The following is a 288,358-nucleotide window of genomic DNA, read 5'->3' on the forward strand; positions in this document are numbered from 1 at the left end:
TGTACAAACATTAACATGCAGAATGGAAAAGCAAGGCCCTTCTAGAAGGACCACACCAGTAGATAACAGCACCCCCTCCTGAGCACACCCTGCACCCAGTTCTGCTGTTGCCCATTAGAAGGGTCCTTGCTCCTTTCCGGGATTGTTTGGGATCAGCTCTGCGGCAGAGCAGGGGCTGTGGTTGACTGGGCAGGTGTAAGGATGGTCTTACGTGATGATGTAATGATGTGGGTTTTTTAAATTGCTCAAGGTTTGGGAAAAAGGCTGATTTAGATTGATTGCTGCTGCTTTCCTCCCGGGTGTACTTTGAGATCTTGTTTTCTTCCTGAAGTACACTTCTGTACCTGCAGTCAGTCTCAAGTGACAGGGACCATCAGTCATGGAGTCTGCTATGAAACCGGGGTCAGATGGAACTGCTTATTTTCAGTGTGTGGCACACAGTTCACTTCTTCCCAGGTCTTTGCTTGTATCTGAGGTCTGGTAGGCTACCCAGCTCGAGTTTTACAGAGAATCACTTGTTTTACTACTTGTGAGAACAGATATTTCTTCCCAGTTTTACAGAGCTTGAATTTTTATAAAGAACACTTTGTAAGCAAAGAAACAATTGGTTTGGTAAAGGAGAAATGAGTTTCTGCCCTTTCCTGCTGATGGTAGGCAAGTGGGAACAGTGGTCTTAAGATTTCAGTATTCTGGGAGGCACCACTCTTCGCTGCCCCAGTAAGTTTTTTGCTGACAGGTGAACAGAGATGAATTTACCAGTAAAACGTCAATACCATCAAATGTTGATTGGGCCTTTCAACTGCTCTGGCATTCAGAATTATTTAGGGCTTATTCAAACTTCTTTCTAAATTGATCAGTTAGATATTTCAGAAAACTCAAAGAGAAATGGTACTTATATTCTTAAACAACTACATTCATCATTGCCAAGGACTGGCAAACTGCAACAGAAAAAAAAAGGTTCAATTTTGAGTATGCGGCAGCAGCTTAATTCACTGTGCCTCTTTCTATCCTGCCATATCACTAAACAGAATGTGCCATCCAGCTCCAGCAAAAAGAAAATTAGTTTGATGGTATAATTGCAATCTTCATTCATTTGGAGTCAGCAAGAGAGAGGACTTTTAGGTTTGAAAGCAGGAATGCTCCTTCGCCAAAAATAGTCACAGATAAACCAAAAATCATTCATTAAATCTCTTTGTCACTATTGTTTAGTTGCAGATGTGGAGAAAGGGGTAGATAGATTATTTAAAGTACAAAAGCTAATTAGGGTTGGCTGACAGAGTACTGAATTTTGCTTTGAAGAATGGGACAGGTTTTACATGACTGAGATGGTAGAATGTGATCAAAACATTATTAAATCCAAACCATTCAGTTTCCTTCCAGCTCTTTTTTTTTTCCCCCAGCAGTCTCCACTGTCCAGTCGTTTTTGGAGCTGAAAAATCATTAGCAATTTCCACTAAAGTACTTCAGCACAAGAAATAGACAAGTCTCTAGAGCATAAAGGAGTGAGGACAGAGGTTTTTAGCAGCTGGACTCCTTCCCCAAAAGGATGATGACTGAGCCTATGCATGTTTTAGAAGTCAGAATTCTCTGATTTAACAATGAAGCTTTGTTACATTTGATACCTAGCAATTGAGCCATCTTTTTTATACAAACAGGCATGCTATGGCTTTGTGATCATCAGTTTCTCTAACTACCATGAAGTCTTAAAAGCAAACCTCTTGGGAAAGCAAAGTGAATAAGACAGTTGGTTTTCACCTTTAAAAAACAACAAAAAAGCCAATTGCCCATGTCTGCCTAATGTTAATACTGCTGAGATTCTCCCTGTGAGGAACCAATGACTTGCTGTGAAGGATTCATGGAAGGCTGAGTAGCTCTATGCTTGGTACTTGTAAGAAAGTGTCTCATTTAGAGACACAGATTAAAATTTTTGATAAGCCAGAAGTATTAATTGCAAATTTACCCCTTTCACTTTGCAGATGCTAAAAAGGATATGTAAAACTGGGCTCTTGTGACAAGTTATTATTTATTCCCTTCCCACCCTACCCCAAGAACTTTGCTTATTTAATTAAGTGTACATAGAGTGTTTTAAATCCCTAAAGGTTCTAATAAGGAATGTGAGGTTAGTCACTTTATAAAGCTTCTACGTTTTCCCCAATTCAGCCATTGATGTGGTTACAGAGATTTGTATTTCAGTGTTAGAAAGATCTAAATCTTTAACCATTTATCCTCAGAGTGCTGTGAAGCAATCAGGTATCCATGCTTTACAAAACAAGAAGCACAGTTTGTGAACATGAGACTAAGGCAAAGTCATACAAAGTCTGCGTAGAGTAGGATTTCATTTTCACTTTGAAACTTTTTCCTGATCCTGGGTGATCAAGGAAGTGGTGATAGTGGAAAAAACAGCTAATCGTGATGGAAAGCAATTTTTATTTAATCTGCTGTAAGAAAACACAAAGAAAGTGTAAGTTACTTTGGGGAAGAGGCTTTAAATAGGGCCAGGATAATTGCTATTATGTATTTCTCCATTCTCCGAGGAAATCTTCTGAAAATAAACCCCAAAACCTACAAAAAAGTAAACACTTTTAAAAGGTCTCATTACTATTTTCCCCCTTTGCTGCAGATGTTGCAGATCCATTTTACTCATATTTAGCTTTGTTAATTCCAACTTATTTTGACTGTTTCTTTAGGCAGGTCAAGACCCAGAGCGAACAGATGCACACTTCAAATATTCTTGACATTTTTATTATAAAGCACTTCAGACAAACTTTGATTCAAAAAAAAAAGTTCTCATCTGTAAAAGGAAACTATTTTAAAACAACACTCATAAGGAAAATAGACTGTTCTTAAGTATCAACTTCAGTTAGAGCTCTTCTGTAATGAAATCTAAAGACAAAACCAAAGGGTCAAGAGCTATTAATTTCCTACATACTCATAAAAGGGAGACTAAGATGTTACACACACATCATGGAGCATCTGATGGTTGATAACGAAATGGGAACACTTGATAGTTAATTCTGTCCTGACACAGCAGTCCAACATTTAAATATTTTTTCAGTCCCAAAAGAGACAAACCATTAACATTTCTCATTCAATAACTAAGCCAGCCCTGGCTAAGGCTTAAAGCCACTTCAAAGCATCTAACATGATAAGCTTTTCATTTCATGTACTTCTCCTGTTGATCAGCCAAGATTTTTGCTGAGGATTTAGCATCATAGAAAAGTTCATTTATTTCTTCAATATGCTCTTTCTCAATGCTGTCTTTCCCATTAATCTTGGCAAGGAGGTTAGCTGGGGTCAGCAACTGCACAGCGTACCTGTGATCAAACAGAGGCAGATGAGTAATTACAATTCAGTGCATCTCAGTGAACTGAAGCTATGTAGGGGTGGGACATTTGTCAGGAAATGCACAGCTCTATGAGCAGTATCAAAAGTCAGCAAGCCCTCCAGCACATACATTCCTCAAAGGAGGAAAGGTGAGGATTACCACTCTCTTATGTTAGCACTGTTCTTAACAGACCACATTATTGTAAGGGAGAGGTTTGTCTCACACGAGTGAGTTATTCTACAGTGAGTGTTTTTAGACCCAGTTATGCTTAGGAGAAAACTGTGCCCAACTTACCTTAAGGTTGTCTTGGTACCAATATCCCCTAAGTGGTTTAGAGCCTCTTCACTGATATTAATTCCTTCTGTCTGAGCACGAAGTTTTGTGATCTGTTGGGAAGAATAAATGAGGTACCAATTAACATGCTAAACTACTTAGCTTAGTATCTGGAAACTGTCATCTCAGAGATGAGACAGGCTATAAAACAAGATGATGTGAAGTTACTCTGGTGTAACTTACCACTAAACCAGAATGTATAGAATTTTAAGTCATTGAACAGGCAAATATAACGTTGAAAAAACTATTATCACAGAAGGCAGGTAAAGCTACATGTCTGGACTGCTAACCCTTCATGGTAACTCTGCATGATTAGTAAAGTCTATCTACTGAAAAGAAGCAGAATGTGAGAACTTATACAAGAAAATGGAAAATGTATGTGGGAATTAAGTAGCAGCTGGAGCCTTGTGGGCAGGCACGGCAGTTACTGAATTCTGCAGTGTATCACTGCTGCTGTACAGCAGAGCACTCCAAAGAGCCCTACAGAAAGCTACACTCTTTCCTTAGCAGCTCACAACACACTTTTTATTCAATTGACAAGAAGATAGTAAAATAAATCAAAAAGTTACTTTCTGTGATTCACCTATTCCTGCAAGAAGAAAAAAAAAAATCACTAAGAAGAATCTAATCTTTCAAGAACAGTCTCAGGCTTGTACCAGTTTGAAGATCTTTACGAAGTTGGAGAGGAAGATATCACCAATAAGCCTGAGCATATAAAGCTGTAACAAAAGTGGCACAAGTCTCTCGGTAGTCCGTATTACCAGCTGAGTGATAAGGGGCAGACTGGATAATGATGTTGTGTTGTAGTGCTGAGATAACTCTGGAACTGCAAGCCTCATATAATACAGGTATTTTTCACTTTGGCAGCTTTGTAAACAAGATATCAAGAAGCACTCGTTTAAATTAAAGCCATAAAAATGCGCTCAGGAAGCCAGGGCAGGGAAGAGAGGAAGAGAGGGGCATGGAATGGAAGGAAGTTTGTGCTAAGATATTAATACTGAATATTGCCAATTCTGCTGCAAATTGCAATTTCAGACTGAAGATTTTTTACTTTCAGATCACCTGAACATCACCTTCCCTTCATTCAAACATTGTTGCTTTGTTCTGCTAGAAACATCTTGAATGCCACATCTTTAACAACCTTTTTAAAATAACTTTTTATCTAGCAACCTGGTAGAACCTTACAGAAAGATTGGGGCCCAAGCCATTAACCCAGGAGCTTACTTATATATGCATTTACTATAGAATAAGAAAATATTTATCAGGTAAAATACATTAGGAACAAAATGTCTCAGTTATAACCTCTAATATCTAACAGCAGACACAGATGCAAAATGTCTGATTACAACAATATTTGACTAGAATATGCATAAAAATTTATTTTTTTCCCTATTCTGGTTGCATTAAGGTAACTGTGGGTCTTCCTCTCAGAGCAGAGCTATGCAAGGGGATTTCTACTTTATCAACACAAAAAGAAATATTTTGAACTGGTTATGAACAAACTTTCAGTACATCCATGAACAGATTCTGTGCAGATAAAGAAATCAATTGAGAAAGGCCAAGGCAGAGAGTCTTACACAGAAATATCAACGGCAGAAACTTCTTCCTAACATGAAAGAAAAATGGGAGGAAAAATAGAGAACTAAATTCATGGAGATCTTATTTTTAAACACCCACACAACTATTTAGTTAGAAACCAAAGTCAAGTGTAATAGCTCCTCCTCTTTTCCCATGAGAAATCGTCATTCAAAAGCCTTAATTTAAGGCAAGATGAGATTATCTGACTATGGGAACATGATTTATGGGACATAATGTCTGGACTCTATTTTTAGCTTTAGGAAATGCTACTGTAAACACTTCCTTTTCTTCATCCCTGGGGATGGTGGAAATCACAGCACTTACTCAGCTCTTTAAAAATCAGCAGCTCAGAAACAAGCTCTTCAGCAGTTTAATTTCTGCACAGTAATACAGCACTAACTACACAGAATTCACTTACAGCACAGGGAAGTCCAGACAGTCTTTAATATCCCAGACTGAGTAAAAGTCACAGTTTAAAATTTGTTTTGTATACAGACCAAACCTAATTGTATTGTTAAATCACTGGGCTGCTTCTACTGCAATCTATACCACAATGCTTTTAAGTATCCTTCTAGGTATAAAAAAACCATCCTGAGAACAGCTCACAACAGCATCTGTGAAAAGCTCCTCAAACCAAGGGAAATGAAGCTTTGCCTCTACGTTTATGTTCGATAAATGCCTCAGCTTCACCTTGGCACTTATCCAGCAGCAGGAGACTATTATCTTGTGACAAGGCTCTCCTCCATTGACAGTATCTCTTAAATAATACAAAGAATTGACATGGTAAACTGTAATGTCTTCTGCATTGTGTCACTTCACAGCATTGAGAGGCTAATGAGGGGGGATCTTTGACACAATGCATCATAATGGCACCAAGCATTATAATCGATACACAATACATTGTGATGGCCCCACAGGAAAAGTTCCAGGCATCTGGAAGCATATCTCTGCAACACTTGCAGTGCTTACATTTCCAAACTTGACTAGGAGCATGAAAATCCTCCCAGTTTCAGGAGACAGCCCCAGTAGGTTAAAGCTACAGTACAGGGAATAGAGGCAAAAATGCAGTTCATGAAGTTGCACTTCTCAATCCCTCTTGTGAGGGAAAAGCCTGAGGACTGAGACCAAAGGTCCCAAGATGTAACACTTCATCTCATACCAACTGAAAAAGCACTACTGCTGGAACCTGCCAAGTATGGAAAGCACATTTGTGCAAGAGATCACTTCAGCTAACAATTCATGCCATTTCATTCAAGTGAGGTGTCTCAGCTCTAGAAATGCTTAGCCACTCCTCAGTGGGTGGGAATCAGACAGAGAAGTTGCACAGTTTTAACAACCTCACTGTAATGGTTCCTAAAGCAGCAGGCATTTAGGAAGTAGAAAGCTTTCTGGCACAAGCCCTGGTGACCACAAACAACTCTATAATAACAGAATAGGTAGAAACTGAGCAGAACTCTGGGGATTTGTTACAAGTTCTTTAAAATGCTGCATGTACCTGCTTCATTTCTTGGGGTGTATACAGCATGGTTCGGATAATCATCACTCTATCCAGCAGGTCCAATGGTATTCCATGAGGAGACACGATATCCTCTGTGCCCCTAAAGGAGAAACCAAACAGAAAGAGGTCAGATACTATTCTGAGTTCAGTAAACTGATTTGACTAGAATCAGTAAAAAGTGACTACACATCTACTAGTTTACAACTGTTGTGTGTCTGTGCGAGACACACACACTCCCTGGACAGGGACAGGAACATTCCAGTCTGAAGTTCATACTGGATAGCCCAAGGGAAACAAATACTATTTCTGGAGCTCTTACACATGCCACTCAAATGTAGTTAGAGGTGCTTTCCTTCATGCTTTCCTATATCACAATATCTAATGTTCCAAGTTGTCTTCCAGCAAGGAACAAATCATTCTTAGTTGTTTAGCAGTATCAGTAGAAATTATATACACTATCATCTGTTTGAGAACATCCCCTCTTGCTGAGCAAGCCATTATGCTGTTGCAGTGAATACTTCAGTGGTTTACATCCCATGCTTGCAGTTGAGCAAATTGAGAAGTGGAGGTCTGTGCATGAAGGAGAAAGCAGGATCTAAATCCCCATCACTTCATTTGTTTGATGTACAACACCCAACAGTAAAGCCTGCAGACACAGGTACTCTTGGTTTTCCAAGACCACCACAATTTGCTGTGAAGTCAAGAGTGAAAGATAGCCAGATTTAATGAGAATTACAGAGATTGCAGTAAAACCAGTAAAGTGCTGCTAAAGAACTACATTTCTAAAGTTCTGTGCTAGAATTTAGGCATTGGTCCCCCTTTAGGCACTCATCCTCCTAATATTAGATGTCACTATTATATGGAAAACTTCCTTTCTTAGATCAGTTTCTTCATAAGAAGTTCTGCAGTGAATCCATGCTGACAGACCTCTACTCCCTCTACTTTTACAAGACAGCTTTTTTTTATGCCTTTGCAAAGAGAATGCTGCAATGTCCACCTTAAACATTTTTGAAGGGCTTATCACCTTCACTTCTAAGCAATGCAAACAGAGAAAGATTAATACCAGATGAGCCACTATGAGGGAAAGGAAAAGCTGGTTACACAACTGAATTAAATTAATTTAAAGAGTAGCAATCATAGCTAATGACAGCTTGTTTAGACATAATTAGACCTAGACCACAAATTAGCAATAGAACTTACAGAAGACTCTGAAAGGGGAGAGCACTTTTACTGAACATGTAAAGAATGCACTGTGTGGGTGCAAAATATCAAAGTGGAAGCATGGAGTGGAGATGAAAAACAAAGTAGTTGGTGAGACTGAAGAAACACAAAAAGCCAGACCAATGTAGCAGAAAAAGGGACAGGCTGATCTGCAACATGCTTTAACAGGAAGAACAAGAAGGTGAAGTCTGATGCAACCAGGATAGCAAACAGCAAAATAATCCAGAAGCAGCAGGAAACTATGATAGTAGAGGTTTGTAGCTCTGGTGCTTTTGATGTCTCTCATGTGCAGGCAACAGATATATTGAGGTATGCAATGAGAATGGTACAAATCTGTCACAGATCACCCAAGATGTAAGACAATTCAGAAGCTGTTAGAGAAGGAGATGTGTTAGTGAAAATAAAAGGAGGAATTCCATTCTGCTTTAGCTCAGCCTGGCATTAAATGCTTGTCCCATCATGAAGCTCACTAGCAGTTTTTGAGCACTGATGCAGCTTGCAGCCCATGCAGGGGATTATCACAGGTGTCAGTGTCACAGACAAAAGCCTTCACAGACTGTTACTCAACTGATACAGCAAATTCCAAGGCTTATGAACCAATGCAAACTGGAAAATTCAAGTGTAGACATCATACCTGATGATGCAGTTTCCTCTGTTTGAAGCAAAGATGACAATGGGGGAAATAGAAGATTCCAACGCTCGGTGCAGGTACGTGAAACATTCAATATCCAGCATGTGAACCTCATCCACAAAGAGCACACCTGGGACCAGCTCTGCAATGCCTTGATCAATGTATTTGTTCACCACCTTATTTATCTCTCCTCGAAGTTTGTCTGAGAAAAAAAAGAAACTGTTAGTTGTTTTGTTAGTGACTGCTGTGGATTTGGGGAGTTTGGCAGAGGTGGAGGAGTCAGTCAAACCTCAGTTTAAAACATGAAACTGAAGTTTCCAAGCATGGTTGAAAAGAATGTCATTGAAAGAATGAAATCTTGCTACTGTATTTCAGCAAAGAAGTTGCATTTAACCAAAAAAGAAAAACAAAACGGCTACGTAAGTTTCTATGAACATATGGATCTCAAAACTGTGCAAGATCTTACATTGAAAAATCTGATATTAGGATAAACAAAGCGATCTCTGGGACAGACAAAATATTTCCAAAGACTACCATTCAATACGGTACTGAAACAGATTTTGATCTAAATTTAGATAGTCACTTAGTGAAACATCGTTTCTTTCAAGGGAAAAGGACAACAGATCTCTGTAGATACTGTTTCCTCCAATGATCTGTAGGCAGGAAGAGCAGCAGTGCACAGGGAGCATCAAGTCTGTAGAGAGCTGCTACCCAGGGGCCATTTCTCTACTCCACTGAAATTCAGGATGGTTGCTTCACATAAAAATACACCCTAACAACATTTTTTAGATTTTGTGTATTATTGCTGTTCAGTTTGGCTCTTTGTTGAGTGTGAACCCACACTCTGTGGCAGGAATGTTATGAGAAGGGGGATGGCAATGGTATTCTGACCTCTCTCCCCAGGAGATGGGAGCAGAGCATGGTATGTATTTTACCACTACATGCATGAACCAATAACTTATTGTACTGTCTCCAGCTACTGCAATTCTAGCAGCAGTATCACTGCTTTTTGAAATCTGAATGTTTATGAATAAGATGCTGCAGCAGTAACATGATTTTTAATCCTTTTCTAACTGGCAAACACACAGGTTATATTGGTCTAAAGACACCATGCAGGATTCATACCGGTAATTTCAGTTTTCTTAGGCTTCATTAACTGTCCCATCATAGAAAGGATGTCTTGCCCTCCCTAGGAAACAAAAGTTACAGATCAGCCATGAGGTCATGTAGTGAGCACATAACTTGAGAATATCATAAATCAGGAATTGGTTAAAGTTGTTTCCTACAGTTACCTTGATATAACAGCAGTCTTTGATAATCTGTCAAAGTTTATGATTTCTGCAAGGGATGGGGCACAGTGGTGGAGGGAAGGAGAGCTAGGTCTAGATTATACATTTAACTGTGACGGTAACAGATCCCAAATACCTGTGTGGAAGCTCTGCTATGGCTCTAAGACTGTTCTCTGTAGTGCTAGGAAAGGTATTCTGACAAATATTCCATGACCAGGTATACAAACAACTGTCTCTTTAACAGGTAACCTGCTGTAGCATCACCTCCCTGAGGAAAGGAGAGGTAGATTGGCCTTAAAGGTGTAGCAACTCCTACTTTGCCTTTAGTGGAATCTTTTAGGGTTAGTTAGGACAGCTCAATTTTCTACATCTCCATTATTCTCGTAACCACCACATTTATATCAAATAATTTTTCTGTAAGGACTTCATCTGGGAAGTCAGATACCTGAGGTCGAGCATTGGCCACATCCAAGTCATGGAGGGTGACATCCTGAATAATTTCCTTTTTCTTGTGCACATCACCTTTTGGCAAGGGAACATACTCTTCAGCTTCAAGGTCAAATTCCGTAGCATAGATATCACACCTGCCTTGCCTCTGAGGAAAAGCAAAGGAGAGAAACCCAGGTGTAGAACTAATTTCAGTGCCCAAACCTTGAGTGACACAAATTTGATAAAGGGCTTAGTTCACAATTCCAATTCTGACAAGCCTCATCTGACAATTCAGACGTCCCACTCCCTGCTTAGCAACAGGCATACCCTATCTACTGATCAAAAAGCTCAAAAACTGTTGAAAAACACCTGATATTTTCAGTGGCAAGAATATTCCACTCCTCTCTCCTGTTCTTTTAACCGTATGCAATTCTTGCTAAAGGACAAATCCAGCAGATTAACTAGAGATTGGGAGAACTGTTCAAGACTCTTTTGTAGGTGGGTGATTTATTATATGATACAAAATATTATGCTCATCCATTAAACAGCAAGTATCACTGTACACTACTTTCTAAATCAGATATGAAAAGAATGCTAACTAATGCAGTATTCCCTTCTACATGTATATATCTTGTGGAGAAAATACCAGAGCGATAAAAGAAAGATTAAATACGCTGCACGTGTCAGCCTGAAAATGACTAAAGTTGCTTGGTTTTTATCCCTCTTCCCCTAAAGATGTCTTGATCTTACAGAGAAGAAAACTCATCCAGACAGCATCAGTGATAGCTTCCTTGCCAGATGACCTTAATTGTGAACCAGATCACCACGTTCTTTCAGTGCAAAAAGACTTTTCTCCCCAGATAAGGAAAGCAATGGGCTCTTTTTAAAATTTCCATGTAACCACTTCATGTCAGTTAAGGTTAATAAATCAGAGAGCCTTCTGAAAAAGGCAGAGAAAGGTCTGCAAGAAACATACACCTGCATAAAAGTCCAGAACTTTTCTCTTACCTTGACGGCTCCACTGTTTGCTTCGATATAAATAACATCACCAGTTTCCACTCGCTCCTTCTGCAAGCTTTCAAAGATGCTTGGGTCCAGCTGGAGACAAGAAAACAGTACAGTTGGTCAGAACAGTTCCATATTGTTATGGAAATTAAGGTAAAGAAATTTAGTCTGAAGTTCACTCCCATCAGACAAAATTAAACTGCAGCTCACCCCAACAAAACCTCTAGGATTTTATAAAGCTGTAACACTTGGAGTGGGGACAGAGAATAAATCTGAAGGATGCACAGAACTTACTGTCTGACCAAAAAACTCTGCTATTCGGAGGAAGTGACAGTGCCAGAAACATAATGATACCAGTTACTATTACAAAATATACCTTTGTGTAATGTGACAATATATTTATACTTAGGAAGCAGCACATCTCTGGCTTTCTAGTAAAACTTTTATAAAAAATCTGGCTATAGCACTGAATTATGTTACTTGATTTCTTGAGTCCTTACCCTCTGTGGAGCTGCGTGAGGGAGAGTGGGTGTGGAATATATTAGATGCTTTTGTTTCTCTAGGTACATGTTTATTCACTTTTGCTCTTCATTTTGCTTTCAAAGTGAACAAATGCAAGATGATACTTAACAACAGAGACAGCTTTCAGTTTTCTCCCAGTCTGACAGGGAAATTGAATGGATACTCGTACAAGGAAAACAAAGGGAAAGTGGGCCTGAGCTGGCAGCACACCAGCTCAATTCTCAGTTCTCTATCAAATATTCACTACAGCACATCTCCCCATGTAAAAAGAAGGGATGTGACAGAAAAGAACAATTTATTCTGAAACAGGCAAGATTTCCCAAAACCATCCTCAAAAATTTGGTTGAGAATTAGGAAAACAAAACCAAACGAGAGCTTTCTCCTATGCTTATTATCATGAACATGAATTTATAGCCATGGGCCGAGTGAGGGTATCACAGACTGAGAAAAGGTTCAGATTCCCTACTCAACCTGGTTTTTATGGTACTAGAGATCTACAGAACTGCATAAGGATCTCTTCCTGCTTAAACTCACCTTTAAATCGTTGAAGACATACAGTGTGTACTGCTGAACAGAAAAATAACAGGCTGCTAACCAAGCAATGGGTTTATCCAAAATTTCAATTAGTAGGAGACAAGACTAGTATCTAAATATCCTACACAAAGTAAACCCGTACAGTCAGGATAAAGTTGTCTAGCAAAAGAAAAGAGCCTCCTGACCTCCCCACTCTGTAGAGATGGGGATCAAGAGCTTGAAATGGAAATAAGAAGTGCTAAAAATAGAAGAAGAAATAAACTTAATTTTTGAGACTCTACCACACATACCTTCAACTGTTTGGTTCCCTTTGCAGTTTTGAGTCCTATAATTACATGGCTGATGGTTTTGCCATACCCTCCCATAGGATTTTCAGTCTCACATGGAGTTAGTTCTGTGACTTCTCCTTCATAAACCTCCTTGGTCTCTTTAATCCTCAACCCTGCAAGAGATTGTTTAAAATAGTTTCAGTACACAAACCAATGGCCATATACACTCAGGAGTCTGTTGCTTTACTATCAACAAAATGTAACATTGTTAGGCTGCACTAATTTCATGGTAATATTTTACTTCTAAAGGTGGAAAGATAAAATATTGTTCTCTTCTTCAATATTAAGTGAGAATATTCATCCTGTGTTATCAGAATGAAAGCTTATTCTGACCAGCAGAGGTTTATTAAACTCTTAGAAATTGTTTTCTTTTGCTCATTACTATTAGCTCTTGAAGCAAATGTCAGGACTCTCTCTCTTTTCCCTATACTGAAGAGGGGATTTGCTTTATTTGTAACCCTATGCTAAAGCCAGAGACACAGATCATCTTCTGAAAAGTAGTGACATTAATATAACTGCAAGTTTTACACAATTTTGTACCATCAGATAAAACCCTGTAAAGTTAACAAAAAGACAGAAGAAAAAGGTAACTTCATAAAAAGGTTTATTTTAGCAACTGAGTTAAAAATAACAAAAATTAGTTGAGATGTATTGTGTTAGAACACCATAAAATCATGAAATAGTTAATGTATAATTTAAAGTATTTTTCAAGTTAATAGCAAAAGGTGACCTAGATAAAATTTAGCAGAAATTGCTATAATGAAAATTTAAAACTATTTCAAAATAGCTGACAGTGACATCCTTACTTTGTTATTTTTCAGACAGCCAAGCAATCATCATTGTATCTGGGTATCTTCTAATCACAACTATTGTAATTAGCTGTTATTTTAAACTGTTATATTTAAACTGATGAACAATATAGAGCTGAAGAGTTTTACAGTTAGACTGTTCCAAAGAAAAACCACTATCATCACCACCACCACTACAATTACGTGTATGTTCTAACTACATAGAAGTTCAAAGAACCCACATCTGAAGAGACTCTATAAAGCATTTTATGAGACACACATGCCATACCAAAAATAATGAATGGACTGTAACAAGATATAAGGAAGTCATCCTGCCCAGTCTGAGGCTATTAGGACTTTATAAAACTTTCCTTGTTCCGTAACTTTTCCTTCTGCTTTGAAATAGATCAGACACTTCACCGATAATCTGGAGCTGCTGATAGGGGCTATAAAGAACCGACATATACGAGTCTGTCTCCCTCTACTGGGCCCAAATTCAGACCAGTATTTGAAATGCAAGAAATAAGTTAACTGTGGATAACGTGACAATTTCTTGGTAAGAAATGTTTGCTTTCTCTGATTTAGGATTACATATAAAGTCGTACATAAAGTTAATTTCAGTAATTTTTAAAATTGTTTTTCAGGTATGCTGAAACATCAGACAAAAAACTGATGAACCTCTGAGTTATAAAACAGACCTAGACAAGGCTGCATCACGTAAGTTCATATGTAAGGAATGTGAAGCAATATGTGAATCTATATAGTGTAACTGGTGGTGCCACAAAAACTGGACATTCACAGGTTTGCTTGTCCTTTTTGCTTTGCTTTTAAACTTTTAGCACAAGCTCTATTCTACTTTGAAAAACTGGAAGCCTGTTTGTGTTTGGGGTATGTTTTGTATGTTGCTAAAGCACATCTTCCAGTTTCATTTCATCTGAAAAGAATCCAGTCCACGTGCTCAGTCTGTTGCATGACACAAGCCAAAGCCGAGTCAGCGAGGACAACTCAGGGATTTGCTTCTGAAGCCTGCCTTTAAGCCAGATTAATGTGCTCATAGAGAGGTGTCTGTAGAAAATATTTACAGATGTTGAACAAAGGTAATTGATGCTTTGAACTTCCTCAATATCCTTTGCCTTCAAATCAATCTGCATGTATTGACTAAGAACTTCATTCTCAAAAGACTTCTTAAACAGAGACATCTCCTACTCCCAAATCAGACACGAGCCCAAGGCAGCAATTGTGGGCTACTTGTTTTGGTTCAACAGCACTCCATGGAGATAAATAGTGCTTGTTTGATTCACTGGCAGTTACAGGTTGGAGACACAAGGAGTAGTTATGCTATTTAAGTGGCTATTCCAGCAGTTATTTTTTACTGCACCTGAGCTCTAACATTAGCTGCTGTCATCATCCTCACCTGCTGCTAATGAGCTCTAGACCAGATTAATCTCTACCTCATGTTAATTTTCTTTTAACCCATGCAACAATTCCATGTTCTCATTTCCCACTCTGTCCTTTTATGTTTCTTACATGTTATAAACCCTCAACTATATCCCAAACACGACATGACCATGAGACTAGGTGAAGTCTTTTATTAAATAACTCTCAACAATAAAAATTCTGTAAACTCAGAGTCACTCCTGCTTCCTTCTACACTGATGGGTCCAAACCAGTCAGACTCTGTAGTTTCCAAGAAAAAAACCAAACCAACCACTGAGTAAAAAAACTGATGTTAACATCTCTGGTAATTTTTAAAAATTGAGGTGGCTAAACTCCCTGAAAGCAGAATGCATTATATCAGCAGTAAATGATGTATACAGAACCTGCTAAGGAAACATACAAACAAAACTCAAAAAGCCTCTTAAATTAAAACTTTATGTACTGATGAGCTGGAGCTACTTTTGCACCCAGTCACAGGTGACACTGCACTGTGTGTACAAAATCATTTTTTTAAAAAGTGAACCCTTGTAAATTATTTCTTTACCGAGCAGGAAAGCTAAAACCTATGTGAGATTAAAACCCAATTGGAACATACTACATTATGAGAAATGCTGGTTATTGGTCCTTTAAAATATTTGAGAATTTTCTTTATATACAGATAAAAATATTCAATAAAGGTTGTGTTATGAAAATGTGACATGGAATTCAACAGAAAGGAATTAAAGAAGTTCCATCTTTCATTGACGCTAATATTTGTTTAGAAGTGTCTCTGTTGACATTCAGGGAATGCAGGAAACTAACAATGTAGCTGGCTGTTAAACCTCAGAGAGTTAAAATACTGCTATCTCTAGAAATGACAACATGGATGGCATAAGTTTCATCTGCTGGTTCAGGTTTCCAAACCTCTGACAGGGAACTTCATCACATCAAGGAAATTTTGCAGACTTCTGAGTCTCTGGCTTCCCTCCCCCGGGCCCTGCCAGATTTATGGTAACTAAAAGACCAGAGACTACTGACAGTTGCTTTCTTCTAAAAGTCAGTGGAATACTTTTGTTTCACTGGAGAACTGAGAGTCTTCTTCACCTTCCTGCTGCCAAATACCCAGACAAAGTCCAAGAGGAAACATGGTACAGAGGCAGGAAAATCAATTGTTAATATGTTTCAGGACTAAAATCAGCTGGGCTGTCTTAAACCAATCCTCGCACAGAAAAGGGCCACATTTATCTGCATTTATCAGCTGTCAGCAGTGATCACATGAGATTTCAGATTGTCACTGAGGGTGTGTCGCAAATTAAACCAATTTACATCAGACTTGTAAATGCACTCCAGAATTGAGGAAGACACTGAGTGAAAGCGTTTATTTCGTAGGCATGGAACTTTCTTTGTGCTTGCTGGAACAGTAAATCAGGTTAATGCTGCCATTTGGGAGCCCCTGATTAAGACCGTTTGTTTAGCAGGGTGAACTCACTACAGGAAAAAAGGGGAGAGCATTTTTCTGTCTACAAGTATTTCTGCTAACATAAGAAACTAAAAATCATTTTTCTTTCAGCTTTATTCAGAGTCACAGGCAGAACCAGGAGGTGAATGTGGACTATGAGAGGAGAATTTGGGGAAGCAGAATAAACCATAATACAGTAATTAAATTATGGTTTATAAACAGAAAACCTCCACTGAGTGTGGAAGAGATTCACTAAATTAAGATCAGCGACGAAGAGAACAGGTATACAATAATCTGAGAACACCGTGACCACTGAAAGGCTTTTGCTTTTTGGATGACTGGAAAAAAACAAATATGTATCATGCAAATACTTAATTCTTCTGTTTTCCTGAAACTTACCAATTGCACGCCGGAAGTTTTCCATCAGAACTTCTGTTTTCTTGATCTCAGTGGAATAGACCTCACTTCCAACCATAGGACAAAAGGGAACTTTGCTTCCCAGTTCCTGAGCAATGGCTAAAGCCAAAGCAGTCTTTGAAAGAAAAACAAAACAAAACAACAAAACCCAAAACTCACACATTAATTTTTATGAGAACTGACAAAGGGTTCTTTCTGCAGTTAACTTTTCTCATCATATCACCTTTCATATATCAACTATCAATTTAATGTTAAGACTATTCTGTCTGACAAGTATTTCTCACATATAACAACCCTCCCCTAAAACACATGACTTTGGCCAAAGACTCACAAAACCCTTAAAGACACAATACTGTGCATTCCAATTTGACATCTGATACAAATGGAAAAAGCCTTAAATAGCAAGGGGAACAAAATAAAGAATGCAAAAACTACTCAGGTTTTAACACAAAATTAACTTCTAAGACTTTTTCAGAGCCCATGTTATCCATGTGTTTGGTAATCTAAAGAGGTGGTTTCACATTAATGATGCTGAACCACTAGGTACTGCCAACGTTGATGACATGGCAAAAATCAAAATATAAAGCAGGAAATCATGTCAATACAATGATGAAAAAAAATCCAGTAGACTAAAATTTTATGTAACCACTACCCTAAAATGGTTTTGACAACAAATGAAAATAAAATAGACTTGTGAATACTTTATTTCATACCAAAAAAGAAAAATAATACCTTGCCAGTTCCAGGAGGTCCTGCCAACAGTACAGCTCTGCCAGCCATTTTCTTGCTTTTGATCAGCTCCACTATGACCCCACATGCCTATAAGTTAAATAAGTATTCACACTATTAACACAAGTTATAACATCTATACACAAGCTTTAATATCTTTTGCTCCAACATTACTAGAACTGTTTAGTGTGCTTTGCGATCCCACTACAAATAAGGAAGATCCCGATTTCATGCACACGGAAAGAGATTCAAGACCTGAAAAACCTACTTCCTACAATCGGTTTACGTGACACAAACGTTAAAAATCACAAACAAAACTCAACCCGGGAGTCCCGATCCGTTGCCCCTCCCGCCGTCCCACGCACACAGAGAGGTTTGAAAGTAGAGCAGGAAATCAGTGCTCGGCTGCCTGAGAAGCCGATCCGCTGCAGATCCTCTTCCAAAGCCAGGCTGAACGGGGCTCGAAGCAACCTGGTCTAGTGGAGGTGTCCCTGCCCACAGCAAGGGGTGGAACTGGATGATCCTCAAGCTCCCCTTCCAAGACAAACTATTCTATGATTTTACGATGATTCTACGATACAGCACCCGCCGGAGGCCGGGCCCGCGCTGGGGCAGCTCCAATCCCCGCTTGCAGCAAATCTCCTGACTTTTGGCCGGTTTCGCTGCCTTTGACACCCCAATTTCTACTCTTCACCCTCGGGGGATTGCACGGAAGTGGGAGCGGCGCAGGAACACCCCCGACGGCCCCCATCGCACCTCACACGGCAGCAGCGACTCGCAGGAGCCCGGGCAGGGCTTCCCCTCCCGGCCGGGACCCGTCAGACCCCCCCGGCCCAGCCCCGCGCTCACCTCCCGCGCGTTCTCCTGCCCGACCAGCCCGGCCCCCGCCGGCTTGGCGGCGCCGCTCTCGTCCAGCCCCAGCCCCTTGACATGGCTGTGGGCGGCGATGCGCTGTGTTTTGGAGGTGCTCTTCACCTCCTCGATCTTCATGGCGGGGCTGGGCCGGGACGGGCCACCGCGCGCTCCTCGCACGCGGACCGCGCGTTACCAGGGCTCCGGCGCGCGCCCGCCGGGCCCCGTCCCGCCCCGCCCTCCCCGCCGCGCCATTGGCCGCCGCGGCGCCGCTCCCGGCGTTCATTGGGCGCGGCGCCCGCCCGTCACCCTGCGCAGGGAGCGCAGATTTTTAGGGTCCGCCCGCCGCGCTTCCGCGTGTGTGGCGCGCGCGGAGAGTCCGGCCGGGCGCGGGTGCTGCGCAGGAGTCGGGCCGGGCCGGGCCGGGCCGGGCCGGGCCGTGCGGGGAGGGAGGCGGGGGAGTCACCGGCCGTGGAGGGGCTCAGGGGAAGGCTGGGCCTGGCACTCGGTGCCGCGGTTTGGTTGGCATGGCGTGCTCGGTCATGGGTTGGGCTAGACGATCTCAGAGGTTTTCTGCAACCTAGTTGATTCTGTTAAATCGGTAGAGGCCGAGACCGGGCTGGGGGCGGTTTGGGGGGGTGGGCGAGCGGAGCCCTCCTGGCGGGGGAAACTGGCTCGTTCTTGCCCGCAGGTTTCTTGTTCCTACAGCGACATGAATACTTGAAGCCAGCCTTCCGTGAATACTTGAAGCCAGCTCTTCCTCCTGCCGGGGCTGAGGGAGCCCCGAGTGTCCCTATCTCGTCGTGGGGCTGAGGGAGCCCCCTCCCCGTCCTGGGAGCCCCTTCCCCACAGCCAGGTGACAGGGGGCCAGGAACGTGAGCTTTATCAAAACCTCTGCGGGGTTTAGCTCACAAAAGTAAGCTGAGGCTTTCCAAATCTTGGTCAAAGAATCACAGAATCGTTCAGGTTGGAAGGGATCTCTGGAGACTGTCCAGTTCACCCCATTGCCAAGGAAAGGGTGGTCTCTTAATTGCTCAGTGTTGCTCACTAACTTCTAGTGTTCATTGTAACTGCAAAATAATTCTGTTCCATGTGTCCAAAGCCTTCATGTCAGCAGCTGAATTTGTAATATACAGCATATGTTCTGCATGAGCTTTGACCTACTGAAATGGATACAAACACTCCAGATTCTCAGCAGGTAGTTTCATGGCCTCACAGACATTGCCCTTGTTTCATCAGGTCTGTGATGCTAAAGCTTGCAGGCTGTTACAGCTCCTGACTGTGGTTCAGGGGTAATTCTGCTACACCTTTTATGAAGTGTTTAAATGCTTGAGATGGAGATCACTCACAGTGAAATTTTAGATGGGATCTGGGAACCTGCAGTTCCAGTGAGTTTTCCTTGTTTGTAGGTATTGGGATCTCTGTCAGGAAAAAGACAGGGGACTCTTCCCATGGATATATAGCTTTCTGCCATTATAAAACTATGGCTGTGTCTGCAATGTTGAAGGCCAAGGGATTATTGTGGTATGAGGCAGGACTGATGTCTGGTGCCATCTCGGCTTTCCTGTCACTGCCAGGGGAATTGCAAAAGCAGTCATGTGATAGCACAAGCTGGGAGAGCAGTTTTAGGGAGGATGGCAGTTATGGTTCAGTTTGCAGAAGCCCAGTGAACCATATAGAGGGTATTCATTCCCTTTTTGTTTAAGAGCTTCCATTAGTTTTGTTATAAATATCATTTGGCAAAGGAAAGACTTCATTATTTGTTGCTTTCTTTTTCTGTTAATTGTTCTGTCAGCTTATATTTACATACTCTATAACTACAATATAATTGCACACATGTGTAGTTCAACACCTTTGTAAGGGCATCCTCTTATACAACTGTTCAGCTAAGAACTTTTGAATCTAACAATCATGAGCTATTCTTTAAATAATTGGAAAAGTGTGTATGCTATTAGACTCTGTACATCCTCTCAGGGTCATATTAGTCACAGAATACAAATGCCTAATGCGTACTGAGTGCAGACTTTTCTCTTTGTAAAAGAGCAAATATACAACTTTGATTTCTCCAGTGCATTAAACTGCCGCAAGTGTTGTGGGTAAGTCTGGTCAGAGTTCAAGTTTCTGCCAGTCCTGGAAGAATAATTAGCAAGTCTGGTAAGAGCTCTGAAGGCAGTGATGTTGTTATCAAGGGGTCCAGACTAGCTATGGCCCTCCTTTTCAAAAGGGCTAGCAATGGGTGAAATACATAATAGTTTGTTAACTTAGACTGAAACCTTTCCATGTGGTCCATGTTATCCTGTCTGATGTTGCAGCTAGACCTATTTTTGAGATTATGGCATTTCAAAGTCTATTTAATAGTACTTGTTTATTTATGTTTTTGTGAAATTCAATATATAGGAATGTAGACGGCAGGAATCAAGAATTGCTGTTAATCTTCAATGTAATTTAGAGGAAGGAGATAAATATTCCATGTCTGTAAAAATCAGATATGCTACTTCAGGTTCTTGAACTTTAGAAATACTAATTCAATTAGAGATTTTTCCTGATAAAAGTGGGTAACAAACAGAGTGCTAATTGTTTGTCTACAGCAATATGACATCTCAAAAGCAGAATTTAGAGCCTAAAACATCTGTCTGGTAGTGACCATTACTGTTCAGTAAATAAAATCTGCTGCCACAATGAAGGTACAATTTTAGTATTGACCTGCAGAAAATGTTATTAAAGTTATTTGGATTTGGGTTTATAGTAGAAGAGGATACTTCAATATAAAAAAGAATCAGTGAAGAATTGTTTGCATATAGATGTGAGGCTGGTTTCTCCCTCTTATTTGCTCACATGAGTATTAATTAATTAACATTAATTAATTTGCAATCATCCATAAGCTGTGCCAGGTTTGGTGTCGCTCATTGTATTCACTGTTTTACTCATTCCATATGTTCTTTGAGCATTGTCCTGAAATTGCAGTTAAAGAGGGGCAAAAGAGGACATTTGGGTGAGGAAAAATAAACAGTAATCCTTTAGACCACACAGGATTAATTGTTTATTCCCCAGAAAGAGCAGAGCACAAGTGGAACTACTGGACAGTTCAGAACTGAACTTCAGTGGCATAAACGATCTTTTATAATTGGTGTCTCACGTGTTGTGGTGCATCAGTATGAGGAAATATTGAGCCTCAATTTTTACATGATTTTTGTGATTTTTTAATAGTTAACATAATAGAAGGGGAGGATAAAATAATTTCTTTGCAAAGCATGACTCTTCTTTCTCCTTTGTCCATGCCACCAGGTGGAACACAAGTGGGTTGTGCGACTATTTCTGCCCAGCTCATGTTATAGATGCCTTGAGTATAATTTAATATTCACTAGCTAGCTAACCAGAAAAAATAATACCTGTCACTAAGAGTCTGAACTGTTATTCCCCAGGTTTAATCAACTCATTTTACCAACGTTTCTTTTGCCCCCTGGTTCGAGGTCTCCTATTTGGCACAGACGTCATGCGATACCCGATGTGGGAGCTGGAGACTTGAGAGCTGTTTTCCTAGACTAAATGTTTGAGGTTACAGGACGTGGCCTAGTTTCACATAAGCTTTCAAATTTCAATGGGACATGCTGAATCCTGAAACTGTCAAATAGTGTATTATTTTTGGAGTGAGAGAGAGTACGTGTGTGTGAGTGTGTGAATGACCTTTACATTTTTACCCTATCCCAAAAGTCTGACTTCCTGCCCTTTCTCCCATGAGTCCATAAACTTTAGCCATTAAAATGAACACTTTTTAAGGAAGAAATTCAGTATAGGAGAGAACGAGTGGAAAGAGGAATGATGTATTAAGGGGAAAATAAGGAATACATCTAAATGCTACAACTTCATGGAAGACATAGAAAAATCTGGAGAATTTGGGATTCTTTCATTTTTGCCAGGTTCCCTTCTCCATCTTAGTAATATCAAGACCTCTGTGTGTGGGTGTGTGGGAGAAGTGATGAGGGGGTGAGGGGTATGTTCCATTTTGTTTCTCACAAAAAAGCTGATTTTTTTGCTACTCTTCAAAGCAATAGGAGTGATGAATCTTACCTAATTCCTTTCCAAATTTGTAACTAATTCTAAAACTTTGTAAGCTCACAGAATGGACCTCTCTAAATGCTGAATAAAAGTGCTTATGTCTCTCTTTATCAGATTTCTCCTCCTTGATATTGGTGATGTAAGTTATTCATTTCACAGATACAGTGTGCACTCTGATATTTCCTGAAGTGATACATGGCAAAACCAGAACTCTAAAATCCTGGAGACAGAGCTATCTGAGTGGTAACAACAAAGCTGTACACTTGGGCATTTTTCCTTCCCTTTACCCAAGAACAACAGGCTCCTCTATCTAGAGAGTTGCAAATCTCTTCTGTGTCTAAAGGAAGAAAACACTTTTCTACCTGACAGCTCTCCTTCTTGGACGTCACTCACAAGTAAAAGAAGTGCCACTATTTTAATGTGAGCAGTGGAATTAAATACATTTTCTTATGGGTTTTTATCATTCTTATTTTGATGTCCTTAACAGAGAGAATTATCTGTTTTCATCCCAGGAGTTCTATCCAGCACCCCATTAAATACTGTCTGAGCAAAATGCAGCGCTTTGTTTCATTGCTAAGTTGGCAGACCAAAACAGACCACACCTGATCTGGCTGTAGCCTCTTGCACTGTGAGTCATTGAAATGGGACCTCCTCGACCTCATTACCAGTTTTCTCAAGAGTTGTAGAAACTTTTAGGCCTCTCTACTTTGTCAAAGCTTGTTGAAAATGGCAGTTATTTCAGATGTTTTGGGAGGACTTCTGGATAATGCCTCCTCTGGTTAGGAATCAGACTTTTTCCCACCTCTTCTGAACTCATCTAACAATGCTAAAAAAAAGGAGTAAATGGTAGGTAATATGATACAGGGATATCTTTGTGGATTATAACTATGGGAATTGATGTAAACTTTTCCTTCCCTTTGGAAGTACGTATCAATATAACACGTTGAGACGTTCAGCACGATGAAGTGTATATGAGCCTTATGATTTAACAGGAAACTATTCAAAGCCTGGGAACTTGGTCTGAAAAGTGACATTATGCTTAATTTGGCTCCCAAGACAGAGCTCCCATCAAGCTGAACTATTCTACTCCAGAAGCCGATTAGCCAGGCTAGCTCAGTGCATTGCAGTATTCCTCGTGAGTTCATGTCTTTCCTTTAGGGACACAGTTGTCTCTCAAATAGCATTGAGTACTAGGAAGGAAAACTATTCCCCCCTGCCCCTTTTCACTGAGTCATTGATTCTGTCAGCTTGTCTTCCATGTGTTTGTGGAGGAATAATTTGTATCCAGCTTTAAACCAAACTCTTCATATTGGAAGTGTTGTTATATAGAGCAGCTTTCTTTGTAAGGAAAAAAAGCCTGGAGTTTGGAGTCAAAGCCTAAAAACTAAATCCATGATATTGACAATAGCCTTAGGCAAGTCATTTTACACTTCTGGCTCATTCATTAGTTATTCAGATGTGAATGCTAATACCATTAGCAATATGTATTACTGCATAGGGTGAGCAGAAAAGCAACAGCGCTGCTCTCGAAGAAAATAAAATGTAGAATACAATGCAGGTGTAGTCTGCTTCGACACCTGTGGGAAGTCCATAACACGGTATTGGCTTCTTGGCTTGTAAACAGCTGTTGTGATTCCAAGTGGTACTTTGGGCCACTTAGTAGTCACTATTGAAATGCTGAGCACACGTGTTAAGCTTTATCCTGTAATGCATTTGGTCCCACGTGCTTAGCCTCTGAGCTGCTCTCAGGCCTCTCCAATGCTCATCTACCTGCTGGTTTTTGTTTGGGTGGTTATTCTTAGTTTGCAGGAGAGCTGTGAATAATCTTGATGTTTCTTAATCCATTAAAGGTGTGATTTTTAGGTAGCATCTTGCCCAACATAAATATACTTTTACACGAAAGCGACTTATGTAAGGCTAGAATTTATTAAACGTAAGGAGAGCAAAATGATCCCAACGTGACCTGCTGTTTCACGCGGGTTTGCAACGTCCACGCGACTTCGAAAGCAAACTTGGGCCGCCGTAATTCCAGCAGCACCACGATGGGGTGTCCAGGGGGGCAGAATGAAGGGTGTGATGTAACAGCGAGCACGGGCTGAGCTGAGCAGCCCTACAGCCACTAATCAGCGTGGGCGAGAGGAGAGCCAGGCACGGATGCCCCAGGGCAGGGCTGGTGACAGAGACGCTCTCCCAGGGCTGTCGCCCCCTCCTGCTGCCATGGGGCCGGGCACACACCTGTGGAAGGGCACAGCTGTTGGGTGTGTGGCCATCACCGCCACCTGCTTAAATTGCCTCTGCTGGGAGAGGGCGCCCGGCAGGGGCGGGGTGCGGGCCGGGGAGGCTGGAGCGGTGCCGCATGCCGTGGCCGGTGGTTTCCATCCCCGCGGTTTCCGTCCCCGCGGTAGCGCTGGATTTGCCCAACCTTCGCCCCTCTGGGTCACCCTCCGCCCGGGCCGGAACGGCGGCGGCGGGCGCCGCGTTGCCGCAGGGGCGCTGTGGGGACGGACCGTGCGGGCGCAGCTCCGCCATGGCCGCCCGTCCCCTGAACGTGAACGTGGGGGTGCTGGGGCACATCGACAGCGGCAAGACGGCGCTGGCGCGGGCGCTCAGCACCACCGGCTCCACCGCCGCCTTCGACCGGGCGCCGCAGAGCCGCGCGCGGGGCATCACGCTGGACCTGGGCTTCTCCTGCCTGCGCACCGCGCTGCCGCCGCAGCTCGGCCCGGGGCCCGGCGAGCTGCAGTTCACGCTGGTCGACTGCCCCGGGCACGCCTCCCTCATCCGCACCATCATCGGCGGTAAGGGGGGCGCGGGGGGCCGGCCCGCCCGGCGGGGTCCGCGGTGGGAGCTCGGCTGGTGCGAGGCGGGGGCTCCCCGGGGGCAGGCGGGGGTGCGGTGCCGGGTTCTGCACGGGCGCTGGGACTCTGTGACGCTTCTTCATAGTTGCCCCTCAGATAAAGTGCCAGCGCTCACAGGAAAGGGGTTTGCGAATTAGAGTTCCTGGGGTGTGCTTTGAACAGTCAGGCCTGCTCAGGTTCCTTACTTACTTGGGTAAAAAGTTTTCTTTATTGTGTATGGAGACCTTATTAATGGCATATTACAGTCCTGTTGAGTTCTATTTTGTCACTTGTTAAAGCTGTCAGAGTTTGCTGTTGCCTGGGTTGAGAGCTGTGCACGGGACATCCCCGTGCTGAACTTGTCTTGGAGAGACCAGGGAGTTCTCACATGATAATCTTATGCTTAGAAATAATTTTGTGGATTTTGGTATCTTTTCATTTTAGTCTTTGTAGATTATATTGGAAGGTTAATCTGGTTTGTGGTAGAATTTATTCTGAATTAGTTCACCTTGTTCTATCTCCCCCCTCCATCTCTTCTCAAAAGAGCTAAGAAGTGGTTGGTGCTCGATTAAGGATGTGATGGAGTTGCAGCTGCAGGCTGTTTAAAGCAGTCGCAGGTTGTTAAACTGCAACTACAGAGGTCAATCAGTAGATTCAGTTCTTATGCGTTTCCTCTGCCAGTCTCTCTTTAGTGTCAGCTATGTGGTAGATTTGCAATAGAATGTGTTCTTGGCTAGACTAAGGTTAAGACCGAGTTACTTCTCGTGATGAACAAATTTAATCCCCTTTTGAGCAGATGTGTTATTTCTAAGCTGCGGTAGTAGTAACTGTATCGTGTTGTTTACACTGCTTCGGGGGTAAATATTTACTTCCATGTCTGTTTCACCGCCGTCCAGTGCCATTCACGTGCTCCGGAGCTGCAGGGGAGGAGTGGCCGGGTGCTAAATAACAGAAACTTGTGGTCTTTTAGTCAGTCTCTGGTACTTGACAACCCACTATCGTTCTTCAGTAATTGTAAGCACCTGATTAGCTTCTCAAGAGCAAAGTTTACTTTGGCAAACGTTTCTTGGATGTACTCAAGAGTGACTTGTAGTCAGACATTCCTTTCTGCCAGAAGCAACTAATCTGAGGGGTGTAAACTTTCTCATGAAGAGGACATGGGAAAACTTAGAAAACTGCTTTAACCATTTTTTTAAAATATACCTTTAATACTTTTTTGGGGTGATTGTTTAATACACAAACGTCTTGTTGCTTCCTTTTGTTTTTATGAACATCTTCAAAGTATTTAGTCACAGCTCTCCACATTGGCTGAATAAGTTATTCAGATTTCCTTATTGATAGGCCATGCAGGGAGAAGCAAAGATGTGGACTAGAATAGAGGGCATGATGAAATTTTCTTCCCAGCAGAAACGGTTCTTTACAGGCGTCAGTTCAGGCACATAAGCACAATTATACCATATTACGTATATTAGTTAAAACATTTGCTAATATGACTTACTGCAATTCTGTGTATTAAGAAAGGGTTGTAGGGAAAATGCAGTGTTAGTAGTTAAAAGGGTTAAAAAAGTTCAATTTTCTGCTTGATAACATGTATCTTGATGGTGTATGCCCCCTCCCCTTTTTTTTTCCCCCACCAGGTTTGGAGGGTGAGACCATGATGATAATAAAACCTGATCTGTGCCTGTGGAACTACTTAGGTGCTTACAGGTTTAGCGTGTTTTGGTGAAACTCAAACTGAAGTATAGCATATCTTGTGTAACAGGATGCATTCTTTGGTGTTTGAGTATTTCAATATTGCCAACTTTTTCACCACTTCAGAAATGACACTTGAAAAATTTAGATTATTTTGATCTACCTCCTTGTTGTTGAACGTTAAGGGTTCACTGTTCCAAACATTTTGTCTGCAACATTCCGAGTAGGAATGCTGCTACTTTTTTCTTTTTGATGGAATCTGTGATTTCCCTGTTATTACACATTTTCTCTATACGTGGTTTTAAAATAAAACTTGAGTGCAAAGTACTTTATCTTCCTGTGTTTATTCTGCCTCTCGGGTTTCTCATACCTGTTTAAAATACTGCTTTTATGGTATCAAGTCCTGTGGTAGCTGTATATGTGTATTAATCTACAGGAAAACTAAACACAGGATGGCTGTGGGCAAGGGAGCTGGATATGAGGGTTCATGCTATGCCAGGCAGTGCTCGACCTTGTAAATACTTGTCACAGTCACTCACAAGATATACACAATACCTTAGGATTCAATGAATGCAGAATATTTGAGTAGTAACCGAATGGAATGGAAAATGGAAGTCGTATTTCATTCTGTGTGGCTACATTTTTCTTGCAAAACTTGTCCTTGAAAACAAAACATATCAAATGTTAAATCAAAAGTTTATGGTTTTTTGTTTTTTGGGTTTTTTTTTGTTTTTTTTTAGGTGATAGTCAAGGTTGGAATGGAATAAATAATAGTCACTTGATGTACTACATCATGCCTTTCACCACGCTGGTTTTTATTCTTCAGCATCAGGCTCTTGTGTGTCTGTGGCAGGAGGGTATTAAGCTGTTGTTGGTAGCTGTATGGCTTGAACTGTTTTGTATTTCTTTTTGTCTTAAACAAGAACGGAACTCTTTATTTAAAAAAAACCTCTTTATGTAAAATAATTTCAGACATTTCTTGTGCTTTAGGAGGCTCTTGTCTCAAGCAGTGCAACAAATATAGCATTTATAGGCATTTGTGACTTGCTAAGCAGAGAAAACAAACCTCAATAACTAATTTTAAGGGTCAATTCTTAGCTTGTCATGAGGAGTAAGAAGAACCCACGTCAGCCTTACACTCACTTGCTGCACTGAAGGAATGACTGCAAGATGCAATACTGTTATTTTTCTTCTGTTGCTGTAGATATTTAGGGTGGTATTTTTGGTAAAATTTCACACTGAGGTGGGGTAGTTTCTGTCACAGTGCTATGGGGTTTTTAAAGCTTCTGTTCTTTTGTTGAAGTTCAGCTCCTGATCTTCCACAAAGCTGATGCTAATGTCATCCAAGTAAAATAAGAGTTGCTTTTATATTTGTTTGTTGCAGACCTGTGCATCCAGTACGGTCTGGAATGGTTTCTGAAATGAGTTCAGCAGGAAGGGATGCCTGCAGAGAGGTTATACAAGTTAATCTGCCAGAAGAAATTCAATCCCCATATTTCATTTTAAGACCACTTTGCGTAGCAAAGTAGTTTAACCAGTAGCAGATTTTTTACTTGCTGATGGTTAATTTCATGCCCTACAAAGGGTCAGCACACTAATACAGAAGAACATGATTACCTCATCCCAGCTTCCCCCACACAGGCAGCCAAGGGATATCGCAATGTTTGTTTTAGGTGAGCTGTTGTCAGATGCCCTTTATCTGTTTGATTTTGAGATGGGTCCTCAAAAGAAATTCTGAAACAGAAAATTGTCTTTTTTTTTCTTCTCCCCATGAAGTTCAAAGGACAGAGTATCCTTATAGGGTTTTAATTGGAAAGCTACTGCTTGACCCTGGTTGTCTAAACTTGGGGTGTGGGGAATTCTGACGAACTTGTAGTTTTGTAATCCTTATGCCTGTCTGAACCTTTGACCTTTTTACTTTATAACTAGGGCTTCATTGTCACCATTTGTCCCTGCAGTTCCTTTCAAAGAAAACTGCCTTGCAAGTGTCTGTTTCTACTTTGCTGCTGTGTTCTGCTGAGGAAGGGTATTAATTCATACCTGATACATTGGAGGGACCAAGACTTTTGAACTTGCACAAGAGCTTGGGGAGGGGGAAATGAGCATAGCAAAAGCATGTCTTGCTGATGCAAATGAGTACAATGAAAACAGGCTTGGGAGATCAAGGGAAATGTGGTCTTGCTACCAGCATTCAAATTCTGTCAGATGCAGATTATTTGTAAGATTAACATATCACAAAAAACTCCCACCTTTTATCACAGATTAGTTGTTTTACTGAGTTTGTTGTAAGCTTTTAAGAGGATTTGTAAACTCGGGGTTACCTTTACATTACTGCAATGAAAACACACTTCTGTTGATGTGAGCTTTTGTTTGTTGAGACCTTTGTGAAGATGTGACAGTTAATGGTTTTTTTCATTCTAGGTGAGTGAGCAAGTAGGGTTTTATAGTTGTAGATGTATATATGGATGACTTGCTCTGAATGAAGGAAAATCTCTTCTGTGGAGGAAAGAGTGCCTTGTGTTGTTTAGTGGATACCGTTCTGATCAGAGAGAAGTCATTGGAGAGTCTTGAGAACTTTGGCTATCAGCTTGAAATGAGAATAACATAATAATGAACCTTGTTCCGGTGGAAAAAAAAATTAAAATACAATTTTTGTGTAGTGTAATTCATATTCATGAGCCCTGTTGTAGTGGTTGATGTCGTGGAAGTACTCTTGGGCCAAGAGAGTTCAATTAACACTAGTGTGAATGTTTTCTAAATGCTATTGGACTCTTCAGGTTGATGGTGCTTGTAAATTGCTGATATTACTTTGTATTAAAAATGCAAATAAACTTTATTTCTGCAAATGAAAACACTTCTCTTGAAATTGAAAAAGTGTCTCTTAATTCAGCTCAATTTTGGCTGGTGCCAGATACTTGCCTGACAAAAGGGTATTTTTATTGATATTTTAAAATTAATTTTAAAATTTTAAATTTTTTTTAATTAAGGAACTGTGCCCGAAGAAAAATCAATCGGTATAAAAATTTTGTTGGTCTGGAATGCCCCTCTCCCCAGCTCCCGAAGCGGAACTTTGTCTCCTGGATGTTGCAGTGCACAAGAGGGCAGTGTTTGCTTACAATGTAGGATCTTAGTGATAAGTACTCGGGGTAACAGGTCAGCGTGGGTGGAGTGACCTTACTGTGAATCGAAACAGAATTAAGCAGAAGATTTGGAACACAACTGTGGCTTAATTTTCTCGTTCTTAAAGAAAACATCCTCTGTGTTTCAAGGAAGGTTAGGCTTTTTCATCTATAATTGGGATAGTGCTTTTTATACCTTAAGCAATAAAAACTTATGGGGTGTTGTCTTACACATGACATGAGATGCAGGTAACACAGGTGAGACAAAACAACTGCCTTGATGTGGGAACCATGAAATTTAGTGTACACAGTTCTTTTATTTAATTCCCCATTTCCCCGTGTTGTGTAATAACTGGGCAAAAGAAAGCCAGTTATATGAAATCTATACTGAACCACTTGTGTGTGATATCAGGGTTTGTTGAGTGAGGTTGGGTAGAATGAAACTTGGAGTGTGTGTGTACCAGGGTACTTTAGAGCATTGGTCTCATGGAATTTTTGTCTGCATCTGTACCATAACTGTAATGGATTTAGCTTTCCATGTGTTATGCATTGCTCCTCATCTGTGTGTTTTTGAGTGATGTGACAGTGGGACTGGTCTACTTGGCTGCTACTATTTATGTTCTATGTTCTTTTCTGCTATTTTGACTTGAAGCTGACTTGCCTATTAAAGCTACACACGTTCAACAAGTTTCTAAACTGTACATCAACTCTAATATAAGAGAGCCAAGTAGGATGAGGCTTCTGTTCCTTTTATGGATTGAAAAGTTTACAAGGAGCAGGAGAGCCATTGTCTCCTGATATCAAAAGTTATAGTGAATAATCACATTCTCTTCGGCCTCTTGTTAGAATCCTGTCAGAAATGTACTGTTTTCTGTGTTCAATTTTAAAAAAAGTTGTGTATTTTTTTGTTCAGAAGACCTGATTTATAATTGAATTTTAATCTTAAGTGTAGATTTTTAACTAGGAGTGGCTTTATTGAACCTTGTTTCAATGTTAAATTATCCCTTGCTAGGACAGGTTTTCTGCAAAGCTTCTGAGTGGTTGTGTTTGTGTTTGCTTGTATACAACAAAATTGTGCTAATTCACACTTGGTTATTTGACACAAAAACATGACAGCTTCTCAAGAAAACATAATAACCAAGCACTGTCATGGTGCTGTTTAAGTCTGTTTGATCATTTTTCCTATTGATTTAAAAACAGAATTTCTTTGTTCCATTGTACTGTGTGCAAGCATTCATCAAGTAACTGCATGCCCTTTCATTTCACTTTTGCTTTATGTTTTTCCTTACTGGAAATTATTTTTTAAACTGTTTGGAAGAGTGGGAAAGCTTAATCAATCAATTAAAAGCTTAATCAATTTTTAGATGTTTTAAAATATTAGCTAATGTAGTGAAGTCATATAAATAACAGCATAAAATTTAGAATAGCTTACTATAAAATATGAACCCTATTTATAGTTGAAATTACCCTTGTCAAAAAGAATTTAAAGCCCATTTTTCAAAGTAGCATTTTTACTGATGATGGATATGTTTGCTTGCTAAATAGTCCAGTTTAGCAATTCAGTGGTCTGCTAATTGACAAACTGGACTTATAAGGATCTACTGTATTTTTTCTGCATCCTGATTTAAAAGTTGTCTTCAATTAGTAGATGCTAGATATAAGCTCAATGATACATTGCTTATGTATAAACCCATTTTTAATAGCTAGTTTAGCTTGATAGAGCCATGAACTGAGCTTCCTTAATATATTTCTCAGTGTGTTTGGTTTTTTTTTTTTTGTACTAGAAATAATAATGTAGGTTCTTAGATGACTACTGTAAAGTACTGTAAAAACCTCTAGGAAAACCAAATGCAGATGGAAAAATTTAGGTTATAATTGTAAAGCAGTTGTGCAACAGATCTTCTAGCTAAGTGAGCAAACCAAACCCCTGCACTGTCAGTGCTGAAGTCTGTTAAGTGGAATAAAAAGTTGGTTCTCTGTGTGGCAGTGAGTTGTTTTCTGTCTGGGAACCCTAAGGTTGGCCTGGCAAGCTGAAGAGCAAGGGCAGATATTCTGTGGTTGTAATTTCCAGACGGATTCTTGAACACATTGTGTTCTTTGGGTCACAACTCATAACAGAGCAAAATTGGGTGAGAGTTTCAGGGAAGAAAGACTTGAACAGCTCGCACGATAGCTGTGATTGCAGAGACCCTGTGCATTCTGTGAGAATATATTCTCTGTGCTATCTGTAAAATTCAGATTAAATAGCTATTCTGAAGTGCTTCCTTTAAACTGTTTGCTTCCAAAAAATGTTACAGGCTAAGTAAATACCAATAATTCTTATTTCCCATCTCCTTATCAGTTATTTTACCAAAATGTTCTTGTGCAGTCTATCTGATCTCTTCAAGTGAGCATGAAATGGTTAGTGTTGACTTCCAAATTGAATTACAATCTCTGTTTCAGACTTAAACTGATTAATTCTACATTAGATTGAAATTACCAGCACTAGGAGTGGTTGTGAGAAGACAAACAAATACCCATGTGTGTTTATATATATATGTATGTATGTTTAATGTAACAGCAGAATGAGTTGGTGAATAGCGAAAGGAAATGGAATAGCAAAGGTAACTTAAATAAAAATGAATAAATTGTATTCAAAAGCATTGTGGAGGTAAACGATGATAAGGGGGAATAAAAATCGACATTTGACTTGAGGCTTATAGAAGTTGATCTGGGTAAGAATCCAGGTCCCTCACTGCAAGTTCCAGAGAAGAGATGATACATTTGGGCTTACAGTTTTGTTGAGAGACTCCTTTTTCTTTTACTTCAGACTTTAGAAGGATCATGAAGACAGTTTTGTCCACTGCAGATCTGCCTTTTCTGCAGTACTGGAATACTGACTTTAGTACAATTACCTGTAGCACTTTCTTATCTTCTGTGCTAAAGTTTTCCTTTATTTTGTGTCTTAGTTGGGATGCAACATATGATTGGCATATGAGAGGAGCTGGTACTCCTGGATCTCAGGAGCTCTTTTGCGTTGTCAAACTTTGCCTCAGTTTGTTTCAGCCAAGTTTCACCTGTCTTATTTCTGTTAAGTGCATTGTAGAGAAGGTGAGCATCTTTTAGTTGTGATTCCTGTGTATGTAGAATTTGAAATGATCTTTGAGAACATGTTGGGTTAAGACAAGCTGTAGAAGTGTTTGAGAATTGTTGATAGAACTGTCCAATTATATTAACAAGGATAGGCGTGGGAAATGTCTTTTGTCATAGATGCTTATCCATGCTTAAATCTACTTTTCTAATATTAAAGACTACCCTTCCAGCAGTGTTGCTTTTGGGAAGAAAATTTTCCAAAGCATACAAAAACTGCATTTCAGAGAGAGAAACAAAATTGTAGCTGGGGTTTTTTTTGGTGGGTTTTTTTTTGTTTTTTTTGTTGGTTTTTTTTTTTAGAATCAAGAAGAGGAGGAGGGAAAATGGTTTCCTTGTATTTGACCATGCTGTTGGATGGAAGACAAAGCTCGGTCTCTCTTACTGACTAATGTCATCATCAAGGCATTTTTTTCTCCCACAGAGCAATTTTGTCTCCATTGAGACCCCCACAGCCATTGGCAAGACCATGGCCTGAGATTAAATCTCATGCTTGGGTGAAATTCTAATGACTGTAATTGTTTCCTCTTTTTAAGTCTGTGGTCCCTTCATCAAAGAGTGGTGCGGAAATTATGCATTTATGCTGTAAAAAGAGAGGTCATGATTACCTGAACCTGTGGTTGACTTCAGGGGATTCTGTGTCGTGTTCTGGCAGTGGTTATCCACGCTGACATTCTGGTGTGTGAAATGATTTAAAGTGTGGCTTAGAGCACACGTGCAAAGTACTGGTGTGGCGTGGCTTGGTCCTCGCCGGGGTTGTGCTGCTCTCCTTGGGCTGTCGCCCGCTCAGGGGAGCAGCAGCAGCAGCTCTGGTGTGTTGGGCATCTGCTGGAATAGGAGAGAAGGAGAAGTAGTAACTGTAGGTTCAGGTAGGTTTCTGGGAATGATCTACTTCAAGGGTAAACTCCTAACCTAGTGCAACCATGACATAGTGCTGGACTTGGCTCACCCAAATTGTAGAGGGCTTGGGACTCATCAGCAAGTGTTACTGTGAACCCTCATAGCTCAGAGTTTATTGAAGGTGTTCAGCATCTCGAAGGGCTGCCCCAGTGTGGTGGTGCTGGCTGTGCAGGAACCCAACATAAGTGTGTCTGTGAATGTGGATGTGACAAACAGAGCAGGCAGTTTTATAGAGGTAGATTGCCTGGTCCTGCACAACTGGAATATATGTGTGTGTCAGTTTTGCTGTGTGATGGAAATATTCAGATATTTTGTGCTGTTTGTCTTTATTGTGCAGTTCTGTGTGTACACAACTTTGGGACTGTACTGACCCCTAACTTTTTTTGAAGATTTATGAAAAAATTACATACTGTGCATTAAGTACAAAACATTGAGTTTGTACTCAAAGTTATGAAGTATCCTTTAAAGACATCAGAACAACTGACCAAGAGACATTTCATCAGAGAATAAGGAAAATGGTTCAAATTGTACTTAATTTTGGGTGTCAGGGCTGCTTTAAGAGACTAAGGAAACCCCAAAATATTATCATTCCTAAAAGCATTCAACACTGTAATCTTTCCCTGATCTGTGAGATGATGAATATTCAGTTTAGAGTATTAAAAAGTTTATCAGCAAAATGCCCCACAAGTGTCAACAGTGCTGTTCAACTAAGGGACCAGTTTTGGGCATTTAACACTGAAACTTTGGTCTCTGTCTGGCTATATTATAACTTCAAATAATATGATAATATGCCTCATTTAAAAAACCTGAAAAGCAAGTTTTTACACCTAAATTATAACTGTTTGTTTATATATGTATAAATAAAGTAACAATTATTTCAGTGTTTTTCTTATTTGATAATATTTATCCTTGTGTATGGCTAAAAATTCAAAAGTCACAAGTCTGGCATCCCGAAGAAAGGTGTTTAAGGAAGTAATTTTGTTTTCTGGATTGCTTGCTGTGTGATAGCTTTTCACCCTGTGGGACAGACCAGCATGAATAATATTTCTTTCCCTGAGTAGACTTTTCACCTGAGTAACAACTGAGGATTCTCCCATTATTTCAAGTGCTTTGATAAAGTTGTGGTGGCTGGTGGTGTTTGCCCATGTGTTTGTAATTGAGCTCTCCCTTTGCTCTCTCTGCTGTGTATTCTGACATCCAGCAATGCTTTTTCTGTACAAAATGAGTGATTAACTGGAGTCTTTTGTGGGAAGAGATTCACCTGTCTGTGATTCTTTATAATGCTTCTCTTGGGGCAGTAAAAAAAAGTGTATTTCATTAAATCAGATTATACCAAACTTTATGTGGAGAAAATACTTTTCTAGTTAAGGGAACAGAAGAGTTTTGAACTGAAGCTAAATTCTATTGCAAAAACCCTCAAAACCAATGGCTGAAAATCCAGTCTTTAAGAAAATTGTCTCAGATGTGGTTTCGTTACTGAACTGTGTTTGTTGACAAGTTGTGTGTAGGTGGGTATTTGGCTGTTCTTTCATCGTGTGTCCCTAAATGTGTTTTCTTTTTTTTGTTTTGAAGCTTTATTTACTGTATGAAATAGTTTATTTTAGTAATGTCCAGCACTGCTTTTGTGGGGTTTAATGTTTTCTTTGTTGTATTTTAAAGCCAAATCAAAGTGAAGATAAATTTAACTGTCAGTTTCTTTACTTACCCTGCACTGAGAAACCAGCGAGTCCTTAACTTACTATGGAAAAGATCACTGGGTTTTTTAGACTTGTAATCAAATTGATGCAGTGGTTGGAAGTTATTTTGGTTACTGTACTTGTTTCTTTTCCCTGTGCATTGTAGAGATCTTTATTTTTGTCCCATTCAGAAAAAGGTAGAGTGTGGCTAGGAAGACAGTAGACCACATAAAAAGTGATGTCAGGTTTATGGAATTTTTTTGCTGTATCCTTGCGCATAATTGAGTCAATCCTAGGTAAAACCAAAATTGACTATTGTGGAATTTAAATAAGTTGGCAGTATCCTTTTGAACCTTACTGTTTTAAATTTCTTTGCAGTAACTTATGAGCCCATGTAACAACAATTGGAACAAAATAACTTCAAACATTCTTGTAACTAAGCTATCCAATATTTATTTTAGTAGCATATGATAGTTTCACTTTTTATTGCAGAGCTAACAACTTTGTAGCATCTCAAGTGCAACTGTATTTACTGGTTTTATTAGATGCCGAAAATTTTCAGGATACCAGGGTGAAATCATCAAAATGCACTCATCTTGGGGATGTTGTTATTCTATTTAGAAGCTGTTATGCTTCCTATGAAAGATTTGTACTTTTGTCCCAGTTCCCCTTCATGCACTGTTTGATCAGAAGTGGAATAAATAAGATCTGTGAATGAGAAATGTGTTTCTTGCGAAGTGGATGCTTAAGTGGAGTCTGTTCTGTAACAATAATAAATTCATTTAGGGGTCAGAAGACAGTTTAAAAAAGCAGGCAAGTTGAGCTCAGCTAAAGCAGTTCACGTGTGAGAACTTGTCATAAGCTGCAGAGTTGTGTGGGTAACAGTCATTGAAATACTGGATGCTCAGGCCTTAGTTTGTAGGGGGCAAACATGACTTTGTGGGAGGTCAGCAAAATAGCCCATCAAACTAGTTTTTGAAAATTAAATATATTCTGGCAATCGTGGTTTTCTGCTAAGTGGTAATGATAAATTCAAAATATTTTAAATGCCTGAGCTGTAATCTCTCTTTCTATTTCTGTTAGCTCTGAGCAACCAAAAAAATTGAGCTCTAATCACTAAGGCTGTATTCTTTCTTGGTGATTTCAGCATTTCATTAAGCAGTGATTAGTACTCTGCAATTATGCATTCATTTATCTTAGTGATGCATTTACAGTTAGAGATAGTGTTGGTTTATTGAATTTGGCTGATCCCTAGCAATTTCAGCAGATTTTTTTTTCCTACCATGTAAGAACATGCAAGAAAGCGTTAGGGGAGGGGTTCATAGCCTTGGCATTGTTTTAAATGATAATCTTATCTGATTTTTATGGGGAAAAAAAAGAGGGGGGGGGAAAGATTTGTTTTGTTGGGTTTTTTTTTTTATTTGTTTGGATTCCCCCCCTTAGAACTTTCAGAAATTCCATTCTGAAGTCGAAAGGCTTTACCTTTGTCTGTTGGACATCCATGGCTCATACTGTGCCTCTTTCAGGTGCAGAATAATAAGCTGTGTAGGAGGCTGGTCTTGAAGCTTGTGGTTGGAATAGATTTTTCCCTATGTTCATAAGCTGGCAGTTCCACAAATGAATTAAAATCTTAAGGAATATCAGGGAAGAAGAAAAAGAGGAACAATGTATGTGGGAAATGGGGTTGAAAACCAGTTTCTTGATGTTTGTATGGTATCCCTTGCAGTCTGAGTAAGAGGGAGGAGAAAAGAATCTCAATACTACTAAAACCTACCCTTGTTCATTTTGTATCATAACTGGATAAGGATTAAGTTTGAGTGGGCACGGTTGGACTGTGAGGTATGATGGTTTGTGGTGGGGGAGTTGGGTCACTGATAACCCACCTTTGCTTCACTTCTGTTTGTTTCATGTTTTCTGTTTCTAGGTTTTAAAATTGCCTATTCAGTTTGCCTCCAGATTTAACAGCATCTGAGATTGAGTTCTAGTTTATTAAGAGAACTGCAGTGAAATAGGCTTCTCTGCCTGCCCAGTGCTGCTGCGGAGAGAAGAGAGAGTTGCTGCTCTCTTGGGACTGAAAACTTAAAAGCTTTCATTTTACCAGTAGAGCCCATCCTAAAGCTTGTGTACTCAGATGTTGTAATTCAGTTTTCTGTGGACCAACAGAATCTAGCTCCTGGAGAGAGGCAAATCTTCTTTGATTGTTTGGGTAACAACATCATTGGGTATGTTTAAAACATGATGACTACAAATGAGAACTATTTCAAATTTTTTTTCCCCTCCTGATATCTCAGTTCTCCTCTCAGCCCCAATGTGTATCTTGCTTAACAAGACACTAGAGGGGAAAAAAAACCATGTAAATGAATGTTACTATTACTTTATTAAGGAAGGAAAAGGATTAAATATCCATTTATATGATTTTTATTTCATGGGGTTTTTTTTGCTTCTGTCACTAAATACTATTTAATTTTCTTTACCTACCTTACTTACCTTTTTTCCTCTTCATACACTTTATTTCAATGTTACATTTTTACCAAATGGCAAGATAATTTTTCCCTCAAAAGCAAATTAACTATGACATTTTAAACATAATTTATAAAAATAATTTATTGGAAGTACTTTAAGGAAATCCTTTACCAAAATTTAATTTAAGTCTATAGTAAATTGTCAGTAAGAATATACTTAATAAAGTTCCATTGTATTTCTCTTCCGTTATTATGATATGATTCTTCAACAGCAGTTGTCTCCATCGTTTGATGCGAAGACTGAAGCGCCCAGATAACAAATGAAATATATTTACTTAAGTTCATTTGAAATTAAATTCTCATTCTGAGTTTCCCATCCCTTATTCTGTAATTCTAGTTCTTACTGTCAGGAAGTTAAATTTAGAATCTATTGTGCTCTCTGAGACTAGAAGATGTGAATGGGAAACAAGACCTAACAAAATGTGAAAAGCAGTAATTAAAAATATAAAAAAGGCTCCTATGAGGCAAAAGCATCTAAGAATGGGTTTTGTGAAAGAGAGAAGTATGTATTCTTTATATGTTCTTTGTATACTTGATATACTTTTGATCCTGTTTTATGTTCTTGCTTAGGAATTTCTTAGTCACGGAGGTTGGATTAGCTAACGCAGATGATTTTGGACTTCTGGGTACTTCTTTTCTAGAATCCCATCCCAGTGAGAGAGTGATGGCTCAGTGCCTGCTGTTGCTGCTCTTTGAATTTTTGCTGTGAGAAGTATTCTCTTGAAATGTACAGTTAAATGCAAATTTACAGATGCTGCTTCAGAGTAGAAGTATTGGTGCTTTGCACTCTGTATTATTTTCTTGTTTATCCAGGATTCTTAGTCTGTTTGTTGCATATTTCCATTGAATAACTTGAGCAGTGCCAGCATTCCTAAGAGCTGGTCACATGAGCCTGGCAGAGCAATGTGTATTCTGAGCAGACTTTGTTTTCTGTCGACTTTCATCCCACTTCCCTGGGGATGTTGTCAGCCTCTGTTTTAGCTTGAAAGTTTAGATTTCAATTTGGGGGGAGTGTTTTTTAGTGATCAGTGAACCAGGAGGGTGAGTGTGGGATGCAGAGCTGGAAGACCTGCTGTACTTTCCTTATGATGACCCTCCCTGGTCACAGAAGCACAGTTCTGGTCTTGATGAAGGTTTTGAGTTTGAGTGATGTTTTGCTTAACTGACAGATGTTACTGCTCACAGACTTAGTTTATACAAACTGCCACTACTGCTTGTAAAATGTAAAAATATTTGTGTCAACACTTGTATTTTATTCAGTTGTTCATTCATCAGAGAAAATGTGGAAGAACTTGCTGATTATACTGAAATATCTGATTAGATAGTCATGTTTTGGTTTATGTAGTATTTGAGATGTATTATGAAATCTCTGTGCAGGGTTATGTTGAACAATTTCACGTTTTGAGGTTCTTCAAAATACCTAATAGAAAACTTTTTTTTTCTTTATTTATGAGGGTTTTTAGATAAGGGGCCTGGTTTTGTATGTTGATGGTTACTGTACGTTCACCTCACAGGATCTGTGCTTTTCAAAGTATAAAACTTGAAACAGTAAAATAACCTGGTTGTGTCAGAGATTAAAATATTTTCCTTATTCTAGGGAGCAACTGGTCTAAATTTAGTCTGTGAGCTTTCTAAACCTGGTTTTGTGTTTATCTGTGAAGTGCCATGCACACTTGCAGCTTTGTAGACCCAGGTTGGGTGTTTTGCATCCATGCAGCCTCCTAGGAATGAACTCAGTAAGGGAACCTGCAGGGTTAAGGTCCAAACCAATACAAACTCAGACCAGGTCTGTGTTTTGTTCCTTAGTTGGCTGCTCAACTTAATTCACATGAATATCTAATTTGACATAGTAAAGTATATAATTCAAAGCATTTAAAATACTTATTTTTAGACAAATACTCTACTGGTGAAATTTGGAATATCTTTTTATGGCACTTACTCTCTGCTGTAAAATTTTTTTGAAAAGTTCATCTGGTTATCAATCATGATACCTTAGATTTTTCACCTTGCCTTCTGTTGGTACTGTTGAAAACATTTGCTCAAGCATTGCTACTGTCTCTTATCTCTGTGTGGTTATAGATCATTAAATTCCAGCCCTGCTTACTGCAGTATAAATTCTAATCTTGGTAATTATTGTATCTAGTTTTATTTAGTAATTTAACTCTGCACTGCTCTCCTCCTTTACAGTGAGCATCACCTTTTATATTATGGTGGGCTTTTATTAATTATATGGAGAATGTGTTAATGTGAGACACAAATGCTATACACTCTGCAATATGTGGAGTGCTTTGTAGCCTTGGCAATTTAGATAGTGTATCCACATGATATAGTTTGTTTTGTCCTGAAGTACTGGGATGTGAGATTTACAGGACTGTTAACCCCTTGGGACCGCTCTGAAATGAAGCGCATATCTTGTGCAGTCTTAGTCAGCAAAAATTTAAATAAAAATAAATACACTGTCAGAAGCCCTTGTGTTGGCCTGGCAGGAGGTATGAAATAGTACCACGTGCTTGATAATGGCCTCCTCAGTTTGGGAGGGTTTCTGTGATGTGACTTAGGGGAATGACAAACTATGCAAAATACTTGCTATTTTCATGATTTGGTAGTGAATTGTTAGGCTGGGCCTGATGTCTGCCATGGACTGAAGGGCAGAGAACTGAGTACAGAATAACTCTAGCAAAATCTGAGAGGGGAATCAAAATTATAATTTAAAACAAACCGAGGTACAGCCTTTGTGAACGTTGGAAACTCCAAGTGAACTGAGAATAAACTAATAGATCACTGCTTTGAGATTGGTTTTCAGTTGATGAGTTTGTGGTGATTTTTTGCATATAAGGACTTTCCTTGGTAGTGTATTATTAACTCTTAAAACCTTAGCAAGAGCTATTTAATAGCAACATTAACTCTTCAGCTACTCTTCATCTGTAATTTGTAAGTTAGCAAAGCACCCAATATCTAGCATGGCAGGAGGGTAGGTTAACTGACTGCTGCCTAGACTGTGTCCAGAAAGATTTGTTTTCCAGAATATTGCTGTTTACTTTGGCTCTGATAATCTGTGCACAGTGTAGAGAATGAAAGTATCCTATTTCTCAGAACTGGCATCTTTAATTTGTTTGGGACTGATTGGTTTTAGAGATTTCTTTCATTCGTGCACTGTACTGCTACAGCTGTGTAGTAATGCAGGTGCTTGAAATAAAGCTTGACATAAAAACTAAGATTGGTTGCAGGGTGTCCTTCTTGAGAACAACCTTACTTTTTTTACTCAACTCTGCTGTTCTTGTAAGGGTTATAATTATTGTTGGTGTTCGGAGATGGTGAAGGTTTGAAAGTTAGTGTTGTAGAAGTCTCATAGAATTGGGTATCATGACATTGGATTAATTTGCCAGTTTGAATGTGTATGGAGTTGTATGTTGATGTAAATGACAAGGAGTAGTATAATTGTTCTCTCTTTATATTTCCACTTGGTTATTTGCTGCAGTAGGAATAACAGTTTGCTGCATTACTGTCACAGAAATCAAGAAACTTGCATCAAAATTGCAGTTCACTGTGCTCCAAAGTACAGAATACTCTGAAGGCAAAATGTAATCTAGTCATGGTAACCTGAGGTAGTTGTCTTCCTTTTCTAACTTCCCACTAGGTCTTAGTAACTCTTTTATTCATTATAGATTAACCTGCTTAAGAGAAGCAAAGCTCTAGTTGAGTGTATGAAAGATATATGTAAGAGTTGTAAACTGAAATAATCGTGTTTATTACTGTTAGTTGTAAGTTCTTTTTTCCTTGTTGTCCAGCTCCATTTGATTCTCAATTGTATTGAGATTTGCTGTCGCTCGATTGACAAGTTTTCAAACTCTGGCATTCTGTCAGTGCAGGTGATGACCAAGTGTTATTTGGCTTTACAGCCTTGATGTCATTCTGCAGCTGGGCACCACATCTGTCATGACTCCTGGTCCAAGTTGGGCTTCTCTTCGAGAAGAACCTCTTGACCCTTTGTACTTTGTACAGTGCCCGCCTCGCAGGCGGACTCTGGAGCCGTTGTTTGGAATGCGTGTCTAACGCGTTCCACTCGGACCCTCGGTTCCATTCCATAATGTTAGCTTTAATTGGTTGGTTTTAAACTTTCATATACAATTTGGTTGTACATGGTAAATTACCACCCTATTTGCCTTTTCCTAAGAGCAAGAAAGTAGAATCCAGACTCTGCTTTCTCTTGCTACTTTTTACTATTGCCCCTGAGCTCTTTTAGAGACAGCACTGGTGGATAGTGTTTCTGTCAGATGACAGATCTTTTTTTACTAGTGGCTTTTTTTCTCTAATCTCTGTTTTTAACATTGTATTGTACTTTTGGATTGAATTCTGCATTTGAAAGTTTAGGAATAATGGCTACTTCTTGTCCAAAGAAGTATCTCCAATTTAATAACTGTTGCCTAACTCTTAGTGTGGCTGTATAGCCAATGTGTCCTCCAAATTATTTTTATTTTTTTTAAATATTATTATATTTTTATTTTATTTACTTCTATGTTTATGTGAGAACTTTAGGACACCACCAGTAGTATAACCAAGGCTGGTCTTTACCATATAAGAATGCCTTCGTAGGTGCTTCTGAGTGTCAGAATAGCATGGGGGAAAACGACTCTGCTGTTATACAGGTTTCATCTAGGCTTAAATGCTTGATGAGAGCATCAGCAGAAGCTGTTTTCGAGAAAGAGGGGTAGTTTAGTTACACGAGGAGAAAAGTTGGTGATGCTGCATACAAAAGAAATTTTGCAGTTCAAGGTTCAAGCTTTAAACAGTGATGAGCCTCTTGTTCATACTTGGTATGAATAAAGTAAAACAAAGCCTGCCTTTATCCCCCGTAACAGGCTTATGAGCTCATGTTTCGGCTTTTCCTTTCCCCTCCCTTTGTGACATGGACTCTGTCTTTTTTTTCTTTGCTAAACAGACAGTAACTCTCTGCAATATTTTTAATCTCAACAAGATGTCCAGCGGCTGATGATGCAAAAGTGTTACATCAACAAAGGGGAGGATAGTTTGGAGCATTCCAGGTCTGACATTTCTGGCCAAGGAGCTGTGTATTGTGGCCACTGATTCCTCCCTGCACAGCATGCTTGCTTTGGGCAGGAGACTACTTTTCATTGACTCCTGTTGTGTGCCTCCCTCCTCCTTATTTTAGGCTTCCCCAAGAAGTTATGACTGGAAGTTTCATGGTTTTAGATGAAAGAGCCTGTTGTCTTGTTGAATTATCTCCTTTCTGTCTATATTTAAAGCAAAGTTGGCAGGTAAAAAAAAAAAAATACAGTAAAACAAAAGCTCTGTTATAGTAACATCTTGGGCTAGATTAGAATAAAACTGAAAGATTGATCTAATATTTTTTTATTTTCATGTGTTTGCTCAGTCTGCGTGTTTACCTGTAGTCCATTGGCACCTGGCAGTGGAACTGGCCTTATTTGACTTTCATGGGTGCCTGAGCACTGGTGGGATCTAACCCACAGAAATTTATTCACTGAAATAAATTGTGATAAGTATCAGATTGTTTAGATTAGAAAAGTGTATATTATGGAATTTTAACATAATACACATTTGTAATCGTGCATATTGAGTAGCCATAAGTGCTTGTACTCCTAGATCTTTGAGAGAAAAATTGTTTTAAAACCTAAAAGAAATACTTTCAGGTTTTTAATGCTCTAGTGCAACATTTTAAGCTATTTTTTTTTGTACTGACTGAAGTGGACCCAACTCATGAACCTTTTCATTCACTGAAGATATAGCTGATACTTTTAAAAAGTAAGGCCTTAAGAACTTTCTCATGACAGCTAAACTTCTTGAATTCATATAAAAATCTGCTTAGATCACATAATTTAGCCTTGCAGCTGTAGTTTTATTGTGCAAAATATAAATTGATTTATAAGCTCGTTGTTTCATAGACGTGCCTGTTCCTTATGTACGGCTGTTATTGTCGTAGTCTGTGTTCCCTCACAGTGTAAAGCCTTCAGACATCTCTGCAGTCTCTGTTAGGCTGATTCCATCAGGTACTACTTCTGGTCACGAAGTTTTCCCCTATTTAATAAAGGTAAGGTGGGATAATTTGTCGATTTCTACCTGAATGCATCATTAACCGTTGCAAGAGGGAAAATTAGGGCATGGGTTTGGTGTCTTTTTTTTCTTTTTGTAAATCTTATTTTTGATGCAAAGGCAGTTCTGTCGCCAGCCAGTCCAGAGTGTGTAGCCTCTCCCCCCTGCCATAAAACAATGAGCACATTCAGGCACAACTCGTGTTTTCAGTTATTAAAAAACGGAGCCGTCTGTCTCTGCCTGTGACTTTAATCTTTAAGCCTTTATTCCCTGTACCCCACCCCCTCTTTCTTTCCCCAACCTTTTGTTTGTGAAGTGCAGAGCTACAGGATATGTGGGCCTGGAGTTTCTGAATGTATTGTACATTCCCCTGGCAATTACAGATGTTTATAACCCTGACTGATGTTATTTCAGTATTGTGGAGGGTGAAGAGAAAATTAAAGAGCACTCTTTTCTTTGCCCCTAGCGGTCTTCAATTTTTTAATTTTTTTTTTAAATTATTTTTGAGGACAGGGGAGGGGAAAAAAGAAGCAGCAAAATCTAAACTCTTATTTTTTTTTTACAAAAAATCTTGTTTAGCGTTCTCAGATGGAACATATCTGAGAGCTGTGCAGGAATCTTCCCATAGACTACCATAACTCATCTGTTAGGACAGGGTGTTGCATGCAGTGTTGTAAAAAGCATAATAGGGCTGGATTATGGTACAAAACAAACTGCTTGGTGTGGAGTGCATGACCTTTGCTTACTTTATTTCAAAGACAGAGACAAGGTAGCTTAGGGCTAGTAATGATTTTTGAGTAGAATCACATGAATTTATTTCCAGCTTTGTATGGAATCTGGTCTTCTTTTTTTTGTAGAAGAATGAGTTAGAATCTGATGAGTTAAGAGTTTTACTTTTGGACTGGTGACTTGTAGAATTGTTTAAGAAAATTTATTTGTTAGTCTTGTAGAAATATACTCTTGATCTGTACAAGGTTTTAAATCAATTTTTTATTGGAGGTGTTTGAGCTATCTAAAGCTGCAGGTACAGGATTGATGTCCTTGAATTGACAAGATGGAGAGAAGAGAATCTAGTAGCAAATCTCTGTGATGTGATCAAGGTGATAATTTGGGTGTTTCTTGGGGATTCCAGTGCATTTCATGATTTTCAGGGTAGTAGGCCTAAAGCATTAAATCTAAGTAAAGTTTAATGAAGTTGAGAATTTCAAGGTGGTTCAGCAGTATCTCTAAGGTACAACCTTTGTATCTATACCTCTTCTTGACTGTGTTCAATCTGCTGTTTATAGGTTTTGGAAGTTTGGAGTTGCATATCTAAATGTATATTCAGGTCTGTCTAGCTACACTTGTGTGATCACTCTTATCTCCTATGACTGCTGTATGGAACTTCTTGTTAGACTGATCTTTTGAAGATATGGCAGAAGAATGAACAAGAATTTACAGTGAGATATCCTTTGAGTAGGCAGGACTTTAAAGAAATTAACACAAGAGATAGCAAGAAAGTCTTCCTGTCATCTAATATTAAACTGACTAAAATATGCTTGAAGAAATTCTAACAGATGTTCCAAGATGTTCATAATTCAGTCATTCTCCAAAACCCCCAGAGGGAGGCAATAGATGCTCTGTAGTAACAATTCTCCAGTCTTCTGGGAAGGAAAAAACCAACTAGCTGGTCATTAGGCATAGCACATTCTTTTTATCCTGAGATCATCAAGTTGTGTATTGCTTGTGTAAGGATTTCTGAGATGCTCTAGTTCTCTTTGTATTACAGCATGGGGGCATGGATGTGATCAAATCCTAGATATGCTAATGGAAAGATATCATCTTGTACAAATGTTAAAAGAACTTGAAAAGATGAAGAGCTGAGCGTGAAATAGCACTGATAGAGAACAGAATTTATAGAAACATAGTAGATATTGTTCAACTGTCTTTCCCCCTCCTGCTCCCCACCTCTGAATCCAGTACTGGGCCTCTACGTAATAGTAGATTCAAATACAGAAATATGGACACATTGATTGATTAGGAAGCATTTCAGTTGTGCTGTTCTTGGAAAGCAGAGCGTTCAGTTGTCTGAAAAGCTGATACAGGAGTTGACTGCCTGAAGCAGCTCATTCGTTTGGTCTTGGAAAATCTATCAAATTATTCCAGTAATTTTTATTGTACTACTTTGCTACTCCCCGTACAAACCTGGTTTTATATGATTTATCATTCATAATGAAAGGTATACAGGTATAGCCTGCTACAGGCTGAGCCCAGAAGATCCTCTAGTATTGGGGAGGTAGCAGGAATTTTCATTGTTGTAGGTACCAGGAGCTTTTGCTCACTATTTGCCTCCACACTCCAGTGTTTATTATTAGTAGGGGAACCTCAGGTGTGACATTGCTGCAGCTGGGAACATTGTTTCTGTCTGGTGTGAACTGGGTCCTTAGAGATGGAGCAGAAGACTCCAGATGTGTAGAAGTCTGTCAGAACTGGGGATGAGCTCATGTCCTTGTTCATGCAGGTTTGGTGCCTTTATTCTTCTGGATGCTTGATTCTTTTTATACTGTTTAGCCTCTATTTTCTCATTCTGATCTTGGAGATACCATCTTCGAAGATGGTATCTGTCTGTATTCCCCGGAGGATGGAGTGGGCAGAATGATCGTACTTGTAAGTCATATTTTTTGCAACATATTTAGCATTATCATATGCAAATATAATTACTTTTTTTTTAACTTGAAACTTAGCACGGGATCTTGTAGAGAAGAAATGTAAAGCTGATATGGGTCAAGACTATAAAAAGGGTATTTTTTTTTAAATCTTGTTCTTTTTGACCTGTTTGCTTTTCAGTGTTTACAGTAAAGACTTTATGGACCATCAGGGACCCTTTATGGTCACTTTGTAAGGCCCAAGTGTAATGTTACCTTATATTTAACTCTTCAGAGCAGTGCAAAAACACATGTGGCCTTGATACCAAAACAAAATACCTCTGAATAACAAATCTGAAACTTGAACTAACCACTCATTAGGCTCTAGGAAAACTTGCTAGAACCTTAAGCACACAATATATTCTAAGGAGGTCAAAGTGGGGTTTTACAAGTATCCATTTTTTATACTTTGCACCTTTCTTTTTCCTGAAGCATGAACATTGATTTACTGTCACATTTGTTTCAAAAACCTTGTTTTATGAACTGAACAGCTCCTACGCAGAAGGAATTTCACTGCAAACCTCTAAGTTTGTGTTTGATGTGAATCAGTGGAATTACAGGTGCCAGAAACGGGACATGACTTCTTGTTAAGATATTTTATAGTCTGAATGCCAAATTATGAAACTGAACCTTTTTGTGCTAGGTGTAATATAGACACATAGTGCAAAACACAAACAAACAAAACCCCACCAGAAAAACCCAAACAAACCAGATTTGCAACCTGAATTGTAATAACCCAGTTGATATCTTCTGTGCTTTCTCTTGCTTTCAAGTGTACAAAATAATAATTTTTGCTACTATATGCCATAGATTGTACTCCAAGGCTGATGAGCTGTATAATGACATTCAGTCTAAAATGTTAAGTAACTTTAGTTTTGTACAGTATCCTAAATATTTAACTTCTCAACTTCACTGCTGTCTGTATTTGCATATACATATATATGAATGACACATTAAAAAGTTAATGTTTGCTAATTAATTCACAATTTATGCATTTTCGACTTCAAGCCAAGAAAGAAATTGAAGCAGTTGAAATACCACAGCGTTGTGCAATTCAGCAAATGCTACCTTTTTGTGTAGCAGTCATCTGCGTCTACTCAGAATGATTGTTGCTTTTCCAAGGCATGTAGGCTTTTTTACACCCTACCACAGTTAATGTTTTCAGCATTAAAATAAGTAGAGGTCTCTTCTGGATTCTGTCCAGTTTGTGCCTTGTCCATATAGAAATTCAGATCTAGTAATAGGTAGCATTGCAGACAAGAACTTTACTGCATATGGAGGAAAGATGATATCTTCTCTCATATGGTGCTTTACCTCCATTTTTATACATGCTATGTATTACATGGCATTTCTTGTTACAAGGCAAGGATTGTTTGCTTTACTGTGCCCTCACTGTCTATAGGATTCTCATTTCGGGTGGTTTTTTGATTTTCTTCAGAAGTATTTTGAAGAACAGGAATTTAAATGCCAGACCCTAGTAGTCACTTACCTGGTTTGTTACATTTTCTTTGGAAACAGTCAAAGCAAATGTTTTGGAGGGTTAAAGCAAGAAAGTCAGTGATGGAATGAAGTGTCCCTTGCTTTAAATTTCATTTTAGTATCTTTTACACAGGATAAAATCATAAATGTTTTATAAACAATGGAATTTCATCCAACTGGATGTAGCTTTAAAAATCTTAATGATGTGAATATCAAAGCTGTATTTTTATTTGTCTGAAGACAAATGGTATGTAGCAGCACTGAGTTTGGGTTGTTGTGCTATTTACTGTCACATAATTGATTGTGCTCTTTTATTGGAGGTGTGTTATTTCCCTTTCTCTTGTTCAGCTTCACTTGCTTTTGTCATTGCATGCTGTTAACATGGATTTTTCTTTGTAAGTGAAGTTGTTTTTGAAGGACTTAATTGTATTTATCTTGTTTCCTTTTTTTCTTTAAGGAATCTTTTAAGTTTTCTTTTCCGGAAAGTGACTAGCTCTAAATGCAGTATTTTGTTTCAATATTACACTGTATATAGGTCAAGTCTAATACTTTACCTTTTTTGGCTGCTCCTACACATAAAGCATTTTTGCATTGAGTAGCATATAATGACTGTCATTTCATAATTTTCTGAAGTAGTGGCACTAGTTTTGTGTATAGACATGTGTACTTAGATTTCTTCCAGTGCTTCCTAACAATACTGTTTATTCAGCTTTAAGTTTCTCTGGAATTCCTCAAGCTGGTGTTTCAAGGACAGCTTGTCCTGCAGCAGTGTCCCTCCCCTAGAAATGGGAGGTTTGCTTTGCTCTTTCCTCTTTTCCCTTTGCAGCTCCTGGCTGTTTGGTCCTGCTGCCTCCCCTGTGCCAACTCTGGCTGTCCCTGGGTGCTGCAGCAGCTGGGTCACCTTTGTCAGCTTCAGGGAGAGCTGTCTGGTGTGGCTGAGTTGAACTGACTGGTCTGAACTTCAACTTTTGCCGTTCATCTGATCCTCTGTGAGCTGTGGGAGACCTGAATAAGCACAGTAGGAACTTCCCAGCTCAAGGAACTGCAGTCTCCATGACCAGGTGCCAGAGCAAATGCCTTTTCACTGCTCCACTTCACTGACAAGTGCTTCTAGGTGTACCTGACTATGTACACATAGTGATGGAGATCAGTGCAATAACCAAGTAAAGTGTGTGTTTTGCCCTGGTTTAAAACCACTAGTGATTTCTATTTGTGAGTCTTTGGAGGAAGGATTCTCTTTAATTGTATGTAATTTTTACAAAACTACGTGTAGTTTTGATGTGTGTTTATCCAGTGAATTTAGTTAGATTGCAATGAAGGCTTCCTGGTTTTGCCTTGTTTTGGAATAGTCTCTCTTCTGTACTAGTGGAAATGACAGAAGTGTTCAGACATTTCTCAGACTGGTGCTCTTGGTTTTCCTCATTAGAGGCTTTCTCTGAAGAGGCTAAAGACAACGTGGGACTCCTTACATCCTTGTGAAGGATCTTTTGATAAGCTTCTTTCTTCGTGTGTTGTAATGCTTTTTTTGAGTGCATTTTCATTTTAAAGTTTGTTTGTGTGAGGGGTTTTTTTCTGTAACTCTTCTATTTAATGTAAGCTTATTCCTGTGTGCAAAATTGCAATAACTAGACCAGCATACAATAGTAAATTATTGGAAGATGTTCCTCAGTCTTTCTTAGCATGATCTTCATAAAGGTCTTAACAGCTCTGTCTGTGCTACTCAGCACGGCCAGTCAAGCTCTAATCACTATAGACTTTTCCTCCTTTTGAAGAACAAAATTGTTTCTGATACAAATAAGTTAGAACTTATTCAAACAGGATAGATCCTTGGATGACTTGACAGAGGAGAACGTAGGGGCCTTCATTGTTTTTATGCTCTTCAGAACAACGTGGCACACTGTTTCATCTGGGAGATGAGGTATAAAGTATATTCCGAGGGGATTCTTGGGTGAGGTCTTTTGCCAAAGAACATAGTTGAACTCATGTTTACAAATAAATAACAGGTTAAAACAAAGAAATAAAATAAATAACAAATAAGAGAGGAGTTATTTGTGTATAAGAAACGGACTTCTTGCCATTATGCCCTTATTTCTGTACTGGTTTCCCTTTCTAGCTCTCAGTTTAAGACCAACCATAGTGGCTAGTTTTCATCTAAAGAGAATTTGTGCAATGACATAATGCTTCTAATTGTAAGCTTTACTGTGTGTTCAGGAAGAAGTGGGTTGCCAGTCAGATGCTTGCTACCAGAGATATTCCAAACTGTCCAGAGTTTGAAGCTGCACAGCTCTTTGTTTGAACTTACTGATATCCTTAAGAACGGCCTGCTTTGGATATGGTGGTGGGATGCCTGAACTCCATGAGTTCCTTTTCTTTTCAAAGTGTTTCCTAACAGGAGTTGTATCAGTTTTGATCCATGATTTGCATTGCTTTGCAGAGGGTTTCTTCATGTGTAATTCATGCTTTCCAGTTGTGTGCATGTCTCTTCTGCCCCCTCACACCTCCTATTTCTGTTTGAATTTTGGGAGATTTCGTATCCCGTCAAACATTTTCCTTATTCATCACAGTGCCTCTCCTAAGGTAACTAGCAAAATCCTGTGTGACTTGTAGCATCTCCCAAGGTGTTACTCTATATGAGAAGAGGGAATAATTTAGTTGTTTCTGAATAAAGTTTCTTAACAAAAAAAAACAGAGAGGGGGTTGGGAAGGGGGAAGTTGCATACTCACTGCATGATATAGACAATATTTCCTGCGACAGGAGATACTAACCTCAAAGAATTTAAAATAAAACATCGATTTTATTATTTTTTTTGAAAGTGGAATAGGGGAGGCAAAAATGGTAGAATAGTTGGTCTTTTTATCCCATGTGCAGATGAAATTGATTAAACCTTAAAAACTCGCCTCAGTCCACCCGGTTTATTAATTGAAGAATTTCCTCTTCCCTAGAATGGGAAGTGCACATTAAAACAGAGCTTTGCCCCTGAGTAGCAATGATACTTGAGAACAGTACATTTTCTACAATCCTATTTTCTCTTCTACAGTAAAGGAAATCCTAACATGGTAAAAAGCATATTTTAAAAAAAAAAAAAGGTATGTTTAAGGAAGTCCTCTTTCATTTCCTTGTAAAGCATGAAATCAAATTATAGCCCATGGCCCACAATTATTTTATTTTTACATTTCAAATTCCATTTTCTGCTTCCTTTTGGTGCCTGTGAACAGGAGTTGTACTGTTTGACTAAAGTCAGCTAAAAAGATTACCACAAACAGGACACAGTAGTTTAAAGAAGCCCTGAGTCAGAATCTCTGTCTATGTTCCATTATTGTGTGGTGTGCAAAACCTCCCCCTCATTCAAGAGGGACCTGACCTCTTTTCTTCTTCCCTCCACTACCCAGGTTTTACCTTTCAGAGTCAAATCTGCTTTATATTGATGGGTTATGGGGAATCTGCTTGCCAAAACAGTACAACTTGTAAATGCTCTTATATTCTTGATGTGTATTTGGTAAAGAGAAAACAATTGAGGTTCTGCCTATTTACTGAAAATGCCTTTTGGATTTCCTTCTCAGTAAGGATGGAATGAGTATCTAGTTCAGTGCTTGGAGGTTATAATGGAGTGGTTCTGAAAGTGGACTCAGTGCATGTATAATAAAAGAGTAATAAATTTTTGGAACTGATAAAGTAATACAAGAGGCTGAAATGTTTGGGGTCTTGTTTGTTTGGGTTTGTTTGTTTGTTTTTTTCCTAGACCTAATAATGTCCTTTTTTTCTACCTTACTGTAAATGTTACTCCGTGGTACTACCACAGCTCAGTCTGACAGCTTGGGTGTATCATTTACAAGCATGCAACAGGTTGCACAAGCAGAAGGTATTTTGAGTTCATGTACATGCAGAACTGAAACAACCTCTGTGATCAAGGTTGAAGGATATTTTTTTATTTAAGATGTAATGTTCTGTTCCAAAATAAAACATGGCTGTTTTAGTGCTTTATGGTTTTTAAAAATGCAGCCTGTAGCTTGGGTACTCCCATTGGTGTTACCCTGTGAATACTGGTGTAGCAAATGTGGGGTTTATTAATTGTATGTTTTTGTGTAAGGATGTGACACAGTAGCATGTAAACATTGCAGAGCTTGTCTACTTTAGCTGCTGTGAGCAGGATCAAGTGTGCTTTACTTATTGTGTAGAAATCAAAGGTGGGTGCAACACTTAAACGTGTTTACGAGGACTGAGTTTAATGAAGGGGATGAAGGTCTGAAGCCTTGTTGCCTGGAACTCTGAGTAGGCCTTTCTTCCTATTTCAGTAAAGGTTTGAAGATATATTATAGAAAATAATGCAAATGCAGAGAATGCAGTGCGTTTCATCCTAAAGGTTAAAAGTTCATCAATACATCCTTTTATTAATGCATACTATTCTTTTTCATTGTACTCAGGCAGTAGCTGGTGAGTTCTTTCAGGCTCCAAGGGTGAGAGCTAGCTAGGAATGATGGTGGTGCAAGTGGTATCATTTTGCTTTCCCTTGGAGAAATTGAGCCAATTGCCTAAATTGAGCCAATTCCTAAACTCAAGTTTAGGGAAACTTGAGTTGCTGTATTCTGTGCTTTTGAAAATTGTTATAATCCGTGACATCTGTGTTTCAACTAGTTTCATGAATAGAGAGTAATAAATTACTTCCCCAGTGACTGTTTATAATCAGATACTCCCCAAAATTCAGGAGCAAGAGTGGGTTGTGACTGTTCAAAGCAGTAGCTAGACTTTATCTTGTCTGTGAAGGTGTTTTTCTTATTATCTGAGTTCAGTGTTCCCTGTCACTTTTGTGGTACAAGTGAGTGCTGCTACCTCCAGGTTTAGCTGGCACTTGCAGTTTTTGTGATGCTATGCTGCTGGTCTTGTGTTTTGCCTGTATCTGGCTGTCATCCAGATTCTCTCAGTTCATGTTTTATCTTTCTTGTTTGTTTTTCTTCACTCTGACTATCTACTTTACTTTATTTTTGCTGTGGTTTAGCTGCTTATCTTTGCCATGTAATTCCCATCTTTTCCTACCCACTTGTGTTTTCTGATGACAACTAGTTTGTTTCATTTGTTTTTTTGCAGGGCTTCATCTGAGCCTTGTGTCATCACACAAAGGGTACTCCAATAGTTGATCTTTCATTTTCAAGCAAAGTGAGAAATCACTCATTGGGATTTATCTGTCTGAATGTTCTTGAACACTTCTTTCATAGATGAAGTGGCAAATAAAGAGTGACCCCCCTGTTTTTTCTGTAGAAGAAATAATTTGAGTACCTTAGTTTAACTTTGTTACTGATTCTATATGACTTTCTATATTACCTATATGCAGATAAAATATTTTTGATTTCCTTATACACAGACCTGTCCTTTGCATGTGTCTCTACTTTGTTCAGAGTAATTTCAAACCATTTGCCTTCTTTGAAGGCTGGAGGAACACTCAACTCTTCCATAATCTCTTCCAGATCACTCTTCTTAACTGTGTGGGACCATATCCTGTCTCCTTTTTTGAGCAAAAGCTGTGTGTTTCAGTTCTCTGTTCCATTTCACACAAGAGCACATGGCTGGCATTCTGTAGTCAGATAGTGCAGGTTTATTGAGTGATATTTTCACCATGTTTTATTCTTGTTGCTATTTTTGGAGTCTCCACTTGATATGGCTGTATTTATTTTATCTTTACAAGTGAGATTGGATTACTTGAGAATACTCATATAATCCATCCTCACTTCACTGTTCCTAGTTAAATATTACTCTGCTGTAGAAAATGATTCAGAAATGTTGTTTCTTTCATTGACTGAACTCTGATATGATCGTGAGCTGACTGTTTACTAGTGTGCTAGAGATGATGTAAGTAGTGAATATGAAGTTAAACATATTCTAGGTCTACTGTTACCACTTGCATGCTATTAGAGCAAGTGTACTGAATGAGATGTTCCATGTTAAATGGGGGACAGTTACAGTTTTATCAAATGACCTGCCAACTTTCCTGATTAGAAATGTTACATTTGTGAATCCGTGTGCACTGTATTTTGACTTCTCTAGATTTTGTTCTAGTATTTAATAGACTCTATGCATGGATAATGGGCAACTAAGAAAATGGATTCTTGAATAAAACAAAATATAAAACTGTGTAGGAGAAGATTGAAGGATTGGGAAGAAGGTGAATTGTTAAAGACGGCTCAAAGAGGAAAGTTAAGGAACTACATCTTAGCATTAGTTTTTTGCCTTGTTACCCGAGGGTTCTGTAAACTTGAGCACTCATGCCTTGATATGCATGAGTAAACACGTACAAAACATCCTGATGCCTTGGGGAGAATGCAGTCAAAAGTATTTCTGTCAATGCTGTCCTGATCTTTCCCTTGGTTCCATGACTCTGTTGAAGGGCAGCAGCTTCCCACCCTCCCTGTGTGCCAGCTCTCTGCCTGTCATGTCTTCTCTTCCATCTTGTGCCATCTCTTACAAACTGTGGCCAGTCAGCACGTTAAGGCTTTGCAGGAGACACAGTAGCTGTGCCGACAACGTTTGTGAACTTGTGTGTGCTGCTGTTTCCTTGACTTGTAATATTTTTTTGTCTGGAGTGTCATGGTGTGTTTTCTGGGGTTTCTGGAGTTTTTCCATGGACTGTACAGTTATTTTTCCTTTGTTCATCTTGTCTTTGCTATGAAATGCCCCGAGTAGACATTCTTGACCTTCTAGCAACTGGGCTGATGATTTTTGTGGCTCTTTTAAAGTATTGCTAATAGATTCATACATACAGCAATTGTAAGCATTTGTTTTATAGCAAATGTATTCAAAGCAGTTGATTTAGTGTTCCAAGATAAAGTAACCCTTGTACTGAAACTGCATATAACAGTTCAGTGCAGATTTTGTCTCCTGTTGAAATGAGGAGATACCCGTTATATACACCATATATAATGGATCTTATCAGCCACCCTTTTCAAGGCCAGGTTTGGGTCTGGTTACTTTGGCTTAACTTTGGATCATGAGGGTTGCTATGCTTTAGTAGTCATAGTACAGTTATCTAAGGCTAAAGCTGCAGCATCAATTTTTTACTAGGTGTCCTTTTAGTAGTATTAATAATCCATTGGACTTGATGGTTTGGTTTTAATTATTAATTCCCATTCATTTTAAGGATGACACCTGTGTAGTGAGAATTACTGTGTGGTACAGTGTAATACAAAACATGTGTGTTACATGTAAAAAAACCCTGCTGTATGTACTTGTAAAAGTGGATCCATTCTGATTATTAACTATTTTGTCCTACTCAAAATTATTTTCATGCTGTTTGTTCTCCTTGCTTCCTGACCTTTAGGTCTGCACTTGTGTGGTGTATAGTCTGAGCCTTTGGTACTTGGCTTGATGACTTTTGTGCCTTGATGACTTTTGTGCTGTAATTTAAGCAAGTTCTAAATCAATACAATTCTTGAAACAATAAAAAGACAAACTACTTTTGAAGATATAACATCCATCCAAAGTTTGTTAGGGTGAGATATTTGAAACTATTAGTGAAAATTCTGAAGAAACGTTGGAAATGTCATAATTATCCCACTAGTGCTCTGAAGGGTTTAGCATTCATTGTTACAAGATGAAAGCTCTGATAGGTTGAAAATAGTCATTTGTAAAACGTAATTTTTTTTTTTTTTACTGTTGTAGTTCCCACCCGCTCATTCACCCCTGCACTTCAACCTTGGACTGATTTCCTATCCTGAGTTCATGGGAATTAGGAACAAGGGTAGCTGTTGTCATAGCCATTGTAAAAGCCTTAAAAAAAAAAAAGGCAGGAGGAAGGCTGGAGAGGGTGAAGGAACAAGGAACAGTTGTATTGATTTCTTGTTCTTCTCATTTAAGGCAAATATTAAAAGTACTTAAGTTCAGAATGCCGCAGTTTTATGTGATTTCTAGCTTCTGCCATCTTTCAAAATGTGCTTTTTTTGACATATAATTTTCTGGTAGTTCAGCTTTAAATTTTGTTTTAGTTTTTTATATTTAAACTTTGTCAATATTAAGGTCTGTTGCACTTTACTATTTTGGTATTCAGTATTTCAGTTGCCTGGAATGAAACAAGAAAATTCGGAATATAATTAGCGGGAGGCCCAACATTCATCAAAAGCTTCCTTGAAAACAAATTTAAATCCGTGAAATTCAGGTTGCTTCAATCAAAAGATTAAGGGTTCATGACAACAATACTTTGAAAAATCAAAGTAATCCATAAACATGATAGGTAACTTCAGTGTAAAATTTAGGAGCTTTTTCATGAAGGGATCTAAGAATCAGATCTTTGTTGCCTGTGTTTGAGATTACATGTTCAAGTTATCCGGATGTGAATTGGGAGTAAGTGGCAATATAGTGCAGGTTTATGAATCACCTCTTCCTCATGTTGAGGGATTGTAGGAATTTCTTTAGACTTGGGATAAACTTGCCTCTGGTGGTGATCACTTGGTTTTCACTTATATCAAATTTTGGGCTTTGAAAGAAAAATGGTAGGAAGCAGGTAGGGACTGAGGATTGTTGATGTACTTATGGGGCACGTGGTTGGCTCTTGTTGGGGTTGCTCTGAGCGTGCAACTCTCTGCAGTGTTACTGTGTTTCTTCAGCTCTATCGTATTCCTGCTTAGCTTCTTAGATTATAATTTTTAATTGAGGCAAAAGTCAGGCTTGTGTTGCTGCAAGGTTAATTTTCTTAGCATTTTTTTTAAAGACAGTGATAACAGCCTTAGACTTGAACTATCAGTGTGGGGGAATATGTAAACTGCCACATTCTTCAGTATTTTTTATGATCTAATGGTAGTATATAACAGCTTGAATTCCTGAGGTCTTAATTTCAAAAAAACCATGCAGTCAGTGCATACTTTGACGTGTGTTTTGTTTGTCTTTCTGGGTATTTGTACATCTCCTGACATTTTTTATGGTAGCTATTTGAGAAAATGATGCTTAATCTTTTTTTATGCTGCTGCCATACTGACTGTGAATTCTCCTCCAGGTGCCCAGATTATCGATTTGATGATGCTTGTAATAGATGTGACAAAAGGGATGCAGACACAGTCAGCAGAGTGCTTGGTAATTGGGCAAATTGCCTGCCAGAAGATGGTGGTGGTTCTGAACAAAATAGATCTCCTTCCAGAGGGAAAGAGACAAAGTGCCATTGAGAAGATGACTAAGAAAATGCAGAAGACCTTGGAAAATACGAAGTAAGTGAACAGTGATATTAACACCTGACTTGTAACAAAATGTTAAACAAAAATTATCAGCATTTCCCTTCCAATGTGCTTCTAAGCATACTGAGACATCTAGCAGATATAATGAGAAGAGAGTGAAAAGATTGCTGGAAACTCAAGTGCCATTCCAAATTCACATGTGCAAGTATCATTTATAGAGAAGTATTTTCCTATAATTAAGCTTTTCAGTTTAATAACACAAAGAATACCCAGGTGAAAAGTTTTGAGTCTGTTTGGTTGGTTTTGTTTGTTGTGGGGGTAGGTGTTTTCTGGGTGTGTTGGGGGTTTTTTGTGTTTTGTTTTGATTTTTTTAACCTGTGTTTTTGGTTTTGTTTTTTTTTCTTTCTTTTTGTTTGTTGTTTCTTTGTTTGTGTGTGGGGTTTTGTTTGTTTTCTGTTTTTTTCTATTGTTGTTTTGTTTGGTTTTTTAACCTTTGGGCTTGCAACTTTTGTTATAATCTGCAAGTCTGTTTCACTCCACAGAAAATGAAAGTGTTAGGAAATCTGCTTAAATGAGGATGAAAGCTGTGATTGCACCAATTAGAGATAGCAGAATGATGGAACTTTATATAATGTAATGTGGCTCTGGCTGGGACAATATTTGTCAGCCCTATTTTGGTACATTAGTTGAGGTACATAATGAATGAAGTGTAGTGAGGTTCTTGAGTGGAATTGTGGCTGGATTTGAAGTGCGAAAATAAAATTTATTTAGTGGTTACACAAACTGAAGCACAACTTTGCTTTGGTCAGGGATGTAAGGTGACATAACTGTTGGGTCACATTTTGATTTGATGAATCTGAGGAACAGGATTCAGTGAACAGAGGAGAGAACAAAAATTCAGTTTGTGCATGTGCTGTCTGTGCTTTGTGGTGCTTTGAAAGCACTGCTGACCTGGCTGTGATTGCAAAGTGCTTGTCCTGTTTTATCAGGCTGGGGTGTTTCTTGGCAACCTCTTTACCACTTGACTTTGAATCTCAAATGCATGGTTTTTAACTAATTTTTTTTGTTTCCAAACTACTCTTGTTAGTTGGACATATGCTGAGACCATTTGACAGCTGCCTCTGAACCCAGACACTTGGCAGTGAGGTTTTTTTGTTTGGGTTTTTTTAATAGTTTATTTGTTGATAATGATTTTCACTACACATACAGGCATGCATGTACAATTCCACAGCAGTAAGCAAAGCTGAGGTCTGCTGCAGCTGTGGAGTAGGTGTTGCCATCAATGCTGGGAAAATTATTGTGGTGTTGTTAGGAAATTATATAGAAGGTGGGGAAAAAATAGGCAGAGGAAAGTAACTGTTGTATATTTGAATAGTTTGATACTAGTAAGTTGTCACTGACTATGGGGAAGAGCGGAGAAATTGGGATTTCAGGGAACTTCTAGCCTTCAGATGAGCCTGGAACTACTTTATATTGACACATATAGGAGATGTGTGGCCTAATGGTGGGAGTCTTTCTCTCTTTCAGGTTCAGTGGGTGTCCTATTGTTGCTGTTGCAGCAAAGCCCGGTGGACCAGAAGCCCCAGAGTCTGAGAATCCACTGGGTATTTCTGAATTGATTGAGGTACCTGCTGAAGAACATCATAATACCATAAAACATGCTCAAACTTTTCTCTTAAGTCTTTTTGAGTACAGTATATTAGTATCTAGGGTTGAGGAACTCCTGCATTAATTCCAGTTTTAAGGAACCTGGTTCTTTAGGGATTCCTTTCAGTGAATTAAGAAGTTGAAGTTACATGCCCCAAAAGTGGATCTCCTTTTTCAACTACTAGGCTACAAAGCCTTTGAATAGTTGTGTCTTAAGAAATGACCATCCACAAGTGTGCTGAAATTGTCTTTAAAGTTGTAAAGAGTTAGGAAGCATAGTGAATAAAAAACAGCTTTAAATTTCTGCCAAATCTGTGGTAGGTGTTGTTTTATAGTTGTACTATAGTTAAGAAAACAGGAAAGTTGTAAAGTCAGGCACTCAAAAGTTACACATTGGGAATTGTCTCCTTCCTCCACGTGTGTATTATGGTCCAGTGTTTAATTGCATGATTCTTTATTATAAACCACCCCTACCTTACTTCTTGCACAGGATGGACAGGACTCAACCATTGAGCAGGTAGTCCATATTTTATTTTAATTCTCATTGTTCTCTGTGTGGCCTCATGACTCCATTCAAATACTGCTCTGCATTCAGAGTAATTAATTTCCTCCTGGAGTTTTCTTGGCACACATCACTGTGGTCTTGAGTACTTGGCAAACAGTTAAATTTACTTCCAAAACACCTATGGGAACTGTAGAGGTGACTTTAATCCATATTTAGATTGGAAAGTTGAGGCACAAAGGAGCTAAGTCCACTGAGTTTACTAATTTTAATTGCCAAATTTAAGGAAACTAGGAACTATTTTGGGACATGCTTGTGTTCAGATCATAGTACCTGCCAATTCTGATTTCAGTTATGAGTGCTTAGCACTTCTGTTAAGCTTTGGGATTTCTGTTTGGACAGTCTGAGGTGTATAGTCAGTGATTACCTGTAGAAATTTCATTTTTGTGAGAATAACAATACATGGGAGTTCTGCCCTAAGTATAGAATCCATTCTCTAAAGAAACACTACCTGCCTTCATGGTGAAATCATCTTCTCTGATACCCTGCCTTGCTTACTGCTTGTCTTACACATCTGCAAAAGATAAAAAGCATGGCCTGGATTTACCCTGTGTTCTGAATGAGATAGGGCCTGAGAAAAACTATATGGTTGTGCAACTAACATTATATCAGACCCATATGAACAAAAGAAGACTTTAAGCAAACTGTTGCTTCACAGGTATCCTCAGTTTTAGCTATGTGGGTTGTTGTTTGGTTGTGGTGTTTTGTTTCTTTGGTTTTTCTGGGGGGTGGGGGAGAAAGAATACCTTCTCAGATGTTCAAAACCTTAAATTATATGGCATGAAGCATATACTGTGAAGGGCAGGATGCTTAAAATAACTGTGGGCAGTTTGTAGCTTGTAGTAGACTTGCCATCCTTTCTGTGAATTAGCTTTAGGCAAAAGCAGCATCTTTGCCCTGGAGGGATGCTGCTGTTATTTGCACACAGCCAAAAGTAGTTCTTAAACAGAGGCATTATTCTTTGAGGACTTGTCAGATTCTGATTTGGATGCTGCAAAATTTAAAACTGTAAATTGCTGAAGTTAAGGTGCAGCATCAGTCATGAAAAATTCTAGGGGTGTCTGGCCCAGGGCAACCTGGCTTGTATAAAGGCAGGACATTCCACAGAGCTGCTGAACAGTGAATGCTGTATCAGCTCCCAGGCTCGTGTGACCCGAGATGGGAATGGGGATGGGATGTAGGATGACCTTAGAACAGCCTTAGTAAGAACCAGTCTAACCACAGAAATGTCTAGAGAGGAGATGTGCAAGTCCTTACTTCTGCCTTCATCTGGTTCCTGGTATCTTTACTGGAACGTTCCCCAGGGTTAAAGCCTTTGAAGGAAATACCAGTGTTGCAGCTTTCTGTCAACTCTGAGACCTAATATTAGAAGAGCTGGTAAATGCTTTGTGAGCCCTGCCATTGAGCTTCAAGGTATTATTCTTTCTGTCCTTCATAAGAGACTCTCTCCATTGTTCTGCCATTACAATTTGGGCTTAATCTGCAGTTTGACCTTAAAAACTGACATTAAAGGCAGTGCCAAGTGTATATGCTGGTGTTATAAGAGAATTAAAGATCAAAAGTGATTTGAGACAGGAGCAAACCAGTTCCTCTGAAGCACTGTTGGGTACACTACTGCCTTATTAAAATCTTCTGTCTGTGATGATGCATTTTAAGAAACATAGTATTTGTCAGCAAAAGAGAAATGCTAATCTCTTTTCTAGAGAATTTCTCTAGAAAATGGTACTTAGGTAGCTGTTTTTCTTAGTGGTTTGATCCTCCAAGAAGTGTTAACAGAAATCTGAAGGAAAAGTTGACTTTGAAAACTTAACCCAGTATAATAGTTTCTCTGGGAAGCGAGACAGAGATAGACTTTATGGGGCACTAATATCTGTATATAAGTTCATTTTCAGAAAATCCAAAAAAGCTGAAGTAGCAAAACGCACTGTAAAATTGTACTTTTGGGGGTTGGGGGTGGTGAGAGGCAGAATGACACGTACAGGGCTTTTTTTTCCCTCTTTGCTTTGCTGCAGTGTTTATATTGAGTTTGGCAGCAACTTTATCGCCAGTGCGGTTTTGCTAACCAAGCTAAATGTGCAGCACCAAATCTTTCTAAGGCAGAAAATCGAACTGTTCCTGCTGCTAAGTGTGCGTCTCCTCTATGGCACACACAGTTAATTTGACATTGGTGCGTTCTAAGCTCATTGGGAGATGCCTGGAATCAGTAAAATTGCAAGCTTGTTCAATCAATCATCCGCTTGCCTTCCTTTTGCTGTGTGGCTGTCATGACTTTTCACCCAGGCATGGTGCTGCTTTTATCTTTTTTTTTTTTTTCAGGTCTTGAAGTCTCAGGCTTACCTGCCATCAAGAGACCCCTCAGGACACTTCCTTATGGCAGTCGACCACTGTTTCTCTATCAAGGGTCAAGGCACAGTGATGACAGGGACTATTCTTTCTGGCTCTGTTAGCCTTGGTGACAGTGTGGAGATTCCTGCCCTGAAGGTGAGTCTCTCATTTTCACTCCCCCTGTTTTTCCTGATAGAAAGAGACGCTCAACAAAGAAGAGAGTGTTCTCTTCCTATCTGAAATTATTCAGTTATTTTTACGTGTTTTTTTGTACTCTACTATAACCCATATTGTAACAGGAAGAGACGTAGCGATTTTTAAAAAAGGCAGTCAGTAAAGTTACCTGCTCAGTAATTTAGTTGGGTGAAGAGGAGAGAAGACTGACCTAGATTAGCATGTTAGACTTTCAAATTCAGAAAAGCAAGGTGGGCATGTTTCCAAGATAGGATGTGCCCAAGGACTGAACAAGGTTTGAATGTGAGACATGCTGCAGTGAGGCGGCTTGTGAAAGAATCTGAGCAGGTAGGCTTCTAGAAATGTCTGTGAGCAAAGGAAATGACAAGGAGAGGGCATTGAAATGCTTGATATACATTCTCTTTGTTTGCTGAGGCTTTAATTGATGTCAGCATGTTCTGGGAGAACTGCTGGAATGCAGTAGGTGGCTTGCTGCCATTGGGATCTTCAGAGAGCTTGTAGAAAGTCACAAGGGCCTTTCAATGGCCTTTGAACTGCTGAACTGTTTTTACTATTTAATTACCTTAAAAGATATTCATCCTTTAAAAGAGAACAAGGTGATTTTATGCTTGGAACAGGTGAAGTCTATTCCACAGATGCTGATTTGCACTGACTTTCCCAAAATAAATCATGACTGAGGAGTATTTTGCAGCTACCACTTAAAAATGGACCTAGCCAGTAACATTCTGGGTGTGGGAAAGTTTTGGCTCAACAAGCCTGGATTGACCCCTTTTCATGCTGTCAGTATTATCTTCAAGTCATTACTATAAGGACCCTATTCTTTCATTGAGTGAACATGCTGCTTTCTCATTTTTGACTGTGCTTTGTGGACAAGTGAAGGACTAAGTGAGGCACTCTAATTTCACCTGAAATATATTGTCAGCTGACAATCAGTTTCTGGCCAACCTCTTCTGCGATACCTGTGGCCATCTAGTTTATATCATATTGTCCTTTGCATAGAAGTGATTTGCATGAAAAGTGCTCTGACATGTCTACTTCCAAGTGAAGTTCTTAATTGCCAGTATTCTCCTGTGCAGCATGCAGCCCATTTTGGGAGCTGTGCTTTCAATTCCTTCAGGGAATTGTAGCTCTGGTTTCAACCTCTCCTGCTTTCTGCTTGCTGTTCCTTCCCTTTTCTGTGTCCTGTTCACAATCCTGGACCTGCCTGTGCTCGGGGTCCAAAGAGGGATAAGTAGTTAGGAGTGCAAGGCTGATGAGTGTGACATGGCTTCTGCCCAAACAGGGCCTTGCATAGAGGGTTTGCTGCTTTCCTTTTGGCATAGCACTGGCCAAACTTCCTGTCATTTTCTGCTCTGGGAGATGGGGGTGAGACAGAGCAATTATTTCTTGCAAAGAAAGAATGCATCACTAGATTATATCTGGAAATGACCATTGAGCTTTTCGTGTGTAGTCCAAGCACGTTTTGAAGAAATATATTTAGGAATAAGACTGCTTTTTGAGAATCTGTGTGAAGGAGGAAACAACAAAAACATAGTGAATAACTTGCAAATGGAGAGTAGGAAAAGCCTTAAATGGGACTTTAAAAGATGCTTTCTTCCCACCCAAATGACTGGGAGAGTAGTCACTGAAGTGACAGCCAACTTAGCAGATAAACAGGTCGTTTGCAAAGAGAAGCCAGATTGCTAGGCTGTTGTGGCATTAACAACTTCCCTTGAAGTTTTAGTTATTTTTACATTTGCTGTTAATGAATTAATCCTTCCACTGCTGTGTGTGAAATAGATATGTTCGTACCTCTGAGTGATAATAGTGGTGGGCAAAGTTTTGGGTTTTTGCCACTAGCAACTTGTGAATATTCATGTTCATGTTGTACAGGTATGGAACCCAAGAGCGCAGTAAAGGGAAGCAACTTTTGTAAGTTTGAGCTGTGTGTTGTACTTACCCCTGCCAGCATCATGCAGAGCTGGGTTAGGATACCTATAAAAGGTCAAACCTTTCTCAGGCCTACAAGGTAACGGAGGAAGCACATTTCACAACACATTGTGGTTTATGACTCTCTCTGACCTTTTTTTGCCCTGACCCAGTGGTAACTGAGATTGACAGCTGGTACCCGCTGGGCATTTGGGGACATTACAAACCAGCTGCTTTTTTTAAATTTGAAGAACCCTCTCACCAAATGGAGTGGCATCACCTTCCAGTTCTACTAATGGACTTCGACATCTTTGACCGCTTGAACCTGCACAAAGGAGGGACACAGCAATTAAAAATAAACAGTGACATTCTCAAACGCCCATGCTTGCTCTGATTGAGGCTGAGAGCACCAGCAGTGCGTGGATTCCTTTATGCTTTGCCTATGTAAATTGCCATCTGGGGTTGATTATCCATATAGTGAAAGGAAAAATTATATATATGTGTTGGGCAAAAAGCTTTGACACAGCAAACAGTTCACTATCCAATTGAGTTAGTACTGTTTGCTTCCTAGCACTTGAAATCCACCTTGAAGAGAATGAACCTAGGATTTCTGCAGCAAAAATGTGGTGTTGGCAGAATTCTGAGTGTCCTTTAAGATTATTTCAGTGGTCTTTCAATCTCTACAGTCTTTCAATTTATAAACTGTAACAACTTGTGACACTTTTATTTCTGCTTTTATAAAAGTTTCTGGAATTTGAAGAATAAGGATTTTTTCAATTTAGCTTTATTTTATTGATAGGTTTTGATTTTACTGATGTCTTAGGTATACCTACTGTAATGATTTTAGTTTAAGTGAGGATGAGTGTCAAATTTTAGTGGTGCTGTGTCTTTTTATAGCACACTTTAAATGAAAAAGGAAAGTGTTGTGTGGTTTCTTGTTTGTTTGTTTGTTTGTTTGTTTTTTAAGTGGAGCAAAGGTATCTTTGCCTTCCTGATCTGGGTGAGAGGGGGAAATCATGGTGTTAATGATTCTACCTTTGGATTTCACAGTTGCAAGCACATTAGAAATACTGGCCAATTGGATAAAACAGATAATACATTAATATGCTTTAAAGATGCTTTAGGGCATAGAAAATATCCCAGATTGGTTAGTAAGAATCACTCTGTCTGAAGAGTTGCGAAAGATCATAGAAGAGGTCAAGTCTGAATTGAGTGAGGAGGCAGAGGTAGATGTACACAGCTAATGGATATAAATCTGCCCATCGTGAAAGTGTCCACTCAGCATTGCCTTCCCTGTGATCAGGGGCTGCAGAAACCACAGGGCACGTCCGTGGCAGCCGAGTACAAAGGCCACTGTTGCATTTTGGGTTTTTTTCAGGAATTCTAAGAAGTAGAAACTTTCATTCTTTCTTTATAGTCAGGTTCCTGTCTGTCCTGTTTAATGTAATTCCTGACAAATGCTGGAGCAAGTTGGTGCAAGCTGAGTGGCTGGTGGGGGTTCGGAGCTATGTTGGAGCCCACATAAAGTACAGTGTACTGCCACTTTGTACTGTGTGTCAGAAGTTGGGAGTGTCTTGAAGGCTGAGTATCTGTGTTAATGCTGAGCAGTTATGTTCATGTTTTTCTGTAGGGGATCATGTGGGGAATTCTGCTGCATGCTGCAGCTGAATAATGTATCTTGTGTTGCACGGTACGAAGTTATTTCTTGTGTAATAAATCATGTGGACATCCAGTCTTTGGACTGACCTTGGGAAGTGCCTCTTGAGACGTTGTCAGGTTTTTGATCTGCTACGTGTGCTTGAGCTGTTGTCAGTAAAGGGAAAGAGAAATATTCATACCGGGTAAACTTCACCATCCCAGAGGTTTGCAGTAGCCAATTGCCATTATTAGTGTTGAGCATTTCAGTCTCAAAAGTTGCAAACACGTTTATGAAGTGCTTCCCTTGTAGTTGGAGAACAGTCATCCGGGTGTTTCAGTACTTTGGTGAGCTTTCAAGAGGTCATGTGAGATGTCAAATATGAAAAATGTGAGAAACTTGCTTCTGTTTATCTAGTCAAGTCTCCTAGCAAATGAGAGTGTTGGTTTAAACCAGCAGTGAATTCTGTTTGGCAGGGACCTATTTACTGTCAAATTATATTGACTTCATGAACTTCTAAGAAGCATTGTTTTGTAAGTGTGATACTGAGAAGCTTCATAGCTTCATATACTTTCACCATATGAAAAGAGATGTTTTCTAAGATTTTTTTTGTTGTTTAGATAACTTGGACTTTGTTTTGGCAAAGATTTTGTAGTTTTTCTGGCTCGTACAACAAAAAAATTCTCCGCTGTCTGATAGAATAACTCAAATTGTATTTGCAAGACTATTTCCTTCAAACTAGTGTAGCTATTAAAATCATAACAGAGAGATCAGCTTTTGTCCATGTGAGTACTTCAGTCTATCCCAAGACCTGTGATTAGTGAGCTTTAGTATATACATGTAGTGAGAACTAACTTTAGCTTATTTAAGGACTTTTGCACAATCAGAATTGCACAGTTAAGCTTTGTGACAGGGCATTTAAATCTCAGAAAATAAGGTTGGATCAAACCCCGCTGAATTGGATCATGAAGACATTTGTATGTGGACTTAGATGGTGAAATCTTAAAGAAGTTTTTACTTCTATCTTTTTGAGTTCTTTGGGCCTCCTGATATATCCCTTCCAAATTTCCAAATAATCCGCTTGGATTATTTTTACCCAATGCTGATACAAACAGCCTTTAAAATGCTACAGTTCCTCTGCTGGGGAAGGAGTCTTGCTTGCCTTCAATGTTTTTCTTTTCATTGAAATGCTGTAAAGAAGAATAGTTCAGAAAATTGGGTTGGGGGGAATCAACTAAATCTAAGTGATAAAATTGTGAAATGGCAGTTCACAGTACATATTAAAATATGTGGGTGAAAAAAATAAAAGAATTCTAAATCCTAAATCAATAAATTAAAAAAATAAACAGTGTTATACATGCGGTTTAATTCACTACAAGAATTAAACTGTTTCTTTATTCGTCTGCCTCTTCTAAAGCATGGGTTGTGTTTTTTGGAGATTTTCTCCTTTCCTAGAAAACATCAGTGTGAATCCTACTGGTTTTGCATCTGCTATGGCATTACTTAAAAGCAAAACATGCAGGATTTGGCTTATTCTGGAAAGTACTTCGCTTTCAACATTTAGGATATTATCAGTTGTTTTGGAAGAACTAAACTCCTCAGCGCAGTTCCTTGTGGTTAAGTAAAGGATTAAAGACCTGATCCAGTGCCTGTGGAATGAAATTTAGATCTGGCAATAAAAACTTCTCAAATCTTTTGGCTCAATCTCTTAACAGAATAAGAATAGCAGATGCTGATCTTTTTCTAAAGATCAGTTCCCTCATTTTCAAGTATGGTTGTGTAACTTTTTACTGTGTGGTTTTTTTGGTTTTGTTTTTTATTTCTGTTCTAGTTCACACTTAAAAAAACCCCAAACCCCCAAAACCTCAAGACCACGGAGCACAGAATCAATTTTATTTTTTTTATTAAAAACCCATTAAAAAAATCTAGTTAACTTTAGACTTTAAAAAAAAAAACCTCAGGAATAAAAATGCTCAGGAAGAGATTTCTATGTTGCTATTCTTTTGCTACCTGTTCTTGAAGTATAGTGTTTTAGTTCTTGGCAATTTAGTTGCTGGCAATTTTTAGTAAGTATCATGTAGGTACAGTAAAAAAGGGGAGCAAGATAAAGGACTTTGTGCCTTAAGTTTTATTTAGGACCAGAGATAATACTAATAGAAAAGGATCTTGATACATATCGTGAGGTTTTCAAATTTTTTGTGCTTGGTCAGAGCAGAAGGGAAGGAAGCCAGGGGAGAGCAGCCAACCTGAGCAGTGCTAATCCAAACCATACACTGTATTTTTGGAGCTTGTGTGTCTAATGTGATCTCTGTAGGCAGAGAAGTGGCCTCGTCCGTGCTGACCAATTAACTCTTCAAATACTGAAATTCATCTGCGACTTTTTTTTGGAGGTCTGGATGTGCCCTGTGCTCCCTGCCAGATAGAAACAGTTGGGATACAGATTGCATTTTAATGGATGAAAAAAATTACCTATGGTATACAAGTTTTTTTCCTACAGTGAATCTGAAAAGGAAGAGAATTGTAACTTCTGCCTTGCTTCTGTCCACTGAAACTGTCTTGAAATGACTGTTAGGATCAAGGCTTCACGTGGAAGTGCAGCATTTCTGGAAACAATACTGGTCTCCAAAGTAGATTTTAACTTCTGGAGTAGTTCCCTGACAGTACTTGCTTGTGCTTATCTGCAATGCTGACTGGTAGTGGTTAATGTGTGAGATAGTTTGAAGTGTGTATTTTGTGCCACTCCCATGCAGGTAATTTTGCCTTAACAGTTAGAAAGTGCAGAGAGTTGTTATTGCCTAAAAACTGGTACATGGTTCAGATGGGCTCAAAATGAAAAAATAATACAGCATCATCTTGACTCCAAGTAGATGAAAGTACTGTGTGAGATAAATGTCATATTTTGATTAGATATAATGACTGATTTTCTTAGATAAATTACGTTTTTTGTGTCTAGGTTTCAGTTAATAACTTATCCCATGAGATCTGTTAGAAAAGATGAAGAAAGTTCTTATGGAAATAAAAGGTGGGAAAGGAACTGAGCTGAAGAAGTGGGAACCATTGTACTAACAGGAAAATGGTACGGGTAGAGTTGTTCTGAGGTTGGTCCTGGCACTGCAGTGTAACAGTTCCACAAGTGACTGCATGTGCTCTCCTCTGTATGTCAGCGTTCTCCTCACTAGTGTGCCATGTTAGTGTCCTCTCCTGTCTCCTTTAGGCTGCTGGCAGATGTGACTTCCATGCACAGTCTATGATGCTCAGTGTTCTGTAGCTCTTTTGGAATGTGCTGGGTCGAATGGAGGAAGCTCCGTATCCCAGTGCAAAAGCATGGCACCCATGGAAAAAGTGAAATATGTTCCTGTATATCAGTGAGCAGTTTGTCTCTGGTATGGCAACACATTTGTGGATAAACAAATATTTAGGTTTGTGACTCCAAAACAAAGTTGAAAAGAAAACTAAACGTAATAAGTTATTAACATGACACCTGGCATCTAGATTTTTCTCTATTGTTTTAACTTCCTTTATCTGCTCACTTTACTTTTCCTCCTGCCTATTTCCTTTTTCTCCTTCTCTAGCTTCCTTTCTAGTCTGGGTTTGCTCTTGACTGATCTTTTCCACTTAAACCATAGATTAAAGAAACTTTTTTCTCTCTCCATTTTCTCAGCTGCTGTTGCAATTTTGAGTAACAATGTGGTTGTGTATGCTTTCATCCCCTCGAGTACATGGTGACTTAAAACCTCTGGTGTTTGAAACCAGCATCAGTCAGGGTCAGATGAGAAATATTGGGATGGTGTTCTTGAATCTGTTTTCATAGGTTGAAGCTAGAGTGGGATCTAAAAGAAAAGACAAGACCTGATAAACATTGAGTGGTGTTATCCTCTCAAGGGCAGGTTCTGATACTTCCTCTACAGAACATGCCAGCTATTGTATTGGTAGGGCTAAATGTCTTGCATTTATAATTTGTAAAGGAGTCCTGGAACTGTCTAAAGTGGTTACTCTAAGCAATGATTCAGTGTACAGGAAGAGAAAGGTTTCAAGTTGACTTGAGCTACGATTCGGATGCAACTGAACAAGAAGACACACGTTATTCTGAGGCTTAGTAGGTAAAGTCTTTCCTGTTGAACAGTTGCAGCTCCAGAGATCAGGTGTTGTGTTCTTGGGTTTATGTACCCTGGGGTTCAAGATCAGTTTGAAACTAAGTTAATGAACATTGCTATAGTAATCAGAAAATTTCATCCAAATGCCTCTTTGTTTAAACTTTATGATAACTTCTTAAAGCGAAGAATGGCTGGTTTGTGTTTGCATAACTTGTTTGCTTAAGCATTGCTGCTGCCAGGTCATTAACTTTATTTCTTTTAATTTATCAGGTAGAATTGTTCTCCATCCAGTTCAATTGAAAACAGACCCACATGCACGTCCACATACCGCTTGAGCAGGAATCTTAGTGGAATGCTTGAATAGTAATTGGGAAGGTAACCTCCTGTATGGTAAACACAGCTTTCACATTGCATTCCTGCTGTGAATATAACGTTAGTACGAATAGGCTTAGTTAGGGCAGAGAGTAACTATCGTGTTTTAAATATTTAAATTCAAGTGCTGGAGGCTTTGGCAAGATTTCAGTAACCAGAATGAAGGAAGGAAGGGAATGTCACTTTTTGTTCTTCCTTGGTCATCCATGTACAGTACAATTCCTCATTTGATCAGGCTTTTAGAAGCAGAACAACTCGGCAAGTGCTGCATTAACTAAGCCACGGTCTGTTTGTTATAAAATTTCTACTCAGTTCTGGCCACTGGCAAAGAAAGGATCTGAAAATTGAAAACATTATTTAACCAATATTGCTGAAGACAAATTTGACCAAATAACAAAAAAATGAACTAGTGCATAAGGAATCTGTAATTACTCTATTACCAGAGTATTTCCTTGAAGTATTACTGTAACACCATAGTGAGTCCTCTGGTTGTCATTCCTTGTCTGTGTGTTTGAGGTGAACCCACTTACCGAACTCTAAATGTTATTCTTGGATACCACTATGAAAATTACATGAGAATTGACTTTGCTCTCTAAATGTTTGTTCAGTTCATCACCTGAGTCTGTGATCACATGCCTGTGACAGTGACATGTATTGTTGAAACTAAATGTAAGATGCATCTCCTCACTAAAGTATTTCCATAACTTTGTTATAATAGCTGATGCAGCTTGAATTGGAAAAGTAATACTAGAGAGTGCCAATATTTACAGTATCAGCTGGAATAATATAATTAGGTTAGCTGCCCAGATAGTACTGTGATGAACATGATATGAATGCCTAGATACAGATTTTCATTTGCAACTGTCTGAAATGAAAGCTACAAACTCCCAGGCTCTTCATGGTTGTAAAGATTAGCTTCAAAGCATATGACAAAATTGGCTTCTCTTGCTTTCTCCTCTAATGAATAAATAATCAAGAATAAACATTTCACACTTTAGGAATAACAAGGAAAGGTCAAATAGCCTTTTAAAGAGTCTCTGTAGCTAATACATCTTTAAATATTAAAATTGTAGAACTTGAAAACTATCAGACCTTTGTGAAAGTTAGATTTAGTAGTTGAGCTGTTTCTCTGTAGACGACTTCTTTGTAAGATATAGTCTCTCCTTATATATATAGAGTGTGTAATAGATTCTACCAAAGAATGGTAGAAGTGACCTTAATCCTTGTTCAATTTAGTGGCAGAAATCAGCCATGAGAACAGATTAACTCATTGGAAGCAACGACCCTGATGTGTATATATAGATGGCAAAGCTTTTCTTTAACAGAAAAGGGATACAAGTGTGGAAAACGATTCAGAAATTTGTCATTTAAGTTTGTCTGAGCCTTCAGAATCTCTTGAAGTTTTTCTGTTTTTTCTTGATATTAATCTAACTTACTTGGTTCGTTTTTCTTCTTTTCAATTACTATGTTGTAGTTGCTTTTTCTTAACATTATTTTCATTATATAATGAATTTCAGTAGCCTGTTATACTAACCATGCCTAGAAGAGGTTTTTGTCTGGTGTGCGACACCTCCATACATAGGACTGCAACAAGTTAAATGGTGGCTTAGGGAAGAAGTCTGTACTATTGTGAATCAGTTCAGTTTTGAAATGTGGGTATTATTCATGTGGTATTTTCTTTGCCTCGTTGAAGACATTGATCCTGCTTGTGGAGATTAGCTGACAATAATTTGAAGTCTTCAGGGTCTGAGGAATATGCAGGTATACCACAAACACTCCAAACAAAACCACAGTAAAGAGAGGAAACTTGAAAAATACGTATTTTTACTAAAGGATTGAAATAAATGCCTAATAAGACTAAAATAAATATCCAGTTTGGCCTTAAGTCAGTGCAAAGCAGTACCAGTCGGTTTAGTCTAAATGCAAATCTTTGAAAAAGTGAAATAAAACACAAAATCCACTGTCAACTATTTTTCATTGAGTTTTAGGAGAGAGTTGGAGTCAAGTGGTGATTGAATAAGAATGTTTTGTACATATGTTTCTATTTCAAATGTTCCATTTCTGTTGTTGACATGATGCTCCTGTTTGGGGAAAAACAGTTGTTTGTACAAAGTATATTAAGGTGGCAAGGACCCTCATATTAATGCTTCTTTCCAGTCTCGTCAAAGGTTGCTTGATTGCTTGGGTGTTAGAGGAGGGAGGTTATCAAGTATCTTCACTCCCAGGTAGGTCTTTAATCTGTTATGGGTGGAGATGGAGGAAGTTCTCCAACATGGTGGTACAGAGCAAGGCCCTAACTTGTTCTGAGCCCTTTGGTGGATCTGAGATGCTACCTAAGATTGAAGTTCAGCATAATTTATTCTGATGTCTTAATATTTTTCAGGCCTGTGTTTCCCTAAGTAGTGGGAAGATGATAGAAAACTCCTGAGTTGGTAGAAAAATCACGGTGTGTCTGCTTTTCTTTCTTGCAGCAAATTCTAAGATGCAGTTGTGGTCAAACACTTTTTTGTAGTACAAAATTCTTTTTTTTTTTTTCCCAAGTCTTTCCTTTTACTCATATCCTTGTTTGTTTTCATCTTCAATTTTACTGCCCGCCCATCTTACCTGTGGAGGTGATTGAACTCCCATCTCTAAAACTGCTTTTCAGATGCCTAATACATGCAGACAGCACATCAGAGGTTGTCAGAGCTGAGATCACAGTGTCTTGCTGCCCTTTCAGGGAGATTCTTGGAGATTTTAAAGTTTTGGGGGGATGGAAATTCTTTGCCAACTTCAAATTCACTGTTAGGAATAGACATAACAGGGGTAATAAGAGTAAGGACAACATGTTTAGGGAAGACAACTGTGGCTCCAGTAACCTCTACCACTTTAAAACACATGTACACCGAACTGATTTTGGGGGATTACCAGAAATACTGAGGTGTTTTGTTTTGTTTTTTATTTTTTAAAGGGATGTTTTTGGTAGGAAACTATACAGTATTTCTAAAAAACAACACTAATTTTCTAGTAAAAGCACACAAATTAGAATGTGAAGATGAGGGTTCTAGTCACTGGTTTTATGTTAGTGGTTTTTTTTTGGATTTTGGGGGTTTTTTGAATTTTCAGGGGCTTTGAGGTTTTTTTGGTTTTGATGAAATTTTTTAATGCAAGTTTCTTGTCTTAATTTTGATTAGAAAAAGCAAAAGCATGATAAATTTCTGGTGTGTTTTTTGATTGTTTGTTTTGTTTATTTAAGTAAGCGTGATTCGAATTCTTGTCTGAGGGTTGCATATGTTAATTAAATATTGGCAAGGTGTTTCAAAGATTCATATATGGGAAGAGAGTTGGGCAAAGTAGTTTTTATGTCAGACTTAAATGGGGTGGGGGAGAAGGCAAAGTTGACGTTCAGGCATAGATTTGTGGTTACAGTGTGACTCACAAGAAAGACTTAGTCCATCTGACATGTACATTACAAACAGTTGTAAAAACATGCCATTAGATATCCACGATGAGGAGTGGGCTGAGTTAACTTTATTTTGAATCTGTAATGTTAACGTTTTCTGGCACAGTGAGTGTAACTCCTCAAATCAAACATTGTATTATTGCTTTTTCTTTTACGTTACATTGTTGTCCCTGATGGACAAGGTCCCTTCTGATCAGCTCAGAAGTGAAGTTTTAATCCTGCCTTTCATTTGTTCTGTGTCATCTAGTGAAGCTGACACCAACCAGGGCTTTTTACTGGAGTCAGGATTTAGATAGACTTTGACAGAGAATGCATTGATGTGATTTAAATTTCAAATGGTTATGCACAGTGCTTTACAATATACTTACTGCTTTTCTTGCTTTTTCCTATACATGAAAGAAGAAATTGGCAGGTTAGATTTGTGTTTAAATGTGATTATATTTAACTTTTCCTTAATGTCTCTCTTAATCTCAAATTGTGTGGTGATAATTTTCCCCAATGTGAACTTCTGTGTAAGTGTAGCTTTGACCCTATTGAACCCATACCTGTACCTGAGCATGACCATGCAGAACGGAGTCTTGTATTTTCCTACTGTTAAAAGTTATAAGGAGTCTTTATTCAGAATTTGGGTTCCTTTGTTTTGTTTTAAGTTTTTGAAAGTATTGGCTTTTGTAGTGGATTCCTTAGGTTCAGTCTCAGCTCTGAAGGAGACATTATAAACATTTAGTAGTTTTAAAAGAAGCTTTTTGGAAACTACATTATCTGTGGTATGTGCTGGATGTATGAGGGCTTTTTATATTTTCATTTCAGAAGAGTTGGGTTTTTTTCTATAAAGCCATGAAGATGAGCTTTTTTGTGATAAAGAGTGAGCTTTAGAGTCTGGTTCAGATTCTGTTTAATCTTAGCTTTAACACAGTTAAGACTTCATTCTGTGTTTAAATCCCCTTGCCAAAATAATTTATTCCATATACTGTTTTTTACCTGTGTTTGGAAGTCAGATACTAAGACTCGAGTATGTTGATATAGAAGCATGACTAAAAAAATCTTCCCCAATACGTAGCAATTGCAACAAGTGGAATTTGATTTGAGGGGCTGAACGTGTCTGCTACACTGAGAGTAAGAGGAAACCACTTTTCAGAGTGCACAGAGATGACAAAGCAAGTTTTGAAAGTTGAATGTGTTGGGGTTTGGGCTTTTTTTGTGGGGAGTCAGGGTGAGCAGGGTGTTGGTTGTGTGGGTGTGGTTATTAGATTTTTTTTTTTTTAATACAGGTACTAAAAGTTAGAGTTGTAAAGAAAAACAGATTGTTAGAGATGTTGATTATCCCAGTTACCACTCAAATAATTTGCAGTCACAAGAGCTCAGTGTTCATGCGAATCAGACTTTGATTTAATGATGGATTTAGTTTTTAGTTGTAAAAAGTGGCCAATGGAGTACTGTAAATGTGTTTTATTTTTGTAGCCAATACTTTCCCCTGTTATATTTAAAGACCATATAGATGTGTTTCTCATATGCAATTTTTTGTGTGGAAATTTTATCTAGTTTGAGTTTGTAGTGTTCTGATAACGATCAGAATTCTGCAATAATGAAAAATAAATCACAGTTGGAACAGGCAAATATTTGGGCTTTTGAACCTGCAGGATTATTTTGTATCTTTTTTTTTTATTTGTTCATGAATACAACAAGCTTTAGTTTCTTTGAAGCAGACATCTTGGTGAAAATGGGAGAAGCTGAAACTAGTGCAGGCAGGTGTTGAGCAAATGTCTCCTGTGAGCTCTCACAAGGGTTGTGTTATAGATCTTTGGTTCTTTTTATTAGTCTGCTCAGAATCTCACTTCTTTAATTTGGACTTAATTGCTGGGTGATTCTGTGGCATAAACATCCAGATGTATATCTGTTAAAATCTGATTCCAGCCAGTCTTCCAAGTAAGTTTTGTTTACCACTTGTACATCCAAGGCTCACTCAGGTACCTTCTTCTCGGAGCTGGTATGTTGTTGTTTCAAGATAATTTTAACTAACAAAATTACTAGACCACACACCTGGGGTATTTAGTTATACCTTTTGAACCACACTTACAAAAATGTAGAGGACTTCAGTATTCCAAAAGCTGTGGGTGTTTTCAACCTTGTCAATTATTTTTAATATTAAAGTCAGCAGATGGAGCCAAAGGCTTGTAGAAAAATTACTTGTGCTGAATGTATATGAAACCACAAAGCCCACCAAGTTTAATTAATAATGTTTCTACTAAAATTTATAACAGTAAAACTATTTATTTGCTGCTAAACCTCATCGTATCATCCTTTTTTCATTCCCTTGTCTCTGTGCAGAGTGAGAGCTCACCCCTTCATGTACCCAGAGTCTAGGAAGGCTAAAAAGAGTGAATTTTGAGTGGGAACCTGGTTTTCTTTGCAGATTTACATCTGTGGAATGGTTTCTGCAGCGGTGTTCCCCACTTACCAGAAAAAATGGTATTATATTTTGTCAATATTTTTCCTTCTCCTGTGAGCATGGTAATTGGAATCCACTATTGAGGGTTAGATTGGAATTCATTGCAACCTCGGTTTCATTGTTACATGGTTGGTAACGTTTTGGGGTTTCATATTTTTCTTCTGAAGTGACTGAAATGGGCCTTTGCCTTAAGTAACATGTCAGACTTGATATTCTAATAGGCTAACCCTATGCTTTTGTTAAATGCTTTTGTTAAATATCTTTTTTTTTTTTTAATCCTTTTGGGATTTTAAATAATATTTTCAGAAAAGTAAGGGGTTGGAATGTTCTCCAAATGTGTGCAATTTATCCCACTTGAATAAAATAAAGAAGCTCAAACACAATAAGTGGTACCTACCTTTTTCAGGAAAAGGGAGAAGAAAACTCATAGTTTTTAAAATATGATATACAATGGGCATGCAAAAAATTATGATGGCTGAACAGAGAATTCCAATGGTACAATATTGTTTTACCTTTATTAAAGGCAGAAAAATGAAAATGTTGAGTGACTAATGACAGTGGTTTTGTCTGTTAAACTTTATGTAAAAAATTTTTTCTCCTCTAAATCTAATCTTGTGGAGGAATATAAAAATGTACATATGTTACACATAGAATATAGAGGAAGTGGGATATACATAAATACTTAAGTATTGCTTATGTATTTTTTCTCAGTTTTGTTTTACTGATTCTTGAAACTCAGTCGCTTTAGTTTGAAGCAAGGATCTCCTTAGAGGGACTTCAGAAACTTGGCTTACTGGCCAAGTTAAAAGCTTTTCTTATTTTTCTGTTTATCTTTGGCCTCATCTCTGTTTAAAATATCTTTCCCCACTTCTCCTGTTGATAGACAGTGATAAAACTTCCACCAGTTGTACGAAATTGCTGACTTAATTTCCTTTAATGAGCATAGGCTGTAGTAGCAAGAGTTTCTCACATTGATGTTTTTCTTTTGAATAATATAGTCAGTTTTTAGTTTCAGATTCACTCCAGACTTATAGGCTTTTTTGATTAGACAGTTTTCTTCCTATATGTACTCACTCACTTCCAATAAAATTATATTTTCTTTTCAAGCCATTTGCGTTGTACTAAAAAACTCATGCAGGACTGGGAGCGTGCATCCCAAATTATATTGTTGTCCAGTCTCCTAAAGTAACCAAATCTTGTAGTCTCACTGTGATATGAGTGTCTTCTACATTAATATTTACTGTAGGAGGATATTAATGCATCTTTTAATATAAAGAGAAAATAAACTGGTAACACAGGAAGACGCAGTGCTTTTTGCTGTATTGGAGCTGTGAGAGCTGGTGACTATGGTGAAAGAAATCTGCAAATAAGGCAACCTGATTATGAAAAAGTACTTTTAAAAAAATTCTGATGGAATTTTTAAAAATACACTGCCAAAAAAAAACAACAAAAAAAAAACAAACACAAAAAAACCCCAAACCACCAAGCACCCAACCCAAACCTAAATAATATAGAGAATAATGAAAAATTTTGCCCATTGCTGGATTGGCCAGATAAACCTTTTTTGGACTGGATTCAGACATGTCAAAGAATTTCTTGTGGTCTGCACACTTTGGATTACACGTAGTTTCAACTTTAAATTAAAAAGAAAAGGTTTTGACGTTCAGGACTTGGAGGGAGTGACAGTTTGTAGTTTTCAGTCCTGACTGCAGACAGAGCAGACACATGTAAAATCCTCTTCCAGTCTTGGAATGTTAATTTTGAAGCCTAATTGTGGTACTTTGAAATGTCATTGGCCATTTTGGGGAGGTTGTCTCAGCAGGTGTGACTGGGCAGCTACAGCCCTGAGACCCAAAGGACAGGAAGTGAAAGATTCTGTGAGGAAAGAAATCAAGCAGGAGAGAGAAACACAGAAGGAAAAAAAAAAAAAGAGAGAAATGAAAAGCTGTTTTTTTGTGTGCTGCAATACTGTATAAAGATTGTTCTTAACTATTTGAAATATCTTTACATGCTAGCATTAACAGTCTACTCTTCTTTCATAGGCTTCTTGTTGCTCCCCTTACTTTTTTTACCTAGGTTCTGTTGTTGGTGTTCTGCTGTCAGGTGTTTGTGTGATGGCTCTAACGCTGCCTCTTCTGTTAAACGTTGCAACCTCAGTGAGCCCATTTTTAAGGTTCCCTCGTGGACCACATCTAGCTTCCTTTTAAAAGACCCATAATGGATTAAAATTATTTATAAATTGAAAACTGTTTATCAGCTTTCTCCTGACCGACGGCTGTTTCTTTATCACTGATATATAAATTCCCAGGACAGACATTTCTCAGATTTTTTAGAAAATATTCTGACAGTGTGTCCTAAAACAAATCAACAATTAAAAACAACAACAAAAGCAAAACTGCATTCTGTTCGTAGTTTATCCTGAATATTTTGGTAAACATCCCATTAACCAAGAGAATCCTCTTGATCATTCACTGTGCCTCAATGGTACTTGCACATCTCTGCACAACAGGCTTGTTCCCTTCCCTGAGTTGCAGTAGGTTTCCCATATCCCATGTTTCTGTTACAGGTGTCTGTGATACTTGATACTGGAAAATGAAACTGCTTGTCTGAAAGAAATAAATTTGCACAGGTACTCAGAAATACTAAAATATGCTGGTGATTGTTGTAATTTCTTTGGATCTTGATGAAGGTTTTAAAAATCATGTCAGTAGGACTACAACTAAGAAGTATCCGGGTGTAAAATGTAGAAATATTTATTCACCTGATGACAGCTGAAAGGTTTAGGGAAATAGAAAGATAATAGAAGATTAGAAGTGTTTAAAAGATAGTTTGTACTTCTGTCATTTGAATACTGCTCCTGGCTGTCATTGTCAGAATATACTAGGTATGCTTGCAGCATGTATCAGGAATTCTTTCTTTTATAGTCAAACCTGGGTTTTTTCGAATTGGACAGCTCTTCCACAGCAAGTTAACAAATCCTTGAGAGGCAAAGAAGTCACAACTCTACGTCTGTTGTAAATGCTTGTTGTATCAGAGGTGAGGGACCCTTTCCATGAGTTAATCAAAAAGACCTATGCAAACAAGCAAGAGGATTTTTTTCTTCAGTCAGTCACTACAGTTACAGAGCCTGACATTGTTAGGTGAACCTTCGTGATCTCATACGCTACTGCAGACTCTCGTGTGCCAGACCCCTCTTAATAAAAACGTGGGGCACTGGATACACAAATTCATAGCAGCTGTCACAGCTGGGCTGTGCTGAAGTTTGGTCAAGACCCTTTGAACTTTTTATTTCACACTAATCCCATTTACTGTGATCAATATACGGACCTCCAGCTCCTAGGTCTGTTAATTAGGTGTCAAGTGTTGGGTTGGCCTGTGTCAGGCTGTAAAATACAAACACAGAAGAGACTATCGGTAGGGAAGTAAAGTGTTTATTGTCTGAATGTATAAGAGTGAAAAGTTGCCTTCCTAGCCTGAGATATCCTTAGGGATCTTAGGAGTTTTTTGTTTCTCTCAGTAGGGTAAATGTATGGTTAAATATGCATTTTAGCAAAAATATTAGCGCAATTGGGAGCTGCAGAATAACGTAAAAGATCCAATTCTGCAAATAATTCAGTGTTGGAATAGCTCTTTGATTACCTGTGCCCCTACCTTTTTCCCCTGTTAATAAAAATACTTAATAATTATTCTAAGGTTGCTCTGAGATGGGAGTCCTTTCTTGTTTTGTGTATGTACATCTAAAATGAAGTTTCCTCTAAGACTTACCAATGTTTATTTTAACTTGTGCTTTCTAGCATTCAGGGAATAGACAGGATAACTTAGATCTTGATTTCCCCATCTCAAAGAATTTCGGGAGGTTTTTGAACTCCCCCATCTTTAGTTCTCAATCATTCAGGGAAGAGTAAATATGTAGAATGATATTTCAACTTTCATACATTTTTGGGTTCCTTTATTTCAGTTTTTCAGTGACAGAAAGGACTGGGGAGTTTTGAGTAGTTTGTTTCATCTCCTTTGAAGAAAACCTAAAATTTATAATCCCAGATCAGACCTTTCCTATAACTCAGGCAACTCATCCTGTTAACTGTTTTAATATATGGCACCGCTATTTCATTAAACAACATCCAGGAATAATTAGTTCAGCAACGATGCCTCGGAACAAAAGCCCTTGATTTCGTTTAACTTTATAAGTTGGTCTCTTTTGATCTGCTAGAACACATCTGGGGCCTTTAAGAAAGCAGAAAGAAAAATATTAAATGTTTAGTAAGGCTGTTGGTGAAGGTTTTAAAGCACAGTAACCCTTTGCTACCAGGATGTAGCTCAAAGGCAAAAAAGTGTGAATTTCTCATTTCATGAACTATGACATGGCACCTCTGTATGGTAAATGCTGGGTTTTTTCTAGTTGATGACCACTACATTTTGGCTTGATTTCCATTTCCATATGATGCATTATCTTCATCTTTTCCCTGATTTTTCTGACCTTTTGCTCCCTTCTTCCCCTGGCTGCATTTGAATGGATTAATCAGAATCATTACTGTAAACCTGATGGTTTTTTGTACAATGTATCTTTGCATTAGAATTTGGTTTTGCTGCATCAAACTTTGCACTGCACTGCTTTGTTCCTTTAATAACTTAGTATTATTTGCCGAGGTGGTAGGGATAAATCCATTTGTTCTTTACTCTAGACTTAGCTGCTTAGATTTTGCAAATATCATAGAATCCAGAGGATATAAATTTATTTGTCTAATCTTAATCACTGTTATGACTTGTAATAGAAAATTGCTTACCAGTTGAACTCTTTAAAATTTGCCACTAAAAAATTCCTGCCTCAAGGGAAAACTATAAAGATTTTGTATGCCAGTTGTTTCTTATTTCATAAACTAAAAAGTATTGCAAAAAATACTTGTCTGATAGTAATTAATTCCTTTTTCTTTTCTTCCCGTAGCAGAGGTAGCTTTTGTTTTGATTGTAATTAGTACAAGGAATTCACTAGGAGTAGTACTGTATCATTTGACATGTACTGATGTGCACGCTTGTGTTTGCTTGTTTGCTGCATTGCACTAGAGTACTGTTGTATTTATATTCCAGGCATTTCCTAGAAAATGTACAAATCATCACAATTAATGTTAACGTTTGCCACAGCTAATGAAGCCTACCAGATCTCTCAGTAATTATTCATCACCTTTGTTTCATTTTGTATAAATCATGGCTTCTATTAACAAGCTTACTTTAGAGAAAGGACAGGAGAACTTTGTTCATGAGAAAGAAATGAGCAAAAGAACTTTGTTCTTATTTTTCCCCTGGACCTGTCAAAATAGAAGCAAAAAGAGTTGAAAATATTATTTTTCATTACAGGTTTTATTTTTAAATGCAGCTTTATGTTCGCTCTATGTTTGTTTTCCTTAGTGAGCCTTTAACTCCAAGGTTGTGACCCAATAATGACCTCCTCTTTCCACTCTCAATTGCTTTTGACCTACTCCATTAAGTAAAAAGAAATAACCTAACAGAAGGGTAACCAGATCACTGCTACCACACCAAGGAAACAGGCAGGCTTTGGGATGCTCTTCTTTAATCTCTCTATCCACAGAGCCTTCATTTTAATTTGCAAAATTGAACCCAGATCGAGAGCAGTAAAGCCTGAATACGGTAAATATTCATGCCTCAGTGATCTAGAGTGGCTCCATTACATTTCAGAGATTGGGAGAATTACCTTTTGGATTATGTATATTCATGGGCTGATTTTTATTTGAGATATAATATTACTCACATTGGGCTACATGTCGCATATTCTACCAAAACCAGCCTTCTCACAAAGCTCCAAATGTTCCTTACACGTAAAAGTTTTACTTCTTTACCCTATAGTTTCCTCTCTTTTATGCTTTTCAAAGACTGGTAGTAAACAAATTTCTTTTAAAGAAGAAGGAAAAAATGCCAGTAGAAGTTCTTCTATAAAACCTTCAACCCTGTTTACTGTGATATGTTCTCTTGCATGTGACTTTGAAGTCTTCAGATAAAAGTATTATTATTGTTCTAAACCTAAATCTATTTGGAAAAAATAATTCAGTTCGTTCTGTTGGAAGAAGAAAATTCCAGACAGCCTTTCTTTAACCTATCATTTTGCATTGGTTTTGACTTCTTTTTGGATTTTTTCTTTGAAAAATGTTTTATTGAAATATTTTTGATAAGTTGCAGAAATTTTAATTGGTACGTAAATGTTAAGCTGCTTCTGTGTCATAGTTTTACTATGGGTCTGACATTCTCTGCCTAGGTACTTGCTACCTAAACTCATTGGCATTATACTGTGCTTTTAAAATGCATACTTTGTCATCTGTAGTGAAAAGCAGTACCACTTTATTTGGGATACTTGACATCTTATTCCTTTTTTTGGTTAAAAAAAAAAAAGAGATATTTTAGTCATTTTGAGATGAAAGAATGTATGGTGGCTGTCTGCCTTCTGCATCCTTCCACACATCCTGGAGTGGGCATCTTATCCCTACATATTCCTCAGATATTTGATGTGTGTGCCTGCCAGGCACTTTTGACCAGAGGACTAAAACAGAGTGTGGTTCTCCCCTGTGTGAATAGATTCACCCAAATCTAGAAGAGACAAGGCAGAGAGAAAATAGAAGTGCAGTGGAGCTTGGTGCTCTTGGTGAATCCCAGGGAGAGGTAAAGGGTGGGAGCCAAGGAGCATATTAGGAACATGTGCTACTGGGAGATGCTACAAGGGCAAATCATACTTGGGCAGCCTGATTTGGCTTCTGGGGCAGAATGTAGAGACAGGAAGAGTCATGATTTTAGTGAGGCTTCGGCAGCATCTCTCACAGCATTCTTCTGTGGCAACTGGAGAGGTGTGGGGTGGATTTAGGGGGTTTGGTGCAAGTTAAAAATTGCCTGAAGCAGTCGAGGCTATTGGAAGCTTTGCTATGAATGAAGAAAATTGCTATGAAATTATAATAATTCTGCAAACTCAGCTTTTTGGTCTCAACAACTAGACACTGGGTTTTTCTTGAGAATTTGGTTAGTGACAAATGCTGCAGTTGAGTTTATCTGCAGTGAGGTGTAATGCCAATGTTATATCACAGGGGTGCCAAGATTACTGGAGTTTACCAAATAACTACTCCAGTAAGATAGCATATATGTAATACAGTGTGAATTTGATGAGTTACAGCAAATAATGAATTCGGGGAAGTTCAATCATGAGAAGAAAATAAATAGAGGATAGTTTTCTTATTCAGTGAGATTTGTCCAACCAGTACATGGGATAGATTAGGTTCTGTTGAAAAAATTTGGGATGATATACTTAAAGGCTACAGGAGACTGCATAGGCATAGAAGGTCACTTAACTTTACCTGCAAAATCTTAATGTTAACACTTGCTAATTTTTGGTTTGTGATTGTGTGCATGAATATAGTATACATGTAATTTAAATTAAAATTATGGTATTAAAGCAGAGGAAGATCATCGACCTGCTTCTTTTATTTATTGAGTGCATATTTCAGATGCTGAGAAAGGAAATAAACTAAATGGATTTTATTATCCCCTTTTATATTGCTTTGTATTCCAGTGTTGCAGTGCAGGCTATGGTGTTATTTTATCAGTAGGAGGAGTATATTAAATAATCTGATAGCATGTGTGTGGTGTTGCATAAGTGGTCATATGGTGAATGCCCTTATAAACCTCACTTAAAAAAAGTTAGGTTAAAAGAATTGTTCTATGTGAAATAGTTTTTCTTCCAGATGCCATATTCCTTTGCCACATGGAGGTGAGGCCATGGATAAATAATAGATTCTAGAAATATTCAAGATCTTTCAGAAAATTGTTACTAAACCACACGATCTGCTGGAAACTGCAAACCTTGAGTTATTTCTGACTCTTGGAGGTTTCTGTTCTTTGTAGTTGATCCTAGCTGCTGTTGTGATGTTGACTCAAAAGAGAAAACTCTGCATAGCCTGAGCAGTGGGCAAAGTTTTGCATTGTGTGATTTGCTGTTCAATGATGTGTTATTGACAGCTCCTGGTTTATTGCCATTTCATACTGTTTCAAGATTCTGGCTAAAGTTTTGGAACTAATGAGTTATGACATGATCCACAAAGGCATCTAAGAGAATTTAGATATTATTTCATACCTTATTTCTTAAAATAAAATAATTTTTGTTACTTGGATGGAGGAGAGGCCTTTACTTGTGATTTCTGATTGCTCGTTGTTGCTGTCTTGTACCTTCACAGCCTACATGTCCTTTCACTGCTTTTGAGCAGGAATGGTTTGCTGGCTTCACTGAACACATGGCTGCTTGCTCATCTACAGGGTTCAACTTTGTCATCCCTCATAAGGCAAAGAATTCAGCATTCTTCATGTTTAGAAGGGAATTTATGAAAAGATCTGCTTATGCGTAGGGAGCAGTCTTATATCTGAATTAGAGTTTTGCTTAGTTTCAGTGTATGTGCTTAGATATGGGCTGGCTGAAAGCTAAAAATTGTGGTAACCTTTTTGCCAATGTAGCTTGATACCTTCTGACCACCAAAAGATGATACTGGAAACAGGCAGATGAGATACCTTATTCTTTATTTGGATTTGTAGCAGAGCAAAAGGGAGGAAGGCAGTCCTTACTTTCAAAAGCATTTTAGTCATGCAACTGGGCCTTAGTTTGTTGCTCCACTTCTTCTAGATGATATTAAGGTGGTATTTCTTGTATTTGGCACTTTGCTGCAAAATATGACCAGTTTATACTTCTCAAAAGTGATGTTTGTTTTTTTTTTTCTTGTTTGGGTGCTGATTCAGACAGGCTTACACTTGGTGTACTTTTAAACCTCTGGGCTGAAATGGTACTTTCTTCATTTACCAGCTCCTCTTCCTTCTTGGATGTAAGTTTAAAGATGCGACTCATCTGGGCTCTGAGGTGTGATCTTTATTTTTAATCTGGTTGGAGTCCTCTGCATTTGAAGTGGGGTCTGTTTTTATAATACATATATAATAGTCCTTTTATAAATACTGCGTTTTTAATCAATAATTTCTCTAAAATATCATTGAGACTAATTACTTTAACTTTGCAGTTTCTCATCACTATTACAGGCAAATCTGGTTGCTGTATCTTTGATATCAGAAAGATGCACTCACAGCATTGGGAGGCAATGTGATGGCTAGGTTTTTATCTAAAGAAGCTCTGAGCAATGGCATGTGGCTGATAACTTAATGGAAGTTGGATAAATAAAGGAAAAGAAGCTCTGACATATCAGGGCCAAAAGTCATTAGTGGACTTCTTCTGTATCCTGTTTTCTATTAATCTGCAGTAAACTACTTTGAAAATCTTACTGGGCTTTTCCTTTGGTCTTCAAATAACGGGTTCTTTTATATTAAATACATTTGTTTATCTCAAGGGCTGAACTGTTTGGGTGCTTTTGATTTCTGTTTTGCGTTTTTTAATCTGCATTTGAACACAAACTTCTTTCTCACTCTCTTTATGGACCTTTACATAATGCTTTAGGAACATTAATGTGATTATACAAATAAAATTTTAAGAGAAGCAAATATCTTTGCAAATGATGTAAGATTTCAAAATGTGGCTCTGGATTTATATGATGAGATATAATCAATTCCCTTGTGCCACAACTAGAAAGTAAAATGTGAGTGAATTTCTTAGCAAAGTTTTATAATGGTATCCAAGTTCTCCATGTTTATTTACATGGTTCACATGCAGTGAAGTCATGACTTTTGAATTTCACTGAATATTGTTCCCCTTCTGTGTCTAAAGGCCTGATTTCCCTGCTCTGTTGAATAGATTGCTAAAATGGACCTTGCACTATTTTCCTGGACAATGTAAGATAGAACTCGTTTTACAGACAGCAGTTTGAGGACTAAAATGGGGGCTTAAAATAAATGCAAAGAAATGCCAAAGCTATTTGTCATAGCTGGTCTTGGTTACAAATTCCTGTTGATCAGGACAGAGTGCTCCGAAGTATTTTACATCATTCTGTTGGTAGATGGGTGGACTGAGTGGTCTGACTCCAACTCTCTACTTGAAAAATCCTTTGCTGTAAAGCTAAAGAAAGTGTGTGAAACCTTAGAACTGTGTTATAATTTGTAGGGATCCCTTACACAGAGAAATGAGGTATGCAAAAGAGAAACGAATTTAATACTGAGGGTCAGTTGCATCCTTTTCAGTGCTTCTGGGTTTGTATTTTAAGGCCAGACAAAACAAAGATGAATTTTAGTTATGTACTTGAGCCTCTTGAAGAAACCCCCTACATTTGGAGTATTTTAAACCATGGGCAAATATCTCTGTCAGTTGGGGTCAGAGTAAAATGGAATGAAATACTGTACTGATGTTCATGGTCTGCTCAGCAAACAGGAAATCAGTGATTTAAAGCTACTCTGGCTCTTGTTATTTGATCCAGTGGGTGCAGACCAACTCCCTGATTCACTTCTCTACTGGTTCCATGTCTGACCTTTTGAAGGAGATGCAATTCCAACTCAGTTTGGGTGATCTAATCCACCCCTTAATCACTTATGCACACTCTGGCATTGTTCTGGTCAGATTCTAATTCCTACAAATGTTATGCTCTTGGAACAGAGGTTATGGTCAGTTAAGATACTGCTGTATTGCTCCCTTTACAGTTCTGGTGCTGAGAGCATGAGGGGGAAAAAGGAATGGGCTCAAATGTGTCCTTCCCATCTACTTCCATCCTCTGATATGTCTATGGGAACTTTACATACAGTAATAGATAATACTTAAAACAAATATAGATGGACTGATTAAATCATCTACAAGGTACTGGATAGATCAGCATGAAGTGTTGATTTTCAGTAGGTTGTGTAATGCAGTGTGTTTTCCTCCTTGTGTCTGAGGACAAGTAAACCTGTCTGAAAGCCATACCCAGCTCCAAATAAATCAGGTGACTCTGAAAGCCCTGGGCACTCCTTCCCCTCTGCTCTGGTTCTGCCCAGTAGTTTGTTCCTTCTGGAATTTTTTAAATGTTTACATACAGTTTGTGGGTGGATTTGGATTCAAGATTGAGAGGATCTCAATTCTTAAAGCTCAGGATGTGCAGGACTTGTCTCCTGTGAGAGAGTTGTGGGTAGCACAGGTAATCTGCTGTTTAAAATAGACAACTGGACAGATCTCTTGTGCACCTTCCAGTTCCAGTTTTGGTTTGAGGAGTGACAATGCTGGAAGATTCCTTTGTTCTTGTCAGTTTATTGACCCTGTCCATGGTTGTAGAAGAGGACAGATTTACTGCCAGCATTATCATATGTGAAGTCACAAAAGTCTTTCAAAATGGTTTGGGCTGGTACTTCTCATATGGCAGTTTCATTCTTGTAGTGCTTGTTTATATCTTTGAAACACATTTAAAACAACCTTATTTTTTTATTTTTTAAGTCCTTAAACATTGTATGTATCACCAGTGTTGCAACTATAACATGGATTGAAACTGAAGAGGGATGGGTAGTGAATGAAAGAAGGGAGGGTTTGGGAAGAGTTTGCTTCCAGCCTCCAAAAGTACAATCTTGGAAGTGAATAGAGAGCTGGAGGTAAACACTAAATTGTTTCTCTTCAACTTATCTAGATAGGTAGCACTGTCTAGCAGGCTTAGCTAAAGGGATAATGAATGTATATTTGAGTACAAAAATGCTTGAAACTGAAACTCTGCTGACTATTTACAATGGCCTTTTAAGTCTGTTTTGACATTAGTTAAGATCTTGACAAACTCTTTTGGTCCAGGCTTTTTAGTGAGGGGGTTTTTCTCTTACATGATCACACTTCTTGATCTCCTTTCTCATAATATTTTGTGGATTCTTCAAGAATTCGCAGGCACTGATGTGGCATTTATTTTGCAAAATGTTGTAGTAATAACATTATAATCTGTAAAAGGGCATTTCTTTTGGTTTTGTTAGCAGCCAGAGATTCAGGGAACCCAAACAATATTCATAGTGGTGAAGCCCACTGGAACTGTTATTTATACAAATATGCTTTTCCAAAAGCAATACAGGTTTTTTTGTTTTTTTCCAAAAGATGTGTAGTTGCTAGATTTTTTTACTTTTTTTTTTAAAATCAGCTTTCTGTTTTAGCTGTGACCACTTTTTGCTGACTTATTTTAAGAGCTCTTTATATTCCACTTACTGAAGGTTTTAGTTCTGCCTTAGACTTTTCATCTGGTCCTCTATTTTGATCTAAGTTTCTGCAATTTGTTCCCTTCTGGGTGGTTGATACCTGACAATATAAGCATATATCATGTGATATAAGCATATCATGATAAGAGTGTTGATGATGCACTCATGTGCAATTAATTACTTCGTTCTTTTTCCTCCCCTTTCATCAACAGGTGACCAAGAAAGTCAAATCCATGCAGATGTTCCATACTCCTGTGACTTATGCTATGCAGGGTGACAGAGTAGGTATCTGTGTAACCCAGTTTGATCCCAAACTGCTGGAAAGAGGCCTGATTTGCACCCCAGATTCACTTCACACCATCCATGCTGCAATAATTTCCTTGAAGAAAATCCAATATTTTCGAGGAACTCTTCAGACTAAGGCCAAGTTCCACATCACAGTTGGTCATGAAACAGTTATGGGAAGAGTGATGTTTTTCAGTCCAGCCCCCGCTGACTTCAATGAAGAAATTCAAGAAAATGTTTTTGATTTTGAAAAAGATTATCTTTATCAAGAGCAATATTTGTCCAAGGACTCAGTTTCTTCAGAGGAGAACAAAGAAAACGACCAGGCAGGAGAAGTCCAGCTCCCAAAACAACAGTGGGCTTTGCTAGAGTTTGAAAAACCAGTCACTTGTCCTAAACTGTGCCTTGTGATCGGCTCCAAACTGGATACAGATATTCACGCAAATACCTGCAGGCTGGCATTCCATGGGGTGCTGCTCCAAGGCATGGAAGACAAGAATTACACAGAGACTTTCCTTCCAAAGCTGAAAGTGTACAAACTGAAGCACAAAGAAGGACAAGTGGAAAGGGTAAGCTGTCTCTAACGCTATATTTGGGAACTGGAAATATTTCTTTCGTGTAAGTACATATATTGGTGGGCTGCAGAATTTTCACTGCTATGTTCCAGAGTCTAACATTCTCTAATGTTTATATACCTAGTGTATTACGTGTGGTCTACTTGCAAACAGTCTGAAATCCTTGTTTAAAGTGACTTGTGTATTCAGTGCCATGCAGTGTTGAGTAACTTGATGTCTAATCAGTGTGTTCTTCCCAGAGATTTGCTTTGTGTACCTCCCAAAGTGACAAAACTTCCAACTTGCCATTGACATATTTCACACAGTCTAGAGCACACTGGAAATGTAAAGACAGTGTAAACAAGAAGGATTAAATTATGAGTTAGATTAAATAACACAAAGGACACTAATTCTTTTTTGCATTTTCACATTGTAATAAATAAGAACACTTATTTTAGCAGGCAAAAAGAAATCTCCTACAGGATGCCTTAGGGAGCTCTGGCATGCTGAAATTGGAATCAAGTTCATAACATGAAGAACTTGAGCCATGCTTAGCACGTTGTTTCTGTGTCACACACGTGTTAATCTGCTGTAGTGTACGTACTTGATCCATCTCAGTGTGGCAGAAAATAGGTGTTTTTTGGAGGAGTTAGCACCTACAGTAAAAATTAATTGGGATTTGCTTTTACCATCCCATCAGTATGGAGACACTGTCTGACAACCACTGTCTGTGGTGGTTGGTACTGCATTGCTGGCATAAGTTCAGTCTCAGTGGTGGTTACCTTCCAGTCAACAGTGGGGAATCATTTGTTTATACATCACATCATGGAATTTTTCACGATGAATGATTTAGGTGGAGAGGTACAATATATAAATAACTTAATTGCAAACTTTAGCAAATATTTACTTGATGTATTAGTGTGATGGGTGTTCTATTAACTTTCATGTGAAGAACTATTAATTTTTCTTTGCCTAATTCAAAACTTGATTGTTTGTAAAAACCATTTAGTTTCCTTCTTCTCAAAAATCTGTAAAGCTGAGTTGAGGACTGTGTAATCTCTCCTTCCTTTGGTATAGGAGACTAAACACTTGGCATACCATGCCATGTTTGCAATGTACAATGCAGACTTCTTGACTATTGTTTATTTGCTTTACTGATTTAATACTATGAAGATCCCTGCTGGGGCATGATTTTGAGTTAGTGAGGTTCTTCAAAATGCCTCATGTACATTAATTGATCAAATGGGCAATTCATATTTCTCCCTTTTTTTTCTGAGGTTTCTGTGGCATTTTTGGCTTAAATAAAAAGGAAAAGAAAATATAAGTTTCTCCTTTGAATTTCCACTGACTTTGAAGACTTTTTTTTTTTTTTTTTTTCCAAAGGAACTGCAGACCTGTGGTATTGTACTGATTTTTTTTTTTTTTTTTGGATGCCAGTTTTGACACTAAGAGGGAAGGTAGTTAGGAGGATATATGTAGCTTTCTGAAAATTTTATCTCCATTATTATGGATTATATGGGACACCAAAATCAGCAGTCACTCTTCACAATTTTGGTAGCAGGTGAATTGTCTCCTTTGTTTGATATGGCTGGCTACTTTTCTCTTTGTCTGATGCTGAACTAAAAGTAGGAGTTGAAAGTATTCTGTCCTCTAAGTTGCAGAGAAGCTCTAGACCAAATGTGTGTGTCTGGGTGCTTGTTCTTCTGGCACTCCAGAGCTTTCTGAACTCGTGAAACATTTGCCTTTATCTTGGCTAAAACTTCACTCCCTTGTGCGTGGCCTATTCTGCCAGGATCTGGCAAGACCTGGCTTATCAACTCCTTTTGTTTCTCTGTGGCTGCAGGAATATGAATTTGAGTTTGTGTGACCCATGGAGACAGGTGCTTTTCTTTAATTAGAGATTAACTGGTCTCAGGTTATTTCTATATTTTTACTCCCAATAAATGGCACTGGTCTATGGGACTTGAAAACTTGCAGAGTACCAACCGTGTGAGTTGTCTGGTGGGGTTAACAGAGTTTCAGAGTTTGCTGTTAGCCTTGGTTGTGCATTTTTAATTGTTTTTATTTAGTGTTATTTTCAAACTGCCAGTTTATGTATTCTGCTATTGATTTTACTGTGTAAATAATGGAATAATGTTAATCAATTACACGTTGGGGTTTTTTTCTGGTCCAGAAAATAACCAGTTAACGTGGATTATTGAATATTTGACCAGCAGAGTAATTTATTAGGCTGATACATCAGTGAACTTTTTTGATATCTTCCCATACTCTTTAAAAATGTAGAGCTGGGAGGTTTATTATTTTATTCTGTCTTCATCTGTCACACAGTGTGCCCTAAATATGGGCCTTGGTCACTGTGTGTATGGAAAATAATTGGCCCTGTAGAGGAACAGTTTCCATCATCTGTTTGCAGGTTCGGTTTGTACCCGGACTCTGCCTCCCAGGGTAGTGTGGATACTTGGAGCTGGCATTTTCCCTGGTGCATGCTGGAAGGATGGTGGAGGAAATTTAAGAAATGCTCATGATGTAGAGTCAAAGGGGCACGCAGGGACTTGGAAGAGTTGGTGGGAAGAGGATCGTGCCAGGTATAAAGGGCCTGCTGGAGGGGAAGTACTTACAGTCGAGGTAGCTATGGTTAAATCTGTGCTTTTGCAGAACAGAGAGCAGCAGGAACAATTGGGTGGTACAGGGACTTATTTTAGCACACAAAGTCACTAGCTAATAGAAAATCTGAATCAGCTGGTCCCACCCTGCTGCTGATGGATGGCTGGAGATTAGGATCGCTGAATTTAGGGTGTCTATTCTTGGCACTGATACAGGAAAATTTCTTTCTCTTTTGAGCAAGGAAGCTCCCCCCTCCTCACCTTCCCTGGGGAGGCATAAAATAATAATAATTAAAAAATACATGTTACCTTCACAAGAAGTGAACTTTTCCTTCAGAGAATACTGCTGGGGAAAATTAGCTTCATAGCTTCCTGAAAGGCTGGCTGGGAGAGAGGGAGGCAGGGGCACATAACATTCACCTTCCCAGGTTTGGGACAGGGTAGAAACATACTCCCATGATGGGATTGTAGTGGAATTCAATAGTGCCTGTTTGTAAAATGTTGCTGCTAATCTGATGTGGGCTCTCCCTAGCCCCCCTGCTTGTTGCTAGAATTAAAATTAATTCCCTGCAGTTTAACTACCAGTTTACCCAGGAGAAATCAGGCATTTATGATTTGGCTTTTTGTTCCTATTCTGATTACTTTCAGAGCACTGATGGAATGGTAAGAACTGTAAATTCATTAAGTTTCCGCATCACAATATTTTTCTCGTGTGCCCCTGGTGCACAGCACCCTCCTGGATTTTAAGGTTAATTTTTTTAATAAAAGAAGAACACTTATTCTCAAAGAGTTTTTGGCTTTCTATGAGCAAATGTGACGTTTTTCCTGTTTCACATAAAAATAAAATTAATGGGAAATATGGTATTCACTACACAATATCTTAAAGTAAAAAATCATACTTGAACTAGCCAACAGTCTTCAATTGTATATTTTACTGAGATTTCACGCCTAAGCTTCCTGGTGTTTCTCATCTGCTGAAGTGATGGTAAATTTTATATGAAAAATCAAGTACCCCTGCACTGCATTTTGTACTTCTCACTCTTTTCTTTTGGTATCTTGCCTCCCTAATGCTAAGATTGAGTGGAGGACTGGGAGGGAAAGAGTCAAACCTGACTAGTGTTGTTCACTAAAATCTTTGAACTTACCTGTCTGCAGCACATCCTTGAGTCTCTTTTTTTTTTTTTTTTTTGCACCCTTGTTTATCCTTCTGGGTTTTTGGTACATTAGAAGTTAGTGTTTTCTGAGGTACTGCAGCATACATCAAACTGAGGTCTCAGTTATAAAAAGGTTGTATGATTCAACTGGAGTCATGATTTTTATCTGATTATATTATTTGATATTCTTGAACTGTTGTGGAAATGTGTGAATGTTCCTGTTTTGCTTTAGACTTTTTTTATGTTAGAGTAAGTTCATGGGTTAGTTTTAAGAAAAATCAAAATACATTGTTCCCTCAGAACTAAGAGGGCACTGACAGAGGTTTGTATTTGCTTAACTTGATGATTTTAAAGCAGTGTGAAATACTAGTCCAGTTTTCTCTTGCAGAGAGGACTTGAGAGAGGGGAGAAGTTCAGTGGAAGGAAGTTTCTGTCAAGAGCATCTTTCTGGTGTGGTTATGTGGAGGCAGAGACTGTCGCCCTCTGGACACTTTATTTTTACGAACCCTTGGCTGCCTGACAAATTTACTTTCAATAGGAAAAAGCTAGGCTGACAACAAGTGACTTGTCCTGATAAAAAGGTAAAAGGCAGCTGAGAGTGCTATTGTGAACACCAGTGTGGTCTTAAGGAGTGTGATGTGGGAATCTTGGTGAAAAAAGGGCGGATGAGATGCTGTGAAAGAGGTTTGTCCCTCTCATTTGGCATACAGAGCTGGCTGTGGATGTGGGCTTGCTGAATTGTGACAGGTCAGCAGCTTCTGAAGTTGGAGACAAGCGAATTATGAAGATAAACAGCAACTGTTGTCCTTCATCTTGTGCTTCTGGAGACAACCTGCTCACTATTCAGCTCTTCACAATTCTGTGGGCAAAGAGACTTGCATTAACCCTAGTACCATCTCTGAAATACCTGCCTCTCTGAATTTAACCTCTGTGCACATTGTAGACTAATTCCAGTCTGACTCATGAAGCAGTTACTCAGTTCCTGGGATAAATCCTTTATATTTGTCACGTTATTTGCTCTTTGGCTTCCACAGACATGCAGGTTTAGTGCAGAGAGTTTCAACTGAAAGGTGAACTGTAGAAGTGCATCATACTTTCCTGCATGACTCAGATATTCTGACTGTTTTGAAAGTGTTTGCACAAGCGGGATTTATCTTAGGATGGTTGCCACAGGGTCCTATTGTCAAGGGTAATCGTAAATCAGTAGTTCTTTGGCAGAAACAAAAGGAGAAGGAAAAGTCTCTGCCTTGCTTGCATAGCGTGAGCTGCACATTCTGCATTTTCAAGCTTGTGTAGTGAAAAATATACATGTGTTGCCTGTGATGGTTTCCCATTTTAAGCATAGCAGAATGTTTTCCTAGCAGAATGGGCTTGTTCTTCCTAAAGATGCTTTCTCTGTATTTCTCTGACATTAAGAAGAATTAATTTTCTCTATAAAAGTTTTCAATGTATCTCTCATTATTTGCCCTGCTCTTAGGCTTTACTTGAAGGTAATAATGTTGCACTTGTTTCTTCGGCTGTTTCCTTTCATGTGTCACAGCTGTGGGACGTCCTGGTTTTGTTCATAGCCACTCTGTTCTCAGGTTTTGTGCATTGCTGAGCAGTAAGTTTTCTTGTTGAACTCATTCTCGTGGGGACTGAGGCCATCACGTAGCCAGCAGGCTTAGTTTCTAGGGGGATGGAAGGATCACTTATTGCTTAATAACAGCATGTTACTAATTGTTTGAATATTGGTGTGATCTTAGTGTCCCCAAGGAGAAACGTATTGTTGCAGGAGCTGAGATGTGAAAGCAGGGTAAGTTATCAAGATCTTTATCAGGACATCTCTTCTGAAGCTTGAATGGAAGACAGAAAGCTTATCTTTCAGCATCTTTTGAAAGTGTTAGGATTTTTCTCTTCTTAGTGGGATAGGAAGAGCTTTGTTAGAGCAAGTGCATTACCTGAGTGGTCAAATGAAAGGTCTTTGTCACCTTCACAGATCTTACTGGCCTTTCAGAAGAAGGATGAGATATTGTGGAGTGCTAGTAAGCAACTGCAGGAAGTTTGAGAAAATGCTATTAAGGTTGTTGATGACCAGCAATGACTTACACTGTCTCTTGGGGAGCTAGACATTTTCAGAAGCAGCAGTTGTGAAAAACAATTATGAGCCATATTTTGTATTTTAATTCCTTATGTTTTTTTATGAATGAAAACACCAGGATTTAGTTACTGAGCACGTGTCAAGTTTGTAGTAGCTCAGCCACACACTTAACCAGATTGCTGAAGGAGGGTACAAAGGAGGAAAAATGAACTTGCATATGAGTGAATAGGAACATAAGATGTGGTTCATAAAGGAATGGGACCCGACTTCTGGGGAAGCTGCCATTGCTTGGGGAGGCAGTAAGTTAATGTGAAAGTAACAAAGTATTCTTGTCTGGAAACATTCCGAGTAGTGGATTGTTTATAAGCAACACTGGTACTTTTTCCACTGAATCCTTTCCAGATATGAGTAACACCAGAGTTTGTTTCACAGAATTGTGCCTATACACTGTTTTTAAAATATTTACCACAGAAATACTGTTCCTCTAGTTTTCTGTTACATGGTTGCAGTGCTGCTAGGAATAAAAAGAATTAAATATTACCTGCTTGGATAGTTAGATTCTTCCATCTAACTTATTCCTAAGAAAGAAGGCTTCATTGGCTTACTAGGACTACTGTTGCATCTGCTGTTTCCTTACAGTGACAGTGCAGTTCCAGCAGGATAACAAGTAAAACTCTGCATCAGCCAGGTAAAGATGCTTTCTGGGTGACTGCCGCGGTGTGCAGACTGATCCGGGCACAAAGTGAGGAACAAGGCCAAACTGTGAAATCTGAGTGAGTGCAGCCTGCAGGCACAGGCAGTGACCTGGGCTGTCTGCAGAACCTTCTGTGGCTCTTGCTGGGAGAAGTGGTGGATGTCACTCCATCATCTACTGTAAACATGCAGACGCCACAATTAATATTTTTCCTGCTTTGAAGTCTGAACATGAGTTTGTTTGGTTCTGCTTGGCTGCTGATGGTATGCTAAATACAGTAATAATACAGAGATGAAGGCAATCAGGTGAATAAAAGTGCAGAGCACATTCACTAGTTAAAATGCACTGTAAAATAGGAATATAAAAGATGCATTTATTTATTGGCTCTTGTTTAGTTTTAGAGTAAAAGAGTTTGAGAAGCTTAGTGGGGAAAGGGGGAAGGGAGAACTGTCTGCTCATTAAACAGAAATACTATTTCTGTTGAACAGTGCTGAGAAAAGAATGGTGATGTTTGCTGACTGACACAGCATATGGATTAGCACAGTACAATAAATTTGTCGTAAGTGTACCAGCTAAATCAGAGAACCTGCTTGCTCCCCATATGAAAAAATTAGTGTTTTGTTCACTAACCAGCAAAGGAATGGCTTGTGCCAATGACTGGATAGTAGAATTTTGCAAGGTTTGAGTAACACCTATGGTTATTATTTATATTATTAAATTTAAAATGCAGACATGCTTTTGGGTCTTGCAAGCGTGTGGACAGCTGGTCTTGATTTTTCTGAGGTTGTGTAAGAGTCACCTGTGGGGGAATCAGTTTGTCAGCAAGGCAAGCAATACACCATTTTATTTATTGGATACAAAAATAAATTAAGAATGTTACTTAGGTTGCAAAATCAAGAACTTGAAAGTTAGATTTACAGTTGCCTATGCAACATTAATTCTGTTCCCCTGTGCCTCTACCCTGTGCACTTAATAAGGCAGGGTTCCTCTGAAATTTTTTTGCATGTGGTCATGTAAAGAGTATATCGTGGGGCATATCAAAGAGGGACAGGAATAAGGTTGTATGGACATCTGGCATTTCTTAACTTCTTAAGTGCCCAATTCTGCAACTTAAATAACTTAGATTTTATATAAATGTAATTTCCTAGGCATTTTTAAAGTAAAAAGATAAAGTAAAACTCAACCTCCATACTGCTGAACTGTAGCCATCCCTCTACTGTACACCCTCAGTGGGTTTTAGTCACAAATATTCAACAGTGTAGCACAGGCTTGTATTGCTTCCTTCCACAAACTTGTTGCCAAATGGCAGAAGGAAACTATTACCCAAAAGAGATGGTGGGTTTGGGCAGCAGATCCACACCCTGGGGTTAGAGATCATTAGGGGAGGGGACGGACTTGAGATGTTTGTATGTCCATGTGAGGTTTTCAGAAGGGAATGCGGGTCTGTGTCCAGTCAGTCAACTCTCTCCTCTCCCTCAGGTAGCTCTTTCCAGGCCTGTCCTGTCCTTGTTGCCTGCTTAATTTCCAGTGAGGGTTTTGTAAGCCTCTGCTCTTTGTTCCCCCCTGCCCTCCCCAAGCTATTTGTGGGCAGTTTCCTTTAGAAACAAATTAATTTACTGTTGCTATACTTGACCTCCTGCTGTGTGCCAGGTCTATGCACTGTTCCAAATTAAGTTTGCCAGGTCCCACTGATGTTTCCTTTTGGATGTTTTAGGATCTCAGAACCTGAGATCACCACAGTTAAAATATTTTAAAATAGTTAAGAAAGTGCCTGTGTGTTCTTAAGTCCTAGAGATCCACCAGAGTCCTCCTGTCTGTTCAGAGCTCTCTTCAGCTTGGCAATCCTCTCTGTGTCCTGTTTCTGAGGCCAGGTCAAGACCTCTGCATCTACAGATCATCTTGTCTACAGAACAGCCTGTGTCTTGTTTTGTTTTATTTTTCTTGAATAGTAATCATCACAGTGCTTTTAATCTGTATAGCAAGCCAGGGCTGGCTGGTCTGGAGATGGATGGTGTAGTAACAGTCCTTTAGTCTACTGTCTTCCATATCTGTTGATGTTGCTTTTCCTACATAAAGAGAAGGCAACACAGATTAATAAAAAATAAAATCATGACATCAACCAGTCTCTTCTCACTTGGTGAAATTAATATGTTCATTCAGACAGTGTCAGGAATTTAGTGCTTATGGTTGTTTTTTTTTTAATTCAAACCTTCTAAATTTTAAATAGAGGTGAAGGAAACTTGCACTATGAAGGTGTATAATGAAGTTAGTACCATCTTGGTACCCTGTGAATGCCTGAAGAATGCTGATTGGTAAGTACAGAGCTTTTAAAACCTAAAGCAGTCTAGTCGTGCACTTCTCACTCATTGTCCTGAATCAGTATTCATGACTCCTTTTCTGCTATCTACTGGGTTTACAAGGCTATAGTGATAACAGGATGCTCAGCAAAAAGAAGAGCATTTTATGGCTGCTTGTTAGATACTCTCAAGTGCAATTGTCCCCTTATTCAGAAAGGCAGAGAAAGGAAAATGTTTGTTGGATACAAGCAAGGTAGGCTGGGGAGAGGTGGGACAAACATCTGAAAACCAAGTTAAGGCTATGAAGAGATGTTTGTGATGGCTTCTTGCTCTAGTAGAACAGCAGTAATGAGACATGAAGACATTTCATTTCCATTCCTTGCTCATGGATGGATGTTCAGAGGCAGAAGTTTATTGTTTGCTTAGAGGACAGTGAGAAAGGTCTTTGGAGCCCAGCAAACAGGCAAAAGCTTCTAGTGCTGGAGGGAAGTGCAGAAAGAAGGGTCTTTATGCTGCTGTAAGGAGGCCCTTGAGAAAAAGCTGTGGCTGACCAAGTCATTCTTTCTTTGTACCAAGTTGTTCACCTGATTCTCAGTAACCATCTATAAGCTACAAGTCTTTGTATAGTCAGAAAAGCTGGAAGCTTGATCGTTGGTGAAATCCTCTCAGTTTCTTTTTCCTTCACCCTTTTTGTGGCCTCATGTGCCGTCGTCTTCTCAACGCATGAAACTGTTTTTAAAAAGAACAAGAATTTGCAGTCTCCAAAATATTCTCATTTCTGACACAGAAATGGAAAGTGCTTGAAACTGTTTTCTAGAAATAAATGAGCTGTCACTGATCATGATGAAGATGTCTCAAGTGTACTTTTTCTAAGGTACAAAAAAGTAATAAAAATACTTTATATTTTCAGTGTTAGTCATAGATTCTTTTTGTTCTTTTTCCTCTCCTGTTGTTTTTCTGTTTTGGTTTCAGTGGACCATTTATCAGTTTGCTGAGAATAATCCTTAGGCTTGTTTCCATCTTTCTTTAAGAAGTTATTTCTTTTTAAACCCATATAATTTTTTATTAAATCAGAAAAGGTTATTCTTTCTCTGTGTATCTTTTTTACTATTTAATATTCAATGCTTCTGCTTTCTCTGTCTCAAACCTTTCCTTGTTTCCGTCTCATTCTGGCACCACTTTGTTTCCTCCTGTGTGTTTCTATTCTGATATGCTTTTTTTCTTTTTCCCCTATAGATGTTTTTAAGAGATGGGAGTTATTTGCTCTCGAAATGTGTGGTGGATTGTTTGAGAGGGTGTTCAGATGACACTCATTTTTAAGTTATCTTAAACAGGAGTGTGGTTTAACAATCTGGACAGTATAACTTGCTGTCCTGCTCAAAGGGTAATCACAAAATTTGTTTTTCCTTGGAATTATACTATGGTTTGCACTGAATGCCAACACATGTAACATGAACTGTGGTTTTGCAAAAAGTATATGGTCGGGTAAGCAGTGCTGAGATGGGGAGTGAGAGTTGGTTATTTTTTTTACTGTGAACTTCTTGGTGTTAGCACAAGGGTTATGTGCCAGAGATGCACATACTTCGCCTATGGTTATAAAACCCTGTTTACTTTTTTTGTGCAAACACAAAAGCCAAGTGGGAAGGGATATTTCATAAACTCAATGCTATTGTGTCCTCTGGTCTAAGCCATAAAACAAGAGTAACAGAGACGTTCCCTTTGAACTTGAAATCCCTTTCTAAGCTGCTGATCTAACCTAAGTGAGAGGGGGAGACTATACCAGCCAGAAAATTTCTCTTCTAGGTATTTTTCCCTTCCCGCCCCTTTTCTTTTTTTAAAGTCCTTAAGTGAGTTTGATGCTGCACCTCTGCCCATAAATTTAAAAAAATATTATCGTAATGTAGGTCAGTGAACTGAAACGCCACTGTACACCATGGGGGATTAAAGTCAGAGAGGCAGCCCTCTCCCACTCCTACTAGGTCATATGACAATATAAACAAGAAATGCAAGGAGCCTTCAGCTTTTTCTTGCCCTAATCCTTTGTTTATGCAGCACTTAAACTGACTTTTGGGGTCGTCTCTGTCTGGCATTAAAGCCCTAAAGCTTTTTGAAGTTTCCCTGAAGTTAATAAAATTAGTCTGCCCTCGTTGCTAGGCCCCTTGCTGCTGCTTCAGAGCAGACTGCGTATCCCTTACTGTCTTCGTGGTGTTTGGCTTTGTAAGTTCATAATATTTTATACCAAAAAAAAAAAAGAGAGAAAATCAGAAAGCTCTCCCAAAAGGCTGTTCAGCTAATAGGCCAAATGATTGGCATTGTAGATGTTCTGAGAACTCAAAAGGGATTAACTTAAAATCCCACGATCGGAGGTAAATTGCTGGTAAAGTAATTGGAAGTGTGGCGTTTCAGTTGGAGAGAACAACATGCATTTCTCTGGCTTTTTACAAAGCAGGGCTAGACTAAAAAATTAATTTTTTTAAATTTTTCTAACGTAATCTTAAAGTTGAGAAAATCCTTCATAGTAATTCTCTCCAACACTCATTTATTTCAGTGCGAAGACTGATCAAGTTATCTTAGTTCCTGTTACAGCAGGCGTTCTCATATTATTTAGTCTTTGTCAGGGATAAATTGATGATAGGATAACTGGAGGTGATGGACAACATAAGATGGGGTGTACAGTATTCAGTGCATGAGACTGAGACTTTGGGTCATAGAGGTTTTATTCCAAACAGCCACTCAGGCAAGTCACTGATCACTTATTATCTCAGCACCGCTAAAGCAGTTTTGTTTGTAATGGCCTATAGAGATGTCCAAGGAGTCGTGATGATACCAGCAGAACATATTGACCACTTAAAGGAGAGTTTTTTGTTTTAATGAGTTGACCATTAAAGTGAAAAGAGCAGTGCAGCTGGAGCCCTTGGTCTGTTTCCTAAACTGAATGTACAATAGCAAGATCCTAAAAAGCACATTTCCTTATAAAAGATAAGGGCTTTTTTTAAATCAAAGGTTTTAAGAGAGTGTGGCATAACTAAATGGTAATAGATTCTGTTGCTGTTCTAATCAGCAATTATAGGTTATCATTACTGTTTTACTCAAAGGTCCGTGATGCCTGTGACACTTGTTCACAGAAATCATTTGAGTTGCTGGTGAGCCTCTTCCTTGCTGGGGAGGCTCTAAACTGAACTGTTCTAGTCCACTATGATTGCTCACCCTGTAATTCCATTTTTAATTAAGTTAAAGATAACTTTGAAGTGCTCTTGGAAAAATAAAAGATCTTTATGTGGCCTTTAAAGTTGGTTTCCTGTACCATTTTGAGAGATAACTACAAAAATCATAGTTATATGGAAGATCCTCAGTGGAGCATAAGAAACCATCTGTGTTTCAAACACAGCAGAAAGAAGCACATGGCTGGCGGTGGAGAATAGGGATGGAGTTTTGAAATTCTTGTTTTAGGAATAAAAGGTTTATAGGAAGAAGTAATATTTTTATTTCTCCAGCTAATGCAACTGGAAAAAAGGAAGAAGGTTTAGAGAATGTAAGTGCTTCTTCAGGTTGGAATTAACAGCTTCTTTTTATGCTAGTCTTCTGTTTCAGACTGAAAGAAAGGCGAGTGTGCCTGAAAGCTTATCTTCCACCTCTACTGCCACCTATTATCAGGGGCTTTAGTAAAAGACATTATTCAGTTTTAAATTTAAGCCAGAGGTTGCCAAGCAGTGATACTGCCATTAATGGTTCACCAGCTATTTTGAAGCAATAGGAGAGGACAGACATGATAAAAAAAATACGAATGTGGCCTTTTGGGAAAAGATGAGGAGTGGATGTCTGAGCAGAGAATGTTGTTGAGACGTCTGAGTGCTGTTACCTGCAGGTTTGACTGTGCCCAGCTGGGAGCGGAGCTGCCTGTCCTCTTGTCACCTCCACGAGAAAGAAGGAAGAGGCGCTCTGGATATTTCTCATCCTGGATGTGATCTGGGGTAGGGAGAGGTCCTGCCAGTGCTCTGCAATACTGCGCAGCCCTTTCAAGGCTGTTTATAGCTGAGCTAGTAAGCTCTGTTTGAAATAAAACAAAAATTAAATTTCTGATGCTAGGTTTACTACCCTGCTGAGATTGGCATTAAAATAGAGGTGTATATATGTAACAAAATAATAGCAATCATAGGGATTTGAGTCTGTATATGCATTACAGTTTATGGAGGAGGCTTCAGGGAAGGATAGTTGCTTAATAAACCAGCAATACTGTGAGTCACTGTTTAAACTGAATAAAGGGCAACGTTCAAAACTGGTTATAGTTCTTCACTGTTCTAAGTCACTTTGGTCTTTGAACCCCTTAGGTGTAGCTAAAAATGGCTCCTAAGATATGAAGAAGAGTTGCAACTTCTACCACGGAAAATAATCTTGGAAAGATTTAAGTAATATCCCCATATTTCTTCCGATAAATAAATGTTCTTTCCGTGTCTACAAGGTAGAGTAACTCCAGGCTTTAGGTATACAAGGATATTCACACCTACAGGATTAGGCTCACTTGACTGCACCTTATACTTTGTAATGCCTAAGGGAGGGTTGTTTATCTTGCCTTACCCGCCAACATTGCTGCCTCTTGTTCCTGATAGCTTAATTAAGAATTCAACTTGGAATGGTTCTTCCCACTGGGTTACAAACCTTGAAATTAAAATTGGATACAATGGTCATAAGGCTTTTAGTTTAACAAATCAATATGTATGTAAAGGTGAATATTTAAAAGGCTCTATTTAGAAACTGTCATTTCTTTGGAAGTGTAGCTGTTGGAGTGCAGGTCTGGAGCTGAGAGAAAGAATGTTCATGCAGGTGATAATGTTCTTAGCAGTGGGATAAGTAATGGAATAAACTTTTTGTGAGCATAGGTACTTAAGTGACTTTCATGGAAAGGTTTCAAAGTAGAAGAAAGATTTTAATTAACTGATCTTTACAGCTTATTTTGTTCTTCCTGTGTTTTGAGAAGAGAGGTAAAAGTAGGAATATGCTACTTTGTACAAGCATCTATGCCTTTATACACAAATTGCCTTAAACTCAGCAGTTTAGATGACTTGTCTAGGGTTTTGTTCATTTGGGGGTAAATGGTTTTTAAAGGGTGGTAGAAGTCACCAAACTCAGAGTGTATCACAAATAATTTCTTGTCACTTTAGATTGTAGACTCATTAATCCCTATTTCTTTCACAGGTGATGGACGACTACAGTGTGATTGGTCGTTCGTTGTTTAAAAAGGAAACAAACATCCAAATTTTTGTGGGTCTGAAAGTGAAACTATCTACAGGAGAAGATGGAATAATAGATGGTGGGTTTGGACAAAGTGGTAAATTTAAAATCCGAATTCCAGGTAGGTGCTTATGAGTTAACAAATACAAATCTATGTTGAGTGTAGATGATCCTTCCATATTGCAAGTCTAAGTGTTACCAGTAGTCTCCTGAAGTTTTGAAATCTGCTCATACCCAGTTGGACCACTGATCTGGTGGTACCTCTTCTAATTGAATGATGGTTGCTGTGACTTATATTGTGAGGCTGAATGGCCTGAAGCCACATCTCCTGAGTCAACAAACTCGGGTCTCAGAATGACTTCTCGTTAAGTGGCAGTAACATAGAAATCATGCTGTGCCCAGAAAGGTTTGTGGTAATCTCTCCTCTCTTAATGTATATATGATTTGCACCAGAGCCCTCTGAACAAATAAAGGAAAGCAAACCTGCAATCATTTTTACCTGTAGCTACTTATTAAATATAGTATATTGGATGTGAGTTCCTTAAATTGACTCTGTTCTGCATGTTATTACCTAACTTGCCTCAAGCAAAAACTACTTGATAAATGGCTTTTTGGACATCTTGAGAGGTTTTTTTATTGCTTGTGTCTCCTGGTTTTATGATATGACTGTATTTTTCATCCTTGCTGAATTACAGGAAGGATTTATTCTTCCTTAGGTTAGGGCATGGGAACTGATGGGTGCTAGAGTTTATAAGTGTCATTACTGGGGTTTTTTCCTCCTTCTTTTGAGACAGGAGAGTAGTTCTGAGCCTTTTCAAAAGGCAATAATAGGTGCTGCATTTTACTCAGATTGTGGGATAAGATTTTAATGATACTGGAAGTACTTTTTGTATTTCTGTAGTGTCTTCAGCCTATTTGTCACTAGTTAATTCCCTGCCCTCTTTAGAGAGATGAGTGAGATTACTTCTATTATACAAGTGGAAGAAAAAAGTCCTAATATTCTATGACAGCAAACAATCTCATAGTAATTGATCTACAGAGAAAGGTAAAGTTTCCTGATTCCCTGCTGAAGAGGGACTGTTTTTCCATTTAACTTGGGACATGATGCAACTGCACTAATTTTGACCCTCTGCAAATTTCCTTTCTTTTTCCTATTACAAGATAAGAATTTCTGACCAGACAAAAAAAATCTGTATTCTATCCTAGCTGTAATTCCAGTTTTGTCACCAAATGCTAGACTTTGCAAATAGGTCTGAGACCATAATTAGTCAGCACAGTGCATATTTAAAGAATAATATTTAAAGTAACCCTAACTAGATACATGTATGGTTTTAGTTTTCTAGCATAAAAATGCTTGTAAGGGTTCACTGAGATAGGTACCTTTAGGTAGGTGGTGAAATTATTTGTAAATGGCCTTAATGCTGAAAATCAAGATAACATCTCGCTTAAAAATGTAATGTTCTTCATAGTTTTTCTCTTCTGGCCACAAAAGTTTGATGAAAGAGAACAGGAGGATGGCATTTACATTGCCATTTCCACATTTTGGATGGAGGAAATGGTTCTTCCTGGAACAGGGAGAAGCCTCATAAGTAGTCTTTGACACTATTGAGGATGTAAGCAGGAACTGTAATTGTGAACCATCAGTTACATTAAGAAAACTGTATATAGACTTAGAGAATGGCATTTAGCTCTGTAGATTGAGTTTGTGGGAAGAAATGATACCTTTCACAGAGGTGTTCATTATCTAATCTTGGTTACACTCTTCAGATGCTTAACAGGAGACCTTGAAACAGAGGGCCCTTTATAGTTTGTTCTTTCAGTGAGAAGAATATGTACCAGAATGTTAGAATTTAATACCTCTCTAAAGTAGGCAGAATAATACAACTTAGTTTGCTTTGCTTTAGTCTGGGTCAAACTTAGGTACTCTTGTTGTCTGGAAAGAAAAGGCAGTAAGTTAAATTAGCTTAAGCTAAGAGTATCAAGCAGTGGGAAACAAACACAGAATTTGGAAGAGCCTAAAACCCCATGTCTTTAAGAGTTGCAGAGATCTGTGTGTAGGGGGAGGGCTGTTGCTGTGATGCTGTTTAAGTCAACTGCAGTTCACATTCCTTTGTTAGATCAGTGTTGCTTTTTTAATGTGTCTGCATCCTGTTTGTGGGGTTTTGGTGTTTTTGCTTTATTTTTTAAATTTAACTGCTCAGGCTTTTTTCTCCCTTTCCCCCATTCTTCATCCTTGCTTTCCTTCATACATTCTCTTACAGATTTATTTTGTGAAGATCTCTTTTTGATTTTTCTGAAGTTATTTCTCCATGATTCCTTCGCAAATGTATCTGGGAGTTGGGAGGGAAGGAAATGCCCAAGTTGAAAACTGCTTTGTGCTGCCTCAGCCTGGCAGTCAGTCAGTCCTCTCTTTTAAAACCAGTCTTAACCTCTGGAATTGAGTTGCTGGTTTGGGTAGTTAACCTGATGATAGCTGACGCCTGGTTTTAGAAACAAACCTCTGCATAGCAATAAAAATCAAATAGATATATCAGAGCTTTGTGTCCTGACTGCTGAAGGTAATTACAGACCATGGCAGGTTGTAGGGTGTTTCATGATCCCACTGGTGTCAACAGCCTCCAGCACCGTGCCCATTCACGTGAGCAAGTGTTGGGCTCCCCAAGTGTTGTTCCAGACTCACTTGGAAATGACTTGTGTTTGCCTGTAGATCACAGCCTGGGAACGTTGTCTTACGTCGTCTGTGGGCTGAAACTTGGCAGACCACGACTGGGAATGGCAGAACGTGGATCTGTTTCTTATTCTGGCACTGCTTGTGTGCAGCAATAAGTCAGATATTTCTCTCTGCTCGTCTGCTCTGTGAAATGGGGATAATTACTATCCATTCTGGAAAAAAACAAAATAATGTAATCTCTGATTTAGATTTACTCCAGGCTTGGAGCATTAATATTTCTTGAAAAGGCTTAATTATCTTTCTTTAGAGTACAAAAAAACACATCTAGAGTACAGCATGCAATTGGAAGTTCTTTAGTTGCTGAAAGATGTCAGTAGTTTGGAAGAAATTCAGGGAAGAGCAACAAGAATGCTGGAGAGACTGAAGGGATTGATTTATGAGGGAAAGAAGATGAAAAGAAATGCTTGAAGCTTGGCTAAATGTTGTCTAAGTGGGAGATATGATTATCTGCAAGTATTTGAAGAGCATAACGGAGAAGAATCCCTTAGGGTGGTCCAAGGAGGTGGAAGCAAAGCTAATAGCATGAAATAAAGCAAAGTGTAGCTTGAGTATTGAGAGATGTTATTTATCAGAGATTTCTTGCTCTGCCAAATCATCTTTGCACAGGAAGATGATGTATTCCATGTTGAGAACAGTCGTGTGCAGTTTGCCTGGATGTTTGCTAAGTGCTTGTGTCAGGTTAAAACAGACAGGCAGCAGCATGGTGAGTGGAAGAACCATGTACTTCTTTCATCTCAGTTCTAGTTCTGTGTCCAAGCATGCTTTCATTGCTTGAAGGCCAAGATATAACCTACTTTCTAGAGTGTTTACAGCAGCATCTAGTTTTGTGGGTTTTCTTTAAGTATTTGCTGGCAGACCTGCTATTCTGTAGGACTTGGTTGTGGAGCTGTTCGTGCTTTAACTGAGGACAGAGTTTCAAGGCCTGTTAATTGACAGGATGATGCTTCTTTTCTAGACTTGTTGTTGATCAAATGCATAAAAAGGAGGACATAATCTCTAAATCACAAGAGTTTTACCTAATTTAACAAGCTGCTTAAAAAACAAACAGGATTTGAAAGGCAATTTAAAATACACTGCTTTTAAAGTTGTGCTGGTGTGTGTGTGGATGAGGGAGGGAGCTACTGATGGAGTGCTCTTGGCCGAGGTGGGTGATACGTGGCAGCTGCTTTAGTTGTACATGGAACACTGCATAAGGTAAGCGAGTGAAAAGTATTGTTCAAGAACAAGTTTGGAGAGGCAGGAACTATATGTTTAAGTGTCTTATTCTAAAGAAGATAAAAGCTAACAGTGACAGGATTTGGAAAATGCTTATTTCAACATACCTTGCACCAAGGAATGTCATGCCAGTTGATAAGAAACTCAGAGGAAAGTTCAGTGAATCACTTGAATAACTTAGTGCTCATTGTAGATTTTGTGTAACTGTTTCTCACCCAAGAATTGACCCTGTAAAACTCTGCTTGGTTTGTAAAATCATGATCTGTTGAGGTGTGTCATGACATCTTTTGAAAGATTGACTCTAGATGTGCCTATTTCATTGGTTTGGGCACATTGCATTTGTCTTGTGCTTGATTATTGTAAAATGTGGCAACTTTTTAAATCTGATTGGAGCATATGTGATATGTCAGGCACAGTTCACTTTCCTGTGTCTTTACTGTCTAGTGAAGTGTTCATCCTTTCTGAGGCACTGCAATGTGTTTGACTGCAATTCTCCTCTTCTCTTTTTGACGAAAAATTGTTATACATGACTAGAGTTAAAAGCTACCTTATTTCTTAATGCGAAAGAAGCAGTGCATATCTAACACTTGTAAGAGCTGAACACATTTCTCAATTGAGGAAATTTAAATATAATAAAGGACATACTTTTCATAAGAAGCGATACAAATGAGAATATTGGAAGACAAGCTTTTTGGCTTTGTTGTTCTTTTTACCCATACAGGATAACAGTAGTTTTAAGTTTCTTAGAACAGGTGAAGATGAACTTGTTTGTGACCTTTGTGCCTTTTGTTGCCTGTAGTTTTTTGCCTTGCATTTGTGTGTGTTTCTTGTATATGAGAGGACCAGTGTCTCACTGTTTCCCCTGCTTGTCATGGTAGAGTGATTGAATGTGCCTTAAAAGCCTGTTCTGAAGTAATAGCACGGATGTGCTCCCTAACTCAGGACACAGTGTGCTGTATAAGATGACATAAAGTGGTAAGAATTAAGCAATCAAGCCTTATTCTTGAGAATCCTTCATATTCTTAAGTGTGAAATTAAGGCTGGAAACGCTGAATGTGTGGGGTTTTTCTTGGGGTATTGTGGAAGTGGCACATCCTTGGTGTTTTTATGTTTTGCCACTTTTCATTGGATGAGATCCCACACTGGCTTGCAAATTAGTTAATGACATAGTGGGAAAGCCTTGATGTAAGAGATGTACGTGAACAGCACTGCTCAGCATAATTTCAGTTCCAGGTAAAAACTGAGAATTTAAAAGTAGGATTCAAATGTTTTAAAGTATTTTTCAGCACTTCACTTAAGCAAACAGGTCAACTAGAGGTTAAATAGCATGAGGGAGATGAAAGTTACACAAAGATAGAAAAATGCAACAGTAAAATAATTTGTGTATCACATTGGCTTCTCTAACTTTCCCCTTAAGAACTATCTTAATTGATTTTTTTTATATTTGATTTTTTTGTTATTATTCAAGACATATCTCACTTTGTTCAGGTAGGTCTCAACACACCATTGTAGCTGGCATTTGTGGAATATTACTTTTAGGGGTTTGAGGGTTTTTTTTAACAACTGTAGGAGACAAGCTTTAAATGGTTGACTGTAGATAAATGTCATATTCCCAACTTTGTAATTTGGAGGACACTCCTTACTGACATCAGCAGGAATGGGGCAGTCTAAACCTTTTCATTGCACTGAGAACAATTAAACATCCTGTCACTAAGCAGCATATTTTTTGTGGGAGATCTTGACATTTGGAATTCTTTGCTTGTGTTGCATTAGAATAGGATAATCTTCTCTTAGGCCAAATGGAATTTAGGCACATTTAATGTCCTTGTTTTCCCAGCCTGGCTCCTGTTTTAATAAAGGAAAGTAAAAAATTGTTGGCTGCAAGGGTCTGGTGGGTTGCCATCCCTGTCAGTATCAGGTGAGGCTGAGCAGGATTTCAGTCAAGAGGAAAAACAAAAGCCCAAGGGCGAAGAAATCTGTGTAGCTGTGTTTTATTTAAAAGCTGGAGATTAGCTCTGCTTGTTCTTTCACAGTCTCTTTCCCCCAGCCCTCTAAAACAAACAAAACCTAAAATCCTTGAGGGGCACTTCAAGCATAAATCTCCTTCTCTCCTTTTTGTGAAAGTTGGCTGGTGTTGTATGGACAGAGGCTGGAAGAGGATTGTTGCCAGGGAGGCATCACTTCCTTTTATGATCCCCTCTTGAGCAGATTAAACGGTAGTGATGTGGAAGTCCTGGTGACCACATAGGAACTAGGAATTTGTACTGCATTTACACAAACGGTTGGCCTGAAAGAATCAATCCCTACCTTTTAAGTGGTGGCATCCTGTAAGCTCCTATTGACCTTTGGAGCTGAATATCCAGATTTTTTGACCTTAGAGTGTTCTTGTGGAATCAAAGTCAAGATTTATGCATATTCCTTCTGAATGAAAACAGAAGTCAAGGAAGTGTTAACTTATTAACTGGCTGTCTGCCTCATTCACGCTGGTATTGGGAGATCCTGGTCCTGACTGTAATGACAGAATTGCAGGATGAAGTCTGTAAACTCGGAGCTCTGGAGGGGTGATGTGTTCATTGCAAGGTTGGTTTCAGAGGCAGATGGTCATTGCACACTGTCTGTCACAACAGATTGTTCTTCTGGGATCAAGCAGATGTGGATTAGGGAATTATCAGGTATCAGGTGATGTAGCAACATTTGAGTGCTTCTATGGGAAAAAAAAGTCCAACTCCTGTGTAAGCCCTTGTGTTGGGTACAGTGTAGGCTACAGCAGTCATCTTCTGGGTCATTGAAAAGAGTTAAATGGAGCCTTTTATTTTACTCCCGCACACCCTTTTTATTCTTATGCAAGAGGAGCTTCATGAAAGTGTCATTAATGCAATGGAAGGACCATTGGTGGTTCTACACCATATAATGTAATCAGTGTTTCATTCCTACTCGTCACATTACACCAATGACCATCACACACCCTTTGAAGGCAGGGCTACGGGTGGCCTTCAGGAAGAAGTCCTGTTGCTCTCTAACCAGTCCTTTGATGGTGGTGAAGAACAATGTGTACTGACCTCTTTTTGCTACCCTGAGTAGCAAAGCACCTTACACTTGCACAAGTGTGAGCTGAGCCTCAAAGCAAACAGCTTTCACTCTGGGCTTTGCTGGCTATTGTGTTCCTGTTTAGTTTGTTATTTCTATTCTACTCTGTAGAGCATGTTTTTCTGAACTTTTTGTTTGCATGTGGAAAGCAGTAAGGATGTAGGTGCTGCCTCAACCTATAAAGAAAATTACTTTGAAAAGACAAGAGTATTATGGTGGTGAAGTTAAGCATTTAAAACTTTAGAATATAGAATATCTTAATAGAATATAGAATATCTTAAGTATCTTTCCATTGTAAGATGTGTTCTGATACCAGTTCCAGTTAAGTGATTGCATATTCCCCACACTAGCACACACAAAAAATTTTGATGGCTTTGGGTAATGCTTTGTAATTGACCTGTTGTCCTGTACTGAGTTCTTTTTTCTCCTCACTGGATAATTAATTCTTTTTTTTTTTTTTTGCACTTCACTGGAGTCCTGCTGTAAATATGAAATCAATTATTTGTGCTATTTATGGAAAAAAAATCCTATTAAGAAAATAAAAAGAATTCCAGCAGATGGGTTTTGTTTGACCATAGGGTATCCTTACTTCTACAGAATCTTTCCACTTGGGAAAAAATAAAACAAAACAAACAACCCACAACCTGTTAATCACTTACATACATTCTCTGTTCTTAATATTAGCTTCCAGTCTATATCAAGCATCCTTCCACTTTGATTAAGTTTCTGCTAATGCTCTTACCTCTTCATTTACTTCTGTTCTTTATTCCAGTTTGCTACTGCTGCTGTCCTCCCTGCCCGTTTTTCTGGATCTCTGAAGTTGTGTGCCAGCTTTTTTTGTCCTCAAATATTTCTACCCACATTTTCAGGCTGCTGTAGGGGTGTGCAAGGTAGAGTGGATTTTTCTGACCTGTGGATGTTCTAGCGTTGTTGTATTGTGAGCTCTGGAAAGAGGAAGGGCTGAAGGGAAAATCGAGTCTAGCTCTGTGCCTGAAATTGCCCTCTGCAGATGGAGGCTATTGGGAATTAGGCTGCCAAAACAGTCTGCTCCAAGTGCATTCTAATTAAGTTTCCTTTTTTACCTCCAAGAACAGCAATTGCTCTACCAGTTATCCTAAAGTTAAATTTCAAATCCCTGTTGCAAAATAGAAAGATGCTATAATAGAATTTGTTTATCTTAATTTGAGGATAAAATGTGGATCTGATAGTGTGGGGAGAGCTTGGGGGATGACTGTGGGTTTTTACAAGTATTTTGAAACTGAACAGTTGTTGTTTCAGTTGGCAGTGACATTGGTAGTCAGCTGTCCAAAGTACTCATGATAGTAAGCCCCCAAAGAATGATTTTCCTTTCATTAAAAAAACCCCTAAGTTTGTAAAGATTGTTTCTTTCCTTAGATAAACTCAGGTCATATATATATAAGATTCTTCTAAGCCACAAGAGCTAGATACATAAATTAAACAAACTGAGATTTGCACTCGGTTGCGTGTGTTTAGGATCTGGGATTTCGAAAGAGGTGCACTTATCTAGAGATTTGTGGTAAAACTGAGAGCTGGAAGTGCTGCTGTGTATAATAACCTTGCTTCTGTGTAGAGTCTCTTGTGGTCATAAGTCTTTCCAGTTAATCCAGGCTTTGTTATTTTGGGGGGATGTAGTTATTGTGGAAAGTTGCATTCCCTGGGAGAAAAGAAGCATCTTGCATATTTTAGGGCTGTTACTTTGCTGAATTTTGAATAATTACAACAGCAGCTGTAAGCTCTTGGACCCTATTGCACAGTCCAGCTCACTGGCAGGACATGTCTGCAGTGGATGTGGCCAAGAGGCTGCTGTGCTCTGTACTCATATTTGCCATCACGTCACCCCTAACTTGCTTGGTGACCATTTCCAAATTACCTAATGCCTCCTGGCTCCGTGCTCCCGTTATGTAAACTGCCACAGGGCTATCGTGAGGCAAGACTCACATGCTTAGGAAATCCTTTGTTCAATGGGATTCCTTTACTGAAGGTTACCTTTTGTAAGGAAAAAGGGAAAAACAAGCAAAAAATCACAACAAGTTGGTGGGTGGCAAAATTAAATATTCCAAATGAAGAAATGGACAAGTTTATTTCCTCTGTTAAAGCAATCCTACTGTTTTGCATACCTGATGGTTGTAAAGTTCCATAAACTCACAATTGCAGAGTAGAACTATATTCAAGTTTCAAAATTTCTGCTGCATTGTCATTTTATAAGTGGAGGTGCATTGCTACGATTGCTACAAACCAAATATCATGTTCCTTAGAAAGCAAGTTCTGCATTTAATTTTGATGTCAATGGGTTTGTGCTCCTGAAATTGCGAACAATTTGGGTTAGAAGAACATGGCATGGAACAACACCATCACCCTTACTTCCGTGAAATACTATAGAAATTTAGTGTACCACACATCCTGCACACAAGGATGCATGTGCTACCTTTTGTTTGGGATTTTTGTTGTTCTTTTTAGGTGTTTCATTTTGCACATTCAATACACTCTTGCAGTAATTTTAAGTGTGAAAACATTTCTCTCTTGAGAAAGAATATAGCTAACAGTGGTTTTTATTATGTGCTATGGAGTTTGGCTGAGCAACTGTAGAGCATCAAAAAGATAGTAATTCAGTACTACTTTGTATCTCCTAGAACAAATGGGAATATCTTTTTATTTTTTTAATTTAATTCTACTATATTTGCCTCTGCAGGTTTGGGATGCTTCAGCGTGTCCCTTGAAAAAAGTACTAAAGGGACAAAGTACAGTTTGTCCTGAAGAGTAACAAAATATAGATATCATAAAAATTTCTGTTGTTTTACTGCTGCTCAGTTGAGCATTGTCCTTCTGAGAAGAAAAGGTCATTTTTCTTGCTTAGGACTTGGTTGATGTCAGTACAGCCAAATGTGAGGGGTTCAGAGGATCCTTGTGGATTCAGGTATGGGACTGAACTGCCCAAACATGGTATGTTTTGATCTGATTGTTAAATTCTCCAAAAAAACATGCAGGGGACTTGTCTGATTTATAATTGCTTCTTTAGATGTTTAAGGTGGAATTTTACTTTGAAGGGCTACTTTTTTTTGGTGAGAGATGACTGAAATACTCTGTGCACAGGTGGAGCAAGGATTTTGGGGTGACCTGTTCAGGACGAACTCGCTCTGTCCTACTTGTAGTGGGCAGCTTTCTGTAAGAGTCCTCTTGTTCATGTAGAGCAAGGAGGTGGAAGCCATGTAGTCTAGATCATGTTCCCAGGTCAGTAGTTTATTTATGCAATACCAAAGAAGAAATTATTTTCTCGTCTTTATTTCTGCTTTCTTGTGCACGAAACGGGATGCTACTGTTTTTGGATGTTACAGTTCTCACTCATGGTTTTGCAGTATTTGGGTGGAAAATACTTAGGTTTTAAGCCTTTAATATAACTTCCATCTTATTAAAAGTCTCCACAATGGTTGCTCACACATTCAGATTGCCCTCTTGCAATGAAATTTCTCTCCCGTTCTGTAAACTGTTTGTGCTCATTTACTTGATTTTGATCGTTCATCCTCTGGGCCTTTCACCTTCCCTTTCCACCAGTGTTTGTTCTGATAGCTTTTTGAAGTCTGAGTAAAAACATACACCATGGGGGCTTCCTGGAGGCATAGAGCTTTGTGGTTTGCAAATTCTAGGCTATTTGAAGTATTGACTCTCAACAGTGGCCAGTGCTTAGTGGATGAGAACTGTCGTGTGACAAGGATGTTAACCTTGAGAGGCTGATCCATGTTTTGAGTTTGGGGACAAAAAAAATAGTTGTTCTTAATAGTGGGCATTGATTTCAAGGAAGTTTGTGCAAAGCAGCCTTTGGTTTGTGTTTTCACAAAGGGATTTGAGTGTTTAATAAAGAATAGGAAATAACTGGAGCTTCAATAGACCTGTTTTGATAGGGGGGGCTCTGCTGTAACATGATTTTGTATAACGTTATACATAAGCAACAAAAGCATTTCCTGCCTGTAGGTACAGTACTACTACATTTAAAAAAAAAAAAGAGTTGCAGAAAATATTTTTAAAAGCACTTAGTACCTAGAATAAAAGTTATAAGTAAAGTAGAGAATACCATCGTCCTGCTTAGAAAAGTCTTTCCTGTAATACCTGAGGTTGTAACTTCAGTCACAGGAATAGCATATTGCATGCTTTTGTGCTACATGTTTCATGATAATATTTTTGTTAAACCTCTGAGCCCTCAATTCCCCCCATCCCATCAATTATTATAGATTAGGAAATGAAGGCAATTTGATAATTTGGAGAACCTGTTCTTTCCTGTTGCAACTGATGAGTTACCCAGTTTAATTTTTCTTATGTTTTACCCAATCTCTCTCTATTCTCCCCTCCCCACTCAATTCCCTCTCTTTATTTAGCCATTTGCCTTTTCTTACTCCTGCAACCCCTTCCTCTGCCAACTGTCCTTGCCCATGCAACTCTGAGCAACCTTAGATGCTTTTTAGATTTTTTTATAAGGTAAATATATTAACTACATAAACCTGACCTGAGAAAATGGACCTGTACCATCCCTTCGATTACTTCACATTACTTCACCCTCAAATGTGTCATTGTATGTAAATGAAGAACATTGTGTGGTGCAGCCTTTTGCTGTGCACCTGAGGATTTTAATCCAGTACATGGATTTGCTGCCAGGTATGTGTTTGCTCCTGAATATATTTGTTTACCTTCTCAGTTTTCCATCTATGAAAGAACAACATCCTCTCTCCCTAGTCTGACCAGTTGATACATGGTGTGTTAGGCAAGGGACTGTTTGCCTGCATCTTCCTGAAGTATCAACTCATCAGGATTGGTATTAAAATATGAATACAGCACGAAGAATATGCATTTCTTCTCTTTATGATTGCAATGAATTATCTTTTCGAGCCAACACAGTGGTGACATGGGCTGTGCCAAACAGTGTGTGCCAGGTTAACACTACAGGCATGAGAGAAAGAAGACGTTTTCGAGGACTGAAAATGTGCTAAAGAATGCAAGTTCCTGCTGACATGAGAGCAGGCTCTATATCATGGACTGGGAATTTTCTTTTCATGGCTCATTACAATCTACTGTTCTCACAAGTACCTCCTCAGAAGATGTACTAAGATTATAGTCCCTCTGGAGTTGATGTGGAAATTGATGCCTGCTTCCCCAATCCCTGGCTTTTTCCCCTAGTTTTTCTTTATGTTTCTCTTGTTATTATCTTAAGTAAGTAGTTTGAGGATATAACGTAATTGGATTTAGTTGTGAGTTTTATTTTTCTGTCTTGAAATTGTGCACCTTCAGAGCAGGATTGATTTATTAAGTAAATTATCAGTGATTTTTTTGTTTTTTGCTTGAAGTGAAATATAAGCTGGGGTTTATTGACCCAGGCTGTGTTGAGCTTCTCTCTTCCTTTTAAGAGAAGTTGAGTATTTTTAAGAACCTTTTTCCATTGACCACGCCATATGAAGGTCAAATAGAAATAAAAGTTATTAAGAAAATACTAAAATATGTGTAACTTCTAATATTTGGCAATTTAGTCCTATGAAAAATCAAATTAATTTCTCACGTCTGTGAAAATATAATAACTTGACTATTTCTGTCCAGTTGATCATTGTGAAATTCACTAGTATTTACTCTTTAATAAATGATTATGTTTCAGAGTAAATGTATGCTGAAGCAAAAGCAGGAGTGATTCTCTTTTAGAACTTATTTCTTATAAGCATAGGAAAAAATTAGTTTGATTTGACATTTGGAAAAAATTATAGGCAGATTAACAACAGATTTTAAATGTCTTTTTTTCTGTAAGATTTTGAGCTCTAATAAATACTGATACTTTTAAGAAGACTGTGCTATAGAGTTTTGCAAATGAGTTTGGTTGAATAATCTTATTTTCTCTAATCTTCGTAAAGAAAGGATGGATTTGTAATATACACAAATGATTGCTTTTTGGGAGGTTAAGAAGCGAGAGAAATCTTGTAAACATGGAAGGGGGGAAGTTACTCAAACTCTGAAGTTTCCTGGTTTTGCTTGCTGATGGTTGGGAATTTTCTGTTAAAGACCTGTTGATTTAAAGCTTTTACTCTTATGTTAGATATTTGGGTTTTATGTCAGGACACACATACATGTGGATTACACATAGAACAAGTAGAAGCATGTTATGGGTTCAGTGGTACTTTCATTGAACCAGGGAGTTAGAATTGGTCTGGGGAGGAAAAGGGGGAAAAGACCAGCTGTAAGCAAATTGATGGAGGGTATTTTAGTCCACCCCTGCCGATTATTTCTAATTGAAGCTGTCTGAGCCAGTCTTAATACAATTTAGTTATCGCCAGCCAGAAGGATTTTATTTATGGAACAGGGCCTGTTGGAACTTCCTCCGACCCCGGAGAAGCTGTGAATGGGAGAGAGCTGATCAAGCAGGCATGCCTGGCTAGCGTATGCATTTCTTTAATAAGGCAGGGATTGATGTCTTTTGCAGTTCAGGGGTTAGGTAAACAGCAGTCCCTCGGTTCAAGGCTCTCCATGTTCAGTTGTTTGTTTATACGGATCTCAGAAGGTTAGGTTAGCCTTCTTGACATCCCCGGGGAGCTTTCCTGACCATGGTATAACCTCATCTGCTCCAAAGTTGCTCAGGAGGTGTCACATCGCCTTTTAGGAAAGGTACTGGCTGAGCAGAGTGTGCAGCTTGTACGGAGTCTCTAGGAAAGGTGGATGTAATCAGAGCGGTTGGAACACTGGGTCTGTCTTCAGAAACTCATAAATAATTTGCACGTGTAGTGTGTAACTGCTGCATTTTCATTCTCAGACTTGGTATTTGCACACAAAGATGACTAGAATATAAAACTCAGGCTCTTACTGAATTGCAGGTCTGAGAAATCAGTGACATACATGAGTAATTTCATCAGAACTCTGAGGTTAAGTCCTACTAGTTTGTGCTTCTATTCAGTTGGCGGTGGTAATCCATTAAATTTAATAGAATAAACCTTGAATAAATAAGTAGCCATGTTAATTTTTTATTTTAAAATTAGTGATGGTTCCATGTTGAATAATACAGGGAGTTAAAGCATGCATCTCATGAGGTTCAATTCCTTAGCTATTATATCCCAGTTTTCCTCCTCCACAAAGACTGGTGATGGTCACATGAGAAGTGAGAAATTAATGGTGCAGTTCCATCTGGGTCTTATTGCACTGTAGTTCTGACAAGTGGAGTTGTTCTGGAATTTGAGGATGACTTTGCTCTGGGTTAGAAGTGTGCTTTATCACGTGTGTGACTGGCTGCTTTTAAAATGTGACATGTTATGAAGTTGGCTTAAATCCTAGAATTTGTTGAATTAGTTTTTGCTGATTTGATGTCTGGCTATTCATACTTCATTTTTCTGCAGCACCTCCAGGCTGTAACCATGCAGACCCAAACAGAAATTAGTAAACTGGCTGCACACCTACAGCATGGCTTGTGAAATATCCTCACAGATGGGGAAACTGAGGCACAGACACAGGCTGTGAATTGCCACTGGAGATTCCTAAGAGGGCAGAGTTCTGTACTGATCTTTCCTGTCTTGGAACCCCCAGCGTTCTGCTGCTTGACCTGTGATGTCACTGTTTTCTTGGGATCAGTTTGTGCCAGTCCTAGAGCTTTTCAGGAAACCTGAACTTTATGTGGTGGTCACAAGTAGGACGATGCTCCTAAAATATCCTGTCCTGTACAGATCCTTATGGGTGGCATCCCAGCTGAAAGGTGTTCAGAGTGGGAGGCCGCTTCCATGCTGACTGAGTTTTCAAAGTTTTCAAAGTGCCAAAATATGAACATCTTGTCGCTTTTAAATAACGTGTGGGGTCTGACTTAAATGTTGGGTCTCGTATTTAATCAGTATTAATATGATAACAGGAATGTGACAACTGGAGCGAACACAGAGATTATCTTCTTAGCCAAATGCATCCATTAGCTAGGAAATATAGGTTTCTATTAAATGAAGCGGACAGATGGGCTATTGGAGGTGACTGAGAACAGGAGGGGGAGGGGGCTAAGAGGTGAAAGTTGAGGTTTAGAAAATCTCTATAAAAATAAAAACAAACCATCCATCTTGATGGCTGGCGTTTTACCCTCCCGCTGCACTTTCGGGATGGTGCTCCGATTCCTATCAAGAACATTATGCTGAAACTTAATCTAACAGAGCACTTACTCCTGCCAAATTCTGGCTCAGCAACTGCTCTGCTCCCCCAGAAAGAAGTGGCCAACAAGGCTTCAAATACAGGACAATGTTGTACCATCTTCAGGAAAACTGCTACTTTGAGATCCCGGGGAAAACAGATTGGATCTTGTCCCTCTAGTCTTTTTTTTTTTTTTTTTATCTGTTTGGCAGAAAAGCATGTTGGGGAAACAAAATCGTGTTCCAGCATTTCAGAGCAGTTGTAAAGTAAATTATTCATCTCTGTGTGTGTATGTGTGCAAATCCCAACCTAATAACTGTTGTAACAATGTTTATAGCCAGTGTTTGAAACGAAGGTTATAATAGTATAAATAATTTTAGATAATGCAGATAACAAGAAGAAAATAATATAATTAGAATTTTACAAGATGGACAATTCACTAAGATAGATGGAGTAACACAATACATTAAAAAAAATAAAAATCTGTAACAACGCAAACATGACACTGGTGACAGGAAACATCTGCTTTGCCAACCATCCCTGGGCTGGCCACAGCCTCACATCTGCACCTCCAGCCTGGGAGCTATGTGTGCTCCATTGCATGTGTGTGTCAGACCCTCAGCCTCGAGTGGGTGGCTCTATTCTGACACAGAGGTTTGGGTTATTCTGCTTTGCGGGATTTGTATTGGTTTTAAGTCTAAAAGTGTTTTACTTGAAAAAGAAATTGAAGAAACCACCTAGGATGGTGCTGCTTAGGAAGAGAAGGATGACTGTGAACAAATGGAAGTTCATTTTTCTGAAAACTGTTTTGGATTGGACTTAATTATTGTTGCAGCAATTCCGCATGTGAGTGGTGAGAGTCTGGTTGGGTGCAAACAGTTTTGCGTTGCTTGTTCTGATCTTCCATCCAATTTTGATTTTGCTGCCTGTGGTTATTCCTCCCCTTGGATATTGTGGGAGATGCAAAGCTTCCTTTGACCAAGCTTTGTATGGAGTTGTCGATTTGATGATGGTGGGAAATAGGAAAGGAAAAAATGTGTGTCAGGAGGGAAAAGCAGCATCACTCTTCTCTCTGGTGTTTCCAGGCTTCACACAGAGTTTCATAAATGAATTTTATGTTCTTTTACTTGAATTCACTCTTTTTGTCTGCATTACTTCTGCTTGATTTTTTCCTTAAACTTTAGGTGTTGGCAAAAATGGGACACTTGAAAGTCCAAAGTAGACTTTTCTTTCTTCTTTACACTTGGCCTGCTGTCCATCTCCAAACCAATGCCAAATTAACAGTGACCAATTCATTTGGGCAGCACGCACCATATGTTCTTACAACCTCTGGATTCATGACACTTTTAGAAATCAAACTTTAAAACCAGATTGGGTTTGTATTTCCACGTTGTATGTGGTATTCCTTATTTATATATACTAATATTCCCTCCCCCCCCCTTAGCGTGTGATGAGTAACAGGAAGGGGAAAAAAATTTTGGAGAAAATGTGTAGAGGTGGGTGATGGCATAGACACGCTTGTCTCCTGTGGTAGCTGAGGGAGGGCTGTGGCAGGGCCCCATTCCCCAGCAGGGAGGTTTGTGCTTCATGAGGGGATGCAGGAGGTGCAGAGCCATTTTTCAGGCTGCCTTGTCATTCCTGCTTGGGAACCTGACACATGGACCTACTTTCTTGCTTGTGTTGTTTTTCAGGAGGGAGGGAGGTGACTGAGCAGCTATCCCCTTGACAGGGCAGTTTTAAAACATTCATAAAACTTTTATTGGGCTGCCACCCTTACAGATAAATATTTTCTGAGTTTATGGGCTTATTTTAAGGATTGAAGCTTAATAGCAGCTTTGTAGCCCTATCCATCCCCAAAACAGCCTTTTGGCAAACCCCATCTCTGGAAGCTGGTGGCTTTTCTAGGTCTTTGGAGTTTCTTCATCACTAAATTATTACCCTTTTGCCTCCTTCCAGTTTTATATTACTAAATGTGACCAACTGTTAAATGAGTCCCCAGCCTTGCTGAAAGCTGATCCAATGTACCGTATTTGGTCATCATGAAAGGAGAAAGACTGAAGTAGTTATAAATTTATTTTCTTTATTAAATTGGATTTGTTAGATGTGTTTTATTTTTGTCTTGATTATCAATCTTAATCTGTATGGGATTTTAAGATGGTACAGGCTGGTGGCATTTCAGACACGTAATGGCACTTTTCAGGCACTTTCTCTATGTGCTTCCACAAATACAAAAGCTTTACAGAGTGTCTCAGCATTAAGTGGGGAAACCAGTGGGCTTGCAGCCAAGGCTGTACAAAGCAATGCTGTGTGTAGTGCTTGGAGGAAGATGGAGCTGCAGTTTGGGCATCTGTGCCATTTGATTTCACTGTGTTGTGTCCAAAGAGGTTTCATGAATTTCAGCACAGGCTTTTGCTCAACACTGAGTGTGTGCATTTTGGCTGCTCTTGGGAGAGCAGTGTATGATCCCTGTGTGTTCCAGCTCCTGAAAAGTGAATGTTTTTAGCACCTGGAACACTACTACATATTGCTGTTTCTTTGTATCCCTGTGCAGTTACTGATCTCTCCTCCTTTTCTTACCAGAGACAGTTGTAGCACCTGAAAGAAAAGTGTGCTACTTCTTTTTTTCCTTTACTCATCTGTGTATTAGGACACTGCTTTCAAAGGCTGATTTCCTGAATAGCAAACTTCTGACACATGATATTGTATTGTGGCATCCTTTGTCTCATCACAAGTTTTTTTAGGGTGTGATGCTTTTTCTGTGCTCGAACCCCTTTTCCAGCATGTGATTGCTGGTCCCTCAGACATACTCAGAGAAATGCTTGGGGTAGGAAACGACTTAAAGGTTGAGTTCAAAGGTTCTTGTGCAAGACTTAGACTGTAGAAGTGACAAAGATAAAATAGGAGCTTCAGGACAACCGAAGAGACTAAAATAAACTTTAACTCCCTTAAGAGGGTCACTTGGTCCTAACAAATTTTTAAAAACAACCAACCCCGCTTGCTTTATTTTGGGTGAGGTTGACAAGTTATATAGTCAGGGAACTCCCTTTTCCAGACCACTCACAGTTCAGCAATACGTTTGCTGGTTTATTTTTTTTTCTTCTAAAAATAGGAATATCTATTTTTGTACAAAACAATACCCTGAGACTTTTGTTTCTATATTTCCATGACTTCTGTTTTTTAAGTCAGCACATCTTGGGACTTGTCCTAAAAATGGATACAGTAATCATGGTTTTCTGGATATCATAGCCATCTGATTTGTTGCTTAGATTATGAAACTATTTACTTTTGCAGGATTATTTTTTTGCAAATGTTACACTAACAAAGAAAAAAACACAGGAGTGAAGAATGTAAATTGAATTGAATGTAAAGATGAATTCAAACAGCTTAAATAACTCAGCACAATCTCAGTACAAACAAAGAGGTTAAGGCATGGGGGGGTTTTTTGCAGAAAACTGTTGAGTTCCAGCAATGTGCATGTTATATGTAGAGTTCTTGTCTGGCAAAATTATGGGTGAAGCTGGACAGTTTGAATTTTTAGATATTCATATATGAATCTTACTGCTATATCCATTATGCGAATACAAGGACAGTGGTAGTAACTGTTTCAGGTCCTTTTCCCTGGCATTTGGTAGTGGTAGTCCCTAGCTAGTGCTTGCATGTTTTGCATCACATGGAGTTTATTGGTTTTTTTTCCCCAAGAAAGATGGTAGAACAGATCTCGAAAGATTAAATAAGTTGCCAGCAGATTTATGGCAGTACAGTGGAGAGGACTCTGGAGTTTTGGTTTACCACTGGTATAAAATCATCTTCTGGAGCTTTTGCAGTGTGTTCTATTTCAGGTTAGTTATCAAGTCAGCCAGCAGCCTGTTGCCATTGACTGTTGATAATTAAAAAAAAAAAAAAAATCACTTTCATAGTGGTGTGTTTTGATCCACTGTGTTCATTCTCTATTGGGGATTAATCTTCTGAAGAAAACTGGTTGTTATCTAATGCATAAGTTTGGTAAAATAGTCTGGTAAGGTAACTAAAAATGTACTTTCAGGAAGTAGCCTATCTTAGATAGAGATGTTCCCTGGATGATCTAATAATTTTCCATAATTTCTAGCATATTATAGTTGTGAGGACACAAAAAGATCAAATTTTTAGCAAATACCACTTTTTAGGTTTTGATTTTTTCACTTTTCCTGTCTGGAACCTTCTGATCATGTTGTGACATGACTTTTCCCGTTCCAAAACACTTGATACACGTCGGCGCTCCTGCCACAGCAAGATACTGTGCTGAGGAAGATGTTCTGTAGACTGTCCTTTCTTTCATTAATTTGTCTGTGCATAACATGCACTTGTTTTCCGAGATGCTGTAGGAAGTTTGCAGACTGTCCTGCTCTTGGTGTGCTGCCATGTAGTCACAGGTACTGTGTTTCTCAGTTACCTCCAAAAAAAAAAAAAAGAGCTAGTGGGAGGATTTTATCATCCTTGTTAATGATTTTTGGAGAAAAATATTGGAATTGTGAATGTATGTATACCAGGGATTCTTACAGACTCTTTTCCAAAGTAACAGATAAAAGGTAGTAAATAGAAGAAATGGGTAGAGATAGCTGTAAATTACTTTCTCAATGTACTGTGGAACTGAAAAATAGTAATAATGAGGGTCCAGGTACAGAAATTGGTAGTAGACATTTGTAATTTGCTAGAAAATATAAAGAATTTAGAGAGCTAGTGGTGGGGTTTTTTGGGCTTTTTTGTTTGCTTGGTTGTTTTTTTTACTAGCAACCTTGAAAGACCCACAGCCTAGGCAAGTTGAGAGATACTTCTGATTCTTATTTGACTTTGGAACTCTGTATCTGTGTTTTCTTTTGTTGTGGTTTAAATTTTACATTGTTCAAAAGTTAATGCTTCTTAAGGATGTAATTTACCTTCAACATGATTCTTCTTGCTGCTGTGTGGATGGTTCAATGACTGCGGTTCTGATGGGAAAATATGAACTGCAGAAAAGGGTTCCTGCTCTGGAAACAGAAATAGTGGAACAAGGAACAAATATGGCTTTAGGGGGAAAAATACACTTCTCAAGTTTTGTTGTAAAATAATTAGCCTTCTGTGAAGGCACAGAGACCATAGAAAAAGCACAGGAGCTGCTCAGTTGCCTGTGATTTGACTTAAAGTTTATGACCTTGAGTAATGTGCCTGCTTAACCACACTTAACAAAAGCATATTTGATGAAATGTTAAACTCATGAATTACATCTTCACGGAAAGCCTTTTTTAAAATTTGTAAAATCAGAAATAAATCAACATCTTCAGACCTCAGCGGAGTTGTTTAAACATGGAATTGAAAGGAACAGGCTGTTTCATCAACAATGACACTTTGTAAACCCATACATAATGTGTAACTTTTCTTCAGGTTAAAAAAGGACTCTGTATTCCAAGGTATTGTATAAAGAACTGTAGCATTAATAACCCTGTTTTATAAGTGGGGAAGCTGAGATAGAGGTGAAATAATATTGTGAACTGATAGAAGCCAAAGAACCAAAACTGCCTAGGCCTGGGTTTCTTAATTGCCAGTCTAAATGTCTGTTCATTAGGGCTGTAAAAATTTGAGAGCAAGTTGTACAAAAGTTTGGGGGCTTCTCTAAGGCAGTACCTGTATCTCTGTCTTCGTTTTTCTGAGCAAGAGTTATTGGTTCAACTGTACTCCCATTTCAACCACAGAATGTCTGGAGTTATCCCCAATTTATACTTAGAAAACAGATAAATCCAGTTTACTTATGAGAGAATAAACGTGTATCCCTGCTACACACAGCAGCAAACTCTGGTATCCCTTGCATAGAGCTGTCAGCCCAAGGGCTTGGATGGCATTGGAGAACCTATTCTTCTCTCTTTTATTGCTTTGTGAGTTTTATTTGTCTGCTTTAGTAATATGTTGGAATTGTTATTATTTATTTCATTTGTTTGGGTTTTTTTTAAAGTAGTTGGATACTACTGTGTTGAAACAAAAATAGGAAATGTTTTCTTTGACTTTTGCACTGGATGTTATGATTAGTGTATAACAATGAAAGTACAATTTTTGTCTTCTTGGAGGGCTTTTACCTTTATTTTTCACGTTTTAAGGGATCAGATCTGATGCTAGAGCCGTGTAGAAAACATCTTTGTTGAAAACTAGAAATTTCCCTGTAAAGCTGGAGAGGTTTTTAGGTCACAAGAAAGTTTGAAATGCACAATAGCTCTGAACATTAACTTTTCACTTTGTCCCTGGAACTTTTGAAGGGAGACTTGCGTTTTTTGGCATTGGTCAAGCAGTCTGGTCTTGATAGACTAGCTGTCTGTAGTGTCTTTGTGTTAAGCGTTCCCCCTGGGGCACCATCTTGTGTTTTAATTCCCAGTTTGTTGCTGATGTATGGGCTCTTCTGTTAAATAACTTTTTTATTTTCTGTGCCATTATGCCTACATACTTTACTTGATTTGTGTTGCATACAGAGTGTTTTCCCCTTGTTGTGTTTGGAACTGGTTTGTAATAGAATCACTGTTGTGTAATTCTGACTGAAAGTTACAGCTTTATCAACAAACACAAAGTGCTTGTTCTGTTTGAAAATTTGTGTTTTCCACTCATCATGAACTATTTATTAATTATGTGCTGGTTTTTATCTTTTAAATAAAAGAAACCACTATTTCATACATGCTGCACGTTAGGAAGTATTAAAGATTCACTGGTATGTAGAGCACTTACTGCTGTGAACACAAGTGAAGAGCTTCTGTAAACAATTGATTCAAGATTTCAAAATAACACAAGTGCTGAGAAAACTGCTGCACTCAACTATACTGTCACATTTCCATGGATTAATGAGTTACTGTTTGTTATCTCAGTGATAGTGACTGTCTGAGTGCTCAAACCCCATCACAAATGTGCTATAAATTCATAACCTTAGATCTCTCTTTAAATCCCAGTGAAGATGTTCTGTCGTGCATGTGATGTGCCGAGGAGCATGTTCGCTGTTACCGAAGCTCAGCTGATAGGCACTAACTCGCTTCTGTGTCTGAGCTGTGAAATGACAAATGGTTGAAAAATATATCCTTTGTGCCAAGATCAGAGATTTCTGCCTGCAGTTGTAGAGGGCTTTAGAGCAATTCAAGAAAATATTCAGATGTTGGCTGGAAAATACATTCATTCTTCCAAGTTGTGACTGTTCCACCAGTCTGTGACTCTACTTTTGTCACTGATACTCATAAACTCACTGTGCTCAGAGATTCCCAGCCTCCTCATGCTTTCTAGTGTTCCTACCTCTCTTACTTAACCCCTCCTTTGCTTAGACTTTTGTCCTCCAGTATCTGTGAGGAAAAGCAGTATAAATATGAAGGCAGTTCCTTGGCTATTGAATCCATTACTTGGGTGTACCTGTGGTGGGCATGTTAGTGATGTTAATCTGGCCAGTCTTGCAGAACTGGTTGTTATACTTTCTCTGGAGCATGGTGAATCTATTATATATAAAGAGGCAGTATTGATATTAATAAATTCTTTCATTAATCTGTCCTTTCAAAATTATGCCCAAAAGTTCCAGAAGCTTTTTGAAATGCAGACTGGCCATGTTTGCCTTGGGGTGGCTGAGTGCTGCATCCATTGCGCTTCATTCCAGTGTATACTGGATAATGTGTTGCTATTTAAGAATATGCAGAACGTTCTGCGTGCAAACCCATACACATAAACACTCTCACCCTGTGTATATTGTGGCTGCACATCTTCAGCTTGTGTGGTATGATGTACACACTTGTGCACGCCCACACACTAAACCTTTGCAGGTCAAAAAGGGAGGATAAACTTTTGAACCCAGCTGCTTCCAAATTAAGTACATGTGCAGGGACCACCAAAGCTGGGGTTACCGTATTCCAGAAAAGTGCTGGACACTGACACCCACGTATTGTACTGCAGGAGTCTTCTTGTTTTTCCCTTAGAGCCTGAAGGATGATGTCTTGAAAGCACACTGTCCGCTTCGCCCTTTCCTTGTCACCAGAAAGGACAGGCAGCAGTTTGGTGACTTCTCCCTTCGTTATGGAAATGGGACTGATACAGTAATCAGGATGCTGCATATGGAGCTTTTTAAATTACTGCTCTTCAGTCTTTTGTTAGCCTTCATTATTCCTGAAGATTTTTTTCAAGTCATAAAAATGGCATTTTTAATATACAGAATTAAAAAAAAAAGGCAATATGAAGAATACGTTTTTGTCAATAAGCTTTTACCTTTTAAACCAGTTATCTTAGTTTCTGCTCTAGGTATTTTAATTGAAGATTAACTACTGTTAAAGAGTATACAAATTTAGGTAGTATATATTTGGAGTAGTAAAATAGGACTGAATAAAAGCTGGGAATAGAGTTACCTGTCCATTATAATTTTAGATTGCAGAGCACAGACTAACCTTCATTTGAAGTCAGCACAGCTGACTGAGAGTCTATTCTGACATTAAGGCTGTTTTATTTAATTATATTTTTTGTTATGATGAAGTTCACTAGAAGTATACTTTTGGAGTTTTGAGTTAAACAGGTTGTACTTGGACATTTGTTTTATTTCTGCTGCCCTTTTTTTGATAAAAATTTGTTAGGTCAAAGCTGATGCATGTGAACATGAAGCAAAATGCTAAAATAATTTCTTTATGCTTGTGACTTTCTGCTAAAATGACCTGGATGAACTCCATTTTGCCCACCACAGGAAATAAGACTGGTTCATTTCTGTCTACAAACTGATCATTTCTCTTGAACCTCGAGCAGCCTCAGGTTCAATATGAGTTCTCTGAATTATGGGCATTTAAGACATGGAGGCTGATTTTGCTTGAGAGGGAAGGAGTTGAAGATGCTGCTTTATTCTACTCACCTGCATTGTCTCTTGGGCAAACTACTTAGTTACCATCCAAAGAGATAGGCTCCTGTCTTCCTTATAGTATCCCATATTTCTTCTAAGGATAAAAGGATAACTGTCCTGACGAAAATCTTGTCAAGACTTATTGTTTAAACCTACTTGGAAGGGTGTGCCATCTGGTAGTTTTTGTAAGAACTCAGATTTTTCTTTCTGCTCTGAGTTTTTACTAGAGCTTAAATTTTAGCAGAAGTATTAACCTAAACTTTCAGTAGTTCCATATAGATGGATCATCATAGATGAGAGAATGCTGCTGATTCCATTTTGATCCCTGAAAGCTGAATGTAGCTCAGTGAAGCGAGAGGTGCTGTGTGTTGGCATATTAACCTGCATGGAGATGTGATTCCTTGCTGGACCATTCCCTTGTGTGATACCCTGCACTGTGCCACAGTCCACAGGGGATGTAGGTCTTTAAAAGGAGAATAAGGCTTAATACTGTGGTGTGCTGCAGACTTCCCCCTCCTCTGCTGCCTGCTGGTAAGGAAGGAACCTGGATAAGGTAAGACCTGGGTCTTGACTTAACAGTGTCATAGTCTCTGTTGCGAGCTTCACGCAGACAGAATGGTTATTGGCCAGGGCTGTGCCCTTTATCCATGACACTCCCCCAGTCCTTCTCTTTCCTTGGTTTTTTTGCTCTTCTTGTTGTTTCCCCCTCCTTGTAAGGAGGGAGGGTTTGAACCACAGATTTGCCATGATTTTGCTGCAAAATCAGTAACAGCTGTTGGAATTGTAAATGGCTTCTTGGTTGCCGTCACAGAACCTGCTGTTGATCAGCTCTGCCCTGAGCAATAACTGGAGACATCAGGACCACTGAGGCGAACTAGAGGGTAAGGGTGGAGGGAATTAAAACCCTGAGGCAGGGCTCCAAATAGAGAACACAGGCACAGATGGGTGTTGGAAGGGACACTGTTTCCTTTTACTGGATGACTTTTCAGATGCTGTGAAGTGCAGAGTTGACTGGAGCAATATCATAGCAAGGAAAATGTAGAGGAGCTATCAGAGAAAATGTAATTTGAATGTGAGTTTATATTATCCTCCCCATCTTTCAAAAATCCAGTATTCTAGGAAAACTCAGCAGGCAAAAGATATTCCATGCTTTGATAGGGTCACTCTACAAGTCATTTATGTTGATAGGCTAAATATGTTCCTGTGTTGTCTTTGAGTAATTTTAGGATATCATAAACATTGATGTGTTAGTACAAGCAAATGTCTAACAATTATCTGCGAAGAAAAGTAAATCTTGAGACGTGAGAATTCCTGGTCCTGAAATGGGCTGTACTAGAACCTAAACTTAATGAAATCAACAGTCATCACACAAGATGCTACCTTTGTGGTTTTGGTAATGGGGCTAATTTATTCTTAACTTGTTTGTATGTTTTGGCTGGTCATATTACATCTTCTGTAATTTAATTTTCCTCTCCTTCAATGCTGCCTTTTACTGCACTCCCTAGACACACCAAATTTATTTGTGGGGGTTGGATTCTTCTGCAGTGCAAGTCAAAGTGAGTTGGTGTGTTGGAAATGTCCAGTGGATCTTCAGTTCAGGTCGTTGCTCCACAGAGCTGTGTTGGCTGTCATAACACCCTGCAATACCAGTTGTGAACCTTTTCCCTTTCACTGCCAGATTTGTACCCAGACGCTCAAACAGCTTGGCAGTGGTAGGTGGGAATCTTGTAAGTTTGGGTGCTATAATTTGTTGTGTTCCAGCCACTTGGCATCAGAACACTAATTATTAATTTCTGCATCAGTGCCCTGAGAATTGCCCACATCTTATTTCTAAACAGCATCATCAGTACCTGGAAATTTCAGAAGGATGGAGAGAGTCTTTTGGGGAGATGGCTCAGGAAAGCTGATCTCCTTCAGCCTAAATGTGATCTGCTTCCCTGGACTTGGACAGAGAGGCTGTACCTGTGTTTTCTGATATTTTACTTGACTAGGTTTTAGAACAGTCTGTGCCCCAGGAAGAGTGTAATGAGGAAGGAAACCCAGCCCTTGGGTGCTTGCCTAGAAAAATGGAAGTATTGCTGTGGCATGGATAGAGGTATTAAGTTATTAGTATGTGCTAGGTCTGTGTCACTGTGCCTCTGCAGCTTTGCTATCTCATTTAAAGTCTGACTTACTGTGCCCATCCCTTTATAAACATACCACTGCTTGTGTTCGACTCTGTTGGCTTCGCTGTTTATTTGGAGCCCAAGTGTAATATAAAGTAATTATTAGAAAATATTAACTTTATATTCAAAGGTTTATTTCTGGTCTTTGTGTTTACTGAGAAAAAGCATGAGAATACTGAACTAAAAGTTTTGATATTGAGAAGGAGAATCATAAGTAAATTATGCCTTTTAAAATAATGCTTATATTAATTTTAAGTGGTTTTATTTGGAGAGTGGACTGATGACTTTGCATTTTTGAAATAACGGTATTGAAGCAGCCTGCAGAGTCCCGTTCTGCAAATCTTCCCACTTTCTGACAATCGTTGGCTAATTAATTTCTGTAAGAACATTTAAAAATATTAGTAGTTAAATAATACAAAGAGAATCAGTTAAGGCTCAACAGTGTTCAGCCAGCATGTGCTGAATGGGGAAAAGCATAGTGTCTTAATTAAAAGAAATGCAGGAAACTTAGTTATTGGAAAGTATTTTTCACTGCTAGAGGATTTGTGGGTGACTAAGAATTTATAGACTTGAGTTTTTTATTTTTTAAATAAAAGCCAGATACATGTCTTCATCCTTTGGCTTGTTGACTCAATTTACTTGGATGGAATTTTTCAACATTTAAAACAAATTAAAATTCATGAATCATTTCTGCTTAAAGGCACAAGCTTTTATAGATACAACAGTTAAGACTTAACTGGTTACATACATAAGTACTGTTTTGGATATGTAAATTTTGTACTTGCTCCCTTAAAAAAATGCAGATGAAAGTTTTAATAGTTGGGATACAGCAGGGATTACCTGTTATACGATAATTATTGTGTTTGAATAACTGTTTATTTTAGCATTGCTTCATCTCTCTCTCTCTCTCTCTCTCTCATTTCCTGCTAAAGTAACAACTTTTTTGCTGGACAGATTTGAAGAAAACATCCCACCATGGCAGAGGGCAACGATGCACTTTGTAAAGATGTTCCGTGCTGCCTTTGGTGTAGTCTGCAATTTCTGTGTAGTTATTGAGAGAGGTTTTTCAGTTTTGCTGTAGTGATCCATGCTTGCTCTTGAATTCTTAGGTTCTGTTGCTCTGTGCTGATGTGGTGTGAACCCTGTTCAGGAGGGGAAGGTGTCATTTCACCCAGGGTACATCAGTATTAGATTAGGATCAGCATTGTTTTATTCCACGGTAAATGGAGCATGTGAATTTTTTTTAATTGTTTTAATTATTGTGGCCAGTTGATTGCTGGTACAACTAAGTGAGCTTTTCCACAAGCATTTTGTAAATGTGGCAGGCTTTACTGTGAGGTTTCAATTTGTGCTTTCCTGGAATTTGCTTAAAAACATGACTCGGGGGAGGTAGGTGAGCAGTCAGTGCATGTCAACAGAAAATGACAATTGTCCCAGATCAAAATGTGTGTCCTCTTTCAAATATATCATTTCAAGAATATTTTGATTTTATGTAGTTCAGGATTTTCTTGGGAAAGCTCATTTCTCTGCTGCTGCAGTAACCAGTCACTGTAACACAGCTCTAGGCACCGTGTTGGTGTTCTGAGAAGTACCAGCTGTGGCTTTTCTCCTCTGGACTTCCTTTGCAGAGGAAAGAGGGAGCAAGGTGAGGTGTTTGTAGCCATTCATGTGCACATGCATATGTACTGCTGAGAACTTGAAGTTGCATTGGAATGTAAAATTTTTAAGTAAAAAAAAGAGGTAAGGTAAAATAGTAGACAAATTGGGAAGCAAAGCCGAATACACTCTTTTGGATGTTCCTTGCTAAGGCTGCTTTGTATATAATGTCCATAATTTGTACATAAAAGTACGTAATGGACTTCACTGTGTTCATTTTTTGTAGAAGGGACTTTTAAAGAACACTGGAGTTGTTGAGAGTGAGTTTTGTTGCATGAACCAGATAATTAGTGTTCGAGCATCAACTATCGCTGGAAAACGTGTCTGCAAAAGCAAACCTGTCCAGTCTTGTCCCTTGAAAGGCCTCTTGTTATATGACTCTTGCTTTTCTCATGCAGCCTGCCCTCCTGTTTGACTGAGCTCCATCCACCTGTGAATGGTGTTTGAATCTGAGAACCTCACCAAGGAACATGTGTGTGCCCCGTGGAGCTGCTCCATCTGTGGGCGTTTGAGGGCTCCTTTATGATCTTCACCAAGTTCAGTGTGTGCTGTTGGTCTTGGCAGACTGTGAAAGACACTAGGAGGGGAAAAACACTGTGGAGCTGTGAAGAGCTGTTTTAGGGAAGAAGTGTATGAATAATAAGGAAGAACTGGCAAACATTTTAATTTGTCTTGGTAAAACAAAATTATACAAATCTTTAGTGTCCCTTTTTTTTTTTTTGTACAAAGCCATAGAGGAGGAATTTATAGGTTATTAAGACTGAAAACTTTGTAGTAACCCAGCATTCTCATGCTGTTTATTCTTTCCACCTCCCTCAACATTTTATTTCCCTTGTAATAATTAGTTTGAACTTTCCTCTATTTCTCTGGATCAAGTAATTTTCGTACAACTTCAGGATTTTTTTTATATGCTTTAAGTCTTTCTTCTAAATAATGTTTTTTATAACAAAAAAAAAGCCATGAATACATTATAATTTCAATTTTCATGGTGTGTGAAAGATTTCTGCACTAGGTCTTTATTGTTTTTGAAGAATTCATCACCCTAGTTAAGAAGCTTAATATAAATTAAAGAAGGTATTAAGGAACATTAAGACATCAAAATGTGGAGCGTTCTTTTCCTTTCGATTGCTCCAAATGCAAACAAGTTGAATAAAATGCAATCAAAGGGCCTGTTTGGAGAACATTGAGTGGCTTTACAGCTGTGCTGTAGAGAACCTCTGGTAAGAGCATAATTCAAATAAAAAGGCCTTTCTTTCCTCCTCCTAATTCTCTTTGTTGTGGTGACAACAGAGTACAAGCCCGATAAAAATTTAATCACCTTATCTTTTTAAAGCAAATTGCATATTTGTTTACACACAATATACATAACATGAAAAAGAAAAAGCTGCTATCCAATCCCCCTCCCCTCCTAATCGCATTAAAGGCCCTTGCCTAGAAGTTTTAAAAAAAAAAATTAAATGTTTTATTCTTTATTCTGAAGTCCCATTGTTCAGGATTGCTTTATAAAGGCAGCCCAGGGGAAGATGAATATCACCCAACTTAAACTGTGGACCAGTGCTGAGCAGCAGATGCCTGGGATATGTCAGCAGAGTTGGTCCAGCTTAACTGGCTTCTGCAGTGCCTACTCCACATCAAGAGTTTTGCAGGCAAGATGGGAGGATTACAGACAGGCCTGCGGATCCAGCACTTTGATTTGAGGCTGCTTTGTAATGAATTGCCTTTGATTGTGTGTCAGATCTGCTAACCTGAACTTTTTCCGCATTGTATGCATTTCTGAAAGGCTGCTGTAGGAGAGATTGGGTATTGGTGTTGTTGTTGTTGTTCCCTTTTCACTAGGCTGATAAAGTTTTAGCCCCTTGTGTTGAATGCAAAACCTGTTTTCAGTTGTTTCTGCTCACCTTGGTGCACACAACATGAGCATTGTTGGTTTTGTTTATTTACTGTTCTATAGGTACTGGAGTGCTGACAAAAACACAGTCAAAAGTATCTTCTGGCCCACTGCAGAGTGGGTTGGGAGCTCCCTCACTGGAGAGAAACTTAGTGCCAGAGATATGACATGGGCTTTAAAATTATGAAAGCTCCTGTGCTTACTAATTCCTTGATCTGTTTTTGCATACCTAACTGTACTCTTTATGGGCATGTTTGTCATATTGTTCCTCTTGATTTGAGAATTTAATCAGCAAAGACTACCTCAACAATAAAACTTGTCCTGTACTATAGTTGTCATAGACTCCTCCAAATTTTACTCATTGTGTTGACATCTGCATGTTTCTTTAGTAGTCTCCCAGGAAGAGAGAACTTCTTAAGAGGTCCAGTGACAGTAGCTGTGATTTTAAGATACTGTTTTGACTTCGACTGTTATGAATGGTCTTAGATATTTCACACAGACCTGCCTGTAATTTTTCTATTGTTGAATTGTAACAACAGCCTGTCAGTATCCCCAGGGTTCCAACTACATTGCATATATTTGTGTTAATAATTTGATGCCCTTATTAGTTCCATTTTTTTTTCCACAGTTGTTCCTGTTGTGCACTGGGCATTTTCCATGCGCTCAGGTTTTGCTTCAGGGAGCTTGAAGAACGTGTAGACAAAAATCACAGCACCAGTATGAGAGGTGCCTCTCCCTGCAGGTATGCTGGGAGAATGAGTACAGTACTTAGGCACCATCTCAATGACTGCATGGACCTTGAGTGGCCATCAAGTGAAAAGAGAGTTCCAATAATTGCTGGTGTGATATATCAGCTGGCATAATTGCAGCCTTGTTACTGTACTGAAAGCCCATGCAGAAATCAATTTGAAAATTTCCTTTAGGCTACTGGAACAGTGTTGGATTTGAGGCCAGAAATATTACCGTAGTGGTTGTCTTTTAGCTCTGACAGTTGATCCATTGTGTTTTGTGGACACTTAATTTGTGTAGCCTGGGCATAGTCCATGGTGCACAGGAGTATCCCGTGTAACCTGTACTGAGTTAGTCTCTGGTATACAGAAAAGCACAAAGTTGTGTAGAGCATACAAGTAATAGTTGTGGTCCAGGAGTGCAAGGTATAAATCCATCTGCTCTTTAGGGGAGTTATCCTAGGAGGACTTTGCCAACAGATGGTTGTGACACACTGTGTAATGGCAGCTGAAAGGTGTGTTGGTCTATGAAATGAGGTCAATTTTTGTACTCTCAACCAATTTTAAAGTATGACCAACTAGCCAAGAAATGAAGACCTTAAGTATGGCACTTCATTTCCATGCTTTCATTTAGGGCTGAAGGGCATGTTGGATTAGGGTACATTTTGGAAAACCTGCTGTGGTAACTGCAAATATCCTTCTAAAGTGTGTGTTGGCTTGTGTGGACTTACTTAAATAATGAGATGGCTGCAGAGCAGTGGTATGATACGTGGTGGGGATTTTTCAAGTGCAGAAATCTATCCTGCTACATGGCTTAGGATGACAGTGCTCCATTTACTCTGATGTTCAATAATGACATTTTATTTCTGCCAAAAAAGAAGGTTAAAATGTGGTTATGTTCTGTAAATTTGGGAAATCAAATAAAATATCCTGGTCATCTTGCTGGAAGTGAAGTATAAAACTGAACAAATGGCATACTCAATGCAATGTGGTATGCTGGGTCTCCTCAGTGTAGATGACAGGAGGGAGGAGAAGGAAGTGGCAGGCAAGGCATGCACTGGGAAGGACACCATTGATACTGATTCAGCTGCCAATAGATGTAGTGTGGTAATGGAGTCTGTGCTCCATTTAGCAATATGAAAAATATCAGACTGAAAATCAAGACGCTGACTTCATGCAGAGGGTATGGCAGACTAATTAAAGAAAAAAAATGTGTACCAGTTGAGCCTATAAAACTCTTCCTGACCTTGAGAAAACTCCCAGAGAGCTGTGGGAAACTCCAATCTGTCCCCTCTGAACTTTTTTGTGTTGTTGTTTAAATATAGTAACTGCTTTTTTAATTAAAAAGAAAAATTAGATGGCATTTCAAATTGTGTCCATGGTGCCTTGGGGACCTATTACAGTACAAATTACCCTCTACTATTTAGTGAGGTCTTGTTTACTATTGTGTGAAGCGAGGGTTACCAGCGTAAGGATATAGGACAAGAAGGGCCCTTCTTTGAAAGTCTGGCTCTGCACATGAAAGTGACGCCAGCAATTGGAAGCAATTTGTGGAATTGTTTGATTATATTAATTATGGCACCAGCAAACAGTGCTTGGGAAACAGTTTTGTTTTCTTGCATTCTTTCTTGATTGCTTGCAGCAAAAGCCAAGATACAAAATGTGCCTTTAAGGACTGCCGGAGAGCGCAGTTCAAACCATTGTGTAGAATTGGCACCGAGCTTGAAAGGGTTGTGTCCGCTTGATGTGAGAGTTTTCCAAATACAGCTTCGGCCTGAACTTCACCTAGGTCAGCCTCTTGAATTAAAACAGCTTCTGTCTTCCTCATCAAGGAAGATTAGCTCTTTCCCTGCTAAGAAGGAGCCCATAATGAAATCCATGTTATTTCCAGTAGTACCAGCTCTTATAATAATGTCTTTTGGTCCAAAAGCCTGTATAAACTTAACAAATTGATACACAAGACTCAATTCTGCTCACCACTGAACTGCAGCCTTCTCTGATGTGGTACAGGGCAGCTGTTCCCCAATTTATGGGAAAATGTTTTATTAGTTAAGGATTTCCAAACAGTCTGCCAAGCTGAGACTGCAGGAACAGCTCTGCTGATGCAGACTGGCTGTCACAACAGTGTTTGGTTGGGACATGGGGCAGTCTACTTCTGCTCAAAATGGCTGTAAAATGTGGGGGTTTTTTTCTTGCCTCTGTCATCAAACAATGAATTATGGATGTTTTGCATAGATCCCAAACACCACACTGAGGCATTAGTATGATTCTCATTTGGAAGGAAGGAGTCTTCTTTCTGGCCTCCTTGGAGGCTGGTTGCTCTCTGACCAACTTTGTGCTGTAGTCCTATTAATATTCACGAGCCAGGCGAGGTGGTAATAGCTGATCTTCTACTAGCCAGAAGAGAAAAATGAATCTACTGTGGAGTTTGGAACTCTAACTGAGTATTTGAGAGAGCTGACAAGAGATGTGGGAAAGGTGGTGTGAATTCAAAAGAGAATTACTGGAGAATTGCGAAGGGATTTACATAAGTAAAATTCACTGCCTGATCTGTGAAAGTAATTGCAGCTCAAATCCTGAGCTCCTGAGGGTAGTAAGGAAAGGAGTATTCCTTGTTTCTTCAGTGAATCTCTGGTCAACTGTTGCATTGAAATTGTCTTGGTAATCGTATTGTGCTTGTTCATCATGGTGATGAACACCTGGGAACAGAGTGGACTGGCTCCTTTAGAACCATACTTAAATACTTTCCCTAGAGAAAGTTCATAGGTGTTGACATAATGACTGTGATGTCAGGGAGAGAATTCCTGCCTGATCCCAGGCTCCAGTTAGTTCAGGACACAGTTTCAGCCCTGCTCTTTCTGAAGCAACATGTGTTACTGACAGGCAGATGGGATACCAAGCTAGATAGGACCAGTCTCTAGATGACCAGTGATCCAGTCTGCTAGATATGATGTGGTGTATCTGATGTTCCTGGTATAGTATTTATGGGTAGGGTAACACAGGTTTTTTGTCCTTGGAAGGCTCATAAAGATCTCATTTTTCCTGATTAGTTTGGGGTTTTTTGTGATTTCGGTTTTTGGTTTGGTTTGTTTTTTGGTGTGGGAGTTTTTTTCGGTTTTTTGGGGTGTTTTTTTGCTGGGATATTGATGGTGAAAAATGACTACCTTTAGCTTGAATAAAATCAAACGGTAGGATTGTTGGGTATCTTTAGCAGAGGAGCAGAGTTGCTAAGTGAGAGCTCAATATAAAGAGTTGAAGCAACAGGATGCTACATTTTCTGTTATTCTTGCACACTTTCTGCCTGACTGTATAGGTAACTGTAACGGGAGGGCTGGGCAAACTGATCCTCTTATTTTGGGATGCTTCTGCTTTTTGTTTGAATCAAAATTCCAGAATGTTACTTTTGGGATATTGCATGAACTTTTCATGATTTTAGAACACAGATACCTGTTTCTTAGAACTGCTGACATGTTTTGGGACTAAGTGGAGAAGTAACTTGTGCTTGATATTGTATTGCATGAGAACCAGCCCTTTTACCTCTGGTATTTCTATTTATTTTGCTGGAAACCAATGATAAATTTATTAGTCTTGTTTTAAAGTTAATCACAATCTGAAACAGATAGGAGTGCTGCTTTATTTGAATCTCTTTGGACGTCGGTAAATATTTAAGTCTTGGATGAATATACATAGGTGTTGCAAGAAAAAAAAAGGAATTAGTTTGTAATTGTGTTGTGCTAAAGTACAGGATTTTCAAGTCCTGCAGTACTGGCAAAAAGTTTCTATTTCCGTTCCATCATTGCAGTAAGGTGGGGGAGAGGCTGGTCCTCGTCCACTCACTGGTGCAGCCCCTCTGCATCAGACTGTGGCATGGACGTCTCCATCTGGGGCTCTAATTATTTCTGATTTTCAGGTCAACCGGCTTTTGTACTCCCTGTTAGCAGGAGAATTGATGCAGGCACACACTCTCTAACTGTGTAATTAGGGTTCAGGTTCTGAGGGTTCAATTTGAGGAAATCCTGAAATTGTGAAAACCAGCTGTTACGAATAATCCATTGTGAGTGAGGATTATCCCCAACCCTTTGCCTCTTTCAAGTTTTACTCTTTTTTTTTTTTTTTCCTTCCCTTGGGAAGAAAGAAAAATGTCTGCCTGTCATATTAAAAGGTTACATTTGCCTCGGATAAAAATTATTTCCAACATCAAATGTACTATGTTCACTCATTTTCTGATGTTCAGTCAATTTTTAACATTTGAATGTTGACAGGAAGTTGCAGGTAGCCGAGTCTTCTACCTGCAGCATTCAAAAAGAAGTGAATAGGACATTTAGTTTACAGAAGGTAAAGCAAGTTCAGTTTCCCACTGAAAGTCTGCTCACAAATTCCTGAATGGAATGGAAGGCTTGGCAATAATATTTGCAAGAATAGTCTAGCAATTTCTTAATATGTAATGCAAAAAGGAATAGTTTCTCTTCCTATGGTAGCTGCTGGTGTAGCCTTAGTGTGCTTTTTCTTAGCAGTGTCATAAGAATCCTGAGCCAATGCTTTTCCAGCAAACCGTGGCAAGTACCAGTGTAGGGAGGTGGTGTAATGCATTTGCTAATTTTCCTGTTGGTAAGATGGGCTTTTAATTTTGGCTTGAAAGGAAAGTTCTCATTAATTGGGAGTCTCGAAATCTTTTAACATGATTTTTTTTTCCCCATTCCAATTTTTGATGCTGTAAAAAAACCCGTGTAATCATCCATGCAAATACTTTCATGTTCATTGGTGCTCACTGGGATAGTTAGCAATAAACTTTTTTTTACAAGTGTGCATATGAGAAGGGAGTTGCTGAAGTTCAGCAAAATAAATTATTCTCCCTGGCTGTGCTGGAGAGCATGCCCTGCACCTATATTATTACACCTGTTTTCAATGATGGGTTTATTAGTTGCTTAAAAATTACTCCTGTCTCTGGCTGGGCTACAAGGAGATACTGTATTATCTTGCTTCTCATCTAAAATGTGTCTGGCATTCAGTCTTTAGAATCTTCCATTCAAACACGTTTCTTTAGCTTTGATGGAGGCAGGACTATTCCTAAATATTGAAGAGATCTGTGAAAATAGGAAATGGAAATATGGAAATGGAAAATTTGAAAAAGAGAGTTGGAAAAGGAGAGAGAGAAATAAAACTCCTTGAAGGGCTGAACAGCAAGTGCAATTTGGGAGTCAAGGAAGGAGGAGCTGAAAATTAGAAAGAAATAGCAGAGACCACCCTTAGAGACTTTTGAAGGAGCAGGAGAGCAGAAGGCTAATAGTAGAAAAAAGTCAACAAACTGACAGAGGATGTTGATAAGGAATGACAGCATTAAGTGAAGGAGGATGTGAAGTGGGGAAGTTATATAAAAGGTAAAGTAGAATCCACGTTAACAGGTAACAGTTGAAATAAAAATGTATATGGGCAAAAAGCACTGTGGTGCTCCCTCACCCTGCAAAGGAGTTAAAGGAGCAGATACTGTATCAGCTTTCGTCCTCCTTTAAGTGAAGAAGTGGTAAAAACAAAGCCAAAGCAAACCCTCTGGCTGTGGCCATGTGTGTGTGTTGTGATTTGTGTCCTGGCCGGCGCTCCCGGCAGGGCTGGTGTGGACACTGTCCCACGGGATCCACAGGAAGGTGTTCATCGCCCTGTTCTGGTGTCTGGATTAATGTAGGGACAAAACAAAGGTTTATAGAAACCTAAAACCTGGGAGTACCTTCACTGGGGGGAAGGAGGGGAGCTAAATTCGTTCTCTATATTTATACACAGGGAGGGATCCAGAATTCTACAATGTGAAATTTCTATATGAAATCACTGAAATCTGCATGTCTCTATGCAAATTTTTTGCATGAATAATTATAAAACTCGAGACTCCAATGCGCTTAGCTATGTAAGACACAGCAAATCACTAAGCTGCTAGCTTTTTATTTGTGAAAATTCTGTAAAATATTGTGTTTATCTTTATTTTGTGCATGTGACATTTTTCTTAGACTTAGAAAATTTTTCCTGATGTGATATTGCTTTTCATCTGAATTTGAAAATTCACTTTTTTTACTATTATTTATAAATTGATCAGTTTAGACTAAATCCTTCAGGCCGTGCTGAGACAAAGGATATTAAAGAGTCCATATTTTTATTTCTTAATTATTAACAATAGTTGAAACAAAAAGAATGAAGTAGATTAAACTGTTTTACAATTAGATTTTCATGTCTAACCTGGGTTAGTTGCTGCTAAAAGTACATTTTGCATAAGACCTTGTCTGGGCACTTCTTGTTAGAGACATGGTTTTGATAGGTGGGAATAAATTTGCTAAGCTTTATGTGCCTTTGAGGATGGCCCATTAATAATATTAATATATAGGTATTTTCCATTGTTGTATGCAAAGCATTTCTTAGAACTTTGAAGCTGAAGTCTTTTTCTTTTTAACACACGGGCCTTTTCAATTTAATCCATTAGCAACTTGGCAAAATAAAGTAATTGTCCAACAGAGGAAGAAAAAAAAATCTATTAACATTTGCTACAAATCCGAGTAGTACAGGCAGCACTTAATTAATGGAACAGATTTCTCACTATGTGTTCAAGCTAACATAGCTATTGTTCAGGAGAGATTAGACCCTTAATGTAAGTAAGTTAAACTAGACCTCCATCTAAAAATATCCGTCATTTCAGCTATTAAAGGTCTGATGTCTTCTTCGGTGACAGATATATTTCCCTTCATTTCCTTGGTTTTGTAAAATGTAAAGTATGCATTGTGTGTAACGCGAGAGCTCCGCGGAGGTAGATGAAACCCCGATTGTGCCTGTCTCTCCCTGCCTGCTCCTTTGTGCTGCTCCCTGTCACAGAGCCTCCTCAGCCCTGAGACCTCCTGGCACCAGAGCAGAGAAACAGAAAATGCCATTTGTCAGGGTATGATGCCAGCCACCTAATCTGTTTGCAGAATGAGGGCCACGGGATCTGATTAGGTAATTTAGATACCTTGAGTTTAATAATACCTGAGCTGCCTTTGGCTGTCAGCCTGTCATTTCACTGGTAGGAACTACCACGTTCTTCCATTTCTTCTGCAAACTTCTTACCTGTAATACCTCGTTTAGCCCAAATAGGTGTTAAGGGCTGCAGGTGAGGTACATACCTTTACTTCTCCTATGGGGAAGTTGGCGACAGAGTGGAGGAGGTGAGATTGCACAGTTTTCAATACTTTTTCCCCAGTAGAGTTCCACGTGCAGCACCTCATTTTTTCTTAAAAATGAAAATTTTCAAACATGAGATGCTTTGTTTGAACGCTGAACGTGCTGTGCCAGGTTTCAGATGTCATGCTGTCTCACTGATGTCACTGGCAGTTTTTGAAGCTCGGTTTACCCAAAGTGGTTGTTTCACCCTCGTGGCTGAGACTTTCCCAACTTGCTGCTGCAGCCAAATGTCTCTCTGGGGTGAGAGGCTGACTCTCCCTGGGGGATCACTGGTGTGGGCAAGGGTTTGCAGTGACAGCCTAGGTGCCTCACTTCATGTACCCAAAAGGGAAAATTTTGGCTGCAATTTTAATGCCACATCTCCTCCCTTCCTCTCTCCTTTCCGCCAATTAGCATTTTTTGAAAATTAGAGCCTAGCGAAGCCTGCTAACATAAATAAAAGTGTTTTAGGATTTGTTTGCTTTAATTAAAGTGTGTCTTTCTGAAAGGATTTAGTTAAACATCTTTCTTAAACAGTGCTGTGCCAGTAACAGCAACATTAGTAACAATGATAAGACTCAGAAAGGGAAACCAACTAGAAAGCAAAATGAAATGTTTCTTTGTCCAAAAAATAAATGATCTTCCCAAGAAAGTGGAGGAAACCCCGTGCAGGGAAACTTACAATTAGGTTGATCAAAACAGTAGAAAACATAAAATATGAAATAAATCCTGCAAAGGTATAGAGCGAGGCTGTGTGAGATCACTCTTTTTGCTGGTTTTATTTTGTTTTCCTCTGTTTTGACTCTTGCTGTTTTTTTTCTGGCAGGACCCAAGATGTTCTCAGAGCTTTCCAAATAGGAAATAAGTTGCTTTTCATGTAGTGATAAATTATTTTTCACAGTGAAGTTGGAATGATTGTAAGGGTAATGATATTAATGGGATTTATATGAAAGCACCCAATTAAAAAATCGAAACAGTTGCATCGAACATGACTATACAATGTAATAAAATCATATAATAAATATGTGGTCCCATCACCCCATATTACCTAGTTTGATTAATTGAACCTTACACGTGCAAAGATAGTCATTATCAGACTTCTCAGCCATCAAGGAGGAACAGTCTCAATTATTTTCACAATGAAATAATCATTGCTTTTTTTGTGTTCTGCCATCTGGAAAGAGAAAACAGCAGCTGCCATGACTGTGAAATGCAAGATCTTGCAGAACTGTACAAAGTTGATTCTGCTTGATGCTGGACTCCTGCAGCCTTAATGTAGGTTGTAATTTATTTAGTTAAATACAAAACATCCTGCTTTTCTCCTCTTTTGGGTGTTTGCATTTCATATATTATTTTTATTTTTTTTTTCCAAAAAAGCAAGACTGATCCCTTTCTCTCCAAAAGTATCCCTGTGGCTGCACTGCAGGGCCCTAGGACTGGTTTACAGCATCTGGTTATGAGATGGCAAATGGGCAGTTTCCTGGTTTTGCTTCAGCACTTCCTCGTTTCTTCCTTTCCCTCGGCTGTGTGGTGGGAATGCCGCTTGGAACAATTTGCTCTCTGACACAGCAAGATGAGAAGGTGGGCTCTGGGGCCACATCCCCCTGCAATCAGCTGTGAGTGCCTCTGGAGGTGTCTGAGCTGGAGCAAATCACCTGTGCCTGTAGACCTCCTGTCTCCAGTAAATCATAAGCATCTCAATCTTTTTGTCAGGCCGTGATATGAGAATCCACATCTGAATTTCAATATGAGGGGAGAGAGGCTGATTAAGTGTTTGAGATAAGGTTATGTGACACCATAGGTTAAAAATATCTGAACTGATTTTGGCCAAATGCCTGAGAACCACATTGCACTGTATTCAGGTGGCACTGAAAAGCTTCTGAGGAGTTTGCTGTCTTCTGCTTTGTACAAGCAGTTTTCAGGAGTGGTCCTTTAGGAACTGCATCTCTCTTGTTTTGCAGTGTTTCTTTGGACTTTGCTGTCCTGCATTTCTTATCTAAAATGTCTCCAACACGTTGGAACTTATTATAAACCCTGACCGTTTAGGAAGAAAAGGGCAAATATTTCTGTTTGGCACAAATGTCTCGAGAAAGACTCAAGTTAGATCCGTGGAATTCTGTGCAGGTTAATTCTAGTTCCAATAAACAGTGCTATTTGTTCCAATAAACAAATACTGTGTTTTAACAAAACAAAAGACCCAGCAAACAAACCAAAACAAACAACCCCCCTAAACAAACACAAAACTGTATAACTTGCAGAGTGCAAATTATAAAATAAAGCAGTGTGCTTCTGGTAAATCTGGGAAATAGACTTAAAGAAATTATAGAACCTTCTGACTCTTATGACTGTACATAATTTTAGTATTTTACTGGTTGTTTTTTATTCATGACCTGTATTTTTATAAATATTCTTAGTGATGACAGGAAACTTTGGGTATGTAAACTTTGGGTGTAAATAATAGGAAAGACCTGTTAAGTAAAAGGCTTAGATCAGGCAAGTTGGTCTGGCTTGTTTAAATTCTTGCCTGTGTTTAATAGTTTAAAAGCTGTAGATGGAAACAGAAAGATTCAGGATACTGCACTGGATTTGGGGATGTCACTTTTGTGAACTTTATGTTTAAAGACTTCTCTTATTTTTGATGTAAGTTACCATATTCTAAAAGTCTGATGCAGAAATATGACTTTCCTAATGCATTTGATTTACCTTCTTATTTTCCTTGGTTGATTTCAGATGTAAACTTGGCTGCTTATTTTTTCTAACTATACTAAAATATGATGTTGAATGTGTTTATGATGTGTGTTCCTGTTCTTTTACAGATGGGCTGAAGCCAGATACCAAGATGCTTCTTACTGTTGCCTCCAAGAAGAAATCTAAGGGAGGGAAGGGGGATATGACCAAGGAAGATGAAAGCAGCAAGAATGATTCAGCCCAACCTGTTACTATCTCTCTTAGCTTTAAGAGATACGTCTTTGACACGCAGAAGAAAATGATTCAATCCTGAGAAAGTAAGGGAGGCCTCTAATAGCACCTGAAAGTCCAGACTGAAATGATTTGAGGTGGAATGTATTTCTTTTCTGGACACATTAGACTTGTTTCTTCTTCACCAACAGAGCCTGGAAGCTTCTGCTGATTATATGCCCCTTTCCACGATCTCTGCCATCTCATATTGTTTGTTAGAATTTGCTTATTTTGTCATCTTTGTGATGTGAATCTTTATGGCATCTCAGGTAATGTCACCTGCCAGATGAGCACATTTGGGTGTACATTGTAATTGCACTGTTTTTCTGGAGAATTGTGTTGAAGTTTCTCTTGATTTAGAAGTTTGCCACCAGTATAAATCTAAATCAAGTCAGGATGTGAATTTCATGTGACCCACAAAGGGAAGCTGATTATTCTAGGCTTACTTCCCTGAGCAAAGCAGGAGACAGAAAGCGCACAGTTTAATAGGTGAAACCTAAAATGGATGTTTCACATTCCTTCAGCTGCAACTATGTAAGATGCTATCTGAAAGATGGTATGGATGTTTTTTATAAATATGATTTATATCTTGAAATGTTTTTCATATTAAACATAATAATGTGTGTGACTGAGAGAGTCTTAATTATTCTGTTTGCTGTTCCAAAGGTTCAGAACCTATCTTTGGTGGCATTTTATATAACTTTTCTGAATTTCCTGCCTGTTCTGCAGTGAAGGCTATTCCAGAACTGTTTTCTTTTTTTTTTTTGTAACCACAATATCTTTTGTGTGTGAAAGAAAAAGTTGCCTCTGGAAATAGTCAAGGGCTTTATTTCATTAAAATAATGATAGAAGATTGCTGCATAAGCCTTGTAAAATGAATATCTCAAAGATGCTTTAGAAACCATTAGTTGTTTAATAGGGATTTCATGGCTGCTTTAGTTCTTCCTCTCAATTTCGTGTCCTAGGCTCATAAAAAGGAGAGCACTGGTAATATCCCTTCTTTGTTACGTACAAAGCGCAGACACCTTAACATGAAGACTAACAACAATTCTACCGGTACAAAAGCTGTGGTGTGGAACAGAAATTGGACTTGGGCTTGTCAGCATGGAAAATGTTAGTTCCTGCCTTTTGAACAAAAAGAGTACCTCTTGTTGATGCTCAATAGCAGCTTCTGACCCATTCACTGAAGTCAGCCATGGACAGTGACCGTGTGTATAATGTAAGTGCATTAGTTGCACGTGGAAGTAAATAACTAATAAATCACTACACTCATTAATCATTATTATATCCATTGATGGGCGTGAGTCCATCATGCTAACACGATCCTGATTTTTTTCAATCTTTTCCTTTTAATTTCCAGGTAACCACAGTGGATACAAATGGCAAAGCTATCAGCTGTTGAGAGGATATTTACAGCTGGATGGTCAAGAGACAGGACAAGTCTGGTGTCTAAACTAGGTTCATGGTGCCCCTTTAAATCAGAACAGAATTAGTGCTTTGTGTAATAATCCCAAACAGTTTCTGCTGAGTGAGTCCCAGCAAAGCTTTAGCACATCCCTTAAGATTATGGGGTATGCTTTCAGTGTGATCCCAGAGGAATTAGGCAGGCAACTTCAGCTGTGGCTTAACGTGACTTTGGCTGCCAGCCTTGCTGGAAAATGTATCCTTCTGTAATGGAAAAAATGCATTTCACACCCCTGTCACCTCTCCTTCCCCATTTCTCACTTCTTCCCAGACACCCCCAAAGGCAGTCATTGGAAAGAACATTTATAATGTTATCTTTCTTTCAAGCCTTTATCAAATCCTGTTTTGTACTCTGCACTGTTACCTCTGCCTAAGATGCTGCAGTGATGGAACACAGAGAAACAGATGACATAGAAGGAATGGTGTTATTATCATCCCAGGTTAGTCTAAGAATTATTGGTAGAAAAAAACACCTTCTCATAAAAAAAATTGAAATGAATTGTTAAGGAACTTCTATTTCTATCTGTGCAGTTCTAGTGTCAATGCCAAATTTTAAATAGGTTGCTAAATTCTGCCAACTCTAGAGTATTGGGAAGAAAAGGAAAGTGATCAGGAGAGGTGCTTCCAGAGTTGTTAGCCTTGCAGTTACAGGTTTTTGTCTTCCTCATTTCTAAGGCATTTTTGACTAGTTCTGGAGAAGAGACTGTCAGCGTAAATGGGAATATGTATTTTTGCAAAGGACTACCTAATTCATGTTTTACCCCCTGCACTGTGGATTGGCCAGTGAGTCTGCTGTTATGGAACTTGATCCCTTTGAAAACTCATTAACTCTGAACAGTATATTTGCAACCCTCTGCTTGGCTGAAAGAACTCCTGGTGCTGAGGTCTTGCTGCTGGTTTATTTGCTTGGGATACTTCAAGGGAGGGAACAGCAACAACTTCCAGAGTTGGACCTCTATCCTTTTCTTGTCCAGTCTCTTGTAACCATACTTTTAAAATCTTCCCCCTATGTTCCATATCATTTCCAGACTAGCATACTAACTCTGCATCTTCCTTCCATCCTCTCAGTCCAAGACCTACCCTCTTCCTCAGTCCTCCTGTTTCCTATCATTGATTCTTCTTTGTCTGCCTCTACTTTTGCCTCTGGAGAAGGAGATGTAAATTTGGGTGCTGGCAAGGCTCCCAACCTGCTGTGGGAGCCCAGCATGGTGGGAAAGGTTCTTGCCCTTCAGCTCACACCAGCCCTATGTGTGTTCAGTAGCTGCCTCTGTTCAGGCTGACTTGGGCAGAGTCTCCTGGACAGCTACCACAGACCCACAGGAGCTGTGCTGAGGGGTGTGTGCTGTGCCTGACATGAGTCCCTTCAGTTGCTGCTGTATCCTGTCCTTCTGCTCTGCCCCTGTTGCAAAGCCCCATCCTCTCATTTTGCTCCCCTTGCAGAGGTTTGTGTACAATGGAGAGCTGGAGAGGAATCTGTTGAAGATTGGGGTTTGGTTTTGTGTTTTTCCCAATATAGAATTCCAAAAGGAGAACTTAAGTGTGCCTAAGAACTTTGATTATAATGTGCTATTACTGCAGATCTCTGGCTGCTGTCCTGAGGCTGTTGGATACACATTTGAAAAAGGGTGAAATGGTGGAACAAAATGATTATGGGAAAATCAAAGCTTTTAAAGACATTTGCAGGATGAACAGATGTTCAAACATTCTTTTATTTGGTTTCCAGACAGACGTGGAGACTTTCCTTTCATCCTCATAATCAGTGCATTATGCTGTAATTTGTAAAAATGGCATTAAAAAAATATTAACAGGGTCATATTGTGATCTACTGACTCTGTGTTATTAAGCCATGAAGTTAAGAACGGCAACTGGGAACATGGGTTAAATGTTGCAGAATGTACTGTACTAGGATACATTGTCAGACTCGATTATAATGAATCCAAAATGGAATAAAGATGTAAGGAGTGTTTTTTAATACTGCTAAGGTTGTCAGTGTTGCAAAACTAGGAATTATTACGGCTGTGCAGATGTTTGGTGAGTAATACATCTTTGGGTTGAGGGGAGAGTAAAAGGGAGAAAAGCTTTGTTTTTACAAGCCTGTTTTCTACTTTTCCTTGGAATTTATTTTGGGACTGCAGTCTGGCTTGTGATCATGCCAGAGGTCTGGAGCCATTAGGGTCAAAGCTGTGTTCGTGGTAGCAAGGATTCAGTAGGTGGCATCCTTTGCTTGGAATCAAAGCTGAGTCTCCCCACCTAAAAAAGGGGGTATGCACTGGAACTGAGAATGAGGGGTTTGAATCAGGCTTGCAACCCAGCTCTCAAAGAACAACTTCTATTAAAATAGAAGCTTGAGAAAAATCTCATACCTTGAGATTTAGACAATTTAATGACTAGGACAGAGCCATCAACTCCAATCTGTTGACCAAACCCTGAGGTACCAGTGTCCTTTCTAGGTGTGTCTCTCTGGTTCTGCTAAAAACAACTTTGTTTCTTAAATCCTGTTTTAATTGCTTGCAAGTACCTGCCTATGGAAAAATGAGCCACCTCCACCAGTGAAGTTCCTGGCATGTATGAGACCTCTCTTTCTGGGCATTGGGCACTTTCCCTGCCTGTTGAACAGTTGAACAGCCACGGGGTGGCAGAGCAAGAGGGAGAGACCAGTGTGGCTGGGAGCTAAAACGGTGCAGTTATGTCCTAGAGCAGCCACGGTCCACCCCAGGACTGCTGGGTGAGCAGCTCTGTGTTTACATCTGTAAAGTGCTCTGGGATCTTGTGAAATAAAGGATTAAAGGCAGCAGAGGAATGCTACCTTATTAACAGTTTCAAAAGCTCTTCATGTTTTCCCTGTAGTTTAATATCCGCAGTGAGCTGGAAAGCTCTTCACGTACAAACACATGAGTTTTAAACAAACTTACTGAGGATATAGAGAGAATAATTTTAAGATAGAACCTAGCACTGTGAGCTAACTTGCCAAGCCTGGGAGAAGGGGAAGAATGGTAGGACTTCAGTTTGTAAGGCCAGTTTTGCTAGATGATGGGCATCCAGAAGGAATCCAGGGGTTTGGGGGAGTTGTGTTTAAGCAAGATATTGGCAGTCTTCTGGGATTCCCCACAAATCCTCCTGCTGTTCTGTGCAAAAATAGGTTAAAAACATCATTTGACACAGTTGTAGGTCTCCTGTAGACAATATGTCAGAGGAGAAAGAGTACAGTGGATCTGCTTATTTCCTGCTGCCAAGGTCAGAATATGGAGTCTTTCCCACACCTGCTGCCTACTGGGCTGGTTTTAGTTCCAGTTGTTAGTGGACTTATAATTTAGGGTAAAACGGATTTTTCATTACTTGGTAAGTATGACAGTTCCTTGTTTTTATTTCTGTGTCTGATATGAATGCTCTTCCAAGGTGATATAATCAGTGTGCAAGGCTCAGATCATCTTCTTCCCCCTCAAGGTGACTGTTGCTTGTCAAAGGTGAGTCCTCTACAGGACACCTTTGTCTCAGGACCACATGTTTCTGATATGCATTTGTATGCTTTTCCTAGTAAATGACAGGAGAGGGAATCTATCAGATTCTTTTCTTTTTGTAGCTCAGGGTCAGCTGTGAAAGGAGCTCACTGACCAGAATTATAAATCCTGCAAGATCTTTGGTACATCTGAGCCCTATACTGCTTTACAAGGCTCATTCTTAATAACATGACTGTCTTTTTGACTACTGAGTCCTTGCCAGTCCTGCCTATTCTAGTTTATATTTCTTAACCAAAAGGTAATTTGAGGTCTGGATCCAGTGCTGCTAAGCCGACAACTGTGGTAGTGACTGAAGTGACTGCTAACACTCTTGCATTGGCATTTTGGCTAAACTGATCTGATTACTTTTGATCCTTTAAGAAATCTAGTCTAATCATCAGCTCTAGCATGTTCTGTTTACATCAGTTTCTTCTCCTTTGATTGGAAGTCATGCAGTCTTCTTGTGTTTGGATTGATCCTGCTTAGATTTCTCAAGGGCCTCATTCATGTCAATCAGAGTCCATCCTTTTTGGACTGCAAAATTGCTTTTATTAGGCTGTATGAGACCCCCATTCAGATGTGTAGGAACCAGTTCTTTAATACTATTTTCTGTGAAAAGTGATATTTTAGTGCCTATAACTTCACTCTGACAGTTAGGAGGAATCCATGCCCTCATGGTGAATTCATTCCCAAAACAGCATTCCATAGGGACAAGCTGAAACTTAAACACCACAGAGTGGTTTTGCCTAAATTTCTTCTTCTTTGCTAAAGTAAGTGATCCCTCATCTAGTTTTCTGTCTTAAGCTTCACTTCAACCAAAGCTCAGTTGAACTCTGCACCCTCTGTGAGAATACTGTTTTGTTACCTGGAAAGATCAAGATCTTTCAGAAGCTCTCCCAGTAACTGTGAAGTTACTGAAATATCTACACTGGTGCCCACCCCTTTTAATGGGTATGGGATTTTTTCCTGCAGAATGCTGATCATACTCTCTGTGAGGGCATTAGAAATGGAAATGGAGTACTTAGTTGCTTACTGTGCAGGAATTGGAAATAACCAAAATTATTCCCCCCCAAAAATTAGGCATCTGAGATGTTTTCATTGTCTGTGTGTATTCTTTAACTTCCTATTTCTTATTACAGAAATACCCATTTTTATATGGTAGCATAGGAATGATTTCTGTCTTGCCAGTGATATTCTTTCTGGTGATTGATTTCATGGTTGTCACCACACACTGAGCCAGTGATTGTAGAGAATCAAGTGAATTTTCCAAAGTCTCTTTTCTGAGTTAACACTCCCAGTTCTAAGCCTAGCATCATGTAACTTTTGCCTATATGCATTAATTTATCTGTTTTGAAACTTGTTTGCCTTTGTTACCCACTTACTTAGTTGTGTCTGATTTTTCTGGATCTCCTTACCATGTAGCTTTTGCATTATTTGTAGTGAAAGAATCTGAGAATTGTCCTGTCTGAGCATTTAAGCACTTGGACTGAGGTACTGAGAAAAGAGGGAGAGGGTGTTTGGATGACCTGTGTGCATGGCTCAGAAGGTTCCCTTCCAAAGGGGTTTTTGCATGGGGAGTGCACATGCCCCCAAAGCAGAATGAAGCTCATGCAGAAGGGTGAGCAAGCATGCTTTTATTCTCTTTAGCTGGTTTGGGGTTTTTTTTATACCTTGAGATTTAGACATAGAGTTGATGTTCTGTGTGTGATATAGTTTTAATGTAAGAGTGAGACACTAATTCAGGTCCATCAAGTGTTGTTCTGTGCTTCAAAACCCATGTTTCTTAAGTCTCATCATCACTTGTTTCCTTACAAAGGTTCATGTAGAGGAGTATACCCATGGAAAAGATTTGAAATGTTGGACTACTCACGAATCCTTGCTAGAAAGTTTTTTTCACTTCACTTTACATCTTAAGATACAAGAAGGATGTCAGACTATTGGCTGATTTCCTTGGCAAGTGTTCAGCTACCTATTGTAACCTATGGCAGCTGAAGGGAAAGGTGGGATGGTATAAACAGTGTTCTGGCACGAGGGCAGAAAGTTTTGAGCACAAGATACGTTTTCTCATGTACATCTTAGTTCATCTAAAAAAGAAACAAAGTTTCATTGCTAATGAATGTGGCAGGGAAAAGGAAGGGATGATATTATGTCATCTTGTCTTTTTAAAAAGGTAGTTGGGGAGGGGAGCTCTGGTAAGAGAAGCATTTTGTTTGGAGAAAAATGCAAATCCTTTTATACTTCAGTCTCTGTGTGGGGTTGTGTTGTTTTTAACTGTGAAAATTCATCTGTGCTTACAGCCCCACTGGGTAAGTGGACAGTTTGGTCTCCACACAGTTCTAAGTTGAGTTGTAAATCTCATGTCAAAGCATGGCAGTTTCAGCAAGAGATCTGGATTTAGAACAGTGCAAGAGCACAGAGGTTTGCCAGATTGGAATGAAAATAGAGCAGTCAAGAAACAAAACTGAGAGGCACAGGTTTAGGCTGAAATGTATTTGTAGAGACCTAGAACTGCTGTAATAACAGTATCCGAGCACATTTATTTAGTAATTCTGTTGGTATATAAATGTTTAAGTATCACAGGTTTTTAACATATACAATCTCTTTTAAAGCTGAAGCTGCTGCAAGAAAAGCTCTTGCAAAGCATTTCATCAGTTCCAAATGCTGACAGTATTTGACAATTTTTGCCCTTGATATATGATGTATTTCAAAAACATTACGTACAACTCTCAGTGATGTGTCTTTGCAGTGAATCCTTGCCCAACTGATGGGTACAGACGTGGGAGTGTGACTTTAGTGAGTTGCCTGCTGTCACATGTGAGATGCTGCAGAGGTGGAGCAGAGCTTTCAGACTGTACCTCCTGCTGCTTCTCTTCCCACATTTCCCTTGCTGCCATGTGAAGGCCACTTTCAAGTCTGCTGTTGCTAGCCTTGAGGGTAGTTTGTCCAGACTCCTCAGAACTTTTCCTTTCTTTCCTGAGGCAAAAGAGGAAGTCTGAGATAACTTCATCTTTTGTTGAGGCAATGCAGACAGAGTTTGTCCATGTGGTCCATTTTCAGTTTGGTCTGTCCTCCAAAGGCAGATGCTAAGATGGATTGTCTATGGTGTGCCACGTGCCCTAACAAAGGAGACTCGTCTAGGAAATGGTACTGGTGTCCCACTACTAAAATGGGCAGAAGTGAACTCGTGGTACCTTTGTCCACAGTTATTTGCTTAAAATATTAACATTAATGTGATCTGTGAAAGAGCAGCAAAGACTACCTTCAATTTGTAAGTCTTGCTAATTTGCAACATTAGTTTTGCTAGTTAGTGTGTGGGGGTTTTTTCCCCTTAATTAAAATTTTTAATTAGAGCATGCTGTGTATTAAGATGTTAAAGCTTTGACTGGCAGTTTGGAATTGCAGAAGGATCAGCTGCCTCTGTGGGGCTGCAGCACAACAGGGATTAGCTCGCACCCTCCTGCCTGCAGGTATGTTTTGCTTGAGTTGGATCATCAGAAAATGTTCCTCCAGGTAGGTAGCATTCATCTTCCTGATCAGACCTTGTCTGTTCCAAGGGGCCTGTGTTTAGGGAAGAGCTACAGATTCACAGATCATACATGAGGTGTAAAGACAAAATCTCAGAACTGAATGACAAACAGGGGAATTGTTGGACTGTTTCACCATGGTGTGTCAGCCTTGCCCCTTTATCCACTTATTCCTTCTGCAGCTCCAGTTCTCAGTCCTGCCTAGAAATGAAGAGCTGCCTGAAGAGGTTTCCCCATCTCTGATCTGCTGATCTCAGCTGTCTGTAACACTCCATGCATAGCGAGTCGCTGGGTGTGAGGGAGCCTTGTGGGCTGATGTATGAGTTGCTCAGGCTCCCTTACCTCATTTTTCTTCTCTCCTGCTTTCAAGCAGATTCAAGGGAAGATAGGGATACATAGATTCTAAAACATTAACATTAAATGTTTCCAGCATCACACGCTTGGAAAGTACAAAAACTTCTGCCATGGATAATTATGGAATAACCTCCTTATGGGAACTGTTTCCCCAGACTCCTCACACTTCGTGGATATCTTGTGTCCTTTGAGCCTGAAAACTTGTATTTTTGTTCTGTCTAGAGTAAGTGTGGGTTTTTCTGTTAGCCAGACAAATACACAATCATTTAAAAAACTGCTGAAATGCATTTTCCAAGAGATCTTGTAGCACTATAACCCACAAGCTAATTATGAAACTGCAATTATAATTTGCTATTTTGAATTGATTTCATGTTCTGATGGAACAGAAGTCATGATTTCCCTTCCTTCCTGCTGCTAATTTGTTTATCAGATGTCATCTCTCTTTGGAAGTGCAAGTCTTTGCAACCTCTGTTGGTATAGAAAACTACCCGTGCTTCTAATAGTTTTAGTAAATCTATATGCTCTTCAAAATGAAGATTCATCAGTAGCATTTTAATAATTTGGATAATATCTGTCCCTTTTCTTAAGCAGAGTCCTGCTGTGCAGGATCTGTGTTCTATTGAGCTGTTCACAGTGATGCCCAAATCTTTTATCTTGGAACCTTCTGTTAATGTATCAGTGTAGTTCAATTTGTACATCCTTTGTGATTAACTTTCACTTGTCAGTACTGAATTTCAGCCTAGCTTTGGTGGTACTTAAGTTCTTCCTCCTTCTCTTTCTGCCAGCTAAATTAGCTTTCTGCTATTTGCAAATCTTGTCCAGTTGTAATTCTTCCCTTTCTGGAAGGTCACTAGTTAAACAACACTGAGTTGGTGTGGAGTTTTTTAGCACTTGTTTAATCTTGCATTTGCTGAAAGCCAGATTCTTACTTTACTTCTGTCCTTTTCTTTCTTTGCTTTGCAGAATGTCTTTAGTAAGCCAATGGTTTATGAAGCTGTGTGGATAATTCCAGTATAGGAGAGGTGCATAGTTTTTCTTTGTTTTCTGGTGCTTAATGAATGACATTTATCAGGATGATTGACCAGCCTGGTTTTGATTGTTGCCTCATGGTGGTTTTATCTGGCATTGAGGTAAGCTCACACTGGTCTGTAATTCCCTGGAGAACTTGTAAGTTCTCTTTTAACAAAAGTGATAACATTAGTACTTGACTGTGGTTAAGATATGTGTAAATCATTTAATAATTCTGTCAATAATCGGTGACGCATTTTATAATTTTCTGCTGATTATGCAGTTACTTAGTGGACTTGTCATTTTTATACCAATCAATGGAAGTGACTAAGGGTACCCTGGCTACTTAAAAAAAACCCAACTAAATAAGAGAAAGAGTCTTAATGTCATTCAGAAGCGTGTTCCTGTTGGATTTTGTTTGACTGGGGGTTCTTTTTGCCATACAGAAGTACAATAACCTGAATCAACAGTTGATAATTAATGAATGTTATCAAGCATCTCCACTTTTTGCTGAGCAGTTCTAGTTCAGAATTGATCACAAAACTGGATCAGGCATCCCCAAAAATTCCGGAGTTTGTCACCTAATTGTGAAAGCAGATTTCTGTTTTAAATTAGTAAAGCTGAAATTTTCATTATTCATATGAACTTTAAGCTAGCACTGTCAGAAAGCATCATGGAATGAGTTTTTGCTGGAAGGACTTTTGCAGGTATTGTGAATGTTGGTGGGCAACCTCTGAGGAGGGGCTGAGCAAACCCAGTGTCACCATTCTGCACTTGGCTACTCCTGACTTCTGCCTGTAGCAGTAACTTTGAGTCCAGCATTTCAGTGCCTGAAAAAAAGGAACATCAGGAGAGGCTTTGCAACAAGTTGAAAATGAGCAGTGATGTAGAAAATATGCCATGATTGAAAAAAGGCTGATTTAATTAAATGTTTATGGCTGAGACGCTCTGGTGTAAACAGCCTGTGGCTCCTGGCTTGCAAATTAGGTGTCTTTCTGTTTGTGCTTGGGGTACCAGAGTTTCTGTCACTCTGAGCTCAAAATATCAAATCCAGGTAAGTGATTATGCACTATATGAGGCAGGAGAATTCCTTCCTTAACTCCAGGAGTGCAGCCTTTCTTGGAGGGTGGTCAGCAGCAGCACAGCGAGTTACAGAGCAGTACTGCCATGTCCATTCCTTGTGGCATTGGTGTGTGAAGAGGAGGAGCTCTGTTACATGTATCATTTGGAGGACAATATGATAATGTCTAAGATTGTACCAGATCAGATGTATACTGAGCTTCCACTCTGTTTCTGACATCTGTGTTTTTGTCTTGGAGTCCTGTGGCTTGCTTTGTTATGGGAACTTAGCAGTGATGCTCAAAAGAGAAGCAGTTGTTTTAAAACTAGTCACTGAGTCTTGGAGCAACTGTATCCAATTTAGAATCAATATAAAAATATTAAGGAAAGCAAACCCTCTTTTGTCCTGTCCGTTAGCAAGATCTCTTCAGAATCTGTCACTGATAAGCATTTCTCTGCACCTTTTCAGTGTCATCTGTTAGATCGTATATAGAATGACAGAAACTTGTGTCTTGAAGGAAATCCTAAAGTCATCTTGTTCCTCTCCCTACCCAAAGGAAGGATCAGCTGTATGCATATTTTTCTTTTGCAGTGTCCAGCTGACTTGTTTTTTAGAGATTTTTGTTGCTAGCTGTCACAGAATTTCACTACCATTAGGCTTGTTTGAGAGGGCAAGGGAACAGGTTTTTTCTCCCAGTATCTTACTTTTATCTTTTGTGTTGCAGTGTAAGCCTATTTATTTTTTTTTTTTTTAGCCCTATCCACTGTGATACAGAGAACAGACTATTCCTTTTCACTTTGCAATGCTCTTTATGTATCACATCCATGCTCAGTCTTCTTTTCTCTGGACTAAAAATGTTCTTTGTTGGTACAGTCTCTCCCCTTGGGGGCTGTGTTTGGTAGATCTGGGGTTGTTTCTGTCTGAGTTTCTCCAAATGGTCACTGTCTTTCCTTAAGAGCATTTCTCTCAACCAGGGAGTTCTCTAGCTAAGGCCTCATGGGTACTGAGTGATTAAAGCAGGATTTTAACTTTGGAGGTCTCAGAATGTCTTCCTGTTTCTGCTTCCCCATCTGTGGGTTTTGCAGAATCAGGAGTTTATTGCCTTGAGTTTAATGTGTGAGCTCAGATCATGGAGCCTCTCTGTAGGTCTGTTATATGGGCTTTCATTATTCATTCTGTATTTACACATTTCAACATCCCCTCTTAAATAGCTTCTTATTTTTCAGACTACTTTCCCAGTTTACTGGGATTACTTAAATTCCAGTCCTTTCCTCCAACATACTCATTCCCACCTGATCTGTCCAGTCATCGAGATCATTAATGGAAATACTGAAAATAGAATTAGCTCAAGGTCAGACCTCTGTGAACCATGCTTAATACATCTTCCCAAACAGTGTACCATTGATAACTATTCTCTTAATGTTCTCCAAACAGTGTCATGCTCAGCCTATAATGAGTTTCTCTAGGTGACTTTTCCCTAGCTTGCTTACGCGAATGTCTTGTGAAAAACTGTCAGAAGTTTTTTTCTAAATCAGGCTATCTACACCTATATTCTAGGTGATGTTTTCAGAGTTTTTTCACTCTTATTTCATTTGGCTTAAGCTGCAAAACTGGATCTGTGTGGAGCCTGCTGTCCCAAGGCACGTGCTTATTTTTGGTTTTTACTAGAATCCATTTTTCAGAGAAAAGTTAAATTTTTTAATGTGTGAGAGGATGCTCAGGAATGTGGACTGCTTTGTTGCAAAATATGTATGCAGGTGATGTGCAAGTTTTCCTGTTTCTGTAGGTGTATTTCAATCTTGACCTGCAAGACTGTGTTCACAGCCTGATTTAAGTAAGCTGTACTCACAAACCTAAGTCAGAGCTGTCATCAAACACGTGGGTGCCAAGTATCCAAACCCAGCCTGGACCCAGTTTTAGTACTGCAGCTTTTCTCTCTCATGGCTCCTGTCTAAATCACAGTTGTTAGTCTTTTGGGGCTAAGAAGCAGCAAATTTTGCAGCTGAATTGAACAACACTTTGGTGACAGGTTGAATCCTAAAAAGAGTCTGAGGAGACATTCAGGCTCATTTTCATGTATGGAATAAGTGAGGATTTGAATTGCAGGTGAGCATTCTGGCCCATTTTAGTATCACAGTGCTTTCAGGTGTGATTAAAATGTTTTTGTTAACATTTAGAAATCAAATAAGAATATTTTCTGATAATTCCTTCTCCTTTCTTGGCCTTGTAATAAGCATATAATAAATTCAACAGCTGACGTCGTGAGGAGCTATTGGATTTAAGCCCATCTGAACATGTAGATATTAGGACGCCTCCTGTACCTTTGTGTGTAATGAATGGGTCTTAGTTATTATAAAGTGCTGCACAACTTCACCTCTGCACAGGGTGTTCAGAAAACAATCCCCAGCAGAAAATGCCTGCTATTGCCTAAGCCATGGGAAATGCTCTCTTACTCCATTAGCCTCGCTGCACTTGCTCGGTTTTTTCCCCCCTAGTAGCTCCAAAGAGGAGGGAAACTTATCTTTGCAACCACGCAAGGGAGAATTAGCCCAACTGTATTTTACAGGTAAACTAACAAATAAGAGGAGAATCTGAGCAGCCCCCAGAGACCTGAATTTGTTTGCTGCTGGGCCGTTCTATCTGCAGCTGGCATCGGTGGAAACCTGAGTGCTCCATTAAAAGTTGACAACCTCTGTTCGCTGGGGCACGGGGCAAACAGAGCCAGCCTGTTCTGCAGACAGACTGATGGCCTTTATCTCCCCCCACCCAGCTCGTGATGGGAAATGATGAGACTCTGAAACAAAAAGCTTGAAACTGGGACTCAGTGCTCTTACCCTGCAGCTGTCGGAGCAAGGAGGAGTAGGGACACAAGGTTGCCTTTCAGGGACCATGTGGGAAATGCACCCAGTGCCACACATTAAGTGAGGGTTGGGGCTCATCTATAGGAATGGGGAATAATACATGGTGCTGGTGTGGGCCTCAGGTGGTGACATGGGGTGTGTGCATCTGAAAATCTTCATTCCAAAACCTCGGGGATGGTATGGGTAAGTTACCACTCCCAAAGTCGATGAGGACAATAAATAGTCTGTTATAGTGTCTACTCTTTCAACTGTGCCCACAGATTAATGCCTTAAGCAGCAGCCTACTACCCTTTCACCCACCCCAAGGAGGCTCGAGCCTACACTGTGCTGTAGCATTATCTTGCAGTAAATGTGACTGCTCAAATGATGCCTTGATGCTCTGGTTGCTCACAAAGCAGAATGTAGAGGTATATGTGTCTTTGTTCCCATGTTGCAGCAGGATTAGATTGTGCCTCAGGCACGTGGGATCAGGGATGATTCATGTGAAATACATAGAATTTAATGTTTTTGTCTTTTGAAAAGACAACCCTTCAGACAAGGGACAGTGTGCCACACAGGAAGTACACTGGGCTTTGATGGTATCAGAGTCTGAAGGGAAATGCATGATAGTACGAATGCAAGGGAAGTGGTCTTTCCAGTCTGAGTTTGCAGATATTTGAGTGGTATACTCATTGGTTCTCCCATGCAGAAGAAGTTATCTTTACCCCATCCTTGCTGCTTCTCTGTCCCTTTGTTCCACCAACTGTTTTTATCAGTAGAGCACTTGGGTACAGCAAGCAAGTTGCTGTTTGTCACTGGCTTAAGGCCTTGTTTTGTTACTAAATGCTGCTGTTTTGTTACTTGCTGTTTTCTTTTGCAGTCTGTGTATATGAACAGTTCTCTGGAGTGTTGGGGTTGTACAACAACAGTGTTGTACTGGAGCACAACAGTAACACTGGAGTCTTGGGGTTGTTGGGGTTTTGTGCATAATAACTTTTACTTTTTACTTCAGTCAGGAAGTTTTATAAAGTGTGTAAAGGGAGAGTTCCCCATACCAGCTGCCTTTTGTTCATCTTAATCTCTAGTCAGTGAGTGACCTTTAGATAACAGCTAAGATAGTAGTTTGTGCTCTAAAAGCTTGAACATAGAAATGAATGCTGCAAATATCCTTTTGCTCTTAGCTTTCCACCCTGTGATGTGTGCATAGGTAGAATCATCATTCTAATTACCTTTTGAAGGTAAAGGTGGTATCCTGTGAATGGGATTTTCGAAAGCAATAGCCCTAAACCTACTCTTGCAACAGTCAAAGTGATTTTTATGGCTAACTTCAGGGGGAAGTGTGCCCACAGCATACAGCCAAGGGCCCAAAACAAGTTGCCATACTGTATGGCTTGCATGTGTGACCTGGGTTGACCTCCAACAGAATTAGAGCATTTTCCCCTGAATTACAGGGATTTAATTGATGCCTGTTCAATAGTCTCCATATCTCTCCTCACATACACAGTAAACTCTGGTACTCCTGCAGAGGAGGGGAAGAAGGAAGGGAAAACATCTGGGGGATGCAGCCCATGAGCCCAGGCCACTGAATGCATTTGGATATTGTCTTTTGGTTATAACAGTGTGTGAAACCTCAAGATAACCCACTGCAAAAATGGGGCAGAGATGGGTCCACAAAAAAATACTTCTGGCTTAGAGCTTGTGCCCATGTTTTATGTCAATTTGACCATGGTGTTGCACTGTACCAAAGAATAATCCAAAACAGTTTCATGTTGAATCTTGCTAAAGGATTTGTGGATTTGCTTTACTGGTACGTGCAGAAGTCTTGAAGATTTCAGAGTCCTCCCTGCATTCCTTGGTTAACCTGGGAAGCAGTGAATGTTTAAGGTCTTAACTTTTTGTAGGTGTTCCTCAAATGAGTATGAAGGTTTCTAGTGAAGAGGGTGCTAGGAATGGGAAGCAGCAAAACTATACAGGCACTTTTGGTGTAGTTTGTGATTAACTTCAGCCTTTAAGCCCTTCTCCCTGCATGCATAGGTCCAAGCCTACTGCTTGGCTTCATGGCTTCTGAGGGGTTGGATTGGGAAAAAACCCCAGTGATCTGAATGGCAGCAAGGATTTGGCAGTTCTGCAGACCCCTTAGCAAGTCTCTCTGGCATGATGTTTCCTGCCAGGTAAGTGGATAATATGTCTTTTTGGTCTTAGTTTTAGCTACTTTGTGTCTCTGATCTTCAGGCTCCAGAAAAATTGCTCTGGTCTTAAGAATACCCATCTAAAAGCATTTTGGTAGATGCCTTTGGTTTGTGCTGTTCTCTGCCTCCTTATTTGTGACCAATGCTTTTTTCCCTTCCCTGTCTTTTCTGACATGCTTCTGGTCAAGAGGTTGTTTCTTACAGCACCAGGAGCAGAGTTAGAGGTGGAAGCAATGCAAAACTCTGATATGTCCACATCTCTCTTCAATCTGTTTATCTTCCGCAGAGGCCTGATAGTGAATGACATTCATATAAACAGTGGGTGAAAGACTTGATGTGCACAGTTCAAACATCCTGTCACGATCTGGGTACATGTACCTGATTGAAAAATAAACACCTAACATGCATAAACATCTGATGTGTTTTCCTGGTTAAAATTTTGTGTCCCTGAGCAGTATTTTCGGAATACTCACAGTTCATTCCTATATTTTCCCACCATCCATAAGATATAACTTGGTTTTAATTCTTCTTTGAGCTGCTGACTGTGGCCTGATTGCTGCTGTGGGCAAGTTTATCTGAGTGCAAATTTATGTGATCTAATAAACAGTACTTCAGAGAAATACTTAAGTGCTTTTCTCTTTCTAGCAGTGAATTGTTAAACCATTTTACACAATTTAGCCTGTCTCTCCCCTTCAATACACTTGAGGGAAAGGACAATGCTTCAGTCTAGAAAGCCATGTAGGGTAGGACCAGGCTATCATTTAAAATTCTGGAATCTCTATTCTTACAAATTTTTCAAGACCCAACTGGATAAAGTCCTGAGCAACCAGGTCTGAACTACCTTTGCTTTCAGCAGAGTCTGGTGCTAGATGGTCTCCCAATATCTTTACTAGTCTGAGTGATTCTATGAATCACTCAGTGTTAGATTGTGTGCAGCCATAGTTGAAATCAAGTGTGTTCATCCTGAAATTTCTGTGGCTTAAAAGAAAGGCAGTAGAAGCTGTCAATTTTTCTCCTGTGAGCTCTTCAGCTTTGGAGTTGGTCTCTGATTCTGTAAGAGAACAGCTGAAGTACAAGGATCTTCTGTAAACATCATGCTTCTTTTTAGGGCTGTTTGGAAGCTGATTCCCTTGATGTGAAAATCCAACTATGCACCTCTCAGGCTCTGAAAAAATACAAACTGCAAGTCCTTGGGAAAAGATGATATGGACCTAAGTAATAGGAGTGAATGTGTAAGAATGATGTGGAAGGCCAAAAGTGTGCTCTAGCACCATCCTTAGATAATGTTTTAATTGCTGCTTCTCTGTTGTAGGCTCCTGCAGTATGATTTTTTTACCTAAAGACCAGTAGTTTTCAGGAACTGAGGGAATACAACAGATGACTTGCTGGAAAAGGTGTGAACAGAAGGTGCAGTGAAACTCTTCTAGAGGCATCATCTGTAGCCATTGTGGTCTGGTTCCAGGTTCTACCTGTGTGCAGTGCTGGGCAGTCCCAAACGTCTGTGGTGCTACCCTGGCTGTGGTGGATTCTCTATGCTGGACCTGTGAAGATAGAACTGATCCAACATGCATGGCTGGGAAATTACTGATCATATGCAGAGATTTCGTTGCACTCACCTTACTGGAGGGACATGGCTGAGTGTCCCAGAGCCGTGTTCCCAGGATAGTACTCCCTTTCACCACAGGAGGGTACCCGCTCTCCCGCGTTGCTCAGGGGACAGACCTCGTGGCAAAGACCTTCAAAGTTTGTACTTTCTCCTACAGCAGAGAAAGAAGATGGCAAACCCAGTTCAGGGGCTGCTGATGTGAGAGGAGATCAGGCTTTGAGCCTGAAAGTCCTCAGTGACAACTATTTGAGGGTGTAACAAGGCTTGGTAAGGTCTCTGGTAGAGACTTACACACGGAGTTGACAGTTTTGTCTGTGAGAAGAAGTTTGTTTTTACTACGAGCTGCATTGTGCGTGCTGTTCATCCCTAGCTGTCTCTCTGCCCTCCTGCTATCCTCAGCTCTTTTCAGAAACCTTAGATTTATCGCTCTTGGATCATCTGTCTTGTTCTGGCTTTTAAAAATAAAAGCTTTTCAAAGGGCCTTTGGAACAGGCTGTGTTATTTTTGGCTCAGGCTCTTAGTGACACTCATTGCAGAATTAAAACTTCTAATTAGAAAGCAAAAAAAAAAAAAAATGCAAGGGAAGGAAAACACATTGCTGCAAAATTAAGGTGGATATTTTAATTGCCCCAGAGGCATGGAATTGCAGTCCACTGCAGAGTTTGCTCTGCCCCAGAAGATCACTGTAGAAAATCACTGTTTCCCTTAAGTAATCTAGAACCTTTTAATTTTAAAAGCTCAAACAAGCATCTCTGCCTAGATATTTGGATGCTGTCTGAGACTGATGCAAATGTCCTAGTAAGAACCATTTAAAATTTACGTACATGATGTAGGGAGGATGAGATACCAGGAGAAAGTAGTAGTTAAGGATAGCAAGGGTAAAAAATTGTAATTGTAATAAAACAATAGATACAATGGGCTTAGAAATGCAGATGACCTCTATGACCTTGAATTTTTTGAGTGATTCATTTCTCCAATGCAAACTTCTTGAAAATTGCTTTGACATCATCTGCCATCAGGCTCTGCACCAAGGTGTGTATCTGTAGAAATTCATGTGGGTTTGGGTGGGTGCTGCCTGCTGCTGCTCTCTTTCCTTTTCCATGTGTGCATGTTTGGCCCTGCTCAAACCCTCAGATCTTTCCATGGTACTTTTCACCAGGGCAAGGGTGGTATTTTTGTACTTGTTGGTGTTTATGTGTACTCATGTCTGCCAGAACCCCTGTGAGGTCCCAGTTGTGCTCTGTAAAACTGTTTTGAGGAGAGAGGAAAAAGAAAGAGAAAAGGAGATGATTGACAGTAGCCCTTTAGATTTCTGTTGTTAATGCACCAGTAATAAGATAAGGCTTATCTTTAAATGTTCATGGAATCGAGACTTTGATGGAAACAGGCTTTTGGGTTAATATATTTTTGATAGATAAAGCAGAATGAAATGAAAAGACCACAGGAACATACAGTATATGGAGAAAGACATATTTTTCATTTAAATCTCTCTCCTCCCATGCTGTCTGTCTCTGAGCATTTGACATGTTTATATAAATGATGTGTTTGTAAACACCCACTTGGTGCATGTGTTTTGGGGGGACCCCTAAAAGTGATGCGTTACTTAGCTAAGAGGCTGCTGAGTGAGATGAAATCTGCCAATTGAGATGAAAAATCTCACCTTCCATCCCTCCACTTCCATTCAAGTCCAGCTCTTGCTGGGTAGGTAAATGTGAGCAGATAAGAGGTTGCAGTGTAGCATAGGTTTTTGCCTCCCTCATCCTCTAAGATGAAAAAGGAGTTGTGTGCCAGCCCCTTGGAGGAGTTTGGGCAGCAAAGTTCTGTCAGTTGAGATGCACAGGGGGATTTTGGGATGTCACAGTCATTAATGCATTTTAGCCCAAGCCCTTTGGATGGTCTGTTTTGCATATTTGCACATTTGGATGAAATTATCTTGCACCCGTGCGTAGTACAGTGTCTGGAAAGGCCATGACACACTCTCCTCGCAGCGAAGAGCTGCAGCATCTGTGACTTGGATCACAGACCACTTGGTTGCTGTTTTTCAGTTGTGTGTTTGCATCACAGTTGTTGAATTTCATCTACCTGGCTTCATCCCTCTCTTTTGTACCTCTTCAGTGAGGAGTCATCTGTCCTTTCTTGTCTCTCCCTGCCCATGAACCCCTATGCTGCAGCCCCAGCCATCTGAGCCATGCAAGTAGTTGTGACAGGGAAGTGGAGGGAGCAAGATGAAGATTTGTCATGCTGCAGTGATAATCTAGGGAAGAAAACAGAGGGGAAACCTCTAATGCTGCAGAATAGCAATGTGGGAGAGCAAGAAACACAAATTTTTATGTGATAACACCAAATTTTGATGTGGCTATGCCAAATTGGGCCTTTGATTTCTCTTGCTGTAGTCAGATCTCTTCAGCTTGGTACAGGGTTTTGCTTGTTTTAAGGGGTTATAAAGTCAGGTCTGGAAGAGAGACTCATAGGGTAAAAACTTTGGTTCTTTTCAAAGCTGATGACAGAAGTCTGACTTAATGCCATTAGGACTGGCATCAAAGTCAGGCAAAAAATTTTTCAAGGAGTAATTTTACATGGAACAGACTACAAATGTAGGAGAGCACAAATTCCTCATGTATTTATAATTTCTCTTTTTCAGCCTTTCACCAAGTGGTAGGCTCTGGGCCCTGATTTCCTGAGCTTGCTTATCCCTCGTTGTGGTGTCCCTGCTCTTAGCTGAGTGAGCACATTGGTGCTTGTGGGCACCTATCACAGGTGCCAGTTATTTGCACCACTGTGAAATTTGCTTCCTTTGGACACTTTTCATGGGTTTTGGTTCATTAGAAACCAAATGCATTTTAGAATCCTGCATGTATGTTGGTTAGAACGTATCTGTGTAACTCACAGACCTCTATATTTAATTAATGTAGAACAACTGTCTTGAATCTAAGAAGCTATCTAGTTGCAATTAGTTCTTGTTTGCTAATTAATTACCAATGGATGATTAAAGACTTGTTTACTGAGGTTTAGCAGCTATCAAGACACACATCTAGTACTCAGGGGATTTACTATGCGGTAACTGAATTGTTGAATTAAATTCTTATTGGAGACCTTTAAACTGTGACTGAAGAAAACTGCTGTGCTGATGGAGTTTCCTCTAACAGCTCATCCATGCCCTCCTGGTCCTGCTGCCATGGGTACTGTTGCTCTTAATGGGAGGGGAAATTAGGCAGATACTCCTGGCTCATTGGGGTGAGTAACTTGTTTCCTTCTGCAAATTAAAGGTAAGGAAAACCAGGATCTCAGGTCTTGGCTGTGTTGGCAGAGCAGCACTGCTCACGTACACTCCCAAATACTGTCTGTCGTGTCTGACAGTCGTGTTTCATCTTTGTCTCTTTGTGGATGTTCATCACGTCTTAGTCCAAACAGACAGCCTTGAATGGAGCCTTGTTCTGTTGAGAGTTGTTTGCAAACTGGCTTTTGCTTCTGCATGCAGGCTTTTGGTTTTGCTTCTTTTGACAATTTGCTGGGCGGTTTTGTTGAATTGTTTCAAGTCTGTGGGTTTGTTTCAGATTTAGTCTCTGTGTTTATGGTCTATTTGGTCACCAAACCCCAAGTCTGCTCACCACTTGATAAATGAGAACAAGATTTATGGCAGCAATTAGTTACTTTTTTGGGTAACCAGCTTGAAGAGGCTTGAGAAAGTGGTGTGTTTGCTGCCTTCTCAAAGCCAAGCTCTTGAGGCATCTGGAGGTGTGCAAACATCACTGCTCAGTGCTTTTGAGAGCCCTGCCCTGAACATTGTGGATAAAACAACAGAAGGGAAAGTTAAACATTGATACTCGCACATTTGGGCTCTTGGGTTAACAGTAGAGAGTTGCTTCCTATAGACTGGTATGAACAAAAGCTGTCCATGCAGGTATTGGGGAATAATAAGGGACAGAAACATGCTTTATGTGAGTAGGAATTCAGAGTTTGGAGGGTTGGTTTTAAAAGCTGTCTCCAGGATCTTTCAGCCTTTCTGTCAAGGACTGCTCTTCATTTTGTTTTTTAGCCTGTAGGTCATGAAGGGAGGTAGAAGACCAGCAAGGGTGCTGGGAGTTTCCAGATGGGGACAAGCCTGGTAGGATTTCATGGAATGATTTTATCCATTCTTTCATTTTCTCTTGTGCTTTCCTTATTTATAAGCCTGAGGTTTGGATTGCTTTTCTCCAGACTCTCTCACTAAGCAGAGCTGGCAGGGAAAAAAAAAATCAGAGAGAATGAGCAACTGTGGCAGAAAAGTGATTAAAAAGAATAATTAGCATTTGCCCCTGATAAATGAGCAAAGCCATTAATTAGACTGATTTACTCCTGGCTTTTTTTTTTCCCTTCTCCCTTTCCTCTCTCTCTCTTTTTTTTTTTTTCCTCTTTATCAAATGGCAGCGCCGTGACTGCCCCTTTGGTACGTTTTCATCAGCTTTTCACCAGTTGTCAGAGCTAACACCCTCCTTTCCTGGAGCCCAAGCAGCCTCTTGTAGCTAATGGATATGGAATGCAGCCAGAGCTGATAGCTGCTAGATCTCCACTGGCTTACAGGTGTTTCCATCATTACTGGCGTATTATCTGCCACTGGGTCCCCTTTTTCCTCTTCCTCCTCCTCCTCTTCTCTTTTCTCTCTGTTTTTCACCCTTCCTTGCAGTGTTCTAGAAGTAATTACAGTTTATGAAAAAAAAAAAATGCTGGCAGATTTTTAAGAATTTTATTTTCTGCAACACGATGTCCCGGTGATCAAATCAATTTCTTTTTTTGGCACAGTGACAAACAGCGATGCTGCTGTCTCCTGTTTGAATGTAATTACCAGGATGAAAGGGAGAATTTTAATTAAGACAATTTCCCCCCCACACCTTCTTCCCTCCCCCTTATTCAAATCATGAGCTGGAGGCTGTGGTTTTTTAGTGTGGGGTTTTTTTTTAATATATGCTTTTTTATTAAGAAATACTAGTAATCATCAGGCTATTGCATATTATGTCATGATTATGTCCCCCCCTCCCCTGCTCCCACCCTGATGAGAGCTGGCTGAAGGCATGTGTCTGTGCAGAATGGGAAAATGATACTTTCACAGTCTCAAATGGGGGTTTGGCACTTTACAAGCTAATATGAGCATAAAACTCCTTGTTTCAAGACTAAATGGTGCAAAGGGGATCACTGGCATGTATATGGTGCTTGGAGCCTTTTGTGATTTATTATTATATGCATTCCTGTAATGCCCAGAGGCCAAATTCTTCATGTAGTTCAGGGCATTGGAAGCAGAGACAGGCCCAAATGGCTGCCTGGGAAGCCAAATGGCTCAGAAGCATTGCATCTGGATTTGACCTTCATTCTTCAGACCCATCTCTAATTTAAAGGAGCATTTGAGTTGTGTGCTGGGCAATGGGTAAGAAAAAGGTGCTTCTAGGGTAGAAAGAGGAAGAAATTTGCTGGCAAAGGCCAGATGTGAAGTAAAATGGGAGAATATGCTGGTGTTTGTTGGAAGGAAGCTGAGGAGAAGTAAATGGCTCCTGGAGCTTGGAAAATAAGGGAATGAGGCTTTATCTGGAATATACCTTGAACTTTTAAGGTTCAAGCAAGTACAAATGGACATTTCTTGTGAACCTCCAGCATGGGAAGTGCATTGGCAAAGGGTTTTGCAAGTAAAGACTGTCAGTTAGAGTTAGGGCTTTGTGGGGAGGACGTGAGGTGCTGAGCTAAAGATTTTGGAGGGCAGTCAACCAAATTCTCTAGTCATCCTGTCAGGATGAGTCTTGATTTTAACTCAGGGTGGTGCATACTGGGGATTATTTTAACTGGCTGTTGGCTTGGAGGAACATCTTACCTTGCAGTCCTGTCACCTCTGTGCTCCTGAGTCTCAGCACCATTTGTAAATTTATACAGAGGTTAAGTTCTCTGGGACTGTACCACAATGCACAGGCAGAAGCATGGAGAGGAATTTTAGTTATTTTTTCATAGGGAGGGCAGGGGACACCTTCCCAGTCCTGCTGGGATTTGCCCACATCTGGTTTCACCCCATACCAAGCATCACAAAACTCCTGTGCTCCCAGGCACGGGCAGGACATCCTCTGCAGACTGGCCATGCAGGTCTGTTATCAGTCCAGAGTGGCTGGTGCGAGGTAATTCAAACTGCCCCTTCCCCCCAGGGCAGGACACACACTTCCTCCAAAATATGCTTTTTAACCTGCAGCCTTGGGACCAGGGCAATGCTGTTACTTGGGACTGAAATTAGGTCTTCAAAGGGTTGGTGTTGGAAGGGGCTACAGAGAGGAAATTCGTTTCCCAGCTGTGTTTTTGAAGCATGTCTCATGTCAGCAGAAGGTAATTTAGACCAATCTGGGTGCTTGGTTTCCCAGAAAAACAGCAAGTTTATTTGCAAGTTCCTTGGCTGTGCAGTCTGTGGCAGATATCCCAAGCAGGGCTGGTCCCCAGGCTCCCAGTGTTTCACCCTGCCTTCCTGGGGATCACTTCAGGCATGACTTGAAGATTGCTGGACAAATAGGAAAACCTGCAGAGCAAGGTAGGCGCCTGCCAAAGAATGAAGGGAGCAGGCTCTGTTTGGGTCTCTTCACTTGTTCAGGGACATTCAGAGCAGTTACAGCTTTGCCTCCCACCTTGCCTGTCGCGCCAGCTGCCATGGAGCAGTGGAGCTCAGGCATTTGGGCAGAGCTGGTTGAAACAGCTGAAAAAAGGAAACTGGTAGAACTTGAACTGTGGCTCAATGGCTGCTCTTGTCCTCTGCAAAGAAATCATTCCTGCTTGTAAAATCCACGTGCTTACACCTGTGCTTTAAGTCCAAAATGGAAAATTTTCTCCTTTAATCATTCCTGAGTGAGTTGGGGGAAAGGTGAGCTGTGGTGGGGCGTGAGGACCAAGGACAGAGGGTGTCAGAGAGGTCCAGGTGAAGAACAAAACCAAGATGGAATGACAGAGAAGAAGGTGTATGTCACAGTGTTTTTGAAGGCCCTGGGCTCTGCTGGCTCTGTTGTAAACCTGACAGAGCCATTCACAATCTGGCATCAAGCACCACAACGGCCAGTCATGTTAGAAGAGTCGGTTTCTTTAGGATGCCAGCCCTCGAGGGTTTGGCAGAGCTTGGATGCACTGGGTTAATGAGCAGGGATCGGTATGCATGCCCCAACCACACGCAAACAGATGCAGTAATCTGAATTATTCGTGTGCAACCCAGGGTCCTTGGCTTGCTCAATCCCGGAGTGGAAATTGCGCCTGAGGTTAACGCACTGCAAAGAATGTAGGGGAAATGTTTCGCATTTTAAACAAATAAAAATCAGTGCGTATTTTTTTAATGCTTGCTGACCAGCTCTTCACATCCTGTTAAGCTAAATATTTGCACGGTAGTAGTGCAGAGAGGGCTGAGGGAGGAACCCCTGTGTTTCGTTTGGGTGGCTGTATATTGCGATCAGCTGCTCTTTCCTCTTCTGTCTGTTTTTCTTAGCAGGGTCAGGACGAGTTTCACAGTCCGAATGGTTCACTGCAATTCTCTACAGGATATCCTCATTTTACTTTAATGGGGAGGAAATTAATGAAACATACAGGCCCTGGGGCTTCAAATACTATACATTAATATTATCCCAACGTATTGTGGTATGTGCACTCTCTCAGACTAAACTTTACACTGGACAGAGGAAGTTGTGATCAGATTCAGGTGCCTGTGAAATTTAAGTGGTAGGGAGGGAGAGGGGGGGGGAAAAAATAGAGGAAAAGAGAAGCTTGAAGCCGTTTCCTTCCGTTTCAGCCCCTGATCTGTGTGAGAACAGGGATGTTCAAATGGGATCAGGTCAATACAAACCAAACAAACTATCCCAGCTCTTAGAACAGGAATATTTAGCCGTATTTGTGTATCTGGGAGATTCATTCTTTTGATTTGTTGCTTACCTTCTTTGGAGAGCAAATTCTTCCCATCTGCCACTAGACCAATAGTGATCTAAGACAGTGGTGGTCTTTGCAGAAGATGGGCTGCAAAGGGATTGCAAATCTTCCCACCTCCCTTTCCTCTGAGTGAAAAACACCACAAAATGGGAGAGTAGGAATAAAATAAAATTAAGTTCAGCTTCAGTTTTCTTCAGTTGTTACAGGGGACAGTGAGAAGAGAGGCCTGAGCACGCAGCTGTTACCCCTTGTGTGAGCCACCCTTACAAACCAACAATTTCCATGCAGTGATGCATTCCAGCTTCAGCACAGCCCAGGACCTTCAGCTGGAGGTGCCTTGCCCTGAAAGTGGACCTGTATATTATTAAGCCTCTCAAGACAAGCAAAAAGCTTTGGCCATGTACTGCAAACTGCACAGAGCCAGGGTGCTCAGCTGCCACCCCACTGTTGCTCTTAGCTGCTTAAATACAGCCTCTCCTGCAGCTGGAAGGGGTCATTAACACTGGGCTGTACCCGGCCCACTCCTCAAAGCTGCTGACAATGAATTCTGTTTCTCCTTCTGGGATTTTTGTTTTGTTTTCTTTCTCCTTATGCTGCAATTTCCTCATATTACAGCAACTGGCATTGTCTTTGCATCAAAAAGAGCAATCCTTCACAATTTTGGTGGAAGAATGTGGAGGAGGGGGATCTTGTTTGGAGAAATTGACTGCATCAAGGAAAATGAGAATATAAAAGGTCATCACGGTTTTGGGGTCTTGGGGGATAACAATGCATTTTTTCTTTTTCTTAGAAATGTACTAAAATACCGTAAATTTTATATGGGCTGAAGTAGAAAGCAACCCCCTCCCATTCCCAAACTCCACATCCCCAACTCTATCCATTTGATTTTAAATGTTGCTGAACCGCTTGCCTGGTGGAGAAAACCACAACTTGAATATTACCACATTTCGCAAACTGAAGGCTCTGCCTTGGGATATGGGGACAATTTATTAGTGGAAATATCTTTAATTAATTTGTGCACAAGTTCGTGTTTTTCTTTAATTCTTCTCCCCAGGCACTTGACCCATAGTAATGAAATCCGAGAGCCCTTTTCAGAAAATGACTTTCTCAGCATTTTTGTTCCTTTTAAAGTTAAGTGTATCGCATAATGACCATGAAATGTTATCCTCTATTAGGAACACACTTTTCACTGAGAGTCTTCAAATAGACTTTATTACCAGGAACTCTGTGGTAAGCTGCCATCCGCTGCCTTGCAGTCAGAGAGGCCTGGCTTTGAACTCTGCATGTGAGTGTCTTCAAGAACAAGTGCTCTGCTTTGGCAGCTCAGCTGGGACTGGTTGTCGCTGGAAGAAGGTAGGTCCATGGTTTGTTTCCAGTCTCAAGGACCAGGCTCAGGAGAGAATGTACCTTTGGCATGAGTGACCAAAAACTGGACAATGGGCACCTGCAACCCAGCCGTGCTTGACTGAAGAATGGATGTCATGAACCAACCAACAGTGGTGTTTGGGAACCTCATGTATGACCCGATCCATAGGCAGGTCTAGGTGCCTCCAAATGGTGCAGTTGGAAATGCAGACATTTTTGTTAGGTCTGAGCAGGGCTAAGGGTCAGAATAGCTCTTGCTGGCCTAGTCCTTGCAAGTGTCATGCTGGGGTGGAAATGTCTCAATGGTTTCATCTTTTCCAGGCTGCCACCAGGGAAAGATTCCAAACCCAGGAAATCAGGACATGCCTCTAGAGTTTCTTTGGTGTCTTAGATGCACTTTAACTCTCACTGCAAAGGGTCTGTGAGGGCAGAACGGTTTCCTTTTGCACAGGCATGGGCCAACAGTCCCTGTGGTTTGGCATGTGGGGATGTTAGCACTGACACAACAGACACTGGTGATTCAAGGGTTGTTTGGGAGTAATGCTGCTGAGGCAGAATGGGATTTTTCAGGTTTTTTGCAACAGAGAAAGATGGGAGGGGGGGTGCTTAACAGCAACAGGCGATGAACGGTTCTGATTTATAACCCATCTGAAACATGTTATCTCCCCATCCCACCTCCTGCCCTTTAACTGCCACTCTCTAAGCCTGGCACCTTCTGATGCAACATTTAGAGTGCTGATTCAGAATGGACTTCAAGGACATGGTGTCACTGTGGAATAGCTCAGCCTGGTGTTTCTTAGACAGTCTCATTCAAGTACTGACCGACGTGACCTGGAACATTTGCCAGGGAATTCTCCATGCTGTAATGTTACTTTGTTGTCCTGGAATGGGCAGTCTTGGCCAGAGCTACAGAGTTCCTTGCACCCCTCCAAATCCATGTCCGAATCCTTTTTTGGGGCAGTAACACAGGACTCTCACTGCTCTCTTCTGTCTCTGATGCTCATTCCAAGTAGATTCAAACACCAGGGGTCGAGGTCGGCTCCCTGGAACCAATTCACATCATGCCCAAGTGATTCATCTTATCACAAAGATATTATTAGTGTTTAGAAACCCCCTACCAGCAGCAGAAAGGGCTGTTTAACAAAGAGCCTGTCCCCATTGTTTTGAGGTCATCCATCTCCCTGTCCTGGTCCCGTCTTCACTCTAATTTGTTCAGACCACAGAATGGGCGCGTGAACAACTCATTTTGTTTTTGTTTTTGACGGGCAACCACAAGAACATTGGCTGCATGTGCTTTTTGTTTGGTTGCAGTTTAACAGCTGTTCCCTTTGAAATAACCCTGTTTCTGCTGGCTTTATTTCTCAGTTGCTCTTACCCAACTTTTCCGACCAGTGAGGCTTCTCCCTCCTCCCCACCCACCTGGCCCTGTTCCCTGCCCTCCCCACCACCACCCTAGGAACCCTTTTGGTTATTTCAACCTCCGTGATTAAACTGGCCCCCAATTGTTATCAAGAAGATTCAGGAAGGAGGATGAAAAAAGGAAACATAATCTTATCTGAGAATAGAAAATATGATAAGGGCCCCCTATCTGGAGGCTGCAGTGTCCCTCGTGGTGGGGCTGCAGCAGTTCCTTTGAAAATAATCACCGACACCATCTCTGCTAAATCACCTTTCACACAGCTCAGGCCTTTGATACAAAGGCCCCTGGCAAAATTAGAGCAGGATTGTGTAGACCCCAGAGCAAACGCATTAAATGCTCAAGAGATCAGAATTAGGGGGCACCCAGCTATAATTGCATAGGAGGAACTCGTGTTCCTGGGGGGTGGTGGTGTGCCTCTGTGGGTATATGTGTACACACATTTGTGGCTCTGTCTGGTTGCTACCAGATGAGGACCGCAAGTTACAGTGACATGAAGTGCTAATTAAATGGCCTTTGTACCTTTTAATCATCCACGTAGGAGAGGAATTAATGCTGGACTAAATGCAATGTATAATGATTCTGAGCACTTTCAGAAAGTCTCCAGCAAAGCATGAGCAGAGCAGTCCTGTGCTGGTTACATGTAAACAGCAAGACCAAGCAAGTAATATTTGCTTTTAGTTTTTGTCGCTTCGTTTGTTTGTTTCCCCTGCCTGTTTTGCTGTTGGCAGCCTCAAGGTCAAGCTTTTCTTATTTTATTTCACCTGAAGTGAATTTCATGGTTTTATAGGTGATAGACCCTACTGGGCACATTGCAAAAACCCCTCAGTGTGTTGCTCCCAAGGACTTGACAGACTTTTTCATGAAATACCTGACCTGAAACAGTGCTGGTGCAGTGGGGGGAGGCTGCAGGGGCTGAAAAAGTGAAATATCCTGCAGGGACAGTATGGAAGTGCATTGAGTGGATGTGTAGAATCGTTGGAAATACAAATATATGGGCCATAAGTACTACCTATTTCAAAAAGAAAACAAAATCTCCCCTGGAACCATTATGAGAGTCTAAGCAATCATTAGGGATTTTGGGAACTTGATCAGTTTTTAGGTTCTTGGCATGGGGTGCCTTTCCGAGGGTGCCATAAAATAGCCCTTATAAGCAACTAGGTTATTTTAAAATGTTTGAAATTAGTAACCTAAAAATGGAGATTCCCCAAATCCCAGCTCACTTGAGAAAATTGTGCATTGCTAAATGACTCCATACATTTGTAATCATCATGGCTTATATCTTTTAGAAAACCATTTGGGTTGAACTGGAGAAACCTCAGAGCCACCACCCTCTCACAGGTGTTAGCCATCAGCCAAACTACCCATTTCCAAGGTACTTCAAGGCAGAGCTTAAAAATATGCTTAAAAAGCCCAAACCAAAACAAAACTCTGAAAACCTTCAACAGCCAAGCAAAGTCCACTCCTTTGTGAATATCAGGTTAGGAAGTTTTGCTCCAGGCATAGGAAGTGCTGAAATTGTCACATGTTGTGAAATTGTTTAACTAAAGAATCTGGGCTGAATCTGGCAATGCTCAAACTGTAGTGTAGTTCCTCTGCAACATAATAATCTGGAATTAAACTATTTCTCATAGAGGGAAAAATACATTTTTCTTATACTTTCATGGTGGGACACTGCAACACAGGGGAAAGGCGTTATAGTGTTGCCACCTGGTATCTCAAGGAGAAATGTTAACTCCAGCACTGCATAGTTATTCTAAGGTAAAAAGTTTGTAAAGTAACACAACTTTAAGTGCTGGCCTGGAAGGAAACTGCAGTGATGGGAAATTGGCATGAGAGGTAATAGATAAGCTCAGAAATCCATGTCTTTCTGCTGATGTGGCTTTCAGGGACTGGCATTTGTGAATGCAGCCCATTGAATATGAGTGCTGTAGTGTGTTGGTCCGTAACAGAGACGTGGCCCATGTGGAATAAGGTTGTGAATGACTGGCAGAACCTTCTGTCCAATTTTTTCCAGTTACACAAAATATGCCCTTTAGGTCTTTTCCTCCTATTCTTCCCCCTTGACAGTGCAAATTATGGATGGAGGTGCCAGCCTCAACACTAAATTTCCTGTTGCATGTTGATTTGTGGGTTATTTGTGCAAGTGAAAAACACGTTGATTTGTGGAGCATTCACAGAGGGTTAAACAGTGAATTTGGACATAAATCCATTTTATCTTTCATAGATGGGTGTAATCCTTTGTCATTTCTGTGGCTGACTATGAAACACATCTAAGCCAAATCCTCAAATTTCTTTGCTCCTTGTGGGAAGCTTAAATCTGAGATGTCCCACAAGGGACATCTAAAGGAAAAACCTAGATTTATCAAAATGGCTGTGTTTTATAAGCTCTTTATAATTAAATGTAATTGCTGAGCCAAAGACAATACACTCTAGTTACTTGCAGAAGAATGAAGTGAGACATGAGCCAGCCAAGACAAGCCCTGCTTTCATCTGAAGAACTCTTACTGGCATCACGGTTTGGGGGCATTCCCAGCCTGCAGCAGCCATCCCCTTGATGCTGACCATGTGGTTTTGTAAGGTGATGTGGTGGAATATCTCAGGGAACTGATACGACTGCAGAAGAAAAAGAAAAAATCCTGCTTTTGTGTGTCCTGCGTGTTTCCTGCTACAGTGGATCAGTTCCCCAGTCAGGCTGATGTCATGGACCACTGCAGCAGCACGTGGAGGGGGATTGCACACTGCAGGACAGAGGCAGTCAGAAGGGAACCTCCAAAACTGGAATTGCCACCAAATTTCTAACATGAAACTGTAACCCCAACAAAACAGGAGAGAACTGTTATGTAAACAGTTTAAAGAAAAAAAAATACAAAACAACAGGGCAAACTGCTTTGCTGAAGAGAGAGTACTTGGGTCAGAAAAAAAGATCCACCAAAAACAAACCAAAAACCAACTCGAACTAAGTCCTTTTTCATAAGAAACAGTGTTCTTTTCCATAAGTATTCTTCTGCCTGACCCAACAGTGCGGAAGGGGGCTATTTTGGGAAGCTTGCAATGCAGGAGGGAGAGAGAGGGAAGCAAACAAGCAAGACTGACGAGTGCCTAGGCAGTGAGGCTTAAAAACCCTTCCTCGTTTAGGTTCTGTCAGCAGAAGGTGATGTTGGTGACCATGAAGGAAGGAGAGCTCTCCTGGAATGTCTTGAGTCTGGCATTGCTCTTGTGCTGCTGGCAGGGGCTGCATGCAGCTCCTGTTCTCAGGCCCTTTTTCTGGTTGCACCTTTTAAAGGGGTTCCCAGGCATTGCTCAATCTGTAACCTCCGTGTGCTTCCTGTGGAGCGCACTCTTAAATTATTTTTTATCAAAAAGGCCCAGAAATTTGATAGGGGAGATGAGAAGATGGGCACGATCAGGGAGGATAATAATGAAGAACTGTCACTTCCCTGGCTGTAGCTTTGTTGGGCCTCCTGCTTTTTGAGATAAAGACACAGTGGCTGGTCTGGGTTTTATATCAAAAGACCGATTTGGCTGCTTGATTATATATGAAATATAGATTTAAAGCTTAACTTATGTTCCCAAAAGCGAATCAATTGCAGGGTAAAGCCTGACACATTTGTTATGATCACTAAAGAGCTTTGCTCGGCTTGTTGATGCTCGTAGTGGCTGGAGGGGCTTTAAAAAGCTGTTTGGATCCAGTTTACTGAAATCTTACCTGTTCTGAATTTATTTATATATTTATTAATACCAGCTCAGGATGGGAGTATTTTTTTTCTCTGCTATCCTACATTCAAGTTTCAGGAATCATCTCCAAAGAAGTAGTTAAACCTCCTTTTACTGGCCAGAAAAGGAAGGAGAAAGAGGAAAAACTTCCAGAGCCAGCATCCAGAAGGGTTGTGATCCAGCCAAGTACTTTATTTCTTCTGGAGATGACCTTGCTCAACTCCTTAGTTAAGTGCTTTGCTGGATCTGCTGCTTTAGGCTTTGTTCCTGGAAAGCAGAGTTTATCAGACCTAAATCACTAAATGGTTCTGGTACCCTTGCAAGCTCTCATAGAACAACCTGGAGCATCTCTGTGAGCACTGGAGGAAGAAAACACCTTTCAGGGGCTGTGGCTCTTTGTCACAGTCACCTCCCTGGCAGTGCTGGCAAGTGCACAGCCAGAAGGTCACAGTGCAACACCAGGAGTTTGCCAGGAAGCGACGGCAGGAGCCATCCTGCCTTGGCTGACAGGCCTCTGGGGCTTGTCTGCTCACAAATGACACACACATGCATGCACAAATAAAACCCTGGCAATCGCTTTCTGCAAGAGCCTCACTGCTTCCAGGGGGAAGGAGTGCAAAGTAATTTGATGCCTTCATTATCTTCATAACATGAACCAATTTGTCAGCAAACTACTGTGCGGCCTGATTCCTGATTGCAGGGAAAACCAGGCTGGGAGAGAGGACTGTTATTTGCAACTAGTTTAAGCATTGTTCTTGTTCAGAGGAATATAAATATACTGTGTAGAGCTGGCTCATTAGTCACTTATCCGTTTGTATTTATGGTTTAATTAAATAACTGCACAGGAGGACTTTGGTTTCTAATCGCAGTAACAATATGTTTTTACCTTCCTCATGGCAGTTTCTTTCTGAAGAAGGTTTTGTAGGCACGAGTGTGTTTAGTCTGTCAACTCCCATTCCCTGATGGAGAGAAGAAAGTAAAATACTTTAACCCCCATTGTACAGGTGGGGGAACTGATGGGTAAAGAGTTTCTGTGACCAACCGCAGGTTATCGTGATTACTAACTTCTTGTGAGAACACAGTTTTCTACCTGAAAAGCAGGGCTAGGAAGTGAGTTGCTGATTGTTCTTTGTTTCTCAAGAGATAATCCCCCACAGAACTTTGTAAGAACCACTTTTGTCTTACCTTCTTGTTTCGTTACAAATTCTGAGCTTAGTCCATCTTCCCAGTCACCCTGAATCTGGTTTTGTTTTGCAGATGTGGGAGAGATTTGCTTGCCGTGGCTCTGGTTTTAACCTAAAGCGGGAAGGATGGAATGTACTAGATATGATTCCTCTGAATGAGTCCCTGCACAGTGCCCTGTGCTGCTTCCCCGTCCCAAGACCTGGATTTCATGCAAGATGTGGCAGTAACTACCCACCAGGTTGGGTGTGACAGAGATTTGAGGTGAGTTACAAACCACCAGATAAGGTGCAGCCAGGTTAGGTGACCCTCTGCCTTTCTCTGAAGATGGCCCCTGCTCTGGTACTGCTTTCTGTTCTGGTATAGTTTTCTGGTACCACACCTTGTGGGTTTCTTGTCACCCCATATTTTCTATAAGAACAATTCTACAGAAGATTTGGGAAAATCTTCTAAAGATTTGCTTTAAGTTTTTGCTGGAGGAGAGTATGTGTCATGGCTCTGGTGTGAAGGTAGGTGAATACAAAGCTACATTTAAGTAAATGTAGCTTTCTGTGTCTGTTCATCCATTCACTTCTTGCATCAGCTCACATCTGTGATGTCAGGCTGGGACAGAGGATGGAAGGGTTATGAGATCTGATCAGGCATGCATCTTTTGGCAGTGCTTTGACTTCAAGGCTAAATTTTCTCTCTGAAAAATCAGAGGAAATCTAAGGGAGCTGCCTGTTGCTTAGAGAATAGAGAGGAAGAGCACTTTGACATTGTATTTAGTTATTACTAATCCCTGAGGTAGCTGATGTTTTTATTTTATATTTTTTCTCTCTTCCATGTTTAATGTGGTCCCTTAAATTGCTTAAGCTTCTTTTTCTTCTCTTTAGCTCAGTTAAATCAGATTCCCCCATACCCTGAAATATAAAATACATGGAGGTTTTCTCTAAAGCATAGTTTATGCAAATAATTCCCTCTCTGCATTCCTGTGCTAGAGTCAAGCACTGCATATCTGATTGGGCTCTTAATGACTTTTGGGAATCATTTAAATATCTAGCTGACTAGCCCAGTTAATAATCAAAGCTGCAGCTCCTTGAAGCAGGAGTGACTCATGGAAGAAGAAGAAAGCTTCTGGTTATTTCTAAGCCTCGCTCCTGCCCCTTCAGCGCTGTGCAGGCTCTGAAGGGCACGGCGTTATCAGATGTTCCCAGGCAATGTGCATCCTTTCTGTCTTGCTCCCAGTCACACGTTCAGGTGTGCAAACTGCCAGCTCGGTTTCTGAACATCTGTTGTCTGTGCACCCCGTTGCAGGGAGATTGCTGGAGCTTGCAGATTAAGCAGTTCAGGGGTAAATTTAGTGTTTGAATTGCAGATTTTTCTGGAGGGGAAACCTTCAGAGGGTGCGGTGGGGATAGTGCTTGGGAGACAACTGTCTTTACTCCTGTGTGCTTAAGTGTGTCCTGATGCTGCTAGTACTATCTGTGAATAAATAAGAAAACAGTGAACACTGGGATTTGCCTTTGGGATTGCTCATTTAATTCAATGTCCTTTCCCAAATGGCTGTTACTCTACTCTGATGTTTGTCTCAGTTTTTAACGTTTTTTCAGACCATCCCACTTAACATCTCCTGAAGTTTCACTTAATTTCTAGAATGAACTCTTTTTTACATTGTCTGTTCTAGAGTGTCATGGATTATTGTCATGTGCTGTTACTGCTGTCTGTGCTGCAGCTGGACAAGCATCTGCTTTGGTAATGGAAAAATGATAATTGCTGTGTGTTTCCCCTTCTCTTGCACCCCCAGATTACTCTCCTGAGCACTAACATGATGTTAGGACTACCTTTGGCATCTCTGTGTTCTGTTTTGTGTCCTGAATGGCAGTATTCACTGAGACATGCTGCTTCTCTGATTTATGAATCGAGATATATTCCACCAGAGAGAATGACTGCCTGAGGGAGGAGAGCAGGACTTTGATCTCACTGTGCTTTTGAAATATGACTGTAAAATCAGAATTAGATTGTAATCTCTTTGGGGCAGGGACATCTTTGTTTGCCCTGTACAGTGCCTAGCATGCTTTGGGTGCCATGTTATCAACAACAGAGGTTGAGTAATGGGTGATGCTCACAAAGTGTGTCTATTGACCCTGCAGACTTGAGGAGCTGTTCTCTCCTCATCCTGTTATTAATAGTGGTTTTGTTTTCTTTCCCCTTCTCATCTCCATAGTAACTGGACCTTGCTGGGCTCTCTGGCCATAAGTGTGATGGGATGGACCTGCTGCCGAGCCATTTCTTGGGGTTTGTGCCCCTCGCCTGTGCACAGCTTTGTGTCTTGATGCCAGTGTGAGCTGCCCTGGCTCATCTGTGGTACTCTCTGTAGTTGGCCTTGAGCACCTTCTGAGGCTTCAGGAAGCCTTAAAATGGTGAAGGTAGCAAGCACAGGAGGCCAGCAGACTGTTGGCCCAACCTTTTGTTTCCTCTAGTCTGTCTTCACCAGAAGCTCACTCCCTTGCATGCTGCTGCTGCTGGTTTGCCACAGAGGAATGTTATTGCAGAAAGGGACTGAGCATCTGCTTTTTTAGGTGTGTTCTTGTAAAGAAAAATTCTCTCTCTCTCCTGAGAGCTTCTGCATTGCTTTTTGCAGCACAGCCTCAGTTCTTAAAAGGGATCTGTGACTTTGCTTGGCAAATACCTGAGCAATTTAGGATAGAAGTGTGCATCTTCCCTTCTGGAAAGCCACCCCTGGCACAAATCTCAGGGAGAGCCCTGCTGTGGGATGGCCACATGCAGGGAGCTGATGAGACCAGTCACAGATTTTTCCCGTTGCCTGTGTGAGCATAGAGATGCCATCTCATTCTTTTTCTTGGTTTGAAGTTTTGGAGAAGATTTTTTTTGGAGGGATTTAATCACTGACCCTCTGAAATTTCCTTTCCTCCACTGTCTCTCTCTTTCTTTTTCCTTCAAACCCACCTCTTCCCCCCTACACCCCCTCAGATGTGAATGTTGATTTTTAATCACTTGCCCTAAATCAAAGGTTTTCAATGGGGGAGGCACAACTGAAGATGTCTTGTCCTCATCCCTCCAAAACTGCTCCTTTCTCAACTCTGAAAGCAGCACCATATATAATGGTTTCACCAAGCTTTTGCTGTCACTGCTACTAAAAATCCTGATTTAATTCACAGTCATTGCATTTGAGTGAAAAACTTCCCTTATCACTGTAGGGAAGAGGAAGGAATAGATACTCAAGGTGCAATTGCTGTGATTCCTAAATGAGTCATGAGTTTTGATGCTGAAAGAGTGACCTTGTCCTCATCAACTACGTGTGTGGCTCTGCTTTCTAAGGTGAAAGATGGGATTGCTGTCTGTTCTGCACCTGGTGATTCAGATTTGAGGATAGTAGCTTCCATAGCCCTGACAGTTGGAGTTGACCAGCTTTGGGGATAGAGAGCTGCCCTGTTCCAGAGTGCCCTGTTAGGAGGCTGTTTACCCCAGTGGCAACCATTTTTCAAGGGGGAGCAGAATGGGTGCTCAGATTATTTGAACTGAGTTGGCTGTGAAATAGAGGCCCTGTGGAAGCTCTTTCAAAGAGGACTGTTTTCCTGTCATGATAAGATACAGGAACACTTTTTAAACAATCATGCTTTCCTCAGAGTGGATTGAACTTTGGAGAGAGGCAGAAAAATGCCTTTTCTGAGACCCACCAAACTATGAGTTAAGCTCAGGTGCACTTAGGTTATGTCTCCAGCTCAGTATTCAATGGTGCTTTGCTCTAAAAGGGCATGGGTGGTGTTTCATTTACATGGACTACTGACCTGTGTCCTAAAACTCTCACCTAACTGTCTTGGTTCTCCAGCTACAAAGACTCATTAATGGAGACAGAAATTTCTTGCCTCCCCAGCCAGGAAAAAAAAAAAGCAAAGGATGGGCGAAAGGGAGCTGGGGGTTGGAGAGAGAGCTCTCAGAGAGACTTTGCTGGCAGATGACTACAGTGGAGCTCACAGCCCTGTTCAGCACATCTGTCCCTCCAGAGTAGCTGATGGCATATGTGAAATGCAGCAAGTCCTCGGGCTATTGTGTAACTTGGGGGATGCCTGCAGCCACTGTTCATAATTAATCATTTAAGCAACAGTAAAATCAAGTGACTTTACTGACAGTATCCAAACTGCTGACCTCAATGCATTTTAAAAGTTCGCTGGATACTGAACCTCAAATGACCCATGGATGGATCTGGAATAATAATTTTCATAATCCTCAAGTCATTATCTTAAGAGGGAACGTATTGTTCTCCTAATTAAGTCTGTCCACACGCTGTGCAGCTTCCCATGCAAATGCACTGTGCATAAACTAATTAAAAGAAATATACAGCCACAAGGACTTAAACGGTCTTTTATGCAATCTCTTTAAATTATAGTCTCCCTCCTCCCCCCTCATGCACACAAACTAACAAGGGATTCAGCATCATATTCAACAGGGAAAACCACTGAGCAGTTTTGGATCAGAATCTGGAATCCCCCAGAATTTATTAGAAAGCTTTTGTTTTATGACATTTTTGTGAGGGCCCTGGATGTGTAGAAGACCCTAATTAAGTGAGAGTTATGATCGTTTAATAGGAGACAGTCCCTGCCCTGAAGAGCTTACAGTCTAAACAGACAAGACAGCCAAAAGCTGAAAAAGCCTTGTTTTGCAGTTGAACAGCTCAGCCATTGGAAAGTTGAATGACTTTTTCAAGGTCATACATACAGAGCTGGGAACTGGAGGCAGACTTACTCCAGCACTGTAAGTACCTGAGTCTTCTACCTTTAGTAGTAGACCCAAAGGACATAATATATAGAAACTTATCTGGTGCAACAGCACCAAAGTGCAGTTTCCCAGTGAAACTCACTGGTATTTTGTTGGCTGGGAAATGGCTGTGAGACTGCGTGGCTGTTTTCAGTAGTTGTTTCATATTCTCTGGTGTGGTGGAGGCTATGTCCCTGGAAAGCAGTATGTTGGAGGCATGTGACTGTCTTAAAACATTTTCTGCCATATCTCCCCACTTAGACCTCAGCAACACTGTGCAGATATAGCAGAAGTCTCCTGTGCCATCAGTGTCTATGTTCATGCTGTCTGTGTGCCTCATGTTGGATTCTGAGTTTGATGAACCCTGGTCTGGCCCCTATTTGGTTGTGCAAGATAAATAAAGGGTATCATCAGGGTCAGCCCTTTTGCTGTTATTTCCCCTGGAACTGTTGCTAACACTGGCTTCTACTTTGCAGAAGAGGAGTGGGAGCTCTGGATGTAAGATGTCCTGCTTGCTGTTTTCCCTCCTCTCCTAGTACACATATCTGGCGTCTGTGTGTTTGCCAGAGCACTGTGGTGCTACTGCTTGCTCTCCTCCTGTAAAAAATCAAAAGCAGCTGAAGTGTTTTGTCTAATACATGATGATAGTCTCCATGGGTGCAGGAAGAGATGTCTGTACATATTAACATGCTAGATTGGAATGTAGCTTAAACCAGTGGGTACACCAGCAGGAGAACTTGGACTTTTTGTCTTGCTCAGACTTTCTCCCACAAAAACCCTTCTTGGCTGCTGAGGTTATGAGATTCTCCAGGTTAGATCTGAGTCATCTTATTTGGAGCAACAGTCTTGTAAACTGAATCCGAGTTCAATGTTGAAGCACCCCAGTGTTTTCACTGGTCTGAAGGGTCTTCAATGGGTTTGGTGGTAGAGGACTGGCATTTGAAAATCTCACATGCATGACTGTAGACCTGCCATGCACAAAGACCATGAGTGACAGTTCATAGCAAACAGAACAGCCAGCAAAGGAATAGTTTGTGAGTAGTCTGACCTGAGCAAAGTACCCAGACAAAGAAACTGGTATTTTCACTGGGACAAACTGGGGCAATGCAGCCATGCCCATCCATGGGAGAGGACACAAGCAATTGTTGTGCTGCTCTGAACCAGGTAGAATGATATCAGCTGCTAGATGAAGATGGGCTGTGTAGGTCACAGCCCTGCAGAAGCCTAAGTTCTGCCAAATAGACATTAGTTGGTGGCTGCAGCTTCTGAACGAGTGATATCTGCAATTATTGAGGCAATGGAGCTGCTTCAAACACAGCCCATCAATATGTGTGAATGCCATCCATGGTGGGACTTGTTCAGGGGAAAATGACAACCAAGCCCTTAACAACCTAAGCACGGCTGGATAGGAATTTGCACATAAATTTTGAGGAAGCACAGGAATTTTCTTGCTCTCTTTTTTTAGATGAACGTTTGCAAGTGCAAAGTGGATGATGAAATTTCCTTAGGCTGGTCTTGATTATTGTCTTGTTCTTTGCATGTGGCAGGTTCCCTGACAGCATCCCTACTGATGCAGCAGTCATTGAAAAAAGCAGCTGGAAAGGGAAGGTGAAGAAGAGCCTGGCCTTGGAGCTGGGAGGCCCCTCAGCACAGCATCAGAACTGGAGTGAACGAGCAGTTCTCTGCTTATCTGATGTAGCCTCGAGAGCAGACAGATAGGACTGCAGCGATCAGTATGATGGGAATGCAGTGGGTGGACTCTATCAGGAGAAAAGAAACCCTCCCCTCTATGGATGAACCTTCATCTCTCAGTGTCCCCCCTCTCCAGCCCTCATTCCGGTAAGAGGGGAGGATCTTTTCCCCATCCAGTGATGAGATGAAAGAGTGCCCCCCATTTGACACTTCATGAGTTGGCTGAACCCAACAAAATGATCTTCATAAAATCCTGATTCCAAAGCATCAAAGCCTTTTCCTGACTGGTAAAAACCCTAAAAATTCCTGGAAGAACTGCCAAAGGGCAATGGGGCTGATTCTGTCAACTGCCTTTGGTTAGAGCTGGGTTTGGTTATTTATGGGGGCCGGGGGAGGCAAGAACTTTCCAGATGGGCGGCTCAACCAAATATAACAATGATAAAAATCAATTCAGTTATGTGAAGGGAAAAGAATGCCTGTGCTAAAGGGCCTGTATGAGGCACATGCTTTTCTGTGCTGAAACATCCCTCAGCACGGTGCTTTTCGTGGTATCCCACCCCATCCCTGCACATTGCACAGACACCTCTGTGTCTGCTGAAATGTGCCTTTTGCTGGGGGGATTCTGGCTTGATTTAATGGTACTTACCTAATGAGACCACACTGATTGAGTACCTTGTGCAAGGGAGAAGATAGCTAGGAGTCAGAACTGAGTGGGGGAAGAGAAATATCTGGTAAGAGAGGAAATTGGATGGAGAGGATTGGAGCTGGTGACTGCAAACAGTCTTTATGTTAATGCACTGTTGGGTTTCCTATGTTAATGAAACTTTGCATGCCTGTATGGGTTCTTAATATAGCCATAGAATTAGCCAGTCCAATATCTTCACCTTCTTAGTGCTGATCTTTATTTTTGGAACTATCCTTTGGTGGAAAACCTCAAGTACTCTCATGGAAAGGAGATGCAAAAAATTGTCCTTTGGGTAATTCCTTTTTTCCGCTGAACTCTCTTGTACTTCATAGAATCCTAGAATGGTTTGAGTTGGAAGGGACCATGTAGTCCCAACCCTCCTGTTGTGGACAAGGATACCTTCCACTAGACCAGCTTGCTCAGACCCCTATCCAACCTGATCTTGAACTCTTTCTGTCTGGTATTTGCACTCCTTGGCCTAACCTGTTGACCAATATGTGTTTATACTGTTGAAAAGGTGGTGAGGTTGCCTACTGAGGTAGGCCTACTGAGGTTGCTGTTCATCACTGTGCAGTGAACTCCAGCTCTGTAGGTAAGTGTGATTAAATTGGGGGAATTAGTCTGTCTAATCCATCAAGACAGAGCCTTATTGAGTTGGATTTCTTTATTTAGGTCAAATTCTACACCTGTGTGAGTGGTCCCACTGTTGGGTTGCCTTTCCACAGTCTGCTGTCTTGAGGGAGCCCAGGCCTGGCCACAGTCATCAGTCAGCTAAGATGCTTCCTCCTCTCTGCTCCATAGCCACAAATGGGCCCTGCTTGCAGCAATTCAGCAGGAAAGGGCCAGGATGAGGTGAGTGATTTGTTTGCTACTCAGATGGCAGGACCCTTGTTTCTTGTTAAAGGCCCATGAGATAAGAGATGCCATTGATGTTTCAAGGTGTTCTTATCTTATAGGCTTTAGTCTGAAACAACACCACTCATCCACACTTTCTCTCCAGCTTGGTAATGAAAATGGAGAATTTTCTTCTGCTGTTTTCAGTCTCTGGAATGCCCCTAGACAAAAGAATTTTTCAGACACATCATTCCCTTTTGTGAATCAAACTCTAACCCCTTAATGTTCAGCAAATAATTTGTTCCAAAGGGACTGTGTTGTGTGTGATCGTAATTACATTTGGGTTTTAATAATCATAAACACTCCTGTTTTCTAAGAACCAGCTAAACTGATTTCCAAATAATTTAGTTTGAATGGCATGTTTTGTGTTTGTGTAGCATCTTCTCCCTCATACACACTTCTGAAGAAAAACAAACAATGTATTGAAAAAAAAAAAAGGCAAGTGTGGGGGGAAAAAAACCTTGGAGAACTTTAAAAGACTCTAAACCTGAAAAGGGAGGGTGGGATCAGCTAATTTGTCCCTCTTTTGTATGGTTTATTAAGCCTTTTGTTCTGGAACGCATGGGTTCAGTGGGAAAGCGGTTTTTGATATATAATGTATTTACTTTTGCTAATTAATTAAAGCAGTATTCATATGAAAATGCCGACTGATAATGGCTTTCACAGCAACAACTGTGTTTTTTAAAGTAGCAACTTTTAATTACAAATTGACTGGCAGAAATATATAAACCCAAATATTGTTCCACTGATTTCCTTTTAACTGTGTTACTCTTGCTTGATTTATCGGATTAGGGCTTTTCACACATAGTGCGTACAAGATATTGTTTTTAATGAGAAATTAAAAGATTACCAACAATACCCATAAACCATTAAAAAAACACAAACTCTAGATGAATGGTAATTAGACAGAATGATTTGAGGCTGATAAATTGAAAGCAATTAATGTATTTGTTTGGGATTCTGAAGATAGCTCTGGGTGTTCCAGAAAGCACTGAAGGGTTCAGATTTGGTGCCAAATTGCATGTGGAGATACCTGCACCGCTTCAGCTGTCCCGGGCACCAGTGGAGGAGGTGCTGACAGGGTTCCCCTGGACTGAGGTGAGGAGTTACATGAAGGGGTTTTGTGGGGAGAACTGAGGGGATGTGTCTGGGCAGGGCTTCATTGGATCAAACCTTTTCTGTGTTTCACTGTTTTGTGTGACATAACGTAAGGAAAAACTTCACAGAGTCACAGAATATGCTGAGCTGGAAGAGGCCCATCACTGAGTCCAACTCTTAGCCCTGCACAGGACCATCCCCAAGGGTCACACCGTGTGCCTGAGAGTATCAGAACTCGAGAAGGTAAGAGGGGAGAAGTGCTGAGGAGAAGTAAAGTTTTCTCATCTGTGCTGTGGTTTATCAGGATTGCATCTTCTGCTCAACTCGAGCAACCCCGAATCAGTAAGCCTGCATGAGATGCTCTCTTTTGGGAGATGACGAGGTTGCATTTGTTAATGATGGCTTGTAACCCCAGCAAGAGCATCCTGTTTCTATTCTTTCTCTTATTCTTGGCAAAGCAAATGTTTTGGGATTCTGTTTCAGCAAAAGGAAGTACTCTCGGGTGGTGATGCCTTTTGATATTGTTCCTTGTTCTTGGGTCTAGAACAGAGCTCACCATGATTTCCCATCTCAGGAGAATTTCTCAGCACAAGAAAAATAGCCAAAATCAAATAATCTCCTAAATTGGGATAGTGATGTCTTCACTCAAAAATCTTAAAACAAAATAGCCCTCCCCACCATAAGAGCTAAAGCCCCAGGCGACATACGATCTGAACAACCAAAACATCTAATTTCAATTTTTGCTATTTTTATTTCAAGTCTTGTCCAAGTGTAAATTAGAGCATTGAAATGAAGAGTCAAGACAAACAAAAACCTGAAACCTTTCACTCATTTTCCCCCAGGTCAGGAGTATCTGTCAGAATCAACCCTTTCTTACACACATCTTCTTCATGATAATTTAAGATTTCTGATGAGGGGTGGGGTATTTTTCATGGGAAAAAAATCTTGACATGGAATTCTGTAAGTAGAATTCCTTCTCCACCATAGGCTTATCTCTCTGTTCCAATCCCTCCTTCAGATGTATTACTTCCACAAGGCTTTTCAGTGCTTATCCACTGTAGAAAGAAATGCATTATTTAACAAGGCAGGAGCAAGAGAACAGTGTATGTCCTTCGTGTTCAACCATCAGTTAAGGGTATCTTGTTCAGGGAACCAGGTTTTCAAAGGAGCTCAAGCAGTTCGCAGAGTGGACACTGGTGGGTGCTCAGTTCTTTTGAAAACCTGGTCATTGCATTCTGAGTGAAAGTTGTCGGACTGAACGAGGGTTGTTTTTTGAGGTTTTGCCCCCAAAAAATGATGTTCTCCATGGAAACGCTGTGGCTTGTCGAATCTAGGGCCCAATTTGCTTACTTGTTGACTGTCTCTGAGGCACACTGAGGTCTTGCAGGCTCTGAAGTTTACACTTGCAGGAGTAGGAGCCCTGTCTTTTCTCCCTGTGACTCCATCCCCTGCAGCACACTGTGGCTCTCGTGGGGTGATTTGTTACAGCTCCTTTCTGTCCTGCTGGAGTCAGGGTTGGGTGCAGAGAAAAGCAGGTGTGTTAGCAAGGAGTGTCTTGCTTCCAGGGATGAACTGGACAAGGTTCCACTTCAGCCAGCAACCTTACTCTGGGGAACATTTCCTGGGTTGTTGCCACTGCTGTGAAGTAGCATCTTGGGTATTGCATTTCAGTATTTTTTCATTCCTCGTGCACTGGTTCAGCCATCAAATTAACAAATAAGTTTCTTAGAGGAGCCACCTGGGACCTATTGCACAAGCTGGACGCCAGTAAAATCCAGTCGCATGTAGCAAAAGGGAAAAGACCAATAAGGAAACAATAACAGAAAAGCATTGTTAAAAAGGCATATGGGTACAATGTTGCTGGCCCAGTTAACTAACCTGTTCTATTCAGTAGTGCAATAAAATCCCAAGTAATTGCAAATGAAACTTAATGCCTTGTAAAAGAACTCAGCTCCCTTCTTCCGTGGCCGCAGCTTTTTGAACTGAAGGCCGGGTCCAGCAGGAGGTGTGTGTGTGCTGCTCAGCCTGAGGAGGCTTTGGGGAAACAGCTGATCGGCACTGTCCACAGCTAAGGTTGTTTGAAACGCTCCGGCTTTTTCGGCCAGCCCAGCCTTCTGCAGGAGGGTGTGGAATGGGGGCAGCACATGGAGAATTTGACCTCGACCCTGTGCGTGTGGGATCCAGCGTGTTCTGGTCTTCCCCCGCAGGCGCAGGAATCACTTCAGACTAGTCCAGCCAGGACGCTGCTGAGGTGGTGGTTACTTTTTGCCTCTATTCTCAAATCCCTGTGTTTCATCATCATCCTGACTAGAGTGGTGGGCTCAAAAGCCCTGCAAAAGCAAGGCAGAGAAGCCTTCTTAACCTTGTCTGTGTGTGTGTATTCCTTCAGGCCTTTGATCCAGACTTTTTCCTGAATTTTCACACGACATGATTCCTGCCTGCTTCAAGCAAACCCCATTTGTTTTGGGGAAAATAGATTTGTGATTTTGTTCTCTGTTACAGATTTTGGATAGTAATGGTTTCTTTAAGTCATAGGGCTAAATCCTGATTGCTTTTCCTCAGCTCTCAAGTCAAACTTCCTTTATGTGAATAAGAAATATGTAGGAGGAGGGGATTTGCAGCCACCAGTCTTTTCCAATGAGGATAGTGATATTTTTTTATTGTTTAGTGCCTGGTCTTTGGGAATTAAATAACTGCTTGAGAATTTTAGCTTCATTTCAAAGGCATATTTCTAGTCCTTGTGTTTGTATGAACTCCACACCCCACCCTCAAGCCCCCAGTAATTTGAAAGTGTGACTTGATTATGCCTGAAAGACTCAGGATCCAGAAGGCAGAGAAAAACAACCCATAACTGATTGTTATTAAAAACAAACACCACTACCCTCTCCCCAAACTGATGGTATTTGAATTCCTGGGTTTGCATTGCTGATTTGGGGCCAAGGGAACAGAAGGCAGGTAGAAGCCTGACTTGCATTAGAACAGAGAAGCAAGAACCCAGCAGTTTGCTTGAAAATGCCCTGAGCCTGTTAAGCCTGGTGTTCAAGTGCCTACAAAATGATGTGAGCAAGGGTTGAGTGCCATGGAGGGAAATACCAGCCCTTAGAGAAATCCTTCCTGCTTCCACACATAAACCCTCATTTTTCAGGAGAGAAGTATCACTCCTGCAAAAGATATCTCCTCCTTCTCCTTCACCAATCAGGTTTTCATTAAATTGAAATGCTTTTTTTCTCCACATGATTAACTGTAGTTGGTAAATAAAGCTGCGAATGGCCCTTTAGAGTTCAAATTATGGTTCTAGCTGCCCACACTAGTTAAAAATGTGCAGTGTCCTTCTTTCCCAGCATGAGCTAGCAGAAGTCATGGGGTGCACTCTGAGAAATAGCCCCTGCTTTCTTTATTGTTGTTTTTTCCTTCCTCTGATGGCATGAGTCAGGGGAACTGTCCGTCTCTGGACCGACAGCGTCTCCATTTTGGCAGTTAATCTGCCCGTTTCATTGTTCAACTGAGCTGTGGCATGCTCTGAGGTTTATCTTCATTCTCTATAGTTGACAATAAAGGGGCAAATTTCTGAAATTCTAGCAGGATTTCTAGAGGAACTTCCTTCCCCTTTTCCCCCCTCAAAAGGAAGCAACCTCCTGCAAACACACTAGCCCATTGCTTTTCTTACAGGGTTAGGGCTGGCATCCTTTGTTAGCTTCCTGAATAACCATGGGTTTGACTTGGCTTCTCTCAAGGTTCTTGCTGAAATTGGTCCAACACTTTATCCTCACATCCACCCACACATGTGAATTCCTCAGTGTCATTAGTTGGTTAGGATCCATGTAAGTCATGGCATCTCTTCGTCTTTACCCCTTCACCCATGCCTGTTAAAAACTGTGTGGTGTTTAACATGGAGGTAAATATATACAAGGTAGGGATAAGGAACTAAGAGAGGAGAACAGTGAAGACACAGTCTGTGGAGTCTATTAGGCCATTTCAATAATGAAATGCAAGACTGTGCCTTAAGGCTGGATATGAAGTCTGTGGAGCCAATGGAGAGGTTTGTGTTTATGTCAGTGAACTTTGGATCAGTCCCTTCAAAACCAACAAGGAATGTGGTCCTAATAAGATGATACCACTGTGGCAAAAGATAGGGCTTAGCATCTAAGCAGAACCCTAAATAAGACCTTGGGTCTTTCAGAAATGCTCATTAGGAAAGGGACAGATTCTGTACTCAGGGATGATTACAGCAGAGACCAGTGTATTTTCAAATCTGGTTCCAGTTGTAGATATCGAATGCATGAAATCTAGTTCTGAACAAATTTTTAAAGACTGCCTCCCCTTCCATGTCAAAACTAAATTTTGCAAGGTGTTATGTTCCTTCCATTTTTAGGGCTACACATACGCACAGTCAAGGACTTAGGAGGATCATCGTTGGGAAATTAAAAAGAAAAATTGAGATTAAAAAGTTTGGATGTTTAGATCAAGGATACGGACATTTGAGATCATTTTAGAAATGGCAGGGCAGCCAGCAGTTTCACCACCAGATCTTGGTTTGAACTCTGAAACCAGCAAAGTTGGGGTATGTGATCCCAAGACTGGGGTTGTCTAAACATGGAAATCGCTCAGAACTCAAGTCAGCAAAAATGTGTGTGAAGGCACTGAATAAATGCAGCGGTCATGGGTAGCTAATCTTCCCACTCAGAGCTCTGGTGCTCTCAGTACGCAGCCATTATCCTCTAAAATACTACCTGTCCCATTGCAGTCTGGATTTGGTCTCCTTGCCTGTGGATTAGACATAAGGAATATAAAACAAAATACATGCACAAAACCCCTGTGTTTCCTTTGCAAAATCAGGCTGTGCACATAGCTAATTCTTTTCATGTTAATCTACACTTACAACCCGATAACAAGCTAGAGCTTTCTTCTAACCAGGCTTGATTAAATTTGGAAGATTTCTTCCCAACAGGAGGAACCCTTTCTGCTTTCATGCAGTAAACATGATTTTGTGCTTTCTGTATTTCCCTTTTTTATTTTTATTTCAGGAATTCTTTTTTTCCCCCCTATTATTATTATTATGAATAAGCTAGTTTTAAATCAATTTCAACAGCTGGAATTAATTTTCCTGTTACTGACTCTTCACTTGGGCCTGTCACAGAGCGGGAGGCTTTCTATTAGCATAAACATAACTGAAAGCTCTGGAATTTGCATTAATGTACTTTTAACAAGTTGACAGTCTTTTGGCACACGCTCCTGAGATCTGAGAAGCAAGGGAAAAAAAGACTGTATTATACCTTACACTGGCCGGATTGTAAGAAGCTGTCAGGTAAAACCTCAGGTTTCTTTTTCTACTACAAAAATATGGGACAAAATATCCACTCATGAGCAGGTGCATATATCTGACAATTTTACAAAGTCCTTGCCTCCTAGTCCCTGAAAGAGCATGCTCCCAACCTGAGAACAAGCTGTTTTATTGTTATTTAATGGATGTGGAACTCGCAGGAGGGATAGAGGTGCTGAGCAAGATATTTTACAAAGTTTTTAAAGGGTCTCAAGAAGTGTATATTTTGGTGACTGGAGCATGGACCCTCTGAAAAGTGATCCAAACTCTGCTAATTAATTTGGTTGGTGCGTCAAATAAAGAACTGGTCCTGCAAGCTCCTTATTACCACAAGGTAGGAGTTCAAGAGGATTCAGCATGGCAGTTTGACCAGCAGATGATGAAATCATGAGGGAAGACCTGAAGACTGAGATGATGGTTTTCTACACCTCTGTTTAAACCAAAGAAAGGGCCTTCCCATTTGCTTCCAGTTCCTGTGTAGCAAGTGAATTGTGGTTGAACTTGGCCTTCAGTAGCCGTAGGACCAGAAATCAGTTTGTGGATAAACAAAAACTGATACATCATAGAATCATTTGGGTTGGAAAAGACCTTTAAGTTCACGGAGTCTAACCTTTGACTGATCACCACGTTGTCAACTAGACCAGAGCACTGAGTGCCAAATGATGTGGCTGTAGCAGCAAGGCCTGAAAGGAGGATGATAATTAGAAAAGCTGGGGTTGGTGACACTGGGCTGAACTGTGTGTAGAAGTAGCTGGGCTACTGCTGGGTTGGTGTGGGCAACCACTGGGCCGATCTGTGCACCACTGTCTGCATGAATGGGCTGTTACTGCTGGAAAGTAACAGTTAACTGAGTCCCTGCTCTGCAGGCTTTGGATAGGAAGCCTTTGAGTAGTTCTCGGTCTCTCAGCTATGTAGATGTTCTGCCTGTACATCAGTGGGGTTGATGTGTATTTTTAAAGAATGCAATATGTTTTCACCAATTACTTAGGATAAATGTGTTACAGTATTTGCAAAATCCGTACAAGCCAACATCAAATTTGTGTGTGTTTCCAGTTATACTAGAAAAGTAGGCAGGAGAAAATACTTGGGCTGCAGATCAGAGTCGTATCAGTTGCCATGGGAATAAAAGGAATACTGAGAATTGAGGGAATCCTTTAAACTACAGGATTTTTTAAATTGAGTTCTTATTTGACTGTTTATTTAGGCCCTACATTAAGACAAAAATGTGTGTTTAGCCAGCTCCTCCTGCTGGACCCAAAGCAACTATTAGAGCTTATTTCCACAGAGATATTGCTGATCCTGGCCCCAGAACAGAGAAGAAGGAGGCCTGGGAGAGCTGCTGTGCTTAGTGGCACTGGGCTCGCTCTGCGGACGGGGGCTGGAGCAGCCCCCTTGCAGTTTGGCAAACAGAGGCTAACTTTATGCTTACATGGTAACGTTGCTGCCAGTGGTTTGGCAAGGCTGCAGTGTTCGTCTGCTCCAGGCTTTGTTCCTGGGTTTGTCTCTTGAATTTGAAGAGACCAAAGTTGGTACCCCTTTGGTCTGGAAACTATGACTCGATCTGGCCGGCACGGGACTGATATGACGCTGCTTACAGTATGGGAACTGTCTCACTGCTGGGAAAAGTCACTGAAAGGTCTGCTAGTTAATTAGCAGGGGGATTGTAAATAGCTAAAACCTGACTGAATTCCTCTGTCAGATCAGGACAGGATCCTCCTGCCACTCCTCTTCCTGCCTCTTCACTCTTTGACCACAGTTGGTTATTCTGGAGATAATTTTTCCTCTCACGACTGCTGTTCTAATAGCTACCATGGTTCACTGTGGCTGTTATTTGTTGCCTATAGGAAAAGAAGAAACTCAGTGCTGTGACATAGCAGTATTCCCTCAGTTGCCTTCACATCCTTTGTAGTTTTTCCTTGTCCCAGGGATGCTGGCTGAGAGCAGAGGCAGCCCTCCACCACCCCTTGGCTCAATCTCTTGCTTCAACTGATGGAAGGCACTTGAGGTACATCTGCTTAGCTGTGGCTGAATCACATGATTTTTCCTGAGCTAATGCACCTGTGTACTCTGGCTTCATGGAGCTCGGTACAGATTCCTCATCCAACCAACAACCGGGCATTTGTGCACAGCCCCTGGCAGACTGGATGGTATAGAGATACCTCGGTGATGTCTTCAGTTGTAGTTGCTGACAGCATCACGGTCAGAGTTCAAGTGTGTGAGTGGTGGGCAGAGGAACACTGGGCTGGGAGGACTTTGCCATGATGGGAAGATGACTGTGGGAGAGGAAAAGGGAAGAGTAGTTTGGTTTAGAGATACTGTCCACAGCATTGGTTCATTGGGCTAATCGGATCTTGGTGGCATTTTTCCTCTGGTATCTGCTCTGGGCGTCTGTCACTGTTTTTAAGAATTTATCTTTCTCATCAGAGCTTGGTTTTTTTGTTGTTTTTTTTTCCTGCTCTTCATTCAATGCCTGTTAGAGGAAAATATTTGAAAACAAAATGTCCTTTTCTTCGGAGCTCTGTTCAGTGGGTCTGAGCTGTGATAAAGTTTCTTCTCATGTTGATTGCCAAGGAACATGGGTGCCCCATGGGCAGTGGCCAGCCAGGACTATCTATACCCTCTGCTGCATTCTTTCTTTTTTGGAGTGAGTTCTCAGCTACCCCATCTCTAAATAATATTGTAAGGCCTTGCAGCAAAGGCTGCTGGATAAAGCTCTAGGGCATAGATCCTGTGGGCGAGGGTCTGGAGTTGTTCCTTAAGTCACTCTGTTTCAGACAAATGTGAGAAATGTCAGACTGTGATTTAAATGAGAAGCAATGGAGAGGAGCACTGTCTCACCAATGTGTCCTTGTCCATATCCTTCTGCAGAAAAAGCCTAATGACAAATAGCTGGGAAGTTTTTATCATAGCTTAGATTCTGGTACTGTTGCTGGAGAGGTTTGAGTAACTGTTGTGGAGCTCCACTCTGTTCTGTACAGACTGAGGTGAAGCCATGAGCTAAGTTGAGCTCGTGATGACCAGTGTGCCAAACCTCCAAAATTGGAAGCATGGAAGAAAGAGTTCAAGTATTAGTTATTATCTGGCAACTGAAACCTGCCCTCCAACCCCCATTGTATATGTTAAGCTGAGCACAGCATGAGAGGGGGAAATGTCTGATAAAGGAACTTTACCTGTGCAAAACTCCTTCAGTGAGACTTCTCGGTGAACATCATCTGCTGTGAATACAGCCTTGCGTGATTACAGGCAGACATTTGTGTTGGTTATGTGTGTTTTCCAGAGGGAAGATGTTTTTAATAGGGAAAAGGAGATATTTGCACAACTGGTTAGCATCTGTTTCGTGTAATTATTGAATATATGTTTAAGAGAAGTGCTTAGAGACCTTAGGTCATAGTAGGGCTTCACTGAGCAAGGTACAGAATATGCCTGGGGAAATACACCTTGCTGCAAATAGCCTGAGACAGTCCTAACCAGGGCAGATAGCTGGGCAGAGGGAGGGTGAGCATGAGGGTTAAGGTGACCTGCTCAGGACTGCGTGCAAGAAGGTAGGAACAAAGCTGGGCCAGGCTGCAGGTCTTCTAGCTCTGCCCAATCCTTAAACACTGCTGTCACCCCAGGCTTATGTGGTCAAAGGACAAATAAGAATAGCCCTGCAAGCTAGCAATGATATTGCTATTTTTACCGTTTTTCTCATGATGTCTGGTCTTAGACCTTGAGCTTTTGAGGAGAGAGGTGCTGGTGGTTTTGAGAATAAAGTATGATGATAATCATGTATCTTTTCTGCATTCAGGATGCCAGACACAATAAGAAAATAGTTCTTGTTTAAGAAATATCAAAGCTCAGAGTGGCCTCAAAAGCATGTATATTAGGTTATGGTTCTGTATAAATCAACATATTTGCTTGTAGAAACTTGAGAACTTGGGATGAGGCAATGAAAGGAGATCAAATACAATAGTAAGTGGAGATACAGGCTGTTCTGACCTGGTTTAGGATACTTTGATTGAGGATTTGGGTGTAAAAATCAGAATCATCCTTCTCTAGAGCTGATCTTTTCTGCATTTTAATTTCTACCATCTTGAATATGGGTAATGTTAGGAGATCAGTTGAGGATTATAACCATCATAACAGCATCTCAAATGGGGCTAGTGTGGGACCAACCTCAACCTGTTTTTTACAGCTTCTGACCTGAGTTTAGCCATTGCTTCCAGGCACCAAAAATGTAAAAAGGCCAATTGGCAGATGTGTCCCACTATCATGGAGTGACACTTTTGATGCCTCTGTTCTTGCTGTGTAACACCATAACCCAAAAGGCTCACATGGAGTTGGCAGTAGGCCACAACCAAGAGCCCTCTCCCATTTCAAGGTGAGCACTTCTCCCTGACACAGCTGGCACTGGCAGCAGGACCCCACACTGAGATCTGAGTGCATGGGTAGGCTATTAGAAGGACCCCAGGTTAACGTGGCTTCGAGGAAACCTGTCCTTGGCCTCCCTTTCACTGTCATCACACAGAACTTCAGAAGCTTTCTGTGATACTAGGATGGACATTTGTTACGGTTATCACAATGGTAAAACTGTCATGGGTAAAAACATCCCATTGTCCAGAAATACAAGACAATAGCATGGGCAAAAGGGCCCATCCTCCTCACCCCCCTTCCCCTCGCAACACCTCCACACTCAGGAAGTGGCAAGGCTGTACCTTGTGGCCAAAAACAAGGCAAAAGAACTCTAGTGAAAAAGGGAGTTAGAGCTGATTGGTAAGCCAAGCATGGGTGCTGAACATCTCTCAAGAGATAAGTCTCTGACGCTTGATTCTTTTCAGTCCTTTTGGAGACCGTGATAAGGAGGCGACAGTTGCTTTGTCGGGGTTGCTCACGCTCTTTGTGCAGCATGTTCAGTCACTGAACTTGTTCAGATAAGACAAACATCTCAACTCCATTTCCGGAGACACATACCAGTCTTTGCACTCAGGATGGTTATACCAGGGTGGGCAACTGGAGGCAGGGCTGATGCTAAATGTCTTGTGACAAAGATGCTCCATTGTAGCTGGTGGTTCTGTGTCTTCTTTGCTTCCATGGGGCTCTAAAACTGGAGCCCAGACTTTCCAAGCTGTCCAAAGATCTGGGATGTTTGGCAAAAGTGGCCACAAGCATCCCAGCAGTGGAGAGTCAAGTACTTCTGAAAAACCCACCAAAATGCAGTGTGCTTTGGGCTGAATACAGCTGGGCCCTCACAAAGTCTGGTTCCATCCAGACAGGTGTGTATCCCCTTTTGCAGGATTTGCGAGTCATCAGCCATCAGAAGAAAACTTGTTGTAGCTAGTGAGTGCTTCAGTCGCTGCTGAAAGGCAGCCACAAGGGAATAGAAATTTGATTGATTAAAGTGAACAATGTCTGGACACAATTGTTTAGGACAGACAGTGAAGGAAATCTGCAGAGAATTCTGTAAGGTGTCAGGATGTGATAAATGCCTGAGGTAGAAATCAGTCCAGGTGTTACTTAGCACCCCTGCTGCAAGAAGTGCTGGGGCGACTCCAGTGACTGTAGTTGGCTGGAGTTCCTTTCTAAGCTAAGAGGCTTGCTTTGGAGACCAGTCCTGACTAGAAGGAAGAAGCACTCTCTATTCTGTTACCCTAATTTTTTAATCTTCTAAGTTTTCTCTAGAGGACTCCCAAATAACTACTCATCTTGCTTTTGCCTGTGAGCTTTGAGAAGTCTTTCCCTGAGTTGCTATGAGCAGATACACATCAAATGGCTAGAGCTGTCCCTGCAGAAGCAGCAGACTCAGAGCAGTCATGCTGCCAGGGCAGTGAGGGTTATGGGAAGCTATATTTTCTGTTTTGAGACTTAACTTGAAAAGGTTGAGATATAGTTTGTGATATAGCAGACAGGTGTGGGCTTGTCCTAAACTGGGCTCCTAATTGTGCTGCTGTTTTACACTGAAAATGGATGTACTTTAAATGCCTCCTAGGAGTCCTGAGGGAGCAGAGCTGCTGAAACTTTGAGAACTGGCTTCATTATTCTGTTTGAATCTCCTCTGAGATCCCTATGTGAATGGATTTCACCACATAGGAGAAAGATTTTCACAAAAACTTTTCTTTCCCCCCCTTAAACAGATTTCATCTAAAAGCCACCGAGAGAGCTGGGGATGATTGGTACTCAGAGGGTCTGGTCCACATTGAAAGCAATGTCACCACTATATCCCTGGGGGAGGGTGATGTTCCTCCTGCTCAGCTTAACCCCTCATGTGAGCAGCAGTTGCATCACTTAGGCACCTAATTCCATTTATAACCCAAGATGGAAGTTAAAAGATGCAAATAAATTTTAAAAACTCTGCAACGAAAAGGCCTGTTTTTGGGCCATCAAGGATGCAGTTCTGTCAGTGAAGGGTTATTCAATTAATCGGGATCCAAGTAGTTGGGGTTTTGGTGGGTGGGTTTTCTTGGTGTGATTTTTGTTTGTTTGTTTGTTGTTTTTCGTTTATTTCTACTACCAAAGCAACTATTTAAAGCCTTCCTGAATTTCCGTGATGTTTCCGTTCACTGCCAGTTGCCCAGGATCAAATACTGGGCTTAAGCCATGTGCTGGTATCATCTTGCTGTGAACACTGGCAGAAAATCCTGTCCTGAAAGGTGCTTGTTCTGGGAGGAGTGGATGCACACAGATCTCTTCCTTCTTGTGTCGGATTCTCCTTAACAGGAGCACTGTGTGATGGTGTGAATTTCCCAGCTTTTCCCAGGCTATTTTCTCCAGGGGCTGGGAGCAGTTGTGGCAAGCCATGAACTAGTCTTGGTCCAGGACCAAGTGAATTCATGACCTCATGCTTCTCAGTTTTCCCTTGTGTTCTGCTGATGAGCTGTGGAAACTGGAATAACACTGTCTGCAAGCAAAACCACAGAGTCCTACTGTCCTACTCCTGGGTGGAAATGCTTCTCCTGCTTTATCAGATCGTGCCTGTCCATGTCTGGGCTAGGATGCACCTGCTGTGCACTTATTCCACCCAGACTCCAGTCCATTCTGGTCTTCTCTTCCCTCAAGCTTTAATTCCATCCTTGCTCTTCCCACCCCCAGACCAGCTGCCTGCCCTGATGGAAGGGCTGCCTGTGCCCTTCTTGGGGAAGGCAGCTGCCTGCATCAGGGAACTCCAAGAGCTGCCCATGTCCTGAGCAGTGAAACTTTGTTGTTTCAAAGTCACGTTGACCTGAGTGCTGCAGCGAACGTGTACAGCGTCTGCTGCCGCTGTTTCGCATGAGGGAGCTGCAGTCAAATATTAAAAAGGCAGCAAGAGCATTAAATTATTCGGCAATGGAACATTGTCATTCCTCCATAAAACTATTTTGACCTGTAGTTTTCTATGGAGTCTATTGCTCTTAAATGTGCAGTGAGAAAGGAAATTAAAAATTAATCTTTATTTCCATCTCAGAAGAAAACCTTAATTCTCTGCATTGAAATTATACTCGTAATCCAGGGTAATAAATTATAGTTTTTAATTGCAGCTAGTCACAGCCAATCAAAAGGGAACGTCTCTCTCTCTCTCTCTCTCTCTCTCTCTCTCTCTCTCTCTCTCTCTCTCGCTTGCTTTAACTTTGCTATACAGAAGAACTCATGGAGTGCTGGAAAAAATTCATGTACATTGACCCAGGCTCTAACATTGAGTGGAATAAGCCCAGGACATATTACAACATCCAGGTTCTGCTCTTGCCTGGCACCCTTGAACCAGTGACCTGAAAGTACCTTATGGGCACCAATTGCACCATGCACACAGGCATGGGGAAATGGGTAAATTATACCATTTCCACGTGGGGAAGGTGTGGTGTAGTATCTTGTTCAAGGTTATACAGTGAGTCAGTATTGAACCAGGAACCTGGTTCACCTGCTTTTGACTAAGAGACAAAAGCACCCTTCCAAGCAGGGAATAGGAGCCAGGATGCCCTGCTCTGGCCCAGTGACTAACTTGGCTGACCTTCAGGCATCTCAGCTCTGACGTAAGACCTTTTCTAACAAAAAGGACAGCTGGTTAAAACAGATACTTCTTTATGCTTGTTGTCTGTTGCAAGTAACCTCTGCGTTCTCTCACATTACAGTATGTTGCAGATGAGTGAAATGTTTCTTGGGATTTGATGTTGCTGTACTGCATATGATGAAAGCTACCTTGCGAATGGACTCACTGAGGTATGGCATGCTTTAGCACAGCCAAGGAGTTGTCTCTGTTTCCAAATAACTGATGCTCTACGTATGCCAGCCCTTCCCATTGCTATCCCACGATGTCTGGCTGAGTGCTTGCATACTCACCATACTGCTCATCCTGCCTAGCTGTCATCTCACTGCTTGTATAATGGCACTTAGCCAGGGGTTGTTGTCTCTAGGAGCAGACCATAAGGTGTTCAAATACCTGTGCAGTGCAGGTGCCTGAAATGTTTACATAGCACCATTCTCTAGGCAACCTAGCCTTGGTGGTTTTTTGTTTTTACCCTATTCTATCCCAGACAACATGATAGGCCTGTTCTAACAAGGAGGATTTTAAGGGTGGCTTAGCACTTCTAAGCTCAGCTAGGGAAAGGGAGAGCCAACAGGAATGCAATCCTCAGTTGGAGAGAGAAGTAGCAGTGGTGGGAGTCTACTATTCTGATAATTGCTCCTAGCTTTTTTCCTGTTTCCCCCCCCCCCCCCAAATTATAGCAGTATGTGGAAGAATGGACAAAAGAGAAAAAGAATGGAGAATTGGCTAAAATATCAGACACAGCTGTGAGAATGAAATTTAGTCCACTTGACATAAGAAGCCTTAAGTGGTTATTATCAATGTAATCACAGTGAAGGTGTTTGTTACTAATCAGGATTAGCCTGGTGGGTCTGTAGTCATTGATTTGAAAAAGACTGTAAAATCTCTGCAGTCAGGGTCTTCACTCTGTGACCATTCCTCCTCAGGAGTTCAGTACTGTTAGCTGCAATGAGAACAGTGTGGTGAAATCCTTACCCCAGGATATGTAAAAAAAGTACAGACAACAAAATCTCACAATATTTTTGTGCAAGAGCACTGATGTTCTTGATGAGTAGTCCCTAGATTCCAGACAGAAGGTTTTATGGAGTCTTACTCTGCATTTTGTAACACTGGCTGTTCCTAGAGAGCTTTGGGTGGACAAAAGGAAGCATCTTTGCCATTATGACAAATTCATGCCCTCAGAAATTCTGCTGCCCTCCTACCACTGGCAGTGAGTTGCTGTCTGTGGAGGATCTGTGTGCCCTGCAAAGGGCCCCAGTGCAAACCCAAATGGTGCAAGCCCTTCCCCAGGTGACTGCCTTTCCAGGTGGGATGATCAGCAGCTCCACATTGGCAGGACACGTGTGTGCTGCAGCACTTGTGCAAAAAGGCTGATTTACCCTTGTGAAATTTCCTGGGGGACCACAAGAGGTGTGGGTGGGAAGGGCTGTCCTGCACACCATGGGGAGGGCTCATTCTTGTGCTCAGCCCTAGGGCAAGCCTGGGAGAGAATTAGATGGTTAAAAGGAGATAAATTTTGACATCCTGTCACTTTTGGGCATCTTTGCTCTTCCATGCATTTCGCTGGACGGAGCTCTCAGAGAAATGTGTGTATTGCAAAGGGCTGCTTCTGTTTGGAGTTGTGGAGATGCCAATGATCAGTTTGCACTGAGGTGTCCTGTCCATGCCTTTGCTGCTATCAGTGTGTAAGCTTTAGCTAGAGTAAAGGTAGTTTATGTGTGCTCACGTATGGTAAGCACACCTCTGGTTTCTTTTATCTGAGTTGCTTTTAAATGTGAATTCTCTCCCTTTCCTTGGCAGGATTAACCATGGCATAAAGAATGAAACTGCTTGGAGGCTTTTCCTAGTGATCTAGTTGAATTTGGCAGTTAACTTCCTTCCTTCCCTTCTCGTTCTACCAATTGGATTTACCTGTAAGTTATTCTCCTTTCTTGGAGCATTTAAACATGAATCAAAGCTGCATAGCTTTTTCACTATTTCATTGTTTTCTCTCCTGCACCAGTTCCTCACGATCTTTGTAATTTTTTATTCTATCTCTATTTCCCACTTTCTCTCTTAGTTTTGTACAAATAAAGCACAGGTAAAAAAATTATTGAGTCTCTTCTCCTAGATTGTGGAACTGAAGAACAGCACTTGTATTGCAGCTGAGGTATGTAACACAGTTTCTTTTGGCTCGTGAAAGTGATTCTTAAATTTTGAATGAGACGACTTTGTGATGCAGAAAACAGAGGCTGCCAGTTTACTCACCCAAAGCCTCTGCTTCCCAAAAGAGAGCAATCAGGGAGAACAGGAGAACACCCAATGGACTATATGTATACAGACAAGGCTCCTTCTGGAAATTAAATGGTTTATCTAAAGTTATCAGGTTGCTGACTGCTTTTTAAAAGAGGTACCTCAGGGCTGGGGAAAGAACTGCAGTTCTATTTGTCAAATCCTAAGAAAGAATGATCCTGGAATTTATTATCCTGTACGCATAATTTTTGTATTTAGCAAAATACTGAAATGAGGATTTATGAACTAAACAAACCTGTTTCCGGAAGATGATGGCAGCTGTGTGCCTTTAGCAGGAGTGGCGGCACAGCAAATGTATCTCACCAGAAAATCTTTTGTTTTATAGGACAATAAAATTAGTGAATGAAAGCAAAAAGAGGTATAATGGGTCTGGATTTTAACAAGCATATGAATCAGTATCTCATGAGATCTTACCTGAAAAAAACATAATTGTATTTTGCTGAGCAAGGACATGCAGAGAATAAGGGGAAGAGCATAGGAGGGGTAATCTTGTGACCATGGTTGGAGACTTTACTAAGATGGGTGGCTTGGTGTTCAGGGCTTCAACCGGTGGGTTTAATTCCTTGCTCTGCCAAGGACTTTACAAAGATGAATCACTTCATTTCTGTGTTTTTTCACATCACTTCTTTTCTTAGTTTGCCATCATTAAATGAAGATTGGTACTATTGCCTTTCTTGCTTGTGAGAACGATGGCATTTAACATTGAGAGGTTCCATGAACCGTGGGACTGCAGACCATGTAACAGCATTGTATTTTTCCACCCCGCCATATGAGCAATTATAACAAGTTATCCATTTTTCATCATTTCAGGCTTCATGCACAAGGGGGACAGACTCTAATTCCTGTTAGAAAAGTAGCATTTCATACACTGTTTCCATTGGTGCAGTTATTGACACAAGCTGCAGAAACAAGAAAGACAAGGCAAAAGGTCTTTGTGACTGTGGAGAACCCTTTCCCCACCACTAACTCTTATACCTCTGTTACAAGCAACTGATTATCTTTTTTTCCCCTTGATTTACCTACGATTGTGTGGGAAGACTAAAAGGATTTATCTGGTGTTTGGAATTTTTCTGTAGTGACAGCAGGACAGAAAAAATGTCTTTTGCTTTTCCTCCATCTTGGAAATTGGTAAGAAGAGCTTTTTGGTGAGGCTACATAGTGATCGTTCAGACTCATGGCCATGTTATTTAGTGTTTACTTGTCTTCCTGGTGGTTTGGAGTGAAGGAGATTGGCTTCTCTGTCCCCCTGCCTGCCTGGGGACAGTGCTGTTCCTGGGCCCAGGAGCATTTGCTTTTGCCCACTCCCCTGAACTTGTATGCTAGCCAGAGAGATTGTCTCTAACATAGGCTGGGCAGCTCTTTCTCGCACTCTCTCCTGTATCAAACACTTCCCACCTTGAAAACTTCCTTGGTTAACTGCTCATTTCAAAATCATTATTAATGTATTTGCACAGGGATTTTGGAATTTAATTAGCCTCTTTTGAACTGCTCTTAGAGTGTTTGTCTAGAGAAACAGAAAATCCCTCCATGACTTGTTTGCTTTCTTCATTCGTTGGTTTTCACTGGAAGGGAAAGATACCGGTGGGCTTTGCAGGGTTGCATTCTCCTGATGCAGCTGGTGCTGCATCTGAGGATAAACCATTGGGCTCTGCAGAGGAAGCGGCTGCTTTTGCAATGCATCATGGCCCCTCCTGTCCAGGGGAGGGTGTGTGAGTGTTGGCACAGGCTGGGCTGCTGAGCATGGTAAGACTCAGCCAGCTGGTGACATGGATCTGTGCAGTGTCCCAGCACATGGCTCGCTCTTACTCCTGACCCAGACATGTTGGCACCCTGGCAGCTGTGCTGGCTGAACTGGACTCCCATTTCCCTCTTCATTAGTTTCCCTTGGGAAAATCAAGTCCCTGACTGTGATTTGAATGGACCTCACTTCCAGAGGCCAATTGGCCCAGCATTATTTTCAATCTCACTCTTTGAAAGCGCCGTGAAAGCAACGGTTCTGCTGCACCCCATCCAGAGGGTGTTGGGGGCTCTGTGTGTACATGTGTGCAGATCTGCAGGCACTCACTTTTAATTTGAAGGCTGTTTTAAGTTGTATTTTCTTGCTTTTGTCTGATCCTGCTTTGATAAACAAGGCTGGGCAGAGCAGGACAGGGTTTCTGGTGTTCCCCGCCGCCGCGAGAGCACGCACATGCGCCGTCTTTCTCTCTCACAAACCACAGTGGTTATGACCACTGCCTCTGGTAGTGTTGTATTGGTCCCAAATTGAGGAAGGATGACTAACTTAATCACTCGATAGTTTTGCTTTCTAAAATTAAACAGCCTGCCATATGTGCAACCCTGTTACTATATTCATGCCAGCAGTTAGCAGACAGCACCAGCAGAGTTAGAGGGGCTTCGCAGCTGCGGCTTGCGCCTGTGCTGCTGCTGTGAGCACACAGATGTTTCTTCACCCCTTCCCAAAATGCAGCCCTGTAGACATTTCTCTTGTGAAAACAAAAGTACTTGTACTCATAGAGCTTTCTAGACACTCTCAGACATTGCTTTGTAAATGTGTCCTAATGCTCCCTGGTGCACCTCAGCTCCAAAGAACGAGTGGAAGGTTTGAGGGACTGGATCAAACCCAGGAGAAAGTGCAGCAAGCCAAAACTGAAGGCTCCAGCCTTGGTGCTAAAGGCTGGTGGGTGAGGTGCAAAATGGGGCTTCCCTGGGGAAATGGTGGGTGCTCTCCCCAAGGAGTCACCTTAAGGGCCATGTACAGCCCCACGGGACTCGTGTCTGCTCACTGTCCCGGGCTGCCTGAGCTGTTCAGTGAATTAAGGGGGTGAGATGCCTTTCTTCCACCATTTGTTTTGTAGGAACTCAGTTAGCACCATGCAGATTAATTTGGATTCTGGGACAAAGGAAATAAGAGAAATAAGCAGTGGACAAAAGCCAAGGTGAAATGTACTGAAGTTGAAGGAGTGAACCCTCATTCCTTGCAGGAGGACAGACTGAGGGATGAGATGTTAGTTATTATTTCAGTTCAGGCAACATTCCTCTGTGATCTTAGACACGTTGCTTGACTTTGTTTGCTAGCAGGAAATCTGGCTTGCCTGGCAGAAGGATTAAGAGATGGAACGAATATTTAGCACTAACTAACCAAGAGTGCTTGGGTGAAACTGAAATATTTTGACATATTATATCTGATTTTACCAACTGACTTGGTGACTTATAGGTGCTTTTGTTTGGTGTTGAGCAAGTGTTGCTGCAAAGCATTAGCAGCAGTGTGTTTTGGTAGGTTGCATGTGCTTGTTGAGTAGGTGGCAGAAGAGGGTTTGTTTTTCATTTGTTTAGGTTTTTCGTTTAAAACAATTGGAATCCTTGGGGATTTCTTTCTTGTGGAATAGAGCTATATGGATCTGGCATCTGTATGTAATAGAAGTAAAGAGTATCTCTGACCCTTAGGGCAATGTGAAATTGAGAAACCTATATCAATTAGAACAGAAAAAAACAAGTTATAGGTAAGTTTCTGTGCCTACTGCACACCCTAAGGATGCATGAATGATCTTGGGTTACAGGGACACCTCAGAGCATCCAGGGGTGACCCATGTACTTCATGTACAGTGTACACTGTGCACTGACCTGTCACTTGTTCTTGCAACTTTTGGAGATCATCTTCTGTACCTGAGTGTCATTCTGGTGTCTATAAACTGTCTAGAGCTAGTTCTTGTTTAACTGTTACAGCTGCGTGAGACTTGCCTGCATGCATCACTTTTCATTCTGGAATTTCCCCACATGTGAATTCTTTAAAATTTCATTGACATACAGGGGCGAAATGGAACACTGACAGGTCACTTTCTCCAAATCTTCCCTCCAGTTGTTTTTTTTTGGGGGGTGGTGACGGTGTTGGTTTTTTTTCAATCCACTTCATTCTGTTCCTTGTTTATTGAGAGCCAAGGAGAAGGTTTGTTGGACTGTTTGCTGTTGTTTATTAAGCTTGCTTCCTTTAGGAAGATTTTTCAAGCCCACTGTGGCCATGGCCAACACAGGGAAATGCCTTCCTATGCTCCACCTCTGCTCAGAGGGCAGGAGTCTGGCATACAAACCCAAACAAAAACAAACAAGCAAACCTTGACAATAATCCTTTCTTAAAGAGAGACAGACCAGACTCTCAACATTTGAAGTTTTCTTCTGGAACCAGGGATCATCATTTCTGTAGATTCAAAGAATTACTTTTGTACCTCAAAACAGCATTTGCCCTTGCAGGCAGAAGGAGCCTTTATGTTTACTGTTTTGCCTGTGGATAGTACCAGGTAAATTACTTAAAATTCTCAGGTAATTTGGTAATAAATTGGGAAAGGAGGAGCTATTCCTCTGTGTCAGAGGCAGCATGGGCAGCAGGAAGGTGAGCTGGCTCCTCTCTTTGGCTTGTCACCTTGGGTAGGTCAGGCTCCCTGCTCAGTTTCTGCAGCCCAACAGTGTTTACCAGTGTTATTAGTAATGATACATTATAAATTAACATTTGGAAAAGGTTTGAATTTATTTGCAGGGAGTTCTGGGGAATCAAGGGGGTTTGTTTGGTTTTTTTTTTTTTTTTAATTTCCTTTTTAAATTTTTGTTTAGTTAACTAAGCTCAGGTCCATACTTGGACTCATATTTTAAATGGCAAAACTGCAGCATCAAGGAACTCACTGCTTATGCCAGCAAGGCATTTGGCCCTCTCCTTTTGCTGTGTTCTCTCTGCCTCCCATCTGAAAGGTGATGTTGGATATATTGATCCTAGCTTTAAGGACTTGTTCCATTTCTGAATCCAGATTGCAGTATAAAGTACAAACACCACTTGAAAAGGAAAGATCTATATTAGAATGACAAAGAGCATAAATTAAAGCAACCTCCCCTCTCTAATGGTCTGCTGGGCAGTCGTTACCAGAGGGAATGTCCCAGTGCTGTCTACCTGAATGATGCTTTAAAGTCTCCAGCATCAGGGGACTTTCTTGAGCACAGTATTGATTTTTGTTCCTACATTAAGCTTTTAGCTTTGCAAATGGTTTTCTTTAAAATCATTAACATTGCAATGTGCAACGTGAGGAGTGAAATAGCTCAGCTGCTCTCGTGCAGGTACCATCTCTGATCACTTCCTTCTTCCCTTCCTCTGTTGGACCATCATTCAGCTGATGCACCTGCAGGAGAGTGAGGAGAAAAGGAAGTGAATTGCAAGCCAGGACAGCCTTGGAACTGGGTGAGGAAGAGTAATTTTTCAGGAAATTGAAGGTAATGTTTTAAGCTTACTCAGTGGTTGTGAGTCTGGGGTGGAGGACTCAGAGCACAGCCTGGGGCTGGGGTCCTCTGGGTGGTACAGGGCTGTGTAGAGCGGATGTGGGGAGGCTTAAACAGCTCAGTGGGAGCTGAAAGCTACCATCAACATGTTTATTCCTGCTCGAACAGAGAATCTTAGGTAGACTTTCCCACCTCAAGACTGAAGATAGTTAAGTGGTGACAGGGCAACACTGGAAGTCTGTTACTAACATTGGACTGAGGTTTAGACCAGGCCCCAAGTTTGTTAGTTAGAGGATTAACACAGCTGAATCAGTAGATAGAGGTGGTTATGGTTGTTTCAAATCTATCTACCTCTCTGTTCAATGGGATCAGCTTGCAGACAGCAGCATGTTACTGCAGACACAACTATGCTGTTTGAAGCAGCTCATTCCCTCTCTCTCCTCCCTCTGTCACTCTTCCCTCTCCATGCCTTGCTTCCTAGCCTGGCTTCCTGCTTTCAGGGCTGTCCCTCACCCAAGGGGAGTGGGAAGGCTGCTGCAACGTAGATGGATGCTGCAAAACTCTCATCCTCTGAGAAAGATTGCAGACAGCCACTGCTATGCCCAGGCAGGATTATCGTCTTGCAGGGGAAAGATATTGGTGTCTTTTGCTTTTGTCTGTGTGCATGAGCCCAGCCACCTGGGTCCTTCAAGTCTAATGATATTGTTTCATTTCAGGACAGGACAAGGAGCTTTTTGCCCTTAACAATCCTGACTTTGCTGCTGTGGTGAGTTCCTGAGAGACATGGACATCTGTCTCTCCTGTTATATAAAGGAGGGAGATGTGATGGGGTTGCAGAAATGACGAGTGCCCAAGTCCTAGTGGCTATTCTGTCACCTGACCCTCATGGTTATTTTAGTGTCAACTCTCCATGGGAAGGAGGGCTGAAAGGACTTGGGGAAATTGTCCAGTTCCTTGTACTGCCCCAAGATGGAGTCAACTTGGTCAAAGATTTGTTTTGGTGCAGCAAAAACAAAGCACAGTATAGGCTCTAGTTCTCTGACCGGCTCTGCTTGTCCTACTCCCACCAGACCCTGTTGGACAACTCCTCTGAAGGGGTAGGTGGATGCTGCTCAGGTAGGAGACTACAATTCCCTCCTCTCTCTGGACTGCACAGTCCTTTTGGTGAATACTACAGTGCCAGTGACGAGTTTATTTGCAGTAGCAGGTAAAGGCAACCCATCCCATTGCTCTGGAGTCATAATGTTTTGTGATCCTTCATCTAAACCAGTAATTCACATACACAAATAGTGCATTTAAAGTCAGGAGCGTTAGTAACAACTTCTGTGCTTTGAATTAGTTTTTAATATTTTGTTCTCTATTACATCTCCCTCCAGACAGCTCAAATAAGAAGCAGAAGAAGCAGTTGTTTTCATGGGTAGAAAGTTTCCCAGGTTTTGCTGACAGCAAGTGTGCTTTGGGAAAGGATGAGTCTCCCACCTTAGCAAGCAGCAGAGAAGAATTTTCTTTTCTGTCTCCCCCCTCCCCCAGTCCACTAGTGTGTCAAAACCTTGAGTTTTGTGTAAAGTTGTTAAATATGCTTCTAGGCAAAATAAAAGATCAAAAGGGGTCTAATTAGCTGCAGTCTGCTTAGGAATTGTGGATGTTCACCTAGTTGTATAAATTGACACTTTTAACATTAGAACTCAAAGCAAAAAATGATGTAATTATTCCCTTTTTTTTTGAAGCTTAGGTTTAATGTCTTTATTGAAAATTGGGTACTTCTATGGCATCTCAAGATGCTTTATTCTATCAAATCTGGAGCAAGTCATTTTTCATTTTGGATTGTAATGTGGTATAAATGATAAGGGCCTGATTCAGAAAGCTTTTTTTCCCCCCCCCCCCCCCACTGGCAACCTGACGAGAAAGCTTTGCAGTCACCTCACAATAACCCCAAAGATAATCTAGGGTTTGAGTCTTTGTGAAGCTGCTCGCTCTAATACAAGAAAAAGAGTGAGATTTCTGAGCTCTTAGTTAGGGTGCTCGAAGCTGGCTTGTCATCACAGGATTTTTAGTTCTTTTCATATCTTTTACCAGACATAGGATGCGAAGGCAAAAGTGTATTTCTCCTATAACCTTTCTGTGCTGTGATCGTGTCTCTGGGAGTACTTTGTGTCTAATTTAAATCTCAGAGAGGGTAGCAGGTAGCTGAATAGAGAACATCTGGTGATTAAAGCAGAGGAGGAATGAGAGAGAGATGAATTCTGTTATCAGAACAAACTTGAAAAATTTATGTGACCTGATCATGTGTCTTGTTTCGCAGTCTCTGATCATTTGGACATACCATGTATGACTCACATGTTAAACCTCACTAAATTTGACCTCAGTAACTTAGAGCAGCATGGATAAATGAGGGGAGGGTCATCATGAAGTCATGTGTTAGAGCTTGGATGGGTTACGAGTTTTATTTATACTGTGGCAGGACACACAGACTCCGTTTAGAACCAGAGGCTGATGGTGTTGGCATTTTACTAATGCATAGGAAATCCTGGTGCCTGCCCTAAAGACCTTACCACCCATCAAGACAAACAGCAAATACAGGATTTGTGTGAGGGTGACTGCAGAAAAGGGTCAGTCCCTCAGTGAACTTTTCACTTTTTTTTTTGGTGTTTATCTAAAACTTCATGCAAATGGAGGTGGATTTCTTTGATCTGAGAACTGTCTTTTGTAATTTCAACTGCTCCCTGGCTTGTGTCAGAAATACTGTGAGTGGGGTCTCCCTAGGGTTTTATCTGGGCTGGAAGGGAAGTGGGGCAAGATTTATACATCAGAAGAGGGCTTGCAGTAAAGAAATTTTTATTGGCATCTTTTATATTGTCCTAATTTGAAAGTTTCAATTCTTGATGATCATTCTGGGCATAGGTTCAAGGTTTCATTTGCACTTGGCTCAGCTCAGATGCTGGAGGAAACTTTTGTGATGGGAGACAAGTCCTTTTCCTTCAAAACCATAGTTTTTCAGTAGATGGTAGGATTGGATTAGAGCTTCCTCTGCAAATCCAGAAGGGATTTGCCTGAATTTTTCCAACTCTGCTTCTCTGATGCAGTGTGGTGATTAGAGGAGAGCTTTTCAGGTGCCCCTCTGAGAGTCTGAGCATGGTCTGGCTACTTGTGTCTGAGGTCTGGTAATTAGACCTCACTGAATTAAAAGCTTGGTTCATCCATATATTCTATAAAGGTTTTCCTGAGGGAATGGGTGTTTATTCTTTATTATCCCTAAATTTTTTTATTGGCTAACTAGTAAACAGTCATTGATTTCTAAGCCAGAGACAGCTGCTTTCTGGAAAAGGTTCAATTAGTCTTTCTTTGTGCATACTCTATATGGACTGTGCTGCCATACATGTATATACATGTGTATACATGATCCAAGGCCTTTTTCCATTTTCTAGTTAGCAAGATGCCCAGTGGCTTCAGTGGAAAGAGCCAGAGCCCAACAGCAGCTCTGTGAGTCACTGCAGTTTGATGCAATGAATGATGGATGCAATTTAGTGGATGATGTAACACAAGGCTGCTTTTGTTAAGGATTTAATGAAGGAGTTTGATCCCACTGTCCCACCCAGAGCAAGAAGAGATGGATGGTCTGTCTGACTCTACATTGAGTCAAAGACTCGACCTCAACAAATGTTGTGGAGCTACTCTGTGCTGTCAGACTTTTTGCTGGGAGGGGTTATGTCATGCAAAGTATCACTCCTGTGAAGCTGAACTTGGACAGAACAGAACAGCTTGCATCTGGCTCTCATACTGCCATAATGATCATTAAATAACACTTTAATGCTTTTGAGCTCCATGTTTTTGTTTGAGTATTTAATAAAGATTTTCTTTCAAGGGAACTTAGCTTAATCACCTGGTTGCATGGCTGACTTGAGTAGGAGCACTGAAAGTCTGCAGAATTCCCAAAATACACCAGAGAATGAAAGTCCTTATGATTTCATAAACTATACAAGATAAAGTAACTGGATCTGTAACTGAGGAACATCAATGTGTGCATGTGTTAGATATAGGAAACCAATGCTTCCACCAGAATACACAGCTGCTGTCTTGGGAGGGTGCATATACTCTATGCTTTTCATTTCATGTTCCCTAAGTTGCTTATACCAACGTACCTATTCTAAAAGTTTAATTTAGAAGTATGTCATTTTTCCTTTTTTTCCTCACTGCTTGGGAACATGCAAATCTTTTAAATTCCCTTTACTGCTTAACCCTTTAGAAGGTCACCCAAGCTGGCTGATACAGCTGCCCCTTGAATCCACTGTGTTGTCTCTAGATAATGTCTGGTGCTTTAGAGTCAATCCAAGAATTCCCAGTGTACATCACCAGGTAGGTAATAAAGAGAGAAATTCTTATCTGTACATGAGGTTACACCTACACATTAGAGAGTTTGATTAGACATGTTGTTATATGTGTTATTGCCAAGTTTTGACTACCTACAAACTAGGGCATTAATCATGTAATTACATAACTTATGATTACTTAAAAATGCTCCCTCTTCAAATGGTTGTTGCAAATTTGTTCTTTCCTCTGCTGAAGCGACCTGTCATTTGTTCATTGTGATTCATTAAATATGTTGGCACTGGGTTATAATCTTCATTAGTTTCACAGAATGCATCCAAAACCAAAAAAAGATAACCCTTTTTGTTTTCTCTAAAATAAGCAGTCACGGGTGTTGATGTGTGTCTCCTTCACCTAGAGAAGTCTTAGTCCTAAAGCTCACTTCTAGTGTTTTTGGTTTTTGAGGGTTTCTTAGGAGGTTTCAAGAACAAGCCTCTCGAGAGCAACATTATCTACATACAGAAAACAGAAATTTGTAAAATATTATTAACTTCTATAATTTCTTGGAGTTTATAAACTTGATTTCAGATTCCTTTCTTTTGACCATTTTGTTTTCAGAAACATTCATTAAAGCACTGGATTTTCATTTCCTTTTGACTAACAAATTTTGGAACCAGACAAGACACATTTCTCTGGTTACTGCTGGACAAGGCTTGCAGGTGGAGATAATGTCTTTTATTAGACAGAGGAGTATGACTGGAGATCTTAGGCAAACCTTAAGGCACAGGGGCCCTCCAAGTCTGAAACAAAAGCTGTCAGTGCTAAGCATATGTTGAATAAGCAGCTGCTTAGGTTTAGTTAGATACTTGTTAATTAGACAATCACAGAGGGGGAGAATAGTGAGCGCAGGTATCCTGAGGTCGTAACAGTGACTACAGAATATTGCTAAATCATTTGTAAGCATCGTCTGGCACACAGATGAAGGGTGGCAGAATTGTACAAGGAAGAGCCTTTTTATGTCTTGAGTATGGGAAAGATGCGTTTCTCTTGAGTGATCCACTAGAAACATACGAACATGGAAGTTCCTATTTCATGCTTAGGAGTGTGTGTCCTTCCGAAATTGCTCAGATGTGCTTCAAATTTTCTTCCCTATTAATCTCTCTGGGCTTCTGCAGGAAGCTCAGAAAAAGGCTTTTATATTTACAGCTCTTTTTGCTCTGACACAGGCAGAGTAGTCTTCAACATGGAAGCTCAAACCCTGTCCCTGGGATTGTGAGTCCATGGAGAAGGTCACATATGACTGACAACGTGGAGCTAGGGAGATCTGCTGTTCTGGTTTTGTCAATGATTACCCTGGTCTGACAAAAGTTCTACCATGAGCATTGTGGTAACTTCTTAAAGTTGATTGGGAGCTATTAAAGAGTGATAAAAATCAGATATTTCTGACCATGGTGATCAAAGGAGGAATTCAGTGATACTACAATAGGTGCTTGGAGTTCTCTGGGCATTGCCATCACTATTGTTTAATGACCCAATGCTATGGCTATGTTGGGTAAATAGCAGCTTTGGCAGGTATAGAGAGAAGGGGTTTCAGAACAACAATGTAAGTCACTTACGAACTGTCCACTTTCCTCGAACACTGGCGGTTGCCATGTTGTGATTGTCAGCCTGAAGGTTGACCCCACTTCCAGAATCCTGATTTATTCAGAAACCTTCAGGTTTCTTTGTGGTCTAAAGACAACAGTTCCACCAGCTGAGCTGTTGAAGGTTTCTTTCTGATTGAGGTTACACACGTAGATGTTAAAACCTGGTGTCAGGTGAATTTTGCCTATTGGGATTCTGAAATTTCCTCCTCCTTTAATAATGAGGGCAATTTAATGCTCCTGCCCTACCTATAGGAATATACTGGTTTGGGAGCACAAATCCTTCACTCTGCCATGCTGAAAGACTTCAGCAACCTGTACTAGGAAGTTGGGAGGCTCATGGAAAAGCACATGGAAAGCATTACACCGGCAGCTTGGTGAGGGTGTCCACCAAGTCCTGTGGAATCTCAACCCATTCAAAACTTGTGGGCATCCTCACACTGCTTGGTAGCTGCGGGGGTGTTGGCTTCGTGCATCTCAGACCTTTCATGCCTGAATTCCCCAAATTGCCTGAACCTGCCACACACTGGAACTGTGTGAATCTCCTTGTTCCTGCTGACCAACAACCAGCAGTTTCCCAGGCATCGAGTACATGTGTGTGTGGTATTGAGTAATTTCTTTGGGGCTATTGTTTAAGCCTTCAAACCATGGAAGGAAACCGGGAGCCTGTTTAGATGTCACTAAAGGTCACTGGCTATTTTTATAGATTACATTAAAAAAAAAAAAAACAAAACCAAAACTACACAAAATGATTATTCAGTTTGTGAAATCAGGACTTTGAAAAATATTTTTGCTGCCTAACTATCACAAATCACTGCAGAGCATATGCAAACTGATTTTTCAAGGGCTCCTAACTTGGCCACAGCTCCATTACTCTTCCTGTAAAAAATTATTCCCTGGCACCATTGTGACCTTCCTGCCAAAATTTAAAGCAGTGCTCCAAACTATAGCACTGAGACTATCCAACTAAAAGCTTGCAAGAGATATCAGTTGTTTGTTGTTTTTCTTTTAACTGGGGTAAAAAGTTTTCCTGTAGTGGATGAACTGCATTAGCTGAAATTTTCACCCTGAATTCCAGCTGGGGCAGACAACCAGCATGGAAAGCTTTAATTCAAATGATTAAAGTCGGGCAAAATTCTAAGCAACCAGAGTCTTATAATAGTGAGTTTTGTACAATGTTGTCAGCATATCAAAGGGAAATATTTTTTTCTGTCTGTTTTGATTTTGATGTCATTCCATCAAACATTTAATTGGGAGACACAGCATTAGCTTCAAACTCATTTTGAATCAATGAACATTAGTCAGACATGAACAAATGGGCTGGGGGCAAATTACATGGGTGCCAAGTGGCGGGAGAGGTTTTAAAGAGGGGCTTTCCAAACCACTTCCCTGAAGGAACGGAATATCTGCAGAGCAGAAAACAGACCTTGGAATGGTCTCTGGTGGAAGGAATGGGGGTTGTACAGCACAAGGGAGTCACCTACATAGCAGTCTTGAGCCAGGTATGTGAGTGCTCGGAAAAAGGATGTTAGGTTGGGAATGCTCTTAGAGTGCAGGTCTGGCGTCAGAGTGACCTGGGCAGGGGGTGGTGGACTTTGACAGTGTGGTGCAGCTGAGGGGTGGCTTGATCCGAAATCCTGCCAGCCTGCTCTCCTGGGTAATGTTCTGGTGGCTTAGAAGCAATTTATGAGGTTAAACTGGAGGTTATGAGGTTAAATTGACCCCCATGCAAATGTGGGTCAAAATGCTAATATGTACATATACAAAAACTGTGCAGGCAGCAAGCTTCCTGAAAAATCATACTTGCAGTGACCAGACCTCAGTCACTACAAAATAAGGAATAACCTTTGCTAATTCTCAACCATTGCCTCTGCAGACTATTGCAGTAGAGGGACCACAGGCCAGAGAGGAAGGTGGGACTTACTCAAGGTCTTATCTCAAGTCAGAGCACAGCAGAAGGTTCATTCTCAGGTCCACAGTCTCACTGCTGGAACAGGCTGCCCAGAATTACTGGCAATATGTTTGGTTTTAATCTCTGCACTGTTCTCCAATGAGGCTCTCCAGGCTGAGGTGCCTGGAATTTATCTCCAAAATATTTTGGAGGAGAAATGTGATCATAAAGCTAAAGCTTTGGGCTATGCATGGTTCTTTTCAGGCTCCTAACGGGTTTGAAAGGAGTGTTTGTAACCTGCCTCCTTTGTTTTTTGACAAGGAGAGTAAATTAAAAAAACAAAACCCCAAAAAACCAAAACCATTTAAATCCTGTACACTGAGTTCATGTCAGCTTTAGCTTAACTCAACCCACATTGCAGGAACTTCAGGAGGCGTTTTATGTTTGTTAAAATAGGTTTGGGTCTCTTACTGCTCTTACGACCGTATCACTGACTGGGGTCAGAGCTGTGTCACATGCGGTGGGTACAAACTTCTGCCTCGGTGGCATAAGTGAGAGAAAGCTGCTCAGCCCCGGGGTGAGGTTTGCTGAGCAAACAGCGTGCCCAGCCTCCTACAGAAGGGCTGAGCCTCCAGTTCCTGTCCAGGTCCTGACACAAAACCCAGTGCTTCCTCTCCTGTATCTCTGGAGTCTCATAAGACCCTTCCTCTTCCCAGCATATCAAATTGCAGCTGTCTCAAGCTGACTGGCAGCAAATTGCTGCTGCCGACTCTGCCCTTGTTTTTTCTCCGAGCAGAAGGAAAAGGCTGAAAGTTCCCTGTTTCTGCGGTCACCGGCCGCCTGTGCCAGCGAGCTCATATCTGCCCTGTTGAGAGACGCCTCCGCCCGTCTCGGTGGGGCGAGAGCATGAATGCTGCCGGGGAGCGCCAGTGTCAGACAGGCATCGTGCCTGCCTTTACCAGCCTGATGGGAACAGACAGGGACAAAGGTAAAGCTCGAGGCATGAAAAGGCTGCTTGTTGCAGCGTTTCATGGCCAGTGAGCGTGACCAGCCTTCAGGGCTAATTACCAAAGGAGAGAGAAGTATGTTCTTGTCAGCAGACCTACAGGGTTACTATTTAATGAAGCAGATATGCAGGTAGCTTGTTCAATGGCATGAGCAAGTGACTGACTTGTGTCCACAAGGATGTAGGTGTGTGTGGCAGGACGCTTCAGGTAGCTTTCAACTCCTGATCTTCTCTCTAAGTGTAGTTGAGCACAACTCTCCAACCAGTGGCAATCTGCAACCTACTTCCCTGTTCTCCAGTTTTTCCTCCCTACCTTCTCTGCTCTCCTTTTACTTTTTTCCTTTATAATTTTCCTCTTTCTTCAATCATAGCACCTCTTGTTTATTCCATCATGTCCTTTTATAACTTTCCACCTTATTTTTTCTCCTCTTTTTTTAATTACTGATGCTAAACAGCATTGAACAGTGGTGTCATCACTATTTCATCAGGCCTGCCCAAGTTCCTTGCCAGTGGTTTGTGGAGCATGTGTGAGCTGGGAACAGCCAGTATCCTTCGTGTGTTTGCATCGGGGTCCCCTGCTGATCACAGTTGCTCAGCACATCTGTCAAGTGTTACTTGTCCTTTTCTTGGGACTGCCCGTGGAGGTGTGCAGGGGGTTGTGAGCTGTGCCAAACCCTGGTGTTGTGCTGGCGGGGTTACAGCCAGCGTGAGGATGCCTCCATGCTACAGGAATCCTGTTGTATTGCTGTATATTCACATGTGCTGGTCTCTGTAGGAGAGATGGGACAAAATGTGGGGGAACAAATCAAATGGTGATTTTTGTTTTTCCCAAGCCAGTGAATATGAGCAGATTCAATGGCTCTTTCTGACTCCTTAACTTGTACTCTGAGTTCATAAAATTTAGTCCATCCAGCATCACCTCTCAGACTTGTCCTGACTTCTAGACTGGAGTAGGTATTACAAGGGAGGAGTAGCATCTACAGTACAACTCCTTTCACAGTTTGTTATGGGAACTACTCATTTACTTCACTGCAGCCTCGATGTTTTGAATTGACAGCAGCTACATTTGGTAGGGAATCTTTCTAATACCAAAGTTGACTAATACATGTATATTAGACAGTTATGTATATCCTCTAACAGCGTCCCTTGTGTATTTACCAGAAATCTGATTTGAATGAATTTGATTGTCAGAATTTCACCTGTACTTACCATGGCATTGGGAAGAACATGTAAATTAAATGCTTCGTGTGACTGCAGACTTTGAAGCCCAACAGCTGAGGTGTGTATGGGGAGCACAGACTGCAGCAGGGAGACAGGTGCAGGCCAGAAGTGAGATGCACTGGCAGAAACTCTGAGAGAAGGCACACTATGTCTGTCTGACCTGAGACTGCTATTCCCTGCCTGTGGGGATGACCCTTGGATTCTTTTTGTAAGAGGTTCAATGGGGTATGACAGTTTGAAAAAGCATGTTTGACTTGCATGTTCCCCAGATTCCATGCTATTTTCTCTGTAGAGAAAGCTTTTTTTCCCTAGGATATTAAGCTAAGCGGATCTTGGGAGAGTCAGCCTTCCTTTTGTTCTCCTGTTTGTCTCCAAATGCTACACAAACCACCTCATATGAGGCACTAAGATGTTCTGGAATACAGCTGTGTGCTTGGGCTCAGTTCAGGCTGTGAAAGTGGCAGTTGCCCACAGGAGAACGTGGGGCTGGGTTGTGACAGTCAAAGCTGTGCTACCATGCAAGTGCTGCTGGTCTCAGACTCTTGCTCTGGGCCTCTGCAGAAAAGACAGACTGTTGGGAAACAGACCTTGCTGTCTCCAGGACCTCTTGCTGGTCCACTTATAGTGACACTGGGAAATCCACTTGTTCACAGTTGTGCTGCTTCACATTCTCCATTTCTACCAACAGGTTCCAGGCCAGCTCTACGACTGCACAGGCCTGTGCTGTCCCCTGGGAAGGGTCCTCCTGCCATGCTGGCTGCTGGTGACCTTGAAGGGAACATGGAGCTGCTGACTGTCATGGCACCAGAGGAAACAGGAAAGGATGCAACAGCATCACAAGCTGAGGTGGAAGGAGTAGAAAAAGCAGCAGCAACAGGGGAGGTGGAAAGCCCAGCGAGAACAGGTCTGTGTGGAAAGGTGGTCATTCCTGAAGGAGCAAAGGAGACAATGGTGGAAGTATCAGAAAAAACAGAGGCAGAAAGAGATGCTGAAGCATTTGCCCAGGCAGCAGAAAGAATTGCTGTATCAGAAGCAGCCAAGGTGTTGCAGGCAGCAATAGCTGAGGTAGGTACCCCTGCGGCCTTGGGGTGGAGGGGATGGGGACACATGCTCCCATGGTGGGGGGCTCACAGATCCTGATGCCATGGGAAGCTGCAGCTCCAGCACGGAAGCTAACCCTTGCCTTTCAGTCTTGCCCTCAGAATGCCTCAGGTGGATGGGACCACCTTTCTGCTTAGCCTAGAGCAGAAATGGGAAGAGATCTTTATTTCAGAAACAAAAAAATCCCTGAAATTCCTGCTGAGAGTTTGTGCTCTTTTCCCATCTGGTTTCCCTCTGTCTTTTAGATGAGCTTTTTTTCATGATAGCGGGCACTTTATCACGCCTGGTATAGTTAAGGTTACAAAGCACTCTCCATTCCAGCCCCGCTGGCCACATGCTCATCCTGTTCTAAAGCATTCATATTTGGGGATCAAAAAAGGTCCATGTGTGGTGTTTACTCAGACAAGAATTTTTATTTGACGTTTGAGCAATTATGCTTTGTGTTGTTCGTGAGTTTGCTGAGGGTGATAAACGCACTTTTCCCATTTGAAAAACCTATCTTTTAACATTGATGATGTGGTGACAGATTTTCAGCAGGGCTGGAAGTCGGGTTTGCCAGGGCTCAGTGCCCACTCTGAGCACCAGAGATTCAGCTGTGTTCAGCACCCAGCAGCTTCCCATTGGGTGTGAGGCCTTTGGGCATGTTTGTTCCCATGTGCAGAGCTCGTTTAAAGAGCTGCCTGCCTGCAGCACCACTGAGCATCCACCTTCTGCTCTCAGGAAAATCTGGATCCCATCTCCCCAGACTCCGATTTCATTCTGGTGTGCAGGGTCAGGTTACTGCTTTCCCGGTTTCCTGGGCCCCAGAGGTGTCCCAAGCACATTGAATTTCTGTAGGTTATCTTCTTTTAACTTATTCCCCAGTTTGGGCAAGGGGCTTTGCTCAGGAAGGGCTCTTCAATGTCTGTTTGAGTTTTGGTGTGTTTTCATGTCTTGTGGAGATCAGGTGGATTGAGGCACATGCCAAAACAATTCTCTAAATCAGCCTGTGAATAGGGACCTTTATTTTGAAAATCAGCAACTTACTTTCTAGTGACTTTTCCAGTACTCATGTATTTATTCTCTTGGCTTTCCAGCTCAAAAGGAAGAGGAAGAGCATGTGGAGAAATCCGAGGAACGCCACGCAGCAGGAGGAGGATTGCGTGAAAGAGGGAGAGGTGAAATGAAACCGAGAAGAGGTGGTGTTCTGGGTCATACCTCCTAATGAGGGGCTGGTACCCGACACTGTGACCACTCCTGGAACACAATAGGGCACAGTCACATCTCTTTTGTGACTGACTATACTATTAAAAATAAATATATGGCATATTCTGCATGCAGTAGTGTTAAGGGTCTTTCAAAGGTCTTTGTCTCCTGGTTTTGTGAACTGGCAGCTCTGCGTATCTTCCTCAAAGATGAGGGAGAACAAAATGTGCTGTTTGTATCAGAAGATGTGTTACTGGCATGAAATTATATTAACAAAAAATATTTTCATAGAATATCCTGAGTTGGAAGTGACCCACTAGGTTCATCAAAGTCCAACTCCTGGCCCTGCACAGGACAGCCCCAAGGCTTAAATTTACTTTAAATATGGGGTCAAGTTTTCATGCTTGTAGTCTAAGAGATGGTCCATGGGAGCACTGCTAATGTGAATTAGTTTCACATCATAACAGAGAAGGTGCATTTACCAGTCTGTACGGATTGCTCCAGCTCTGAAGTTTGTTTCTTGCCTAGATGGGAACGGTAGGTATGTTCTTTTTTTCTTCTCCTCCCCTCCCTTCCCCGTCCTTATTCGTATGAAGCAGAGAATGGGAAAGGTATCTCTATACATCTTGGTAACGGTGAAATGACAGACAAAGGAAGTCCAGAAGAAGTTCAAGAAACAGGAAAAAACATCTTCAAAACAGTGGTGGACTTGTCAGCATGAATGACGTTCCCCAGGCAGTGCAGATGGATCATTAAAACAGGTTTCTGATTTTTGAGAGGAAAAACTATAGTTTGTTGTGAAATTGTTTTCTCAACCTGTGAAGTACAGATAAGTCAGGGTTGTACTAAGAGTTGGATGATGGAGCAGTCACCATAAGAAGTAAATGGTGATAAAGTGTTACAGGGAGTACGGGATTAGAACAAAGCCACTCTTGCTGCATGTCTCCCAGGTTTTCTGATGAAGGATGAACACAACTCAGAAGTGTCTGATGCCTTCAGCAAATGTCCACTTCATTAATTTCTTCTAGATACTTCGTGGTTTGCTGCTCCAGTCTTGTGTTCAGCAGACTGTGGAGATGAGGTCAAATCCGCAGTTGGATAGAAAATTTCTGAACTAAATGCAGGTGGTGATGCAAGTGCTTGTGTGTGACTTGCGGCTGCAGCCCAGGTGGGGTGACCAGGCAGTGCCACCAAGTACTCCAGGTGAAACAGAAAGCAGCTCCCTGACTGCAGATGGTCACGAGAGAAGCCGTAGCACTTTTGGAAAGAATAAAGACTGCAGCCCTGGATTCTGCCCCAATGTCCATGAGAGCATTGACAACTCATCTCTAAACTCCTGTGTAGTTCCAGCTGGATGTGATATTCTCCATATACCTTACTTCCAGCTTCCTGGGGTGTTTTTGTGGGAAACGTGCCATTTGTCCTGGTGCACCCCAGAAGCAGCAGCACATTGGTAACAGCTCCAGCATGGAGCTGTTCTCCCAACAGACCCTGGGAGAGGAGGGTGTTGGGGATCTGCTGCTGTCCTGTGTGAGCTGGCTGGCAATGAAGACCCCTCTCCATCTCCCTCTTGGGAAACATGTTGTTGTATTGCAGAAAGTCAAGGGGTTTCAGTGCCAGGCTTGGGTCTTTGCCCCTCTGCAGCGCACCCAGTGCCCTCCGCTGGCTTCTCTCTCTGTGCAGTGACAGGCTGGGGAGGAGAGAGGAGGGGAGAACAGCAGCGTCTGATTAAAACTCAGCCCCCCTGGCCCTAGATCTGAGGAGACAGAGCCCGCCCTCCCTTCCCTTACCATAATTTTATTTTATTACAAAAAGAGCCCGTATTAAAAAAGCTCGTGATTATGTTTTCTGTTCACCAAGACTTTTCCTGTATTCGACCTTTGGATAACCTCCAAGGCTTGCAAACATTTGAAAGGAGTAAAGGAGCTCGTTTTATTGCAGGGCCTCAGCATACATTCTTTCCAGCCTATCTTTAACATCAGTTGACAAGAATTATATAATTGCAGTCTATGATCCCTTTAAGGCTAAAATGTATTCGTTTTCCCTCAAAGAACACTTCAGGTTTCAGAGTTAAATGTATACTTTTTTTCCCCATCTGGGTTATTCTGTAAAAAGCCGTTTTCTCTTAAACTGGCAAGTCTCATTCTACCAAGTTGCATGGATTTATTTTTTACTGCGGTTTTAAGCTCACATGTTAACAAGTAGAAGAAATAGCCTCCAAATCCCAACCTGTGTTTCCCATTCCTTTGGAAAATTAGTGGGTTACAGAGAACACGCAGGGGGAATTACACTCCTTAGGTGGAATCAAATAAAATTTCAACATACCAATTTAATCAAATTAGTGTCTAATGCTAATTGATAGGCAGTCTGGAGATGGACAGGTAGCTGGATTGGATTTGATCTTGCATTTCAGAGGCATGATGTAATCTGCTAAGTCAGGAAGGAATTTCTGGTTTCCTATCAGAATGGCATCTGCCACCATGTTTTAAGAAGCCATGGACATCGGATACTTGTATAGGAGCTGGGGAATGATGCCAAAAAAGAAGTCTGAAGACATTACCTGGAATTTAAAAGATGAATTAGCTGTTGCCACAATGACATTCTGTTTGCATATGTTCCTGACCATTCAGGTTTTCACTGGTGTTTGTGCTGCTGGAGGGTAAAGAAAAACATGCAAACATGTGAGTATTCCTGGAAGTTTTTCATGCCAGTTGTGTCCATGTGTCAGAGCCAGTGGTGCTTGGATCCTCTGCTCAGAGGGAGCAGAAGGGATGCCACCATGATGCTCAGAACACATTTGGAGTTATCCTTGAGAATGGAATGAGAAGTTCAATGAAACTGCAAAAAACCTCACCTCTTCGAGTGTTTCTAGACAATCAGATATGGAGGGAGCAAGTAGCCTAGTCATGGGCATTTGCATGCAAGAGGGGAAGTTAAATTTGTCTCAAGAATTGGCTATTAGGAGTGATCTGGCTGACTGAAGCTGGAGAGAAGAGACTGGGCTCAATGGACCAATTGTCTGCCTTTGATGACACAAAGGGGTCTGGAGGTAGGGGTTGAAATCGAGTTTGGGGAGTTGTTCTCAATTTTGCCATGAGCTTACCCCAGATCTCAGCTTTCTTACCTGAGGAGAGGAGGACAGTGGCAGCCAGTGTGCCTTTGTGCCCTTTTATCTGAGCACTTGAGGAAGTGCAAACTTTTTTTCCAAATAATATTTGCCAGTAAAAATGGATCTCTTCTTCAAATATTTAGTTACTCTAATGCTGATTGCCCCCATTCCCTAAGGGGAGGAGGGGGAAGGGGCAGCATTCCTAGTTTTATAGAGGGGCAGTCTTGAGAGGGCTGTAACTGCATGTCACGGGCATTGGATACAATAACTGAAGAGAGAGGAGCCAGTAACAGAATCCTTTTAATAAACTACAAGGCCACAGTTTATAAACTTGGACACAGATTGCGCTCCTGCCTAGTGTATAAAAATAACCGCATTTGGATGTCTTTGTGGCCAAAGGATCTTATAACCTGTTAAGTTTTCACTGCCTGTTTTTCTAACGTAGGCAGGACCTGTGTAATACCCTGCGTTGCACTGAAAGGGAAAATCTCTGGCCTGGTAAGCTGTTCCCTGTCTTTGGTAGCCTCTGTGTATCAGGATTCACATTCTTGTTTCCGTTTCAAGCAGGAGACTAGTTTACAAGGCAAGTTCCTCCTTGGAGATCACAAGAAGCTTTCTTTCCCCTTTCTTTTTCTGAGAGGAAGGATTAGGTCACAGTATTCCATTTGCTTTTTATTTTTTTCTTCTTTGCCTAATCTGCTCTCCAAGATGTCCATGTTACAAGAGAAATAAAAGGCTTTAAGTGAGCATGGGATTTTTTTCCCCTCACCTCAGCACTCCAGCCGAGAAGGGCGATTTACAGAAATCGCCGCATGGAAAAGCTTTGAAACAGAATTTCAGATGCTTATAAGACAAAGCAGAAAGATAGCAGAGCGGCAGGTGCCTTCTCCTTACCTCACAGGGTCGTGTTCTGCCTGCTCTTAAGGGGTTTTGGTGGATGGTGATTACAAATATGTCTGCACTGTACCCAGGTGTGCTGTGTGTGCAGTTACAGCTTTGTACAGCGAGCTTGTGTAGTCCCTCACCTGCAGTCAGGAGATTTATCGTTATTTGAAGACCTTTATTTTCTATTATCTTTGTACATTTTGTGTGGTGGAAGCATTAGTGGTACCATGTTTTAATATGTGCTTTTTGAGCCTGGCACCTTTCCTGGTGCCGGCGTGCGATGTGCTGCACATCGCTTGGCTTCACCCGCGGGGAGGGCACACATTGATGCCGATGCTTCTGTGCGGAAAGTTTTGGGACTCTCTAAGCAAAATTACTTTGTTCAGAGCATACTGAGCACAAACAGATTATTGCTTTAATGAAATCTGTATTGTTCTTGTTCAAATACCACGTACTGGTACCAGTTTGTGGTAAGGCGTTAAGATTTTCTGCAGCAGTAAGTCTGAATCTGCAGTGGGTGGTTTGTACCTAGCACAGGTACAGCTTGTTCATACTGGTCACGTCACGTTTGGCAAACTGTGTTTAAAGGGCCAGGTCTGCCTTGATGTAAATCAGCGTGGCTCTGCTGAGCTCTGTGCCAGTCTCTGGCAACCGAAGTTATGCTTCTCAAATGTTTTTGGCTATTTTTTTTTTCAGTCCTTTCTTTCCAAAGAGTTTTAAAAATGCAATTAAACGGACAGTAATACTCTGCAGTTACACATAAAAAGCTGTTTATCTAAGGATATCAAAGTGCTTGACAAAGGTGGGTAATTCTCACAGTGCCCTTTTTTTGCGGGGTGAAATGCTGGCATGCAGAGACAGCGAGCGGTTTATCTGAGTAACAGAGTCAGTAGCAGAGGTAGTAATTAAAACTTCGGTCTCATGACACCCAACTCTGTACTGTAACCACTAGACAAACTGCCTCCCAGAACCGTATCTCATCTCTATCTCCCTACATATGCACAATAAAGCCTTTGTAGTATATGCTGTACACTTGCTATTGATAGTTGTATCAGCTGAAAGATAATGCTCGCTCTTCTAACTGGCTGCAAGTGTGCTCCACACAGCCTCAATTATCTGAACATAATGGGGGAGAAGGGGGGAATTTTGGATAACGTAGGGTTTCAAACCATTGAAGGAGTTTTCATTGCAATTAATAGACATGATGGGGACACGAAATGTTTTGGAGAGCCAGGTTTGGGGACCTGATGTCACACTGTGCAGTCAGTCAATAACCAACATGCTGCTGTTTGGGCTGTGTTCTTGGCTTTCTTTTTTTTCTGAACAGAGGTGTGTCTCTTCCTTGCTTTTTTTTTTCAGACCAAAAAGGGACAAAAGCATTTTAGATGTGTTGTTGGTATCCCTTTAAGTTTGGTGAAGACTAATAGCCAACTTATTGGTTAATGGGAAGCTGCTTATAGACATTGGTAGTTTAAAAACACTGATTGATTGTCATTATGCAACCTAACCGGCAGCGGGGTGTGGGCTATGTGGGTGGCTCTGAATGTCTGCAGAGAAGTAGGACCAGAGATCATCTGAAAAATAATTTCCCCTGCATGTGCCGTAAACTGTAGGATTTCAAGTATGACCCAGCTGTTAATGAGCTCCATACAGGCAAACAAAGGTTTGGTTACTGTAGAGACGCGTTCACTTGTGAAGATAAAACATGATCCACAGGACCTGCTCACACAGTGTCTGTGCACCAAACACTGACCTCCCTGTGACGGGAATCTTTACTAGTGTGACTTTATAATAAATTTCCCTGTGCCATCTAGGCCAACCTCATGTCACTGCCTGCTTTCTCTGCAAGCTAATTTATTTTGAGAAGCAGTAGAATAAAAAGATGGGATAAAGTTTGCAAAACGTAGCACAAAGTGTTACTGGCCCTGTTCAGCTTTCATTGCACCATGCTCTCACCACGACTTGCTTTCTAAAACCAGCTCTGTCCTCTCCCTCACACCAGATGCAGGAATTAAGAGCAGCCTTTAACCTTGCAGCAGTTATGAACTAACAGATGGGTTCAGGTAAGGCTGAAAGACCTTTTGAAAGGGAATAACTTGGTTTGTTTTTTATGAAATACAGTGTTAGGTAAAAGATGGCTGTTCAGCATCGACCGACCTCACAGTTAATCCTGAACTGTCTCTTTTCTGAGACCATGGCAATTACGTGTTCCCCCATCAGAGAAGCACCGACACGCATTCAGATTAGTATAAAACCCACAGTTTGGTTTATTTTTCTCAGCTATTACCTGAGAGGTAGGATATGTTGACATCTGGGATCTGATGTCCAACTTCTTTTCTGGAAAGATCGTTCTAATCTTAGTTGCTTTAAATTATCCTAACTTTTTCTCTGTGAGTTTTCAGTACCTGGTCTCATCAGCTACTTTAAATACCTGAAAAAAAAAAAAGTATTTTCTTATGCACTTCATTGTTGCCCCCAATATGCATGTTTGTGCAGAGAGAATGTGCATATCTATCAGCTTTAATACAGTCTGGATGCACCCACATATACTTAATTCTCTTTTGACTTAGACACCAACGTATATATGTGTATGTGTAAAGGCTTCATGGAAGCAGGGCTGACCCCAACATTTTATGCATTATTAGGAGGAGCAACAGTTCACCCTTTAAAATTACTATATTTGGAAATATGATTCTAAACTCGTGCTGGTTTAACTTAATTTTGTGGCTTTTCTCCAGATTTTCATAACCAGTGGAAGTGAGGACAGGACCAAGAGTGCACTCCTTGAAGGTGAGCATTAGTGTAGACACACTTGTGTAAGGGACTGGGTAAGAGTCCAGCTTGCAGCCTGTGTGATAAACGACTGCACCAAAGTGTGGGGCTCCACAGGTCAATATCTTCGCCTTGCTAAGCTCTTTTTCCCCACCACTTTGGTCGTCACAAGTCCCATCCGTTTTTGTTTTTTTTTTTAATTTTTTCTTTTTTTAATATCTGGTCAGCCGCTACTACGGGAATCTTGTGCTCCCTTCCTCCCCCCCGCATTGTCTGGATCACTTTTTAGGATCATAAACCAGCGAGATAAAGCACAAAGGGCCCGCGATAAAGCCTCGGAGTTTTGTTTAACAGTTCCGATAGTGAAAGTTTACAGGAGCGGGCGCTGGGGAAAAAGCGGTGCCGTGAATAGAGCCGCTGTCGCCAGCACCGCGGGCCGAACCACGGGCGTTTCGCGTCGGTTTGGTGGCCACACGGAGCCGTCCGTGTGCGCGGTGCCCCGGGCCGGGCTGCGGGGGCCGCGGGAGCGGGGATGGGCGGACTCGGGTGGCAGTGGCCGGGCAGGGTGTGCGGTGCAGGGCAGTGGGTGCAGTGCCGGGAAGGAGGGGCAGCGGGTGCGGTGCGGGGCAGTGGGTGCAGTGCCGGGAAGGAGGGGCAGCGGGTGCGGTGCGGGGCAGTGGCCGGGCAGAGGGTGCGGTGCGGGGCAGCGGGTGCAGTGCCGGGCGCGGCCCACAGGGGGCAGCCGCCGCCTGCGCTCGGGCCGCGCTGCGCGCCCCGCGCTGAGCCCGCACCACCCCAACCCTTCCCCGCACAGCGACCCCAGTCCCGCTCATCCCTGGGCTTCACGGCAGCAGCACTCCTGCGATAAGGAGGAGTTTAGGCTGTTCTTTTTTTTTTTTTCCTACTTTTTTTTCCCCTTTGTGTGTATATAATTGCAGTGCGGAGCAGGGAGGCTCTGGCGTGGTGTCCTAGGTAACTTTTCCCATAACTAAAAAAAAAAAAAAAAAGAAAAAAGCCCAACAAGCCTATAAAAAAACCCCACTGAAATACCTAGAAACAATATTGTGTTGCTTGTACAAAAAATACCCTTGAAGAACATCTGAGTAAATATGTACGTAGAACATGTAAATTCCTGTAAAAACAGCTTTTTGTTTGCGTGTGGATCTGTATGAAACCCAAGATGATATATCATGTTAAGCTCAGATCTTTGTTTCAAGATACAGCTATGGGTAGATTTCACGATAGATCATCTTTTAGCTGTTATTTCAGCACTTCTTACTTTCCCATTTTCAGCACATGCACACTCAGTATGAAAATCCTGTGATTATTACTTTTTCCAACTCTCTCCTTGCCTGTTAACAAGATCCTTTAAAAAACGAAGTAAAACAAAAGTCTTTTAGATCCCATGTGGCTTTGTTGCTCCAATGTTGGTAGCATCAGTTCCCAGTTCTGAACTTTACTGGCAAGTACAAGGGCGAGCTCCTTGCCCCAGCGAGCCTGCAGCCAAAGCTGCTGCTGCCCAAGCACTCCGATCGAGCCACAGGAAGGACGGAGCAAATGGTTACAAACGAGCGCTGCTCCTCGACTACACAATTTTCTCTTCGTCTTAAATGCACTTTATTGCACCTTTCCTGCAGTTTGTTCCGAGGACAGCCACACTAATAATCCTTATCCGACACAGGAATCCCCCTCCTGTCTCTCAGCTTGGAGCCGTGGCTGGCATTCTGCTGCTCTGATTTGTTGACTTTGATTTTTTTTAATTATTATTCCATATTATCTCCTGCTCGAGTTGCTGGTGCAGCTTACCTCCAGCCACAATCCGAGACTGGCTAACAGTTGCTATAATCTACCTTTACTGTTTCCCATCCCTGTATTTTTAGGGCTTGTGATTTCAGCAGAATACATGGCTTGTCATTGCAAACTGCATGACAGCTGTGAATTCAAAGTGAAGAATCCATATGAGAGGGTGTGTATATATGTATGGTGCTGGGGGTGTTAGACATGGGCACATTCTTTAATACACTGAAAACATTATTTTTGATCGTTGGTGCTCTGGAAGATTTTTATGCTGTTTTTTGATGATGGCTTGAACTACTCCCCAAACTGAAAGTAGTTGCTTTTCCTACAGTTTGACAGCAGCCTTTAGGTAAATGGAAGTCCTTCCCAGCGTTTAGAAAATCATTGTTTTGAATACATGCTGAATAGCAAGCAGGATTCTTTTTGAAGTTCTTCTGTATTGTGAATTATCAATGTTTTATATGTTAAAAACAGTACGTGCAATTCCTTGTGACTGTTACATTCGCTTTAAACAACGAGGTCTTTGCTTGTGAGCGGTCCTGGGTTCGTTAGAGAATAAGTGCAGCACTGGCCCCAATCAATAAATGAAGTTTGCTTGTGGCAGGACTGACAGAGCCATTATATAAGAGGGAAATCCATGTAAGTATTTGGTTATTTTCCTGGGGTGTTTATTTGCTGTTTTTCAGTCAGAATAGTGTCACTAGAGCAAGTACTTAATCTTTTTTTCTAAAAAAAAAATCAAACTGTGCAAACAACACTGAAAACTTAGCACTCAACCTTGGTCTTACAGGATTAGTTCCCATCAACTTCACTGACTTCATCCACAGGAGTAAAGGTCACAGGAGCAACACCACACAGGAAAACATATTGTTTGCCCTGGAAACCTTGTTATCTTATATGTTCCAGGTATAAACTGTGGGTTCATTCCCGATGCATGAAGGGTGAGTTCCTGCCTTTCTTACTCTAACAGGGTTTTGCCAGGGCAAATTTACTCCTGGCTTACACCATCTGTAACCTCAGTGGGAGCAAAATTCAGCCCTTTAGCTCTAATGGGAGCCTGTTTGATCTCGTCCTTTATTGCCGAGTGGTATCAGGAAGGGAGCTGAGCACAGAAACGTGACTACCACTGAGCTGCTATTTGTTGCACTGCATTATCTGTAGTATCCTTGTTATTCTAGAAACCTTTTTTTTTTTCCCCTGCTTGGAACATTTTGCTGCAGCAAATGAAGAAGGGGGGGGAAAATTGAAGAGACCTTCATTTGGTGGCATAGAAAATTTGCATAAAATATCGCTCTAAGCATTGAAGGATCTTATTACATAGGGTTTTGATGATAATCTTTGTTGAAATAATATTTAACACATGCTGCACTTTTAATTAAGTATCTGAATAATCTCAAATTAATACCAGAGGTTTAAAAATAAGTTTTCATTTTAGTGAACTGTAACATAATAGCAAGCTGCATGGCAACCTCTTCCTTTACCCTTTGATTTAATTAAATACCCTCCTGTGTGCTTCTTCTCACTTCAGAAATGCACATAAAGAAATCAGACCCAGACATTTTATTTAGGATTTTTGCCACTTTCCTTTCCCTTATGTCTTTGCTTATTTATTTGCCCTGCTTCCTCTAGGGCTTTGATTAAGGTGTTTCTTTGGGGATCGGCTCATCTGAGGCTTTGCAAACTGGCCTGCGTGTTTGCAAAGGGCAATTGCAACGTGTCACAGCGTTGGGGTTTTGGTGCTGTGGTGCTGACTCACGGGTCCCGTTTGGAAGCAGCAGGCTGTGCTGGGTCAGGTATGGCGTGTGTGTGGTGGGGAGGATGCAGCCTGGTGGATCCTGGGGCAGTTCGCACGGCACAGTGACACGCTGGATGGAGTGTGTTATGCTCCTGGAGTCCGATTGTAAGGTAAAAAGGAGCTTAACAATGTAACGGCTTCAGAGAGCAATCAAACTGTTGCAAATAAGTTCACATTTATTCTATTTATTTTTTCAAATTAAAAAGGCCTGATCCAGGCAATTTGTTTGCCTTCCAGTTAGGCATGTTTGACAATCACTGCTTCATTATTCCTTCTTAAGAAATTCCACTAAAACCAAAGGAGGGGAAAACGGCCCCTGCTCAGATCCATGTCAGCGAAATTGTTTTGCTGGAGCCACCTCGGTGGGTGAGCGTGGGTGCAGGCTGGGGGGAGGCTGTTTGCCGCCTGTATGAAAGCATGCTCGCAGTTTGGGAGCGCGAGGATGTGAGGCAGGCTGGCTTTGAAGGCTTTCTGTTAGATTTCTCCCCTTTATCCCTCTCCATCTATCATTGTAAAGGAGACATATATAACCCCCGCACTTTGTATATTAAGGGGAGCTGCCTGCTTTTTCCCTTTGCTGAGATAATGACGCTGAGGGTTGTTGACTGCTGTTATCTCTGATGACAGCCTTATCTGCATGGCTCTGATTCCCGCTCCCAGAGTGGGAGATATCCAGTCCTTCGGCAACTGACCACTGCTCGCACTGCAGCCGGGCAGGCTGGAAAGCAAATACTTATAGCAACAGAGTTCTTAATCAGTCGTGCTGTTTGCTATGTTCACCCCTCCCACAATACAAAGTATTGAAGGGAAACACTGGGACTAAGAAGAAATGAGAGCCTGAAAATCAGGTCAGATAAAAGGCAAATGCCCCCAGCTCTCCCCAGACAGCCTCTGGTGGGGAGGTTTTTTGTCAATAACCAACTGTTGAATGGTGTTGGTGTGTGGCTTGGCTTCTCTGCGCCACAGAGACCCCTCACTAATGGACCTGGGGATGATATTTACACAGCAGAGGGATCGTTACAGCCTCCTGGCTGCACCAAGTCAGAATCCGGGAGTTTATTTTAATTCCTCTAAACATAATAATCTGCAGTTAATTGGCTAACATTCGCCATGCCTCTAAGGTGCGCAGTGCTGCCGTGGTTTGGCAGCCTCAGTCCTGTCCCTCGGAGATCTCAAAGCAAATTTCAAATATTTATGAATTTAGCCTCTTAACGCTCTTGAGAAATGCTCTTGTTTTACTGCTGCCGAAAGTGAGATACAGAGATAGTGTGTGCACTTGCCTGGGATCTTCCAGCCGCGAGTGCAGTCAGCCACAAATCCCAGGTCTCCGAACACCTCCCTGGCACCCTGCTCATCAAACCCACCTAGTTGCCCAAGTTTTACCATAATAACCCTTAAAAACAGGCAACTGATCCCGTTTCCCACACCATTGGTTTCTGCAAACCCTGCTACATTAAAAGTACCCCTCCGGGTGGAAAAACTCCTAGTTAATTCCACCTTAAAGCAGCGCTGAACAGGAGCTCATGGAGCAAACTGCTGGAGTTGTCAGAGAGCCCTACCCATATTCTGCCTCGTCTTCCCTGCGAGGTCATTCGTCCTTTCTCAAATATAGGGGGCTATTAGGAACTCTTTTCCTCCTTGCCATACCTTATAATACACATTTCACTCTGAACACTTAGACCAATTTGATCCAGCCTGTCTCTACTGATTTGCACCTCTGCTGTCGGTGCTCTGCCATCTGGGCTTGCCTGAGCTGCAGTTCGAGGCTTCAAAGGTGAACTACAAAGTCAGTGTTACTGGAAATACACATTGCTGAAGTATACTTTTTTCCCCCCATTTTAAAAATGTGTTGTACTGGAAACTGCTGGTGAGAGGAGGGGTGGTGGTGGAATACTGAGTTTACCCTAAAAGTTTAAAGGGTTGTTTATTTTTGCAGGGCTTCAGAAAAAAGACAAAGCCAGACTCTTTTTAGTACTGAAAAACTATTATTGATTGAAAATCAGAATTGGTACTGAAAAACCATTCTACATTTAATTTTTAATATTTTTTTTTTACTTGAAAAGGAAGCAATATATAACTGAAAACTTTCTGTTCAAAAAGCATAGTTATTTGAAAAACTTGTTTTGTCACATAAGGAGGTTTTTTTCTCTCACTCCCAGTATGGTTTTGGGCTATATAATATGTGCCCACCCAGGGCTCCTTCTGCACTTTCCTTGTGGCTAACTTGTGAGGCTGTTTTCCTGAGACATGCAAGCCAGTACTGATCTACAAATGTTCAATTAAGATTGTAGGAAATCTGTTTAGGATATTATTAAATTGGCAGAAATTTCAGTTGCAAACCACAGTTTAGAATATGCTTGGACATGGATAACTTGTCTGTTTTTTCCCCTCCAGTGCTTCCAGCTGGTCTAATAAAAGGGAATACCTCACCCTGTGGATCCTGCTTTGCTCTTGAATGCAAGGAAGAAATATGTCGAGTGCGTAACATTTATTTTCCAAAGTTACAAGGAACTGAAAGGGGTTAGGATGGGATCTCACTGTGGCAAAATTGGGATTGCAGCCTTGTATATAACATTTCCTTTCATCTGCATCTCTCTAGGGCTCTGACTCAAACCTGCTGGCTCAGAGGTTTCAGAGACTGGCCCTGGGAGGGGTCCTGGGCACTGGTGTCCTGGCTGCTGGCTTCTTACTCACGTCACCAAGGCGCATCCTGCCCCATCAAAGTCGCATCAGATGTGCCAGTGTCACTGAGAGCAGAGCTGCATGGGAGGTGCCTGCCTGAGCTGTGCTACCTGTAAGTAGTGCAAAACACTGTGCTAAAGCCAGACATCATCTCTGCTGGGATTTGAACCCGAGCTCATAGACAGAACAGCAATTTGATCGTTGGAGCGTGCCGTTATGCAGCCCTGGTGATGATAAGGGTGGTTCAATTCCAGCATTTGCAGGATGGAAACTTTTTCCCTGATGGTTTCTGTGTTGTGATTCCCCCACCCAGCACGTGCCATCTTTGACCACAAACATGGACATTTTTCTGTATCACTTCCAGCCATGCAGCACAGCACCACTGCAGCACCGCGGCTCCTCTCCTGTGCCACAGCCCCACCACAGGAGGATGTTTCCCTGTGCATTCAGGATGGTGGTGAGAGCAGGTTTTGTGTGTTGGCAAGACTTATCTGCAGCTGTGGGAATGTGTTCTGCCAGAAGCCTACATCTCCTGAGCATTAATTACACAGCCCCATGTGCTCCTCTGTTCCCAGCTGTAAAATGGAGATACCCTTCTTAACCCACGCCATCACTTCAGTTCACTGCGGCTCAGAAAGTGCTTCTACATCCACAGATGGGAAGCACTGGAGAAGTGACAAAGATGATTAATAAGGAGGTTATTAACAAATACCACAGGTCAAATTCTGGAACTGTTCCCAAGTTTGTGCTTGACATGGAGGTCAGTGTCATGAACAATTCCCCATGTGGATAGGAGCTGGATTTGACCCTGGGATATAAAGCCAGGTTAGGCAAAAATTAGGTTAAATAGATTTGACCTGCACCTGATAGGAGTGTTTCTGAGGGAATGAGGTGCTTTCTGTGGTATTACTGGAGTGTAAAACTATCTCCCAGGTGAGCGGTCTCATGGACTGGTGTAGTTGTTTTGCAAGCTGTTTTGTCTAAACTTTTGGTATTTGAGGGGTGTTGGCAAACAAAACTTCTGACTCTGTGATGGTCTGGGCTGACAGCAATGTGTGTACTTGCTGTGGGAAAAGCACTGCTCTTCTGAAGCATGGTTTCAGAGCTCCTAGCTCTAGCCCGCCTGTGTTTATCTGTGCCAAGTGTGAATGGGAATTAGAAAAGGGGAAAGAGAATGGCTGCTTTTTAAAAAGCTAATTTAAAAGCAGGCACAGTCTTCTGTGAAGATGATTCTGATTGTCCGGAGCTCCTTTAAAGGAACCAGGTTAAATGCATTTTATTGAGAATATGGGATTAGACACATGCACAAAATGAACAACATCATCTTTATTTATTTCATACTTAAATGTCCAAGAGTGTAAGTCAGTCAATTCCTGATGATTCAGTAATGCAAGGGGATTTTCTGTATTTTTTTTTATTTCATAAAGCTCTTTATCTCTGGCTTTGTATATTAGCTGTTTCTACATTACTACCAACCTCCCCCTGACCACTATCCTTGCGTAACCAAAGGCAGAAAATAGGCATTGACTTTAAACAACACAATTGGTGGAAGCTACAGGTAAAATACTTGTAAGTCTATTCCCATGTGCCTTAATTTAACAGTATAAACTGCCTCACATGGGAAAGGCTGATGATCATACTGCTCTTCCATGCAAGACCTGGAACGACCAAGGATTTAAAATTACTCTATGAAGCAGGGAAATGCAGTATTCTTTACAAAGTGCTGATGCTTTGGCAAAAAATATGAACAGACACAGTTCAAATCGACTGCAGTTTATGTTCAACCCTGTGTCTGGAGCAGGACTGCCTTGTATATTTTTACTGTGTGATTTTAATCTCAGCTGTGTCTGTTCATTGCCATTGTAAAAGGAAGACATAGTTACTTAAAGAAAAAGCCTGGGGAAGTAGGAGTTTCTTTTTTGTCAGCTTTATAGTCAGGGAAACTGAGGCACGGAGAGGTCCTGGAGGTTTGTGAATGAAGCAAGCTGGTAAAGTGGTGGAGGAGTTGGGGAGAGAGCCCAGGACTCCCATGTTATGGCACTGGCAGATGTTGCCCATGCACAAGTATCATGGGAAAGCAGCTCAAAGGTTCTTCCCTTGGTGTTGCTCACACACATCAGCAGCACTTTTGGCCCAGGGAGCTAAGGGGGGGAAGAAGACAGTGTGTCTCGTGAGTTAAGGTTTTGTAGTTTGGTCTCTGGTGGAGCAGGATGCTCCAGACTTGCATCATTTCTCAGAAGAAAAACGGCTGGAAGCAACTCATCTTAAAACTCTCTTTGGACGAACACAGCCAAAAACTTCAAGGGCTCTCTACGTGGGCTCTGTGAAAGAGAACTCCAGTTTCAACTGCACACTAGTGTCCAGAGAGGTATTTTCCATCAGTAGAGTCTCTTCCTTTAAAAAAAAAAGAAAGAAAGAAAGAAAAAAAATTAAAAATTAATTTATTAATTCCAACTTGTCACAGGACATCTGCCTTGTTTCAGCTGTCTGCCTTTACCCTCCCACCCTTATTTTGGTAGTGTCATCTCTCTAGATACTATCTTACCTTTCTGGAGCAAACGCAGGCTCTTGCTTATGAAGAGGCCAGGATCTGTGCTGCAGAGGAGCAGTGTGTCACTGTGTGAGTTCAAATGAGCCGTGTTGAGTCATGCCAGCTGAGGCTCCTGCTGGTTGGATTTATTGCTGAGAAAAGACCAAAAGTGAATGCCCAGCACAAGGGAGGTTCTGTCTTATGTGCCCCATAGGCTTAATTAACATACAGATTTTTGTTCACTGCTGGTTCTTAAAACCAAAACCACTAACAAACAAATGATGTAAAGGAGAAGAAGGGCAGAAATGCTGTGTGCATGGCTTATTACTTAGCACCAAACTTGGGCAAGGCACTCTAAGGCATTTAATAGGCATGGTGGCATGAAATGCTGAACCTTGTTAAGCCAGATGGAGCTTTTTTGTTGATTTTAGTGAAGTCAGGACTGCCTTTTCCCAAGGAATTCTTGGTTTAAGTGCTGTTCTTGCCTTGAACAGCAGTTCAGCAGGCAACAGGATTTGGATCTGCTGAGCAAGGTCTGGGCCTGGAGGAGCCTCAGATGGTGAGCATGAGCCCCAAGCACTGCAGGGCTGTGCTGGTGGGGGTGCCCCTCTTTAGTGAGGGCATGTCCCAGTGGACCAGTGACTAATCAGACATGCTGGTTAAACACTTGTTGTTTCTGCTGTTGGAAATATCATAACAAAAATAGCCTCCTACAGCCAGGACCTAAATTTTCTGTACATTCCTACCTATTTCTTTGTTCCAGGCTTAATCTTGGCAGTGAATATGGCAGTGAATATTTCTAGATTCCTGCTCAGAAGAGAGTGGTCTGTGCTTTTAGCAAATCTTCAGCCTGAGTCACTAAAAATGTGTTGTTTTCTTGCTGTGGTGTTGTCCAAGCTTTAGAGGTTGCAATCCAACACATCAGCCAAAACAGTGACCTTGGCTTGCAAGCAAGAAAATTTTTGAAAGGTTGATTTAATTGCTGGAGGCTCTTGCCCTCTTTTTGTGTTTGAAACCATAAGGGTACCTACAAAATTAGATTTTCAGCCTTTTCCCGAAGCAATGAAGGCTAGATACTGTTATTACTAGTTGAGGGATGTGAGGCTGTTTGTAGAACTCACTTTGAGACACCTGTCTTAGGTACCTGAGTGGTGAAGCTCCTCTTCCTCATGTTTTTGTGCTCCTCTGGAAGGAGCATTTAAAGACCAACCTCCCAAAGTTAGTCACCCAGGTCACAGTTTGTGTGAAAGCCTCTGGTTTCTTCTAATTTGTTGCCTCTGAGAGCTAAAACTGAAGCTGCAGGAAAAACCTTGTGTATTATAAGCTCATGACAACAACACAAGAGCTGGCAGCACTGTGAGCCTGTGCTCTCAAGCCAGCTATGAAAACCTAGGTGTGGAAGAGAAGGCTCAACAGAGTTTCTAACTGGAACATGGAAAATATGGCAGCAAGTGTTCTAGGACTGGAAATTTGATTTTTTTTCATCAGCCCCTTTCGCTGCATTCTTGCCCTTGTCTGGTTCCCACGTCTGCCTGTACCGACACATTTCACTGGCGTTTACTATTTGCCAAGTGGATTTGACATGAACGAATATTCAACCCTTCCCCCAGAACTGAGAGGGAGTTCTACTTACCCAGCTAAGAAGCCGTTTCATGTGCCTGTGTCATCCCTGATCACAGCTAAGCAGTACAGCAATAGCCACAGTGCAAGTGAGAACGGGAAATGGCCTTCAATAAATTTGAAGTAATCAGAGTTCACCCACAGATGCTCCATAGCCATAAAAGTTGGTGAGAGTTGTTGCATAGATTTTTTCCAAGTGACAACTGACAGGACAAGAAGAAACAGCCTCAAGTTGTACCAGGGAAGGTACAACTGGATATTAGGAAAAGATTCTTCAGCAAAAGGGCTGTCAAGCATTGGAACAGGCTGTCCAGGGCAGTGGTGGAGCCACCATCCCTGGAGGTATTTAGAAGACATGTAGATGTGGCACTGAGGGGCATGGGTTAGTGGTGGCCTTAGAAGTGCTGGGTAAACAGTTGGGCTCTATGATCTGAAAGGTCTTTTCCAACCTAAACGATTCTGTGACTCTGTGTCTCTGACATACTTCATTCCAGCTGTTCTCTTGCATCTGAAGGTTTATCTGCTGCAGTCCCATCTCAGGTTCAGCAAGATCTGTTGAGTGGGATTGGGAGGGACCTAATGGTGAAATTTTACAGTGCTCAAATCCTTCCTTCATTGTTTTAACATCTATGTAACATTTCTTTTTTCTTTGCTTTTCCCTTCCAGAATTGAAAGGCCCTTTCATGGAGTGCAGTGACCTGCCCTGGAGGGCTCTCCCTGGCCTGTGGTTTCATGTTCTTTTTCATGCTCAGTCCCATCCGAAGCAACTGCATTTGGGATTTCCCTTCCAGCTCATTTCCCACAGAGGGATTCGGAGTGCATATGTTTTTGTAGTGCAGGACTGAGCCTGGGGAGCTCTGCAGAGCAGGTGTGGGAAGGTGTCCTGTGCAAAGACTGCCCTTATGCATGGAATGTTTGGGGGTGAGATGCAGTTGGGATTCATTGTCACTCCAAGAAGTGGAAACATGGAGACCACTGCCTTGGTCTGGTGGTGTAGGTCCAGGCTCCATCCCGTCACAGATGGACTGAGCCAAGCAGACCAGGCAAGTACAAGTAAGGGAAACAAGAGCAGTGAGCCTGTGTGCAAAGACATGAAGCAAACTCTTGCCAAGGGGTTCAGGGCTGGGGCTCTGCTCCTGCCACTGTCCTTGTAGCATGGGCACATCTCTGCTGTTCCCTGCAGCAAGGACGTCAGCATCAGGGTGAATTGCAATGTGTGGAAAAACTTGTAAATACTGCTTGGTGTTTTGAGCACTGACTGGAGGGCTTTGGGAGAAGGCTTTCTCCCTCTCAATGGGCTTTCACTCCCCAGCAGGGCGAGAGCAGAGCAGCGGGGCATTAACTGAGGGGCTTTAGAGGATTGTGAAGGACCTGAAAGGGGAGGATTTGGTGGCGGTTCCTCTGGGCGAGGAATGTGGCGTTCAATGCTCGCACGCTCCTCATTGTATCGGGAGGATAAAGCAGGGTGGCCGGAGGGACTCAGGGCTCGGGGTCCGGCCGGTGCCAGCACGGAGGGAGTCCAGCCCCAGCGGGAGCCCGGCCAGCCTGAATAGCCAGCCCGGCTGCCTCACAGGCTGCCCCGGCACACGGCCCTCCTCACTTTGAAGCCCCCAGAGCTGCAGAGGGGTGCTTTCTCTGGCTCTTGTTTGCTGATGATCCCTAAATTAAGAAATGCAAATCTATTCAGGGCAGATTCCTTTTCCAAAGACAACTTGCCTCAGTTGCTAATTCCCTGCATGGCTTCTATACAGACCCCTCAGCTTCTATACAGACCCCTCACAAACACCTGCAGCTTTTTTTTTTTTCCTTCCTCTCCCCCTTTTTCCAGGGAGGGGGTGTCAATGGGGAGTTTATTGAAAATCTTTGTTTTCTCTGGTGCGATGAAACTTGCTTTGCTCTTTTGCCTCCTTTTCTTTCCCCTTTTCACAGAATAAATACAGCTGATCCATCTCCAGCCCCTCTGCACGTGCCAGAAGAATAAATCGCCCGCCTCGCCCCCAGCCCCCTCCTTTAATTCTTTCCCCTGCTGCTGTGTTTGCTTATTCTCACTGCAGCTGTAGTGCTGGTCGCAAGCGTGAGTTGACCTATTGCTGGTTTGTTTGGCACTGGCTCTGTAGAGCCACCCCCCAAAAAAAGACTTTGAAATCAACTGTTAGAGCCCTCGCTAGGCTTCTTTTTTTGCTCCCTCCCTCTTCTTATTATCACGGCACTTGCCTTTTGTTACCAGTGCAAATACAAATACACACACACACACACACACACACACACACACAGGCGTGCAAGCGGAGAGGAGCGAGGGGAGCGCAGCCCCTGAAATACTGCACTGTCCAAAGTCCACGGGTTAAAACAAACATCAACACTGCGTCAAATAGTTTGCCTGCAAGAGTCTTTTGTTATGAAGATAAGCTTGTTATCTCTTTCATTCAGATTTTAATCTGACAGGTCATTTGCATACTGCCAGCCGACTTCAGGGTGTGCATTAGATCCACTTTGCATTTAAATCCTCTGTCACTCAGGCAAATAAAAAAAGTGGGGGGAGTGGGGGGGAGGTAGCAAAGAACCCCTTTCAGATCCTCCCAGTTATTGCTATTACTTTTTGTGCTGATTGTTGATGTAGAAAAGTTGTCCTGGCTCTTGGGGCTCTGCATGTTTTTGGGTAGCCAGGATGCTCCCAGGCCATAAGCTGCATCCTTGAGGTCTTGCAAAAGATTCCATTGTGACCCCTGAGCCCCTTCCTCACTCAAATCCCTCTTCAAACCCTGCTTGGCAGACTCTTTCCCCACACTGACCTCTGTTGCTAGCTAAAACCTAGACCAGCTCAGTGCACGGTCCTGCCCTCAGTCAAGTTAAGCTTGTCCTGGGCTTGTATGAGAAGGGATCAAGCCCTGGGGAATAACAGAACAGGGAAGAATGAATGTCCTGAACACAATGCAGTTAACAAGCCAGTTAGGAACTTCCATGTAAACATGCCTCTTCCTTTAGTTATTCCACTTGTCTTATATGTCTCAGTATATTTTTTCTTCTTTTCCACCTGAAGCCTGGTCTTGCATCCTTACTCCTTGAATTGTGTCACAGGTGCTGGAGGGATCCTAGGGACAAAGCTGCTCTTACAGGTAGTGGGAATACGCTGTGTGACTGTAAAAGCATAAGCTGTGGGACACAAGCCATCTGTGGTGCAAATTGAGGTGGTGGTGGAAGGTACCATAGGCACAAAACTCCAAACAAACCAACCAAAAAAACCCACCCCACTTAGTGGTGTTATCAAAATGCATGGTTGCTGTGGATCTGTGGTTCTTACCATTCTGTAGCCTTACACCTGCCCCTTTCTAACCCTGTTACAGACAGGAGAATGAGAGGACTTGGCTAGTGATGGTCTAAGACCATACCTGGCATGCTCTGGGGTCCCAGCTTTCTGCAAGGATATTGCAATTGTCCGTGAGAGCAAAAAATTGGGAATTTCAACTTCTATATCTGATTCCTTTCACATCATCTATGTTTGGACATACTGCCCATGCTCACCTTTCTTTTCCTGAGACCAGCCCTAATAGCATTAGGACTCCTGTGTTTCTTGGAGGGCCAAGCACCTGTTCCAGCCTGCCCTGGTTTGGGGAGGGCTGTTACCCGGCTGTCCCCACCACCTGACTGAGGAGCACCGGGTCCTGCCTGCTCCTGCCGGCACATCCCTCTGCTCACAGGGTTTCCTGCACCTCCTCTGAGATGCTGAAACAATGAACCGGGGACAAGATTAAACCTGGTGCAATTCCTGTCCTGTGCACGGAGGTGTAACCACAGCTCTGCTGAAGACCACAGAAATTATCCCGGGGTAAGTGAAAGGGGAAACTGTGAGTCTCCCTCCTGAAATACAATGGACAGCCCGGGAGACAAGGCCACAGTCCCCCTACAGAGAGGGATGGTGTTCCTGGGGATTGTGTCCCAAACCACAGCAAGCAGAGCTATAGGAGAACATTTCTTTCAGCCTCAGTGGGGTTAAAGATTGGATCTGGTGAAATTAATGTATCCAAAGCACAGGAGTGAATAGTTGCAGAGCATTTATTCCACTCTAATGTGACAAGTTCAATTCTTCTTTTCAGAGCCAGTAATTTTCTTACATATATTAATTATTTGAAATAATTCTCTGAATAACATCTAGGAATAATTCAGGCAATATATCTTGATAATGAACCCGTTACTAGTGAATGGTTGAAATCTCAGCTGTGCTGGTGGCTTTGGCTTGGGTGAATGTTCACACGGCATTGTTTCTTCTCTTAAATACTAGTACGTGACTTTCAGAACCAGATTCTGGTCTGAATTGCTGTGTTTATGAGGTCTCTATTATTTGCCATTTTGGTAAATGTTCCTGACAGTAAATGCCTTTGTTAGAATATTATTGGTAAAGCAAACATAAAAGCGTGTGAATGCAGGCAGACCAAATTTAAGCCATTTACTTGAAATGATGGTGGGGAAAAAGGTTTGAGATATGTAATCACCTCCAAGCCTTAAATGAAGCTGCTGGGAGAAGGGTTTCTGTTCACAGCTGACGTGTGATTCACTCTTTTCCAATTTCTCATCAAGATTTCTCAGGGCAACCCATAGTAGCAAACCTTTCCAAGCAAAGTTCCACATAATGCCACAATAATGGAAAAGCAGTGGTATCCCCAGTCCCCTCACCCTCTGTGATAGACTGCTGGTGTTTGCAGTGGGCAGTGGTGTCCCTGAGCGTGGTGTGTGGTACAGGCAGGAGAGGGGTGTGCTTCTCTTGCTGGAGCTGTCATTTTTGGAGACAACAGGAACAAGGTGATTGAGATGTCCAACAAGTGCTAGGGCTCTCAGCTGACTGAGCTGCGCTTTTAGTTATTTATCATCCAGCAGCACTGCCAGTATTGCCAAGACTGAGGCAGCCTGGAGCAGTGTCCAGCACCACTGGCCGAGTGGAGAGTGAGCCTTTTGTGATGAGGAGCTGCGGCAGAGCCATCGCCAGCCAGCGGCGGTGAGAGCTGGCCGGGAACTGCGGGTATGACCGTGCTGCCAGAGCAGGGCCAGCCCTGCTCCAGTCCCTGCTCCAGCCAGCCAGCCCTGTACACTCACAAGCGTGGGAGCATTGGAGTTTGGGAGGGATTTTCTATCCAAAATCTGGACTGTTTAGCCAAGGATGGAGTGGAAAGGAAAGGCAGAGATGCCTGTACACAAATAGGGAAGAACTCCTTCTGCAATCCAGTTTCCAGCTCATGCCCTAAAACTGGCAACTCTTAAGATCCCTGGACTAGGGGCAATGAATGCAAAATGAGAGCTCTGCAAAATCCCTTGGTTCGAGGCCAGCTCTTTTGCTTTGCTTTGCTGCTCCTTGGCATCAGTCTGTCAGCCAAGTGAGCAAGTCAATGGCTAGCTGTATTGCCAAAAGAAGTCTTCCTAGGTATTTTATGTATAGCTAATGAGAATGCAAATATGCTGGTTTTCCAGGTTTTCTTACAACCTCTGCTGCTTCCTTTCTATGCATGGTACCTAAGTGCCTTTTCTTTTGCCATGCGATCTAAACATATTGCACTGGCTGGTGGGGTTGTCCTTGTGTTGCCAATGAAAAATGGAATGTTTTCAGTGGAACGTGGAAGTAGGAAGCAGAGCCTCTCAAACACCTGCTCTGCACTACCCTTCCACATGCTGTCTCTGGAGGGTTAAAGACCGGTTTAGAATAAGAAAGGCAGACAAGAAGCAGGCCTGTCTTTTTCAAGTTAGATATCACATCAGAGCCAAAGTGAGCCTATGGTTGGGCAGTGTAGGGTGTCTTTGCTGAGCTCTCCTTGGGAGTTTTCCTTCTTTTCGTGAGCACTCATGGCTCTTCTTTACTTACAAAAGCAGTGTTGCTTTTGTAATCACCCATCAAAAGTTTTCTTATTGGGCTTGCAGTGTTGATACCACTTACAGTTTTGATCCCCTCAGAAATGGAGCGGTGATGCTGTTTGTACCTTTTGCTGTGATTCTCTATTGAAGAGCACAGTGTCTCTTGTCCAAAATCTCTTGTCGTGGATTATAAAACCAGCTCTGGGTGCTTTTCAGCTAGCCAAGCCTGGAGAAAGTCCAGGCAGTGTCCCCAGCCCTGGCTTTCAGGGACATGTTCCTTGCCTGGCTCCCTTTCTGGGGATGTTGGATCAGAGATGAGAGCTCAGTAGCTTATGGGCATTATTGCATCCTCTGTCCTGATGGGCACTCTGGACTCTTTGGGGACCATGGGGACAATTCAATAAAGGAACACGTCTGCATAGGAATTTTTTCCACACAGACACACACACTTCATCCCTAGACAATGCAGGAACGCTGCAGAGCGAGGCGAAGCCGTCACCTCCTGAGCATTGCCCTTTTCTCGCATCTCCCATCTGGTGTATGTCTCCAGATTTGCCTCTAGTCTTTCAGGGAGCCCAGGTTCCTCTGGCTGAACCTCCCACCCTGGCCACCAAAGGGCTTCCTCTGCCCCGAGAACAAGTCCCTTTTAAAAGCAGCCTGACATCTTTCCTTTGTTCCTGGCTTTCCACTAGGATTTTCCATGATGCAATCCCGTATGGGGTTACTGGCAAAGAGCTGTTAAAAGTCAGTAGCTCTGCCTGGAGCAAACCCATTGTTCTGCCAGCACAGAGCCCTTCAATGCCGCTGACTCCTACATGGCCTTGCTCCTGCTCCCCCAGCCCCACCGGCGGGAGGGACATCCAAATCCAGGAGGGATGCAGCCATAAAGTGCACAAAGAGCAGTGGGGGATTAGACACAGACACGGCCCCCGGACCGGCCGCCACTCCAGCCGTGGCTGGGGACGGGGATGTGACTCACCAGATGCATCTCACTTTTCCTGGGGAAGTTCACAGGCTGCTGCTCCAGCCCAGAAGGGTTACTTCGGAGTGGAAAGTGAGAAGCTGTAGCTTTTATCCTTTTGGAGGAGCAATTTGCAAGGAAAACAATGCAGGATTCTCTGGAATAAGGAGTATTAGCTGCATCATCTTTTAAAAATAATTTAGCCAAGTGAATGTTGGCCAGGGATTAGCACCCTTACAGGCTCTTGGGTAGCAGTGAAGGGATGTTTGCTGAGATTTATTGATGTTGGGGATTGTTCCAAATGCATAGGTGACATCTAATGCCAAAGCAGCTCTCTGGCTTGCTAATGAGATAAGTCAAAGGCTCTGTGAAGTTTTCAGCAGTGTAGCCATTAACCCCAAGATTACAATATCTTTTGTGTTTTTCCAGCATGTTCTGCCAAGATTTTGCCTTAAACAGAGGAAAAATGAAAAATGCAAGGCAGAGAGTCTCTTACAGCTGAAAACTGTCTGCTGTGTTGTTCCCTGGGACAGAGAAGAGCCTGTGTATAAACAGCACTGAGCAGGGAAACATGTCTACTGTCCAGCACAGTCATTTTCTTCAATGTTGGACAACTGGAAAAAGGAAAAAAATCACAGAGAATGGTCCTGTCTGGGGAGTTGCAGTCTTAAGTCCCCTATCCTCATCTGCTTCTGATGCTTGGAGGTATGGGACTGCTAAACTCAAACTTCAGGAGGGCTTTCTGGGTGGTTACATCAGGTACTTCTATTTCATGAGCAGGTCTTGTTATGGGAATTACTTGTTGCGGTAGTAATGAGGTTTTCTTCTCTATTCTTTACAAGAGATTGCACACTCAAAATGAGATAAGCTGCAGCTGAATTCCGGTAGTAACTGTCCAGGAATGGTGATCAGAAAAATCCATCAGCTAGGATATCTGTAGGAAATAAACAAATGCTGTTTTAGTGGTGCCAAAATGTTTAGTGACTTCATCTTGATGTGACCATGCTATTGTGTTGGAAGGTCCTCAACTTTTATTATCTGTCCTTCTCCTGCAAAACATGAAATATTTATTCCTAGAAATTTCCTTTGGTTTTATTTAAATCACTAAAAGGAAAAAAAAAGTACCTCCATAAAAAAAAAAATTAGAGTTAAGCCAATCCTTTTGTTCTGCTCCAGATTTTTGAAAAATACCAACTACATCAAAATGAAAACTGATATTATCTGGATGTTTGAAGAAAAATTCTTGTTTCCTTTTATTCTCTGTAGTTTCTTGGTGAAGAATTACTTCTACTTGGAACACTTAGACAATGATTTGCAGAGTTAGAGGATGAAAAGGAAACAACCCAGGGTCATACACATGTCAGTATCATGGGTAGGTGCTGTGGGACTGCTTCCTAAACTTTATTTGGAGAGTTGAAAGAACCAAGGCGTTGACTCAGGCATGAGGTAATGAATTATTTCCAACCTTTAAGAAACAAAACCAAATAGCAAGATAATACCTGCTATGATATTGCTAGAAGTTTGCTTCAGTCTCATCTGTATGCTAAATAAACAACTTTAGTCTCTTTGCAATGATAGAAACATTTTGTATCACCCATTTTACCATGAAAAAGACTCTCCTGGCCACACCTGGGGAGGTAATTTCAGTGTGGATCAGTGCTGTCTCAAAGAACGGTGATGGTCAATTCACCTGTCTGACAGAGCCATTCTTCACAGCCTTTCTTTAGTGTCCAAAATGAGCAGCTCACCTGCCCTTCCAGCACCCTGGAAGAGGCAAAACCTTCAGCAGGACTGTGATTGTTCCCATGGTCCTCATATTTTGCCACTTCAGACAGTGGCCAACTTTGCTTATGCCCAGCTCCAGCTTCAGGTTTTACAGGAGTGCTGCTCTCAAAATACACGTGGTCTGTGGCCAAGGATGAGTCAGAGGGATGCTGTTAGCAGTGCACTGGGTGGTACAAGTTAGTCCTTGTTCATGGGAGTCCATGAGCAATTAAAGGAAGAAAATTGTAATTAATGCCAATCAGCATGAGTTCATGGAAAATAGAATGTGATGTCTCTCTTTGGTTTAGTTGATAAAAGTGATAGTAGTGTACAAGACTTCTGTGAGACATTTGATGGGGTACCACATGACATTTTGATTAAGGATCTAGAGCAGTATAAAATCAAGAGGGTGTGCATTAAATGGATTAAAACCTGGCTCCCTGACAGGTCTCCAAATGTAACTGTAAATCATCTGCCAGCTGTGTCTGTAGCAAAGTCCCTCCAGTATTCTTGCTTTTAATATCTTTATCAATGACACGGAAGAAAATGTAAAATCACCACTGCTGTGGTCTGTTGATGATGTGACAAGCAAGAAAATGGTAAATAATGAAGAGGGGGGTCACTGACAGGGAGGAATACAGAGCGCTTGGGGAGCCAGGCTCAAGCAAACAACAAATATGGTGATGCAGGTGAATGCAAGAACAAAGAATAAAAGCTGCTGTTGTAAGACACTGGACTCGAGGAAGGAGGAAGCTTTTGGGAAAGCCAAAATCAGCTGAATGGATGGTCCCAGTGCTGGGCTACAGCTGAGCGGGAGGACACTTGGAGACAGAAAAACGTAAAAGGGTCTCTAATTTATTTGCCTCTAATGGCAGTGCTGCTGTATGAGTAAAAGCATCAAAATGTTAGAGAGGGTTCAGAAGGACCAGGAAAGTTTTGAGAGTGGCAAAGCCCTGAGCTGACCCCGTGTTTTGAGCCACCAGAGCAAAGTTGAGGGCAGAGTTGGCTCCAGTTTGCAGATGTGGGGAGTGAAGTAGTTTTTTTGGGTTTTTTTTCTGACAGACCCCTGTGCAGCACCTGGAAGCTGAGTGTGAAGGCAGCCAGATGGAAAAAAGGCTTCAAGGAGTCAGCCTCATTAGGAGTTAATTTGTGTTGTTTGAGATCTTTGGCCCAGCTCGGTAACCCATGGCATACCTGCACACAGGGTACCAGTATCTCAGCAGGATTAAACCAGCACTGCTACACTGGCATAGCCAGATTGGTGACTGACACCTGCACGTAAGTAAAAGTTGAAGCCCTGCTTATGTTGCAGTTGGTATCAAAAGTGCCAGTGGCTTGGGGGAGGCAGAACTTCACCTGAGAGTTCTTAGACACTTTTTATCCTTGTCTCTACACAAAGGTGAACACCACCACCACCCCCTGAAGTATTTTTAAACTAATGTAGTACAACTTCCTGGATGAACATCTCAGAATTAATTTAAAACTGCTGTAGGTGGTGCTGGTTGCAACTGCAAGGCTTTAGACAGGTGTTCATTATGTAAGTAGCTGCACTAGCTGAAATGTTGCCTTGCCCACAGCCTTTCCAGCCAACTGGTTATTGTTCATCTCAGCTTCATAAATTTATATCCATCGGTGGGATTGTAGGGTGGCAACCTCTCTGGGGAAGTGGCAAGGACAATCTTGGAGTCATATCATGAGTTAGCATAGGAAGACCTGGAGGACAAGGATGTCCATCACAACCTGTATTTACAGCATGAATTGACATTTAGGACTGATTTAAGTGTGGTTGCACTGGCATTCCTATGTATTTAAGTTATTTGTTAAACAAGAGCTAAAGCAGTTCAAGTTTTTTCAAGTTCAAGGAACAGGCTATTGCCAGGGATGGCTTTACTGCAGCTTGAAGGTAGCTTAGGCTAATGCATTTTAGTTTTGCAGGATCAGGCTAAGAGAATGCATTGACAAGTGGCAAATAAGTCACTGCCAACTGTTTATATCCTGTGAGCAGAAGAATACCCCAGGCAAATTCAGTTGGATGTTTTATGCCAACACAATGAGGTCCAAGGGAGTCTACAACTGACATAATTTACACACCATGGAGTCAGAACACATGGAACACTGAATCTGAGAGGGTCCTATTTTAACTTACATTTGCTTACAAGGCTTTGGGGAACAAATTCATGTTTTGGCTAATCCATCTAGCTGGGCACTGCATCCAAAAGGGGCAGCATTGCTCTTCTGATTCCTGCCCCATCTTGTCTCTTTTGTTGGATGAAGTGACCATGCACCCAGCTGAGGAACAGGATTTGATTGCTACTTGGGCAGACTCTGGTTTTGGTGAGCTAGTTTCTACTTGGATCCAATCTACCCTGGAACAAATATGACTTTCAGAGTGGCTGCTCAGTAGCTACAGTCCAAAAGAGTAGGCAGGACTTTTGTGGCAGCCTTTGGTTAGAAGAGATGGAACCTTTCAAAACATTGGGTTCTCAGTTGGTTTTTGTACTTGGAGTCTTTGAGATGGGAACTGCATTGTTTTTAATCCCTCTTCAAATTAGCAAAGCAAGTTAGAAGCATGTTCTAATGAGATGAATTGTGCAAGAAAGTAGTGCAAACATAGTGACCAGGTTACACAGGAGCAGAGTTAGCAGGCTAAGCAGAGAAGGGAAGTCTAAACTGAAATAGCATGCAGTGCTGTGCAGGATGGAAAGTTACATTAAGAGACACAGCTGCAATTCACCTATCTGTGGAGTCTGTGGTGACACTGGAAGAGCCATCATTTGCCTCTTCCATAATCTGTCACCCATCACTGCTGCCTCAAGCACGGGAAGTTTAATTTCCTGTGAATCATGGCATCACTGGAGAAGTTTAATCCTATATCTTTCCAAGCCTCCAGAGACAAAATAGTTGAATAAGTCTGTTGTGGTATTCTTGCCTGCTTAGTTGTTGTTGGAAGTTGTCCTCTGGCTGGTGGTATCTCCATCAGCTTCAGGGTCACCTGCAGGCTGGACTGCTGTGGCATCCCAGGTTGTTGGATTGGAGATGTTGGTGGAAGAATTGCTTGAGTTAAAGATGAGCGTCTGATGTCAGGGGACTCCTGCCAGTCATTGTTCTGCTGCCTGTGTGGAAACAGGCTGAATTCTGTGGTTTTGCTATGTAACATTCTTATGTAGCTGGCTGAGTCGCCAACATGATAAATGCAATTATTTTTTCCAATTGTTATTTTTGCCCAAAGCATGCAATTGACACTGAAGTCTGCTGGGCAGAATGGGAATGCAGCGGCTGCTCACGTCCCTGCAGCGGCATGACGATGTGAAGGCACAAATTGCAATGATGGGAAGCAAACGCTGCCCTGTGGTATATGTTGGGAGCAGGCACCCATCTGTGTGTCTGTCAGTCCCATCCTCAGGTGTCAGTGGTCAGGGGGCATTCTGCTTTCTTGGTGTCATTGAAGGGGGAAGGATAGAGTTTCTAGGTCGGTTGCAACGTGATTTTCCGTGGAAAGGTGGGAGGGAGTGGGGTTTGGTTATGCAATGGAGGGAGCTGTATTGCACCACCTGGGAGGGGAGCAATGGCACCAGAGCTTCTTCTGTCTCCCCTATGCCCACAGAGGCCAGCCACCTCTGTGGCTCCCGAAAGGAGCATTCCCAAAGGAAAAAAAGTGGTTTGGGGCCCTTCCTCAGTGGGAGGCAAGATTTAACTGTATTCTGAGCTAGGGAGGGAGACACAGCTCTCTAATAATGATGGGGATAAGGGTGCTTTCACAGAGAGTGGGCACAATGTGCTGGGCTAATTTGGGCCACCTGCACCCTTTGGGAAATGGGCACTGTGGGGTGAGGGCTCCCTACACTGTGGCTTATTAAGCCAAGTAAAAGGACAGGCCAGCCGAGCTCCCACTGTGGTGGTTAAAGTTTGTTTTAGCTGCCTTATCTAATCTCTCCCCTAACTTTTGCTGGGGGAAAGCGTTTATTGCTTATATCGTGTTACTCCATGAGCACTTGCTGGCTGTGGCTGTTTGCGTGTGTACATGTAGATGTTAAGCCAGATAACTTCAGGCCTTGCAGTTTTATGGGTCAGTCAATCCAAACTGCTTCCACTGGCAGATGTGGGGATGTGCTGCATTCGTTACCTGTGGGCCATGTGCTATCAGGGTGTAAATCAGCAAAACAGGGCTCTGTTTATACACATAAATTGCCCCAATCTGACAGCTTAATACCCTTTTGACTTTTTACCCTCTGCGGGGGAGAGCCTCAAATGTCTTATGGCTCTGCTCACCCCAGGGATGACGGCAACGCAGGGAAACCAGCCCCGCTATAAAAGGAGGGAGCATGCTTTGCTCCAGTGTGTCTTCAGGCTTGGCTGCGTAGCCACCAGCTCCCCGGAGGGGAAAGGCCCTTCCAACAGACCAGTCCAACAGGAAATTATCTGCTCACCCTTTGCTAAATTACTAGCTGGACAGCCAGTCACAGGGTCCCAAAAATGCCAGCTTCATCTATTCCCCTACGGACATGATTCCCAGGCACTCAAGATCCCGGCTTGGTCACTGGGAGGGCAAACCCACCTTCCCTGCAGGGCCTTGCGCAAGTCTTGATTTCATCTCTTCTGTGGGACATGGAGGTCACACGGGTGAATTTTCCCTGAGCAATCATAGGGTAAAACCTGACAGGCTTCCTTTAGCTCTGGCTGAGGGGTTTTGTTGCTCCAGGAGATGCTTTATTTTTTTCAGCAGATGTGAGAGGGTGTTTCTAGTGAGATAGTAAGGGGTTGATGAGAGGAAAGAAGTGCCAGGGCATCACAGTGAAATAGGTTGTGGGAGCAGGGGTAAGACTGTTAAAATCGAGATCCTCCCCATTTGAAACATCCTTTTTGTTTCTCTTCTGTCATCTCCTTTGTCTTGGAGAACAGGAGCTCATGGCCACATCCAAACCTTTGGTAACACCTTTGGCTTTTTTCCTTCATTTAGTGCATCCTAAATCTGGCTGCACTAGACCATTGTAAAACCAACCTGAAGAAAGAGAGACCCTCTTAATCAGGACACTTGCTTGTGCTGGCACTGAGCAGCCCTGGCTGGGACTCTTAGTTTACCCCCCTGTGCTTTTCAAGCCCTCTTCCCCATCAGCACCTGAGCTCTCTTGGAGCATGGCAGCTCCCAGGTCACTTCCATGCTCCCACCCCAACCAAGAGCATCCTGTGCCCTTGCATGGGAGAGAGGCATCTGCAGCAGGCCTTTCCCAACCTGCTTTTAAAGTGCAAGTTGAGGCTGAAAATTGATGATGTAGGAGACTGACCTTGTGACAACGTCCTTCCCTCTGGCTGATCCCGGGTCACTTGCTCTCAGTTTACAAGTCGCCGACTCCCATGGTAGCTGGACTGCTCCCACCTCTGTTTCTGCTTGCTCTGTTTCTGCTGACACTGCAGCTGAGATGTTGTATAGAGCAGAAGGTGACCCCTTCCCTGCTCCTGGCCTTGGATCCCCTTAGTGCCCAAGAGGTGGCTTTGGTGCAGGAAGGGCTACTTGGGTGCCTGGAGAGCTGTGCTGGTGCTCCCCTGTGCTTGCAGGCACCTCATTTTACCTGGCTGGGACTCCTTTCTGCGCTGACACAATTTCTCAGAAGGAGGGGCTGTCAGTCATCACAATTTTAAATTCTCAGCTCAAATTATGCCGTTTCTACAGTGCACTTAGGGCGATTCAGTGAAACATGGCTTCCTGCAGGGAAACATATGAGGCAGCTCAAGGTTGGATGCTCTGATGTTTAATATCAAGTGCACGCATGCTGCATCCTTTGTCTCAGCATGGGCTGTGTTCTCTTGTCTACCCAGCCCCGGGAAAACTTGTAAGCAGTTAGTTTCTTTGAGGACTCTGCCCTTCTGGCAAACTTGATTGAAATTGGCCAGGGAGTTCACAAGTTTTATTAGGGAGAGAGACAGACACACCCACAGCACGATCACAAAAGAGTCGTTTCTCTAGGAAACTAGGCTGAAAAAAATGGTTGTTTAAGTAAGCAAATATGTTTCTTGGAGACATTAGAGCAGGGGAGGTGGGAGGGGAAGTGTGTGTTTATATAGCTGTTGACCCAACCTCCTCTTCAGCATTAGTTTCTTGTTTTAAATCTCTTTATCCCTGTTTATGCCCATTTTATCATGTTGGTTATTAGTCCTAATGACTTGCTCTGCTCTGTGCTGCCGCCTCCATCTCAGCAACCTCCCGTTTTGCTGCAGGACTCTACAGACCACTTTGCTGAGATCAGCCCATCCAAATAACTTCACACATATAAACAATGAACCCAGTGAGGGAGAGGGATTGGCAGGGCCCTGCGGGGGCAAGGCATAGATGTGAGCAAAATTAATCGGTGGCTCAAGCTTTCCTATAAAGCTCCTGTTTCAGGATTTGCAAACTGGTTTCCTCTATCGGCTCCAAAGCATCAGAGCTGCTAATCCCAGGGCAGTAAAGGCCCTTTTGGTCTGAGCTGTCAGCCAAAAATTCAAGTGCCTGTAAGTTGTTCTAGTTTTGCTGAAAATGGGTGCAGCAGTCAGGTGTCCCTTTGATGCGCTCCTGTTTATTTACAAAGAGCCCGAAAGGTCCCATTCCCCCGAACGTGGCAGGAAACAGGCAGGGACAGAATTTGGTACCTTGTTCTTCCTGTTAGGGCTGATCTCACATGTGAGTAAACAGCGGGTGCGTGTTGAGCTGCAGCGAAGGCTTTGCTGCCTGAACCGCCACCCGTCCTCCTGTTTTCCAGCCCTGGATGCCTGTGCAAGTCTCCCTTTCACTTTCCCTCCTGGCTGGCTCAATGCAGGAAATCAGGCTGATTAAAAACTAAAGCGGAAAAAAAAAATAAATTAAAAAAAATATGAAAAATGTGTTTCTTTAAAAGCAGAAGAAAAAAAATTAAAGATCATTTTAATTAGGTTTGAAAAATCTGCGGCAGAGTTGACAGGCGGGCTGACAGGGCTCCCTTTCACTGGATTGCCCAGCTCAGGGCTTTTCATCTTGTGTGCAGAATATTTTGACATTCGTGCTTTCTTGGCTCCATTTGTAGAGCCCAGTGGAACCTGCAGCCTAATTAAATGTAACAATTCCTGAAAATGAGGGTTGTTATTTTTTTTTCCTAAGGATAATAATAGAGGTTTTATTTAAAAAAGAGCTAATCTATTTACTCTGGGCTGCCTGCTTCCTGACCTGGCCTCAGCACCTGAGGGGACAGGAACAGAATGAATTAGACAGGAGCTTAGTCACTGGAAAAGATGAGGGTGTTAATGTGTGTGTGTGTGTGTGTGTGTGTGTGTATGTGCACATGTGTCCTGCATACTCCACTCAAAGAGTTGAGAGGTAGAAGGTTAGGAGGCTCAGATTTTCCCTGGCAGCTGACTTTTTTCCCTTACTTTTGTGGTTGGGTGCTGGTTTTTAGCCAGTGTCAGACCCAGCAGGCTCTAGAGTGTGCTCTAGAGTCTCTTCTCTGGTTCCTCCACTGTGGCCACCAGCCTGCAGGGAGGGGGAGGCAAGGGCTTTGCAGAACTGGAGCCACACAAGCCAGAGGGTGATGACAGAGACTTTGTATTGAGAGCTGTGGTAAAGAAGGAGGCAAAGGGGAAGAAAAACACGAGTCAGTATTGTTGAGGACTGGATATGCCCAACTGTGAACCAGCGATCTGCACCTCTTGGTGCCCAGAGCTTCCAGAGCGCTTACTGCAGTGTTTCATTCTGACCATGGTGTTATGCCTGCTCCCACAAGCACATCCCTGCATCCCTATGGCTGGTGAAGCATGGGCCAAGCTCCGGGAGAAAGATGAGTCAGAGTAAGTTTGTGCCTCTCACTGTGGGTTCCTGGTGCCATCGTGCCTCAGGTCTGTCAGCTGCCATCGCTGCTCTGGGGTGCACCGCTCAGGTGTCATGGCACTGAGAGCAGCTCCAGCGTGAGGGCAGCGAATCCATCTTTCATCTCCCTGTTTAATGTGTTCTCCCAGGCGCACATGGAAGTAATGGTGGCAGAAGCTGAGGAACACTCCCTCCCATCCCATGCGTGGTGGATGGCTTCCCTGTGCCACCAGGTCCAACACTGATCATCAAACCACCTCAAAACTTCCCATCAGCTGATGCGCCCATTACTCAGCCAAAAGCAGTACGGTAGGCCACGAGAGGTGCAAACCACTTACAGACTTTCCCTCTCCTCACTTCCTCGTGCAGCTCTAGGGAGGTCCCCTCTGGCACAAGAAATCAAAACTTCAGGGGCACTTGCCCCCAGCTGGCTAGGGCAGGACTTGGCTAATGGTGCCCGTTGCCTTTCCCAGCCGGCAGCCTGATGGCAGCAATGAATCAGCAGCCGGTGGACTTGTCAAAGGCATTCCTCCACTTTAATCCTATTGACAGGGACTACTGCCTGGAACAGGAACTGCGGGGTGAGCCATGTCAACAGCAGATTCTTATTACAGATAATATTGATGGGGCCTTTACTTGAATAATGAAGGGAAGAGCCCTCTGCTTTGACGTTTGTCTCCAAAACCTAGAATTACTAAGAGTTTAACCATCGGAGGGGAGCTTAAGATAGTTGCATCTTAAAGGATCTGCTTTCTTGTTGCATTCAAGGCTGGGGAAAGGAGTTTAGCCCATACACTGGTAGCTCCGTGCTGACCTTTTCACTGCTCTTAATAAATGTTACAGTTAAATAAACTCGGATGGATTTTTCTATCTACTGGAGTGTGTTATCCACTTTCTGGGGAAAAAAAAAGTCAAAAAAACTCCAAATCCCTGTTTAATATCACTGTTACTCATTATCTTTGCTAGCTGCAGGGCGAAAGGCAAGGAGGAAGGGCAGGGGCAGGACAATTCAGGCTGTATTATCAGGGTAATTCCTACCATTGCACATGATTATGTGTGTCTCTGTATAAGGGTGAATCAGGGCTGTTTAAATCCGTTGTGATCTTATGGCCAAAGCTCAAACTGGAATCAGTAGCTCTGGAAATATTTGGAGAAAGTTTTGGTTGTTTTTATTTACTTTCTTATTTTCTACTCTTTAAAAGAGGAAAAACCCCTCTCTGCCTGGTCTATATTGCTTGGTTCCCTACAGGAGTGGAGGCACCAGAGCTGCAGGGGAGAGGCTGCCTGAAAAGTCAAAAGAGGGCAGAAAGCATCAGCTGTTCCAGGAAATAACCTGTCCTTGCACATTTCCTCATGTTCAGGCTTCAATATTGTGAATGTGAGCACTGTGATGAAAGAAGGTAAGGAAGGAAGATGGGACTAAATGGTGGCATCCCTGTTCTTGGACTTTAAATGTAACCAGAAGCTCAAAGGTGTCCCTGTAAAGCCTTATACTAGAGACATCTCTAAAAGGGGTTTGGACCTCTAGCTCCTATTTGGACAGATGAGGAAGACAGCAGGCAAAGTTGGCTTTTGTCCACGTTTCTACCTCCCAGATCCTAGAGCTGGCCCAGGACTGAACTGGCAGGTGGTTTAAGTTAGAGCAGCCCTGTGGCTGCTCTAACTTAAGCCAGCTGGAATCTCTTCTGGGGCTGGTTCTACCAGCCAAGGTTTGCTGGATTACAGCAGGGCCCTGAAAACCTCCAGCCCACCCCTGCATGGCCTACACAAGAGGACCAGTGAGCAAATGACATGAAAATGTCAGGGCAGTTCCCAGCTGGTGCTTTAGGACAGCTTTAATTCCTTCATAGTGCTGCACAAAATTAGTATCTGGTCCAAGGGAGCCTGTTCTCGAGGTATTTTTAGTCCGATTGTGAAGACCCTAGGAGTTTTGGATTGCCCTTAAATTTCTCAGTGTTGGGCTTTCTGACTTGAACTGTTAAATATTTTCCATACATAAACAGCAGCCACAAAATTTCAGGTTGGATGACTTGTGGTTTAGATTAAAAAAAAAAGCCAAAACAAGACAGAAGAAAAGCAAAGTCTCCAAGCAGTCCGATTACTCTTCTAATCCGAGTGCATCTCCTCCCTCTGAAACAGGTTCCTGATACAGGGATGAAGTGGCCTCTCGGCACAGTTCTTAAAAGTACAAAGACCCAGCAAGCACAGAAGGGACAATCCTTAGGGTCAGTGAATGATCCCCCAGCGCATAATGTGGTGCATGAGAAGGCAGCTCATGCTCTCAGTGTGCACCCCATAGTTCTGGGCATTGTTTAGCTCAGTGTCTGTATCCATATCTGTACCTATATGCAGTGTTTTAACCTCTTCAGATCTTCTGTTTTACCCAGAAGATCCCATGGATGATGGGGGCACTTGTTTTCCTGTAAAGATGGACCCCCGAGGACCATCTCTTAGAGCAACTTCGAAATCCCACTGAGGTGCAAGCTACCTGCCCTTCCAGCCATGATTTATGCCCCTTCTCTTCCAGGTGGCCAAAGTGTGACATAGAAACTCAGTTCTGCTCCTAACAACAGGGACAACTGACCAGGCCTGACATCAGGTGCTGTGGATACACAGAGAGCCTTTCCAGTGAGGGACAACTCCAGCAAACACCAGTGGCTGGGGAGAGCCCATGCTGGTCAGAACTGGAGCAGGCACAGGACTGTGGTGCTGCCAACCCTGGGCCAGGCAGGGAGCAAGCAGCTTTGGAAAAAACATCCAACCTAGGTGTGTGCCTGAAAGGACTGTAAATATCCATGCATGAGCTCTTGTTCTCCAAGGTTTCTCTAAACTGGTAGAGGCTTACAGTGAGCGGGGGACGGGGATATTCCCTTGGCAGCAGGTAGATCTGTCCCAATGCCCTGACTAGAAATGTCAGTCCTCAGCCTTTTTGTCTCAACCAGGCACCCATGAGATCCCCCACAGTGGGATTTGTGATGGGGGTCTGTGCCCAGCTGCAGCATAGACCAGCTCCACCATGGAACCACCTACACCAGCTACCTCACAGACATGGGGAGATGCCATGGCCAGGCTGTGGGAGGAGGTGGGCATGAGCTCAGGAAGTGTAGAGATCGAGCAACCTGAAGCTGTCCTTGAGCCTCTCTTAGCACTGTGGGCATGGCCAGACCATTCATGTCCCACGCTGGGGTGGGTGAGCAGAACAATGTGTGACTCCAAGCCCCCATGGCCCAGAGAAATGCCACTCTCTCCTCATCTCCATGTTGTTGCACTGGGAGATGAAATCTGGCTAATGCCAGATTTGATGGTGTCTATGGCATTAGCTGACCCCTCAGGGAACTGCCCAAGGGCTCAAAAATTTGTTGGGTCCTTCAGGTCGCAAGGGTTTATAAATACTGGTTTCTCCACGTTTTCTTTTTTGTTTTGGAGGTGCCTTAGAATGCTCTGAGCTTGTGTTTCTCAGCTTTTCTCTAGAATCTGGAAGCCAATGGAGTGCTTGTTCCTTTTTCTTCTCCTTTAAAAGTGAAATCTGAGATTTTTGCATAATGCATTGGAGCAAGAAGCTGGGGAGGGGGTGAAGAAAAACATCAAATACTGTGGGACTAAAATTGCAAGAGTTGGCAACACTGACTTTTTTTTTTTTGTTTTCCTTTCTGTTTTCCAGAGAAAAAGAAAACCACCCCCAATTTTGCTGAGCCCCAGCAGTGTGAACAGAGAGAAAAGGTGCTTCAGGGCAGTAAGAAACTATGAAGAAATAGATTTTCAAACTCCATTTATATTGGATTGTCTGAAAATTGTCCTGAGAGCTGCCTTCTGGGGACATCTGCCCTGCTCTGAGGGCGGGGAGAGATGTCTGTGGAGAGAAGCTGTGTGGGGCTCTCAGGCTGGGACAGGACTCAGGTTGCAGTCTCCTCTGGTGGTGCTCAGACCTCAGCAGTGCCAGGTTCTCAAGGAGGGCAAGGAGAGGATGAGCATGCAGTGGAAGGGCTCCATGAAACTCTTCCATAAGAGCGACATCTCCTTCTGCAAAAGAAGTCATGGTTGGCCAGGACCGGTCCTGGCAGGCAGAGAGGTGGAAAAGGACAGGCCTATTTACCCCCAGACTTTCTTCTTGCTGGTTACCTGGAAGTCATGGTAATGCTGCCATGCCCTTGTACTCAAGGAAGACATGCAGAAGGACCTGAGCCTGTACCAGAGATGTGCATGGGGTGGTGGTACCCAACCACAGCTCTTGGTGCTTGCAAGACTCTCAAGACCACCAGCAGACAGAAAGATCAATAAATGGAGGCTCAGCAAAGTAGGATGTTGCCCTTAACACATGACATCCCAAGAGATGGTGTCCCTGGAGGTAAGGATACTGGTGTGGATCTACTCTGGGCTGTTAAACAGCAGAAGTGAATGTGTCTCTCTCTCCTTGACTGCACGTGGCATGTACAGGAGGACTGTTATTTATTAGCACTCGCAGTCACTGGCAAGAGCTTCTGGAACAGAGGTTGAGCTCCAACTGCTATTCCTGCCTGTCCTCCATCACTTGTGCTCATATCTTTCTCAGACTCTCTCCTTTTGGGTTGAAATTTTCCATGCTTCCTCTTAGCCCAGTGACACATTTTTGCTGAAGGTATGGGCTGTGCTGGTTGGAGTGCTCTTTGTGGAGCTCCTTGCTAATCTCTGCCTTGTGGTAAATGTCCATCTTTCATGTCTCAGGAGACATCAGGCTGAAGAAAATCTTTAGAGGACAGATCCTACTTTATTTACTTGTTTATTTATTTGAAAAAGTTACTTAAAAGCTTACATTTCAGTCAACTGGAACTTAAAAGGAAATCTCTTATTTAGATCTTCCCCAGTGGAAAACTAAGCAGCTCTGGTAAAATTAGTTTTTCCATGGAACATTCAGATTTTGTGAAAACTACACTTTCTACTGAAAAAAAATATTTTGATCATTAGTTTTTTGTCTGTTCTACTTTTTTAAGGATCATTCAAAAACATAAAGGCAAAAATCTTTACTTCCTACGTCTAATGTACCAACTTTTTTTTTTTATCATGACTTCAATTCCATCTCCTTAGCAAGGAGGCTAGAAAAATTATTCAGCTTAAGGAAAAGCATTTTATCAGTTATAAAGTTGTGGAAATTTAAAATGGGTATCTTAGTGCAAGTATTGGATTTGCAGCTCGCCTTTCTTCCTATCTGGGTCGAGGATGCCAGACTGAAAAACCTGGTGTTAACTTAGCTAAGAGTATGTTTGTTAGGAGGCTTTTGGTTTGTGTTTTCCTTCTTTTTTTTCTTTTTTTTTTTTTTTTTTTTTTTAAGGGCAGCTGAAATACAGAAAAATGTGTTTAGGACTGCAGGACTAAAAATTACCTCTGGGAACTGGGAGACCACCATTCATGGTGATTCTGAAACAGTGATTCCAGGTTGAATTTATCATTTACAGGAGGCTTGTGGTTTAATATGTGTTTTTCCTCAGGACTTTCAAACTTAAAGATTGTTTTCCTTAGACAACCTTCTTTTTCTGAAAAACTAGAATAACCAAATATTATGCTTAACTAGTTAAATCTTCAAAAGTTAGCAAGTTCCAGTCCAAGGATTAATGACATTACAAACTTAATGCAAGCTCATCATGCAAATGTAGAATTTTCTCTATTCCCTTTTCTACCCCATTGTGATGGGGCAACTCCTTGAATGTTCAGAGATTCTCCCCACAAGCAGATATAAATTTGATACTTTCAGACATATGCATACATGTACAAAATTGGTGTAGGCTATGCACTGAGCACAAGAAATAAGTCCTTGTATGCAAAATGCATTAAAAATGGCTAATTTGCAAAATACCCAGAATACATCATGGTGGATGACTTGATTTGAAACATTAGAATAGGTGATAAGAAGTCATGCTATAGAATAATTTATATATATTTCAAACGACTCCCACTTAAAGGGAAAAAAAGTCTTTATAATTAACACGACAGATAAGAGCAACTGTGACACTTTAAATAAATGCGATGGATTTGATTTTGAAGTAGAGTTTAAGATTCTGAGGATGTGTTCAAGAGAGAAAAAAATATGTGCTCTGAGTTGAAAATGAACACATACTAGAGATCATCTTTAAAAACTAAACAGCCTCACAGAACTCCCCTGTTCCTGATGGCCTTCAGCACAGAGCCTCCTAGGAAATGGGAGTGGGATTAATTAAAAGAGAGCTGAGAAAAGGGAGGCCCTCCAAGGGAAGGTTTGGGACTTCTTTTCCATGCTAATAGTCATCCAAGGAGAAGACATCCAAAGATCTAGTCATGGTGGAAGTAAGTCTTGAGGAATGCTGCCTCCTCACAGATTTTAAAATAAAATGCAGGGCCAGTGATGTCTTAGATGTTAGATACAATGGACATGATGTTGGTCATTGGATGGAGCCTTGGTAGCCAGTTAAGTGAATAGTTTCACTTAGTTTTTCGATGTGTGATGCCGTCCTGTGTTGGGCTAAGTTTCTGTGGCTCCTTCAAAGATACGTGGGCAGGAAGTAGAGGGGGACCACTGTACAACAGAAAGGGGGAATGGGTATTTCCCACCAGCACTTTTATCTACAGAGCCCCTGACCAAGATGAATTAAAAATTACTGATTTCTGCAACACTGTCTTCTCATTTCTTAGCTGTTGCTCAGGCAAAGCTGTTATTAATTCAGGAGGAGTCTGCCTGAGCAAGAACTCTCCAGAGTCCAAAATATTTTGCAAAGAGTAAATATAAGAACTATCCACCTACCACAGAACAGCATCGGCCCCTGGGTGGAATGCAGGAGCTGTTTAACAGTGCACAGAAACATTTCCCCGAAGGTTTGGACAGAAGTTGAAGGTTTCTCTATGCCCAATTGAAAATACAACTGCAAGCAATAAGCAGTATGGGCCCCCTCCCTTGCCTTGGTACTGGATGGGTTCAGAGGGGTGAGCAGCACCTACCTGAGTACCACACCACTTCCTCTAGGACACTAAGAGATTTTTCTGGAGCTCGCCCATCTGACCCAGTCCTGCGCCATGAGATCTGGCAAGATAATCGCTCCAAGTGTCTGGGTAAGTACTGTAAAATGCTTCAAATAAATGAATAGAAATCATCTGCTTCATAAATGCCAAGGGCTTTCAACATGTCGTTTCTTGGTAAACAAAGAATTTCAGCACGACAATATCTTAGGATGTTATTGGCCATATTTGTTCCCTTGTGCATATTGAAGCGAATTTGAACAGAGTTGCACAGCTATCCATTACGTCTTCCTTAGAGGTTTTCTTCCTGCTGCATTGGAGATGAGGGGGCTTCTCTGACTACTCCTGGACAGACTGATCTGCCCCCAGTCCCCAAAACTCCCATTTCTGTGATGGTAAAGGGCAGGTGGAAGTTCTGCTCATGCTTGGTTCTGCACAAAGTGCCATATATTATGATTAGAAAAAACCCCAAACAAACCAAAACACGTACTTTTTTTTTTTTTTACATTAGAATTCAGTAAAAATATGTGTGTGCTTCCCCCCTCACCCCCCAGCTAAATTGATTACATCTGGTGGCATGAAAAAAAATAGCCAAAATGTCAGACTGAGTCACACAGCCCCCTTGGGTGGTTATATTTATTTCAGGGTTGGAGCTCTCACCAAAACAATTTATCCTTGGCTCTCCCTCTCAGCCTTCCCATCTCTGTGCTTACAAACTCTTCTCTGTTCCCTAACACTTGCATTTAGCCCCAAGTCCCCTCCTTCCACCAGTTTTCCCTTTCTCCATCTTCTTTTTCTCTGGCCTGGCTCCATCCCTCTCCTTCCTCTTTGCTACATCAACTCCAGCAAAACCTGTAATTTGCAGTTCTTCTCTGGGAATAGCGGAGGAAGCTGGAGCGCAGATAAGGTTTGATGTTTCTAATGCTCTGCCACCTATTTAGTGTCTTGTTTCATGTTTCTTGCGGTGAAGGGATGTGATAAAATGTGTGAGTGAGCTCCTTGCTGTGGTTTTCATCATCTCTGTGACTGGTGGAACAGGTGGGGTGGGACTGGTGCCTGCTGGGATGGACACAGCTCCATCTCCAGCCTTGCCTGCTGTCCCTTCACTGACCTGACCTGCTGCAGTGGAGGAGGTGCATCTGCTGGCTTTCCTTTTATGAATTATTCTTTGGGCTTGGTTCACCTGTGTCCCCTGTTTTCTCTCTGACAGGGAGCAGCACAAGAAGCATCTGTTTGGTGAGGAAAGTCTGTGCTGCAGTGGGTGGGGAGAACCCCATCTCTAAGAACACCAAACCTCTCTTCAGAAACCTCCTTCTGCCCAAATTGCAAGGAGAATGGCCACCTCCTGCCTGCAGCCCTGGGAACACCCTCTTTGGTCCATAAATCCCATTGCAATCTGCTGCCAGGTTCTGCCTGCTTTCATGTCTTATGACAACCACAGTTGCAGAAGACCAAGTGCTCTGGGATCTTCATGGATGGAAATGGCTGCAAAAATGCATTTCTCTGGTTTTACTCCATTATGATGAAAGAGCCTGGTCTGGCAAGAGCAGGGACTGAAGGTCTTATTTGCTCTTTCTCTGGGACTGGAGAAATGCCCTGCACAGATCCATGCCCTTGCTTTTGTTGCTACTTCTACAGGAATCAATGACAGATGAAAACAGGGATACCTTCCACTATCTTGGCTGGGAGAGGACTCAAGAAGGTCTTGGCATCGCTGCCTCTAAGGTTAATACTCTCTGTCCCACCTATTGTGTCTCCCACTCACAACCTGGACAGCAAGCTCCTGCTGTACACGTTTCTCTCCTGTGGTAAATCAGATCCCCCTGGGATCTGGTATTGTGCTGCCTTTTTTTTTTTTTCTTTTTCCCCAGGTATTTTTGTCTGCGAACCACAGAAAACTGAATAGCAGGAAATGAAGTGCAGATTGAGAGCATGGTTGAGTGCACTTGCTAAAATAAAACATTAGGGGGGAGGGAGAGATTCTTTTATAATAGAAAATGAAGTGTGTTTACTTTTTATTGATGAAGTATTTAATTATACTGAGTGTTTGAGAGATGTTCTTAGAGGCATCTCAGACTGTGCATGGACTAGAAATGCCAGTTGGTCTTTGGTACAAATACCTCGCTAGGTTGAACTCACTGTTTTGTGCCTGGCAAGGGCAAGGGGATGCCAGGGGATTTTGATGATCTCTGACATGCCACAGTTGTGCCAGGAGGACCAGAGAACTTCACTGGTATCTTCTCAAACTCGACTAGGTGCTAAGATGACCCAGAAGTTTGTTGAGTGGATGCATTTTGTCAACAGAAGAAAAAGTCTCTGCCCATTTCCCCTGGACAGTGAACTTCACTGTTGACTGGACAGCCTTACCCAGCTTTTGGTCTCTATTGTCAGTTCAGCCTTTAGTCTTCACACACAGAGTCTGCCAGCAAAGCAGGACACACCAGAGAGCGTCTGTGGAGCTGGTGCAGCATGTACAGGTACCTGAGGCAGTACTGAAGTGGCCCTGCTGCAGCAGGTCAGTTAACTTGGTGCTGTCACCACACTGCCATCACTGTGTTTTTCTGGGATGTTAATGTGCTGAACTTCGCACAGCATCACATTGTGTCATGGAACTGTGCCACAGAGCCTTAGAGCCTGCTTGCTCTCTGCTATGCTTCTGACTTTTTTTCTTAGGCAAAGCAAGTAGCACAAGCAAGTGCAGGGTGTGGAGTTAAAGCTGTGACCTTTTAGATTATTCTGTTACTCCGCAACAAATGCTGGATGGGTCCAGCCAGGCAGTTGGGTTCTTTTGTGAGGTTAAAATAGTCTCATTAATTCAGATGTCTAAAAGTAGCAATTGATAGTCATCAGTGACCTGGCCTGCTTTCTTGTGGGGGACAGATCTCTAGAGTCCGTGTCCCATCTCTGGAGCTGTCCTGTTCTCCCTGTGTTTCTGAATTGCTGTCTGAAGGATTGTAAAAGTTTGTTTGATCCAGTAAAGAATCATAAGGCTTCAAAAGCAGAGGAAACCAAGATGCTTAGAGCTACCATGGCAGGTCTGTGCACCTTTGCAAGAGGCTTGGGTGCAACCAAGAGGTGTGCCCTTAATGAATTAACTGGGGCTGCTTTTATTGGGTCTTAACTGTGTAAAGTGTGCAGGGAAGCTTTTAAGCACGTGCCAAAGCCAGTGAGAGCTAACCACCTTTATTAAATTTTGCTTGGATCAGATCCTAAGTGTACAGGAACTGGACACACTGGTTGCTTTTCAGAACCATTTTCAGAACCATGAAATCTTATGGTGCCTCATGCCACTGCCTCTGCTTCCAGACAAAATGGGAGCTGGGTATCTGCTGGAAAAGCTCTTCCACCTGTCCCAAAGGGCATGGAGTAGAGCATGGCCTCTTTACCTTGTCCATCTTACTATTTACACCAAGGTACTAATTCTAAAAGTTCTGTCTTGACAATGCTTTAGCTAGCAAAAATGTCCAGTTATGCAGCCTCCAGATGAAACAGCAACCAGCCCAACAGAGGAGACCTCAGCTGCAAGGGAGTTGCAACTTCATTTGCCTTCCCTGGGGACAAAAGCCTTTCAGCATCTTGCGAGGTCCCACAAGAAGAGTTGAATCCTGTCACATGGGAGTGGGCAGTCCCTGTGCTGACCAGAGTCACAGCAGAAAGTGGAAGGGGGATTCAGGCAGAGAAGAAATTCTAGAGGGGAGAATAGATGCAAGGAAATTCCTAGGAATGTTACAGAAATCAACACACCCCCCCTTGCTCCTTCCAAACCAACCCACCTAAAAAATGCCGTTTTGTGGGCTATTTTGGAAAGGAGTCCATGCCTGGGGAATTTTTGGCTGATGCTTATGGCTTTTAGAAGTTTCTGGGAGATCAGACGAATAGAAACAGGAACCAGATGGGACTTCTAGCTGCTGGAAAGAAAGGAAGAAAAAAAAAAGTCGGGGGGGAAACCTATCCCTTATTTAAAATGGGAAGAGCACTTGTTCACTTTTGGGGAGTTTCCCCTTCACCCTGGATTTCTTATTTTAAAGTAATTTATTCTAGTTCCATGATATTCTCTCAGGACATTTATCTCTCTTCTTGTTGTTGCTAGGAATTTTCCTTTCTTTTGTAACAAAAACCAGTTTATTCTTAGGAGAATTTAAGCCTTTGCTTTACTAGATAAAAAGAGAGTCAGTAGTTGGTTTTGTTCTTGCAGCAGCCTCAACATCCTTTGGCCATTTACTTACTGAGTTTATCTCTGAGGCTGAAAAACATGGAAAAAAAGGCAATGGCAGGGGAGAGTAGAGAAAAGGTACTCTGAGATACCAAAACTAAGCACCTGTGGGTCCTACTTGAAGTAAACGGCCATCAAAGGGAGAGTTGTACCATACTGGAACCTACAATAGACCCAAACGTGGACCTCAGATGCCTGGTGCCTGCAGTGACCCAACTTGTCAAGCATCATGTTGGATTTGTGGTATCTTGGCAGTTGGGTTTTGGGGTTGTAAATCCAAAAAAACAGGTCTGGTCCAGCCCCAGGTTCCATTTAATCAGACCTTGGCTCTGCAGCTGGTTGAGTTTTGGAAAACATCCCAGAGGCAGAATAAGGGCCAAGGAGCATTTTCCAGCTCCTGGGTCCAAGCTGGACTCTGGCTGGGAGTCGCGGTCCAGCCGTGATCTGACATCGTGCTGGGACTGTGCTCGGTTGGGCTTCATCTTTGCAGCCTTTTCCTTCCAGGCTGGTGGGCAACAGGGGGAGTGGGATGTGTAAGAGTGCCCCTGCTCCACTCAGTGGAGCCATGAAATCTTACTCCCCAGCTGGTAGGAAGGAAGCAAAGTAGATATCAGCTCACAAAGATAATAACTAGATAAGGCCTACTTGTGAGCTTTGTCACTAATCTTCTTTTAAGGGTCTGCATTTAAGGAATTCTTTTAATAGTTAATTAGGGAAGGTTTTTTCCTTCCACTTTTCCAATTATTTACTGTTTTCTGGGGGAAAAAAAGCGCTTTTCGAAGGTTCCTATCTTGTTTTATAGTCTTCCTTTTCTTGATAATCGTTTCGTATTATTTCTTGTGCCCTCTGAACTGCAACCGTTCCCAAGATAGGGTCATTAGCACAAGGCAATGACCCTTGATAAACCTTCACCCGTGGTTTTTAAGTTGGTATGAGAGGAAATCCGTCCCTAGGACTTAATAATGTATAAACTGTATTTTTAGGGAACTAGATTGAAAGCTCCACAAGCAACATTAGAACTACACTATGATACTTATTAGTGGTGATGCATGAAGTCAAGTGTAGATATTTTAAGACACAACAGTTGATCATTTATTTGCATTTCCAAGTGTGTGTGCATTCGAACACATGGCTTTGCTTCGAAGGTTCGTCACAGATGGACATAACTGAGCCAGCTGCTTGAAGCCTCTATTATGGTGACCAATTGATTACTCTAGTTTAAATGAAAAAAAAAAAGTCCCAAAATGTAAGGGTTTAGGTTTGAGTGTCCAATTAGAGTTCTGATGTTTGCGGCTTTCTTTTTTCCTTTGGCTCGGGCTGGTCCGGCAGGATGTCCCATATTAGAATGCTGCTCGGTTGTTGTTGTTTTTTGTGGTTCCAGTGAGCTGTTTTTTCAGAAATGTCTGGAAGGAAAGAGACATAGGGGACTTGGTTCACAGGGTTTGTACAAAAGCTTTTATTTTTCCTTGTTTCCCCCCCCCTTGTTTTTGCTTCTCGTGGTTCTGATGTACAAGTGTTCTCAGGAGTGACATGCTGAGATTTTTAAAGCAAAGCACTTATCACGTGACTCAGGTGTCTGCTGTCACAGTCAAAGCAGTATCATCCCAGGAATTTTGTTTGAATTTAGCTTCCAGCTAAAACAAAAGTCGTCTGAGTAGGCAAGCTTTTACTGGTTTCACTTTGGCTTCCCACACCGGTTTAATTTGGCCCATGTTTGCTCAAAATGTCTCCAGCTGTCTAGAAACTTGTTCCTAGCTTGCTGGAACATTCACAACCCTTTTGGCCAGTGTGACCTTAGTTATAAAGGCTGGCTGTTGTTTATTTCAGATAGTTTTTACCAGCTCTATTATATATAAGGCAGTTCACATAATTGAAAGAGACATGTGTTGGGCGCTGTCCTTGCATTCGCAGGTTATAAGTTACTGCTGTCCACAATGCTCAGGCATGAGATCTGCCAGAGAACACCACCTCGTTTTGGTCCCTGGGAGCTTTTGATAATATTTTCTTTTATATTATCACTCATTTTGTTTCTCTGTTGGACAGTTTCCATGTGCCTCACACTGATGACCAAAGTGTCAGAAGATTAAAGGACTGTCTTTTTGCCCAACTAATATGAATTGGAGGCTAAACTGTGCTCTACTCAGAAAATGAAATGCCTTCTAAAGAAGTAAGTGGCTGGAAGGAGGCAGTGAAAATCCATCAGATTTGCATGACTAATTAGCTTATCCATTAGTTATTATCCTTGTGTTTACTTGTAATGAGAATCTTCAAAGATTATTCTATATTGGACATGCAGATAATTTTTTGCTTATGTAATTTTTTCTGTACTGAGATACTACTGTGATGTGTGCTCTACCTTGACATACTTAATTCTCTCTTCGCTCAGTTGTCCATCCTCTAGACAGTGTTGATCCTGCAACCATCAATGGGGGGTGAACTGAGTGGCCACACAACCCAGACTGTTTGAAACATTTTCTCTTTGCCCTGGAATTGGGTCTGAATTTCTTGGCAACCAGAGCCCAGCCTCGTTTTGTGAGATGCTAACATTTCTAGATGTCAAATTCTGGTTTTCAGTCAGTTATTCAGCTTCTCGGTTCTTGAACAAGTGCTCCTTTTGTGGAAGTCATTAATGTAGGGAGAAATTCTCTCTGTGTGTCTTCTCAGGGTATGGTATGATTTCATAAGAGAAATGTGATTTCTAGAGTTGTTATTTTCAGATCTTCCTTACTCATAAAGTTTGAGAGGATACAAGGTGTCTTCTTTAAAAAAGTTAAAGTTCATTTTTGTATGTTTCTGTATGTCCTACAACTATTTAAATTTATTCATTTTGGGGTGGGAAGTGGGAATGTCCATATGCCTAAAGCAGGACACAGGTAGCATGTTACCTTTGGATTTTGAAACACTGGAGCTTAAAAGTACAATTCTGAGGATTTTTTGTTTTGTTTTGTTTTGAAGTCTCTGCTATGTCATCCTCTTAGAAGGTTTAGTAGAGTTGAAAAAGAGGATGGGTGTAATAAACCTGATTTTTGACAGATTTTCCAAAAGAGCTGGATTTGGTAAAGATTCTCTTCCTCCATGACTCAACCATTTCCTGTTTTCTGGCATTCACAAACTTCCGCTGAACATATCAAATTTTACGTTTACCACAAAAAGTCTCCAAACTAAAAAACAGAAAGAGGCAGAAAAATAGAAAAGTCTTTTGAACCTGATGAGATTTTCATCTCTACAAGGAAACAAATAAAATCTTTATTTGTGACCTAACTTGTCAGCTTTAGGGAAACTTATGCTTGAGCCTGATGTTACTGTGGAAGTTGATTTTGCCAGCTCAGTGATATTTTTCATTTGCCAGCAACCTGCAGGGATGTGCTGGATGCATTTTGTCTGGAATCAAAGTTCGTGATATTTTTGGGACTTTATCAACACCTGCTTCAGACTGGATGAAAGGTGGGAACTGCTGGCCTCTCCAAGCACTTGTCCATCATTTCTGGAAGTTTGCTGTGGAGCTCATAGATAATATTATCTGTGTTGCCTGGAGCCTGTTCAGAGTGTTTGCTGTCTGGACAGTGAAAGCAGTGACATTATTTCCTTTGAAACACGCCTTAATTTCTGTGCTCTCTGTGTCTTGGTCCTTACAGGTTCCCTGAGCTGCAGTCTCACAACAGGGACATTCCCCACTCCATGGGCACATCCCCACGAGGGATACGGAGAGAGGAACTGCTGAAGACGATCACAGGTCCAGCCCTGCTCCGGGAAAGCCTGAACGACCGTGATTGAGCAAAGCCCACCCATCGCTCATCTCCGGGTGCCCGAACATCCCTGGGAGGAGACGCGTCCCTGCGTCCTGCGGTTAAGTGCTTTGCTGAACAGGGGCCAAGGTCCAGCGCGGAGCCACCCTGCTCCCGCCGACTCCCTCTTTGGCGCCGCACCGTGGAGTCAGCCCTGGGCTCGCACTGGAGGACGTTACGAAATCCTGGCCCTGACAGAGAGCAGATGCATTATTGGGAAGCCCTCGGGTCATGAGAGGGCTAATAGTCACATTCCTGGCTGGGATGGCGAAAGATTTACGCCGGGCGCTCGCTCGCCTCGCCCTGCACCAGGCCAGCTCCCTACTTCACCGGCCCCCTCGGCTTTAATTGTTGTGTTAATGGCCCTTTTATTTGAAGCAGATCCCCTGGCTTACAGAGGAGAATGTCATTATGTCGTATTTTAGATGTATTTACATTCTCCTTGCCACAGGGATAACGTTCTAATTATTTTCTATAGCTGACAGCACCAGCGTCTCTGGTATTAGGGACCCCTCAGACCTGATTACATGGTCTGTTTTTCCTCAAATCACCCACAAATGACAGTGTGGAGCAGGTTTATTATCAATTGACGTACCTTTGCTTAGCGCAACTTGCTCCCGAAACAAATGTCCTGAAAAGATAATACGTGTTTAGAGCTTGTGTCTTCACTTGCGTGGAGGCAGATGGGCTTAGGAGGTCAAGCCATCGACTGACCTCTCCTGACTGTGCCACACACCCCGGCACAGGAGGCAGGTCCGTGTCGGGAAGCGTTTCCCATGCAAACCATACCCAAAGGCCACTGAAAAGGACGGATGTTGGTTTTACAGCTGCTGTGTCAAGTGGTGGAGAACAGCAGCTGGGGAGAAGGGGATGAGGGTGCAGGGGGGAAGAGAGGAGAAGTGGAGGATGTTATCTTAGCTTTGCAATGAGGTGTAGAGAGGTACCAGGGTCTCGTCTAGATGGTTGTGCCTGCATGAGAAGTTGATTTTAGGGGAGAAAAGGAGCCAGGGTTCCTCAACAGAGAGAGCTGTGCAACACGCAGCAGACTTGATGGACAGGGTAGTGAGAAGAGATGCACAGCAGGCTGGTGATGAAGGGCTGGTGGACAGAGGTTGGGGACTGCATGGAATAAAGGACTGCAACAGAAGACAAGACAGGAAAAGCCTGAGAGCTTGCTGAGAGGAGGTAGAACAGGGACCATTACAGAGCTGGAGGCAAATGCAGTGACTTCAGAGCAAGGGGCAATGCTCAGGAGTTGGCCGGGGAGGTGCAGGAGCACACAGAAGTAGGGACAGCAATTGAGATAAGAAGAGTGAGAGACACAGTTATTAGAACAGAATGATTTGATTTATCCCAAGTCATTTATTCACCAAATTTTTCCCTTGAGATCTTAAACAGACTGAAATGGTTTCAAATGCTGTCATTATTTAGAACAATTCAACAAAATGTTTGTTGCTTTGAAAAAAAGGGAGGGGTGAGAGATGGAGAAAAGAAAGAAAGGAAAAATAAAAAGCCTGGATGGTCTGGTTTGCCACATTTGAATTTTATTGCTAAATTGGGATGGGTCAAGAAAAATCACTCCTTCTGTTCTTTGAGCGGGAATTTCACTTACAAAGCTGCTCTGATGTGAATGCTTTACCCAAGCTTAGATGCAGTCTTCATGTGTATTCAAACATGAAATGACAAAAAGCAAGTATTTTTGTCAGTGAAATCCTGTTGAGGAAATTTTTCTGCACTAGGGCACCTCAACACAGACACAATTTTATTACAAAATTCAGGCTTGTCTTTGTGGAGAATTTTCTCCTTGCAGCTCTAGAGATTATTTTATATTTGAAGCTGCTGGGCACACAGGACATTTTAAAAGCAAATAGAAAGGCAAAGACTTTTGTCTTTGTAACCCCAAGGGGGTGACAATTTAAGCCAGACCAAAGCAGAATGAAAATGCTGGCCGCATGGTATTAAAAAACAGAAGGTGGACATTCTTATTTGGAAAGACAAGGATTCCACTAAATTATTTAGTTTTTCTTGTGTGCATGAGTGGCTTCTGGAGTAATTTTTAGCCTTGGCTTAAAAGAAATGGGTCTCATTCCTTCCCCCAGTAACACTGGAGCCTGTCTGCAAGGTTCAGTGAAAGATGGCAGGAGGGTAGAGATCTCAATGATACTGTGTTTCTGGGTTTTTTGTGAAAATAAAACATTAGGAGGAAGAGAGGCAATCAAACCACTATTTCATCTGAAAGAAAAGCTTTTGCACATGCAGAAACTGTATGACTAGTCTCAAAGAATCTGAGAGAGAGGAAAAGAAGGGTAAGGTACTTCCTTGCAGCCACTCTGGCTGCAGGCACTGGAGATGTTTCCATCACAACAGGTACATGAGATTTGTACTTTTAAGACACAAGATAATTCAATCATGGGAATAAGAAGTCCAGGAAAACAGGATCTTTATTTCCACCTCCCCTGAAGTTAGATGTTTGGTTTGAATTCACTTGTATGACTGGCTGGATGGCAGCTTGGGGATGCTTCTTTTGGCTCAAAGAACTACGAATGAGCACATCATCTCTTGCCTCTCTTGGAGAACATTTTGGGGGCTGAGGTGCTGATGGGGTCATCGTCCACTTGGCCACAGTGAAAACAGGAGCTAGAGAGAGGATGAGTTAGAATTTTCTTACTGCTGTTTTTACATTGGACTGAGTAACAGAAGTGAGGATCTGCTACCTGGTTTGGTCAATTTGGTCAATCTGTTGATCTCAGTATAGGATGATGAATGACAAAATGTGGGTCTGGTTCTACCAATGTCCATGTGTGTAGTTTTACTTTAGAGTATTCAAGTATGTATGTCCTGTACAGATTTGCTGCCTTGTGAATGTTTGAGCAGTAGTGGCTTGAATGCTACTGGAAAGCAAAGGTTTAATTAGCTCTGCTGTTTCAATACTTTCCTAAAGTGCATTTCAAATCATATGCTTCATTGTGAAATCAGTCATCGATGCTGTGTTTGATGGTTGCAGAAGTTCTGTGGTTTTCTTTATCTTTTTTCCTGAGGAGTCCCTGATCAGATGACTTAATTTTCAGAACACGGCACAAAAGAATAAATTGCAAGTACTCTGTGAATTATTAAAGGAGAATATTATTAAAAACTTCAAAGAGAAAATGTGTGCTGGAATTTTGTGTCACGTTGGCTAATTGTCCAGTAGCTGAAAGGAAAAGAAAGGATAAATCGGTTAGTTCAGATTGTTTATTAAAAGGTTGTTGCTGATAACTTTTGGGTAGTGGTGCTTGGCAAACCAAATATTTGTGTGAAGATCATACTGGAGATTTGGGAGTTTGATTTATTTTCTGAAATAAAAATTATTGGATCACAGCACTGATTGATAGAAAAGCAATGTAATATGGTTCTGTAGGGCTTTTCTCTGAGTGAGTCACAAACTGTGCTGATATGGTGCTCCTCTGAAGGGGTCAATATGTAGCATAACAGAAAGATAAGAAGGGCCATAGTTTTGCCAGAAGCACTGCAACATGCTGGACATGCACACCAAGACATGCAGGAGCAAAATTATAGAAAAGTTTAGGATTCATAAATCACTTCTGTCAGAGTTGAGGAGTGCAAGCACTCCCAGGAGCTGCGGTGTGGGCAGACTGAGGGCGTTATGCCTCTGCCACATAAGGAATTCCCTCCTGTGCTGTGGACACCATGGTTATCTCTGCCCCGGTGGGGTCTTGGCCAGTGGAGACTCCCAAGTCACACTTCTGCATGGAGTTCATTTTATCTTTGTCGGGAGGTGGAGGGCTGAGTCAGCCCTGGTGGGATTTGCACCAGTGGTTCCAGGAAGTCTGGGTATTTCAAACCTTAGGCTTAGACCTCTAATCATCCCCTTATCTAAACTGCCTAACATCTGAGTCTGCAAAATTGCGTTGGAAATCTCACACAAACATGCTTTCCCCAGCGGCATTTCTGCGTTTGTTTGCCCGTGGAGCCCAGAATTACAGAAGGGCACAGGAGATTCAGCTTTGAAACCAAAGGTTTAATCAAAGTGTTGTGTGAAGACCTAGCTCTTCCTTGATTGATGGCTTGCTTACTGCTTGCTGACAGCTAGAGAGGTTCACCCTTTGAGGCAGAAACACAGAGTTAACACTGAGGCAAGTGTTGACCCTCTTGGGCCATGGGTTTAGAGGAACCCAGTTCTTTTAAACTAATTTCTGCCTCTGCTGGGGATGGAGGGAAGGTGTTTATTGGTTTTTTGTAACTTATGATGAAATAGTCTTATCCTAAAAGTCTACTGCTCCATAGGTGCAGAACTTGTTTATATTATCCAAGGTGGTTTTTTCAACTCAAAAATTCAAAGACAAATGGTGTGAGGTCCTACGCTTGGCCTGCATCTCTCAATCCTTCCCCAGGTGACTTCAAACTCAACTGGCCACAAAGCCTAAAGAGCTCAGATTCACAAAATTCTTGCAGGCTTTGTGAGAGTAGCTGGTCGAATGGGAATGACAGACTTAATTAGCACCCCTATTAGGAAACAGTTGCAGTGTTAATTCACTCCTTATCATACAGCAGAGGATGGGTCAAGGGGAGGCAAAGGGCTCTCTGGTGTCCCCCAGCTGTAGAAAAGCTCCAGTCAAAAAAACACTCTCACTTTATCATTGTGAGTCATCTCATTGTACAGTGGCACCTTAAAGAACAAACAAACTGGATTTATTTGCTCCCCATCTCTCAGAGCTGCTTGCTTATATGGAATTTTCATGGATAACCTATGACAATGTAGAAGTTCTTTATCTTCACCTTAGTCCTATCACTGAAGGGAAAGGAGCATTCCATGACTCAGTGCTACACTGAATGGGGTGATACAACAGAAAGGAAACTTTCCAGTTTTGCCCTTCAGTCAAGAAAGAGCGCTGGTGTAAATAGTTCCTCACAAATCAGTGCTTTGATATATTTGGCTTTTTTTCAGAGTATCTGTGAGCAGATGTGTGCTAAATTTCTTATTTTAACTGATGTTAGCAAATCTCTGGAGAAACTGACTGGTGTTTGCTGTGCATCTATAGTAGTTAAACCAGATTCCTCTGTTCTGATTTATCAGATAGGGTGACTAATGATGTTTGTAAATGTAAATTTTAAGTTTCCTCAAATTCTGGTGTGTAAAGCTTCAAAACAGTCATTTTCTGTAAACACTGTTGCTTGAAAAAGTCCTACCACTTCAATATCTGGTGAAGATGAATGCACATTGCATGCGGTGTTGGCAAAGAGGCACCCATCTATAAACATACAGTTACTATTCATGGAGATTTCTTTTATCGTCTTTCCAGTTGTACAAACACACCACCACCACCACCCCCGGCAATACTGCATTGTAAATTACCTTCCTTTTAAAAGCCCTCTCCCCTTAGTGCTTTTCATTCAGGAGATGGGAGACAGCCCTGGGCTTGTTGTCTTCAGATCAAATACAAGCTGCAGACTCTGGTTATTCACCTGAATTATACGAACCTGTGTGCTACAGCTATTTACTTGTTGTGATACATTTCCTTTTCTTGATTAACTAAGCCCTGAAAAGACACATCTGTTTCAGCATTGCCCCCTCAAGGCAGCCCATCAGCCCTCTGTTCTGTAGCATCTTTTTCTCTCACGTTTTCCTCGCCTTACCCTCTGTGGTCTGCTGCATTTTTTGTCACGCATTCACGATTTGTGTTGAACTCCTGGGGCAGGAACTGTGCCGTGGTGGTTGCCTGTGAAAAGCCATCTATCCTGCCATGGATATGAGAATCATTTAGGGATATACAAGAGCTGAACCCCAGAGGCTTGAACTGGTGACCGTTTCTGATGAGCTACACAGCACCTATCTATCACTTCCTACAATGCTCAGAGTTCTGGGTACCTTCTGGGTACCTTCAGTTCCTTATTAACTTTACTGATGTTCAGCATCCTCAGCACAGGCAGGTCTGGTCCCCAATAACATACTAACATACTAGGACCCTTTAGCATTTTTAATATATGCCCTGAATGGTACTTTTATTAGAAACTGAACATGACTGTGATTTTCAGTTAAAATAAATACAAGATAGTTTATTAGAATACACTATTGGAGTCACAGCTTCCATGGGGTATCTTTCTCTGGTATACTATCCAAGTACTGGAAGAGTTTATTGCATGGTTTACTATGTGGCTCTATAAATAGCTGTTGATTTGCACCTAGGAACCATTGCAGGGAGAAAGGAAAGCAGGAGCCCTAGGCTGATTCTTTGATTACGGGGACTCTTAGGAACACCGGTGTTTCCCTGGCAGCCTGGGCTGGAGCTGGAACCTCTGCACAGCCCTCGCCACTGCCTGTGCCCCGCGGTCCTCTCCGCAGCGAGGAGGTTCCCCCGGCAGTGGTGGTGGCGTCTGTCGCTCTATTCTGCTCTCAGGCCTCTCTTGCCCTTTGAAGATTCCCCATTGTTTGGGCTATTAACATACTTTCGGGGTGGATGTTTATCTTTTTTGAAACTTTTACAGCAGGCGCATTGTTAGAGCAAACCCCAAGCAGCTCTTTGCAAGAAAGCTCCACCGCAGCCCTTTGGTGAGCGCAATGCAACGCTGAGCAGCTCTTCCCTTTATTTGATCAGCTTCTAAAACCTAACAGTTCTGTGAGTAAACATTTATAGATCAAATCAAAAGCTCGCAAAAGGAAGCACTCTTGATAGATTAGAAGCTAAACTGATCTAAATTAGAACAGATGTAGAGATAACCTTGCCTGGCTAAAAAGCATATACTATCGGTTGCACGCAGATAATTAAATGAATGAGCCCTTTTCTATTGAACAACTGATGTGCAATTGATAAACTTAATTAATAATTAACTTTTTAATTAAATATCAATTTAAAACAAGTGTGGTAATGTGCCACTCGCATTTAATTTTGCTGCCTTTTCTTCTTTACAGAACTGTCATTAGGGTTACAGGTATCTGTTTAAGATGCCTCCATGCACAGCAGAGGGAATAAATGTGTCCACTGGGCACTTGCCAGGGAAGAGATGGTGATAAACAGCAGTGACTGGAGACAAAACCAGCGAGCAGCTTCAGAGAGTCAGAAGGAACCACAGATAAATGGCACATCCCTGGATGCAGCTTTCTCAGCAGCAGAAGGCCTACCTGAGTTTATGTCCTTGTTCCCTACTAAAAGAGGCGGCAACAGGTATAGGAGAGGTGAGCCCTCCTTGTGACAGCTCTTTGGGAAGAAGGTTCTTCCCAGCTTTGTGAATGAAGAGGCTGGATGTGGCCAACACTGAACATCTAAACCCCGGCCTATGTTGAGGGGAGAGAGATCCATCAGTTATTGCGTTGTTTCAGCAAAACAATCCTGAATAAGTGAGGGAAAGCTGCGATCTTTTTGCATGTGTCTTCTCACATGATGCCTCAGTGCAATTCCTATTAGTGCTAATGGGGTAATTGGCTCCCCTCAACGTGAACTCCCTATAATGCATCCACATAACTTGATTTGAGAGTGTAAATCCCATTAGCCTGAATGGCGATCTTTTCTGCCTCTAATTTACCCATTTGATCCTGCAAGCACTAACAGCCGATCTCGTCTCCCTTTGAAAGCGATAAATAGGCATCTGACTTCCGCTAAATGGTGTTTGCAAACGTTCATAGTGGTATCACACCTCCGGGATGTTGCCCCGCTCTGTGCCCCCCCTGAGCCTGCTCTCCTAAACATCTGTGCACAAGGGATATTGCTGCCGGGCCGCCAGCGAGTGCCTGCTTTTCGTCTGGCTCCCCGGGGCAGCCTCAGCTCTCAGCCACATGTGGCGGCTGCGTGGCTGCGTCCCTGCAGCCTGGGACAGCAGCGGGGGTTCAGGGCTCCCCAGTGACCTGGATGCTGTCTGGGGGTGCACGCAATCAGAGGCCGTGGTGCTGCAGTCAGAGCAGCTGCTTGGTCCATCGGCTGCCACTCCTGTTGGACACTGGACATTTGGAGATATAAATGAACACACTGCATCAAATACAATCGATGAACATCGAGAACAATAAGGGAGGTGATGCATTCTTTGCTGCTGACTGTCCCATTCACCATCCACTGAGTCCATGCCTCATCCTAACTGTGCTCCCTCATTTTTCCCCTCTGCTTAAAAATTACTTGGAGAGCTCAGCTGTGATTTATGTACCTAAATACGACAAAAAAGACTTGAAGCGAACAGCTCCTGTGCAGCCCTGGACTTTGGGATGGTTCTTTCCACCTACTAAGCACTAATAAGGAGCAAAGAAATATGCAGAAGGCAGGAAATTAGGTTTGCAAACTGGGAAAAAAAGGTGAAAGGCTGCAAGAAACATTTCCACCAACCCTGTGCCTGCCAGCAACAAGGAGAAATATTTGAGCACCTCACTGAGGATGTAAGAAAATCTTTCCGCTGCAGTGGAGGGTCTGAGTGAAGATTCAGTGTTGCCTTTTTTTTTTATTTGGTTGTTAATGTCTTGATTTGTTTCCAGCTGAAATAAGTAGGGTAGAGGATAAACCAATGGGCTGTTGATTGTCCTTCTGCAATGTGGGGCTTGAAGCCAATTGGAAATGACTCCTCAGAAGGTACCATCATGGACACAGCACCAGACACCTATCCGGTCAGCACACACTGCCGATGAAAGGATGATTTCTTTTCCTGCTCTGCCTCATAAGAGGATATTCTCGCTTCTCCACATGTGAAGGGAAGATGGGTCCCTCCCATGGGGAATGTTACTGCTGGCCACCACTTCCTCTCTGAAAGCCCCATTTGAAAAGGAGGAAATAGTTGGTGGAGGAAGTTCCTGAAAAGGAATCTTTCAAATCCTTATTTTTGTCAGGTTTTTTTCAGGGGACACCCAATACGATGGAAATAATTGGTGGGGCTGCCTCAAGTGATGGAAAAATTGCAGAAAACTGCAAAGAGTGTGACAGCAAGAAAACCGGCTTATTCTCCATTTATTGTACAATATTTATCATCAACCCGTTTTGTATATTTTGCTTTCTTTTGTGTAATCTTATCATCACTGGGGTTGAAAACGATGTAATTTTTGCTCCTTTGAGTAGTTGCCAAAAAAGCACTTACGTCGGAGTATTAGTGTATCATTTGGCTAGCACATCACATAATGGTTTTTTTACAGCAAGTATTTAACCGTGTTTTCATCCTGTGGGAAAGAATGATGGGTCTGTTTTGTAAAAATAAGACCTTGTGGCAATGTGGACATGCAAGAGATAGAAACATAATGCAACAAATTAGTTTCAACACACAGAAATGAAGTAGTCCAGGCTCCATATACATTCAGCAGTGCTGGTTTTTTTCTCTCTCTTTTGTCTCTCCTATTTTTTCTTATTCTGAAATGCATTGTTGGATTTTATGGGAAAACTTTACAAGCAGAAACTATTAGAATTCATAAATAGTCACCTACTTGGTTTGGGCTTGAAGGAGATGTTATACTTGTGTGTATACATATGTTTATGTAATGTATGCACACATATACGTAAAAATAGTATTTATGAGTGCATCAGAGAGAGATAGAGTAGTTGTTGGTCCCAAGCAGGTATGATAAAATTCATCCTTTAGTTTCAGCTCTATGGAAGTTCATGGTGTTGAAGCAAGAACTAAACTAACTTTATCATAGCCTGAACAAATACTTTGAGTTTTAGCAATGTATTGCTATATTTAGTATTGCGAAGCAGAAGAAATCTGATAATTCTAACTTCATTACAGAAAATGAAGACCTGGAGCAAAAAAATAATTTGTCTTTAGGTGCTTTGGAAATAATCAAGCAGTTAATCATTGCAATTTGAGGTGATCCCATTATATCCCTCCCAAATAGTGGTTAAGTGAATCTCTATTACAACCTGAAAACCACCATTAACTTGAAGCCCATTCATGCTGTGATCCACATCTTTCCAGTCTGTGTGTTTCACAACTTGCCCCAAATAATGGTCACTCACCTCTGCCAGAAAAACATTAGAGTTGCTCTTTTGAAGTTCACCCCTTCTTAAACTTTGTTCTATGTATTAAAATGTCCCAGTAAGCTGTGACTTTTTTTTCTTTTTCTTTGTATGAAAAAATTCACCAGGTTATCTCTCAGCATTTGCTATATAATCTGTTTGATGTCCACCTTCCTTTTTTTCCAGCAGCCACTTACCCATTTGTGCAGTTACAGGCACATTTGTATTTTGTCATGTCTGAATTCAGACCCAGAGTCTGGAGATGCCAAGTACGTGCCTAACTTTACTTATGCAAGAACGAAGTGGAGTTGAGCATATGGCTACATGGTTCCTATGTAAAATAAAATATGCCATTCAGCAAATTTACTAGGGCTTTATAGTGAGTTATCATCAGCAGTTGCACTAAAATACAACTCGGAAAAAAGACTCCATAACAGAGACTTCATGATGGAATAGGCTTTTTGCATGTCTTGTCTTAGCTAATTTACAGCATTCCATAACTTCCAAAAGCATCTATGAATTGTTCTCTGAAAGCCTTTCATCCTGAAGGGTACTGGGAAACCACACTGCTCATTGGCTGAGTCAGGGTGCTCAAAACCTGCCCTTTGGGTGCCCAGGTCCTTTCTTTGAAATAAGGGCTTTTATCATAACAAACACATGCTTAGGGAGGGTTTCTCCAGACTGCCTTCGTACTTCAGGAGTATTCTGCTTTGAAAACCTGGAAAGCCCCTGTTGCACTGCCATAAATGAGTCATTAGAAAAATGAGATGGGAGAGGGGGGATGAAGACTATCCTACACATCTGCAGTCCCTGCAGTAAGCAGGATGTGTGAGCTATGGCTTGCAGGAGGAAGATGCATCCAGTGTTTTCCAAACATTTGCTTTCCTAACCAATCTTGCTCAAGTTGTGAGCAGAGCTTCACCTCTCCTGTGCTATAAGAAGAATGATCAAAAGCAAAGAAGAGAAGGTGAGTCAACGGTGACTAAAGACCTTGCATAAATTCCTGACAAATGGCTGGCAGGGGAGATACATAGCAGAAACATGAAGCAGCCTGGTTTTACTTTGAGCAACACTTTATCTTCGCTGGGACATCACCACTGTGTTATATCATTTCCTCCCCAGGCACAGCCATGGAAGAACAAGACCTTCCCATAATGGGACAGCACAAGCAACTGGGATATTTTTCATGATTGCCTTGGGAGTGCCACCAGCCACAACAGAGCAAAGACTTGGGACAGGAGGTGTAACACAGGAAGAACTAATAAATGACCTTTGCAATAGTGTGATCGAGTCAAGGCCACCAAAAAATGATAGCTGAGGTAAGAGTTGGTTCAGGAGCTGTGTCCTGCCTGAAGGGCATAACCAGGCACTCAGGCAGATGGGAGCAAACTTGCCACACTGGATTTTTTTGGAGGGCTTGTGTTACCCTTGATAAAAATCTCATTGGTATTTGGGACAGAATAGATATGATGGACACTTAGCTTGGCTCTCCTTATGCTCTTCCACTACTGTTTTGCCAAAATCTCAGCATTGGATTACTCTTGCTCAAAAAAAAAAAAAAAAAAATAAAAGCCCTGGCCTGGATACGCGTCCCAAATTTTTAGGCATTTTTTTCAATACCTCTGCAAAAACAACTCTGCTCCTAGTGGAGCTGAGCCCCTTCAGGGTCCCACATCCTCACTATGCCAGCCACGTGAAAGCTGCTGCTACACCCTCTCCCCTGCTGAGCCCCTGCTATGTGGGCACAAACCCCAAACATGTGCAGCCCAAGCACAGCAGTGACTGTCACTGCAGGGCTCCACGCATCTCGAGCCCTCCTTGTAAAACTCTCTGGAAGATATGTCCTGTGCAGAAAGAGGATTAAATAAAATTTAAGCTTCTAGAAGCAACCCTCCTTTTTTTTTTTTTTTTTACTAGAGAAACACCTCCTTACCCCCAGTGAATTTATACTGATTTTTAGAAAAATATGCTCTTTTCTAGGATCTTGTAAGATGGCAGGAGCCAAAGGACTGTGCAGAGCCTCACGCTGCAGTCAGAGTTCAAAAAGGTGAGTTCCCCTGGGAAGGAAAGATTGGTTTTCTTGTTTAATGCCGTCTCTTGTTTAAACTTCGAGATTTGAATGGCCCATTTCTCTTTTCTTTTTTTTTTCTGAATATGTTTATCTTCATGTCTGAAATATTTTGTGAACTTTGCTTTGTGAACTTTGCTTTTTCATCCCTGTAAAGGGTATCTCTTAGATAAGTTCTTGTTTCTTGCATTTTCGATCTATAACTGCAGAGATGTAAGAGAAAGAACATTTTCATAGAGCAGTTATTTGACATGAAGTTATGGTAAATGTATTTGCTCTGCCTGTTTCCTCTTTATATTGGTTTTCCATTAATATCCTGGCATACACATACATATACATGTATATGAATACAACTGGCAACAGATAAAATAAGCTAATGGTAGGGAATGCTGAGGGGTGAGGGGCAGCTTTACAGTCTTTTCAATATGTTTTTCTAAACTTTTTGACCACCTAAATGGGTATAAACAAGCATGTGAGAGGTATGTTCACTTGGAGCCAGATGAAGGATTTAAATTTCAGTTTTCTGATGACAAGTGCTGTAAGGAGTGATGCAAGTGATGAAAATTAGTTGCAGAAAATAAAAAAAAAAAAATGTATCCCAAACTTTACTTGCTGTTCATAGGGAGAAAGCAAAATTCATTAAATGAATAATTTGATCCAAATGATTTGTCCAGTTGCTGAAGGAGCTAGCAGGATGTCAAGACTTGTGTATTAGTTTGGTTACAACTACAGTGATGAGGAATGCAATGCAGAAAAGCTGGGGGTTTATTAGTTGGAAGCACAAGCAATTCCCGAGACACTGTATTGTTTCCCTTATGTTTCTGAATGAGTGTTGCTGAACATCAGGACTGGTGCATTCAGCAGAGGGCAAATGAGGCTGGTCACCACAGTGGGCAGGGCATGCTGGGGCTGTGCACACCCCGTGCAAGGGTGTTAGGGGACCTTCTCATGGCCCCCTCTGCTGCAGTACAGAAAATATCTCTCATACTTTTCCACCATGAAAGGGGAAAGGGCTGACAGAGGGTTGTTGGCGCTGCCCCTTCGGGGATGGCTGGATGTGGGGGCTGCTGGCCCTGCGGATGCTCTGCCTGCTCCAGCCTCACCACCTGTGTCAGTCAGAAAAGGCTTTTCCAGTCTAAAAATAAGCAGCTGGTGTCTGGAGTCTGTTTGTGGGAGCGTGTGTCTGATATGTAATTTGAACTTGATTGCAAGAGCCTCTAACCTCCCCTGGAGCCAGTGCTGCCACCCTGGAGCCAGTGCTGCCACCCTGGAGCCAGCTCCCCTCTCCCCCAGGTGACCAGGCTGTTTGTGAAGCTGGGCTCCTTGGTCCAGGTACACTCCAACTTCCCACCTTGCCATTTGGGGAATTATTGGGCAGAAGAGGCTTCACAGCACATTATTCTGTTTGAACTCCTCTCCCACCACTTTGCACCGAGCTACTGAAACCCATTTGTTTGGCAGCCACTGAAACTTGAAACTGATGAGGATGAGCAAGGGAAGGGAGAGACCTGTAATTTCCAAGAGTGAATCTTAACTGCAAAAGCTTAATGTTTGCTGCAGAGCACTTTGGGAAAGCTGTTGGTGTCTTGGGATGCTGCTGTTATGAATGGAGCCAACTTGTAAATTCACTTCTGGATGTTATCTTCCTTGCTTGGAAACTTTTGTATCTGCAGTGCTTGACCAGAAAATCAGGAGGAGAAATTTTAGCTTGTGCATTGCTTATGTGTGCTGGATGGGACCTTTCCTGGTCCAGACTTTTAATGCAACCATTTAATTAGAAGAAAAGTGGTACTAGTAGGGAGATAGACTGATGAATTTTAGTGTTAATCCCATCACCAAAATGCTGAGGCAAAACCTGACTGTGACCTCGTGGGACTGAGTGAGGAGAGTTTCCATGCAGCTTGGATAAAATATGTCCATCCTGGTCCTATTTTATAGCATGGAAATCAGAGTGAGTTTGGAATATGTAGCTGGAAAACCAGGTGCAACATTGATCCAATTTCCATTTTATCCAAACAACCAGAACTTAGAGAGAGGGGTTCTAACGGAAATGGGTTTGGCAGGCAACAAGAAGAGGCCCAGTCAAACTTCTCCAGGACCAAAAAACTCCCCTGCCCTTCCATATATTTCAGAATCATCTCTCCAACTCAGGGACCCCCTTGGCTATGGGTTTTCTGTGTCACAAAGGCTGGCTCTGACAAACATTTTTAGAATCACCATCTGTCAGCTTTTCCTTCAGGGATCCCCATTTACAATAGCTTGTATCCAGGCCATGTGCAAATCCCACTGGGCTGAAACTTGGCCCTGCGCAAGGTTGGCCTGGATGCAATTAACAAACACAAAATTTATTCAATTTAGTTTGGCCAAAAATATAAGATTCTTTTGTTTGCAGATGCTGAAGTTTAGATGCCTTTCCAAACTTATCAAGGACAAGGGAACCACTTTGGAGCAAGTAACAGCCAACCAACCACTCTGGAGAAAATAACAGCCAACCCCAAAGTCATCCTAGAATTCAAATTGAACTGCAAACCTACGCACCAAGTAGTTTGTGAAGCTTAGAAATGGAGTCTATTTTTCCTGATTAATTTCTACTGCTGTCTCTGAACTTCATTGTTCTAACTGGGCTCTAGGTAGAAACACAGAAACATCAGAAGAAGAAAACAAGTCTTTGCAGCATCTAGAGGGGTACAGCAGGAAGTATCGGAAATCTCCTGGGAGTTTTTCAGTTCCAGGAGATCTGAAGAAATGTCTGACCCAAATCCCAGAGTTTCCAGGTTAGAACTGTTACATGAGCGTGTCTAAATTGCTTTGGTCTGGAGATGCAGCTGGAAATCTTGTAAGATGGGGATCTGTCTTTCTTGATTGTCCATCCAGGCTCTCCATTTTTTAGGTCTTATCTACCAGACTCAAGCATGATAAACCTCATGGTGTTTGATTTATCTGTGTCAGAAAGACCAAGGGCTGTCAGCCCTGCATTCACATCTTTGTTTCCCAGTTCTCACCGAAGTGCCAGACCACTTAATTTATTCCCATCCTCCATGCAGGTACCCTGCAGAATTCCTGTCTAGGACACGTGTCCTTCAAGCATTTCTAACTCCTGTCTGCTCCTCTGACCCCTGGTCCGGGAGGTTGCAACACCTGAGCTGTGGGGTGGGATGAGGCTGAAGGAGAGGTACTCTGCACGTACCCAACATCAAGCAGGCCTAGGACAAACAGCTAATGCAGTGCAAGCATCAGTATGGCTTTAAATATTTGTGTATAAGCATTCCTGAGACTACCTTGCTCTCGGAAAGGTAATGCTGGAGCATTTTATAAAGATGATTTTTATTAGTTAAAGGGAAGCTGCCCCAGCCATCTCTGATGAAGCAAACACCCAGAAGTTCTGGGGATGTTTGGCCACCCCTTCTCCAAACCTCCCAAACCTCCCTGCCAGTAGAGGAGGGGAAGGAGATCAGGAGTGATAAACCCACACAGTGCCCTCTGCCGCAGCCAGGCCCATTGCTGTCAGAGTCGTTAGGATGCTGTTAGTATGCTGGGGCTGTGCAGTTCCTCTGCCATCTTCATTCACCTTAGAAATGTGAAGTTTGAATGGTTTATCTCTATTAATCACCAGCTCAAAAAGCTTTGTGCACCAAGGGCCGCAGATAATTAACTTCACTATACTGCTTGTCTTATCAGTATCAACCTCTTGTCCTCCTGTGAAATAGTTAAAACCATCAGCCCCTTTTTACTTTTCCATTTAACTCTAATGCTTTAACACTGATGTTCTAAATGGCCCTGCGATTCATACTTATTAGACAAACCTTTCTTTCTGCATCTCTTATATTTTTTGATAATTGGCCATGTATGTTTCTAAGGGGCTCAACAGCTTTTCATGCCACTATACTAATAATTAAAGGTTTCTCACAGCCTTTCAAATTTCTCTTTACCTTCTTTTCTTTGATAAGTATAATTTGCTGTTTAATTGGAGAGGAAGGAGGGGAGAAAAGTGGTAGTAGGAATAGGCTGACTGCATAGGAAAAGATTTTGTTTAACAAAATCCTCTAATTTTAAAAAAAATCTGTGTTGTTTCCCCTTTTTTGTCCCTTGGACAAAAACTCCCTTGCTGGAGCTACCATCCCTCCCACACTGTAGTATGTTGTAACAGTGAGAGGAAAGGGGGAGGCAGGACAGAGAAGCCCCAAGGGGCTCCCTAAAGGCTGCATCCTGCATCTCCAGAGGATAAAGAGGATTTTAGATGATCTGTTGGACTTTTTCTCAGCTCCAGCCAAGAGTGAGTTCCATTGTGCCAACAGAGAGAGGATGCTGAGTCTGGAAGAGCCCCATTACTTCCATGGCTATCTCTGCTTCCCTAGGTGTTGCCTGGCTTGGGAGAGGTGTTTTGGAAGTCTTGAGGTAGTATTATGGGGGAAGGATGGGATATGGAGTACAGAAACTCTGCTGCTCTGACAGCCCATCTAGCTCCATTTGCACAGGTCAGGCCATTTGAACTTGGAGAATCCAAAGCCTTCAGTCTTCACTAAAGATACTCTGAAAAATATTACTCAATAGCTCCCATTCTAACTTTGAAATTAATTCACTCTTTCCATGTACATGGGTTCAACTGGCATTAATGCTCTTGTGGGACATATGCTAGTGTATTCTTCTACACCCTAGAGTCGTGTGGTGGGAAGCTCTTTAGCTTTCCTTCAAAACAAAACATTTATGCAGTTGAGTAGAGAAGGATGGAATTGTGACCCCAGTGCTCTGAAATGATTATACGGAAAAAACATCCAACGCTGTGTTTTGAGATTTGTGATTTTTCCAGCAGCTCTTGATGTGGGGAGGAGGTGGAAGCAAAAGGAAAAGAGAAGAGCTGATTCAAAGTTTTTGACTGTTGGATATGGGCAACATGGTGTTGTGCTCCTCCAGTCATTGTGTAGCGACCATTTCTTATCAGTGCTAGTATTGAATTGCAAAACAAGTTCATGCAGAATTCATACACTTATTTTTTAAGTGAAGAATTCATACAACCTGTGATCTATTCTAGGATTATTCTCCAACAGGGAAGGAGGAAGAAAAAGGCTGGTGGTGCCTCTGCTGTGAATAATTTATCCCATCCTACTAGCCTGGGTGCTAGGTGACCCCTTTTCTTAGCTCCCACTAGGGTTGGGTAGGAGTGCAGGCTGCCTCCCATATCTCCGTTAGCTGCTGGGGGTTAATAGGGGCACTCAACACACACAAGCACACTCTAAGCAGGGTCAGGGGGCAGCCAGCACATTGTGACCTAAAATTTGACAGCTTTTACTCATTTCATGTTAGGGGACCTCATTTCTCTTTGGGCAACTGCCTAGCCCAGTGCCTGTGCCTGGGGTGCAGAGTGCTGTGGGAGCCTGGCTAGTCCCCTCTGAGCACTGGGGACAGCAATGACCCCCTGTACAGATGCACTCTTATTTTCCATATACTGAATTGCCAGTATCACAAGGGGAAATGAAAAGCAACAGCGTCTGTTGAGTGACCAGCCCTTGTCCCACTGCCATCTCAAGATGCTTGAAGATGTTTCATTCCAGGTAATTTGTATTTTATCCCACCAGGTCCTGGTGCTGTGTTGCAGCATGACAAACCTTTCCAAGGGGCCCTGACAGTATCCGGGCTGCTGAAACACCAGGAATCTGACCCTGGTCATTCCCACGTGCTAGCATTCGTCTCACCCAGGGATTTATTTTTGGTAACTGTGATGTGAATAGTGGTAAGATCTCTTCCTGAGCTCCAACCAACATCCCTAAGAATTCTCACTGATGCTTCAGTTTTCTCTCCCTCCCCAGAGACAAGGCTTTGAGGGCAATTCTCTTATCTCTCCTCGTTTTGTTTTGGTATATTATGCAGCAGAGTGTCTCGAGGTGTCTCTCGTCTTTCCTCCTTTCCAGTTGTCTGTCTCCGTCCATCACTTTGTCATCCTCAGCTGCTTGTTAGTCTCTCCGTTTTCCTTCTTGTCCCTAGTTGGTCCATTTGTCATTTTTTCTCAGCAGCCCATGCTCCTTTCTCTCCCACTTCTTTTCTGCCTCTTGTTTCTCTCTTTCCTTTTTTCCCCCCTAGTGTCGGAACTTCTTTCTTTGATTCCCCCCCTCCACCTCCCACCCTTTATAGTGCTGTTATCTGTGATTTTGGCAAAGAGCACATTTATTGGGGAGGAATATCCCCATGGCAACGCAGCAGATGGTGACTTTTGATTAACTTGGCTTTTTTTTTTTTTCCCCCGACTGCCAAATCACAATCCGTCTTTGAAATTAAATCAGGCTGTGATAGCATCAGTTGTTCTGGAGAGGGGACGAGAAAGAAACAAGACTGAAGTATTACAGCGGGAGCCAGGATGTAATGCAAATTCGTGTTTTTTAACCCCAGCAATAAAAACCCCTGTTCGTTCCGGGAGCAGGAGGAACCACAAGAGAGGGAATAATAAAACAAAAAAATAAGATTAAGAAAATGTTATAACCCCACATGGGCTCCTCACTCTGACCACGCTGGAACGTGCGTCTCTGTAACACTGATGTCACTGCTTGCCAAGTCACTTGGTGCTGCTGGGCCTCATTCTGCAGCTGCTTAAACACCACTGAGGGTTTTCCTCATGCCATGGATAGTGGGAAGAGGCCAGGTTCTTAGCTGAGCAGTTCAAGCAACTATTTATTTACAGGGATGCAGTGTCCAAAGTGGTAAGGAAAGCATTTGCAAGCAGCAGGAGGAGGGCAAGAAAGCAGCTCCTGGAGCGCATTGGAGGGAGGTGAGAGGAATTCAGGGTAAAGTGAGGAAGTGGAGGAGCTGGAAAGGGTGGATGGCATCTCTGAGCCAAGATGCTGAGTGATCAAGGGCATGGGAAAGTGAGGAGCTGCCTACAGTGGCACCAGGGAGGTCTGAGCCTGGGGAAGGAAGGGCGCAAAGTTCTGCCAGCCACGAAGAGAGAGTTACAGGGCATAGCCCCATGGAAGATGGGAGAGCAGATACTGAAGTCAAACAGTAAAGAACTTTCTTGAATGCATCAGAAGTGGGTGGTATTCAAGTCCTATGAGCTCCTTTGCCTGGTGCTTTTTGGAGGGTGACCAAAGGTGAACGCAATTGAGTGTTAATCATAGCCAAAGATAAAGAAGGGCTTGAAAATAAAAGCTGCAGCGAGGGGATGACTAACGACCCAGCAATTTCATGGGAACTGACGCGCTGTCTCAGGCTGTGAGGCTGCTGGACGGCTATCTCCAGTTACTAACCTTCCACATACAGCAGGTTAGAAAGCGGTTGTCTGGTTTCAGCATTGACTCCTTTGGGTGCAGTGGGTTTAGCAGTTGTGGCTAAAGGCAAATAAGGAGTCACATTCAGTCTCGGTGAGGTTCAAATGAGATGATGGAGTTTTACCATAGAATCACATGATCATAGAATATGCTGAGTTGGAAGGGACCCGTCAGGATCATTGAGTCCAACTCCTGGCTCTGTGCAGGGCACCCCAAGAATCACACCACGTGCTTGAGAGTAAAATCAGAAACAAAGTGCCTCAAGGGTGGTTAGTACCCCTTCTTGTCTTGGGCTGTAGCATGGTACTTTCTGGTACTGTGGAGAGCAAGCACATATGAGCACTTGGTACGCTTCATGTCAGCCTTGAGATACTCAAATTCCATCACTAGGCCCTCTTCTGCCTTTGCAAAGAGGATCTAACTTTTTGTAACACAGCTTGATAAAAATGCTTTTCCTGGAGGAGCTCTTTTCTTAATGTAAGATTTAAACCTGCACCCTTCTGTAAAAACTTTAAAGATATGGGGTTACCCTGTCCCTTACATTAAAAAAAATAATAGAGGAGCTCCCACTACACTTTATGAGAAGCAGTCCATATTCTCTTGCTCGCTAGGAGCTCTAGGCCACCACCATGTCTCTCCCACTGCTTTTTTTAGTCAAACTGGTGCTTTTTCCTGCTCTGCTCCAGGAGACTCTGTGGACTGTCTTAAGTTCTTCCAGGATAAGCTCTCTGTCCAATAGATAAAATTTTGCTGCAGATGTTGTTGCTTCTGTTGGAGATCTCAGTTCAGGAGTGTTTTGTGTCTGCTGTGTGTTAGATCTGATGTTCTTTGAGGAGAAGATAAGATTTCAGTGCAGGAGATGAATCAGGTAGCCACTGGAGCTTAATTGGCAAGAGATATCTCAGGGCCCAATTCTTCCCTGTGAGACACAGGCACAAGGGAGATCTTCAGTCTGCAGGGGTTCATGTGTTGGTGGAAAGCATCAGAGAAGTGCTTCATGAGCACAGTGGGATCTAGACCCCTGTTTGAGTCTCAGATCACTAGTCAGGGGAGTTTGACCCATGGCTCATTCTGTGTAGATGGTAATTGTAGTTTAGACAAGCTTTTATATCTGCTGGTTGCTGTAGTTTAGACAAGCTTTTATGTCTGCTGGTTGCTGCTTCTCCCTGTTTTGGTCAGATTACCATTTGATTTCTTGTCCCAGGCACCTTGGCAGTGTCTGTCCCCAAATCTCTCTTCCTTGCATCTCCCCT

General features: G+C 41.4%; 2 protein-coding genes and 2 long non-coding RNA genes across 4 annotated transcripts; 3 read left to right on the forward strand and 1 right to left on the reverse strand.

Moving 5' to 3' along the window:
- Positions 1–2,726: 2,726 nt before the first annotated feature.
- On the reverse strand, positions 2,727–18,588 carry RUVBL1 (RuvB like AAA ATPase 1). Its single transcript, XM_051788598.1, has 11 exons — positions 18,353–18,588; positions 17,507–17,593; positions 16,757–16,889; positions 12,656–12,807; positions 11,313–11,402; positions 10,321–10,470; positions 9,712–9,775; positions 8,590–8,788; positions 6,732–6,834; positions 3,620–3,711; positions 2,727–3,314 (listed from the first exon to the last, which is right to left on the reverse strand). Exons 1-11 carry the CDS (start codon positions 18,491–18,493, stop codon positions 3,155–3,157), a joined length of 1,371 nt encoding a protein of 456 aa, XP_051644558.1. The 5' UTR covers positions 18,494–18,588; the 3' UTR covers positions 2,727–3,154.
- Positions 18,589–24,838: 6,250 nt separating this feature from the next.
- EEFSEC (eukaryotic elongation factor, selenocysteine-tRNA specific) lies at positions 24,839–144,738 on the forward strand. The gene is made up of 7 exons (XM_051788918.1): positions 24,839–25,209; positions 57,494–57,701; positions 59,196–59,292; positions 62,194–62,358; positions 88,616–89,257; positions 103,264–103,420; positions 143,740–144,738. Exons 1-7 carry the CDS (start codon positions 24,939–24,941, stop codon positions 143,922–143,924), a joined length of 1,725 nt encoding a protein of 574 aa, XP_051644878.1. The 5' UTR covers positions 24,839–24,938; the 3' UTR covers positions 143,925–144,738.
- Positions 144,739–167,132: 22,394 nt separating this feature from the next.
- On the forward strand, positions 167,133–184,042 carry LOC127471710 (uncharacterized). The gene is made up of 5 exons (XR_007904742.1): positions 167,133–170,060; positions 170,501–170,678; positions 173,397–173,482; positions 177,082–177,270; positions 183,312–184,042. It is a non-coding gene; the product is annotated as an uncharacterized LOC127471710 (long non-coding RNA).
- Positions 184,043–254,183: 70,141 nt separating this feature from the next.
- Positions 254,184–257,184, forward strand: LOC127471633 (uncharacterized). The gene is made up of 3 exons (XR_007904716.1): positions 254,184–254,306; positions 255,434–255,672; positions 256,568–257,184. It is a non-coding gene; the product is annotated as an uncharacterized LOC127471633 (long non-coding RNA).
- Positions 257,185–288,358: the final 31,174 nt, after the last annotated feature.

This window comes from Manacus candei, unplaced genomic scaffold (assembly GCF_025592945.1).
Source record: "Manacus candei isolate 608988 ecotype Guabito, Panama unplaced genomic scaffold, ASM2559294v1 h1tg000025l, whole genome shotgun sequence".
Taxonomy (NCBI): Eukaryota; Metazoa; Chordata; class Aves; order Passeriformes; family Pipridae; genus Manacus; species Manacus candei.

Excerpts from the sequence above, each read along its gene's own strand:
- EEFSEC (XM_051788918.1), top strand. The coding sequence starts at position 24,939 with ATGGCCGCCCGTCCCCTGAACGTGAACGTGGGGGTGCTGGGGCACATC. Across the intron at positions 89,258-103,263 it reads AAGAAGGACAAGTGGAAAGG|GTGATGGACGACTACAGTGT; the intron begins GTAAGCTGTCTC and ends TTTCTTTCACAG. Across the intron at positions 103,421-143,739 it reads ATTTAAAATCCGAATTCCAG|ATGGGCTGAAGCCAGATACC; the intron begins GTAGGTGCTTAT and ends GTTCTTTTACAG.
- RUVBL1 (XM_051788598.1), bottom strand. The coding sequence starts at position 18,493 with ATGAAGATCGAGGAGGTGAAGAGCACCTCCAAAACACAGCGCATCGCC. Across the intron at positions 17,594-18,352 it reads GGCAGGAGAACGCGCGGGAG|GCATGTGGGGTCATAGTGGA; the intron begins GTGAGCGCGGGG and ends TTTAACTTATAG. Across the intron at positions 11,403-12,655 it reads AGGGAACCAAACAGTTGAAG|CTGGACCCAAGCATCTTTGA; the intron begins GTATGTGTGGTA and ends TCTTGTCTCCAG.